The sequence below is a fragment of the Hakea prostrata genome, chromosome 5 (genome assembly GCF_041222555.1).
Source record: "Hakea prostrata isolate BN-2017 chromosome 5, UWA_Hpros_2, whole genome shotgun sequence".
Classification (NCBI taxonomy): Eukaryota; Viridiplantae; Streptophyta; class Magnoliopsida; order Proteales; family Proteaceae; genus Hakea; species Hakea prostrata.
Window position 1 is genome coordinate 5,162,453 of NC_142604.1, and position 234,576 is coordinate 5,397,028.

Sequence of the window (234,576 nt, forward strand, 5' to 3'; positions counted from 1 at the left end):
CAAAGGTGAAAACTTTCCTTTTGAGGGCGTGTTCACAAGGTTTAGCTACTGGTGAAGCAATGAAAGCTAGACAACTATAGACCATGTGCTATTGGAGTGCCCTTTTGCTAAAGTGGTGTGGTTCGGCGGTGCTTTCTCATATTGCCCCCCCAACAAATGATAACCCTCAAATTAGTAGATGGTTGGATAAATGGAATGTTATAAAGTTCAGTAGCAAACATGAGGGAAGAGTGGCTTTTATCCATTGTAGCTTTATTTGCTGGTAGTTGTGGATAGCAAGGAAATGAAGAATGTCATAAAAAGAAGACTTGGCTCCCTAAAGAAGTGATCAACAAGGCACACAATGTTGCGGTAGAGTATTTAAAAGCTATTGGTATGGAGCCATCAACTAAAAGAAATGGTACTGGTAAGATGCCAACACTCATTGGCATCTCTGAGAGAATAAGTCAGTGCTCTAGTTTCTTAGAAGTCTAGTCCTAGGTCGCGGGAAACTTTAAAGCCTTAAAATGTAAAAACAAAAAATAATATTTACAAGTCAATCCCTGCCATTTGATTCTCAACTGTTTGATCATTTTTTTTTTTATGTGGCACAATCAATACCGTTGGCAGCAACAGCTGCAAATAAAAATCCTAATTGTATTAAGGGCTATTTTGTTTGGTGAAGAGTAAACGCGATATAAACAAGGTTTTGTAGAGGGAATGCAAGGCGAAGATAAAAGAGGGTCTTATAAAAGAATACGAATTTACCATTATGACTTTTCTAACATGAAGGGTCTTATAAAAGAATACGAATTTACCATTATAACTTTTCTAACATGCATTAGACGCAAAATGTGTTTTAAAGATCACCGCAAAAACAACTGAAAACAACTTTCATAGAAAGGAAGAAAGAAAAAAAAAGTAAGTTTCAACTTGTTTTTTATTTTTGTGCTTTTTCAACCTTTTGTGAATAGAAATAGGTCTTATAAATTACACCAAACTCCACTATTACTATTTATTTATAAAAATCAAAATTAAAAATCATGCCAAAGACTGCTTTTTTAGTGAACCAAATTTCATTCCATTCCAAAATGGAAGAAGAAGACAAGAACTCTGAATTACACAGATCATGAGCTCTTTTATGTTACAGAACATTAGGTTACACAAGCTTTTATTTACTCTTCATCATTTAAAACAAGCAAAAGATGGTGAAGAACATCAATGATCAACCTCATACCCTATTGATTCGAAAACCCTTTGCACGAATTGGTTGAGAAGCTGTTGGAAACAAATGCCCAATGGAATGGCAATCCAAACTTATGGTTTCAGTCGCGCCTATTCTTCTAATGAGGCCTACTAGAGTGAACACAAAAATTTCACATGGTTTACCTATCAAAACGGTGTGCTATGTCCACAAGAAAAAAGAATTTTCTCCGTTTTTTTTAGTCCAAAAAGCACTCCGGAAGAACTCTCACTATATAAAAAGAATAACAGTAAAGAGCTAACTCAAAAATGGTGTAGAATCCAATAGGTCTTGCTTGGGTCCTGAGCATTAAATGTGCAGGTTAATGCGCAGGACCATCAAGCTACACACTATGGGCCGTCAACCATTGAAATTCAACAGTCAAGATTCCATTTCGACCGAGATTTTGGATCTGACATCCAAAATCTCAGCTTGACGTTAATGCGCATGACCCAAGCAATTTTGAAATCTAATACTACCTGCAGAGAAAAGTGAATGGTGGCTCCACCATACATTACTACAAGTAATATCTAGCACCATTTTACAGACTTTGCTTGAGTCATGTGCACTTAATGCGCAAGATTGTCAAGCTAATCATTTTGGTTGATTGGATCGGAATCTTTGTTGAGATTTCGATTTTGACCATTGAAATTCAAATCTCGACTAAAATTTCAATCCAACAGATTGATTGTCATGCGCATTTACTCAAGCAATTTTGCCACTTTACTGCTCCACATTTAAGGCCCACGGCTATGGGAATACCAATCTGCCATAAGACCCATAACTGGTCCACATCTCCCATAAAGGAATTATAATGCATGATTCTTGGTTCTACCTAAAGTTCCAGGCGAGGCCATGGGAATACCCAATCTATGAAGCTCATAAATGTACATGAAATGCTTGCAGAGTTGCAGCTCATGGCAGATTACCAAATTCGTCTTTGAGCAGGTCTTCAAGTTTTGATCTGCCATAAATAATTGCCATCTTTGATTTGCTTACAGGTCAGATTCCCATATTAGGCTAAAGGGAGTGGGATTCCTTTTTGAGTTTTGACTCTACTGATGGCTATCTTTGATTTAACAGGTCAGTTCCATATTGGATTTGGTTCTTTCTACTCATCAGGCTTTTCTGCAAGTGCTTTTCCATAAACAATAAGCAGATAACTACTGTACCAAAAAAAAACAAAAAAAAAAGCAGATAACTACTGTGCCTTTTCTGATATGATATCCTACCAAATAATGAATTTGCTATTCTTTGCTGATGCTATATATTTTGTTGCTGTGTACTTTTTATTATCTTAAATTATCTGCATGCATGTGTTTCATATCAAAGAAATACTTAATAGAAAAATTACAAGGATCAGAAAATGTAAAATATTTGTAAAGAAAAGAATTCTAGCTCAGACTTGATTAGATCTGATGTTTCATATTTCAAGTATAGTCATCTCAGTCCAGATCCTCTATTTATATAGGGATGAAATTTTCAACTCAAATAGTTGGATTCTTGAAATGCATTAAATCTCAAAGCAAAATATATTTTTTGTAATAACTTAATAAAATACAACCTAATATCATTAATCTGCATTTTAACTAATTACATTCAGGAGGTATTTCAATAATTACATTTGTACCTCAACCATTTTATTTGGGTGATGTGATTAGTGACCATTAATCACTGTTTGGTTAGTTGGTACTAACTTTGATTGCAGCTGTACTTGCTTGAGAATGAAGATTTTGTAAATTTTCTGGCATTATTAGTTGAATCTTGCATGTGAGATGACACCTAATTTTTTTAACAATCCAATTATGTAGGGTTTTAGGTAATAAATTAGGAGGAGTTTTTTAGTTTATGTTTTGGTTTTGAATCTCGAAATAAAAAAGCATCAACCGAATCGGTTTTCATGCCGGCATCGATCTATCAAATAAAAATTGAACTTTCGATCTTTGTGCTTTTAAAACATTAAGTGAGGTGTCAGTGCTTTAAGGCCTCCATTTTGAAGTGCCCGTGCAATCTGCTCTAACAAAAATCGGGCATTTTGGATTTCACCTTTAAATAAGTAAAATTTATTCAAATTAAGAATGGTTAAATAGATGAGAATAATAATTGATGAAAAGGAGAGGTTAGATGAAACGTAATTATATGCAAATGTCACAATCTTAATGCACTAGAGGATGAGCTCACCCTCGTGGCCGGCCCCTGCAATTAAGCTACATAGCCGTATAGCTGAGGTGGAGTTATAATTATTATTTTTTTAATAATAAAAAATTGAGAAGCTCATCAAGATTCTATTAAATGTTCCACTGGTACCAAAATTTGGTACTCTCCCTATTAATCCATTGTTAAGAATAATTAACAGGATTATGTGATTGACTGTTTCTGGAAAAATAAAATCCCAAAAAGAGTTTTGTGACAAAGAGAAATGAACAAAAACAAGGTAACAAGCATGAGGATCAAGGCCATCAGCTTTGATCCATAAAACAATAGATTACTCTAGGGGTGTCAATTTGTAGTTTGAACTGTTTAAAATCAAACCACACCGGCCCGTAATAGATTGAATCGGTCCGAACCAAACTTTAATGGGTTGTGTTTGGGTTGAGGGTGGTAGAGCCCGCATCAACTCGAAACCAAACTGCAACTCATTATAGCATATTTTACAACCCGTTTTGTAATTTTACATTAAATAGTATTTGAATCATTATATTACCATTAGGTTGTTGGCATAAACAACTAAAAAAATTAAGCATGAATTCAAATATCAAATAGTCATTCTACTACTTAATATCTAGGTTCTTGATTTCTATAGGATTGATGGATTTTTTTAATGGAAATTGATCAAGAGTAACTTTGCTTTCCATTTAATTTTAGCTTTTGTTGTAAGATGCTCAATTATTTTTTCTTATTCTTTTTCTTGCACATCATAAACCGTTAATCAACCCGAATCTAAACCGTTAGCGTTAGTTAGCCTGAACCCAAGCTGCACCAAATCGAAACCTGGCTCGAAACCGTTAGGCCAGCCCCAAATTGCCCTAAACCGCACCGTTGACACCCCTAGATTACTCCATGTTAATCACAACTGAAACGTTGGAGAAGTCAAATTCAGATCCTTTTGTTAGGGTTTAAGGTTTAAGCACAATGTTGTTTAAAGCATATACTTTGAGTATATAGTTTGAATTATTCAAACTGTTGCTTCTAGTTAATATTTATAGAACAACACTAGGTTCTACGATTAATTGAACTCTCTTATAAGGCTCATTACATCGTTAGATCATAACTAATTAGAAGGCTTGCATGTATTAAAACATAAGTTGAGTATAACTCAAATACCTCAATAATCTCTTCATATATTCTATATATGGCTCTAGCATTGGTCTAAAAAATGAAATGTTCAAACTCAATACAAAATCTTTCCTAACTCACCATAAAGGATAGTCTCTAATTAAGTCAAATTGAATGCTTTAAAGAAAAACTTGAGTTTTAAAACAAATTTAAATCTAATCTAATTAGAAGCTCTTCTTAGAACTAAATTACTTATTATTCTCACAAAAAAACAAATACAATAGTTCGTTGTAACCTCAAATTATTTTATTCATTAAGTAAATCATTCTCATCTAAATCCATATTTATCACTTTGATTGATTTTACTTGTTAAATAAATCTTTTCCACTAAGCTTAGGATTATATTTACTCTTCAATTTTTGCCATTCCTTGCATTTATACTAAATATGAATTTCATAATCTATGAATTCAGTCATTTGCATATGTATGTTGTTTAACTAAAAGAATTTAATATAATCCACATGATGATTGAAAAATCATTTACATTATTATCAAGTTTCTATACAAAAACAAGACTTAAATGATTTATTTTACAAATAACTATTTCATATTCTATTTAGAATGCTATAGTTATCGTGTCCAACATAATTATTGATTATATCATCAAATTTGGAATGACAAATTTATCAATTATAAAAGACATATCATCAGATGTGGAATGATGTAATTTTCATATTCCTTGTTTGGAATAATAAAGTAATCAAGCTTTATACAGAAGTTAGCACACCATTAATGTGGAATGACTTTACAAAACTTTATACTTCACAATCCTACTAAAATTTTGAAATATGTAAATTATCATGAATGCTAACTATGACTAGATGAAATTTGATCAATTAAGAAAGATGTTTCATAGGGGCCAATTGAAAGTCTTAGGACCTCCCTCTTAATGTATTATAAAAGACATATGAAGAGATTACATGCATCTATTAAAATTTAGAGTCAAAGAAACTTTCAAACTTTGCTCATGATGAATTTAATCATTTGCATATGTATGTAACTCTTTTTTGGTGAAGAAGCAAATTTATTGAATTGAACCAAAAGGGGTATGCATTAGTGACGCCTTTGTGGCTCCAGCGCAAGCATTGGCCCTGTCAACATAGCCCCACTAGAGGCTTAGTATAATCCACAGAAGTCGTTATTGATGTCCAGAGTTGAAGAGCACACAGCTGCTCAATGTAAAAAATAGAAGAGTAGAGAGGATTCAAACTTGGGACATAGAAACTACCAAACAACTTAGGAGTGAGCTTGGGATCATTAGACCATTACCTTTGGTGGAATATGTATGTAGTCCAACCAAAAGAAATTATTACAATTCACATGATAACTAAAAAATCATTTGCATTTTGATCAAGTTTCTATAGAAGAACAAAATTTAAATGATTTATTTTACAAAGAATCATTTCTTGTTCTATTTGGAATAGTTATTATATCTAACATAATTATCGATTATATCATCAAATTTGGAATATCAAATCTTTTTATAGAAGATATATCATCATATATGGAATGATACAAAGATAACAATAACTTTGTTGAAATATATCAACAATTTTTATATTTCTTGTTTGAAATAATAAGATAATCAAACTTCATACAGAAGTTGTCACAACATTAATGTGGAATGACTTCACAAAACTTTTATACTTCACAGTTCCACTAAATTATCTGGAATATGTAAATTGTCATGAATACTAACCATGGCTAAACGAAATTCGAACAATTAAGAAAAATGTTTATAGAGGGCCAATTGAAAGTCTAAGGACCTCCCTTGTTTTGTTTTTTTTGGTCAACTAGGACCTCCCTCTTAATGTATGATAAGAGACATATGAAGAGAGTACAGACATCTAAACTGAGTCGAAGAAACTTTCAAACTTTGCTCGTGATGAAGGTTAATAAAATGTCTCCTTTTCGACTGCAATCGAACAAAAGAAGAAAAAGTGTATAATCCAAACAACTACAACTTTTGGTGAATCAAATAAATGATCCATTGTTGGATTCTACTGCAATGGCTGAGGACCATTTAATACTGTTGCTGGCATTTGTAGAACCCTTTTAAGTCCCAAGTCCCACACCAGGGATTGCCATTCAATTTCATGCCAACTAGCAACTGCAGCTACATTTTTAGGTGAGAGTACTGGTTGTTAATAATTAATTACAGTTTTATGGTTGCATTTAAAACCTTAATAATTTCTTTTATCTTTATTAATAGGCTTTAAGGAACTGATAAGATTAATTGAAGTAGTTTCGTACCTGCTTTTTAAAGGAAGAAAATTAAATGTCACAGCTGAGTGTTCAATTAGACTAACCATTTCACTAAGCCACGAAACCATCTTGCTTAATCTGTAATCATCTTAGTAAAGAAAACAAAGAAATTTGACTTTATCACTTGTAGCGTACACTACAATCTCTACGGCGACATTTCGTATTAAGCGAAAAACCAAAACACACTTCCCCATAACTTCAAATTTACAAAAGCCACCCTCATCTGATGGGTTCTTAAAAGTTTCAATTTTACTTTTTTGGGTCACCCTTTAAGTCTCTATTTAAGTTTCCGAACTCTGGAACCTGAAGTATTGGTTGATCTCCTTTCCTCTTTCATCATTTTCTAATCTTCAGCCATGGAAGAAGAGGCAAAAGTCAAGAGAGAGGGAGGTTTTGGGGAAGAAGATGAGGAGAAGAGGGCAAGAAGCTTTAGGTATGAAGACTACAGCAACAGAAGAGTGTTCTTGAGGAGCTATCCTCTTCACTGGGCTGAAGATCAAGTCGATGATGATGACGATGAGACCCTTTCGACTAAAGGGATGCTTGATGTTTCAAAGAGAGGGAAGATAACTGCAATTAGACAAAGAGTCCTTTATGTACTTCGATGGAGTGAAGGGAAGGTTTTGATCTTGAAGAAGTTCAAGGACAAGGTTTCTTTTTATCTCTTTTCTTGTCACCCATTTGGATTGAAGCCCTCTAACTCTCTGATTTCAATGTAAACCCATAATTTTTCTGCTTTTCCCCTTATGTTCAGTTTTTTTTTTTTGGTAGCTGGTTTCAACTCTGAAGATGTTGAAGGAATATGAATTAAAATTTCTTCCTCTGCTCCTCAGTAAATAACTTTTCCATAGTTCCATGTACTTAGCTTTCCAGACATTTTATGGGTTGAATTATTTTCTTAAATAATTTATAGTTTGTTTGGAGCTCTGTTACATCAAACATGGCTGATGGGTTGGATTTCGTTCTGTGTTGATTTGTTCTTTCTCTTTGAACTTCCTTCCTTCTCTTCCTCCCAACCCCCTCAGCCCCTCTCTTTTTTCCTTATTTTTCTGAAAAATGTTCGATCATTCGCTTTATAGGAATTTGTATCAGAATTGCAGGGTTGCTGATTTTCCTGAGATGAACAGACAATGTTTATACATTTTCTAGAAAAAGGTAATCAGATTAAATTATTAAAAAATTGATTTTGGACCATGGAGAAACGTAGAAAGCAGAAACATTCGGTGTGAAAGTGGAAAACTCTGCATTGGTGTATGGTTGGCATTCACTAATCTAATGCTAAAACCATTTTTAAACCCTTCAGATATACAAACTCAAGTACTCATGTCATGGCCATCTTTTGTTTAGCATTTTCAAAGTAAGGTGTAACTGCTAAAAGCCCAAAATATTGTTGCATCGGTGTCCCCATTTCATTAAACAAAAGCTTCAGTCACATTCTTTTCCACGTCCCTCCCATTTAGTGATAAGGGATGAGACAAGAGCACATGAAAATTTCTGAGTATTTAATCAATTTAATAAAACTATAAACGCATGGTCTGTCATGGAAAAGATGAGTTGATCCAAACTACATATGGTCAGCATTTTAGCAGCCCCAAGTCCCATGTTGTGGGAATAATATGAATGATCTTCAACAATGCCTCAATACCTTCAGAGGATTCATGGGTTTCACTCCATTTATGATGTCCTCAGTCGTCACTCTTCACTGCTTGTTACATATATTTTGGGGGAATCATACGTAAATTTGTTCCCCCTGAAATTACTGTGAATTGTGTGTGTGGGTGGGTGGCGTGTCTATCCAAAGGTTCTAAACCTTCTTAAAAAAAGTTCTGTTTTTGGTTAAAGTTCAACATGCCATGGTGTTGTGAAAATTTGTTATAACTATCAGCAATAGTTAAAAACTATCAAACCTGGCAACTTGATATTTTATTGATGAATCTTATCAAGTTACTGAGACATGTAACATACGTTTCTTGTAAGAAAAACATGTAACTGAGACCAAGTTAAAATTGAAACATGATACCAGTCAGTATCGACCCAAGGTTTCATTTCGGTTATTTGCAAAGTTGTAATCTCTTTCTGAATCGGATGTGCCGTGCTTCAGTTCGATCGTCCATTTCGCAAAAGTTTGTTTCAACACTTGACCGTTAACATCAAAATCTCTGTCGAGATCGAAATTGCGATCGTAAGCTGCAGATGCTGTGCATTAATTATGCAGCACCCAAACAACAACCGATACAAATAATGTGTGCATTAATTACGCACCAAGCAACAACCAAATTCAAATAATGTGTCTGTGATGGATTTCAGCTGCTGCCCAGAAATTCAAAATCTAAGGGGCTCTGTTTTTCTGGGCTTGCATTTAATAACTGCAGCCCGGTAAGTTGTATTCAAACTTGTCTTTGGACAAAGGAGGAGACGTAAAAATCCAGAACTCCTCTGCAGAGATTAACTTTCTTAGATTCCCTATCTGTTTGAACCCTTTCTTTATATTTTTCCTTCTTTTTCCTTTTTCTTTTGTTTGAACAATAAAAGTCTAGGACTACAAGCGGGAGATTTATATCCTATACTCAAAGGGCTGCAGCTGCCAAGAATGACCAATGAGAGATTAAAAACTGTGAAACAGATGACTTAGATTAGTATTCCACCTGATCAGAAGTGAATTAAAAAGTCCATCTTATATAAATCTCCCTATGGGGAGGAATGAATATTCTGTCTTGCTTCCACTGTTGTGAGTTGTAACTTGTAAGTCATATTGAATGAGTTTGAGATTATTTTCTGCAATCTCGAAGAGGGGATTTGGAAGCATCATTGGACAATTAGAGCTGACAAAACAGATCTGTTCCATTCAATGATTCAAATGGATGGCTAAATAGCCAGCATTTGTGCCTTTTTTGGGGGGTCAATATTTGTTAGAGTAAGTTATTGACTTTGGCAACCCAAACAAAAATAGTCAAATAGCTGGTTATGATCACTGGCATTTTTTAAAAAAATTTAACAATGGATACTGACTGTGGATAAAAATTCAATGTAAAATGATGTAGTTTTCTTTCTCCTATGGAAGTCGAATATTCTTATCTATAGCAACAGTAGTAAGAGGTTGTTTATGAGTTTTTCTTTTCTCCCTCTGAAAGAGATTTTATCTGTGAGATCAGAGTTCCTAAAACAAAGTCATTATCATGGACAATTCGGTTTCGTTAGGTGTAACCACTATTTGTGGTGAAAGTGAGACCCTGATTATATCAAATTTGTTCTCTTTTGTAGAATAAAAGGGTGTCTTACTAACGGGGTTGGTCCAAGTGGTAAGCAACGTGGTTCGCTTAAGCAAGGTTCTGGTATCGAATCCTTGTGGATGTAAAAAATCCCCGCTGGGAGACTCACCACCACAGCCAAGTGTGCGACGCGGATCGAACCACCGGTTTATAAACCGGGGTTGAAAAAAAAAAAAAAAAAAAAGAAAGAAGGAGAAAGAAAGAAGAAGAAAGGTGTCTTATAATTCCAAAACATACAACGATGTCGTTTTGTTTTCTCCTACTTAGTCCAGATCATATACATGGCATAGAACGCCCATTGGTAGGGTCATGGATTTCGTCTTGTAAATTTATAAAATATTAAATCTTTGAATATAAAATAAGAAAATCATATTTATAACTAAACCCCGAAATTTTAATTGGCATCCATTGTATTTTGTACATGTGGCGAATCTCCATTGTTGGTTGTGGTAGGGTCATGGGTTTCGTTTTGTATATTTGTAAAATATTAAATTCTTAGAATATAAAATAAGAAAATCATATTTATAACTAAACCCTCCCCCCAATTTTAATTGGCATTGATTGTAAGTGTAATATATAAATCCAATGAGATCTTAAGTTCAAATTTCAATCTCTCCATCTCTCCATCTCCTCCCCACCCCACTTTCCCTCAAACCCCCAGGCTTGTAGATCCCCAGTCTGCGGTTGGTTCAACCCCTATGCCTGACTTTCTACTTTGATTACATGCATCTCTATGTCCGGTTTGTGCCTAGTCAAGATCAACTAGCTGACATCCTAACTAAAGGATTACCAAGACCATAGGTGTGCAACAACGTCATTGGAAACAATGCCTTCTTCTGAAACTTCAATGCAACTACCTCTATGTTTCTTCCCCTCTACTGATATCTTTATTGTCTGTCAAGTTGGAATGAGGTAACTACCTAGTTTGGACGTGTGGAAAGCTCCTATAGCTGACCGGATAAAGTGCAATATAGATGCTTCTCTCAAAAGAAAGGAGAATTATATGTAGGTAGGGGGTGTTTTGCGGGATCAAGAGGGGTTGTTCAAGGGAGGTTTTGCAATGAAGTTTCCTTTGTGTTTCAGTCCTTGAAGCAGAATTAATAGCGATCATTGAAGACCTTAGGTTGGCTTGGAGTTTAGGGTTTTGTCAGATTCAACTTGAATCTGATTCTTAGGAAGTTGTTGCTCTCCTTGACCCTTGCAGGCATGCGCAAGGGAGTATTGTTTGCCTTTTCAGGTGTTAATGGAAGGATGAGATTTGTTCACATTGGGAGAGAAGCAAACAAAGTCACTAATTGGATGTCTAGGATGCAACTTTGTTTCTCGGACCCATGGACATTTTTCCCGGATCCTCCAACTGGGTTAGAAGGAATTTTCATGGTGGATACTGGATAGAGAGTGTTGTTTAAGTTTTGTATTCTGTTTTTTCCTTTCGGTTGTTTAGCCCGTCTTTGTACCCAAAAAAAAAACCAAACCTAATCTGGAAATTAACAGCAGTTAATGCCATTGCTTCATATACATGACCTGATATGTTGTCAATGGCAGTGTTCCTCCTCTTCCTGCAACATTACCTTCTTCTTCAAGTTCTGCTACTGCATCAACAACTCCAGACCCAACTTACCTGCAATGGTGAAAGCAAGATCAAACCATCCTAAGTTGGATAATCTCCTCCCTTACCAAAAATTCACTCACTCATATTGTCTGTATGTCTGTGTCTTATGAAGCATGGTGCACTTTTGACCATACATATGCATCCCAGTCGTAGACCATGTCATATATGCGACTAAAATACCACTTCTTTCTGTTAGCTGTCATCTTCATAACGGTTTGTATAACGGCTGTATGAATTCTAACTTAGTAGGTTTTTTTTTATCTTGTCTTCATAATAGATTAGGTAACTCCTATTATTTGTGGAGCTGATCAGTGATCACTCCATCTCTTTGTCTGTATATTGTATCCTCTCCGTTAATGAAATTATGCAATTTCATATCCAATTATTCAATTCTAAGACTTCCAATGGAAGAAAGGCAACTCTTCAATGTCATAATATATTCAAAGGGTGAAGACTATAACCGATAATCTTGCAGCTGTAGCAAGTCCTGTTTCAGTTTCAGATGTGTTTCTGAACATTCTACACTAGCAATTGGAATTTATCAGAAATGGACTACCCATTTCCTTACTATTAACTCATTGATTCTTATCTTGTAATTCCCAAGTATCCTTAGACTGCTATGAGATTACTCTACTGTCTTGGATATAAACCTTTCAAACCTTATCTTAGTTTCTGAGCAAGGAGAATCCAAAATCGTCTGCCTTAGCTCAATTATGTTGCAGTGGGAGGATCTCTTCGAAATAGATGGAGTAGCGAGAGAGAGAGGAGAGGCCGTTGGTGAGGCACAGCATTCAGACCATTCACATACAAAGATATCTTCTGCAAATCCATGGGGTCCTCATTCACTTACAAAGAGTGATTCTGAACTTCCCTGGTTTTGCTTCTTGTTGCTTCTTTGATGGATGTACAAAAGCAAAGCAACATAAAACTCTTAAGCATTTTTATTTAATCTTATCTCCGGACTTTCCACCAAAATGTTCTTTCTTATCTCTATCACTATGAATCTAAACTTGATTCTTACTGTCTCTAGGTAGGAGTCTCCCAGTGAGAAATAATTATTTTTTTGGTGCAACCCCACTGAGAAATACAACCACATTGACTTCCAACAGAGTCTCCAGCTTTCCTGCTACCAAAGTAACAATATTGAATTTATCTGCATCCTTGTGTTAAATGTGCCAAACCTACTTGTTTTGAGAAAACAAAAATATTTGTATGCATCATTTTGACAAAAAATTAAATAACAAGTAAGAGAAAGAGTCCATCATCCTCAACTCCTCATTCAAAATCCTGCTCTAATAGCAAATACATTGCCATTCTTGAGAAAACAATAAATTTCAAACAAGATAAGAGTTTGGGTATTCTACCTGAGACTAGTAGAGGTTTATGCTTCTTTTATATTTCTCTATCACACTTTAGGAGAGGGTCTCATTAGAGCACTCTTCTGATTTTTCTTGTCAGAATTCAAAGGTGTGATTCCCTAGTGGAAAGGTATAAAGGAAGCACATACCTTTGCTCGTCAAGATAGAAGATCCGGATTCAACAAGACATGCCAATAATCTAATAGTCATATAATTTCACCACACTTCAAGATTAGGTGAGTTAACATACGAGAATTAACCATGGTTTTACGTAATTCATAATTTGACTTACCGACACATATTCACCTAATTAGTATTCTGAGATGAATCCCTCTCCTAAATGAGTAATAAAAGAATTTGAGGGAAGTATAGTCCTCTACCCTCACTGGTGGAGAATTCGGACTCCCACGATCATTGGATAGGTAAAAATGATTTTGTCAATGAGGGTAGAAGAGAATTCAGCTGAGTCTTCTACAAAATAAAGGGAGGATGTGAAATGGTTCCAAATGTTTGTGTACGGTTTGTGGTAGGTGATGCATTATTTAAAATACAAGTGAGAATTTTGTTGTAGCACAGTGGAAAAAGGGAGATGACAATTCGGTTACAAGTATGGAGCTTGAAGGTGTGAGAGATAGATTGCTTCTAAGGAGATTTTGGGGACGAATCAAACTTGCAAACCAACTCGAATTGCATGCCAGCAGTTCTAGCCCTTTAAGGCTTCCCAGCATATCTACATTGAATGTGTTATAGTCTAGTGCAAGAGTTTGTTAGGTTAAGTTGTGTCTTTAATTTTGTTCATTTTAGTTAGGTTCTTAGTACTTCTAATGTCTGAGTTGATTTCATGGCCAAGGGAGCTCGCTAGTCCCCATCAGGTGGAAATTTTCTCAGACGTGTGGACCGCATGTTCAGAGGGACTCGTGGTTGACACGATTCCGAGGCTCCGACCATTGCTTTTGCTTTTGACGCAGCAGTTTCGGAGTAATTTCCCAAAAGATCCGGGAAGGACGAAGAACATTTCCCTTGGCTCTGCAATATTGGCGCCAGGTTTCAAACTGTCGTTATTCAAGAAATTTCGGATCCTAAAATTAATCTATCCTTTCTGCTTCATCTTCTTCCTTTCACATTTTCCTCCTTGTTTCTGAAATGTCAAGAATACACGCAGCAGAGCTCAATTGAGGAAATTTTCTAGGGCTTTCTCTTTCCAATATTCGCCAAAAGAACTTCTCACGCGTATACGGCTATACGCGTTTGTAAACTCGACGTGATTAGACTGCCAATTCAGCATTCTTATTTATGTCTCCATTTAACTGACTCCGGTGAAAGAAATGTTCTATTTCGAACTACTGAAGCTACATTACATTAATTAAGCAAGCAGTTGAAGAGGAGGAAGAAGAAGAAGGAGAAGAAGAGTAGAAGAATAGAAGAAGCAGTGGAAGAAGGAAAATAAGAGATGGAGAGTTACCTGAAACACAATTTTGATGTAATGTCAAAGAACTCGCCCGATGAAGCACTTCAGCGATGGAGGAAGCTCTGTGGAGTTGTTAAGAATCCCAAACGGAGGTTCCGCTTCACTGCCAACCTCCCCAAACGTAACGAGGCAGAGGCCATGCGACGTACCAATCAGGTTTCTTTTTTTATCCGTTTTTTGGATTTAGCTGTGGCTCTTTATTTTCTGGTCTGATCAGGTCAAAATCGATGCTCTTGTCTGCTAAACTGAAAAGTCCTAATTTATAGCGAAAAGAAAGCAACAGATTCAACTGTCTCTCGGCTAACAGCCGCGAGTCTTTTAAATAACATAACCATTATTCAACATACATCGTAGTATAACTGTAGATAGGGGTTACTATTTTGAAGACATGGATCCATGTTAATCCCGTTTAAGGTGATTAGTACCAGGATGCTGCTTTGACTATTGCTTCACGCAGGCTTCTCTGTTTTTTCTTTGCTTAACCTCTTACCATCACAGCCTCTCGTCTTACATATTTCTTTTTCTACTTCATGTGGCTCCGTTTTCCTTCCTTCTACTTCTCTTGTTTCTGTTACTATCCTAGCCTAATACAGGTCCATGTAGTCAACCCGATCTTGTTGGGATCAGGTGTCGTCATACTGGTACTCTGAGAGACCAATGCTTAAGAGACAAGAAAGTTTTGGGATTCCAAAAACGTTGAACAGATAGATACTTTTGATAATTGATTTTGAAAAATAATTGTTGAAAATAAAACATTTAAAAATCGTTGATGAAAACTTTAACCTACTATTCTTGAAACTTAGAATGATTCTCTTAAAGTTCTCTCTTGTTGGATTACTTTGGGCCCTATTTTGTGCTATCTTTGTTGTTTCTACAGTTCTCACCTTTAACCACAACCCCCCCCCCCCCCCCAACTCTCTTCTTTTTTGGCTTGGGGAAGGGGTTGGTGGTAGGATGGGGATGTCCCCATCCTGAAAAGTTTTAAGTAGTTGCTAGTGTTTTATTTATTAGTTTCTGACTTTGATTATGACTCTGTTTTTAACATTCTAAATTATCATTTTATCAGTGAATTGGGTTTGTTCCTCTCTCTCCTTATTTTCTTCTTCTTCTCTTCTATCTTGGTGTTGCTTGCTAGTCCTCTGCCCTGTTACAAGTGAAAAAGAAAATTAATGTTAAGGAGTTTTGTTAGAATGTTATTTTGGAAAGAAAGAATATCAGAATCAAAGGTCTTATTGGTGGAAGGTATATGGAGATGAAGAAAGATCAGGGAACAGATTAAGCAATAAAATATTCTGGCGTGTATATGTAAGATTGCCTATTTGGTTACTTGAGTCTAGAGATTTGAAAAATCTATAGATTTCAAATTTATGGAGTCATGGTTCATAAAATTAACTATTTGGTTGGCCTGAATCTTTGAAATGGAATCTATAGATTCATCATGAAAAAATATCTATGGAGTCATGGTTCAAATATTCAACCCTTTTATAGTAGGGGTGAAATCCAGAGATTTCACCTCATACCCATAAATCTACAGATTCACGTTTTTAGTGTAAAAAGGTGAATCTCTAGATTTCATTAGTCTAGGGATTCACACAACCAAACGGAAGAAATCTCCCATTTATGAATCCAGAGATTTCAAATCTCTAGATTCATGTAACCAAACAGGCCCTTAATCATTCTCTATACTTGGTGGAATCATACCATTTTATACTTATAGCTCTAACATGGGGGAACAAAAATCATTACAAGATTTTCTTATATGGGTGTCTTGCTAAGAATAGTCTGGATATGCCTAGACTAGTTGGCAAATCTCAGGTGACCTTGCATTGTTTTTTGATTGATAGGCTTCTGTTTGTTCTTTTTTGCAGGAGAAATTGCGAGTCGCAGTTTTGGTGTCTAAGGCTGCACTTCAATTTATTCATGGTAAGATTAATCAGCAAGCATCAATATTTATTGTCTTTTGATTTGGTTTCTCTGTCTGAAATGCCTATTGAATGTTTTCAGGTATTGTGTACAGTGAGTATACTGCTCCTGAGGAAGTTAAGGCCGCTGGTTTTCAAATTTGTGCTGATGAGTTGGGATCCATTGTCGAAGGCCATGATGTGAAGAAGCTGAAAGTTCATGATGGAGTGGAGGGTATCGGAAGGAAACTCTCCACATCAACGGCAGATGGTCTTACAACTTCGGATGATTCACTTAACCGGAGGCAACGGATTTATGGGATCAACAAATTCACTGAAAGCGAAGCACGAAGTTTCTGGGTTTTTGTATGGGAAGCCCTTCAGGATATGACTCTTATGATCCTTGGTGCATGTGCCATTGTGTCCTTGCTTGTTGGCATAATAATGGAAGGATGGCCAAAGGGGGCACATGATGGCCTTGGAATTGTTGCAAGCATTCTGTTGGTTGTATTTGTCACTGCAACAAGTGACTATCGACAATCTCTGCAGTTCAAGGATTTGGACAAGGAGAAGAAGAAGATATCAATTCAAGTTACAAGGAATGGGTACAGGCAGAAGATTTCAATATATGATCTACTTCCTGGTGATCTTGTGCACCTGGCAATTGGTGACCAAGTCCCAGCAGATGGGCTTTTTGTCTCTGGTTTCTCTGTGTTGATAAACGAATCCAGTTTAACAGGAGAGAGTGAGCCTGTGGTTGTGAATGCTGAGAATCCTTTTCTGCTGTCTGGTACCAAGGTCCAAGATGGTTCATGCAAGATGCTGGTGACGACTGTGGGAATGAATACTCAATGGGGGAAATTGATGGCCACCCTTAGTGAAGGTGGAGATGATGAGACCCCATTACAGGTCAAACTGAATGGAGTGGCAACCATTATTGGGAAGATAGGCCTGTTCTTTGCAGTTGTAACTTTTGCTGTATTGGTGCAAAGCCTCTTCGGCCGCAAGCTACAAGACGGAACCCAATGGAGCTGGTCTGGAGATGATGCCTTAGAAATGTTGGAATACTTTGCCGTTGCAGTTACCATTGTTGTGGTTGCAGTACCTGAGGGGCTGCCTTTGGCTGTTACATTAAGCCTTGCCTTTGCAATGAAGAAGATGATGAATGACAAGGCACTTGTCCGTCATCTCGCAGCTTGTGAGACAATGGGATCTGCTACAACCATCTGTAGTGACAAGACTGGCACATTAACTACTAACCACATGACTGTTGTAAAAGCATGCATCTCTGGGAAAATCAAGGAAGTTAAGAGCTCTGAGGAGGCTGATAGCTTATGCTCTGGAGTCCCTGATTCTGCTGTCAAAATGCTTGTTCAATCAATTTTTAACAACACTGGGGGTGAAGTTGTGATTAACAAAGATGGCAAGCATGAGATTTTGGGAACACCAACTGAGACTGCTCTTTTGGAGTTTGGCTTGTCACTTGGCGGAGATTTTCAGGCAGAAAGGCAAAAATCCAAACTTGTTAAAGTTGAACCATTCAATTCTTCGAAGAAAAGAATGGGGGTAGTGCTGGAGCTTCCTGAAGGAGGTTTCCGTGCTCATTGTAAAGGTGCTTCCGAAATAATTCTTGCTGCTTGTGACAAGGTTATAGATGAAAATGGGGTGGTTGTACCCCTCAATGAAGAATCTGTTAAAGATCTCAATGATACAATTGAGCAGTTTGCCAGTGAAGCTCTGCGAACCCTATGTCTTGCTTATATGGAAATGGGAAACGAGTACTCTGAAAAGAATCCTATTCCAGTCACAGGGTTTACATGTATAGCAATTGTAGGTATCAAAGATCCAGTCCGGCCTGGAGTCAAGGAATCTGTTGCAATTTGTCGGTCAGCTGGTATCGTGGTGCGGATGGTTACTGGAGACAACATTAACACTGCAAAGGCTATTGCTAGGGAATGTGGGATTCTGACTGATGGGGGTTTAGCCATTGAAGGTCCTGAGTTTCGAGAAAAAAGCGTGGAGGAATTGCGTGATCTGATTCCAAGAATTCAGGTACTCCCAGTGTTTATTAGTCTACCTTAATCTGGCATCATTTGGATAACTTGGTTGAGGAATTTTGACTCTTACAAACTTTGGCTTTTTTCTGTACCTAGGTGATGGCTCGATCTTCACCTTTGGATAAGCATACCTTAGTGAAACATTTGCGCACTACACTTGATGAAGTAGTTGCTGTTACTGGTGATGGTACGAATGATGCTCCAGCACTTCATGAAGCAGATATTGGACTTGCAATGGGTATTGCTGGAACTGAGGTATACCCCACACTCAACTTTTTGTGGATAAAGATTCTTCAGATGCATTGAGTTATCCATTTCCATTCACATACTCTTTTGCTGTGACTCTTGTCTGGAAAACATATTCTGAAATGCGAAATACTTATTTGCATTTTCTTAGATCTTTTTCTTTATTTAGGAAAGCCAGAGATTGCTGACCCTTCCTGATTGGCTGTCAACAGGTTGAATTTGAAACGGTTTAACCTTGAGTACATCCAAATCTGGTCCAAGTTGATGATAAAATATATTTCTTAATAGGTCTATTTTAATAATTTGTTATTTATTATAATCGAAAAATATATCGTGGGACAATAATATACACTTCTTGAAAAAAGGAGGATGACAGTTAGATCAGCTGATAAAGTTTTAAACATTAATTTTCTAACATTTTTTGCTCTATTTGCAGGTGGCTAAAGAGAGTGCGGATGTTATCATTTTGGATGACAATTTCTCCACAATTGTCACAGTTGCTAAATGGGGACGATCTGTTTACATAAACATTCAAAAATTTGTTCAGTTCCAACTAACTGTTAATGTGGTTGCACTAATTGTTAATTTTTGTTCAGCTTGTCTGACTGGTAAAAAAAAAGATACTTTGTCCTTTTTATGTTGATTTCAAACATATAAATATGCATTATAAATAAATGTATATTTACACATTATTTGAGCTTAAAATTTCACTTTTTTTTCTGGTATTGGATGTTTCAGGAGATGCACCCCTCACAGCTGTTCAGCTTCTGTGGGTCAACATGATTATGGATACACTTGGAGCACTTGCACTTGCTACAGAGCCTCCTACTGATGACTTAATGAAAAGATCACCAGTTGGAAGGAAAGGCAATTTTATCAGCAATGTGATGTGGAGGAATATCTTCGGGCAATCTTTGTATCAGTTCATCATAATAGGGTGTCTTCAGACACAAGGGAAAGCATACTTTCAGCTTGAAGGACCTGAGGCTGATCTGATATTAAACACACTGATTTTTAACTCATTTGTCTTTTGTCAGGTAAGTTTAACACTCTTGGTTTTCTCCACACCATCTCTGTGTGCACAATTAGGTGGTGTTTTTTCGTACACTGGTCTTACACACAATGTGTTTGTCATTGCCTTCAAAAAGTGTGCATTATCTAATCTTTGGTTTATGCATACCTAGCAAACTTTTTCGAGTGGTGGCCCATGGATCGTGCATACTACTGAATCCCTGGGGCACATCTTGTTTGTGTTGTGCCTAAAATTTAAGCTAAATATATTTTGATGCTGAGACCATAATGAATATATGGCCCGATGTATCTCAGCTGCTTCATTCTATTGAAGCTTGGGTAATTGATGATCAGATGGATCGGGTAGACGACCCAGCAGAAACATGGATTCTACCTGAGTATTACCCCGGTTCATTCTCCATATCGGCCTGAGACCATAATGAACATATGGCCCGGGCGGATGGGACACTGTTTTCTGCATCACCATCATGCCATTCATGGAGCAAAATATTTGTCTATAATACACTTCCACTTGGTCTTTTCACTTAAAAGATAATCCCTGTGTCTTTTGCCCTCCACAATGGAAGCATAAATGTAGAATCTTTAGTAGATCAATTCTCCATTTGACCCTATCACTTGGCTCATTTTTGAAGGTGTTATGTTTTGTTAAAAATTGATCAAGTCTCATCTGTTTGAATTTTTTGAAAAATTTTCTAAAATGGTGAACCCAAAGCCAAAGACTTCTACACAAGCAGAGTCTGGGGTTTCCTAACCAGTATTACCCTGACAATTTTTGCTGAAATGTGAAAATTCTCTAGTATATAAATTATAGTCTTTACAGCTTTCAGCAGTCATAACTTGAAATGCTGAACTTATGAAAAAAAAATTTCTTATTTCAATCAGAGGACTATTTAATTGATTTTATTTTTTCAGGAAAATTTTAATCTAAGCTTCTTCTTTTTTTCATTTTTTCATTTTGCAGGCTTTCAATGAGATAAGCTCTAGGGAAATGGAGAAGATAAATGTATTCAAAGGCATACTGGACAACTATGTGTTTGTGTTGGTACTTGCTATCACCGTTCTCTTTCAAGTCATAATCATTGAGCTCCTTGGTACATTTGCAAACACATTCCCCCTCACCTTAACACAGTGGTTCATAAGTGTTTTCATTGGGTTCCTCGGAATGCCTATTGCTGCTGCCGTTAAGATGATCCCTGTGTGATCGAGTTGATATGCATACGAGATGACCATCAGAAGGTGCATAATTTTTTTCCCTTTCTCTTTTGATGAAAGGCTAGGTATATAACCAATACACTGGAGATTAGCACCCTATGGATTTGTCTCTCTCTTCCCACCTTTAATGACTAGTGAGTGATTTCAAATAGAAGAAAGAGTGAACACATAAAGCTGCTAGCTTACAATATATGACTAGCATATCATCCCTGTTCTACTCTCCCCCTTTATTAGGTTCAGAGGCTTCCACGTAAATGAGTTTCAAGTTCTTCTGCAACAGTCCTTGTTTTCTGTAAAGATGGGTGGATCCCCTCAACAGTATATTCTTTTGTTCTTGGTGACTCATGCTAAAGAACCCTCCATTGTTTCACGACTTTGTTGATATTTTGCAAATGCATCTTGGTGTAATCTGAATAGTCCGAAGCCTCTTTTTATTCCCCGTTCTCTTCTTCCAAAAGTTTTGTAAGCCAGTATTATTAAAGCATTTCTTAAATAAAATTTTGATAGACTTATAACCATTGTCATTTTTAAGAATGAGTGATTTGAGTATATAAAATCCAAAATACTGTGATTTATCTTTACTTTTTACCCTTTTGCGGAAACCCTATTAATTGAAGAGAAAAAAAAAGTAAAAAATGAATTATAAATGTAAAGTGTAAACACATCAGTATAGGGGTAAGTTTGACATTTCATTTCATTGGGAAAAATTAACGGTAGGGTCCTCATTGTTAGGTGTTCTAGGGATGATGAGGTATATCACCATAATGTTACGAAATATTATTATCATATTTATGCTGCCATTCTACATCATGGCATTGGAAAAGTGTGATAGATACAGTGATTCCAACACGAGTCATGATCACCACCAATGTGTTAGGAAGCCATCCACAACTTCCATTCAATTTATGATAATTGGTTCGTTGGTTCAACCTAAAATTGATAGACTGTCATTGCAGGTTGGTAGAGTGTCAAGATCCATACTCCCATTAGTAAAGAGGTCATGGGTTTGACCCTTGTGGACGACAAAGCTCCCTCTAAGGATGTAATAACAAGATCAGACCATTACTTACACAATGAAGAAAACCAAAAGGCCAAAGATTACTAGGAATTTTTCATTCTTTTTCTAACACATTTCAAACTAGTGCTGATCATTAGTACAAAATTAATTAATAATAAATTAAATCAATCCAAAATAAAAAAGAAATAATGTCTTATCAGTTGGTGTTGAGATTGATCCAAAGCATACTAAATCGGTTCAATCATAGAATATAATGTTAAGAATGGATGGACAATCACGGAAAACACAAGCAAAAAGCTCATCAAAATTTAATGGTACGATAATACTGTCTACATCCACCCGAGAGAGAGATTTTACCATTTCTTATAAACTTCACTACTCTCACATGTTATAAAGTATTATCCTTTTGTTGGCACCTAATAGATGGGTTAACCCTTATAAATTATTTTGTAAGAAAATTTAAAACCCTAATTCCGGTCATTACAAATACAGTAAAATTATAATTATATCACCCGAAAAATACAAGACACTCAAACCCAACGCATAATTGTGTTGGATTATGGAATTAACCCGGGCTGCGATGGGAATTGAGAGCAGATTTGACTAGGACCTTGGTGTGAGGAGTGGAGACAGGCTCCGATGATCAAGCGAGATTTCGGTCGAGATGGAAATTTCGACCTTTTAATTTCAATGGTCAAGATTTTGATTCAACGAACGAAACTGACTCATTTGACGGTTTTGCATTTACTCGATCCAGTGGATAAAAATGATTCGCTTAACTAAAATGCGTAAATGCGCAAGACTGAAGCAAGGTCTGTCGAAGGTCTGGCTTCGACGACTTTTGCAGCCAAAGTCAAGAAACCTTTTCTTAGGGCAGACAAAGATGGCAGCAGGTGAAGAGAAACGTACAAGGCTCAGATACTATCTGGAGCAAACCAGCTAATCTGAGTACGAACCCTCAGACGAGATGGTCAGGAGATCCCCACTTTTAGGCTGTATTCTGTTTCTCTGTTTTAAACTTTTAATCTCAGTTTTAATATCGAAGAAAGGAAGACCAGCAATGTTACCAGGGTCATTTGGGCCTTGAGAGAGAAACAAAAGCAGAAACGGACACCAAAAAAGATATGTAAATCCAATTACCCAATCCTGAATTCTTACACTTTAATTGACCAAAAAAATATTCTAACACTTTACATGTCAATAATACATTCTTAGTTTTCAAAAGAGAACTTCAGAATAAACATGACAAGAAAAGAATCCCATTCTGACTGGTCAATATCGTGATAAAGTCCCATCCTTTCATGTCCTCTTCCAAATACTGGCTCTGCTCTGCTTTGAACCCACCATGGGGAGAGAGAGAGACAGAGAGGGTTCTTGGAAATGGTTAAGTTCTTTCATGCTATGACGCACGGGCTACACCATAAGCCTTTGAGCAGTGTCACTAATCAAGCCACCTACCGTTTCTAGAGGCGCTACACTGTAAAGCCTACAGGTTCTAATAAAAAGAAGAATGAATTGTGTCACCAATCAAGCCACCCACTTCCAACAGAGCCCAATTAATTGATGGGTTCTCACTTTTTTTTCTTTTTCTTTTATGGTAGAGATGCGTTCTAAGTAAATCATCCAAATAGGTAGCTTAAGATCATTCAAATGGAACACAGATAGAGGAAAATTATAGGATTTGCTTAATCATATGAACCGCAAAGAAACTCCCATTTGTATCTTGATACATAAAAACAATGCTTTGGGCTTCTAAACGGAACACAGGCTTAATCAACAATGGAAAAGCAGGGGTCTCAAAAAACAAATTCTATCAGAATCATCTTCTACAATTTTCTTTTTCTTTTTCTTTTTCCTTTTAATGCCCAATAAGCTACACAGATATATCAAATCACACAATAGATTCTTCTTTCTACTCTTTTTCTTTACTTTCAAGCTTTTCAAAGGGCATTAGAAGAGTAGCAAGTAGCTACCCAACCTCTCAGAAAAATTAAAAAGTATGGTTACAAGATCTAGATAAATATTCCTTGTCAAAAATAAAGAAACAAAGAAAAATACAAAAAAATGAATAGTGGTTAGCAGCATGTTCATGAATGAACACAATATTCAGAAAATGAATATAAACAAACAGTCTTCCATAGCTTTGGACGTCTCTTGGCTTCTCCTTCTTCAGTCCTCTTCCTGGCTTGTGGTCCTGAGTCAGCTTTCCACAGTAGCCAAAAAATTTTCATTTGTTTATTCCCTTTCTTTGCTTTCTCTGGATCAGACTTTGTATACTGGAAATGGAATCCTCAATTAACTCCAAATCATATTCACGAAATGGGTTAACACTTAACACAGACATCAGGCCATTCATCTCATTGAAATTCAGCAAACCCAACTAAATCCAAAGTGTTGGTATCAAATGTTGCATTCCTCTACAGAAGATCTTTCTCATTAGACATGCCACCAGAATTCTGGCTACAGTCATCAAATCTAAGCCTTCTCCTCTTTAGTTGGGTAAAGGAAGAATCAGCAGAGGGAAAGGAAGAATTATCAACAACATTGATAGAGCTTGAATAGGATGGAGAGAGATGGGGAGATATTATGAACTTGGGTATCTTAAGTTTCCTCAACTCTGATTCCTGAATTAGATTATAGCAGGAATATACATGGTCCTGGAAGAAGAAAAAGAACACACATCAAAACTCTCAGCTCTTTCTCCATTTTGTTTTTCAAACACTGAAACTAATGAAAAAATGAGAAAAATTCTGGAACAGGACTCACATTTTGAAGAAAACCACATGAAGACAAAACACTCATCTTGAATTCCATGGTTTTTCTTGTCAAGCTCTGATTTGTTGCAGCCAAGACCGCTGCAGCAGCAATAACTGATGGCCGATGATCTATTAAGCTCATCTCTGTGCCCCAGAAAGAAAAATCAATCAGATAACTAAATTACAGAAATAACGACATCAACAAGCATAAATCCATAAAGAAATCAAACCTGCATTGTTCAAGATTACCTTTTGTTATAGTTAAGATAATAAACATAAACCCACAACGAAATCAAACTTGCCCTGTTCAAGATTACCTCTCATAATGCCCAAGATAAGTTCGACAGTTTTAGAAACTAAATCTCTCGGTTGACGGTCACCGGAGAACTTGGTGATGAAGTAACGGATATAAGTGAAGGGAGTGATTAATCCCATCCTCCACTCTAACGTATTCAAAACCAGAAGCTCCATTCTCTGAATCACACTGGGTTTGAAATTAAATTCCTCCACAGGAAACTCTGATAACGCAGGTACTCTGTATTCCTCCATCTTTGCTGCTAGACTCAAACACGCCACCGATAGTAATGAAATTGCCCATGGTTTCCCAATCTATTGTCAACAAATAAAATAAATTAGCCCCTTTTTTCCACCTTTACTTCTAGAATAAACAGAGACAGAATTACTTACTTCAAGGGTTTGTTTGGAAAGAAAACGATCAAAATAAGTGATGGATAGAAAAGCTGTTTGGAAGCTGAAGCCGAAGAACGCCCGGGTCTGATAACAAACACAAAACAGAAACTTGTAAACCTGAATGAGAATACTCTGTAAACAGAAAAACAAGTTCCATGCGAAAAAAGAAGAAGAAGAATGAAACTGACCTTGAGAATCCACAGAATAGCATCCAAACGAGAGCTTTTCAACCAGTTATCGAGTACAATCGGACAACAGGATTCATGGGTTTTATATACAAGACTGTTCTCTCTCCTGATCAGCATTTCAATATATTCTTTATCGTTTTCAGAAAACATATAGTTGTTCTGATCGAAGGAGTCTTCATCTACCTTCCCATCTCCCAGAAAAGTTTCATTTTCTCTGCAGAGAAGACTAGAGAGAGAAAATTGACAATCAGAGTCTCCCATTCTTGTTTTCCCTTCCCTTTCTCTCCTTCGAGTCTTCTACCACTTCCCCTTTGTAACAAACGCTGAAACGCAGAAACCCTGCTTCTTCGTCAATCAATAAATGTTGAAAACGCCATAGACAATTTAGATGGAGAAAATCTGGGTTTTGGTCGAGAATACAAAAGGTAGGGGACGGTTTTAGTTTTGCCAAATTTCGCGGATGTGATAATGCAGCAAAGTGGAGATGTTTCCCCAGCAGTTACACTGTTGGTCACCAAGGAACAAAAGCTCCTGTTCCAAACTCTCCATTGCATCTGGGGGCTATAATCTAAGACTCCAGTAGCCCAGTGACTCTGGCTCAGACTGTTTTATCGGAAAGGAAAAGTGGGTGAGAAGCGTGAGACTTACCGTGTTTGGCATTTTCTCGGGCATGAAACTGGAATGGTATATCGTAGAGGTATGGGACTTTGTTTGGGTGTTGTGTAACCTTCTTTGCCTATGGTTAAAGATCGAAACTTGTGGTTAAGACAAAATTTTGATCAAGACAAAATTTTGATCACTTGTTTTGTAATTAAACTTTATTTTAAAAAAAATCATTCATACAAAACGAGGCTGAACGAACAGTCGAGATTTCGTCTCAACCATAAGCTTTGATCTGGACTATAGGCTGTACAGTATTGTGGTAGCTGAAGAATTCTAAGAGGCATCGCTTTCTTCACACTTCTTCATCACATAATAGAAAGGAGTCATCTTATAATTTTTTGTGTGTGTGTGTGTAAAAACCTCTATCTTTGAGAGGTAGAAGATTCAAACATGTTTTAATTGGCCTATTTTCTCTAGGTAAGTAAAATATAGAGTTTCTTACATGTGGGTCCTTTCAGTGGACCATAAACTAATATTGGGTCCCTTTAATACAATTTATTATGTATGGATCCGAAATACACTAACACCGTTAGTCGCCATTAAGTATATTTAAATTTCAAATATGAAAAGACTGAAGTGCTCCTCAATTTATTTAATACATTGTGTTAATATATAAGTTTAAAAAAAGATAATTGGTCATTATTGATTATATGGTTAAAAATATATATACATCCAAAAAAAGGGAAAAAAATATAATGACACAATGTATTAAATAACTTGAGGGGCATTTTAGTCCTTCCATATCTGAATTTTGAATATACTTAACGGTGTTAGTTTGGTTAGAACTCACACGTAATATATTGTATTAAGGAAACCAACAGTAGTTTGTAGTCCACTAAGAATTTTAAAATACATATGAAACGTGAAAGCAAAATTAAAAGGAAACAATAAGGGAAGGGGCATATAGACTTCCTACAAAAGAGCTCTCAAGTACTCTTTAAATCAATCTTGATGGGTAATCCTTTACCTTTTCTTGTAGAACCATCTTTATTGCTTCTAGAAATTTTTTTTTTTTTTTTAGGTAAAGGACTTTACTTTATAACCCAGAAAGAAAATAATTTCCTGCCATTTTAATTGATACGCTTTCACTTTATTGTTTAATTATTCGAATTGATTAATTTTCCTTTAAATGTTCTTCAAGAGAGACTACAAAATGCAACATCAATGCCCGAATTAAAATTTTAGGTACCCTTACTTGATAAAATTTTATTTTTAATGAAATCTACCTGACAACTTGGATATTGATGGTTAACCAGAAACATGAATATGAATCCAAATCTTCATAGAAGGCCTGATTGAGGAAGAGTTATTCTGTGAAAGATTAAACAAATCAATAATTGGAATTTGAAAAAAGAGGACACAAGATAAAAAAAAATAAAAAAATAAAAAAAATGAATCAATGTTCTTGGGTTCAAATTCTACTAGTTTATTCAAACTAATATCTTGTGTTAATTTGCATCAGGTACGATGGTTCGGTCCAAACTACTGGTCGACCCGATCAGTGTCATACGGGGGCTCAACCCAGTGTCAAGGGTTAGCCGCCCGTGATCCCTACATGTGTCAAATGAACCCTGAGTCCTTGTGATCACTAGCCAAAGATCCATGACAAATAATAGGGCTATTGTAACAATGCATTTTGCTCTAGTGTTGTGCATTAAATGTGAGAAATTTCAATATTGATCGCTTGTTTTTCAATGGAGATATCAGCTGAACGTGTCATGCACATGAAATGTGCAAGACTAAAGCTCGATCCTATAACAATTGGTGTGCAGATATTCGTCTTGACTACTTTTCTAACTCGCCTCCATACCAAACAAACCTTCAAGCCTAAGGAAACAACTTGGCTATACCTAATAGGAGATATGCTGATATGACAGCTTCCATCACATCCTCTTGGATGGCACAACCATCGGATTATTAGCCCTGTAAATCAAGGCATCGTTATGTCAGGCCATCCCCACGATCCTTGTGTCAAACACGACAAGTCTAAACAGTCAACTTTGCCTCTTGACGCATCACTTAGAGAGGATGTCATCTGGATGATCCAACAGACTTAATTCAAAGTCAAGTTCTACCATAAATACCCTGAACTTCCACATTAAATGGTAATGTTCATTTACTACACTATACTCGTTAAGTTCTTTGGCTTAGATAGTTAAAAGTCCCACTTTGGAGTGATATTGTTCTTAAATCTAACTGATTTTTAAAGGTTGCCACCCGACTACCAGAATTGGCCTACTCTCACTCTCTTTTTTGGCGAACAAGACTAGATTCAACTGCGGTCACTCAGACACCATTTATTTGCAAAGGTGGGGTGAAAAAACATAAATATGTGTAATTCATATGTAATAGGGCCGGAGAACAAGAAAAGGAAAGGCAAAGATTTTGTGAAATAGTTTTAAATGTGGAGTCTCATTTTATTGTTTTTCATCAAACTTCATTTATTTTTTAGGGTTTTAAAAAGAAAAGGGTGGGAAAATTAGCATGCTACCTTAGTAAATTAAGGAAATTTGTTTCTAAACTTTTTCACCCTAATGAACCAAACAAACACATCCTATACAATTCTCACCTCCTACAATTCCCTGTGATTCCTATCTCGATACTTAATTGTAAGCATTTATTAGATTCAATTCTTAGTTGGGTTCTAATCAAAACCCTTGAATAATTAACTGCCATGTGTCACAATCCTAAGAAGAATAAGGAATTATAAGAGGTGAGAATTGTAGAAGATGTGAACCCTTTGATGAGGCATGCACTGAATTCACGCTCAATGCAATATAGCAACAGCCAACAGCCCATCATGCATGCAGGACTCAGGAGCCAACATGGCTCACTGGTTGATGCCCATCGCGCGCGTTCGTCCCACCAGCAACGCGTGAAACATAATTGAAAGGAACGTACGAAGGAGCGGGAGTCACCCTGCAAGCGCTACAGTTGCCCCATTTAAAGACACCACCACAGTGAGTGTGAAAGACTTAAAAGAAAGGAGCCTGAGGAGCCTAAAAAGGCTACAGCAAATGGGATACGTGTATGGTAACTCACTCAATTTGTCTCTTAAATTCTTGATTTCCACTGTGTTTCCCTTCTTTTTCCTCACTAATGTTTTAAATACCAAGTCAAATTCTTCTTTTAATAAACGTGGTAATGACTAGTTATTGTTTCTATCCTTGGGCAGACCCACACAGGGAAGGAAACAAGGGTAGACTTCAGAAACTGGGGATGGGTGAGTTCTGAAAGGAGTGGCGTGGAGAGAACCTTCTGACATTTTCCACTTCTGGTTTGGGCAATAAGGGGACAATGTGCTTCTCTGCCCAAGTTTCCTGCCTCGTAATAAAATAAAGCGACCATTAACTCTGGTGGGGAATGGAGGTGGTTAGGTTTTGTTGGTGGTGATGACTGAGGCCTGAGGGTGAGAAGTTAGAACTAGGAAGCAGGCCCAGCAGCAGGGTTGAATGAATTTCAGGTCTCTCTGTATGATTGTGTTTAATTGGTGGGTGCCTTAAATTCCTTACCATTTTGTTTTAGTAGCACAGCATGGTTCCAAAAACACAACCACGGCCCATGTACCCTTTGTGGGCTCTAGAGTTTGATGACGGCACTGTTGGACTTGGGCTCTTGCCGGTGATAATTGTAGTTGACATGTTCACAAGGCCCAGATCAGGTTTTTTTTCTTCTTGTCCATTGTTGGACCTGGGCCTCGCATATTTTTTTGTTTTCTTTCTTGGGATAGAGGTTTGCTCGGGCCAGTTTGCGTGGAACTTTATTAGGACCAATTGACCATCCATTTCCCTCTAGATAAAGTACACATGTCCATTAGTCACAAGTTGATGTAATCTTTAGAAGATATAATTAAATTTTTTTTATTAATTTAATCTCAACCTTTGGATAAGAGCTTCTGGTCTCATCGTTGCATGATAAACTTTGCGACCCTGCACATTCAAGAAGATAGTTTTTCCCCCCTCTACTTAATAAAGAACAGCCGCCCCGGTCCTTTCATATTTTGTGACCAAATTACATGAACAGAAAACAAAACTTCATTGTAAGGGGAATTAAAGTGAAGAAGTTGAATCTTCATAATTAAAATTAAAGAAGGAAACTTTTGTAAACATTACTCTGTATAATTATATGATTAACTCAAAAGCATTCCATATTTTAGTCTGCATTTAAACCCTGTTAGGGAAGCTCTTATTCAAGTGAGGGTTAGAGATCTGGATCATATCATCATTGAAGGAGATAACCTTTTATCTTATGGAATTTTTTTCCTAGAGTTCATCTTCAAATCTTTCTCCTTGGAAAATTAGGGCTCTGATTGAAGACACTCAAAAACTGGTGTCAACCTTCTTTTCGATCTTTTGGTCTCATACTCTTCGAGAGGGTAATTCCATGGCTGATTGCTTGGCATCCCTCGTAGCAAAGGAATTGCTTCCTCATTCCTCTTTCTCTTCCCCTCTCTCTTGTATTTTTTGGAAGCTTTTGTTTGATGTAGAAGGTTCTTTGATTTTCAGGGATTTTCATTTTCAATAAATTCTCCCCTTTACCCAAACAAAAAAAAAAAAAATTAACCCTTGTTAATTTTAGCATGTAAATGAAACTTACGTCTAAATCTTCTCGTTAATACTAGAAATATATTAGGTGGAATGGATAAAATATGCAACAGCAAACCAAGCTCTAGGGTTAGCATTTAGTTGATAGTCTTTTGTTAAGGTTGATTGAGCATTTTTTTTTCTCACAAAAGGTAATTTAAGAGGAGGAGAGAGAGAGTTTCAACGAATCACGTGTTCAACTTCAATGTTGCACATTAAATAATGCGCAGCATTGTGTTGTCAACAGTCAAGATCTCAATCTTGATCTTCCGTCTCGCTTTTAACCACATGTGAAAAGGACAATCTCGAATCTCAACTGTTGGCGGTAGGTACTGTACATTAAATTTGCCTCATAAAAATCATATGTTGAAATTTTTTCTCTTCATATAGATAAATAATCCACAAACCTAATATCCTTTTTTATGTTAACTATAAAATTAGAAAAGTTAAATCCATACGCCAAAGGAAGCATGTTCCTTGCAATAGTAATATACCTTACAATTTTCTTGATTATCATATAAGAAAAAGAACGTGACTTAGAATGGATCAAATATCATAACCTCTTTATTTTATATTCATCTCTTATAATAAACTCTTTTTTGTTTTTCCTTTTTCGGTTCAAATTATTATATTCTTTAATGGGGGTGCTAATTGTAATATATTCATTAGTTATATGGCTTGACCATTTGAACCAATCGGTTAACAAATAGTATGTTTAAACCAATTTGTATTATCAAGTTTTTACATTTTAAGTGCCTTGAGAATTTAGAATTGGTATAAAAATATGCGATCCTAATTTTAAATGGAAAACAAAAATAATTTACAAACTGAAAAATTGAGGATAATTGGTTTATAAATAAAAAAATTCAAGGTAACATATTGGAAGGCAACAAAGATGCGAATTTAATAAAAGCAAGTTGAACACCCAACAACCATTGCCTAAGGGCCTGTTTGGTTATATGAATCCAGAGATTTGAAGGATTCATAAATGAGAGATTTATACCTATGTGGTTGTTTGAATCCTTGGGTTCATGAAATCTAGGGATTCACCTTTTTACACTAAAAATTGAATATATAGATTTATTGGTATGAGGTGAAATCCAGAGATTTCAAACCTACTATAAAAGCACTAAACATTTTAACCATAAATCCATAGATGTTTTTTCAAGATGAATTTAGGGCCTGTTTGGTTACATGAATCTTGAGAATTATACCCGTTTGGTTGTAAAAATCTCTAGATTCATGAAATCTAGAAATTCACATTTTTACACTAAAAACGTGAATCTGTAGATTTATGGGTAAGGAGTGAAATCCAAAGATTTCAAAAAAGCTATACATTTGCACATTTACAAAAATCACGTCGATCAAATAGTTTTTTAGGATGTCCACAGATTTCATTCCACAACCAAACATCTAATTTTATAAATTATAACTCCACATATTTGAAATCTCTAGATATTTGAAATCTCTAAACTCATGTAACCAAACAGGCCCTTACAGATTTCATTCCAAAGATCTAGGCTAACCAAATAGTTAATTTTATGAACCATGACTCTATAAACCGATAAGCCACTCTGGCAAGAAAAAGTCTGCAAAGATGTTTGACCTGGTAACTCAATCAAACAAAACACATATAAAATCAATGACTAGATTTAAAATCTCAACAACAATATTATTACTCATCCAATCTAAAGAAGAAGTCATACCAAAAAAAACAAATCTAAAGAAGTAGTTATTTATAGAGCTTGAACAATTAGATAACGTCTGAATACACTTGAAGATTTGAGATTCTTAAAGATTTTAGCCAGTAACATGCCATCTCAGAATGCCTTTAATTCCGTGAATACAGCTGAAGCACTTTCATTTCCAATGCATTGGACAACAATAAATCCTTCATTCGAATTCCATAAAATAGAACCTCTACCACCATAGTTGGACCATTGACAAATAACTGAACCATGTCAATATCCATGATAAGTAAAAAATAACAATCAACCGGGTTGAACCATGGTTAATTCAATCATCCCAATCGGGACTGGTTCAAGAAATAAGTCCAGGGGTATTATAAGCACGAAGGAACCCAACGGTTATAGAATGAAACATGATCCCGTTAAACTCGGGATAAACAATCATGCTTGATATGGAAACCATAGCTAACTCACATTAAGAAGGAAAAAACTCAATGATTAGACAACTAACAATGAGACTTGTGGATCGTCCAACGATTGATAGTAAAAGGTAAACCCTTATAACCCATAGCATATCACGAAGAAAAGGTAACAAAATCGTTTCCCTCCATTGAGTCTTTTAATTAAGCTCTACAACTCGTCAAAGCTCTTTGGTGATGCTCCTACTGACTTAACCATCGGAGGTAGCTTTCCGATTGTCAAGTCGGCCCACGTCTGACGTAGGCAGGACAATTTTTGGATGTATCAATCCCCCACTATGCTTTCCACCCAAACTGGTTATTTGTACAATATTGTTATATCTCGCATATAAGAAATGAAAAGTAGTCAATGTATAACCTCTTCAGTAAGAGGTGTTGGTTTCACCACTAGAACAGTTCCTTTGTTTTCCATATGCACCACAAAAGAGTAGTCCAAATCTCTCTGCAAAGCCTCACCATGGTTTTGGTTTCACCAACTAGTAACAAGACTGAACCCGACCGTTCCAGTTTCAATTTTCTCGATTATAATCTGAACTTAATAAACCAAACCAAATCAAACCAAACCAAACCAAACCAAACTAAACCAAAGCCAATAAAACCATCTAACACGCTTACCCCAGCTCAGCCCCAGAAGCAATGTCGGCGCCGCACGTGATTACTGGAACGTGTCGTGTTCTTTCTTAACCACGAGATGCTGGAGGGGCTTAAGGATATTCCCGAAAGATACCCAACCTAATGGACGCCTTCGAATTGTTCGGTGACGCAAACGGTGAAGGGTTGAGTTATTTAAAATTAAATTAAAATATGAAAAAAAGAAAAAAAAAAAGAAAGAATAAGGAATTATCGAGTTGACAAATGGACACGAAGCAGGATAAGTAAGTTCTAACTTGTTCAAGAGGAAGGAAGGAAGGCGGTAGCCCTGGAAGCCGTGTAGTCCTCACATACGATTCTCAGTCTCAGACGCGAAGTTTTGGAGCTTTTTCTTTCTTTAAATTCTCTTCTTAGATGGATTTGTCTATAAAAACTATTTCCAACAAATTCAATTTCGAAATAAGCCTTCTTTTCTCGACAGATTTCTTCTCCACACCTTCTGTTTTTCTCAACAACAGACTTTTTCAGCTTTGTATCTAACGGATAGAACCAAAATGGGTAAACGTAAGTGATTCTCATTCAAAATTTCAGTTTTTTTTTCCCCTCTCATGGATGTAGTACTGGATTCTGTTCATTCAATTTGAGCTCTTTAGCCTGTAAACCTAAGTAATCACTTTTATTTGGGTAGCTTGAACAGATTTATTTCAAATGGGTTTTGATAAAAACTTCACCTTTATTCTGGGTTATTGATTTCTAACCTTTTGATTTCGTTCATCCAGGTAGTAGTCGTGGTAAGAATGCCTCGGTATTTGATACTGAGGATGATGATTCCGCTAGTTCGTCGTCGTTGGCTCTTTCAGACCTGACGGTTTCGGAGAACGGAGATTTGGACAGTAAAGCACAAGCTGGTGACACCAAAGTGTTAGATGAATGCATCGATGCTTTACATGAAAAGAGGTATTATTCATCTATTCTTAGTGGCATGAACTCATTGGTGTGAGCTATGTTCGGTTCTAGCTTTGATTTGGTATAATCTATATTAGCACGAAATATTTATGTTGTATCTTATTTGCTTTAACTGTTTTTAATATTAATGATTTATCATATCATTATAATGAATTAGCGCCTTAAGCTAGACTTGAATGTTAAATGTTGCTTTTGTTTTGATAAAGGGGATCCACAAGAGAGAAGGCCTTGTCTGTGATTGTTGAAGCTTTTACCAATAAACTACAGGATGAATTCGTGGAGAAAAAGTAAGTACATTGGTTTCGTCTCAACTTTATACTCTTGACTTGGCACATCAAGAACAATTCTAAGAATGCATAAGCTGTTACATACTTTGCTTACCTATATTGGAGGGGATAAGAATGGTAAACTAGGGAGAGAATTTAGTGAGGATATTTGCCTTAAAATTGGGGGATTTGGGGGGGGGGGGGGGGGACAAAACCTCACTTTTCTTAACTACTTAAGTGTGTAGAGTAATTTTGGGCTTTATGTTAGACGCGCTGCATCACCCTGGATGAGAGAAGCTTAGGCAATCCAAGTTGTTCTTCATTCATTCAACTTGCTAATAAATAGGTTGCATAAGAATGGAAATTATTACATAACTAATACAACACCACTATCACTTAGTTACTACTTATACCACCCACAAACTACTCCTAGGTGCATTCACTTACACCATGCTTGACTCAACCACTTTGACCCATTCATAACTACAAGATCTAACTACTTCTCATAACTCACGGTAAGTACTACTACTACTACTACTACTACTACTACAATTGTTCACCCCTGACGTCCAAGATGTGGCAACACCATTTCAGGGCATGCATCCCATTATGCACATAACATAGGCATTCCTTACTATCTTGGACAAGATTATGTATGTGTGTGTCCACATGCAAACATGCTTGCTTTACTCACATGGTTTTGATTGCTGTGATGGTTTTGCAGCTGTGTTACTCTACTTCATCCTTGTATCAACTGCATCAAAAAAGGATCAACCAAAGAGGCATCTCTAGCTTCACATGCCATTGGTTAGTCTTAACCCTTCTGTATAGACAATTGATTTTATCATGTTTATTCTGAAATTCTCATTCCGTATTTGGTTTGTAGGATTGTTGGCTCTGACGGTTGGTTGTGGGGATCAATCGGCGGAGATTTTGGAAGAGTCATTCTCATCTCTTTCTCAAGCTCTGAAGTCTGGTTCAGAGTTAAATAAGATGTCATCTGTATGTATTATATGCGAAAGTGTATAAATTTTAATCTAGAGAAAAATTTTGATGCATGCTGTAGTGTTTTATGTTTAATGTGGATGCATAAATGCAGCTATTGGACTGCTTAGCTGTTGTCACTTTTGTCGGTGGAAATGACCCAGAAGTGACTGAAAGATCGATGCAGATGATGTGGCAAATAATTCATCCAAAGTCAGGTCCCAATGTAAGTATAAATTTACTATGTGTGGTAAGACTATGAAGCATTCTTTTCATTTTAGTATGTACTGATATGGAGTGTACTGGTTTGCATTTGTGGCATTCTATGTTTTGGTATTTATTATAGAATTAAAAGTCTTTGTTGTGTTTTGCGTATCAGGTGAGTTCAAGTAAGAGTGCACCAGCTCTGTTGACCGCTGCAATATCTGCTTGGGCATTTCTTCTCACAACCGTTAACAAATGTAACTTAAATTCTAAGAGTTGGCAAGAGTGGGTGACTTTGAACCTAGACTTGTTTTCTTGTCCACCTAGTATCTCGGGGATGAAGCTAATATGTGCTTGTGATTGATGCAGCTCAATTTCTTACTTCTCGAGTCTACTGGAGAAAGATGATCGAGCTCTTCGTATTGCTGCTGGTGAAGCAGTAGCCCTTATTTTTGAGATAGGACAATTAGATAAATCCTCTGGGGAAGACTGGGATTCTAGTAATGGCTCAGTTCATGAAGGGAATAATTCTGGCGAAAGATATGCTCATGTAATTGGACTGAGGGGGAAGATACTAAATCAAGTGAGGAACCTCTCTGTGGAGGCAGGTGGTAAAGGTTCATCAAAGAAACACCTTGGCAGCCAACGTGACTTGTTTCGTGATGTTGTTGAATTTCTTGAGGTATGCTTTTATTTCCAGAATTGCAATATTTCAGTGTTTTCCTTGGGACAGTATAATTAAAAGCCCAGATGAATACCAGGATGGTTATTGTCCAGAAACTTCAGTGAAGATTGGAGGAGAACATGTATACACATCAACATGGTCACAATTGATACAGGTACTTCTTTGTAATTCCTTTTCAGCTGAAAGTGCTGGACCTTTTCTTAGCTTTCTACTGTTTCTGTTGTCGACAGTTAAATTTTTTGAAGCATTTCCTTGGAGATGGATTTCCCAAGCATATGCAAGTGAGTGTCTAACACCCTTCTCCCAAGAAAACTATTCTTTTTAATACTGAGTGCTACATTCTTTCATGTTCTGTTTGTGCTTGTCTTTCTGATTTTTTTTACTTACAGATGTGTTCTTTGTTGTTCAAACAGGAAAATGAGCTGCTCCATGAAGTCTTTGAGTTCACACCAAAGAAAAAACAACTTGCTGATGAACAGCCTCTCAATAGTGCTCAAAAGGTTGGCCTCTGTACATATTGTTATTATTTGCTTCTGATTCTTTTCGATGCATTTTTTTCTGTCCTGGTATTAACCTCTAGCTTTACCTAGCTAAGGTACTCTTTTTGCGGCTGCCTGATCACTAGTTGGGTGCTGCAGGTTGTGAGGTTACTTCCCTCGCTTAACCTAATATATAATACGGTGGCATTGGATACGTGGATAAATTATTGAATAAAAAATTAAGTCATGTGCTTAAAAGTTTAAGAGCTCAACAGGATAGTTTGCCAATGCAAGAGTACGGTCACCTTAGTAACCAATTCCTTCGTCCCTCTTCTGTTCGCTAGATGTCCGCTTCCTACCTACTCCCTCTTATGTATAATGCAAGCCCGGCAGGAAATCTGAGGGTACAAAGGGGAGTAGATTGGGAAGCAAATCGAGCTCATTTTGCTGCTGTTTCAACTAGTTTGATGCAAAATGGGGAATACCTAGTAGGTTGGGTGCCTAGTATGTCTACTTTAATGTCATTACAGTAGTCATTGGTAAATATTTGGGTTCTCTCTCCTGTCTATATTTATTTAAAACCTTCAGCTTCACCTCTTCTATGTGACTCCTGTATGTAAATATTTTGGAATAGTTCGGTGATTCATCTGGAAAATGCTCTTTTCGTTACCATTCTTGTTTCTTCCTGTGATGTTGACTGAACTTATTGAGTTGGCATAATAGTAACAATGGGCTGCTTGTTGGCACAGTATATGATGCATCTCTTTAGTTTGGCTTCCGTAGTAGATATGACCAGTGTTCCCTTCATTGGCTGTGTTCTACCAATGAAGTGATCTGCTGGTTGAACAATTCTTACTGTTCATGAGTTGATTCTTGTAACTTTAGATCGGGAGGTTTGGTACGCCTTGCAGAACTTCAAATTTTCACAATTGGGAGAGAAATGAAACTCTCTCTCTCTTTTAAGAGCATGTTGCACTAGCGCATTAGTCTGTCTCCTTAACCCACCCCCCCCCCCCCAGCTCCCGTGGTTTCTTCTGAGTTATAACCATCAAAATTTTCTAAATATTTGCTATGGCATCTTCAATATAATGGGGCTAAATATTTGCATGTGTATCCTTTTTGCAGAGGCTATTTAAGTCACCAAATTCTATCTACAACAAGGCCAGGACTCAACATCTGAACAAGCTGCGCCAGTTATCTCAGGTAATTTCTTTTGATATACTTGGTACGAGAATGCTTAATCACCCTTGCTTGTCCTCATAACTGTGCATAAGCAGCAGCTCGGTTAGCTGAGTATCATCCTCGATTTATTTATGACTAAATGTTGGTTAATACCCAGGATCCCTAATATTCCATTAATTGGATGGTTTATATAGATTATGATGATGGTTTTTGGATTTCTGGAGTGAAAAGAAAGGTCCATAACATCCCTCCCGAGTCCATTCCATGAAACTTGTAATGTTGGCAGTTCAGTTTGGGATCACAGCTGAAATTTCCATACCGTCATCAATCCATGGTAAAGGTTCAGGTCAATCTAACATTTGCATGTGCAGTGTGTCCAAAATCTACAAGGTCAAAACATAAACCCAACAGGAACCTCGTTGTCAGAACCTAACCCAGATGGCTTAATTATAAATATGTTATGAAGTTAAATATACTAGGTTGAATATACTAGGGCATTTTAGCCTACTCATCCATGTCGAACTTTCTGATAATTTTTTGCAGGATAGAAATGCTGGGCACTTCACAATTGGTGATGGGTACGAGGCCTAGCTTCACAGTTGGTGATGGAACTGAGGAGGCCTAAATGCAAGTGGCACAAATTCTAGTCGATGGTATCTTCAGGGTTGAAATTGCGACATTATTTTTACCACCCCAAAGGAAAAAAGAAAAAAAGAACAAAATATTCTCAGCTAAAGGGTCCCCCTATTATAAATTTATCAGATTAGTGCAAGTTTCTGGAAAATCAGAGGGCTTCCACTGTTGGATGGAAGACTTGAAACAGTGTCAAAGGGGTCACAATAGGTTAGGAGAAATTATGACATTTTATGAATCTATTGGTTGGTGTTTTATTACGTTGTAGTACATGAATGGATTGTCCATCAAACGGGTTCATACTTCATATCGATGCCGCTTTCATTTGAGCTGCATGCTTTTCTATGCTTTTCGTGGCAATTTGAGCAAGAGGAAAAGCGACCTTTTGGTTCCTGTGGAATTACCTTTACATGCAAGTAAGTGCTGTGCATTTAATGGGCAGCATTCAAGTCTGCCCTTGCGAGTACAGAGCCAACATTTCTTGTGAAATCCACAGGTGTCACCCGAAACCTGGCACTTGTGAGCGTGTGTTTAACTAAAATGTTTGGAACCCTATTCGGCTGTTTTAATGTTTGGGATGCTAGAAAAGTTGAGGTTCTGAGGTGAGAATGCCTTCTCAACGACCTTTCACTATGCCATCAGAACATGTTATTTGGTTGGGTCAGGATCCTGATCTGCCTTAGGTGGGTAGTGTAAGGGACCTTGCCAAAAAGTTTTTTTTTTTTTTTTTTTAATTTTCAAAAAGTGTTTTCACCGTGGGTCCCATTGGTTTTTGTGGTCAGGAAGCGTTGGAGAGTGCTCTCCGACGGAGTTGCAGATCCGGACTCCTTGCTTCAGTCCTGCACTGTAACTGAGCAGGATCTGTTCAGCAAAAAGCATGGCTGGACAGTCCTGTGCATTTAATGTGCTGGACCGAATGCTAGGGTTAGGTGGTCATCTTGCTCCTTTGTACGGGGGAGGTGGGTAGCTGAGTAGGTCTCAGGTGAACATCTTCATGATTAACGGTGGTTTCACTTAAAAGGTTTGAGGTCAATTAAGTTTCGAGGTTCTTTTACTCCATATTATGACAGACTTGCAAGATTTTTCAGACAAGGTGAAATTAGAAATATTCAATTCTGGGTTTTGGTTGAGAACTTGCTGTGTCAAATATCCTTGAAGATCCTCGTTAAGCACCAACCATGCATCTGTTTGCTTGTGAATCTTATCGGCTGCTGTCCTAGTACATTGACATTCACAGTCTAGGTTGTTAACTAGATTCTCCTTAGGTTTCATTCTCAAAAGATACTTAAAATTGAAAGAATGACTGGTAAAGCTTACAAGCTTACTCGGCAAGTAAACATTTAAAATCCCAAGTGCCAATGGTTTTGTGTTTACTCAGGAAATCATTACCAAAATGAGTAAATGAAGTTGAAACGATACCACTGTCAATGAAAATTTATCACCTCGAAACAAATTTGGTGAAATTTTATTGTTTTGGAAAATTATAAGAACTATGTAGATTCATCTGAGTATAACCTGTGAATTGCTGTACTATCTCTACCCAAAAAAGAAAAAGAATTCCTGTACCATCTCTAGTCTCTACCCGTACAGCGCATGATTATTCTTCCCACCAACTATAGGTCTATGACATCAAAAATCTCCAAGGTCTTTTTATTAGTGATGACCTTTCACATCTTTTAGAATTCTTTCAGGCTGGCTCTACTGGGTCAAAATCCTTTTCAGCTCTTTCCAGAACTCCCCTTTAAATTAAGAATCTCCTTCTACCTGGAGAGGTGATCTCAAACAATTCAATCTCCTTCCAGAAGAATTCCTTTTTCTTTCTATGATCAACCCAATGAAGTTAATACCATGACTTCTAAGAAATTCAACTGTAGCACCTTTCTCCATGACATAATTCTCTAGTGGACTTTCGCGCTGCCTTCTGTTGAACTCCAGCATATCCGTGGGGGATTTCATGAAAACCACCATGACCACTCTGGCGCCTTCCTTTGTATAGCATGCCCATCTAACACATGAAGAACTCAAAAACTTCCTCCATGGCATCTTAAATAGAGGAAGTTTCTTTTTGAGGAAGTCAAAAGGAGTAGGTTGATCAAGAAATTAATAGCTGAGCACAGAATCTTCCAGAAATAGCACCAAAGGACCCTTAGATATTGATAGGCTTCCAAATAAATGAAGGTGAAATGTTCAAAAATCTTAGGGAGACGATGAGCTTTCTTCATCTGAACTTTCATGCTGCTGTCTTATGTTGAATCTGTTTAGGACTGGTAATGAAGCATTCGCAGATATCCTGAAGGATCTTGTGGAACCCACCGTAGTTCTGTCTTGCATTTTCCCCACTTCCTTGCATACCTGATCCAACACTGTGAGGAAATCTCTCACAATCACAAAGATTCTAAAAGGATGTGCTTCCTCCTTTGCTGCATCTCCATGAAAATAGTCTGTGACCTCTTTTACAAGGCATAGAACTTTTCTTTCATCATTCTTCACCCCACGGATCTCCTCTTCTGCCTCATTAAGAAAATGCTTCATGACCTCAAAGAATTTTCCTTGTGTGTTTGACTTCTCATATTGTAGAACTAACCTGACTTTATCAAGCCCACTTTCAAGTTTTGATACATAACTGCTTAAAACATCTGAGTCCATTCCTGCTGCCTTTTTGACATTCCCGAGTTCTCTGCCCAGTCCAGCAACAACCTGCAATCCTTGCTTCCTGAAATCATCTTCAACTTTTTGATGCATTTTATTAGAAGGATTCTCAAGTGGAGGATCAGAACCTGCACCTTCAGATTTAGTGATCTCTTGGACCACAAAGTGGAGCAAAGTTGTCTTTCCATCAGTTCCTTTGATGTCCACTAGTTTTAAGAGTGTATCTAGCTTGAAGGCTCTTGCCTCACCACGATTTGTGCCAACATTCATTCTGTTCCCTGTTCTGAGTACCGCTTCAAGGAGTTTGAGGAATAGCCGACTGTTCTTCAACTCTTCACAAGCTGCCTGTATATGTTCCAAATAAGCTCAATTTTATCAGTAGGATATTAAGGAACACAGACGTCAAAAACTCTAGGCACATAAAATATTTTGGCTTTGACAGGGAAAATCTGAATACTTTATGTTCAACAAGAAGCAGAGTGTAGGAAAATGAAATTATTGAATGTACACTTAAATAGGGAAATTTCTACATGTAATATTTAAAATTTTACTTCAGTTTTTACAAGCAAATTGCTTCTGTATAAATAAGAACATGTAATAAGGCTAAAAATCAATTTGAGAACTTTTAGTTATCATATTCATAAATATTTAAGTCAGTTGGAGAATAATAATTACAAAAGTTTTCCAATTTCCAATTATTAATTTGTTTCATTTTCTTTAATTGTAGCCAGACAAAACTGTGGTGACTTTTGAGAATTGATCAAGATATAGCGATAACACAAAAAATTCAGTATTTATCTATTTCTTGCACCTATTTTCTTGTTGTTTGAATACAATTAACACATATAACCATGGTAGGAGTAAGTTTGGTCTTTTCAGGTGTTGTTACATACTTCCAGACCGTATAGTTACTGATACACTGTAGCAGGATGGACCTCTTTACCAAGTACATCTAGCTCGCAGAAACAGGTTAAAAGTTTTCACCAACTTTACCTCCAGGGTTTGGAAGGACTTTCTCAGATATTTCACTTCTGTCTCAAAATTGGCTCTGTATAGCATAGCATCAACTCTTTTAAAGGAGAAGGGTATATCAAGTACTGCCTTCAGAAATCTCTCTGCAGAACCCAGTTTTGATATGTCACCACTATAGTCTCTAAGCTTTAGTTCTTCTTCTTTGGTTGGAGCCATCTTCACCAGAGTTTCCAAGAGCTCAGCACCCAAAGCTTCAGGATTGCCTGTTATATGCAGTATGTGCCAGGGAAAATGCAGGATATTTCGTTAAGTGGAAATATACTAAAGGCAAAAGCAGCAACAAACATTTTTACATTTTCTAATTATATTCAATTTATTCACCATTGACATGTTCTAGTTACTTTTGAAACTGAATCAACTATTCACATTAGTGAGGTTGAAATGATAATTGGGAAAGCAGTCATGTTGCAATAATCTTAGTTCATACTATTTGATTGCTGGAGTCAAACTGCAACTATTCCACAGTTTGAAATAGGAAATTTCAGGAAAGAGAACAAGGACTTGAAGCTATGATAACAGGAGAGAAGAAGAGAAGAAGAGGGATTGTGAGAAGAAAGTTGCTCTTTTCACCCGGTTAATTAACACCATTATCCAAATTACTAAGCCTCCCTGAAAAATAGAAGTATTACATTTTCTTTACGGCAATCTTTAGGTTACCAACTGAAATGCTAAACTATCCAGTATGTAACCCCGGTTAAACAGCTATTTCAGGGAGAAAGAGGTGAGATCTCACTCGACCTCCACCATGATTGGAGGTAACAAGGAAACCTAACTCCACAACCTCCATCGTTTTTCCCATCTCAATCAAGCTTACTCTCTCTCAACTTGGTACAGCTCTTGCAGCCCACACTGAGGTAGTGCTTTACCCCTAAGTGTGCAGTGGATCTTAAGTCCAAGAAATCTCTGTACTACTATGTTAAGTGTTAAAATTCTAGTGCAATGTGAATCGATAACCACTGTTGTGTATAATTTTCTACTTTCAGCAAATCTTCAAGAACTGATTAGAAAACTATTTCCCCTCTACATTGATGTATGCTTGGCATTTCCGCCTATAGAAAAAATAGAACAAAAACGCTTACCATCTAGAATTGCTTCACACACTTCATCCCGTGTCACATTTAATGCTCTCAGTAGTATTGCTATGTTCTGCGATTTCTTAGGGTCCAGTACCCTGTTCTCCCGTTCCATGGAAGGAAGAACTGATCTTCTAGTAGCTTCTTTATGAACTGTATTTGTATTGTTGCAGCCAAAAAGACTTTCTATCATATCTTCATTCACCCTGCAAACCACAGAAAAAGATTTTCAAGACCAAATATGGAGGGAAGTGCCCACTGCACAAGCATGGGATCATCATCAATCACGGTTTAGATTTGCTTACTGAAATGAGCTAGATTTCAGGTGATCCCAAACCATGGCTCGATCCGAAGTTGCTCGCACTTTATCCCAATGTAAGGGCTTCAATTTGGGCTTATTCAATGCATCTGTATCACCTTCTCCATTGATCTTCTCCGAAGAACTGCCACCACTCTGATTGACCTCTGCAACCGATGCTGCTTTCTGAGATGAGGTGACGGATGGACTAGACATCTGAGGCTCGGTCCTGGGAAATGCACGAACTGATTTTACTTGGGTATTTGTTTCTGAAGGAAGTACTTTGGTTAACATTGCTGGCGGAGCCCTCGGCGGTGGTGGAGGAGGAGGTGGGACTGGAGACTTAGATGTTTCCCGAGATGAATCATTCACTGGCGGAGGATTCACCGCATCCTTCATCTGTTGTGATGGTCGTGGATTGAGTGGTGGCGGAGGCGGCGGAGGTGGAACAGAGGAAATAACAGGACGTTTGACTTCAGGAGAAGATGAAATTGAAAATCGCGATTTGGGAGAAGATCTTCGAGACTGAGGAGTAGAAGTAGAAGAGTTAGAAGTCATAGAACTAGTACCGAAACTTGGGCTTTTAGTAACATTGTTCTCACGAGAACTGATCTTTGGCCAAACCTGACGCGAAGCAGGTTCGCAAGGGCTCTCACCATTACCATTACTGCTCCCATTCCCAGCAACTGAGCCTTGAGGGGTGTAGAAGAATGTCTCATCGTCAGACGACATGGCTGGAGGCGGAGGCGCAGGCGAAGGCGGAAGACCAAGAGAAGTTTTGCGTTGTGGAGGCCTGGTCAGGGGAGATAAAGGATGGAGTTCTGGGCTTGGACGGTGGAGCTGTGACATTCTCATGGAGCTTAAAGGATGAAGTTCCGGGCTCGGACGGTGAAGGTCTGACACTCGCGTGGAGCTTAAAGGAAGAAGTTCTGGGCTTGGACGGTGAAGGTCTGAAACTTGATTGGAGCTCAGCTTGTGGTATGGGGAAGCAGAAATTCCATTTGCCTCCTCAACGACGGCGTCGCCGCCTCTACGATCGGAAGGCTCCATCGTTCCAAGGTAGAGGAAATCAGAGGCTGGTCCTGTTGGCTCCTGAGCTAATCGCTGAGAGTTGGGGTCACCACCAACAAGCTTCTGAGATTCAGGCCGGTGTCTAACCCTGTGTCGATACAAGAAGAACCCAAATGCCGAAATCATACCCAATGTCACAATCCCCACGGAAACCCCAATTGCGACTTTCTTGGTCGGACTACTGGGCTTCACCGCCGTCGCCGGTGAAACAGGTATAGAGACATCAGCAGGAGGTGATGGGGGACTATTCTGTGTTTGATCTGGGCTCTGCCCATTAGGAACCTCAGGGAAGAACGGCTCATCTGGGCCTGCAAAAGCCGGTGGAGGAGGCTCTCCTGCAGGTGGAGGCGTCGTATCCACCGGAAACAATGGCTGATGCAGAATTCTCCGATTTCCATCACCACCACCACCTGGGTCGTGAATTCCTAATACTCCAGTTGAAAGGTAAACAAGTGATGATAAAACCAACGACAGAAGCAGAAACAGACTGCTAAGAGAAGCTTTCATGGTTGCTCCTGCTGCTGGTGGTGGATTTGTTTAGGTTTTCATTTTTTTTTCTTTTTCTATTTATCATCTACTTATCTCTCCCTTCCCCTTCCGCACCAAATCTACCTCAGTCAGTACTAGTTCCTCACTGAACTTGAAGCCTTGTGGGTTGAGAGTTGAAACTTGAAGCGAACCAACAAAATGATCTCTATCTCTCTGTCTGTATTCCCATGAAAGTTTAGTTTGGAATTTACCAAAAAGAATGCTTAGTCCGATGGATTATCTGATTCTGATCAAGCCAGAAGCTTCCTCAGTCGGTAAGATCCGGATGCTCCGCTGACGTCAGTTAAAGGAAGCCGCAATTTTCGATTTATTAGATTTTTTTAAAAAAAATTCCTCGTGTAGCCAGTCCTTCCCAATATCTTATACATCTCATTGGATGAAATGCAGAAGGCACTGCGAATCCACTTTTCTAACTTTTACTCAAGTGGAGTGGTGCCGTGCCACTGCCGACGTGTCGTGGTGGTGATGATAAAAAGACTAAGCTGTCCCCATCTGTGTTCTCCTCCTAGACCTACACTATTTATTTCTTTCCTAACTCAGGAGGTCAGTGTCTCCTTTACCCTCTTTATTTGATAATAGGGCTGGGACTTAATTGTGCCCAAATGTGACCCCTTTGCATGACTTGTGGTCAAGCTTATTAGTTAGCTCATGTATCTATTCACAAAGAAAGAGTGAGTGTGAGCTGTCTGTTGGTTAAGCAATTTCGAAGCTTAAGTCAAATTTAAGATCAACAATGTTTTGAGACCGAGAGCTTGGAAAGCTAAGAAAATAATAAACATTAAATACTCAAGGAGTAAAATGCACACTACTAGATGTCATGGTAGGAAATGGGTATTTATAGTGGAACATTGTGCTTTGTAGTGGTCGGAGACTCGGAATGTATAGTGTTTTATGGATCTCTTTTGAGGATGACACATAGCTTATAGGGATTTTATTGTTCTAATGAGCATGAGCTTTACATTAATATTGATGTTGATAGGACTTCATCTCTTCTCCCAACACATCTATTGGAGCAATGCCCCATGTAAATTGGGATTAGGTTAACATATCTTCAAACGGGTATAAATTGTCAGAGGACAAACTGCATTGATATTTCCCGGATAGAAAGCTGGGTCTTCAATCTTGTCCAAGCTCCCTTCACAAGAATGGTTTCATTCCAAGATGTCCATACCAAGGCCCTCCCTTTGACAGAGCACTCCCACCGTAGGGACCTCGTCATGAGACCTCAACTCTTGCTAGGAGTTGGGGTAACGGAATTGACAATTACAAGCCTAGTCTAGACCTTGGTCTGAGACTTGGTCAGAATTGGCATAACAAAACCTATGTGGGATTAACTTATACATAAAAGTAGACTTTACCCCTATTGTATGGTGTGGAAATACAAGTAAGGTACAAGCATCCATCCTAATAAGTCGATGATATGGACTCTTTATTCCCCTAATGTATGTTGGGACCATGGTGTTTTTCAAAATAGAGAAGGTAACATGGCCACTTAACTGAAAAGCCGTTAGTTTACTTTAGAGAAAAAAAGTGTAAAAAAAGAGAGAGAGGCTATTTTTGGAACACAAAAACAGATCGAGATCGAGCCGTTTGGATGTTGTGTGATAATGCATATGTCGAATAGATTACGAGGAACGTGGGACCCAATGGGAATGAAAGGTTCAGATTGGTCTGGAAAAAGGCTCTTTTTTTTTTTATTATCTCTATAAATTCTATGGAGGGTATGGGAGGAGTGTTGCTATCGAAGTCCACCGACCAGATCAGGTGCGCTTTAGAATGGAATGGGACACCGGACACCTTCGAGTGGAATTGCTTTTTTATTTTGTTTATTTTGGGGGTCTGATTCCTTAATTTCACTTGGACACTCTTCTGTTTTTTAATTAATTAATTGATAACGACACTCGTTCACACGTCAAGCATCTGTTGGAATCCAATTCTCTAGAAGGCGACAAAGAAAGGTTTCCTTTCCCATGTCACAACTCACACGTTTCCATAACTCACGACATTTTTTGCTTCCACGAAGAAGCCATGAAGCAAGAAAAGAAGGTAGCTACGTTGAAGACTTGAAGGAGTAACGGCCGCCTTATTTGGAAAATCACGATTTTCAAATGATTTACTTTGATTTTGGGCAAGTGAAGAGAAATTAGGGTTTGTTTGAAATAACGAGCAAAAAACAAACAAAAAAAACGAAGAACAGCTATCGTTGATCATGTTCCGCGTGTTTTACTCGTTCCCGGCGCAGTCTACGCCCAGATCCAACGGTCCATAGGGTTACACGTCACATGTCGGCACATGGATTTCACATCTGACAAGTGGGGCCCAACCCGAGCTAGCTACACCCCCGGGCCCGCCTTGCTGATCTCGACTTCCATGATCTGAAATGTTTTGTTTGGTTTGGTCCAACAGCAGATTATCTGATCCGCTTGTAGATCCGAGAAGACAGGTCCAGATTCCAGAATCCATAGATTTCTCTGATTAAAAAATTCAGAAAAAAAAACCATCAAATCATGCTTCAATCTCCTTAAGATTGATTTCTTAGCCAATGATGGGTTAGTAAAGCGGTTAAAGACTCTACCTCCCACGGGGAGGTCTTGGATTCGCACACATTCGGCGGCATTAATTTGAGGATGTAATCGTGGTGCGCGAAAGCTGGCCCGGATGAACCTAAAAAAAAATATATAAAAAAAAAACAAGAAGTTAAATTTGACCAAAAAAAAGATTGATTTCTCTACTTATTTAGAGGTTACCTGTTAATGTTAATATTTTAGTGGAACACAATTCCTTTGTTGCACAAGTTGGTAACATCATTGAGTAAAAACAAGAAAAATGGTGTTGTTTGGTTATGGTAATGTATTTTTTTTAATAAAAAATTTAATTGTATGATATTATAATACATATGTATGATATACTCTAATTATGTATTTAGGGGTGTAAATTTAGGTTTGGGGACCTGAAACTATCCTGATTCGTCCTATACACCTTGAAGGTAGGGTCAAGGTTAATTAAGGGTGACTTGATTGAATTTAAAATTAGGTCAAGATTGAGTGTTAACTAGGACCATCCATCTCTACCTGACTGTACCATGTTGTAAATTATTTAAGGCCCTATTTAGTTACATAGTCTGGAGATTTCAAATCTATGGAGTCATAATTTATAAAATTAACTATTTGGTTAACTGAATATATGGAATGAAATCTGTGGATTCATCTATGATTTTTGTGAATGTGCAAATGTTAAGCGTTTTCATAGTTGAGATGAAATCTCTGGGTTTCACCTTACCCATAAATCTACAGATTCACATTTTTAATATAAAAAGATGAATCTCTAGATTTCATGAATCTAGAGATTTTCACAACCAAACGGGTATAACTCTCCCATTCATGAATCCAGAGAGAGATTTCAAATCTCTAGATTCATGTAACCAACCAGGCCCTAAACATTAGGTTAGAATAATGGTTAAAGTCAAGGTCAGAAGGAAGGCCAAGGCAAAGTGTATAATCTATCCAACTCATCTAGATATGTAGGGTTAGAATCAGGGTTTTCAAAAGTAAGGTGTAAACAGATCGGATTCAAATTGGATAGTGGTAATACCATATATGCATCCTTTTGTACTCGTACAAATTCAATCAGATTCGGATGGCAGTTGAATAGTTATTTTATTGAGCAATTCTCTAAATGGGTATTGTCAACAAATTGAATACAAGTTTTTTACTACTTGTTGACATCTTTACTATTTTCTTTGTGAGGGCTAGACTTGGAATTTAGAATTTAACAATTTTGATAGTTATTTTAATCGAAGATCTAGAAGAAAAAAATAGTCACATAGGTTAAGTAAAAATTTATATATAAAAAAATCCAAATAAGTATATTTAATCGAATAGTCTTACCGGACAAATAATAATCAGTCGAATAGCAGTATACCATATCTGCATCCTATTAGTAATTTGACAGATTCAGATATTCCTAAACAAATGCAAATGCGAATTTGAAAATGGATTCCGATTATCTATTTACACCCTTATTAAAAAGTCTAACCCATTCTGTTGTATTTGAACCCTTTGAGATGAAGTGATATTATGGTCTTAGTGATGTTATCCTTCTCCATCAATATCAATCTAGATCAACTAAAGAAACTTGAAAATGTCATTTCTTAGTGCTGCCAACCCCATTATAGCTAGCATCGATCAACATTGTCCCAAAGTCTATTGGCCAACACATCTTTTCTTTTTTCTGGCAATATGTGAAAATTGACTGATGTAATAACAATTCTTGAATCATCACAAATGTTGTGAATGATTGTCTTCTTTCTTTCTCTTTCTTTCTTTTATTTTTACCTTTTTGTGGTCAAATTCAAATTCTCAACTTTCAAATTCCTACATTCCTAGACAGCAAAGGTAGAGCTATAAGCCTGAACTCTAACAGTCTTCAACAGAACTGTAGAGTTTCAAATGCAGAAGATTTTAGTGGAAAACCACTACTTAAAACCTTCTCCATCTAGCTCAGAGTGCCCACCATTACACTTAATGTGGATGATTTGGTCGATATCATCCCTAGTAGCTATTGGCTAATTAGTTAATATGCAACAGTTGCTCACCATGATGACGATCATGAGCTGCACAAAATTAGATTAGCCTTCCTCCACACGCTGAGATGATACACACAACTACACACCCCATATCATTAATCAACCTGTGTAAGCATCATTCTATCCAGTGGCCCTTCCCTACCTAACACCTTCCATGCCAACCTTGATCAGTATAATCTAATACCAAATTGGCTTAATTCTACCATGATTAAGTATTGGTATCAGATCCATTCATTACCATTAACTCATCATTGTTGGGTGTTAATAATGTACTAGAGTTAGGTGTTAATAGAGTTAATAATGTACTAAGGAAGGTATATACACTACTGGTGTATACCCTTTTTCTTGGGTAACCCACTAATGGTGTATACAGTATAGTTGAGTGTTACATGCCAACTACCATTAAAGAATTTTAAGATATCCTGATATTGGTCTATTTTTGGTCCTCAGTGCCTTCTAGTGATTGAGGTGTTTTTTCACAAATTAAGATCTATGATGAAAGAGACTCTCCTCTATATACTGACAAGAACTCCCTAAATATATGGTCTTCTAATCTCAGAGTGGAAGCCAAGGTCTTTTAGCTTTTAGGCCCAATTCTCCAATATGGATTTAGAGCTTAGTCTTCAATATTGTTTGTCAATATGTGACATTAGGTGTGCTGAAGCTACACATTAAGGAAAGCCCTTGATATGTTGAGACCTCGGTTGATCTGGTTTTCAGAATTCCTTCATATATTTGAGAAGCTCTCTGCATCTAATGCCTTAAGGTCATGGGTTAAACCCTTCAACATGAACGGTCAAATACGATCTGATAACGACAAGATCAAAGGCTCAAACCCTCTCCCTCTATAAGGTGCTATAGAATTTTTCATGGTTTAAACAGAATCCTCTTATTAAACAACAAAGCAACATACATATTAGTACTTTCTTACTACTTGCTAGGCTACAATAACAAATACGACTGCTGCTCCAAAGGATAATTAGATATATTTCTGACTATTACTCTTACATATATGAGACAGCTCCTTTGTTTTCTTTTCCCAATCTGAGATGCAGATAATGCTTCACTTGGTCCTCACTGGGAGAACCTACCAAGATCTTATGCTGTCCCAAGATTAACTTCCTCTTCCCTTCAGCATCTACTACAGTAAGATCCTTACAAACATCCACTCCCAACTTCACAATCTGAGTCTTTCCTGTCTTCACCTGTACCTTCTCAAACCCAATCAACTGTATATTTGGAGATCCAGTCACTGAGACTGAACTTGGTGGCTTCCAGAACAGGAACACCACATGTGACCCATCCATGTCTCCATCATTCTTCACTGCTATCTCCACATCAAACTGTAGTCCCTTGCATATTACATTGTCCAAGTCTATCACCCTTCCGTTTTGGGCCAAATTATTGGTCCATTTAGAAGAAATGATAGGAAGTGGATCCAGCCCATGAGATGTGTTCAGTGGGATGAGTTGCATGTTTGATGGAGCTGATCTTATATATTTGGTGAATATGGAGTAGCTAAGCCCACGTCCATACTCATAGATAGTTGGGCCTGTGTAGAATCTGTATGTTCTTCCAGGAAGATTTGCTGTGTTGTTAGCTCTCATGTTCATGTCTGTCATAGGCACCTTGTCTACATACTCTTGTGGATACCATGTTACTGGTGACCTTCCACCTGAGACAGAAATGGAATTGATCAGTGCGAATGCTACATCAGTCTAGATTTAGTTCTGGGCTTAAGTGAATATAACCATGTCTATGCCCAGGGTCCTTAAATATTTAGGAACCTAATCACCAAAATGGAGCAAAGATGATACAGAATGAAGGAAAGAGTACCTGGGTTATAATCTCCAAATATGACTTGTGCAATTGCCTCTCCTCCAAACTGACCAGGGTAGCCGACCCATATGATTCCCCCAATCTTGCTTTCGTTCCTTGCAAAGGATATATCAACAGGACCTGCCGACATAATGACAAGAATTACCGGCCCTGTTGCCGCACTTGTCACATTCTTCACAAGGATCTCTTGCTGTCCTGGCAAAGTCAAGTTCACTCTATCCAAACCTTCAGCTTCAATTGACTGATCAAGTCCCACAACCAGTACCACTGCACTAGCTGCGGCCGCCGCCTTAGCAGCAGCATCGATCTGACCCCCGTTGCTGCACTTTACATTGGCACAGCCCGGTTCATAAGTCACAGAAGAAACATACTTCTGCAGGCCTTGCAAGGGGCTAATGTACCCGCAAGGGATGCCAGCATAGTTGCTTATCATAGTCCGAGTGGCATTAGCGTTGGGTCCTATAACAGCCAAACTGTTGGTCTTGTTAGGGGATAAAGGAAGGGTGCCATCATTGTCCAGCAAAACTATTCCTTGCTTAGCAGCTTCCAAGGCCAGATTTTGGTGGTCATCTGTGCATATATCAGAGACCCCAAGTTTTCCAAATGGTAGCTGAGACTGATCTCCATCGAAGAAACCAAGCCTCATGAGAACGATGTAGTTGTATATCAAGGCCTGGTCTACCACAGATTCTTCCACTTTTCCCAACTTGACTGCATTCTCTGTATACTTGCCTAGGTAACTTCCACAGTTCATGTTTAGGCCTGCAATTCAACCCGAAGGAGAAGGGGGAAAAGAAAAAAAAACCTTGTCAAGCCTAGAAGAACTTGGTACCATATGGACTTCCCAAACAAGATCTTCCTAACATGTCTTTCAGGTTCCATGGAGACAGAATTAGTAGGCTTATGTAACATGTGTGTGGCTGGTCTAACCTGCATTCAGAGCCAAGGCAACAGCATCTTCTGGTGTTGATGTGTAGTGGATGGAGTTGTAGTATACCTCAATGGAGTCGCAGTCTGAAACAATATATCTGTTCCGAAAAAGCATACATACACACGCAACAAGAATAGAATTGATAAGAAACTCCAAAATACATCAATTTCAATGGGCAGATATAACATGAACAAATTTCCCTTTAGATTCATAGATGGGGTGGCCTGCCTTGTATTCTATTGTTTCCCTATAAATTGACCCACCCTGCAGAAGGTGAGATACACACACACACAAGAGAAGTAAAACTTGGAGAAAGAACAGCACTAACCCATCTAAGTCCCATTGACCTCTGATGACACCCTTGAGGAGATTTGGGTCGGCACAGGTTGGTACCCCATTCACCCTGTTATAGGAACACATAACACTGCTAACCCCTCCCTCAATTACACAGCTCTTGAATGGAGGCTGATATGTATCCTCCAGGTCTTGCATTGTTACCTGCAGATTAATCCCCTCACCCATTTAATATTTCTTACTATTTTGATGGCTTATTAGCAATCTTTACAAACACAAAAATGGTTACATTTACATTACCTTAGCATCAAAGTGAAAACGATCAACACCTTTCCAGTTATCCAAATCATAGGCTGTGTAGTGCTTACAACAACTTGAAACCTTGAGAGGCTTATGCGCTTCACTCCTAACCTTCCCTTCCTCAGCAGTCTCCTGCAGCCCACGGACATACTGAACAGCATATTTGGACACCACCATGGGATCCTCACCAGGGGTCTCTTGGCCTCTTCCCCACCTTGGGTCACGAAACACATTCACATTTGGACTCCAATATGTCAACCCTGCAAGTCCAACATTATACATGGCCCTTGCCTCCGTCGACACCACGCGCCCCATCTCATACCACAATGAAGAATTGAATGTGGCCGCCGATAAGATGACGGCAGGGAAACTAGTAGCACCGGGCACTGTACCATTGAAATGAACACCCGGTCCTGTGTTGGATACACCATGGAGTGCTTCTGACCACCATTCATACGCGGGCACACCAAGCTTAGACACCCCGGTGGCAGGGTTAATGAGTTGCTGTACCTTCTCCTGAAGGCTAAGGCGTGAGACCAAGTCCTTGGCCCTGTCTTCATAAGATAATGAAGTATTGCAGAATGCTAGATTGCTTATGTCAACGATACTCTTATCACATGCATATTGATAGGTTTTGAGAGGAATTGATATGAGTATTGACAAGCAAAGAGCGAAGGCCAAGTGACTACACTTCTTCATGGCTTTTCTTCTTTCTAAGCATCTGGAGAAGGTGAGGGTTAAGGACACACGTAATGGCACAATGCTTCTTTATAGTTGCAGTAGGTTGGCTTGATGCTGGACCAAACCTTTTCTTGTCTTAATGAGGTAGCAAGTTTGCTTGTCAGTAATTGTTTGCCCAACTGAGAAGCAATGGTGTTTTTTTTTTTTTTTTGGAGTTAAGAGACTTAGATTTTCAATCATCGTAATTTTGGGATGCTATGATGAAGGAAAGATAAACCCTGACTTGCTGGAAGGAGACTTAGAAATTTGAGAACCCAAAAGAATGACAGTTTGAGAGCTCAGAAGAGTGAAAAGATTCTAGTGAATATGTAAGTAGCTAGACAAACTCATGAAATACTCATGCCATTTAAGTGGAGATGACTTAAGAGACAAAACAAGACAAGTGGTCATATACTCATAATACACTCGTGCGTACCATGGAGAAAAACCAAAGATAGGAATCGATTCAGTTCAAATGGCCATTGGATCAGATTATGCTGAGTTCACTTCATGGAAACTCCATGGATCAAGTCCTCTACAAAGATGGGGACCAAAGCCCAAATCCCCCAAACTAGAAGAGATTCCTTCTTTGCTTTTCCCCTTATCTTGTGCATGTGAAAAGCAGTGGAAAGAGTGAAAATAAGAAGCGACAAGGTCATACGTTTCAAAGAAGCTAAGTAGGCTTTTAAGTGGCAACACAGGATGGCTCTCATGGAAGGTTGTTTCTCAAGGTACTCAGAGAGATTGGAGATAACAAGGATATTGATGAATGGCATGCTTATTTTTATTAACTTCAAATCCAACCAAAAAACAGAAGTCAGATAACTTTGTGGAAAGCCTTCTATAATCGATACCTCTCTGAGCCAGTGATCGAGTAGAGGAATAAAAGATTATTATACCAAAATTCTAACACAAGAAAGCTTTTCATGGACCACTCATCCATAAAAGGGGGGAAAAAGTCCATGTAAGAACCACTGATCATTTGACATAATACAACATTAAGGCTTCAAGCTAATCAGTTTAATCATCAAGTGATGTAAGGTCTGCAACAGTGACTTCATTACCTACCACGCCCCTTCTTCATTGCATCACTGATATTATGGAAGTTTAATCCATTGGAGTAAGGAAACAAAGAAGATTTTTGTTTATGATAATTATAATAGAAAAGAAATCTTATAAAAAATATGAGTGTCCATTAGTTGATCACCAAGAGGCGGAAGAGAGAAATGCGGAGATTTAAATTGCATTAAAGTAAGGCTTCTTGTTGCTCCGCAGAAGTCACAACTTGCTCCAAGACATGCCTTCTAAGTGTTGCCTTAAATAGTTGAATTGTTATATTCGCTGGAAAGAAACAATTAATGTGAGACCTTCAGAGTAAGAGATGTAATCTTCATCTCTCTTCCTCTAATTGGTTATTTGTTATGTATAAATGAGAGTCATTTTAAGGTAAAATTGTTGGGACGCAAGTCACGCAACCAAGGGACAATTTTCTTCTTTTGTGAAAATTTAATGGTGGTCTCTCCTGTTTGATTACATGACCCCATATCTATGATACCTAATTTAAAACTGTCATTGATATTGTGTCCAAATTCTTCACACGCTTCTGGTGTGGGAACCATCTCTTGAATATTGATAATCAACAACACAAGATATTTTAAAATCCAGGAAACCGCACTCTAAAAAAGTACATAAAAAAGAAAAAAAATGCAAAATATCCAAGACACTTCATATTGCATGTATTACGTATAGTATGGTCATTGTAGCATCCCTTGTTATTTACATCCAAAATTAACCCAAGATTATGGGTTAGCCATCCCAAGATATATTATTCACGATGGTCACTGTACCCTGCACTTGCGCCCATTGTGGAAACATGACAATCCCCAAGTAGGTTCTACATAGCTAATGGGGTTATGCTTAAATGATATGAGATGCATAGTCACTTTAATCCTTAAGGTTGACAATCTCACCATGAAATGCAACATGATCTGATGATCTTCAACATTTTACTCTCCCTAAATGGCCACAGCCAAAAGAACCTTTACTCGGCTTCTTCGATGTCCAAAAAACCAAATTCAGTACTCCAAGACCACCTGGATGAATTTCAGGACAGGTATGTAGGGTCTACACTTGCAAACCGCCCTTCTTCCCTGACATGGTAGGCCCAACCATGGCCAGCATCACCAATAGAGCCTCCAAGAAGTAGTACTTCAAAATCTAAAGATTCAAAAGATTGACAACAAGTCCAAATGAAACCAAGTAGAGCAAGGCCCTTAGCCCAACTTCAAGATCTCAATTGAAACATTCATAAGAGTTTAAAAACTTTGGCTGCACAAACAAAGGTATTACCTTCGATGTATAAGTTCCATTGATGTACTTCAATATCCACCAAGTCCTGAGAAGTGCTTCTTCATGGCTCTATCCTTTCTATAATGATTGCCACCACCACCCCCTCTTCTTCCTCGGCCCCTTGAGTGTGTCATATTCCCTCTCCCTCCTGTCTCAGGAGTCTCCAACTGGTCATCTGCCTGTTCATTAGCCTCCGTCGGTTTTCTAACAGCCCCAAAAGGAAGGTTTCCACCATGGCCAAGGCCAAGAATCAATCCACTCTGCACTTGTTTTACTACTGCCGCTTCCTCGGCACTTCCAACTGCAACAGAACCAGAAACTTTGTAGCTGTAGTTCTTACCATCCTTGACATAATACTGTGGCTTCTTCTGAGAATTCCACTTAGAACCACTACTGCTTGATCCAGAGGATACAGTTTCATCTCCCCGAGGTTTCCCTCGAGTTGTCTCAATCCTGTCTCCAAGTAACTCTGGCTCCTCAAAAATAGAATCCACCACACCCAAAACCAAGTCGTCAAACGAGTCATCATATTCATCTTCATACTCATACTGCGATGCAAGAAACGCCGTTTTAGCTGAAACAGTGTCATTTCTCAAGTCCAGGGTGCTATGGTCAAGCAAACCATCCTTGGACTTCCTGATATACCTTCCAGTCAAAGAGGAACCAGAAGATGAGGGTCCATTAGCATCCTTCACTGTCGCAACCACATCATTAGAAGGCAAAACTGCAGGCTCTACTAAGGCCCCTTTTCCTTTATAATTGCTACTAACAGGTGATGCAGATTTTGGAGGTGGGATATTTTCTTGGAAAATATCCAGGGACTTTAAATCTTCATGCAAGTTTCCGTCCAGTATCCTCTGAATCACCTCTTCTGGCTTTTGATTGTAGACTTCAAGACATGCAGAGAGGAATCCTTTTCCATAATCAGGGAAGATCTCTTTTATTTGACTGATCTTGGACTCGAGGATAGCAGCATCTTCATCCATCAGCACCTTGCTTTTGAGTGAAGATGGTCCATTGGGTTCTCCAGTTACAACTTTTGAAGATGGGGACATCAGAACACGATGTAAGTATTGATATTGTTCATCATCCAATAAAATCCATCCTACACATAAAAATAGATTTTAAATTAGTTGCTTCAAACTATAGTTATTTTCAATTGCGAGTTTTCTTCAACATGTACCCACAATTTAGAAAGGGAAAAAAAAAAAGAAGAAGAAAAAAAAGAGGAAATAACAGATGTAGGAAACCTGAAAATTAAGAGATTAATTATCTCTAGGTAAAAGTTTATGTAGATCATGCCTCCCATTCCAAGTAACATATCAATAAGCAATTTATTCACTGAAAAAGGGTGGATATATTGCCCAAGGCTCCTGTCCCTGTAGGGTCTGAGGGTCATAAATGTACATAGCCTTATCCCTGCTTTCAAAGAGAGGCTATTTACATACTTAAACCCATAACCACTTGGTCATAGTGGAGCAAGCTTAGGCATCAAACTGAGGCCCAACTTCTAGCTGCTTATTCACTTATCAAAGATATAGTTTTTCTCACTATAAACACCATATAGTTGCTAAGAGGTCAATAGTTGTGTATGAAGTACACACCACGGCAACAACAAAAAGCCTCAAAAAATAACAAATGAACATTTAGGCTTAGTTTAACATACAGTTGTAACTCCGGGTGTAAGGGTAGAATTATCCCTAGGATATTATTTTGTAATATCCCACATCAAGTATTTCTACGTTTCTTGAACTCATCTATTAACATAAATAAAGTATGGCTGTGACTCTCTGACAGAAGCCAGGCTCCCAGAATATTCATCCATACAGATAGAGAGTTCTCAATAGATAGACAAGAAATTGAGGGAACATTTTTATTTCAAGTATACCAGACACCACATGGAGTATTTTAAAAGTAAGACATAAGGAGTGGGGACCTGGCTCTTTATTTTGCATTGTGCAAGACATAAATTTGGACATATGTCCCATCTAATAAGTTAGGGTTCTGTATCCCTTTAGAAGCTTCCCAGATAAAACTCTAGTACTCGCTAGACCTCAACAGAGACAGCTATGATAATGTATCATTGCTTATTATGAAAATTGGAACTTGGTCCCAGGTATCAAACTAAGAGTTCACAAAATGATATTAATGTAGCTATTTCTGGAACTTGTACTGCTGGAGTGTTCCTAGAAGATTCCAGGAGCACTGCAACCTGGTACATCGTATCCAGCTTAGATATCATGTAACAATGTTGTATGATCAATGTGCCTTGAAGGCCTCATATTTGCATACTTATTGAGAGACTCGATGTGTCTCAAACATAAAAAACGCCAAGTAGCTTGATAAGTTGATTTCATGCATATTATTTTAGACGATTAATTTACTATATTTCCATGTGTTTATAATTGTTTTATATCAATTTACCCTAATATGATATAAAAATGAATATGTTGCACCTTTCCTTTAATTTCCATAATTTTGGTGATTTTATATATTTCCTAACAAATTCTAATTAAGATTTATTACTTTTACATGTAGGAAATTATGAACCAAATCTAAAAGGGTATTATTGAAAAATTCTATAAAGAGAGTCCTAATGGAACCAAACTGGATTTTATTCCACTCTAGAAAGGAAAGTCTTGTTCATCAAGTTATGCACTCTAGAAGCTTCCTCAAGTCAAAAACATAGAGAGAATGAGTTCTTGCATGCTTCTATATTTTATTTCCTATTTGGGACTTTATCAAAGAAGGAAAAAGAGGAAAAATAATCCAATTCAAAGAAGGAAGATAGAAAAATCCCGTTTTTGAGTGTCTCTGTCCAATTTTGATCAAGCCCTTCATCGGATGGTCATCCGGTGTCCGATCGAGCTGCTTTTTGGAGGAGAGCTTGATAACTTCTTGATATTAAAATCCAATAGTGGGATTGGGCATTCGAGATCTCTAAGTTAGTCCGATTCATACGTCAAAACACTCATTGGTTAAGTCAGATAGGAACTCTGAGTTTGATTCAAACTCTGAGATTAATCTAGGAAATTACTCTATAAAAGGAAAGCATACTCCAGCAAGAAGGGAGAACGTTTTTGGGAGCTTTGGAAGAGCATAGAGAACCTTCTTGGGGCTTTGGAGGAGCGTAGAGGACAAATTTTGGAGACGTTTGGAGATCTAAAGTTTGGGAATAAGTTTTTCTTCATCTTCTTTCAATGTTCTCAAACTCTTCTGTGATATTTTTAATTTATAGTATGAACTAATTTAATTTTTCTAAGGATCAGATGTAGCCTATATTTGAATTTTCACTCTTGAATTCATCAATATAATTTTGAATATTGTTTCCTTTGATTGAGTTTTTACTTCTATTCTTCATGCTTTTGATTAATTGGCCACTAATCAGCTGATTTGTTAATCATAATGAACTGAGAGGGGATTTATGTGTTTAGTTCATTGGAGTAAAAGCCATGAATTACATGTAAGATAGAGATATACTTACATGGTTTGTGTAGTTGTTACATGGGAATCCATAGAATTTAATGATTTCTTAGTTGTTTTAACCCACATAGAAATATAGTGGGTTTTAACCCACATAGAAATATAGTGGGTTAGCAATTGAGAGAATTTTTATTGGTACTTGAGAGAGACTAGTAGATAGAGAAGGGAATCTCGACTATCAATCAGAAAAATATTTGTCAAATTATAAAGAGGGATCAAAGGGTGGGAATGCTTAGTTATGGTGAAATCTAACCCCTAGGTTTTTAGCTATTAATAAATCTCAATTTAAATTTCAATTTGCATTATAGTCTAGAATAATTCTCTTCCTTATTATTTGTTCGAATAAAATTGGTATAATTAATTTGGTACTTAATCTATAGTCCTCGAGGGAACAATCTTTTATCATTATATTACTTGTAACGACAGCATACACTTGTGTTGTTATTTTTCACAACATAGCTCAATAAAACTGAAATAAGAAACAATGAGTCTTTGTGCACATAACTAGGTTGAGTTGGTTCAGCTCTAGTTGAAGAGTAAAATTTCAGAAAGTATTCCCAAGAACAAAGTCCCATTAACTCTACTATCGTTGCTTCTCCAACAACTTAAAGCCATGCATCCTAGCAAATATTTTAGAGAAAACAAATATGTATTGCAAATTCATGCTTAGTCTGCAAGTCTAAAAGCATCCAGTAGATTCTAACACCACACATTTGGATAAAAATTCCCACCCTCACTGCCCCAAAAAAAGGGGGAAAAAAGAAGGAAAAAATAAGAAAAGTACACCCTCCATAGTTAAGACCAAGTTTTTTTTATCTCTAAAATTCAAAAGTTGATCAACATGTGGTCTTCAATGACCATCAAATCATCCTAATTAAATTTTGACTAGTATAACATAATGGAACAGCTGAGAGTCAGACCAAACCAAGACTCTTTTAAGTTTGAGAACTTACCACTACCACGTAGATTATCAAGTCTATTCAGCAATTCGCAATTCTTTTCAACATCCTGGAAGAATGTTCCGCTGCTCTGGTTCTCTTGAAATTGATATGAAACTTCTCCATTTATCTCCCTAATAGTTTGAACTAAAATGTCTCCCCTTATTACTGGATCCTCAACATTGGCTGGAAACATTTTGGTTGAAGACAGAAACGGGAGGCTGCTCAGGAATTCTTCATCACTAAGATAGCAGATATCCAGTAATTGCCAACCTAATTTAACGATTCTTGTTGACAACATCTTGAAACTAATAGCAATATTGGAATGGCTTTCCCCAACTGAGGCTACTGAACTCTGAACCGTTTCTGCTTCAGCCGTAAACTTATGTCTCAAACCCTGTCGTAAAGTTGGAACCAGTGAATCATGCAATCTTGCAAGGGTACTGAGTAGTTCCCCGTTTCCATAACTGCAAGGACCGTAAAATAAAATTAGATCCGACTGTAAATTTTTTCGTCTTGAATATAGATGAAATTTTGGAACTTCTTCAACAACTATGACCTCAACACAGGATTTCAGCACAAATTTGACCAATGTCAATGAGTAATCATCCACCATGCAACCATTTACAAGGTTAACACCCAGGATCTCCCAACAACATGGAAAAATAATTTTGTTGATTCGAACTCCTATGGAAATTTTCCAGGAAAAATCCAGGTAAACTGCAACTAGATTTTACTATATTCTTTATCAGATTTAGATTTGTTATTGCTTAGGAGAATTTCAGTCAAATATTCCAATCCAGGTGTCCCACAAATTCTAATGGTCTGTTCATAGAAGCTGGATACTCTCAATAATAGTCATATTTAGATTCACATGAATATCTCAGAAAAACATTACCTTGTTTCAACAGGACAAGAAAAGTACACAGCTGCAGATTTATAGGCATTAACAAAGCTAGAAAGTGATGCAATTGCATCATTTACAAAGTCCATCACCTGTGCAAAAAAGAGACTATAGTTCAGAACAACACAGCTAACCTGATGCACAAGCATCTAGTTGCCCTAAAGAGCATTCACTTGGTCAGAATGGGTCTTCCCCAATATTTTTAGGAAAGAAGAGTAACTTGCCTCTAAGAAATCTGCATAAAGTCGACTATCTTCATGGCCTCCAGAAGAAAATAAGACCTGTAAATTATGCTCACAACATAAGATAAAATTGCCTTCCCTGCTTGAATAAAGTGTCTGAAGCAGTGAAGGAAACATTACTTGCCCACTTGGTAATAAAATATATTAGTAGATTTTCCCTACCAAATGTTGTCTACCTGATCAAATGTTAAGGTTAACAGACTGTAAAACCTTCTATGGTACTATCTAATATTTGACTTGCTGAGAAATACTGCATTCTAGTCTTAAAACTCTTAATGTGAATGTAAATGTAAATAATATTGAACAAGATGACAGCTTCTTTAAAAGTTCCTTCCAGTCATCAAAAAAAGTTTGGAGATATCTTTGTAGATCTTAGTGTACTACTAACTTATACACTGGCTATATCAGAATTTTAAACTAATAGGTAAAAACATAATAAATAAAACAAAACAGAACATAAGGATTTGTATGGCAATGTTCTTGTTTCTTGCATTTTTGGAATAGAAACAACCCACATCAAGTATGTGTAATCCAGTCTGTTATTTTTTTCCTCACTTTTGAAATGAATTGGCACTTTGGCAAAGTTTGAGCCCACTTTGAGGATTGGGTTTCTCACGAAAAATTAAAAAATAGCACTTCTCTTAAAAAGGCGGAGGGGCATTCTTGTTTGGAACCTTAAAAACTCAAAGTTTATTCCTCTTTTTTTTTTTTTGGGGTAAAAAGTTTTTCCTTGTTTCATTTGTTATTTTTGTTAGAGAAATGTTTTTTCCTTAAATACGTGATTTTAGCACCCAAAAATAGTGAGGAACAGTGAAAATGCATAAAGACATCAAAATTTGTTTCTTACCTAAAAATAGGGAAATAGAACAGAAACATTACCGTCCAACCCTAAACTTCTTATATTTGTTGACAAATCAAAAAATTGTAGCTGAAACAGTACATGAGAAGTAAAAGGAGAGAATGACAAAAGAGAAGAAAACCCAATATTCAATGATAGGATTCACTAATTCCTATCATCATCATCCTACTTTATTTATAGACCTGCAACTAGATTCTTAGTAGGAATTAGGAACCTACTAAGAGTACACATGTAACACATCTCATTGCAAGGTAAAAACAAAAACAAGCCTTGTCCCAACTAAATGGGGTCGGCTATATGGATTCTTGCTTTCAATCCACTCATTTTGAGGCCATATGAGATACAAGGCCTATGTATAGCATATCCTTTCCCACTACTTCTCTTAAGGTTATCTTAGGTCTGCCCCTAGTTCTTCTAATTTCAATCTAGATTAAGTTGCTTCTCCATACAGGGGCATTACAGGCCTCCATTGAACGTAGCCATGCCACCTAAGAAAACTTTCTTGAAGCTTATCACTTTTGGGAGCTACTCACAGATTAGCTCTAATAAGATCATTCCTTATCTTAGCGTTCCTAGTTTTGTCACTCATCCATTTTCGCATCCTCATTTCTGCTACACTAAGTTTAGCTACATGATGTTTCTTAGCAGTCCAGCACTCTGCATCATACATTACAGCTGGTCATGCACGCGCCTTACTCAAATAGGGCGGGAATAACAAGACTCTACGGATGGGAGCCCAAGTGCTTGCCCCAATCTAATAAAGGGCGCACGGAGGGTGGTCTATGATCACAAAGCGGATCTATATTCTATCCATGGAGGATGAAGCAAAAGTCCAATATTAAGTGGCTCAAGGATGGTGATAGGAATATGAGTTATTTTCATGGTCGTGTCAATGCAAAGAAAAGATAACTATCTATCCATCGCACACAACAGTCCAATAAAATTTTCCAGTCTGTTATTTTTTCCTTTGAGCTCTAGAGGAATACGTCAATCACACAAGATCTCCGACGCACCTCTCCACTTCATCCATCATATTTTAATTCTTTAGAAACATCATCATCTATATCACCTTTTTTTTTAATTATTATTTGTGATTGAGCCAAGATACCTAAAATAATCGCTTTGTGCAATCTTCTTCTCATGAAGTTTCACCAACTCATCATCCACCCTATCACAACAAAGTTGCACACACGCTATTTCGTCTTTGTTCTACTTAGGTTAAAGTCTTTCAATTCCAAAGTTGTTCTTCATGATTCTAACTTGGTATTACTCCCTAATTGTGTCTCATCTATAAAAACAATATCATCAGCAAAAAGCATATACTAAAGAACCTCATCTTGAGTGTCTTTGGTTAATTCATCCATTGTAAGGGCAAATAAAAATAGGCTTAAGGCTGATCCTTGATGTAATTGCAAGTAAACAATGATTGGAAAAAGAAAAAAGAAAAAAAAAAAAACTCTTGTAAGAGTATAACTTAACATATACACCACAACAAGGTCACTCCCCTTATCATGATCAACCAATCAAACCATAGCAATGAATTACAGCAGGGAATCTGACCACTATACATCTATAGCCCTACTGTATGTGGATACAACTTAACAAACTTATTCTTGAGTTTGCCTCCAAATTTTATCATAACATATCAAAATTAAACATAAGCAAGAGGCATTGAAAATACACACCAAAATCAACCTGAGTGCCAAAAATAAAATATGTGTAAAATAATTTACTCAAAAAATACACAAAAAAATTATGGATAATCCATATTTCATTTTATAGAGTATAATTAACATAAGAAAATAACTGTGGGAAATTCAATCTTTAAGTGTCAACATGTTTCTAACTTGGAAATTTACCAACCAAGTATTCTTGTCATATCCAAGGGTTGAAGTTTCCAAAATATAGTAATTGGGTACCATGCATCCATGCATATAGGAAATTTTCCAAATTATGACAGAGGTGTGAAACTCATTTGATATGGTTATCGATCCAAGCTACATTTTGTTTCAAACTTTCAGTAGGCACAGTTCAGTAGACAGGCTGTGACAGTTATAAGGGGATAAAAAAGGCCAAGAATGGAACAGTAAGGTCGCACAAACCCCCCAGGTCCCATTTGACACCCAAGAATATGCCGAAAAGGCAATTACTTATCCTTGACATAAATGATTAAAAAGAAAGAAGCAGCTTTTCTCTGCCTAATATATCTAATCTAAGAAAATATAAAAGTAAAATCTGTGACTGGTGGAATGGAGTAATATGTAAAAGCAGCTAAAATATTCTACAAATTCTACATAAACACACCATTTAAAGATATAATACCTCCAGTGATGAGCTGCAACGTTGATGCATTGTGTGGAAAATGTTCAGGAAATGAGACACCACAGCTGCTAAATACTCATGGATTTTTGGCTGGGCTTTCAGAGAATTAATAACCTGGCAAAGCATACTTGTCAGGGAGGATAAAAATTACAAAAACAGTTTATGTTACATGATAAATAAAAACTAATATTAAGAAGGGAAGCAGCACTCTGTTAGGAATAACAAGGCAGCGACCCATCAACCGATTTTTTTTTGGTACATTTACTTTCCAAAACTAAAAAAGATCGACATTAATCTTTAAAAGCTATTGTCAAAAGAAACTAATCAACATCAATCCTTAAAAACTAGTCAAAAGAAACTAACTTACCCACTTCCCAAAGTTTGGGGCCAACTCAAAACACGCAAGTAAAGGAAAGCAATGAAGAAATCAAAGAGAAACTATTTCGATGAGAAGATTTACCAGTAACTTAGTTAGCTCTTCATTATCATGACCATAAATGGCACATATATCTAATAACTTTGGCAAATCAAGCAGCTTCTTTTCCTGCAAAAGGACTACATGGAGAATGAATAAATATAGTGATTTGATGTTTGAGAAGCCAAAATACAATAAAATGAGATAAAATGCTTCTTAATATTTGTACTATCATATCCTAGTTAACAACTACATCTTCGAAACTCTTCCAGGCGGAGAACTCTTAAGATATTTCTAAAAAAAGCATTGCAGTTCACAAGGGTCCCGCTACTGCAGGATCTGGGAAGGGGAAATGCACACGGTTTAATCCCCACTTTGCAAAGTGGCTATATATATATATATATATATATATATATATATATATATATATATATATATATTTTTTTTAATTTATTTTATATAGTAACGTGCTTTAATTGTACAATATTAGGATGAAGGAAAATGGCAAACTAAATTCAGGACAAAATATTTTAGATATAAATATGTGGCAAAACTTAGAGGAATGGTCTGCCCTGATAAACTCATCAGGATAGCCAGCCTTCATAAGCTCATCAAGATGAGTTAATATAATATCATATAGAAGACCGACGTGGCCCAAATATTATGGATAAGGATCCAAAAGTACCACGCTTAAATGGCCAGTCACAAGGACTAGAGGCCCAGGGGCTTCTTTCTTTCTTTCTATTTTCCGGGGAGGGTGGGGTGGGGGGGGGGGGGGGGGGGAAGAGGGGTGGAGGGACACAGGTTCAAACCCAAGACCTCCTTGGTCCTACTACCTGTATAGCTTAGGCCTTGTATCTAGCATGCACATCCCTATACAATAGTTGTCGGAGTACCAAAGAAATTCATGGACATACATGAGGATGCATGTAGGGTATTTAATTGGATTAGACTCTGAAATTTGATATATGGTTGATCTAAGGCACCAATTATATATCAAACAATCAAATTTCTATCATCATCACATGTAGCACATCAAAGGTGGACCATTCAAATGAGTTCTATATATTCCACATAATTAGAATTCTTTGTGCAGTAACGAGCAATTAAGGTTAAAATCATTTATCATTTATGATCTCCCAAAAGTAATCTGCACACACAATAAATGGCTTGTATGGCTCATAATGGAAGCTTGCCTTGGCAGCACATTAATCTCAACACGGAAGGCTGATGTAACCAATCATGCTATTGCATAAAGAGCAGACCCTCCAAAATGGCCACTTTTCAACTTTCATAATCACCTCTAGTGTATTTTCTCCACTATGTACACAAAAAACTTAGTTAGAACGGAGGACCCTTCAACCATATTTCAAGCTTTATGCAACCACAAGGTGTATTGTTTTGGTTAAAACTCATTATTTGACTAAATAATTATTAAAGCCCTTGCATCCATTTGGCCCAACTCAAGGCGATCATATGGATTTTTTCGAAATTGGTCTTAGATTTTGAGAAACTTTATAGGTTCTTCCATTTGCGATCGGATTGGTAAGCTAGTGTATTGTGTCTTGATCCATCACCTTTGGTGGGAGTGCAATCTTTGGAGATGGACTTCCAAATCCCGCTCCATAGACAGGATTTGGAATGCCATCTATTTTTATTTATCTTCTAAACTGTTAGCCATGCCCCATCCCCCTGTTGACAATACCCGAAGGAACAGGCTTATCGTTGTCTCCTGGGGTCTTAGTTCCTCTTTTCAGTCTTCTTCTTAAAGACCTTGTTCTCTTGTTTCCTTCTTAGTTTAATATATTTATTTATTCATTCAAAAAAATGATTAAAGCACAATTACAAAAAAGGAGAGAGAAAAAACCTCCATGTTCCCTAGCACTGAGGCTATCACTGGCCAGAGCACCAGGATCCCTATTGGAAGATCTGTTTCGACAAAAGTTTTTTTAACAGACCAAAGATTAGAGAGATGGAGACACAGCAAAACAATCTAAATAAGGAATACCATTGAAAGACCTACTGAGATTAACAAAATCAGAATTGAAACTTACATGCGATATAAGGCCATAAAGACACGACGGCTTAGCTCTAATTCTCCGACAATGACACCGGCGACTATTCCCTTGGCTCCCCGGTGAGGGAAGTCATACCATCGATTTCTAAACTGTAAATAACTATCCAGAAAATCGTGCAAAGAAGCATCACTGGCCACTGTAACCAGAAAAATAAATAGATAAATAAACAAATAGCTATACAAAACAGAACAAATTCTCTTCTCTGCTGATAATACACCATCTCAATAAACTAAAGAATAATAATAATATGTTGGCCTGACAAGTGGATCAACCACATTTGAGAGAAGAACAACCAAAGTAATATTGTGAATGCACAAGAAACAGGATGAGTCACCCAATGTCACATACTTGGGGGGGAAAAACAAAGGTTGTAATCTCATTTAGAATATATTTAAGGATAGTCAATAAAGTGGTACCGTAACTCCACCTATTCCTTGAACCAATAAAATGCCTTGCCAACAAATATGTGGAGGATATGCCAACGGGTTACTGACAAATATCTATGCCCAAAGAAATAGAATTAACACCTTTAAAATCAGTAAAATCCCAATGTTAAGTTTCCTTCCTCTCTACCATTCCCAATCTCTCTATTGATGCAAATATGACAGAAGATGCATTTGTCTCATTAAAAGGTCCAACAGAAATTCCTAATGTCACATACAGAAGAAGTCCAGTGAACAACTAAACCAAACCATATTAGAAATTGTTGCTGCAAGTTTAGCAAAAACACAAAAAAATTGTAAGTAATTAATTCTATTAATGGCAGTAGGTAAAATGAACTCTAAACCCTTCCAATAAGATTCCAAGCAAACCAACTAAGGTAATTAACTCAAAAATAAATAAAAATCTTAACTTTGGTGCAAGCCAACTCTAGAACCAAAGACAAATATAGGGAACATATCCCTATAAATAAATGATAAAATAACCATCCAATAAGACAAGGTCCATTGGTGCATACGTTGTAGATGATGTTGTTTTGGTGAAAGAGCGAAAAGTAGGGATCAATGCCAAGTAGGACCATGGAGATCAGCCCTGGATAAGACAAGTAGAAGGAACAATGGATTTTACGGTAAGTAACCTTAGCTACACGAGTACTAATAATGAGCAAGAATTAAGATGTCACCACCAATATCAAGGATGGAATCGGTTTCTTCCAATAAATAACAGGATTGTTGGTTTTACCCCAAGTATTCATTAAAATTGGGTTCTGATAAACAAATAAACACTCATAGAAAGTATATAATGGAGACTTATCAAGGCTACTGAACCCGGACAGAATTAAAATAGGATAAATAAAAGGAAGAGATGTGTCAGGAGAGTCGTGTGGTCAATGCATTCATTCAAAACTCAAGGAAAATTTTAGTGACCATTCATACAACCGGCTAAGATGTATGATGTACAATCTCAGGCAGCTAAGAAATAGACTTGGTGTAGCTGAGATGGTTTGTGGCAAAACACGTGAATAGACTCAGAAATAATCATAATTAGACAAGAGCTATGAGTAGTTCCTGTAAACATTAAGCTACAAAAAATCAGTTGATGTTGAAAACAGCCCTTGGATGCTCCTCCAATACAGGGGAGCAATTCGACTCACATTGAAGGAGCTCAAAAAAGGCATACCCAAAATGATTTCGACAGGAAGTAGCAAGGAAAGATGTGCATAATTCAAGCCGTGTATCGAGTAGAAACCCACAGAGTTGATTGGGAGTGTTAAGGATTCATACAGCCGACCTATTGTTTGTTGTAAATGCATCGACAATAACCAATGCAACGCTTAGAAATGGGTCTAAAATTCGCTTAGTGAGAGTATAATGAATAAAATACTTCAAAATTCAAACACAGAAAGTGGAAGCAAAACCTTCTTTCCAGAAATCTCTAGCGGGTAAGTTGAGCAAGCGAGACAACTCCCTATTGAGAAGGTCGACGACACGCTGAGACTGTACGGGATCCAAACCGCCATCTTCAGCACCAAGCCCAGAAGCGACAGCTTCGTCATGGGGAAGATAATTAACGAAGTTGCCACCCTGTTGACGATTAGAAACCCAGTCTCCATTCTCTCCCAATCGAACCCTACTACTAGTAGGAATCAAAGTAGTGTTAACGTTATTGCTTTTGCTGGAGGAGGACGACGACGAAGAAGTCGCAGCTGCTGCGCCATCAGATGAATTGTTGGAAAAAGATTGTCTGAAGGAAGTAGAGAAAGAAGGTCGATCTTTGAAGGGCTCTTTCGTTGAAATTGAAGTATCATTAATCTTAGAGACGAATTTCTTCTGGGTTCTGTTCCCTTCTTGTCTATGGTATGCAGATCGACCAGCCATTGTTCCCCCGCGATTTTGCCTCTGTCGATCCATCTTCGAATTTTCTTTTGGATTTTTGGGTTTCGCTCCCTCTTCCGAAATCCGAATCCTTGAGAGTGTTATTCGTTGCATGGATTTAGTTTTAAACCTTGAGTAGGGAACGGTGGAATCGTGCCGACTCGGTTTGGACCATTTGCAAATAACTCGGATTCCGGCTGGGACCGATCCAATTCTGATTCTGGAACTTTAAACCGCAATTCACTACACCCAAAGACACCTCCAACCCCAAGGAGCGTATAGAGAACATAGCTATAAAGCATGGACAACAACATTAATCTAATTAAGCTACATTCGAGAATGTAGTCAAAGTGTGCGTAAGCTGATCCGGGTGAATCTTAATTCTAGAAGGAAAAAAAAGCATTAATCTAAATATTATTGAATTAGGTTATTGGTTAAACACTTATAATAGTACAACTTGGTTCTATGGTGTAGTGGTTAGCACTCTGGACTTTGAATCCAGCGACCTGGGTTCGACTCCCGGTAGGACCTTTTTCTCTTAACCCGAGTTGGAGTGTGACCATACCACACAATTTCCCACCTTTTTTTGCCACCCCATGTAGTGGAGTGACTCTAGTGGGAGGCTAACCTTTGATTTTTTGACATTTAGGTCAAATTTTTGGAAATTCTTCACTCTATTTTTTTTTCAATTTTCTCTCTCTTCTCCAAAGCTTCCCAGAGCTTCTCTTTCCACCAAGGCACAAAATGTGAAGCATGAGTCATACTCAACAAGATGATTTTATGTACTTACCTACACCTCGAGAGCTTGCTCTCGATTGGAGTGTGACCATACACACAATTTCCCACCTTTTTTGCCACCCCATGTAGTGGAGTGACTCTAGTGCGAGGCTAACCTTCGATTTTTTGACATTTAGGTCGAATTTTTGGAAATTCTTCACTCTATGTTTTTTTTCAATTCTCTCTCTTCTCCAAAGCTTCCCAGAGCTTCTCTTGCCACCAAGGCACAAAATGTGAAGCATGAGTCATACTCAACAGGATGATTTTATGTACTTACCTACATTGTTGTACTAATGTAGTAGCATTATATCTTGTAGTTGTATAATGAATTGTAGACTTTAGTATTTCTCTTCATAATTTGTGTATTTGTGTTCTCTTTGCATGTTTACATTGTAAATTTTGCAGACTTCCAGTATTGGCCACATATAGTCGGGCATAGGTCGATCAGTGAACATTAGTTTAGGTGATGTTTTATGCCAAAATAACACTCTCAATGTGTTTATTGGCCTCAAAATAGGCTACACACCAAAATTCAAGCCCAAATGACCTTAAATACCCCCCAAAACTACGAGTCGTTTTTCACCGACACATTGCCAAATGTAGTTGAAATGTTGTTGTGTCAGTGCTATTGAGAGCCACCGACACCCAACATTTGGGCGACATTTCAAACTTTGTATACAACATGGTCTCCTTCTCAGTAGCATAGAGTTCTAAAACATATAGTTAAAACTCAATTGTCTTTAACTATTTAAGAGCCAACTACCCTCTTTACTTTGGGTGCAAGTTTGTCAACAATTAAAAAGCCATGACCCACTTAAAAGTGGCCTTAAAGTCCAAATAAAAGGGCTTGTGGGTAAAAAGATTTAAAAGCCCAAAATAGTAGGGCGTGGTTACTTTTATCAACATATCCTTTTTTTTAATTGTATTTTTAATTTTACTGATAGCTATCCGTTTTGTTTGCTAATTTTTTTAAAAAAAAGGCCTTGATGCTTTTGATACTTAAAGTAATTTAGGTTTAAACATGGACAAGGATTTTAGATAATTATTTAATTGAGGATAGAGGCCAATCGGACGTGATTATGATAATTCGGGATTTAGGCCAAAGGTAGTATGGGGCCAATCAGAGCCAAGGAACAACCTTTTGCCGAAATTTGACCAAAATTCTGCAAATTTCAGTGGAGACAATCGAAACACACGTTGAAACTCGGAAATACAAAATATCAATGATTTTTCGACGATGTATTGCCAATTTTCTAGTGAATGACGAAATATAGTTCAGGTGAAATATAATCAATTTTTCGGCGACCAGGCGAAATAAAGCAAAGAACGGGCGAAAATCGCTCTCATGTTCGTCGGAGATGTTTACCACGGCATCCGTGCACCATTAAAGCTGTTGTGCCATCACTCTCTGTTTGCTGAAAATTTGAAAGACGCTTCGCAGACGAAGGTAGGAAGGAACAAAAGGGGCCTCTCTTTGACGACCCCGGCTAACTTCGCAGAAAGGATGAAAACTAGAAAATAAAATAAAATGAATAACATAGTAGGAATCGTTTTGCAACTATTTGAAACTTGCAAGCTGCAGCTTTAGAGAAAAAGAAGAAGTGAAGAAAGTTAGCATCTAACGTTTCAATCCGTAAGATAAAAAGGATGATGAGTTGTTTAGAGTGGGGTCCAAGCATTTATTACCAATTGATTGACTTGACCTCACGTGATCACCATTTCATTTTCATCAATTAAATTAATAATAAAAGACAAATGTTATTGACGGTGATGATGAGTTGTTTAGAGTGGGGTCCAAGCATTTATTACCAATTGTGACCCCCCGGCCCTCCATTAATTTATAAAGCTGTTTGCGGTGGTGTGAGTTGTTTAGAGTGGGGCCCAATCATTTATTATGAATTGAATGACTTAACCTCACCTATTCACCATTTCATCAATTAGATTAACAATAAGGGGCAAATATTATTGACCAAATCGATGGTACCTTATGGTCTCAAATATCGGCAAAAAACCAGCCAAATTTGCAAATTTGCTAGTTTGCTAGGTTTCTCCTCTTGGCAAATTGGCGAATTTTGCTGAACTTTCGTCCCTTGATCAAGGATAGGGCCACTAAGGGCGAGAATGGACTTGGCTTGGCCCTGTAGAACTTAGAGTCAAGGACAATAACTTTAGCCATGAATTAGGATTAGGGTGAGAATGAGCTTAGATTAAAAGGGTTGGACTTGAAATTGCAAAAGTCTAGCCCACCTGGCCCTGTTGCAGTCCCTACGTCAAGCCTTTTTATCTTTCTTATCCTTATGGCTTTTGGATGAAGGCCATGTTCACTATTTAAATCTGCACCATTTGATTTCCCACATGCATAAAACTATTAACTTAAAATCTTTGAATCAATATCAGTTTTTTTTTTCTTTCTTTTTCTGATGGAATGTCATCTTTTAAGCTGTGGTTTTACATACATGCCAAATTCAACAATATAAATTTACCTAATTTACATGGCATTGATCCAATGGCTAAGAGGATAGGAAACACTAGGCCAATGGAGGTTGATGGTCTGAATCCTATATAATCAACACCAGGAGAGATACAAAAGCTTATTTTATATTATGTAATACTCTCACATTTAATATATAAAAGTTGCACGTTCCTTTTGAAAAAAAAAATCATTACTTAGGCATAAATATTTTTTTTTTTTTGATGACTAAAGTCATTATTTAGTTTACCATTTTCTGAGGATATCTATAATATTTAGTGGTCAAAATATTTTACAAATTGAATAAGATGATATAATTTGGAAGAAAATTGTATCGTGCACATCTGTCTTCTATTCAGAACACTTATATGGTATATAGAAAATTGAGAAAGCAAGGTTCTTGAAGCCACTGAAATTTCTTTAATGTAAAATCAAAAAGATTTTTTTCCCATATGAACGGGGGCAGAGAGGATAAAGAAAGCATAAAATGCTGACCTTTCTCTGATCAACTTCAGATCGCTCACTTGACCATTTGCTAAATCGCCTTTAGGCAAAAATGTTGAATCCTGCCTTTCTCGTCTCTTTCCTTTTCTTCGTTGTCTCAAATGCCAGATCCATCACTCCGTCGCAACCTCAGGAGTTGAAATCATTCATGATCCAAGACTCAAAGACTCAGGTTTGCTAAATAGTTCTTCCCATCCGATTTTCTGTCATTAAATCTTTTAAGAATAAGAGAAAACCTTTTCATTTCTTTGTTCTTGTCTTGTGGTTTTTCAGAGTGAAACCGGGAGGAGGAGCAGCTGTTTATTCACGGTGACCATAACAACGAGCTGCTCGTCTGTAAGATTCACCCGAGACAGAATCAGCCTCTCATTCGGCGATGCGTACGGTAACCAGGTTTGCATCGATCGGCCAGTTATTTCTTCAAATTATTGGTTTGTTGTTGTTGTAGATTCTTCCATCTTGGCTTAATTGTTGTTAATGATTGATTATTGAATCTGAATCATCTGGAATTCAGGTGTATGCGCCAAGGTTGGATGATCCATCGTCTGGGACATTTGAGAGATGTTCGACGGATACATTTCAGATTAGAGGACCCTGTACCTATCAGATCTGTTATCTCCATCTACTAAGATCCGGTTATGATGGTTGGAAGCCCGAGACGGTGACGGTGTAAGGGCCTTCTAAGGTTTCGTTCTACTATAACACCTTCGTTCCTAATGGAGTTTGGTTTGGTTTCAATTTCTGTAACTCCAACATCAAAAATGTTCTCCTTTCCACTTCCACTTCCACTTCCAGTTCCTCTGTTGTTTCCATGTAAATCAACTCAACCGTGCAATAATACGAAATTTGTTTTTGGAAGAAGTGTGAAAGGGTAATGTTAGCCGTTAGATCGTGATCGTCTTAGAGTTGTATTATGGGGAAATGGGAATGCAGCTAGGTCTAGGTGATACTTAGCTTTGCAATTCCTGAAAAGAATAAATGTACTGGAAAAAATATTTTGAGATTTGTTTGCTTACAGTTATGTTGATGGACTTTTGTCCATTAATATTGTTGTCTTTTTTGGATGAGACCATTGATGGTTTTTTTCTTCCAGTTCCTTGTTGCTTTTCGGGAGGAATTCTTTTTTTTATTCAAAGAGATCAATATGTCACGGTTTAGTTATTGACTACGCCAATCGTGTCGGCACTTATCACTTACTTGCATTAAGTCAGTTTAAAACCTAGCTAAAGAGAATAGAAAAAAGCTTAGAAGCTCAAAGAGAATCTTGAGAGAACTTGTATTGTTCACTTACTTGATGCTTTATACAAATGAGTCTCTCTCTATTTATAGGTGAGATAGGATACAATGAATGGTTATGATTTTGTATAAGTATCTATAATCTAATGGTTAGGAATATTCTAATAGCTCTAGACATTTCTAGTGACCTAGTTGGTGAGATTTTTTCTAGAATCTTCCTCTCTTTCTAGAGTGTGAGTTAAGTGTAAGGTATTGTTGATCCTTTTAGAATCTCCCTCTTTTTTAGAATGTGGATAAGTGTAGCCCATTTGTATTTTTTCTAAGTTGGACTGGGCTAGGTGTGGTCCCATTAGTAACTTTAGCTAAGTTGGACTAGACCATGTATGACCCATTAATATTAATATCATTGGGCCTATGATAAATTGGACCGTGTCAAATAACTGAAGGAAAACACATCTCCCTCATAGAGACCATAAAAAATATATAAGTTTTAACGGTCATTTAGTGGAAAGCAGCCAAGAGGTCTCACACATCAAAGCTGTAGCCAAGGGGGAGTGCTACTAGATATCCCGAATATTTGGAACCACCTCATAAGGGGTAGAAATAGATCAGTTTTGCATTACCTCATAAGCCTTATTGTTCCTGCAACCACATTAAAGGAGGCAATGGTTTATGCATGTGAGAGAGGCCGCATAGATTACTAGATTGTGCGGAGATTATATAAGAATTACAAATTGAGTAATCAATTTACTTAATATTAAATTAAATAATCTAACTAGTTATGTTATTAGTTCAATCATGCAGAAGACAAGATAAAGATACTTATCTCTAATCATGGAAACTTGTTTCTGGAAATTGTTTGTAAGTTCCTCTTCGAGAAGATTATCGTCTTCAATGTCGAAAAAATTCATTTATCTTAGTTTTTTCTTAACAACTAGAGATAGAGAATTTTTCTCACTAACAAAATTGGGGAATTAGAGTTCACAGAAAATTGTTTTAAAGTTTTCTTCTCAAAAATTCAGATTCAGATGAGTCATGTAGAAACTATGTTCCCATCAAACACCACCAGGTAACTACTGTCAAACAATTATCAAGGCTGTTATCTTGAACTAAGTTATAATTATCAATAATGTTTGGACCACATTATAATTATGAGAAATTAATATTTTTAATTTTATTTATTTAAATAAAATAAATATAATAGATTCAAGCTCGTAGAAGTTGTTATTTAACTTGATAGAGTTGTCGTCCATACACCTTTTCCACGGTTGGATTCTTCATTATAAAACATACGGTAAGTTTTTGAAGATTTGGAGGACTTAGCATTACTGGTTACTTCAACTACTTCTACATGGGAATATTTTAGAACGGTCAAAATCCATCAATTAAAATTTTATCTTAGTTACAGTCACTTGTCCAGAAAAGAAGTCAAGTTCTTTTACACCATGTTGTTTCTTATATTACCATTCTTAGTTTTTGACTGTCAAACCCAAGAAACCAATAAAGCAAGAGGACTGAGTTGGCCAAGGTGAACGTTCTGCTCTACTTTTTCAGTCTAAATTCAATTTTTGATTCTGAATCAATCATGAAATTGTCAAAAAATTGAGTTGAAGTAGCAAGCAGAGAAAAGAGATCAGAGAGATGAGAGAGAATGCAGAGAGCAACATCGATGAGTTATCGCAACATTTTCGATATTTTCAACATTTTTATTCTAAAACCTTCTATATTTTTGAAATTTTACCATGATGATACTTTAAATTTATCAGCAATATATCGACCTTTCTGCTATATTTTCAGCGATTTATCATCGATTTTGGGTAAATTCTATTTTACCGTTCCATTTCATGTTGGTAAACTCCAAAACTGTGGCCAATTTTTCCTTCCCTGCTTGTGGATGGTTTAACACAACTAGAAATTACATACGACATTTACATAAATCGATTGGCAGAATAACCTCCCATGCTTCCTGAGGTGATCTACTTATTGTATTATGGGCAAGGGTACACAACCAATTTTGAATGTCCTGCTTCTGGAAGGATTCAATTTTGACTTGATTGATTGCCTTTACTAGTGTGAAGAGGTCCTCCGTTATCTGAATTAGCCATGCAATTTAGGCTTTCGAAATGTATTGTTGAAGCTCATCTTTTCTTGTCCAGATCTTTCGTGATTTGACATTTTGCCACTTTAGCATAGGAAATGCCTTTAATGAGGCCCTGAATAACTAGTTGTAACTTGTTTTGTGATTTGAATCTTCCAACAACACAATGGTGTAGATTACTGTGCATAACAATAGCCCAACAACATCCTATCCACTCATTTTCATCAGAAGGACATCCTGCACATATGAGGAGTTTATCATTTGTAGGATTAGTAGAAGGGAAAATGGTACACCAACAAGTCTCAGTAAATTTGGTACTATGAGAAATATCCATAGTACTACAACTCAAGGGACTAAGATTGAGATCGTTGATCCATTTGTTTATGAACTTTACAACCCAACTAGGTTGTGGGGAGCTTCGATTGGCAAGAGTCTCATTATGAGTGAAACTAAATACCATAGCAGGTAATTATAAAGATAGAAAAGAACCATGTCAATTTAGCTTTATCCAGTCCATTATGGGAAAACATAAAAGTACAGAAATCACGCATATCCGTTATAGGTAGATTTTCCAAACGGAGGCCTAGTGGTCCTGAAGCCCAAATCCTCTGCGTCCATTGACAAACCGCAAACAGTTGCCAAATTGATTCGCCATGACTATTACATAGAACACATAAATGGTCAGCCCTGATCCATTTAGCCAGTTGTTCCTTTGGCGGGGATACCTACATGAAAAACACGCTAAAAAAATATTTTAAACTTAGAATATAAAAGAAGTTTTCAAAAAAATTTCCACCATTTAAAAAACCTATGGCTGGTGCCAGAGTTGCGTTGACAAAGTAAGGTGCAATAAGCTTGTTTAGTAGTCAAGGCACCCAAGAATCCGGAACCTACATGAATTTGAAAGGGGTTTATCCCTGTATGTCAAAGGTTGTTTCCTTTTAAAAATAAATAAATTAATTAAGGAACTTTTGTCTTAGTTGTTAATACTGTTTATTCCACGTGTGTGGCTCATATTTGTTATATTAAACAAATATTGTATGTCTTTGTGTGCAACGGATGTTGTAGACCTTTTGTGACCCCTCCTATGAAAAAACTAACTAAGAGACACCCAAAAAATTGTCCTAGCATAAAAAACAATATAGTAATTGTCACGTTTTGCTATTTTTATATTTATGCTTGAGAACAAAAATATATTAATAAGGAAATGTGGTAGCTCAACCGACATGTGAATCTCTTAGCTAAAAGTTTCTAAATATCTACGATCAAATTTTGTAAATTAAATATAAATATTTTTAATTTTCTTCGAATAAACCACAAAACCTAGAAGACCATTGTTTTAATATCAGCCTTTTACTGAGTCCGGACCAGCGACCCTGACGGGGAGCACGGAACACGCTTCCTGACCACAAAACTAGTGGGGCCCCAGGTAAAAAAATACTTTTTGAAAAAAAATAAAAAATAAAAACTTTTTCATCAGTGGAACCCACTGATTTTTCTAGTCAGGAAGCCGATGAGCACTCTGTACTCCCTCGACGGAGAGAAAATCCGGATTCCCTTTTACTTGGGTGGACAGGTACATTAATGTACACACTGCTCAAAGATGTGTACATCATATCATGACAGGAAAAGATTTTTTTTCCATAAAGACCGAGGAGAGAGAATAAATAAAGCATAAAATGCCGACCTTTCTCAGATCAACTTCAGCATCGCTCACTTAGACCATTTGCTGAATCGCCTTTAGGGAAAAAATGTTCAATCCTGCATTTCTCGTCTTTTTCGTATTCTTTGTTGTCTCAAATGCCAGATCCATCACTCCTTCGCAACCTCAGGAGTTGAAATCATTCATGATCCAAGACTCACAGACTCAGGTATGCTAAATAGTTCTTCCCATCCCATTTTCTGTCATTAAATCTTTAAAAATAAGAGAAAACCTTTGCATTTCTTTGTTCTTGTCTTGTGGTTTTTCAGAGTGAAACCGGGAGGAGGAGCAGCTGTTTATTCACGGTGACCATAACAACGAGCTGCTCGTCTGTAAGATTCACCCGAGACAGAATCAGCCTCTCATTCGGCGATGCGTACGGTAACCAGGTTTGTATCGATCGGCCAGTTATTTCTTCAAATTATTGATTTTTTGTTGTTGTAGATTCTTCCATCTTTGCTTAATTGTTGTTAATGATTGATTATTGAATCTGAATCATCTGGAATTTAGGTGTATGCGCCAAGGTTGGATGATCCATCGTCTGGGACATTTGAGAGATGTTCGACGGATACATTTCAGATAAGAGGACCCTGTACCTACCAGATCTGTTATCTCTATCTACTAAGATCCGGTTATGATGGTTGGAAGCCCGAGACGGTGACGGTGTACGGGCCTTCTAAGGTTTCGTTCTACTATAACACCTTCGTTCCTAATGGAGTTTGGTTTGGTTTCAATTTCTGCAATTCCAACATCAAAGAGGTTCTCCCTTCCACTTCCACTTCCAGTTCCACCTCCACTTCCTCTGTTGTTTCCATGTAAATCAACTCAACCGTGCAATAATACTTAGCTTTGCAATTCCTGAAAAGAATTAAGTGTAGTGGAAAAAAGACTTTGTTTGATCTCACTGTTATGTTGATGGATTTTTGTCCATTATATTCTTATCTATTTTATTATAAGATCATTGATTTTTTTTTCTTTTTTCTTTCAATTCCTTGTCGCTTTTCGATAGGAAGCCTTTTTTTTTATTTATTCAAGAGAGCAATAGCTGAAGGAAAACACATCTCCATCACAGGGACCATCAGAAATATATAAATTTAACAGTCATTTAGTGGATAGCAGCCAAGAGGTCTCACACGTCAGGTAGTCTGATTAGAGCCACCTCATAAGTTATGAGTAGAAATAGATCAGTTTTGCACCACCTCCTAAGCCTTATTGTTGCTGCAACCCCATTAAAGGAGGCAATGGTTCAATATTAAGAAAATTGATTACTCCAAAAAGACACCATGGAAATGGGTTCAGATCCGAGTAAGCTTCACACTGTCACAACTTACTAGTTTTTCATTTTCAATACCAATCTTGTTTTTCAGCGATTTGTCATTTGAGGGGGGGGGAAGAAAAATTTCTTCCCAGGGGCCCCCCCCCCCCCCCCCCCCCCCCCCCCCCCCCCCCCCCCCCCCCCCCCCCCCCCCCCCCCCCCCCCCCCCCCCCCCCCCCCCCCCCCCCCCCCCCCCCCCCCCCCCCCCCCCCCCCCCCCCCCCCCCCCCCCCCACCCCTTGATTTTGATAAAATTCTGTATTGCAGTTCTATTTCATGTCGATAAGCTCCAAAACTGTCGAAAAAACGAGGGGTGTGGACGCGCCCCCCCCCCGGCAGTGCCTTTCCCTCTCCTTCATTCCTCCTCCTCCTCAACAGGCGGTTTGTCCCGGAAACGCGTTCCGGCGGGAGTTTATAGAAAATTGCGGAAAATCGACGTTTTCCCGGCTTTGCTTGTGGATGGTTTGTAAATCTAATGATTAAACCTATACGAATTTGAAAGGGGTTTACCCCATGTATGTCAAATAGTGGTTGTTTACTTTTAAAAAAATAAAAATAAATTAAGGAACTTTTGTCTTAGTTGTTTATATTGCTTATTCCACGTGTGTGGCTCATAAGTGTCTTTATGTAAACTTTTGGTGACGCTAGACGCAAAAAAAAATTGCCATAGCATAAAAAACAAAATAGTAATTGTCACGTTTTGCTATTCGTATATTTACGTTTTGTGAACCAAAATATATTAATAAAATATAATTTAGATATGGGACGAAAATGTAGCGGAGAGATGACAAAATGCTCACCAGGAGAATATCAAAATCGACATTCAAAAATATGGAAAGAAAAACCAAGACCATTAGATAATCAACAGGGTTAACCTGAACCAAATTGTTGTCTAGGGTTAAACTAGAATTCTTACTTTGAATTTGAATACTTTTACTTTGAGGTGGAGATTTTTCTTATAATTGCCACTCTCTTCAAAATTTAAATATTTCTTTTGACGTCTCATGAATTTTTACTTTGAGGTGGAGATTTTTCTTACAATTGCCACTCTGTTCAAAATTTAAATATTTCTTTTGATGTCTCATGAATGTAGGTTTACGTTAGATCTATTTTATCTCAATAGACAAAGATGCACAGTATTTATTAATTGTGCAGAGATAAGGCAGACACTCACTGTTATATATTTATATCATGCGAGTGGACAAAAAGAATTTAGGCAGTAGGACCACTAGGACTCAGAACAAAACTATTTTCCCAAGAATCAATCTTGCATCTGTGCAACACTTTTCTTTTAACTTTGGACTTGATGGACAAACAACCCAATAGTTTTTTTTTTTTTTTTTTTTTTTTTTTTTTTTTTTTTTTTTCCTATTTGCCATAACATGCTATTTTATTTGGAGGGAAAAAAATTTGATGATCTTCACCAAACATAAACCCAACCCCCATATGGTGTTAATTAATATAAATAAATGGCTTGTGGAACTCAACATAACACCCAAAAAAATTTATGCCCATACTTCACCTAATGCAATACCAAAAATATGATATTGTAAACTTCGGCAATATTAACCACAAACCCTTCACCTATTTTATTAGAGCAAGGGCTTATACGAAACTCCTAAATAGCACAGGTTGGAGTGCAGAATTGATAGGAGATGGAAAGTTGAGTTTTTTTCTAACAAGCACACTGGATCATGGAAAGACAACAGAATCAATGCTAATGGAATGGAGTGCAACAATGCACAAGAAATAACAAACACCATCGAAAATTTTGAATCCCCCACTCTCCTTTTAACAAAGTCATGTTGGCCACTTCATCTAATTCCAACACTAGTGGACCTCAAAACAAAATTAACCTCCATCACTTTTTGTAATTTTGAATCCCCCACTCCTAAAAATTTTACTAATTTTGCTTTGAAAGCAACTTATAACTATGGACCTGGCAGGAATACTACCCATTAAGTATCCAACTAATTAGGCAAGATGGACAAAAGATGTATTTGTTTTGAAAGCTATTAATGTCTATTTATCCTTTTCCTATAAAAAAAATGTTGTTTCCTACAGTACCATTCTTAGTTGTTCTGTAAAACGACTTGCTAAATTGCAAATATATACAATTAGTCATATTAGTATTCCTCATTCTTTACTAATACAACAGGGACATTAACTCATTGTTTGAATAAAACGCAAACCACATACAAAGGAGGAAGGAAATGTTGTACATAAATGAAATATTGTAACAGCATAACCGGAGCAGAATGGTTTGGATACTAGCTAGGTAACAATAGTATTGTAACTGGAATTAGTTCCATACAAAAACATATATACATGGAATTAGTTAAAATCTCTGTAACCATTGAATCATCAGGTTACTAAGAAAACTTTTACATGTTTCAGGAAAGGCGGAGTCCTACCAGGAGATGATTTCTATTCATATTATACGTTCTCAATATTCCTCATAGATCAAAACTACAGACTAGAGAGAGATTTTTTATCCTTAGTTTACATCACGAAAGGAGAAGATTCATACCCAGTCATAATTGGTTTCCTTTGGCAAAACCAAACCAATTAGGCATTCTGGTGGGTCAGGAGAAACTGCAAGCATTGAGCAAATTTCCACTGAATATGGAAGAATGAAGAGCAGTCTTGCCCACAAAGATTTCCCAGCGGGAATCTTGATCACTCCTGCACATTCCCTCTGCTTCAAGTATGATACAAAATCCTGAAACTGCATGATGAAATCAAAGCAAATTATGAATTGCGATTGACCTAATAAAGGCATTACAGTTTAATAATGATGCTTGATGAGACAATGAGTACAACTACACCCACACACGCATGCAGGGTGCAGGGATCCTGCATGTGTAACATGTCCATAGGACCAAGATCTACAGCTGGGTGAGAATATTTTTTACAATGCATACAGTTAAGTAAATCACCTGTTCAAGCTGACTGCCAGTAATAAATCCGACAGACAAACCACCACACCCCCAAAAAAAAAAAAAAAGAAAAATACACAAATCTCGTGTAATACCTCCAGTCCTGGATTTGTAGGGTTTTTTTTTTTTTTTCCCCCCCCCTTTTTTTCCCTTCATGAGATATGTGGTAAGTTACAAAGTCCTGGGAATGGGTGGTACAGAACTTCAATGCAGCAGTTAAATTTCAGTATGGCATGTATTTCCAAGTTCAGGCAGCCAGGATCAGAAGTTATTCAGCCAATCTAGAACCATTGACCCAAGAAATTGGCTTAATTGCATGCATGCTTGTATGACATGGATGCGTCTGTGCACATACAGTCTATACAAGTCTAATTGAAACACATCATAGATAGAACCAAATTAGATTACTTCCAAGTTCCATGAGGGGATTGTGACTTACGCCTTTCTGGTCACCAGTTGTAGATGGGAGCAACCGACAGACCTCTCTCTACATCAAAGTTAAATTGGAGTCAAAGAACATACATTTGAAAGCAAACCTTATGCAATCACAGCTAAACACAGGAAAACCAAATTAAAGGCAACTGGAGATGTATCCAATGTGGAAACTGAAATCACAATTCAGTATAAACAATGCTACCAGGACACTGGTTACAACCAGGCAGAATGCAAGGAAATCATGTTAGTTGATAGAAAAATATTAGTTAGCCCAAACCACAAGAAATTTCCTGACATCATCATCTGGGGAAAACTCCATCTCAACATTAACAACCCCATGAGGGCAGAAAACTCTGAAGTATTCTTGATGGGTATACATGTCTAAGGAGCAACAAAAGTCTGAATTTTTAAAACAACAAGGGGAAGTAAAGGGATGAAATAAAAAGGAAATCAATTACCCCAAAAGCCAATTGAGCAATGAAAGATGACAAATTTCTCATTCACATCCACAAAATCACGGAAAATATGAAAATGCTAGTACAGAAGAAAAGCTGTAAAAATCATATACCACTATATTAACATTACCAATCCTCCCTGACTAAGCTTGCTTGATACACTGAATGAGAATGTGAGATTATGTTGTCCCTGTAATAGATATTGGTAATTTTTCTGTTTGGTGTATGGCTTATGCCAGTTCTCTATTGTGTCTCTCCTCCACGAAACAACGGGGATACTGATGCTTTATATACATGGGGAGGAGAGAGCTAGACACATGGGGGTGTTGCCATAGGCCACATCCAGGACAGTTCTTTTTCCCCAGTTGTAAATTGATATTAAGGATTATCGGTTATTTCCAATTCAACCAGTCAGTGGTACTAACAAGGGAGGTTGGGTTGGGTAACATTAAGTAAGAATACAAAGATGAAATTAGGTGAGGAACCAATCGTGGATGGGGTCCCAAATAGGACTATGTGGTCTATCTTGGCTAAATAATTTGTTCAACAAAATCATAATAACAACTACTATTCAGCCTTATCCCAATTAAATGGGATAAGGCTACATGGATCCTTTCAAGACAATGAAGGAAAATTGAGAACCACAAAGGGAAATGCAAGTTTAAAAAGGTTAAGTTGAATCAATCCCCACTTCTCAGTCCCCAATTCTTCTTCCAATCTTTTCAAAATCTAAATCCCCAACATTTCCCTTTGATTTTCATTTCCACACCATCACTAATTCATAGACCAAATTAACCATCAAAACACCCCCAAATCAGGTTCAAATAAACCTCTCAACCCCCTTGATCTTCAGTACAAATTTATCCAGTTTTGCACAGGTGGAAAAAAAAAACACCAAGCTTCAAGATTCATATCCAACCTTCAAATTATCTAGTAGTAAGCCTCTACCTTCATATTTGGATAAAATCTCCCCCACACCAATCAGGAATCTCAATTTTAATTGCAGCTTCGTTTGAACATTAAAAACCCTACGGTCCCCTTGGATTCCCTTTCCAAGAATTCAATAACAAAAACCCTTCGTCTGCTATTTTTCACATTCACGATACTCCACGGCCTGTGAAAGGCCAAACCTCATACTGATAGACTCCCTATATTACTTGACATAACCCTACCATCAAAACCCAGGTCTTATGAACCGGAACCCTAGTGTTGAACTAACTGAGCTTAACAGTTCATAATGGGTCCTAGTTACTAGATGCTATCATTTTCCCACCAATCTAGGATTACAACTCTCTCCTCCTCTAGCAACATCAACCCACTGTGTGCAACCTATGGTTTTGAGCCTGAAGACAGCCACTTAAATTTTGCTCGTCACTGCCACAAAAAATTCTGCAACTCCACCACTGCAACCCAAAAAATTTGTTATCCACTATAACTATGTAACTATATGTAGTAAACTACACATATGTGGGACCTAAGCACTATTGCCCAATCCCAAATTCAAGAAGAAAAACAGGATTACAATGGTAGGTGAAATTTTCAACTTTTTAATGGAGATCTCAGATCTAGAAGTTCAATAAATCTTAATATGGTAAAACATTGCTAAAACCAAAGGCGTGGTCATATTTAGTTGTTTTGGTATCAAAAGTGTATATATATATAGATCGGAATCGGAAGTATTCTCACACACCTCCAATATTAATCACATTTAAGCAATCATGGATTTGGAAAAGCCGGTTGTCTGCTCTATCTAAAATACTTCATAATTAAAATATATATAAATGGAAAAGTAAAATTTATTTGACCAGTCAAATTTCTCAGAGATGGAACATTTTTTTATATGCTATATAGCTATGATAGTATGATAAATATAGTTTGTTTATTTGTCTTTTTTTCTTTTTTTCTTCTGAATAAATTGCAGTCAAATGATTCTTTAACATTTATTTAGCATAAAAGTAGAATTATAGAACTTGTAATATGATACTTGTATCAAAGAAAATGGTTATAACCACGCAAATGCATTGTTTGAAATTGTGATGCCTTGTGACTGCCGTATCGGATAGATATCCTGTTCAGCATACCCTGAGCTCAATCACTAAGCATCCCTTGGCCTTTGCAACCATATCTCTCCAATTGTCGGACTCAGCTGAGTCTCAAAAGCGCTAACCACCTCCCTTCAAAACCTGACTCGGTATTGTTAAAAAAAGAGAGGAAGCAGAACCAAGTCAAGATGATACAGATCAACCCCTTCTTCTTGCACCAAAGATCTTACCATTTCTGACAGAACGGGAGTTACATCTCTTTTCCATTTCCATTCAAGAGTTCTTTTCTTATGTGTTTCCATGCCCGATACCTCGAAAAATGGACAAATTCCTTTTCTTATTCTTAGGAACACATACAAGATTCGTCACTACACAAAGGATAATGGTAACCCCACCATTAACTACTTCATTTATGAATTTCATAGTAATAGAGATACAAGTGCTGCAGGGTTCGATGAAGAATGAGCCAATAATGGGATTTTTTGAGAAATGGGAGACTTAAGATGCTCCGGGATGGAAATGAGGGAATGTCTACAATACCTGGGTTTAGTCATATACAATTTGAGGGATTTTGTAGGTTCATTGATCAGCGTTCGCAATTTTAGAGACAGTCCCTAAAGGACCCAACGAATTTCTAATTGAAATTAGGGGATCTCTTTTAATTGATTCTTTTGACACATTGTGATATTTCAAACCATTGAAGGGACCCATTTGAGAACAATTGGAGGAATTAGGAGGACTTCATAGTCCTTCTTACACTTTAATCTTTCCTTGAATCCTAGGCGCAAAAATTTACAGTCCTTTTTTTTTATAGAACTTCCAGATTCTTACCATCTTAGGGTGATCCTTTTGTCGACGGATGCTCCTATTACACTTGTAGTCTTTGAAGGATGAGAACCAAACATGTAGCATCTACATTGAGAATGTCTCTTTCATCAACTATTCAATACCACCAAATGGACGCAACTCAATTTCAAACGAGCCCTTGACTACTTGAAACACCACTCACCCAAATTCTTCTCAGTGTTATCCTCTTGATTTTATAAACTGCCTGGATTTGCCAGTGATATCAGCAAGAGAATTGCATGTATTCATCAAAAGTTGAATAGGACAGCAGGTGAGAGTGGTTGAAAATTGGTGTACCATAGCAGGAGATAGAGATGCAGAGAGGTAAGACTGGCAGTAAAATGAATTGGTTGAAGATCAGCGGACAGTAGCAGGAGAGAGAGATGCAGAGAGGTAAGAATGGCAGTGAAACGAAAATGAATTGTGAGCGATGTAGGACAGTGGCAGCAAATGGTAGAGATGCCTCACACTGTATCTGAAATTCAATAAAGTGCTCATGTGCAACATTCCATTACATCCTACTGGTTGGAACATTATTTTCCTGTCACTATATAAACAGTCAGTGGCAGCAAATGGTAGAGATGCCTCACACTGTATCTGACGTTCAATAAAGTGCCCGTGTGCAACATTTCATTACATCCTGCTGGTTGGAATATTATTTTCCCGTCAATTATATAAACAGTACTTTACGAAGATCAATTCTATACCTCCCGGCCTCCATAGTAAATTACTTGAACCTCAACCTATGTTTCTGATATTACCCTGAACACTCTTAGGAAAAGGCCTAATCTGGGGAGATGGGGGAAGGGAGGTGAAAATACATCATCTTTTCCTCATTCTTTTTTTCCTTTTCTGATCAGTCCTCTGCATCAGATTTCTCTCCCACAATTCCACATCCTTTCCCACTTATCCAACAGCATTAATATGCTAAAAGTACCTCGCATCTAAATCTCTACAAGAAAGTGATAAGACCCCCTGAACCTCAGTCTTAACTTTCCCAACTCAACAATAAATACAGCATTCTATCGATATCTACAGATTTCAAATATGAAGAACAGCAACAGGATAATATTTATTTCATTGCATAGTTCTAATAACTCTGTTAAACTTCAATGACCGAAACAAACAGCACCAAAGAGCTATGAATTCAGACCAGCAAAACAGCAATATAAAAGTGAAGATATAGCTTGCTGAATCCAGACTAATACTAATACCGACTGATACTACTAACTGATAAGAACTTATGAAATAAAGAAAAGACTAGATGACAAGAACAGATCCACTCCCCTGATAACCAGAACCTCTGCACACCCAGAGCTTCCCCAAGAGGTCTTCCCTCTCCCGCAAGCACAGCTTGTTTCTCCTATTTTTCTCCCCTCTCCTCCTTTCCCTTACATAGCCCCTTCCATTCTAACCAACTCTGCCGTATAACAAACTCCTACACATTCACTCAATCAACTCTTGCCACCTGGCTGTCTCTTCTGCTCCTCTGTTCACAGCAGGGTGTTTGTTGCTGTCCATTGGGAGGCTGCCATTTGTATTCTCTATATTTAGATCCCCTGTAACAGCAGTAGGTATGTTGCATACTCCCTCCTATCGCTTCCCTTGTATACCTTGGATATTAGGGGCTTATCAGAAAGATGTAATTGGGGCCCAAGTCATTTAAACAGTCATATCCATCTCAGTTTTTGTGTTTTTTCCCCCAATCGACCTTGTGTGCGAAGTCGTCAGGGCAAAACACTCATTAATCAACAGGTAAACCCTCACAAATCACAAAGGCTAACAGTACAATCATCACTAAATTATTCTAAACAAATTATCACCAACATGGTGTTAGGAACACACAATATACTACAATCTAATTGCAAAGACATGGAGCTAGATCAGTCATGCACAGTCAGATTTCTAAGTCTCATCCATAACTGCAAAGCATGTGGCTAGGATACCTAACACTGATAGACAACTATAATCACAACAAAACACAACACACCAAGCATGGTAAACTAAAAACCTGATCATCAAAATTTGGGATGTAAAGATCTGCTGCCGAAGCTAATTCAGAATGAATCACATAGTTGAAGTATAAAAATTCAGAGTCACTAGCTAATGATATGCATCAAATATACAAAGAAAACTAACAGGTAACAGCCCTTAGATATAAAATTCAAAAGAAGAAAATTCACCATATTAGAACATTGGAGTTCAGATTCAAGTAACTCACTTTATGTGATGGTGTACTAGTAAATGTTGACTTCACATGCCGAAAATCTGTTCGCTTAGTCATATCTAATCTAGCAGGCCATCTGCATTAGGCAATAATAAGCCAGATGTATTTTAGTTAGATACCAAGCCAGAGTCCACAGTGCTCTTCTGAGATTGAAAGAAAAGAGGGGCAAAGCAAGTTCCTCACCCAGCAGGTTCAGATATGGGGATTGAATACTTGCAAGCATCTGACTCCTCTCTGAGTGCATACATATTACAGTAATGAACACCACTTTTACAAAGTGCTCCTTGCCACTTATATTGCAAATCCTTTTCCAAATTGGAAGACTCAACAGCAGGTTGAAGCGGAGGAGGGGAACTGGGAGGAGGTGGGACAAGTGGCGGCTGAGAGAGTGGCAAAGGAGGGGGCGACGGAGGTAAAGGAGGTGGCACATCTGGAGGGGGAGGTGGTGGGGGTGATAATTGTGGTGCAGCAGGCACGGAAACCATCTGATCAAATTGCTGAATTGAACTTCCTGATATCCGGGCCAGTGGAGTAACAGAAGCAGGAGGGTATGGGGCAGGAACTGCACTCACATGAAGGCTATTGGGCAAAATGCCTGAAGGCATCTGGTTCAAAGGAAAAGGTTGATTTAAGATGCTTGCATCCCATGAACTGTTTGGACCAAGGTAGGCAGGCCGCATATATAAGGATGAGTGAGCTAGTGGTGGTGGTGGAATAGAAAGCCCTGGATTTGCTGTGGGTGGGCAAGGCACACTTGCCGGTGCTGAAAATTGCAGCTCAGTTTCAGGCTTCTTATACATCCACATTTGTTTACTCGCCACAGGAACAGCTTGACCTTCTGAGGCATCACAAATAATTTCAATTCAGATTTATTTATTAAAAACTTCTTTTCTTTTCATTTTTTTTTTTTTGGGGGGGGTGGAGATCTCTAAGTTCTTCTCCAGTAGTTCTCTGACTGAGGACACTTGATTTGTTTTCTCCTATGACACAAAAAATATCACTCACACCCCTACACCTGCATCGTGAACATGTGAGACAACTAAAAGGTTACCTGCTTGTGAAAGGTCCCCTCCCTTGTTACTTTCAAAACCATCATCAGTTTTCCTTGTTCCAACTTCTAGCCTATCTGTACAACCTGCAACAGACCAGCTTGATTGAAATGGTTGTCCATCTTGTACCGTGGTTACATGATTTTCCACCTTAATTCTTGGCGACACGAGCTCACGATTGCTGCTGTTTGATCTAGTCAGAGATGGTGAATTCTGGTGCTTTCCTGGTTGACTGTCTCCCAAAAGAAAAGAAAAAAAAAAGAAAACACAATAGTCATAGAGGTGAATAAACCACAGAGCACATAATATTGCTGCCAGATCGAACAACCAGGAAGCAAAAACAACTGATTCTATTTTTTTTTTTATTTTTTTTTTTTTTTAGGTGAGGGGGGGTGGCGGCAGTGATAACTAGATATACTATACAGATCACAGCATTGAATTGTTAGATTATGGTGTAACTGCTAACACAACTGCCTAACTTCTCTATGAACATCAGACCCTTACATCAATAATCAACAACAAAAAGCAACAACTCAACCTTATCACAACTTAATGGGGTCAGCTACATAGATCCAAAGAAAACAAAGTACGGAAAATTGAGGTCTAATTAAAAAGGTGAAGGAAGGTGGAAGGGAAGAAAAAGGGAAATGGAAAATGAAGGATGAAAAAGTAAAAGAAAAAAACCACCAGTCAAATTTTCAAATATAGAACATAATTGATAACGTTCACATACACCAAAATATTGCAGTCTCTCCACAATCCCCCATGTTGGATACCCCAAGGAATAGGATTATTGTTGTCTCTTGGGGTCCAGGCTCTCCCTTTGCCAACTAGTAGGTTGTCATTCCCTAAATAAATCATCTATTAATAATTTAATAGTAATAATGGTAAAAGTTTCAGCATAAAATTTTCTATCATAGTCATCCCAGAACATCCTAACGTTCAGTTTTTAAACCTCAGAAAGGATGTTATGATGGGATTTGGATATTCAAGTTGGATAAGGACCTCTTTCGGTTGCCAAGGGTTGTGAGATCCTTCCATCATGGAAATCCTTAAGAAGAAAAGTAGAATTACATAATACACCCAAAAAACAAAAGCAAACTGTAGTATGTGAAAGCAAAGGCTCAAAAAGAAAATTACAACTAAAAAGAGAAAAGTAAAGCGACTGAAAGAAACCCAACCTGAATTCTATCTGAAAGAACATGCCAGGGCAACCACGGAGATTCTTCAGTGCAATAACCGCAGCATCCACACAACTGAATTCAACCAAACACCAACCCATCTCCATATGTCCTCGTGTCAGCCTGACAACAGAACCAACATTTCCAGCAGCCAGATTACATACAGCCTTCATGTCCTCATCAGTGAGAAGTGAGGAATTTGCATCTGGTAGCCTAATACAGAGAGTGCTCGTTGCCAATTTATCTTCATCCCTCATGGCAATTACTAGATGGTTTCTAGACATATGACCATCAAAAGAACTTGATCCTTGTGTAATATTATATTTTGTACATAACGATGACAGTAAAGAAGACAATTGAGATATCCTTGCCTTAGAGATGTCAATAGAGCTATCACGTACTGCTGCAACATGTGGCGATCCAACCATCCCAGTTGACAAGCTTCCATGGTTATTGTTTCTAAATTCAACATGAACAGTGTTAGGAACGAGTCTTCCACCATTCATTTGAGATATTCCAATGTCATCTCTGACTGAATTTAATGTTGAACTTTTATTCAATGGCATGCGATAGCCTTTCTCCTTGCGATGCTGCCTGAGCTGTGCCATCACAGTGGCTGCTTCTTCAGCAGTTTCAAATTCCACTAGTAATGCACTTTCACTGGTAAGATCTGTAACCTTTGGAGGAGCCGTCACGCATACTTTCATTATCTCATGCATAATCTCATCTTTGGCCCATTGTCTTGAAACCTTGCCAATATAAACATGGCAATTTGAACCAACTGCAACACCATTAATGGCTCCTCTGGTTCCCAATCCTACATCTACGAACTTTATGCGAAGACGAGCACCCCAAGGGGAAGATCCCTGCATACATTCCCGTGCCCTTATGGCGTCCATTATGCTACGGTACTGAACCAAGGCAAATCCTTTCATGGGGAAAAATAAAAAGTGTTCTATATGACCAAATTTCTCAAACTGAAATCTTACAGGACTCTCTGATGCCTCAGGACCTACCGAGCCCAACCATAGTTGTTCAGAAGCTGAATAAATATCCATGGCTGCAGGGTCCCCATCACAATACCAAACAGTTTCACTAGCAGAAGAAGGATTTCGTACAGCAAAATGGCGTTTAGGAGAAGCCAAAACATTAGAGCCAGAACCTGTAGATCTCACAGAAGAATGGCCCAGGTCCAAATTTGATACTTGATTCTTCTCCACATGGGGAAGATTGTTTCCACCATCAAATGCATCATTAATGAACTCCAATGGCACTTTACCAACTGGTGAAGAAAACTGGCTGGTAACCAGGTCTTTGCGTACAGGTCTGTCAAAGTGTGATTCTCCATGCTCTGTAGTGTCCAAGCCCTTCCTGGAGCCAGAGACTCCGCTTCCTTGATTAGATTTCTTATTCCCAGATTGGGTATTAATTTCAAGAGGAACAACTGAACTGGAAGGCTTTACGGATTTTGCAGACTGCATTGCAGCTTTTTCATCTGAATCCCGTTTCTCATGGAATGCATCACTAGTAGAAGTATCATGGACTTTTCCATGGCTGCCCCTCCTAGATCCTTCAACTGATGTCTCATTTTGACCAGGGACTCTGTGCATCAAGTATTGCCGGTTTATATATTTTGATGGATCAGAGTTATCTTCATCACTTCCTTCTTGGCTTTGGGCTTCTTTCACCAATTCTGAGAAAGAATTGAATATCCCTTCCATTGCAGATGAAATTTCCAACATTGCCTGAGAAGATGCTGATTTACATAATTTATTATACTTTGAAAATATCCAACTTCTTAAAGATTGGTCTTTGTTAAGAACCTACATCCAAAAAAAAAAACAGATCATTCAAAAAAAGTCCAAAAAAATAAAGGATTGGATACTTCAAAAGAGAGGGAAAAAAAGGGTAATAAAGGGTAGTAAGTCATGGGGGACAGAAAAATGAGGATAAGGGGAAACCCAGATCAATCAGAGTTGCAAAGGGAGGAGGGAAAAAGTGCACAAAATTTTTTTTTAAAAATGTCTTCTTTTTTTTTTTTTTGGGGGGGGGGGGGGTTGTTGAGACTTGAGAGTGCACAAGCACAGCTCAGACTTCACTCCATTATTTTGTTTCCTACGAATCTATCCTCGAAGCATTGATTGCAAGCTTATAAACAGCAAAGAAATAGATTTCAATGACAACAAAAAGAAAACATGCTTGGACTCCTAAAAATTTAAAACTTAACAAAACCATTCCCACTTCTACATGTCCTACCCAAATTAAATATCTGTTTACATACTTATCCCAAAAAAATATAAATAATCAAATCCCAAATATCTAATAGACAAATCCCTATTTGGCCCCAGTTCTCAAAATCTGAGTTCCCAAATGGAGTCGGGTCTGTCCAAGGCTGTACTAAAAATGGTAGAATTATAGTTTACTAGACTGCAAACTAAAAAGAAGTAAAGAGATGTGGTGTGGGTGTGCATGATGGGCCTTTGTTTTCTTTTCTTTTTTTCTTTTTTTTGGGTTTGGGGGGGGGGGTAAATTTGGAAATGGATAAAGACAAAGTAGAATAAGAATAAAAGGAAAGGGTGGGGCAAGCAAAAGAAATAGGAAGTGACTAATGAATATGTGGGGTAAAAGGGTCCAACATGGAATGAAGTTTTAAGAAGAATATAACAAAGGGAATGAAGTGATAAGAGAGATAACAGGGGTAGTATAGCGAGCTGCGGGGGGGGGGGGGAGCAAACACACACACACATGAATAAAAAACACACAACAGGGAAGGTGCACTTAAGAAAACAACATAAAATAAATTTTTTTAAAGGAATAAAGAAGGGCAGGGATAACTGGGGGAAAAAACAAACAGAACAAGAAAAGAGGAAGTGGGGGGCATCAGGGTCAGTAGAAAAAAGAGAATAGAAGGAGTTCTCTGGTAATATTGTTACTATAGGAGTCTGCAAAATGGCAGCTTGGATCAGACCAGGCTGGGAAGTTACAAATTATAATACCAAGGAAGAGTCAACTTTTAGTGGCTGAACCTTCAAAAATCAGGTACACATGGTTTTCCTTGGGTTCAATCTGGTTTCTTTTTTCTTTTTTTTTGGGTTGGGGGGGGGGGGGGGGGACTAGAATTGAAAGGCCGCCCCAGCACCCACCCTGGGGCAATGGGTTTCTGCAGAAGAAGGATGAAAGGGATGGGGCTTCTGGTGGGGTAAATTGCTTTTCTTTTTGTTTGGCCTCTGGGGAACCTAGAAAGGAAGGGAATTGAAATAATGGAGCTAGGAAGAGAGAGCAGTCTGTTGTGGAAAGGGAACATAACACTTATTTTTGGGGTCTTCAAATGAATGGAGTCGGGATTTTGCCAATTGTGCTGTTTGACAACACCAGGAGTCAAAAGGGAAATAACAGAATGGGGGAGAAAGATCACCAGGAGAGGAACAAATAGCAGGGAAGAGCAATTGAAAGGGTAAAAAATCTAAGAAAGAGAATTTCACCCCAGTTCGAGCATTGATGCCACTTAATGGGAAACAGAAAAATGAGGAGTAAGAAAAGAGCAGATACCTGGGAAGAACCAAAAGTGCGGAGAAGGACAAGTATAAGAGAGAAAGGCCACAGGAAGCAGGGGTATGAGGGAATGCACAAGCACATCCAAGCTTAAGCTTCGATTTATTCTTTTCTGTACCATCCTCCATACGTTGATCATAAGCATATATTTTTATAAGAGAAGTTCACTTCCGTAAGAAAACAACTATACTACTCTTAGGCCTTAACAATTTCAAACTTACTAAAACTATGCATATTCCTGCATATACTACTGAAACTAAAATTAGTTTACACACTTATCCCAACAACATAACCAACAATCCAAAAACAAGCCTTGTCCCAACTAAAAGGAGTCTGCTACATGGATCTTTGCCTTCCTATCAGCTCAATTTGAGGTCATACTAGATATAAGGCCTAAGGTATGCATATCTTTTCTCACCACTTCTAAGGTCATACTAGATCTGCCCTAGTTCTTGTAATTCCTTTAATTTGGATTAAATTACTTCTCCATACAGGGGCATTTAAAGGTGCCCATTGAACCGTATCGTGCCACCTCAATCAACTTTCTCGTAGCATATCATTTATCAAAGCTACTCCCAAATCAACTATATGATCATTCCTTGCCTCACCTTCCTAGTTTTGCCACTCATCCATCTTAGCATCCTCATTTATGCTACATTAAGTTTATTTATATAATACTTTTTAACAGCCCAACACTTTGCACCACACATTATAGTTGGTCGTATGATAGTCCTATAGAATTTTCCTTTAAGCTTTATTAAATGAATACGTCGATCACACAAGACTATGGACGCACCTCTCCACTTCATCCACCCTGTTTTAATTCTTTGGGAAGCATCCTCCTCTATATCACCTGTTTAATTAGGATCGAGCAAAGGTACCCAATATAATTGCTTTGTGGAATCTCCTTCTCATCAAGCTTAACCACCTCATCGTCCGTCCTATCACAACCAAAGTTACACACTAGATATCCGTCCTTATTCTACTTAGTTTAAAGCCTTTTGGTTCCAAAGTTGTTCTCCGTAATTCTAATTTGGTATTAATCTCTAGTTGTGTCTCATCTACCAAAACAATATCATAAACAAAAAACATACACCAAAGAATCTCAACTTGAATGTCTTTGGTTAAATCGTCCATTATGAATGCAAATAAATATAGGCTTAAAGTTGATCCTTGATGCAACTCAACAATAATCGGGAATTCACCACCTTGTCCCCTCCAACCTTCGTACACTTGTCACTAAATCACCATACATATCTTTAACTATGTCCACATATTTACTTGCAACATTTATTTTCTCTAGTACTTGCCATATAAAAGCCCTAGAGACTCTATCATAAGCTTTTTTTTAAATCAATAACAACTATAAGAGGATATTTCTTACACTCTCTTTCTACACTGCAACAAGCCTTTTCCCAACCAAATGTGGTTGGTTACATGGTCCTTGCCTTCCAATCAACTCTCTTTGAAGCCATACTAGATATAAGGCCTAAGTTGTGCATATCATTTCTCGTCACTTCTCTTAAGCTTATCTTAGGTCTACCCCTAGTTCTTCTAATTCCTTCGATCTATATTTTAAATTGCTTCTTCGCACAAGGGCATTTGAAGGCCTCCATTGAACGTGATCATGCCAACTCAATCAACTTTCTTACACCCTCTTTCTACTAGACTAAAATCCATATTTGGGCTGGGATATCAATCTGGGTTTCCAAAGGATTGGGTCGCTACAAGGAAGAACTGCACCAGCGAGTTTTATCAACACTGCCAAGAGCAGGTTGAGTGAGTGGCCTGAGAACTTACAAGGAAGTTCCTAGTTCTAAATTCTAATGAAGTATGCCGATCATGTCAGATAGAAGTTCAAGCTCCCAGATGCTAAAACAACATAATTTTAATGAAAAAGCTGAAGTGATCACTTCATACTAGTCTTCAGTTCATAGGTATATGACAGATTATAAGTTTCAATTCCAAAATATTTTACAACGCCTGCAAATTGTCTTCGTGTTTACACACACACACACACACACAGAGAGAGGGGGGAGAGAATCAAAAAAATAAAATAAAATTTCATTCTGAAAGGATACAAAACAACCTCTTCTCAAGGTTTGGATGTTGATCATCTCAACCTCTCCCCTGATGGCAATAAACCAAGTAGGTAGCTCCAAGCAAGTGTTTTTTATAATTCTATATATTTTTGGGGCCAGGTGTGTGGAGGTAGCAGTCGAATGAACTTAAATGTTCAAAGCTCTCATTATTTGGAGAGCCAGAATCACTGAGCGCTCTTCACGTGTCAATTACAACTACCACAATATTTAACTATATATAACTACACAAAGATGGAGGAAACTGAGAGAGACAAGAGCATAAAGAAGGAAGAAAATTTTTGTCTCTGCTTGCAGACTATCCAAAAACAAACCTGGTCAAAATAGTGCTTTCAAAGCCATCTGTATGCACAGCTTGAAAAAATTTCCTTCAGGAAAAATTAAGAAATCTTTTAACCTGACAGTAAATGGAGAAAGTGTAAAATCAAAGAGCTACCCGACACAGGTTTTTCAAACTGAAGGATTCAGGCAAAAAAAAAACCAGTCTTAACTTTTCTTTGTTAGCTTCCATGCTGCCATAGGAAAGAAGGTAAGGATCCTAAATTCATCCAAGAAAAATAGGAGAAAAAAAATCAAAAACAGTACCCAAATTGGTTCCTCAGTCCAGCAACTTCAAAAAGTTACAAAACATACAGTTGTCAAAACTACAGACTTCAGCAAATAGTAAAATAAGTTTTAAGAATAACATATGAACAAGTAATACCATTCCCATCAAAGAGTTCTTTGAAACAAGGGATGTATCCTCCGAAACATGGTTGTTATCTGATGATAGGCCCTCCCCACCAATACCATGATCCTCGATGCTTTCGTGGACATGACCTATAAATGACCGAGCACCATCACTGGTATTATCCAAGGGCTGAGTTACACTATCAGCATCAAATTGGCTTGTAATCTGCCTTAAAAAGTAATGTCCTTTATAAATTCCATCTGTTGTACCGGTAATGAAGAGCTCGAAACAAGCTGCAAGTAAGTTTTTCGGACAACAAAAGAAAATCCGAAGAAGGCATAGTGCTCGAAATCTGAATAATTTAGACAACTCTGGTTCATTTTCATCTGCCAATTCTTGCTTCAGTTCAGCAACGAATTCCTGTGAACTTCGTATTTTTGCAATCTCCTTCCCACAAATCTGATAAATATCCTTACCTTCAAATGAGGATATGAAGAATGTGAGCACGTTTAAGAAAACAGCAGAGCATATGCCTCTAATCACAGAAGATGTTGGTGCCTCTGATGAAGCAGTACAACAGATGTCTACTAGACCACAAACACAGGCTTTGGCCGTCTGAAATGCAACCCTGTCAACATCTTCACCTCTAACTAAGAGTGCCAAACCCCAATTGTACATATTAATAGCAACTTTAGCAGCAGCTTCAAGAGCAGTAGGGCAATATGATGCATATTTAGGAATGAATTCAGCTACAATACGCTGTGCACTTGTGCATCCTGTTAAGTCAGTGGCAAAGGGAAGAACAGTGTTAAGCATATTGTCGAATAACTTTTTAGCAAGTAAAATCAAGGAACTGGTTTTCACATAAGTCCACGTCCCAGGATGATAACCAGCGTATCATATCTGTAAACTATGGTTATCACTGACAACCCCACTATAATAGCTGCCTTCCCTGAGGATGACAATTTTATTTCATACTCAGACTTTATACAAACATAAGTTTTCCTTACTAAAAGCTGCTCCAGTCCAAGTGGTCATCGGTTCAAGTCTGAAAATAGCCTCTTTGCACAAGCAGGGGTAAAGCTGCATTACATTATGAGCCTATTGCTGTCCCCAGACCCCACAGTGTATGAAGCCTCATGCACTGGGTATGCCTATATATGAAACTAAATTTTCTAATCCAATGCTATAACAAGGGAACATGATATCAAGCACACCTGTCACCAGTACCTAAGGAATTCTTGAAGTTACTTCCAAGTCCTACACATGCAGTCACGGATTAACAACTTAGCTTTGACTAGCCAGAAACCAAGATATGGTCAAACAGAAGAATTTTTCTCAGCCAACCCAATGATGAGGTTTTGAGGCCTAGATTTAGCTTCTGAGCCAAGCCTGACTTCTCAATGCAAAGGGTGAGTTTGGGTTACACAAAAACTAGCCCTAGCAGGGTGGGGTAACTTTGGATTTATCCCCGGGCAACCCGGCCCGGCCCTACCCTACCTTATGTTAATTTAATGATATAATTGAGTTTGAATAGCTATTTAACCAAATAACCCTCTAACCCTAAACACCTAAATGTATTCCCCTCAACAACCGTATCAATCTCTTCAACTCCAACGCTCTTAAGACTCCAACTCAGGGGTGGAAGAAGGATTCAACATGGGGGGAGGGGGCAATAATGAGAGTCTGGATCACCTCCCCGTCAGGGGGGCACTGACGTCTTTTCACCACACCTATTGTGTGGCCCATGTGAGGCCAACTAGGGATATTCAGACATGGGCCCACACATTGTGTGGGACCTACACATTAAAAATATAGGTACATTATTTATAATGACATTTTTACCCTTACAAAATATAGGTAAATTAAAGCATGAGAATCACTAACAAAATATAGAGCAAATTGCACTGGCACCCCAAAATGGAGGCCTTAAAGCACTAACACCCCACTTTATGTTTAAAAAGCAGAAAGACGCCAAAATTGGATTTTTATTGGATATATTTGTCCAATTTTTCACTGAAAACCTTTTAATAGGGATATTTTTTAAAATAAACAGTGATTTAACTATTTTCAGTGAAAAACTGGACAAATATATCTAATGAAAATCCAATTTGGGGGTCTCTGTGCTTTTTAAACATAAAGTGGGGTGTCAGTGCTTTAAGGCCTCCATTTTGGGTTGCCAGTGCAATTTACCCAAAAAAATATCTTTAAAAGAATCTCTTTTAAGTTTTAATGAATTTTTTCTTTTATAAAAAAATCTTAATCAACATTACAACCAAAAAAAAACCCTTAATTTCAACAGTAAAAGACTCGATGCAAACCAAACGAATCATAGTAGTTACCCTCATGGAACAAAATTCGATCGATATGGTCGATAAATCGATCGAAATGTCTAGAAAATTGAAGTCGAAACGAAATGTAGGAACAAAATGTATCCATATATATCGGTCGATACGAGTCGATATTTCGGCCTGACACCATATTGGGCCGAAATGATACATGCGTAAGTTATAAAATATCCAAATCGAGCTCATTTTCGACCTACTGACGCTATTTCGACATATGGAGCGATATCGCCCTAGAGATTTTGACCTCCTTTTGAAATTTTTGCTAATTTCTTTTACTTTCATCCCCTTCTACACCTAATTTCTAGTATTCCATTTCCTTCAAACATTTGATTTGCTCCTCCATTTGTGCATTTTCTCAAATCTTGCAAGGTGAGTAACCAACTTCCTCATTTTTTATTTTTGTTTCATTTGTGCTTTAAATCATGTTAGATTGCTTCCAAATTTATGTATGTTTACTTTAGAGTGTTGATCTATGAATTTGTAATGTCAAAATTATTTTTTGATTCTTCCTACTATTTTTTTATTTTTCTGTTATTAAAAATTATTTACTAAATTATGTATATTGCTAAAAGTGTATATGTATAAGCTTCAAATATATGTATGTGAGAGTTAAGACACCATATTGCTGTGATGGTGTTGAATTATTTTTTTTTCTGTTAATTATGTAATTTTACTGTATTTAATATATATTTAAATAATTAAAAAAATATTTAAAAATTAAAAAAAAAACTAATTAATTCCTGTTTTAAATTTTAAAATAGCGGAGTATTAGTGGAAGCATGTATGCAATTTTTGGAGCATGTTGTGGATATTTTTAAGATAGTTTGTGTGTATTTTATAAATTTTAAAATTATTTATATATTAAAAAATACTTAAATAGCTATACATATTTTTTTTATATTTAAAAATAGGAGGTTATTATTAGAAGCATGTATGTCATTTTTGGAGCATATTGTGGAGCTTTTCAAGATACTTAGTGTGTGTTTCTACTTTCTTGTTGTATCAGGCACTCTCTTTTAAAGATGTCAGACATAGCTTGGGCACATGGGAGGCCACTGACAGCTAAAAGGAGGAAGAGCGAGTGTAATTATTGTAAGAAACAAATAGGAGGAGGTGGGGCCACTAGATTGAAGCTGCATCTAGCTGGTGGCAACAGGGATGTAACAGGGTGGCCCAAAGGTGCCCGTAGAGGTCAAGAGGGCAATGGCCTCATATATTAGTGGTGGAAAGCAAAAGAGGAAAGAGAAGAGAACACAGAGGGATGAGTTCGAGGATGCCTGCTTAGATGACCTTCCAGATCCTGAGGATTATGGTAGGGATGAGCCAGGAGACAATGACCCTGATCCAGAGGCTGATCAGCTGAGGAGGGCGATGATGATGAGTAGGGAGCAACAGAGGATTAATGACATGAGGAGGTAACAAAGGGGCCTGGGTTGTGGGTCCTCTAGAGAGCCAGTAGGTATGGGAGGCACAGGTGGCTCCCAAGTCCCTATGAGGAGGTCTTAGAGTGTGAGGCAGGAGGCTCCTATCCCACGGGCCCCTACAAGGGGTCGAGCTTCGTTAGCACATCCTACAAATCCAGATCTTGAGATTTTTCGCAATGATCCGGCCCTATTTAGGAGGCCTGAGCAAAAGCAAAGGAAGTTAAAGCACTTATGGGGGAGTGTGAAGGAAAAAGTGGGGATGGCTTTCTCCAAATGGGCCTATTACCATAGTATTCCAGCCCATACAGCCCAGGGGCCCTATTATAGAGATATGATTGAGGAGATAGGCAAGGCTGGGAGTAGTGTACAGGGCCCCACTCCATATGAGATATATAATGTGTATTTGCCTAAGCATAAAGAAGACTTAAATGAGTACATTAAGGGATTAAAGCACATGTGGAATCATTATGGAGTGACTGTGATGGCTGATGGTTGGACTAGTCCCACTAGACAGTCCATCATCAATTTCATGTTGAATTGTGATGGGAGGACAGTATTCCTCAAGTCAGTAGATGCATCCGGTGAGAAGAAGGATGCAAAATACATTTACAAATTATTGAAGCAAGTGGTGAAGGAGGTTGGAGTGGAAAATGTGGTTCAAATTGTGACTGATAATGGCTCCAACTACAAGAAAGCTGGGTTGAAGATGCAAGAGAACTCCAGGTATTTAAACATATAGTATTAATTTTCATTTGTAAATACATATATTTACATTACACATATACATGTACACTTTATAACTTTGTATTAATGGCTTGATGCCTTAATGGATGGATAAATATAGGCTCTTTTGAACTGCTTGTGTTGCTCACTGCATTGACTTAATGACATTGGAAAGGTCAAGCTTGTGAAGAAGACCGTGGAGCAAGCTCGACATGTTAGCACCTTCATATATAACCACACCTATGCATTAAGGATGATGAGGGACAAGTGTCAGGGTGAGTTAGTGAGGCCAGGCATAACCAGATTTGCTACTAATTGGATAGCACTGCAAAGCTTTGAAAGTAGGAAGACTGGCTTTAGGAGTATGTTTGCATTAGAGGAGTGATTTAATTGGGAGGGTTCTTCATCAGTGGGAGGAAGGAGAGCACAGTTGACCATACTCGATAAGACTTTCTGGCACAATATGAGGATAGTGGTGAAGATGCTTGAGCCTGTGGTGAATGTGTTGAGGATGGTAGATCAGCAGAGAAAACCTACTCTAGCACACATATTTGCTGCAATAGAGAGGATGAAGCAGCAAGTTGCTCAGGTCCACCCACGCGGCAACAAGAAAGTCCTTCAAATCATCAACATTAGATGGGAATCTATGTTGCAGTATCCACTGCATAAGGCTGGTGAGTTGTTAAGTCTAGTATTTAATTTAATTTTCATTATGTTATCACACTATTAAGCATTAACTATTCCCATTTTATGACATACTCTTTCTTACACAGCATACTATTTAAATCCCAAGTACCATTACAAGGACAATCTTGGGATGAGGCAAGATTTGATGGATGCTGTCCAAACTGTAGTGGAGAAGTTCGAACCGGATTCAACTAAACAAGTACTAATCCTTATGGAGGTGAGATAGTGATTTGAATCATTTGATATTCACAATTCATAGTTTTATACTAAGTCATTAACCTAGTAACTAGTTATTGTTTTTTCTCTTTATATATTAGATAAAGGCTTTTAAGGATGCCACTGGGAGCTTCGGTCGTGCTGTGGCCGTAGCGGGACGGGAAACCGCCCCTACGGTAAGTTCATTCATTTATTTCATTATACATTTAATTATTATATTCTATCTTTAATTTAGTTATTTAAGTATTAAAATGACTTGGAGTCTATGTTTGTTGCAGCTGAGTGGTGGTTGCAATTTGGACGTGATTCACACAACTTGAGTAGGATTGCAAGCAAAGTGCTCTCCCAAACATGTTCTGCCATTGGTTGTGAGCGAAACTGGAGCACCTTCAGTCTCATTCACTCAAAGAGGCGCAACCGATTGGGTGTGAAGCATCAAGAGGACCTTGTCTACATACACTATAATATGAGACTGAGAGATGATCATATTAGACAGGGGATGGACAAAGAGAGCACCAATATCGAGTTGGCCGACATATTTGAGATGGATGATGATGATAACCCAGTAGTTGACTGGATCAGGGACAGTGGAGATGGATGAGGAGGGAGGTTGTCCCAGTAGACAGATTGCAGAGGAGACGGGGGCTGATGTGGATGAGTACATGGCCCAAAGGGGAGGGCACATGCAGAACCCGCCCCGTCCCTTCGTGCCACACCCTAGTGCATCCACCCAGAGTGAGGATTTGATTCTCTGGTCTGACACTGAGAATGAGGTGACTCAGGCCTCCGGAGATGACGACGATGGTGGTGATGATGACGATGGCGATGACGGGGATGATGGAGGGGATGAGGAGGGTGTGGGACCTCGTGATCAGGATTCAACTGATCCTAGGGACAGACCACCACCACCACCACTAGCAGTACGTGAGAGCTAAGGGGGGGAGGACGACCACCGAGATTCACAGGAGAGAGTCAGTTCACCCACGCGACACAGGATTTAGACCATATTGAAGCTGCATCTCAAGGCAAAAATGTTTCCTCTACATATTCGAGGAAGGGGAAGGGGAGACAGCACGGCTGGAGCACAGAGGACACGCCATCATATGGGTCCTACCGTCCACCCGATGCCGAGAGATTAGTGGGATCTATGAGATCGATGAGCATTGATGATGCTAGAGACTCCTCCACCTCTAGAGGATCCGGATGGCATAAGCCTGCACAGTCCTCATATGATACTGTTGTGGAGAGTATTGGTTCTATCGAGTCGACTTATGGTTATAGACCATATGGTGTCCCTCCTGGCTATCAGATTCAGGGTCAGGCCAGTCAGCCACTAGTGGAGCCTTATGGTTATGGAGCAGCCTATGGAGCTTATGGTGTCCCTCCCACTGTTGATTATCAGAGTCAGCCACTGGGACCTTATCAGTATCCTTATCCTTCTCCTAGTCCTGAGAGCCAGGGTGCTCTTTCATTTGTTGAGCAAATCTTCCACATTATTCCACAGCCACAAGGCCCACCACCACCAGTTCCTTTGGAGATTCACAACTTCCCACCGTCAGGAAATCTTATGCATGTGGATGAGGCCACAAATAGAGATGCAGTTGTTGACTATGTCCAAAACTATATGGGGCAAACATCATGGGAGTTGTATTGTCATTTGTATGGGGTGCAGACGGAAGAGGGAGACTTTGAGGCTTGAAAAGAATAGACTTGTAACTTGCAAGTAATAACATTCCCGCTTCTTCTCTGATTCATGTACTATATACGCAAATACAAAAACATTTTACTTAGATGAATTTAGGAATAAATAAGTGCCTATGTGGATGAGTGAAATTATATGGTGCCTGTCTCAGTTTCTAACCAGGTTTCCACATGTACCGATGCAGGTCAATAAAACTTATTTTAAGTCTTCTACATCGAAAATGTCAAGTAAAGCCAAAACCATTTACTCATTCAACTTTAGGCGGACCTCATCTTGTTTTACTGAGAAACCAAGATATGTTAGTTGTCTCAACATGTTTCAACCAACTTCTTGCCTCATTTGGTCGTTGGATTTGAGCAAAAGGTAATTCAAGTGTATGCCATTATGTCACTGTCGCTTGAATGGATAACCATATGTAAGATTCCTCCTCATTAAGTTCATTAGGTATGATGGTAAGGTCAGGGTAATGGGATCAGGTTTACAACTCTTTCGGACTAAATGCACTTTCAGCTCCCAAACTTCATAATGAAACAAAAGCTGAATGTGCCTATCCACACACTGGTCCATTCCTTGCATTGATAGCAGATTGGTACATATCTAACTCCTCACCTCTTACATTTGGATTATATATCAAAGGAGAGTTGAATGAGAGAGAGAGAGAGAGAGGGGAGAATGGGAAAGTGCACTCTATCAAGGAAGCTCTGCCTTGCCTGGTGAAGTAGCTGAATAGGGTCAAAAGACTACTTCCTTCCTCATAAGTGTGTCTTCTATAGATTAAAAATGATCGAGATAACCACCTAAATCCCACATCCCTCACTATTGATAGGAACCCACCATAATCCAGTATGTCTAGTTTCAACAATTCCAAGATAAAAAACTACCATCCATAACTAAACTTACCATGGACTGATGGACAAGCTCCTCTTATATACTACTAGCACTGCCACGTTTATATGAATAGGAAACATAAGAATAATACCCATGACACACGGAGTAGGAGAGAGTTTATTCAATGATAGATTTATAATCCCCATGCACATATCACATCAACAATGTTAATTCTAAGCTACCACCATATGTCCAGATTAGCTCTTGACTAATCATACCCAAAAGAAAGAAGACGTTTCAAATGCCACATTTAGGCTATTCTGGCAATTCAAGATACAAAAGCAGTAGAGGAACCTTCCACCTTGTTACAGGCACCTTTTGAGTTCAGAAAGATTGACCAGGATATAAACCCAAACCTGTTGCATGATATCAAATGTGGGAAGACAGCTGCTGTGGCCAACTATACTGGTTTGTATCTGACTAGACATTCCATTCTCTGGACTGAGTTTTCCAGTGCCATCAATTTTCCATACTAAAGTATTACGAAAATATTCACAGTTTAGGACCGAGAAGGGTACAAATCTTCATAGTGAAATTTATATTTTAAGGTTATAGTCAACATTGGAATTTGAACGAATACATCAAAATTTATCAGTTGTTAACTATACTTCGATTATTTTACCCACGAAAAAAAAGAACTATACTTCAATTAATGTGTAGAAAATCAAAATATCAGGGTATTCAGACTTTTTTCAAATTCAGCTCTGTGTCAATTGAATCGATGAATAATTTTTACGAGATTCAATCCCTACTCAAGATTTCAAAAGGAGGACGTACATGCACCACTAATTAGGGCTTACAGAGAGAACATATATCCGAGATGAATGGAAAGAACTAACCTCTAGACGCAGTAATAAATGAAAGATAAGCCTGTTCGAAGTCGGGCATAAGACGCGCATCTTTCTGGGAAGTACAAAACTTAATTCTTCTGTAACACTCGTACACATTTCTAATCTCATCTCTGTTTCGTCGATTCCTCCTTATTTCTTCCTGAGAAGGGGGCGATACGAAGTTTGGATGGATAATTTGATGTTCTGGAACAGATTCGTATAACTTCCGCTTCTTCAAAGGTTGCTCGGCCGAAGCCATGACGAAGTGAACTCGAGAGCTGACGCTCTCAATCACTCCCCATCAGATGTTCCGGTCGCCGCTGAAATTTCACTGATCTTTTGTCGAATGCCCCGTTTCATTAATTTAATTGAAAGTAATAAATTGACGGGTTTTTTTTTCCCCTTATAAATAACGGGGTCCCGCAAAACCCAATAAAAAACAAAATTCAAAAATAAAAAAACTTCTCGCCATTTGATTTGATATGAATATTTGACAGATGTCATTAATGTTCCCAAACTTTCTTTAGATCTTCGAATAAAGATGAAGAAGCAGTATAGCCTGGTGGAAGTTAGATTCCATTTCAATAAGCCCCATACCTATAATGTCCAATCCTTTCTTTGATGCCAAAAATTCAGCTTCTATAATAACACACGAACCACGGTTAAGTTTCTATTTTATAAGTTTAAAATATTTTTTAAATTACAATCACATTCTTATAGAACAACCCCTCTCATATAGATCCCGAAAAATTCTAAATTCACAAAAACGTGGCCAACATTCTCCCTTGCACTGAAAAAATGATATTTTTTCTCTAAACTCTAGCCATAGCCGTTGACTTGCTGCCTTATCTCCAGAAGGCGGTAACCCATATTTTCTTTGGTCGGTCTTTATGTTCTTTGCTATGGACTGATCAATCAATAAAATAGTTTCCATGTTGGTAAAACCCTTACAAATCCAGTTTTTTTGAGCTTCAATCTTACGAACAACCAAAACTTGCATGTTTTAAGATATATTCCTTCATTGTGTCTATGAAATGTAGTTTGTCACGAAAACATAATAGAGAGAGGAAAAGAAATAAATTATGATATTTCCAGCAAGTGTTACCAAAATAGAAAAGAAAAAGAAATTGCTAGCGATAAAACTCAAGCACTGTAAACCCTTCTTGCTCATGAATCATCACAACCTAAAACTGCAAGTGCTCTACATATTTTTGTTTTCTCCTTGCAAGGAGGAACTTAAGGTTCAAATTGCCAACCCATTGAATATCTATAACTGCTTATTTGTTATAGGATTTAAAGCAACCGTTGGGAAAATAGGGTTTTTTCTCATGCGAGGATCACCGATCGGTTTTGGGTTCTTAATGCAAATTAAAGAAGTTTAGAAACCAAAATGTAGAATCATTCGATTTGCTCCTTGTCATTGGATCACAAAGGGAGATGTAGAATCTCCCTATGCTGTGCATAAGATATCTACGCAGCCACGAACAAAAATCCAAGTTGGGATTGTCAAGTATCTAGGATTTTTTTAAAGTAATAAACTAACAATCTGGGATTTTTCGGGTACTGATAAACATGATGTTGACTTGAGGATCTTCGTTACCCCAAAAAAAAATTTCCTTTCATAAGTCCATCTTCAAAACCTTTGCTCTCTTAAGGAAATTCTAGTGAAGGTAGTGACAACATATCTCCCATCCTACACAATGTCTCATTTCAATTATCCAAACAATTGACCAACAAGTTGACCTTATTAACTTCAAAACTTTTGGTGGGGGAACAATAAAAGTTATAGTATTCATTGAATTAAATGGGAGAGTTTATGCCTACATAAAAAGGTGGGTGGTATAGGATTCTAAATTTATGTTGTTTTAAATTTTTAATAAGGCTTTATTGGTCAAACAGAGCTGGAGATGCCTTACAAATTCTGACTCTCTTTGGACACAAACCACAAGAGCAAAATATTTGCAATTCCACCAATTTCTCCAACCCCCGACACCGAGAGGTGCTTCATGGGGATGGAGAAGTCTCCTTATTAGGACATTTGACCGAAACAGTTCCCCCTCCCTTGTGTGTATAGTGTGTATGACAGCCACAGAGACTATCACTTGTGTTTCATTCACTGTGACCTTGCCTAACTATGTTGGAGCTTATGTGTGTTAAGTATTGATGTTATCATATTCCTAGGCAACACTTTGATGGATTGGTTTGATTTTATTGATACTAATTTTAGTGGGTGAGCTAATTTGGATTTGGTTCATTCTATATGGAGTCCTCTATGTTGACTTGTTTGGAAGGCTAGAGAACAAGTTCATTCCTTAAAGGTAAGTCCACTATATCACACAAGATTATGTTATCTATGTCAAAAGCAGTTGAAGAACATTATATGTATAGCTCTCAGTCACTCAAGGCTTTCCTTTTGGATCAAGTTAGATTTGACATTACAGCCATAGTTCTCCTTCTAATTAGGTATTTTGACATTTGCTTTGTGGGATATCGGACGTAGAAGGGAGGCTAGCTACAATGCCTGGTTCTGCTAGAACAATAGTATTTAGCAGAAAAGACAAAAAACTAGGAGGGGAATATCAGAATTGATGATGGAATTAGAACTCTCGGTCAATGAGGTGACACTAGCAGCTTATTTGCTCAACCATGATATGGAATATCAGCTAGTGGCATGCATTAGTGACAGCCTTTTCTATTAGCTACAATCAAGGAAGCCATGCTCATTGAGATTTGGCATGGAACCATAGTTTTGAAGAGACATTGAATTTCTTTTGTGTCATTCCGATCGTAACTAGGCCTAGGCAATATGTTGTACAAACTTTCTTGAATGACTTTAAAATCCTGCCTCGAACAAATGGGGCAGTGTCAATAAGGTGAGACCAGGCTTACGTTGGTTTTTATCCATGGAATATCGTAGTGAGAAAATAAGAATATGGAGACAAGCACTATTAAGACTCAAAACCAAAGTATGTGTGATAATTCCCAAAGTCCCCGCCTCTTTCGAGAAACACGGGCATAAGCAATATATGTGTCGTTGTTAGAATAGAAATAATCTTGTAGGCGTTAATAAAACTGGCTTATAGTCTAGCGTGAGAAGGCAATATCATTGTTTTGATCAAAATACAAGTTGCTTGATACAAATTCAAAAATTGTAATAGAATTTACAAAATTTGCCCATTGTTATGTTTAGAATGCCAAATTATGTGTGAAATAATCACAAAGTGTTGCTTCATCGAAACATCATAAACTAATTTTGAGTGTTTTCAAGAAATATAAATATTTTTGTAGGATTTAATAAACTTATGTTAGAGCAGAAACAATATCTGTAGGCGTTTGATAAAAATCTATTTCTTGACATTTGATTGATTTTTCAGTTTCTTGAAACAAGAAAGACCAAGAACTATTTTTTTTGTGGGTTATCAAGTGGGTGCCACGTCGGAGACATTAGATGGTATTTCTAATCATTAGAATTTGGACGTTAGTCCAATGGAATATTATCCATCTATTTTCTTGTGGATGTGTGACACGTGTTATAATATTACGTTAAAAGATTGAGATTTATTTATAAATTATATCAACCATTTGATGTGAAATTAATACACATGTCACGCATCCACGAGTAAATGATGGTACATTTTATTCTGAGAAATTGACTCGATATTAGTCCATGCAGCAACCGCGTCGGGAACTTATTAGACGTACCAAATTAGAATCAGCAAAGGTCTCCATCGCTTTCCTTCCACGGATTTCAGCGATGCCCCACTTCCTTCTATCTTTTTATAGGAAAAGAAATTGATGTTTTCGTCGCCTGATGATGGTCTGGGAGTAGTAGAAGTAGGGTTTGTTGTCTTTTCGTACATCGTCAGATTTGGACCATTCGGTGGTTGTAATATTTCTCGATCTTTTCTACGCTAGTGTTTAGCTCACTGAACTCGTACATGGAAGGAAGATCAGTGGTGAGCTTTAGTCCAGTGTTTCTGGTGCTGTTGTTTTTCAATTCTCTTATATCCTCGGCATCGGCAAGGTTCGTTGTGGAGAAGAACAGCTTAACTGTGATATCTCCGAGTAGTATTAAAGGTACATATGACAGCGCTATTGGGAACTTCGGGATACCTCAGTATGGTGGGAGCATGGCCGGGACGATTGTGTATCCGAAGCAGAACCGGAACGGTTGCAAGGATTTCGACGAATTGGGAATATCTTTCAAGGCAAAACCTGGATCTCTCCCAACATTTCTTTTGGTCGATCGAGGAGGTACGTTATTCGAATCCATAGAGAGGGCATTTCTTTTTGTTTAAATTTGGAAGGTTTATCCGTTACGCATTTGGAGGAATTCATTTAGTCATGAATTAGAATGAAATGTGAAAGTTAGTCTACTTCCTTGTGGTATTGCATTAACCGCCAGTTTGTTTGAGGACAAGCCATTCATGGAGTATGAGCTTCTGATACTGCATTTTGTAATCATGTAATGTATGCATACTCAAGAAGCTGCTGATGTCATTTGTCCTCAAATTTTAACCAGATCCAGTTTAGTATAGCCTGTCCTAACTGGTTTTCCCTTATTTTTGTAACAAGTTGGTTTTTTCAGAAAGAGATAATATTTTATCCTTTTTTTTTTCTTCCGGGACTGAAATGAAACTAACTAAAGTTGTCTTTCAATTTCCATATGTAGCACAAAATTAGTATGCAAATCTCTTGATAATTTGGAGTTTTTTTTTTCTCACATTTTCTTATTTGCATGGTGAGTGTTCGTATGACCAGGTTATAGTGCATTGGTTGTGGGTTCAATAGAATTCCGTATATACCCAATAAAGAAATATTTCTGATTCCAATTATCTAATTAGCCAATCTAGGTTTGGTATTGTGGAATTATGACTTGAAAAACTAGAAAAAAATTAAGTGGAAATTATGAAGTGGTTTAGGAATGTCCAATATGAGATGACTTGAAGGAGATTTATTTGAGATGGTATATGTAGGCCTTTGAATTCCCCATCAACCATGGTTGTGAGGTATCAGTCTTGACAAGGATCTCGGTCCCTCAAACAACTTGATTGGCCAAGATATAGTAAATTTTGCATGATCAACTCGAGCCAAGTAGGTGGCCCATCTTAGTGGGCTTAACTTGGGTTGTTTTGGTATTTACTCTATTTTATTCATTCTAAATACAATGGTGGCCTTAGGTTGTGAGAAAATAAGTGTATATATGAGTTCCAATTTTGACCCTAATTTTGAAATTAATACGCTGAAGGAGTGAACATATAGACTTATAAAACCCAAAATACACAACCATTACAAAACATATATTACAAAACATTCCAAAACATAAGTATTTCTCATGATATTTTAATTTTAATTCCTTAAATTTTCCATGAAAGTGTAGATCAAGCTAAGATGTTCAACATATATTTAATCCACACCCAAACAACTAGTGTATTACATAGATTTTTGAAAAAAAAAAGAAGTTTGGGAAGAAAACTTACCTTGGTTCAAGATTTGCTTTAAGATCAATAGGTCTTTGTTGTATGTGACCGAAACACATTGTTGATGCAACCTAGGCAGAGATCCGACTAAGTTTCTGGTGAAAAATCTGGTGAGATCTCCAAACCATTAAGGATGAAGAAGTAGAGTCAAGACAAGTTGAGATCGAGGTATCTCGACTCATCTCAATCGAGATATCTCAACTCTTCTCGACTGAGATATCTCAACTCGTTTCCACCGAGATAAGGCATATTCAAAGGGTGGGCTGAACCGATATCTCAAACTGAGATCTCAAAGATGTTGAACTTTTTAGTTTCACAGGCTAGCTCGTCTCAAGGTGTCGAAAAAAGGAGATTTTGGCGAGATCTCGCATGACTTTGAACAATGCCATCTAGGAGGAGCAATTTGGGCATATGATGCATTTTGGAGGTGTTAATAGACCAATTGGTAGGCCAAAAATAACATCTTTTGAAGTCGTGAGAAAAGGACTTCAAAGGCTTTTGGTTGACTAGTAAACAGGAGTTGTATCAATGTATGATAGTCGGCACCGTCCAGTTGAGTTTGTTTGGGGAATAAAAGTTGTTTGAAACAAAAAAGGTTGTTTTCTGTAGTTTTTTAGGGTAAATTTGAGTCTTTTCTTATTTGTCAAGTCTGTTGGATTTCCTTCTATAGTCAGACATTTATATCAGGATTATATCTGCTTCTGTCCATGTTTGTTACAAGCCTCTTCCCCACTCCCGCCCCCCCCCAAAAAAAAGTCAATTGTAGAGAGGATGAATGTAGAAATATAACTCTCCTAAGAGGGATTCAAAACTAGAATACATGACAACCAGAATAAAATAACACAAATCAAAAGGTAATTTCTTGCATCCATCTGATAATATTGGTGGAGCTGACAACCAGAATAAAATTACACAAATCAAAAGTTAATTTCTCACATCCATCCGATAATATTGGCGGAGCATCCTTCCATTTATATGCTACAAAAGCCTGTCCGATGTGTGTTATTTCAAGACCTGTCTCAGGAGAAAGCAGTTTAGCCCTGTTGGCGATCTTCCCTTCCAGCAAGGTCCAAATCAAGGTGTAGACCATGCTTTGGTTGGCTTCTTATTGGTGCTGCCTTGCATTTGGACCCCTGACAATTATGACCCAAACAATATAAAACAATGGGAGGAAGTGGTGCTAATCCTTTTTCTTTTCTTTTCTTTTACTTATGGGTGAAAGTCCAGTTAAAAAACAAATGTTAACAGATGTACTTTCCTCTTTGCACACTTGAAAGTGTGAGAGCAATAAACTAGTTGACATCTTTCGATTCATTTGGCTCTCACGCTCATTGATTTATGGGACATTCCCATATCTTTGTTTGGTTTGAGTCTGCCCTCTCTTTTCTGGTGGATCCACAACAACTCCTTCTTTTCCTTGAGTAAGCTAATAGAATTAGCGCCTAGAAGAAATAGGTCAATGTTTAGTTCGATAGTGACTCCTGTTACTGTAAATGAGCTGTGTTGGCTTTCTTTTCAAGTAAAGATCACCAGTAAGGATCCACATATGATTACTTCCCACCCAATTCCCTATTACTTTTGACTCTCAGGGATCAGAGGATCTCGTGAGAAATATAGACTCTGAAATTCTCATTACCTCCATCAGCAGCAATAAAATTAGAAATAGCAGAGAACAAAGATCTGAAAGCAAACTGACAAATGCTATCTTTGATCCAAATGCTCTTATCTGTGTAATTGGCCAGATTGAGATATCTTGGAAAGAAAGGTAAGATTATACAAGACAAAACCTTCTTAATATAACCTCTGGACAAGACCCAGGCGCAATATATCCTCCAATGAGGCTAGATTTCATTATTTGATAAACCATATAGGACTGATGTAAACCACGATCTAGGGTTAGGGTTTAGGATGTACTCCCTAGATGAGGTGGCTGCCCAGGACTATTCCAGGCTTCCAGCAATAAATAGAGGGATTTTAAGGGGTTTTAACACTGCCTAGGCCTAGGGTTTTGGTCAGGGTTTGAGGAAGGCTAGGGTTGGCTGCAAGGTTGGGGAAGAACTTGAGAACACTTCTAGTTTGAGTTTCAGAAGCTATCTCAAGTGGGTAAGGGCTGAAACTTGAGTTTTAGGTATTTTGGAAAATTTTCAAAATTCTGCGACTTTCTCTGAAGAAAGATGAAATGCAAGGATTTTTCAAACTCCAGAAATATGGCTGATTTGGGGAAAATAAGATTAGGATTGTGTTCTAGTCTTAAGGATGACCAAAAGGGAAGGGAAAAGGGTTCAATTGGGGCTGGGAGTATGGATTTCCTATTAGGGTTAGGACTTGAAGGAGGAGAGGGGAAGGTGTCTAGGTTGTAGGGAAGGGGTTAGAATGGCAGAAAACTAAAGGGGAAGGGACTGGGACTAGATATGATGGTTAGGGATGATTTTAGGCCTAAACACAGAGGGGAAGGGGCTGTGAAGGTTGTGGCACTAAAGGAAGGGCTGGGGGAGGGGCTGTGACTTAATTGATGGCTTGGGAACCTGATGCTTGGGTGTTGAATGCTTGGATGATGCTTGAACTTTGCTGGACTTGAATGTTTTGTATGATTGAATGCTTTGAAGAATCTGAGAACTTTGACAACCTCCAAGGCCCACCCACACAGGAGACCCTGATTCAAACACTCAATAACTTACAATGACAAGCTATTTATAGCCTAAGTAACTGACTCTGACTTAACTTAGGATTTCCTTGTCATATCAGATAAGGATACCTTTATAACTCAATTGGACTCGAAAACACTTATCAAAAGGAATCAAATTACTATGCGATCTCAACCCTTGGATCTGAGATCTCACTCACACGTTTTAAGTAATCTAAGTAAGCACATACTATTTAGATAAGCCCTAAGAAACCAATTACAAACAAATTGGACTTCTTTAACTCTTGACTAGATTAGATAGGGAATTCTATCCTACCCCAATTAGGACTGTTGACTTTTTTTTTTTGGAAGAATTAATAAATATATTAAACAAAAGGAAACAAGAGAACAAGGTCTTTAAGTAGAAGACCGGAAAGAGGAACTAAGACCCTAGGAGACAACAATAAGCCTGTTCCTTGGGGTATTGTCAACAGGGGGATGGGGCATGGCTAACAATCTAGAAGATATATAAAAATAGATGGCATTCCAAATCTTGTCTATAAAGCGGGATTTGGAAGTCCATCTCCAAAGATTGTGCTCCCTCCAAAGGTGATGGATTAAGGAACAATACACTAGCTTACCAATTCAATCGCAAATGGAAGAATTTGAGAAGTTTCTCAAAATCCAAAACCAATCTCGAAAAAATCCATATGATCACCTCGAGCGGGGCCAAATGGAAGTAGGGGCTTTTCCCCAGATAAATCTGGAGAATGGGCAAGAAAAGAAAAGGTGCTCAAGGTTTTCCAAACCGTTCTAATAGAGGATGCAATTGGTGTTAGTGGGATGTGGCGGTCAATAAGGAAGGATTGGGTGGGAAGGGCATGGTTGAGGGCTCTCCAGAGGGTAAGGGAGTGATGAGGGATGAAGCCTTTGAACCAAACCAATGGGGGCCAGGGGGGCTTAGGGTTATGGGCTCTAAGAAGGTTCCAAGCTGATGAAGTGGTAAAGGTTTTGGAGGTGGAGGGGAGCCAAATGGTGAGGTCTCTAGTGGAGCTAGAGAGGGGGGGGGGGGAGATTCCCAAACTTGTGTGAGAATGGGGAGGGGGGTTTGAGTCCAGGATCCATTTGAGATGAAATTTGACAAGAGGGTGGATTTGGGGATACGGGTGCCATAAACAGTGCGAGGACCAAAGTGGTTACAAAGAATGCCCAATGGATGCCACGGATCAAGCCAGAAGGAAGTAGGGGAGCCAGTGGAGATGGAGGTCGAAATAGTTGAGATGGCGCGGGGCGCGCAGCAAGAGGATTTTCCTCCAGACCCAAGAAGGGTTGGAGGGCATGGGAATCGTCTAGAGGGAGTCAGACCGGAGATGGAAAGAGTAGACCCACCTTACCTAGATAGAATCATGCTTTGTGGCAATTTTCCAAATGAGTTTGAGAAGGCAAGCTAGGTTAACATCAACGATCCGACGGATTCCAAGGCCTCCTTCAGAGGCAGGGCAGGAGATGGAGGACCAACTGACCGGATGGTTTAAGCGCGACGCTTCCTGCCCCTTCCAAAGGAAAGCTCTGAATAAGGACTCCATAGTATGGATGGTAGATTTGGGAATAGAGAAAATTCCGCACCAATAGAGGTAGGAGGACTGAAGCACAGAGCGGATGAGGACCACTCTCCCAACAAAGGATAGAAGCTTACCCTTCAAGAGTTGCATCTTCTTATGGATATTATCCAGTATGGGGAGGCAATGGTGATGAGTGAGTCTACTCGGAATGAGCGGGAGACCAAGATAGGTCACAGGAAAGGATCCGGGTTTGAAGCCTCGAGAGGAGGAGGAGAGAGGCTCGGAGGTGGTCAGGGACGCCAGAGAGGAATAATGTGGACTTGTCAAGATTGACCCAAAGGCCAGAGAGGGACTTAAACTGCGAGAGGGTTGAGAGGATGGAGGATATGGAGAGATGATCCGCTTTAGAGAAGATCATAAGATTGTCGGCAAAAGCAAGATGGGAGAGATTAAGGGACCTGCACTCGGGGATGGGGGAGATGAGGAGTTGATCGGTCTTGGATTGAAGGATGCGGGAAAGGACTTCTAAGGCTAAGGAGAAGAGGTAGGGAGAGAGCGGGCAGCCTTGGCGGATGCCAATGCCCGAAGGGAAAAAACCCGCAGGGGAACCATCGGCGATAATGGAGAATCGGGGAGAGGAGATACAGGTTTTGATCCAGTGGATGAAAGGGAGGGGGAAACCCATGGAAGAGAGGACATCACTAATGAAGTCCTAGTGAATAGAATCAAAGGCTTTATGAAGGTCAACCTTAAGGAGTGCAGCGGGGAGTGAGCAAATCAATCAAAACCGCAAACAATCTCCGCACAAAGGAGAATGTTGTCTGCGATGCTATGGCCTGAGATAAAAGCCGATTGATTTGGGCTCACAACGGAAGGAAGCACTTTTTTTAGCCTATTCACTAGGATTTTAGAGATGAATTTGTAGAGGAGGTTACAAAGGGAAATGGGGCAAAAATCAGAGAGGGAGGAGGCTCCTTGCTTCTTGGGAATGAGACAGAGGAGTGTTTGATTAATGGAGGAGAGCTAAGAGGGGTTAAAGAAGAAGTTGCGGATGGCATTGACAAGGTCATTCTCAATGAAATCCCAGGATGCTAGGAAGAAATCCATACTGAAGCCATCAGAGCCAGGGGCTTTATTGGGCTTGTGAGAACGGATGGCGAGGAGAATTTCTTCCGAAGAGGGGATAGTGCAGAGAGAAGAAGTAGCTGGAAGGGTCAATGAATTTGTTAATGAGGTTTGGGGGGGGGGGGGAAGCGAGGGAGGGGAGAGAAGGTTGGAGAAGAAGGAGACAATCTCAGCCTTGATGCTGGCGGGATTAGTAATGCAAGTACCATTATTGGAGATGAGGGAGGGGATGGAATTGAAATTATTCCGGGTTTTGAGGGAGCAATGGAAGAAGGTAGAATTGGAGTCCCCGAGCTCCAACCACTTGAATTTGGCTTTTTGCCGGAGAAAGCTTTCTTTCGAGGAGAGGAGGGAAGAGAGCTCAAAGGAGAGGGATTTCTCTTCAACAACAAGGGCAGGGTTGGAAGGGTCATTCTAAAGAAGGGATTGGGTGAGCTGGAGATTAGAGCAGTAGGTGGTGACTCTAGCCGAGATATTGCCAAAAGAAGAAAGGTTCCAAGAGCGAAGGGCTTCTTTGATGTTGCGAAGCTTGCGGGCAAAGGCAATAAGAAGGAGGGAGCGATAGTGATAGGCTTAGACGAGGCTTCCAGAACAGTGGGAATGAAGGAATTGTTAGCAGTCCACATATCAAAGAATTTGAATGGTTTTGAGCCAAAGGAGATAAGAGGAGAGATTTGGACACAGCAAGGGAGAGTGATTAGAGAGATTGGAATTAGAGAAAGAGGCATGGGAAGAAGGGAAGGAGGAGAGCTAGGAATCGTTGGTCCAGGAAACGATCAAGCTTAAAAGCAATTCGAGCTGATCCCAAACGGCGGTTATGCAAGTAAGGGGTGGCCCGACCAATGGAGGTCGGCAATCCTCGAGTCCTCAATGTAGGCATTGAATTCATCCATCGCAATTGAGTTCGGGAAGGTGCCACCGACGCGTTCATGGGAGAACCTAATGATGTTGAAATCCGTTGGGCATTATCCATTTGGACGTGAGTCTCAAGAAGGGCACATAGAGAGACTTTTGTTGATTTGATGGAGTTTCTAACATCAGTTTGCTTTGCAAGGGTATTAAGCCCCCTTGCATTCCAAATAAAGAAGTCAAATATTATTAACAATGGGGGGGGCATCAATGGGGATGGGCCAGAGGGCAGGGGGTAGTGAGGGCGATGGTGTTTCAAATATATCAGGATCAATGGAGGAGCTAGAGGAGGGGGAGAAAGGCTTGGGGATGGAGAAGGGGTTCAAAGGGGTGAAGGGAGGTCATGGTCATTGGTGGGAAGGTGCTGGTTTGAAGGGGAAACTGGGAAAGTGGAGGTTCGCAGGGGGTCATCGGAGGCAGAGTTATGGGCTATGTGGGAGTTGAGAGAGGTGAAAGGGTGGGTTTTAGTGCTGGTAGTGGGTTGGGGTTTAAGTCTACATGCTGGTAGTTGGGATTTAGAGACTTTAGGAGGCCCATGAGTGTGAGTGATGGAAGGCTTAAGGTTGTTTAGGGGTTTAGGCCCAAAAGAGTTGGGCTTGGGGAGAGAAGAGAGGTTTGGGCTTGGGCCGACAGGTGTTGGAATGGGGTAAGGGTAAAAGTGGCGTGAGGGGCAAATTTGACTTTTCGGGAAAAGGGTAACGGGATAAAGGGGTTTTGGTGATGTTGTGGGTTGAAGCTGGGAGGGGTTTCAGGCTTTTAGGGGATAACATTTCAGGTGCTCAGAGGTCATTGTAAGGGCGACAATCATGGAAGAGGTTTCGAGAATGTTAGGGAGTTTGGTTTGCAGTTCAGGACTTACCTTAACGATCGTTCGGTCAGTAGCTAGTGACTCAACAGGAACCTTGGGAGGGGCAACAATGATGCTGGAGCTGGAGCTCTTCGATTCGATGGCGAAGGATGAGCCAGCTTTCTGTTCTGAGTGAATCAAGTCTGCGATGACAAAGGAGCAGAGAGGAGCAGCAGGGAGCAGCTTTCGGGAGTTCCTTTGGCACTTGGGAAGTAGTGCTGTTCATCGGCTCAGTTATTCTTCTACTCCTCCGGTAGGTATTCACCGGAAATTTCTTAGGAGTTTTGATTATACCAGCATTAGTAGTAGAAGGGAGCACGAGAAGGGCTTTCCGAGACCGTTATCCTTTTGAGGATGTCTATGGTTCTTTGAGGAGCTTCGGAAACCAGCGGCATTGTCTCGGTTGGAGCAATGGAGGTGGTAGAGATAGTTGCAGAGGAAACAACTCTGTGTTTATGCGAGTCAGTGGTGAGAGAAGAATAGCAGTTGGTTTCTTCATGACCAAAAGAAGAACAACAGTTGCATTGAAGTGGAATCCAGTCGTAGGCAATAATTTGTTCATAATTAAGACCATTATTATCAGCTATTGAAACAATCACAAGGAGGGGTTTCGAAGCTGGGAAGTCCACACATAGGTGAGCGTAGGAAAGTCTTTCAATCTTGATGGTTTTTAGGTCAGTGCGCAAGGGAATGCTAACAGCAAAACCAATTCGATTGAGACAGACACATCCGAAATTCGAGAGGGAGACCTAGGAGGTTGATCCATAGGGGAAGAGAGTTGAAGTCGACCCTATGGAGAGGCGAAGAGGGAGACCAAGGTTTGATGAAGACTTGAGACTTACCCACAAACTAGGGAGAACCTTCCAGAGCTCGGGCTTGACAAGTTGAAGAAGAAAAATTGAACAGAAAGATACCAGTCTCCAACAGGTAAGAGTCCATAAGGTCAGAAGCTTTCCATTGCTTGGCGAGAGAGGATCTAATAATGTTGAGAGGGGGGATGGGGCCAAGGAATTGGCTGATGATTGTAGATTTCCATCGGTCAATTCCAGGGGCAGTGGAAGCAGAGGGGTAGTGAGCAATGGTGTTAAGGTTGCTAGAGGCGGGGGGTACCAAGGTGAGGTTTTATTTATTGGTGGGGGGGGGGGTTTGATTAGAGAATAAGGGAGCTCCAAGGTTTTTGGGGTGGATTTGAGGGGTCATGGGAAGTAGGGGGTGGGGCAAGGGATGCCGGAGACTGGGAAGACATGTTGTCAGGTCACCGGAGCATCATCTCTCCCTTTGAAGTGTAATTCACCATGAGATCTACAGACATCATCATCTCTCCCAAAAAAGGACTGTTGACTTGGTCAAACATAACATAAAAGACTTTTCAAACTACTCAAATCAAATCCTAACTCAGACTCTGACCAACTTGACATAATTCTGAAATAAATCAAAATTAAATTTCAGGTGCAAATTAAGGGAAAAAATGCCCAAAATACCCCTCCTATAGGGTTTGGCCAGCCCAAGGGGGGCTTCTTGGATCCTTTCTGGGGGCCCCACTTAGGGTTTCGGACAGGGAGTCCTTGTGTTCACACCAAAGACCCTATTGGTAGATATATCATATGTCTTGGTTCTTGTTCTGAACTTAAATACTATACCCTCTTAGCTTCCATGACTGGGTAAGACAGGCTGTTAACGATAATTTGGAACAGATTTGCAAAATATCATTGTGGTCGTGATTGCCAGTATTCTTAAGTACATTTATTCAGAAAAGCACCGAACGATAACCATTCTAGCAGAAGGGACCCCTGTATTTGTTCCAATATTCTATATGATTAATTGGTCCATTGGACTGCTCATTGCTAATGGGATCCAAGTGGAAGTTATTCTCCATGCTCTGGGAATTGATTTGTCTTTTGAGCCCCTTTTTGGTCCTTTAAGAGGCTTATAGCTGCTGACCCATCTTTTTGTCCTTTCCCGGATTATGCAAATGGTGGAGTTTACAAGTGTACCATTATTTTTTCTTCTGTCCCAAATTTGTGTTGGGCAACTCTCATATTCTGTCAACTGTAAAACTAAACATAAGAAAGCTCGCAGCACAGCTGAAAATGGCTTTCCTGTATATTGTGGTTGCTCTTCTACATGGGTGGATGCAAATGGTGATAAAGGATGATTCCAAACTGATGATCAGGTCACTCGAAGCATGCACAAGAGACCCTGGAGATGTAATGCACCTCATCAGGAAAGCTGGAGCCTTATGTTCAAACTGAGATTTTTTCCCCAAATATCATGGATGCACTCATCCAATCACTGGCCAATGAATTGGAAACTCTAGGTAATCTCCATGTTTGAGCTGTTATTCTATGGTGCAATCCCTGTTGTGGGTTCCCATCCATTGCTGGTCAGTGGTGGTGTTTTATATTAAGTTTGTATCTCTATTTTTCTCATTATTGAATTTTGGTTAGTTATCCCCTTCCTCTTCCCCCCCCCCCCCCCCCCCCCCCAAAAAAAAAAAAAAAAAAAAAAGGGGGGAAAAAAAAAGAAAGAGAGAGAGATTCCCATCTGTGAAGGATGGGCAAAGTGCAGTTGAGAGATATGTCTTCCACTTCCATTTGGTGTCTTGCTCATATGGTAAATTTATGAGTCATAGTAGGATACTACTAAAAATAATAACTGGAGTACAAAATTTTCGGCAGTTCAAGTTACATTGTATTGAATTATTTAACATTCCATATTTCTTAGCTCCCTAGTGGAAGCACCTGGGTACTGGGCACAATGTGAGAGGGATTTTTGGGTTTGCTTTTCCTTTATCAGTTTGGACTTTGTGCAACAGAGACCATTATTACTTTCATATCATATTTGACCCAATTCAGCCCCTTGACTAGATAAATGAAAGTGTTTGAGGTGGGAACAGAACATAATGCCGAAAGTAAGGACCATCTAGAGCCCAAGTTTAGAATCAAGCAGCAGTTGGTTGTGGGATGTCCTGGATTTTCCCCCCTCAAGCTTGTGTCACTCTGTATGTGCACATAAATGTGCTCAAACGCATGCATATTTGTATGGGAGCTGATGGACATGGGCAACGACCTGCAAGTGTGCATGTATCTGCTTCTGAATGAGGTTTTCCTTGATTACTTGTAATTTCTGCTGGACATGGCTTAAGTTTGTTTCTAGTGAATCACAATGCTGTTATTATTATTATTATTTTTTCTATTATTTCAGATCTTGAAATGCTTTTGTTCACCTCAATGAAGTAACCCTTGCCTTAATGAGGAAAAAAAAATCAACTGAAGTACTTTACATTGCTATACAGATTGCTTTTTCGCTTTAAAGGTTTGGAATGCCCAGAAAGCTGGGGCTTCTGCAGTGCTTGTAGCAGATGACATCGAGGAAGCACTAATAACAATGGATTCACCCCAAGAGGAGGAGACATCCTCAAAGTATATTCAGAACATTACGATTCCATCTGCACTTATTGAGAAAAACTTTGGTGAAAAGTTGAAGAAGGCAATCAACACCAAGGAAATGGTCAGTGTGAACCTTGATTGGAGAGAAGCTGTTCCGCATCCAGATGATCGCGTGGAGTATGAGCTTTGGACCAGTAGCAATGATGAATGTGGAATCAAATGTGATATGTTGATGGAGTTTGTGAAGGTTTTCAAGGGTCCAGCACAGATTCTTGAACGAGGTGGTTATACTCAGTTTGCACCCCACTATATAACGTGGTACTGTCCTCAGGCATTCACTGTAAGCAGACAATGCAAATCCCAGTGCATAAATCATGGAAGATATTGTGCCCCTGACCCTGAACAGGATTTCACTCGTGGTTATGAAGGGAAAGATGTTGTTATTGAAAATTTGAGGCAATTATGTGTTTTTAAAGTGGCCAATGAGAGCAGAAGGCCCTGGGTCTGGTGGGATTATGTAACTGATTTTCAACTAAGATGCCCCATGAAGGAGAAAAAATACAACAAAGAATGTGCTGATGCTGTTATCAAGTCTCTAGGTAGAGTAGCTGTAGCTATGAAGGATTCTAAGGTTAATTCATTATTAAACAAACATGTATTTACATAAATTTTTGTTTAGGCAGGCCTCGACATTGAAAAGATTGAGAAGTGTATGGGAGACCCAAATGCAGACTCTAAAAACCCTGTTTTGGAAGAAGAGCAGGAAGCCCAAGTAAGTGTTTCTTTTTCCTTTTTCCTGAATGCTTTCATGCAGATTTCAGTGAATATAGTTACTTATGCTATACACTGTCATTTGGAACTATTATGTCAACTATAATGTAATAATAACACTTCCGTTTAGGTTGGGAAAGGATCAAGAGGTGATGTAACCATACTACCTACCCTTGTTGTTAACAATCGACAGTATCGAGGTCAGTTTCAGTAAACGCATATTCCTCTCCATGATAACATCAAGGATATACATAATTTTAAAATTTTTTGTGCAGGAAAGTTAGGAAAAGGTGCTGTTTTGAAGGCTATTTGTTCTGGTTTTGAGGAAACTACCGAGCCAGCTGTGTGTTTGAGTGGTGGTGAGTCTTGGTAGTATCTTAGTAACTTAAGCAAATTTTGAATGTAGAATTTCCCTCAGCAAATTTTTGACATGTTTTCTTGTAAATGGCTCTTCTTGCAGATATAGAAACAAATGAGTGTTTAGATAATAACGGTGGTTGCTGGCAAGATAAAGCACTGAATGCCACTGCCTGCAAGGTATTAATCTTCAGCATGTGGGTTTAATGCGTCCTCAGTTGGTATGTTTCTGTTAACAGATGCATAGTTTTTTTTTTTAGGATACATTCCGTGGAAGAGTGTGCAATTGTCCCCTTGTTGATGGTGTTCAGTTTAAGGGAGATGGTTACAATACTTGTGAAGGTAAATCTTTCTTCCTTCAGTTTCTTTTTCCATGGAATTTAGCTTCTCCTTAAAGATCTCTTAAGATGTTCATATACTGGATCTATCTTTGTCCACCCAACTGGGAGGGAGGGAGAGGACACATATTGGAGTCACGTCAAATTGTTTTTGTAACTTATTTATGGGTCATGAACTTGTGGTAATGTTGCCTGTTTCTTCAACTTATGGAAATTATAGTGAAACATCCGTGCAAATTCTTGTTAGAACTAGTCATCTCCATCTTGGTGGGTAGAAAATAGTTTGCTCGGGTTTTTTTGTAATCAAGTAATGCAGGAAAATATGTAGGAATCAATTAAGTTAAATGCATTGTAATCTGTACCTTTGAGAACCTTGAAAGTCAAGAGAAACCAAAAGCAGGTTGAAACCTATAGGTGCAAATATTTTCAAGGTTAGATATCCATCATTTGTAAGTTATGAATTGTATCTCCTTGGAGAAAAGTAGAAATTGTCAGCATTTGCTGCTGCTTGAGTTGTTGGTTGGAACTTGGAACCTATATACTAGAGCTTTATTTGTGCAAATATTTTCAAGGTTAGACCTCCGTCATTTGTAAGTCATGAATTGTATCCCCTTGGAGAAACGTAGAAATTGCCGCCATTTGCTACTGCTTTGAGTTGTGGAGACTGTTTCATGTTTATGTTTTGGAGTGGGGTGGTTTTTCTTTTCTTTTTTGGGGTGAGAGGGGGGGGGGGGTTACCTGCTTGTCAGACTTGACTTGGTCTATTTCTAGATTCTTAAAACCTTATATCTATGTTCTGAAAGTGTGAACTGTGAACCACAAAGTTTATGCATAGCAAAAGAACTGGCTGAGCTTGAGCACTATCTAATTGAAGAATATCTACGGTCTCCGGATGTTTCTACTCTGCTTTCTGATAATATTCATGGTTTACATGGTAACTTGCTCGACAAAGTCTGCACTGATCTTCTTGCAGCAATTTGCTTAGATCTTGTTGAATGCAAAGTGTTTCTGTCAACAGTCCCTTTGGGAGCATCCACTAATTTGGGACATAATTAGGAATCCAATCAAGCTATATTTCAACCATTTTTGGGCTAACACACTGGACAAAATAATGGATCAAATGCTTATTGAATTGGACATAATGATAATTATCAAAGAATGAGGATGATGCAAATCCATCAGTGGAGAGAACTTTTGATGCTACCCCAATTTAATAAGGGCAACTCCTCCAAGATCCTCCAAGAAAGGGTTTCTTAAAATTTTGGTTATTGGATATGCAGATATTGGGGGTTCTTTGTGATATGGGCTGTGATGGGATGATTTTGCTGGTAAGGATGGATTTGGTTAGTGACCTCTGAGTTCCCTGGCTGGGTTAATCGGAATGTTGTATTATCAAGGATGATGGGATGTTAATTTTGAAGAGATTTAGAATGGTAGTATGCATGGTGCATAGGGATGTCATCCCTCATATTTGGTTGGGTTTGAATGGCTAAATTTGGAGATGTAAGTGTTCTTATTTGGGGGGTTTTGGGGAGTACAGAAATTGAAGAAAATATTTTTATCTTAAAATTGGATGGTCAGAATGGTTTGAAATAGAATCTAAGGTCATTTGGGTTGGACGGATGATGTGCCTAAATCGTGTGATAGATCTAACAATTAGATTGGCGTGTAGATCTTTTGGGTGTCTTGGGAACTCCACAAATTCAAGAAAATTCAAGAAAAATAAAAAATGTGATAGGAGAAAATGAATGGAGTGTAGGCTGCTAGATAATTGGATGGAGCCTTGAGGATGGAATACTTAGATGGAGAATGAAGGTTGAACTTTGATCTTCAACCAATCGCAGGTGTCTAGGCTTGATTTCTCATTTAGAACCCTTCTCAGCTTTGGATCTTCAAACTCAACTGATAGAACCATAACTTACTAAATAACATGAGGAACTGTTCGAAGAGAATTTTTTTTATTCAATAATCAATTCTGTCTTCTTCCATTGAGTGGAGGGGTCTATTTGTACACGACATGTTGGAGGAGTTTTAAGCTGTTTTGGACTCCAAGCTAGACTCTAACTTGAAATCAGAAACTGACTAGTTAGCCTAGACTGACAGACTCTTAAAACTGAAGTAAGACAATTAAAATGACTATTATGCCCTTATAACTTAAGTAAGCAGAATTACACATAAACCAAAGCAATTAATTTAACTACTTTCGTACTTAGCCTAGACACCAAACCTTTGGGCCCAGAATAGGCCCAAGACCACATAAACCTATTAAATGAAGGCCCAACACCTATATCTATGTTGGGATCTCGACAGTATTGAGGTGGCATCTCGCCCTAGATCCTGGCTCGAAACCATGGTGCATGCTGATTGAACTTATAGTAAATAAACTTGCATCTTATCCACAAGTCCGGGCTATTGGATGACTGGCAAGCGCTTGATACTATAAGTCTATAAACCTAAGTTGATTTCAAAGGAAAAAAGGCCAATTTGGTGCTGGATGTGTTTCATATTTTCTTAGTAAGTTTGGGCCTTCACTGAATGGGTTTTACTTCTAGTTGACCAACTTAATGGACCTAGAAAGTTGGTACATAAGTTGAATACTAAATTCCCCATGGTTTATTTAAGTCTTCTAGTCAAGTCAATTGAACCAATGGTTCAATTCTGGTTCAATTCAAATGAGGACTTAGAAGTCATTTTATGTCTTTGTTAGTTTTTTATATTTTTAGCTTGTAATAGGAATCACACCTTCCGAGCACAAGGTAGTGAAAGCTAAACAACCATAACTAAAACAAAGAAACACCCGGGGATCCAAACCAAGACAATGCTTACTTTGAATATGAGGTGACAAATGATATGTACTGCAATTTCTATACGCCAACGTGCATTCACTGAAAAGGAAAGGATGGCCCATTTCCATAATTGATACATTCATCACATATTTAATGTACGCTTTTTGTATTGTCTTTTCGTAACCTTGTCTTCTCTGTGCTTTCTTGATGGAGCCTCCAATCAGAAGATGTTCTGTTAGATTGCTGTAACAGACATGAAACAGTTGGTTCAGAATTGTTTAATTCATGGGAAAATTGATTTTCTCCATGAATCTCAGCTGGTTTCTGTTTATGCAACAACAACAACGAGAACAACATATACCTTGTCCCAACTAAATGGGGTTGGCGGGATTGATCCTTGCTTCCAATCAGCTCTGTTTGAGGCCATACTAGATCCAAGACCTAGCTATTCATATCCTTTCTCACGACTTCTCCTAAGGTTATCTTAGGTTTGCCCCTAGTTCTTCTAATTCCTTCATTCTGGTTGAATCACTTTTCATACAGGGCATTTTAAGGCCTTCGTGGTTTTTAATAAAAAAAAAAAGGAGCTATATTTGTATAATGCGATGGCTGGATGCCATGCACCCTTTCTTTTTTTTTTTTTTACAGTTTCTTTTGGAAGAATTCTAGTGCAGAGGTTTTCCTTATCATGTTATTACCATGTCCTTTTATCTTCTTTACCCAATTCTCTTTCCCTTGTAACTAAGCAGCAAATGGACCTGGACGGTGCAAGATAAGTAATGGTGGTTGTTGGCAGGAAACTCAAGATGGACACACATTCTCTGCTTGTGTGGTTGGTGATCTTTTGACTGCTGCTTTTTAAATGCATAGACTATGATGAATACTCTAATTGTTTCCTCTTTCATCATTAGGATACTGAGGGCAGCAAATGTAAGTGTCCTCCTGGCTTTAAAGGAGATGGTGTCAAAAGTTGTGAAGGTAAGAAATTAGCTGACCAGCATCTTCTTGAGATTTGTCATGGAAAGGGGGGAAAAATAAAAAAGGGGGGAGGGGAGGGGGGCGGGGGTGGGGGAGAGATGGGGTAGAAGATGGGGGACAGAGAGGGAAAAAAAAAAGTTTTGGGGTGATCTCCTATATCAAAGGAAAATTGATCCATGTGCTGGTAGAGCAAAGGTATGATAGTACCTGTTGTTTTCATGCACAGCAGGACCCTCCAATTCAGTGGGTCCCACAAAGGATACCTCCTATGCCAAATTCCGCCTGACAATGTAATTTTTCTCGATGCTTTATGAGGAAAAGAAAATGTATGAGAAGTACTGCATGATTGACCCTCTGTACTATGTTGCCTAGAGAACTCCAAGGCAACGGCCAGGGTTAGCCACTTTTGTGAGTGCCATGTTTTATGCAGGGTCATTTTTTATCATTTTTATGGTGAAAGGTGTGAAGGATCAACCTTTATTCCTGCAAGAATTGTAGTTTCAAATGTCAGTTTTATAGTTCTATTCTCTTGTAATTTGTTCATGCCACTGATAGATATCGATGAGTGCAAAGAGAAAAAGGCTTGCCAATGCCCTGAATGCAGGTGTAAGGATACCTGGGGTGGCTATGAATGCACTTGTAGTGGAGACCTTTTGTACATTAAGGACCAGGACACTTGCATTAGTAAGTTTAGCAATATGAAGCTCTGTTATTTCATGTACATGCAGAATTTCTTTTTGCTTACTGTACTAGCTTCCTGTCGTGATAATCTGCAGGTAAGCAGGCAACTGAATCAAAAGCTGCTTGGGCTGCTTTTTGGGCCATTTTTATAGGCCTGGCTATTGCTGCTGCTGGGGCTTATGTTGTTTACAAATATAGATTGAGGGTAAGTTAACGTGCAATGTGCACCATTTTTACTTCCAGAATTGGTTCTGCAATAGAGTTCCTAAACAAAGCAGCATTTACAACTTTTCGTACCATGCCTCTGGCACAGCACTGACCATTTGAAAAACTGGTACTTGTCGCCCATCTTGATACAGGCGATATTGATACCAATGGTTAGAACCACGAGGGTATGGGTTTTTGATTATAACAAAGGGATTAATATGATTTTCTTGATGAATAGGTAAAGCTTAGTCTTGCCATGTGATAGTTGTTGATCTCTTTCTTCATTTTGATTGTTCAGTCATACATGGACTCGGAGATCAGAGCCATAATGGCACAGTACATGCCACTGGACAGCCAAACAGAAGTCACAAGTCATGTCAATGATGATCGCGCCTGAAGAAGTGATCCTTGCTGTCTAACTTCCATGCATCCCCAATCAGCATAGTGCCATAGCTTGGTGACCCTTTACGTCAGAGGTACATGTTGAGGCCAGGCTTCGAAAATGCTGTAAACTTATTGTGGATCAATAAGAGGGCTAACCAAGAGTTTGGCTTGAGAGGCAAGATGGAATGGGGAAAAAGAAGTGAATTAAGGTGGATTGATTGACAGATCGACGGATGGATTATAGTTCTATGATCATCTATCCTATTTATGACTCGGATTATGCATTTCATCCAATTCTAAGGGCAGTTTTATATGACTCATGTAAGGCTTCAAGAGGAGTGGGGTGGGTTGCTGTCGCTTTCTAATTCTCTCGCGAGATTCCAGTTCAGTGTATTTTCATTATGGTTATTCATGGTGTTTGGGACATGTTTGCAAATCCAAACTCTAGTGTTTGCTTATACAGGTTTTTAGTTTTATTATGGTTGAGTGAGAAAAAGGAGAAATTATTAACCGTGTAGACAACATGGGATTGTTTCAACCAAATTAGGTTATCGGGAAGCAGGAACAAAACTAGGTTATGGAGGCCAAACAGCAACAATCCACCACTGACTGACACAAGTATGAGTCTCTGCCGAGTCCGGAAACTTTACTTTTCAATTCACGTGTTTAGATTTATGGCATCTTTTTTTCTTTTTTTTTGGTAAACAATTTATGACTTATCCAATCTACAAACAAATTTTCTTTAAATTATGAAAGTATTTTGTTTTTAGATTAGAACGTATCGTGAGTGAATCTAACCATGTGGATTGAAAAACTGCTTCTAAGGATTTATATTCATCCTGCTCAAGGTAAGAGGGGGAAAAAGTAGTAAAAATGACATCACAAAATGGAAGTGTCTTTTTGCATATGAAGCATTTTATTAAATCAAGAAAAGAAAGAAAGGAAATGATAAATTGATAGCAGTGAAGATTGACTTGAGAATGGGTTATGATAAGGTTGAATGGAGTTTTTGGAGAGTATATCATTGAAGATGGGCTTCAATAAAAAAATTGTTATGATCATTAGGGCCTCGGTTACTTCTCTAGTTATTCATTCATTATAAATGGCTCTATTCAATGTGCAATCAAACCTACTAAGGGAATCAGGCAAGGTGACCCTCTCTCTTCTTTGCTCTTCATTATTCTCACCTTATGTTTGCGGATGACTGTTTGGTTTTTTCTGCGGTGAAGATAGCTGAAGTGCATAACCTTAAGATGCTTATGGAAGTATATTGTAAAGCAAGTGAATCAATTAATAAGAAGAAGTCTTCTATGTGTTTTAGCCCAAATACACCTTCCAGATTGAAGCGATGGTTTTCAAGAGTATTAAAGCTGCCTTATGATGATGCCCCGTTGAAATATTTGGGTTTGCCTTGGAGGCAATAAAACGGAGATCTTCCATGACTTGAATGACAGAATAGTAGGAAAAATTAGTGGATGAGCTCAAAATCTACTCTCCTATGCAAGCAAAGTAATATTATTATGATCATCGGCTCTTCCTTCTATGAACTACGTTGCTCAACACTTCAAACTTCCAAAAGGTCATCATAAGAGGACCAAAAGCATGGCGGCTGATTTTTTTTGGAGAGGCAAAGAAGGGAAAATGTGCATTCATTGGTTATCTTGGAAGAAGATGATGCATTCTAAGGAGAAAGGAGGACTTGGCCTAAGGGACCCCTCCCTACACAACTTGGCCTTGCTTTCAAAGGTGGCATGGAGGTTATTTTAGAAACCGCATTCCCTCTTTGGTAGAGTGATGAAGGCCATTTATTATCCCAATTCTATGTTTTTGGAAGCAACGTTGGGAAGTAATCCTTCGTAGGGGTGGCGGAGTATATTAGAAGGTAGGAAGGTGTTGCTTGATGGGCTTCATTGGAGGATTGGGAGAGGTGATAAGGTGGGAGTGTGGACAAATAAGTGGACCGACGACAAAAAGTTGAGGATCTCATTCATCCGTTGAGAGAACATGGAGGAGGGACTTAGTGGAGGAAGTTTTCGAACCTCACCTAGCAAGGGCTATTCTTCAGATAAATTTATTAGTCTTAAGCAGTGAAAACCGACTTGTTTGGGCTGCATATAAGGTAGGAGTCTATTCTGTTAGATCGACATATCACTTATTAATGAACATTCAAGATGAGGAGGAGAGAAGTCAGCCGTCATCTTCACACATTGATACATGGACCTCTATCCCAATAGAGGTGTGGCAAAAGATTTGGAGCTATAATGCAATACTAAAGATCAAGAGTTTTATGTGGAGAGCTACTACGCAAGGAATAGCATGTGGATATGGTTTCCAAAGAAGGAACACCAAGATAGATCCTTCTTGCCAGTGCCGTGGGAAAGAAGTGGAGATAGTGGAGCATGTATTACTCCATTGCCCCATTACACAAGCAACTTGATTTGGCAGTCCGCTATCCATTAATGTTAGTTACAACCCATAAATGACACTAGCAGATTGGATTGGCCAATGGAAAGGTTTAAGGTGATAAGAAGGAAGGGAGGAAATTGGATCGCATAGCTTCTTTCATACTATGGTCATTATGGTTGGCCAGAAATGATTGTGTCTTCAACAAGGGTAACTTTACACCATAGGACGTTATTGACAAAGCATTAACATGTTCCTAGGAATTTTTGGACAGCGAAGTACCATCTAATGCAAGCCAAAGAGAGCCACAGACCAACCAACAATCACCTGAATGGATTCCTTCAAATGCTAGTTTTTGCAAACCAAATGTGTATGCTGTAAAATCAAGAGCAAATGGAACTGTTGGACTGGGGTTTTCATTAGAAATAATGGGGGTTATCCTCTATTGGCCGATCAATCCCAAAGGTCTTTGATCAAATATTAGATGGGGAAGCTATGGCACTTAGAGAAGGCCTGCACGAGGTTCTGGAAATGGGGCTTGAACATTTAGAAGTCGAGTTTGACAGTTTAGAAATGATCTCTCTGCTGAACGATCGAAGAAATGCTGCTCCTCCAAATGTCTAAACTGCTATTTGATATTCACATTTTTGCTTCCAACTTCAATTCTTGTAGTTTTTCTTATGTTCCTAGATTGACTAACTGTGTAGCTGATATCTAGCAAAGGAGGCCTTATCAGTGACATGTTCGACAACTTCCCCCCCCCCCAAAAAAAAAGGAAGGTAAACTTAAAATGCCTACATTTTCATACAAATTAAAGTATTCCCGTGCAAAATATTTTTGAACGGCTGAACCGTTTTGCAACCCAACTGGTTTTTGTATCTCTAAATTTTCATGAAAATATGAGTTCGCTTCTCAAGGAGGTAAGTCATAAATGTTTGGCCTTTGACCACCACCACATTCTTCTTCTCCTTTATTGTTCACAGGAGAGACTTATCTCATTTCTGCAGCTGGCTACTTGCATTGTTTCATCAACTCCCTAATCCCTATGTGGAACTCCTCAAACCAGTTCCAAGATTCAAGGCCATGTATTCTCAATTTTGTTCTCTTCTTTATTTCTAAGCTTTAGCTTTTGCTTGAATTAGTTTAGGTAAAAGCATTGTACTAAGAGGAATTTTGAACTCATAGGGGGGAAGGAATTTTAGAAGAAACTAAAAGCTAAATGTTTAGATATGGAGTCTACAATTATAGTTAGAGTTGGATCTGCTTGAAAACAAGGGCGTAGTTTGGTCAACCAATGCCGATAGAACAAAACATATCGATTGTTCTTGGGTGTGCGGACAAATTTCAAAGCAGAGATGGAGGTGATTATCCTTGGACTAGAGTGGTCTAGGCGATTGTGCATTCATAGGTTATGGATTGAAACATATTCAATGGCGACTGTGGTACTTTTTCAACAAAGAACCCTTCCTTGGTGGATACTGTAGTGTTGGAGAGGACTACAAGGCTACTTAGACAGTATTCAATGGAAGGAAGATTTCTCATTGCTTCAGGGAAACTAACATGGTTGCTGATTATTTGGCCAAGTTATTGGCGAAGTTGTCATCCTTAGAGGTTTATATTCAGTGGGCTGATTCAATGGTTAGGGAACTCGAGTGGGACGCCTTTGGTAGGCCTACATTTCGGTTCTAAGGATTTCTAGATATGATTTTTGGAATGCAATGCTAGTAGATTTGCTTTCTTCGTAGTTTTTATATTTTATTGAGATCGGACCTAGTGAAGTTGGGTGTAATGGGTGCAACTGATGTTGCGGGTTAAGAGCGTTTGGTTCATTGTGTAGCATGGAATCTTTATTGTGTACATATTTTTTGATTTAATGTAGATGATCGTTTAGAAGGAAAAAAAAGCCGATAGAACAAAAGCTTGACTATGATTATATCATTGGAAAACTGATAAATATATATATATATATATATATAGTCAATTGATTCATTTTTCAAATAAATGTTGGAGATTGTGGCCATAACATGTTTTTCAATTCTTTTCATCACCAGTTCCCTTCATTTTCTTTATTATCATTTCAATTATTTCTCATTAGTTTAATGAAATTTAGTCAGCTTTTTGTTCTATAAAATTAACTTGGAGAGTACAAGAACCTTTTTAAGTATTTGCCATTGTTGCCCATTCAAACCGTGCATTAATGTTTTGCCAACCGTTACTGATAGGCTTACCAAAAGAATTTTATTCTGTAATGTGTTGCCTAAACTATGTTATCATGCATTGCCGACAGTTCCATTTCACAAGGCATGATGATGATGTTGGAAAACAGAAACATATAAAAGAGACGAAAACCATGCCAAGAAAATGTGATTAATTAAACCCTAAGATAAAGGGATTTTCTGAATTAGTTATTCGAATGATCAACCCACTACAACTTAGGGATCAATGAATATTGATGTCAATGTTCTTCTTTTCTGTGTTGTCCTTAAAATATAGCCAAAATAAAAATGGATAGATTTATTAACAGCACAGTTAACTCCATCACCACCCACTGCCCTTCAAAACTGATCATCTTGCTGTAGCTATCTTCAAGTCAAGCCCAATGTCCATTCCATTGTAAGCAATCGGAGCGTACATCCATAGATCATCAGAGCTTAGAAGCTACAAAAATAAGAAAACAGAAAAATGTCAAAATTGAATTAGTTTATATTGCTTCTCCTTATTCTGATGTTAACTAAGAGAGATTTTGAAGGAAAATGAAGAACACTAGCTAGCAGGTGTTCTTACCTTGATTTGGAGCTGCAAAAACTTGACGTACTCTACAGCTTCTTCTAGCATTGTGCTGATGTCAACCTGTCATACCATTTAAGCTTCAAATTAGGAATATGGACTAGGAAATCGAAGATTTTTGATGGAGAGATGTATAGTTATATAACTTAACATGTGATCATGAAATTTGCCTCTTACCTTTGTGCCGTTGGGGACAAGGTTTTGGAGGATTCTCAACCGCTCGTTTATTCTTTCTCTTCGCTTCTGCAAATTACAGAGAAAGCCATCATTAGTATTGAAAGGAAAGAGCTAAAGCACATTTGTCAAATCTGCATGGAAGAGTTGTGATAGTAGTTTACCCTAGCATAGAGGCTTTGGGGATCAGTGGCTGAACCTCTACTGGCTCTTGTTTTCCCGTTCAAGTTCAGAGCTCCAGAACCTTTGGAGGTTGAGGTAGTTCCTCCATTTTGATCCTGGGAACCATTAGAGTCATCATCAGAACAGTCACAGCTAGAACTTTGCCCGTTTGTTGCAGCATTCTCTTCTTCTACATTGCTAGTAGTTGGGTTCTGCTTCTGGTTTCTTCTTTGATTGCACAGTCTTCTTCCTTTGAACCTGCATATTCAAATTACGTACGAGACATTAATTGTTATTCATTGGAAATAGAATCTGATATGAAACTTGTTCTTGGGCGCTCTTGCCAAAGCCGAAGACAATATATTCACCTCTTTTGGAACTCGAGATTTCTTCGTCGGGTACTGATCAGTTGGGTTGTTGTCAATTTTGTCTTCTACATTGACATGATCTGGTTCTAGCATCTCTAGTTTCCTCTTCATTTGTGGAGATGCACGAGACTCAGGAAGGCTATCACTGGTCATCTCTTCATTGAGATAAGCACCTTCATTAATTGGTTTATCAGCAAAGAACTGAATGGATGAGGAGTTGTTATCTTGCTGATGCACCATAGAGAGATCTATGGACAAGGAACTGCTACTAGTCATCAACATTGGATTTGAAGTGTTCAAGTAGTAGTTTCCATGGTGGTGGCGTTGATGACCAGAAGCTGGGAGTAAGAGACTGCTAGTGCCACTGCTATAACTACTCCCTTGAGGATAACTCATATCTGAACAATAGTATGAGCTCTCATCGCTCCCATTAGTTTTGCCAGCAGCTTCATGATCAGGCCAAATTCCTGATGGGATCCCTAGGCTCAATAGTGATCCAGCTTCATGATCATTAGGAATGGAATAGTTACCAAGCAACTGTGCCATGAAATCTGACTCCTCAGTGGAGAAGATTCCACTGAAAGAGCTCCATTCTCCTTCTGCCAAAGCTTCTACTTGCTCCATTCTTAAGTGAGTTGGTGATTTTGGAAACCCTAGGGAAGAAAAACTAGGAGGAGAAGAAGGAGAAGAAGGAGAAGGGCTTTCTTCTTCTGGTCTTCTTTTCTGTTTCTCCCTTAGGGTGTCTTTGTAAGAGAAGGGATAAAAGGATATATATACCCAATTACCCAGAAGAAGAAGCTAAGGAATGTCCCATTAACTTTTACTTAAAAATAATCAGAATTCATTAAAAAATTCCCCGATTATCTAAAATATAGAGAAACTGAAGAAGATATGTGGTGCAGGAGCTTCCAATCTTCTGTTAACAGTTATACACTGAAGGAAAAGAGAGAGAGAGAGAGAGGCTAGATGGGCCCACTAACAACTCACCAAGACCAAAGGGGCAGGTAATGCCATTATAATAAGAAACTTTAAACCCCTTTTAATCATCTTAAGAACCAGAATTTTAAGCTTTTTCAAAGATAGATTTTAATACTTTATCATAGACACACGATGAGCTCGAGCCAAATCATTGGAAAGCTTATTGTTATGATAATTAATCACATAATTACTGAAATTTAATCACTATGATAGAATGATGCTTAAGAGAAGAGAAGAACGTGGGTCAAGTCTTCTTCATTTTGATTAACTGAACTCACCCATCCATTCGAGCTGTTAAGAGAGAGAGAGAGAGAGAGAGAGAGAGAGAGAGAGAGGGGTTAGGAGGGTTAGGGAAGAATAAAGAAGATATAGAAAGGGCGGCGAGAGATCGTGGGAATGGAAATAGTTTCACAAAAACGATAAGGAAACTGAAGAAGGTGGCATATCTGCCGACCTGTAGATTACTGTTCCCTCCAAGATACTGTGAACCTTTAGTTACCTAACAGATGTTGGTTTGCTTACACTTATGATATCCAGAGAAGAATACATTTTAGGATCTTCAATCGTGATGCTATTCAAAACCCACTTCATGGCCATAAACCAGGTGGCTGGTTCTCATTCATATGGTCAGATCACATCAGTAAACCAGACGAAGTCGAGTATATAAGAATACCTCATGCACTATTGAAGGATTGTTTAGTTGGTAATGACCAATACCTCTTTGTGAATGAAGAGTCGAGTTTGACATTCTTTGTGATATATGTAATAATATGCATCCCCTAATATAAAGCAAGCAATTCCACCCCTTTTTTCCCTCTCCAGAAAAAAATAAGAAAAAAAAGAACCCTTATGAGTCCCGTGAAGGGTGCAATAGGACTGAAAAATCATCAATTGGGTGGTCATTTTGCATTTTATGAGGAATAAGCTATTCTGCGTTTATTTTATTTTTCAAGGGAGGGGGTTTGGAGGAATCCAAATCCTATAATTCCCTCCTAGGATTGTGCCATGTGGCATTTAAGTAATCCAACGGTATAAATAAAATTCAAATTTAGTTTAAATTGGGTAACCATTGGATTACTTAAATGCCATGTGGCACAATCCTAGGAAGGAATTGTAAGGAAAGGAATTACAAAGGATGTGAATCCGGGTTAGAGTGAGACGTTGGACGTGGTGTGTTTTCCCACAGAAACTATTTTCTCATAATTAAGGTTGAAAATAAAATTGTTTACCAAGCCTAACAAAAAAAAATTCTTTTCTATTTTTTTCTTTTTCTTTCAATATTCATTATTCATTATTAATAATCATCATATCATTCTAGATCTTTCTTCTTGATTATTATATTCTTTTGCTAACATTTATTAAAAAAAAAACATTTATATTTTGCTTTCATGAAGTACAACTATGTATTTCACCCCCAAAAAAAAAAGAGGTACAACTATGTATGCGAAACAAATAAATTATGTAACGTTTTCTATTCTCCACTCATGTATTATAATTATTTTACATCAAACTAAATTGATTTTCTTTTCAAAAACTATTGTTGTATGTAGCATGGAAAATTTTTTCCTTGCAAAAAAAAATTGGACAGAGAATACAGACCAAATTATTTTATTTTTATCAAAAAGGACTTACCTAATTCTCAAAGGAGAAATAGATTCAATTATGTAATGTTTTTTCTGGTGAAAAATATGAAACTCCTCATCCCTTGAAAAAAAAATCATATGTTTTGCACATCTCTTGCCTGCCTGGCCTCTTTGTAATTAAATGAGATTAAAAGTTTAATTTTAAATTTAAAAAGTTCACAATAGCCTTTTAGTTCTTTTGTTTTCTCAGCCTTTTATTTGGTATATATGTGCGTTATTGTATACAATAGAGAATGGTGCACAACAGAATATATTTACTCCTCATTTCCTCTTCTTTTATGAAAAACTCAAATAAACTTACCCAACTGTTGACTTATTGTATTCATTTGTTATTTATCTCCTATTTAATGAGGATTTCGGTGGTAAACATCTTCTAAAATTGATGTGATGATGAGCTAATTGTGACGTTAGCAATGCATAAAATATTTCTTTTTTAGGGCAAGAAAAATAAGTTCAAGCATGGGGAGGGGTTTATCTCTTCTGGCTAGAAACGAATCCTAACTTTTGATTAGACCAAGTACATCCACCAAATTTGGAACCTTAGTGATCTAGGTTTTGCCATATATTTAATATTTTTACATATAACTAGCAACATGAATCAATCAATCACAAGAAATCGTTGGAGAAGGGAAGGTGACATGTTGAACAGTGAACACCTTGGTGGTGAATGTAGTTTTTTCATTCTTCTGGTAAACTTTCGGAATATAATTCCTATCATAAGTATTTGGCCTATGTGAATTATTCTATTTTCCATACTACCATTGGTCTGTAGACCTAGATTTTGTCCAAAAAAAAAAAACTCATAACCCTAGATTTTGTCCAAAAGATAGTTTAGATCAAAACTGTAGACCTGGTTACCTAACCCAATGACAGATGGATCTCAGATTCTAAACTACACAATTAATTCAAAAGAAATCCAGCTGTGAGATCTAAAATTTTAAAATCAATTCAAAAGATCTGAACCTAAATTTGGTCTAAAGCTGTTGGACCAAGTAATTTGGCCTCAATGGTGTATTGTAGAGACGAATTGAACTTCTCTGATCTCCGGCAACTCCGGCGACTCTAACGCTTTGATCTTATATATGCGTGGAACAAAGATCTCCTCTTCTTTCTTTCTTTTTTTCTTTTTTTCTTTTTTTCTTTTTTCATTTCTGGTTGGAACTTGAACAAATCATTTTTTTTCTTTTGGTCTTCAATATTCCACGCCGGCCAGCCGTTGCACGAACTCCAGAACAAAATTAAAACCCATTTTGAATAACTATACAGAGAATAAAATCTAAAGCTCCCGACAGTAGCAGAGAAGTTCCAAACCTCAGAATCTCATTTGGACATTTCATCGAACACATACTTTTTAATCATTCTTTTATTGTTCTTGGCACAGAAATTCCAGCTGATCCCTTCCGGCCTGCACGACGTGGATTTGGGTTATCTATTCTTTTCTTCCTTTTGTATATATTTTTTTCTGGGTTTTTGATTATCCATGGCTACCAATGGCCATTCTGAGTGTAGTAAACAAAAGCCAATAAGCCTCCATTTCTTTATTTTTAAAGCTTTAATGGGTATAAACGTTGTTCTTACCTCTCTAATCATCTTTTATTAGTGGTCACTCCCTCTCCAATACAACACTTAACCTTTAATACTCTTATCATAATGATGCCACGTGTGAAAACGAGCCCAGAAAGAAAGGAAAAAAAAACTATTCCATAACGTGAAGGAAGACCCACGTCCACAGCCAACCATATTTTGCACCATCTATGGGTTTGAAAGGATCTCCACAAAGAAATTTTATATAGTTTTAGAGCTTCAAGAAGGAGAGGTTTGAATCTTTTCTATAATCATAAAATCCAATAATCCCATATCTGAATACCGTACAATAACACTGAACTCCTCATTATTGACCATGGAACACATTCTGTTTATATTAATTTTCTCAGTTTTTTGAGTAACATGGCGCATCAGATGCTGTAGAATTCGAAGACTGGTAGATTGCTGAGAAACTATCTTGATGCCTTGACCTGAAATTACAACAGTAATTCACCAACCATCATATTAATCTTTGATTAATAAGATGGTTCTGGGTTTGGATCATTGCAACCGGAGCTCATCAGGAATGAAGTTAACAAATTTATATTATCATTATCTTTTTTATCATTCAATGGCTATAATACCTTCATGAAGTTTTAATCTGTCACATAAGAGAGGCAATCTCAATATCAACAACATGGATCATCACTGTTCTGGAATCTGGAGCAAGTAGCAAAATAATTTCTAGTTTGAATAATTGTGTGATGTCAATATAGGTAAGGAAGAATAAACTGCAGGCTGTACGAATTAAAATTAAGACATATATAGGATCAATAATGGCATTCTTTATGCCTGATGATTTTAAATAATAATAGCATTCTTTATGTGTGCTTGATTTTAAATTGCCTTTTGTTTTAATTTTTAACAGATTAATAATTGCAAATTGTTTATAAAGCTCAGAATAATATGAAAACAAGCATGATTTTGATTAAAAACGGCATGTCCTATTATAGCCGAGGATTATGGCAAATAAATACATTATTGTTCATATTAGAGACCAGTAATTAGGCACTATGTCCTTTGTTTATGGAATTAGATACAAAAATAAATCTAACTGTCAAATCTCTCTCTCTCAACGATATTCTCATGAATATAAGAAAATTAGGGAGAAATGTTGAGTTTGTTGATGGTGATGTTTACATTCTCCGTGTGGTCCATTAGATACTCTAGTGATAATTATTTAGTTAAGCTAGTAAGGTCTCTACACTCCATATTAAAAGTTCATACATTCTTTTCTCTTTTACTTCTTTTTTTTCTTTCTTTTTTTCAAACGATGAAACTAGATTAGCTAAGCTTGGTTGAAATGTTGAGCAAAATTAGATACATTATTTAACATACACAGTGGTGGCTGGAACCACCAAACTTCGAAAGCACCTAACAGTCTAGATCATTTAACCAATAAATCAAGCTTATTGCTAGCTGATATAGGATTGAAACACACATCCACAAAGTCTTGTTTCAATTTTATCGGATGTCTCCGAATAGACAAACATCCACAAACTCAAGCAAAACAAACAAAGATCTAATGCTCTCAGAGAAATACAAACCTAATCTAAGGAGTTCTAGCCTTCCCCGAAAGACTAAGAACTGCTGAACGACAATCAAAATTTACTCGAATATTCTGAATCCCAACTGTCCATGCTATTTGAAATATAGCCCTACTAGCCTCCAATTGAACATGAGCTACTGATTAGGCTCGACCCAATTTGATTTTTGCTACTAGAAATCTTCCATTAACATACTTTGTTAATGTTTGTAATATTGTACTATTATTTTTTGAGGAAAATTTTAAATCAACTTAATTTCCTTTATCCATGATGAGGAGAACTTGTTAAGATGTCACATCAACTGTTCCATTGGACTATAAAAGGATATTTTTAACCTCCTATAGTAATGGGGAAATTTATTAGATAAATTGCTCAGGAATTCCAATCTTAGCATCATATAACCTTGGATGAAAAGATTTTAATTAGGATGATGAGCTCAGGGAAAAACCGGCAGGAACAATGAAACAATTGAGTTTACATACAAGAGTGACTCTTAGCAAGTGCAGGAGAAAAGAATTCTTGTTTCCATCATCTATAGGTAAAGAATATATTCAGGTAGTTTCAACATTTCAAGGTCATGCAATAATATTGCTAATAGCTCACTTGGAAGGCAATTATCTTTCTCATGAAGATTAATTTGACTGGCCTATGTCCTCTCATTGGTTGATTGAGTTATGTAACTCTTGTTTCTTTGTTATTTATTGTTCTTCTTTTAAAATGAAAGCTTGATAACACCCCCTCTTCAAAAAAAAAAAAAAATCAATACTATGTTACCAAACCACATAAATCTTCCGTTGTGTAATTGTTTTTGAATTTCCATTATTATTTTTTACAGCATTTAGGATTTTATTTCTACAACTAAAACCGAAATGCCTAGTTCAATGCAGATGTGAAACGTGAAACCTTACATAAGAAAAATGAAGTAGTTCGATCTTTCTTTTCTTAGGAAACCATACAATCTTCAAGAGAGTTTCATTTCGGAACCATTTTGGTTTGAAACCCTAGATAAATTTTATTGGTATTGAGTGCTAACTCAGTTTTTTCTCTACCAACTACAGTTTTAAACAATAGAAGCATGATCAAATATCTTTTGAGCTTTACTCTACAAGTGGAGTGTCACAGGAAGATTCAACGTTCAAACTTTAGTGCAAATGGGTCCAGCTAGGTCAAAGACTCAAAATGTTGCCTCAACGAATTAATAAAACTTTAGTATATATCTACCCTTCAAAATGTTTTCTTGACAATCAAAAGATATAAAATAAAATAAAAACATAATTAAGACAAGAGATAAGATGGTTTAATGCCTTTTAATTAATAGTTAAAAGATGTTTACTATGTTCGGATTGGATAGGATTACAGTTTCTATTCTAAATTTATTTTCTTAAAAACAAAGTACTACTCACTTAACGCTCCAACCTTTGAAAGATCAAGCATCTCTCAAGGTGAAGTCAAAGAAAGAATGTTCAACTAGATTTCTTAGGCTTAAATTAAAGAAAATAGAGAAAAAAAATTGAAATGCTAGAGCTGTGTGAGTTCACGTAGGGTTAGATGACAATTTTTTTTGTTGAGAGGGCTGGACAGAATATTAATTATAACTATAACTAGTACTTTCTTGTGCATTCTCCATTCAAAGGAGGTCCAATTTCTAGATGCCAGCTTGCTAATTTGGTTTAGTCTATTCACTTATGATCGGAGTTCAAAACCCTAGTTCCAACTATCAACTACTGACCATTACTTTATTTTTCTATAATCAATAATTTTTTTTTTTGGGTACATAAACCCTAAACCCTAAACCCTAAATGCCCAATGGAAAAACAACAAAACAACACCAAAGTATAAAGCTAGATCACCATGAAGGAACCCATCAACTTTGTATGCAAATATTGAGAGAATATCGATTGCTCATCTTGTCTAAACTGCATCTTCAACATTCATCAATGGCATTTTCAATAATTTTAACAAAATAATAGAAAAGAAAAAAGAAACCGTTTGGATTTTTAGAAATATAAGAATCATGCTCTCTTAGTGGGCTTGCTTGAAATAGTGGCCAAATTGCAGTTTATTACTTTTTTTTTTTTAAATAAATTACAAATTTAATCTCTCTAGAATAACCATTTGTTGGCCAAGATAAAAGTGTCTCTGCAGGCGAAAAGAAGGTCATGGCCACTGTGTGCTTGCTAAAATTCCATCATTCTTATATACTCCCTAAAAAATTTCTTTCATTCTCTTAATATTATTATTATTCTCCAGAAAACCTTGCGAAATACAATTTCATTTACCAAACAAGCCGGTAATCACACTAGATTAGGATGGTAAGCAAAAACAGTAATCTAAAATACCAGGAAGTCTTGAAATTTGCAATTGTGGGCACATTGCAAACTCTTGACTTATAATGTCTCAATCTTTTAGAGCAGATTTCTACCAAAAATCTTATAAAGCAGATATGACCCTTGAAGTTTAGAAGAACTAGTGAGCTGATCAGTTACTAAAGAGTCAAGTCTCAAGAACAGCTGATCTGATGGAGATTATGAATATCATTATTTTTATTTAGGGTTTCCAGAACTTGCTGTAGATATGGCACTGCACTAAGTTTTGTATTTTGAAGTGTTCAAGTTGTAGTGAGAATAAGTCATTCATGTAAAGACTTAAAAGTAGTTAATGGAGTATCTACATGGTAGAACTTGTCTTAGATATGCTTTGTATTTTTAAGATTTCATGTTGTAGTAAGGAATAAGTCATTCAAGTAAATACTTAAAAGAAGGCTTTTTTTTCTCCTATTTTCAAGTCTTTGAGTTGTAGAAGGAGATATGTTATTGATGCAGATACTTAGAAAATTTATTAAAAAGATCTACATATTTTAGTCACTGAAATCTGATCTGTCTACAGCTAGCTGTGGTAATACCTAATTATAAATTAAAAAGTGAATGACATAATTAAGATATTATCTACTGGAATATTAGGTGAAAATTTCTGAAAATTTTTGACCAGTCTCAATTAGTCTGAGCTGAGTCAATGGTACAAACAAGATATAAAATGCTTGAACAACCCAAGAGCCACCAAAGCATCAACTGGTCCAACAACCAATTAGCACACAGTCACGTAGAAATAACTTCTCTAATGAAAACTCTTAAGGGTTGGTTCCGTTGGTAAAGACTAATACTTTAAAGCACAAGTTCAAGAGTTCAAATCTTTCTGGTGCATTTACAAAATAGTTAACCCCCTCTCTTTCCATATAAAATGCTATCAGTTATGCCCCCTCAAAAAAAATCCTTGATGGGTATTAGATGAATTGTAATTTTCATATCAGATTGTTATATGCTATGACCTTTTAAATTTTAGTTTTTCCATGTTTGATTCAAAAATGAATATTTGTTTTCTTGAAAACTCCTTATACCTTAAGGAAATTCAATCTTTTATTCAATTGAAGTTGATATATTTATGCATACAAATAATTTTTGCTCTAAACTTATTTACATATTCATAAGATTTAATTGATGTTAGTGTATTTATATAGATAATTTTCATGAAGAATTTGTTTGGCTTCTTAATTTTACTTACAATATACTCATGAAATTCTATTCCTATTCTATAACAACATGTTATAGAAAACTTAGAACAACATTCATTGAACAGAAATCCTTATTGCCTACATTGAGATTATCATTAATGGGTTATACCATTGAATCTGCTTAGTTTGACTTTTATTGAATTATATAATTTAAGAATCAGAAAAATGTTTGCTTTAGTGTCGAAGCCAGGTTCCATTTGGTTAAGAATAATTGATCATTATTAATTTTGGTCCCATAATCATTGCGGTGGGAACCTAATTATGGTATATACTAGGTTTCATTTTTTTTTTGGTAAAATATATTATGTTTCAGTTAATCCTCCAATTAAGGAGTTGAGTATCCTTCTGCATTTAATAAATTATAAGTCACTTAATTCACTCAAGCAATTTTAGAGTAATTTATATTCTCCTTGGTAAGACTTTTGTTTTTTTAAAAGACATTCGTTCTTGAAATTTATAAAGGTCATTCATTTATACTAAATGTGGTTGGCTTTGAATAAATCATTTCTAATTATTAGTTAAGTTTCTGTTGACATTGGCAAAAGATGTGAATTTTTAATATATTTTTTTATGTTGTCTTGTATATTATGTATGGTGTGTGGTTATTGTTTGATTTGATAAAAATGTTCTTTGAAATCAGTTTAGTAATCAAATGAATTCGACGATCAATTCGAAGCCCCTTTCAATAATGTAGTTGTTAAGACTTATCAGAAACTTAGTTGTGATAAGATTTTATAGAATTGTCAAAGACTTCTCTAAAGCATTGCTTAGTTGACCTTAAACGGTGAGGCTAACAGGACAGGAAAAAGGAAGCGGCGCATACATTGGGTCACCAAGGTTCATTTAGACCAATTTAAGTGCATCGCTCCACTATATCTTCTGGGTTTTTTTTTTTTGGGTGGGGGTGGACTTGTTTGTTTTACTTTTATTTTTATGAATGTATAAAGACACTAAGTATCTGAAAAAACGAGATTATATGTACCACTATAAGTCCCACCTCTAGATGAATTTAATAGTGTAATGACAAAATTATGTTAGTAGAATAAAATTTTAAAAATAGAAGTTGAACTTGTGAATTGATGGGATAACTTCAAATGATGTGATTGATCACCCCAAGTGCCTTCATGGTTGTTAGTCAACACTGTTTGACATATCTAATAAGTATTTTTTATAATTTGACTTGTTTGATCTTCTAATATACTTTTATGTGTTATAAGTAAGATTAAATTTCTCTAGTTTCTTAAGTATTTTTAAAAATTAAGACTTTGAAAGTCAAATCATATAACTATTGAAGGGTTGCTTAGTCGATAATGACTGACACCTTTTAATGAAGAGGTCATGGATTTAGCACTCCCTATGGTATATAGAAGTCTCCACCCACTAATATAAATCTAAAAACAAAAAAAAAAAAAAAAAAAAACCAAATTGTATTAGGAATTCAAGTGGATCTTCTTCTAAGTGTATTCCTTCATCTACTCTTTTTCATAATATTATTTCATATGTAATTAATCCAATGAGTTAAATTAACAATAATGGGGAATTAAGCAAACTCAGTCATATAAACATCTTTGTGTGAATGATCTTGACGGTATGAGGAATCATTGAATCAACCTCAAGATCTTTTACTTCGTTCAGCAATCATCCCTTGCCAACTCGACTACCCTGTTGAGATTAAATTACTACAAGTTGGATTGATAAAAACCCATATATAAACTCGCTTACCGTTTTTTTTGGTAAACCATATAGACTCACTTTCTTGTGATAATGCAGAGTTGAGTTGAACAATTCTAAGCTACAAACCCTGAATGTGAGATTCCTACTTGAGGTTATTACATTTGTTTTTCACATTCGTGCCAATACCAATCCAATTATAATCATGTACATGATGCTCAAGCTCTCACAATGTATTCACTTAGATGGACAAAACATTAGTAGGGTAAATTTTGTGAAACATAAATAATAAAATAATACTCGAAATACCAGCCTCTTCGACTCATCTCATGTTTTTCAAAAACCTAAAATTTTAATCATTTTTCCCCCTTTTTTTATCTCTTTTCTTCTCTCTTTTCCAAGTTGCGTTTGTTTGCAAAGGTGGGGTGGGGAAAAAAAATATGTGGACCTCGTGTGTAATGGGGTGAGAGAGAAGGAAAAGAAAGGATTTTGTGAAAAAGTGATAGCGATAGGTTCCCATTTTTTACTTTTCCCAACTTTCCTACAAAGTTTCACCAAATATGTGGAGTTTTAAAATGGCTTGGGGTGAGAAAGTTGGAGTGCCACAGGAGGAAACAAGTTTCCTTGAATTCTCTCACTTTCCCACCCGAAACAACCAAACAATCTACCATTTTGAGATTTAAGGGAAAAGTAAAAAATCTACACTTTTTTCAAGAATTTTTCCACCCCTTTTTTCCCACCCCACCTTTATTCCAGCAAACAAACGTAACAGTGAAGAGGGATTGAGTTCATCTGCATCTCACGTTGAAAGAAAAAAGGGGCTAACATTAAAGACGAAAAACATTGAGTTCATCTGCATCTCACGTTGAAAGAAAAAAGGGGCTAACATTAAAGACGAAAAACATAGAATTAGGCTTTTTTAGGTTGTAAACTTAGAAGTATCGACAAACTTGGATATGGTTTTTCTGATACTTAAACCTTGTCTTTTAACTCCTAACTATGAGTCATGCTTGTTTGGCTCAAGTATAATTATTGTTCACGTTTTTTATTTTTTGGGTAAAAAATTATTATTTAAGTTTTTTCTTTGTGGTAAAAATAATTATTATTCAAGTGAAAATCTGGGTTTTCACACATTATTAGAACAAGGATCTTAAGGCTTCAAAACGGTTTTGTGATGAAATGTAAATGTGCTATTGTACTACACACAAAAAAAATGAAACGTAAATGAGGAATCATAGAGGAGTTTGGATCCTCACCCTGTGCTCCCTGACGGCTTCCCGACCACACAAACATGTGGGGCCCACAGGTAAAAATTTGAATTTTTTTCTTTCCAAAAAGTGTTTTTCACCTGTGGGCCCCACATGTTTGTGTGGTCAGGAAGCCGTCGGACGGGGTGAGGATCCGGACTCATCATAGAGCACCTTTACATGATGACACGTAAATGAAAATTATAGAGTGCTTGCACGATTGGTAAGACCAACACCTCTTGATGAAAAGATCAAAAATTCGACTCTAAAGAAGAAGAAAAAACAAAAGAATTGGACGAAACAGACCTGTCATAAACCTCCTCCAAATTTATATGCAAAAACTTCTTTAATGCATAATTCATCACTGAAAAGCTTCATGAAATTAAAACATGATACAAACATGAAAAATTTGAAGGGAAGCAAAATAGCAAACCATTAAAAGCAGAGAATTTTTTTAAAAATGTACAAATATTTACTATGACAGTTCTTTGAAAAGAAACATATAATATTTACTATGAGTCTATGACAGTTCGTAAAAATCAAAATACATGCCAGAGGTTCAACAAATGTAAAAATTTCCCGTCAAAACCATTTCTTTAATTAACTACACCAGTAGTAACACATGATAACATGAAGCGAAATTGATGGCCAAAGGAGCTTTGAGACAGTAACAACATAATGCATACTCAGCATCACAAATGGAAATAGCTGAGCAACATTAAATCAGAATGCCCCTACAACCTTGCAGTTCGGACCAGTGAATAAAAGCAGACCAGGAGGTGAAAACCCAGTAAAAATGACTACAAAAAAATGGATTTCATCAACCTGAATGAAAATTCTTTAAATTAGTCACTGCTGCTCATCATCAGGCTGGTCTTCGCCAAGACCACGTTGTGAGAGTCTGTAATACAATATGCCCATCGTCGCCATGCATGCCCTGGAAACAACCATGCCAAATTAGCATCTGCAAAAATCAATTTTCTTTTATTTTTCTTTAGTTGCGGAGCGAAGATACAGGCAGAATCAGAACTGAAAAAATGCACCCTCTCAGGACTGTTTGGGATTAGTGAAAAATCTAGAGGGAGAAACAGATAAATGGTGCCCCTCTCCATGCCCCAAAATTAGCAACCATTCAGTCAACAGGTTCCATCCAAGAGAACCCAGGCAAAGAAGGAGGAAGAATGACCTGACGAAGATGCAATCAACTACTTAATTTAGACACTTGGGAGTGAAAATTAGATATTCTTTTGATCTCTAAGGCCCATTTGGTTGCAATCATCATCCAAAGAGAACCTGGCACGGAAGCTCTAAGATCATGATACCAATCATATAGCCCCTACATGTGGCAATGTGAAGCAGAGGCACTGAAATATCCTGGCAATCTTCCTATTCAGTCATTCTGATTTATAGTCTTCTAGCGTCATCAATTATTTAATGGCAATATTACTTTGGAAATAAGGCCAATCCAATAGCATGAAATGGAGCACTATCCTTTCATCTAGTAAAAAGATGTGCAAGTCAAAAGGGGAGGAAAAAAAGGGGTAACATTACATGATTGCCATGACGAGGAGGATTTTCCTTGGATCCATCTTTGAAGATCTTTGACGTGAACGACCTTCTGGAACATTATCTGAATTTCGTGGGGGTGCAGTTACTGGCAGGGTAGGCAGTGCTTTGGACCAGAATGGTAGCAATGCTCTAAGAAACTTATGACGGAAAGAACCTGCAATAGAAAATCTCATAAGTATTTTCAGGTTTACTCTAATTAGTGACTGTACCGAGCATTAACTGCTAAGGAGGTAAAGGAGATGCCCAGACCGCATAAAGATGGGGATCAGTAGTGTCCCCAACTTCCCAAACTTGTCAAAGGAACAGGATTTATAAAATCAATAATACAACAACAACAATAAGCCTTGTCCCAACTAAATGGGGTTGGCTACATGGATTTTGCCTTCCAATCAGTTCTGTTTGAGGCCATGCTAGACACAAGGCCTAAGCTATGCATATAAAATCAATAATATCAGCCACAGAAAGAGGCAGTATTTAACTCACCCCTTCGAGAGTATTTCTTCCGGTTACCATCTTCATCATCAGCAAAGTATGAGATCTCTGAATTTTGCCTGTCAACATGGTAAGAACCCTTTCTCGTTGTAGCTCCTGGCTGTTTTTTAATTGTAAGGAATACATCAGATAAAAGAATACCTAGGTGTTCAAAGTTTACGAAGTAATGTACAAGCTTCAAATATAGACTTCTGCAGAGATTAAAATAAAAAAGCCCAGGCATCCACAGTACCACAATTCATTACAAATCCCAACTTACACCAGCAGGACTTGGAGGTTTTATAAAGCTGTTTGGATCAGATTTGAATTGACTTCCCACTGAACTTGGACCATCTATCTCCACAATATCCGCAGAAATATTCAACATGCCAGTTCCATTCATTCCTGAAGATGACATGCTTGGATCACTTGATGGATCCAAAAAATTCAGATTATTTTTCTCTTTGCCCCCAGTTACTGATAAAAGCGGATCTGAAGCAAAAGCAGGAGGAGGAACACGTGACTCAGCTGCAGGCAATGAAACAGGATGATTTCCAAACAGGTTTTTTTCCAGGCCAGTCTGCATAACATCAATAGGACAACCATAAAATTTCTGTTTCCTTTTAATGGGAAACGTTAGCAAGCTTAACTAATAAACTATATAAGCAATGGTAATGTATGAGCTACAAAAAATTGCCGTAAAAATGAATCAGTTCCGCAAGACAAATGGAAACTTACTGAGAGAAAATAAAATTGATTCCATATTTCCTCACACCAAGAATCCCTGTAAAATAATAGGGTCGATATCTTCCTTCAAAACTGCAATTATTTTGCATACAACCGTTGGAATCATCCACCATATTTTAACCACATAAACCACTGCATATACCCTAACTAGATCCAGCTCGTTCACTCAAAAAAACTAGGTCCAGCACCTATCCCAAGCCCCTCACTCAAACCCTAAAAATCACATCTCTAGCTCATTCTTGGAAAACCCAAAATTCATCCATAATTCAGTCATTAGTTTTTGTCCCAAACCTGGCACAGATTATCCCCTCCCATAGTTGGAAACTTGATCCCAAACCCCATCCCTAACATCCATCCTGATTTCCATTTTCCACTTCTCCGAACCCCCTCCCCCCCCCCCCCCCCCTCTCTCCCTACCCCCAAAAAAAAAAAGAGGGAAAAAGGACGGAAAAAAAAATCTCTTACCCTGAAGCCTTCACTGATACCTTCGCAATGACTTAACTAACTAAACCCAAGAACATTCAAACCCTATCTTCAACTTAACCCTAGCCCTTAAAACAACCAAAACACTCTCTCTTGGATTACATCACCCTAAGTTGCAGCTCAATCTCAGTTTCTCTTGTAGATCGTTTTCTTCTACAAGGGAGTTCAACATAAATTCTTCAAGAAACCATTCAACTTCAATTGCAACCTCAAAAGGTAACCAATTTGGGAATTGTATTTCTTGAGGTTATTAATTTGAGAGCAAGGAACAAAATTCAGTCGAAACCAGGATTTCAACCCAAGAAAAGGCTGAAATTTTTAGGTTTCGGTGGAAACATAGATTTCTTTTTGAAATGTCGACCCTAGGTTTTGGGCCTTATATGACGTCCATTTCATCTAATTTCTTGCCTCCTACCTATTTAAAGCGTAATAAACACAATGGAACTAGTATTTTGCCAAAAAAAAATCACTGAAAATTTATCATTCAAGTATACTAACAAATGACTAGTTCCAATAAGTACAAACTGTATTGCATACAGGCATAAAATTATAAGCATACATGAATTGTTTGATAGAATGATTACATATGCAACAAGTCAATAAAATAAATGACCAACTAGATCAAGTGATGGTGTCTCATATATATTAAGTTGAAGCCCATATATCATATATACATTCAAAATACATAATTTAGAATATAATTATTAAAATCAGAAAATGAAAAAAATGGTAGCAAATAATAAAAAATAAGTTTAACAAAACACAATCATAGATCATAGTCCTAGGCTAAACAAATATTAATTTCAAGACAATACAAGATCATTAACGGCATGAACAATAACAAAAAAAAAAAAAGGGAGAGAAGTTTGCAACTGTTGGGAATGGCTCATGCTTCACAATCTATTGCTGCCGAAGTTTCCTTTGTAGTTGTCGTGGCTTAAGAGGTGTTTGGAGGCAAAAGATGAGCAAAAGAGGTGCTTGAAGGCAAAGGAGTCGTGAAAATTAGGTGAAAATGGGATAGAAATCAACAAAAACTAAAAAAAAAAAAAACAAGTTGGAATGTTGAAATGGTCGAAATTTCGGACAAAACCTATAATTTCAGTCGAAATTTCGACAATTTTGACCGAAAGTTCTTCTATATTTGAGAGCTCATCATTCTCATCCAACAAATGTGAGATCCCATCATTCTCTTTGGTCTCCCCTATATTCTTTCAAGTTTAGGCTGAAACTACCTCAAATCTCTTCTTACAAACACACACATACCAAACCCATATATGCTACAATAACAACTTATAGAATTCGCGGTGATTGTTATGGATTTTTATGTTATATATATATTTATATTTTGGGATGAATGAAAATAATCATTAACCTAAGCCCCCAAAGAAAGGGGGGGAAAGAATGTAAAAGGGGAAAAAAGAAGGGGGGGAAGGGATGACAGCTGACTAGTAGGCAACAAGGAGGAGCCTAGACCCCAAGAGGCAACAAAAGCCTGTTCCTTGGGGTACCCAAGACTCTCTCTCTCTTTTCTTTTTTTTTTTTTTTTTTTTTTGGGGGGGGGGGGGGGGGGGGGGGGGAGACTAAAGCCTAGCGGATACATCAAAGTAGATAGGTTTCCAAATCAAGTTCAGGGATTTGATCCATTTTCTAAGATTTTGCTCCCACCATAAGTGAAAGATCAAAGCATCAAACACCAATTTACCCACCGTATCACAAATAGAAGTGCCAGAGAAAGACCTCAAAGCCCAAGACCAATCCCTAAAGAAACCGAATGAGGCGTGTAGAGCCAGGCCAGATGGCAACTACGGATTTTGCACACAAGGAGTGGGCAAAGGGGCAAGAGAAGAAAAGATGGTCAACATCTTCAGGCAATTCCAACACAAGATGCAGTTGGGGTTGACGTATAGGTCCTTGTGGATAAGGAGGGATTGGGTAGGGAGATATCGGTTGAAGGCTCTCCAAGCGGTGAGGGCATCTCAAGGGATGTGGCTTTTAGACCAAAATGCAGTTGGGGTTGACGTATAGGTCCTTGTGGATAAGGAGGGATTGGGTAGGGAGATATCGGTTGAAGGCTCTCCAAGCGGTGAGGGCATCTCAAGGGATGTGGCTTTTAGACCAAATAAGGGGTGCCAAGTGAGCAACAAGGAATGGGAGCGAATAAGGTTCCAAGCGGAGGAGGCGGAGAAAGAATTGCTAGAAGTGGGAAACCAAATGGTGCAGTGGGGTTCCCGGAGGGGGGAAGGGTGGACCAAATATAAGTGAGACTTCGAGGGGGGGGAGAGGGGGGACCCAAGAGTTATTAGAGATGAAATCTAGGAGCAAGGTGACCTTCGGGTTCGAAGAGGCATAGACTTGGTGGGGGCCTAGAAGATTGAAGAGGATACCCGCAGCCAAAAAGAAGTGGAAGCTCCATAAAAAATTTGGGTGGAGAAGGGAGGGAGGGATAATGGTCTTACTCCACACCCAAGATGGGTTATGTAGAAGGAAGACGGTCCAAATGGAGTAAGATTTCAGTAAGAGTAGACCTAGTTAACCCAAATGGAGTCGTGCTTCGTGGAACTTTCATATGACTTAAAGCAAGTTAACACAGTTATGGTCCCAAATCCTACGAAAGCCCAACCCATCCTCTGATTAGGGATGGCAAACCAAGGAAAACTGATGAGGTGAAGGGATTTGGAGGCTTCTCCGCAAAAGGAATCTCTCCCTTTATTTTTAGTCTTAGTCAAGTAGTTGTTTAATGCATTACAATCACAGCAGAACTACTATTGATGGATTTTAGTGAATTTTCATACTTGGGATGACAAGCACACAATTAGAAAACACAAGGACAAAGAGGTTGGATAAAGGAACTTCAAGGTGTAGATTTAAAATGCTCAAAATAAGGACCATGTATGCTGACAATAAGATATACGATGAAATCAGATAACTGCAGCCATTTTTTGAAATGTTAAGATAGAAAACAATTTTTCTGTTCACTCATGGCCACCATTCAAGAAAGCCACAAGCATTTGTGCATCACAAATGATCTTAAACCAGCAACTACCTACCTGCATAATAGCTTCCTTCAGTTTCAAGTGAAGAGAGGATCCTGAATCTTTGACACTTTTAGGTGGCCATATCTGCACCAACAAGATATATTTAGAAACAAATGAATTAAGATTCCTTTTTTTGAGAAAGAGAGAGAGAATATGTGTGTGAAAAGAAAAAGGAGTTTATCCTGATCCATGTGAGACAATCATTTTGGAATATAATGAACTAAAATTACTTCAAACAATTGCCTTGACTTGTGAAGAAAATATATGCCTGCCCTATATCTTAATAGTGAATCTAAAGAATAGAACATGGTCACATGAAGGTAGGCTACTTTACCAGTGATATGGTAGTGTAATACAGTATAATCTCATCTTCTATACCAAAGAATCCACAGCACTGGAATCTAACAGATTTATGGTGACGTCATGACAGTCCATGTCAGTGACAAGATCCAACAATATCATATGAAATGGTTTGTCCATGTGCAAAGGAGGAGACATCCTAGTAAGGAGTGATCTGGATCCTATTGAACAAGCCAAAAGAGCTATTAGCAGGCCTAAAATGACATCAATGAGATTGTGAAGAATGACGTGCTTAGTCTGGATCTTGTCCCTAGTATGACAGGAAAAGTCTATTGGAGGGTAAGGATCCACATTGTTGATACCGTGTGGCTGAGTTTTTCCAGATTTTCTTAGCTATCCCCTTTCCCCTCAGCTTTATATACCATTTTCCATTTCTCACTTTTCTCAATTTTCCATTCATTCCTTTCCCCATTGCAAGGACCTTAGTTTTACCTATTTGTTTTAGAAGGATCCATGTAGCCAACTCCTGTTAGTTGGATTGAGGTTAATTTGTTGTTGTTGTTATACTCCATAATGGTAGGTAGCTAAGACATAGCCAAGGTGCCCAGCCCAGGAGTCTTCTTTAGTTCAAGACATCTGGCCTTGTGACAGCATGCCTTATATTATATCAGTTTTTGAAACTACATGAGTTTACAGTGACTTACATTTATAATGTTGTTTTTTGATGAATATGCTTTTATCATATCTTATCTTTGTTTTCTTATCTATTAGTTTTCCCATATTAGCTCACTACTACCATAATTATATCATGTAGCACTGGTACAGCTTCCATGTTGCATATAAGCATTACTGATTAAGAAAGTCATCACTATAATTCATATATTGCATGTCTACGTTGATATTAGGTGGGCAATACATATATTGCATGTCTAAGATGATATTTGGTGGGCAACCTACGCCTTGAGTTGCCTAATTGCCTTGACTGCCTTGATTGAAATGTAAATTCAGGTTATCACATATGCCATAGATATAATCCACCCACAACGATTTGGATAAGTAACCAATCTACACATTTACTGTGGCCCCACAAGAATCAAAACACCAGAAACCCTTTGAAAGGTTTAATGTTAAAGTGTCTTTGAACTGAAGGGCTAATTGCAGACCCTTTTATTATGAGGCAACTAACAGAAGTTATCAAGATTGATGGAAAACATAAAATCAGACTACCTTCTTCATAAGCAAATCAATTACATTTTCTGCCAATGATGCATTCATCGGAAAGAGAAAGAGAGTGTACGATCAATTATAATCTATATTTTAAGTGGACACTACCGTAGTAGAACACAAAGGGCACACATATCCTGCTGGTGCGGTGTGCTGAGGAAAGCTTTTAATATGGGATACCAAGCAATTTGTGTGTATGACATCTGAGATCAGCAAGCAAGAAACATAAGTAATACAGTTTTGTAAATAGCTCAACAAACTGGATTACGAAGAAAAAAAATTACAGATAAGGAGAATTGACTGAATGTGTGACCACTTACGCAAGCAACCCAACCGAGTAGTTTGAGGGTCAGGCCTATCTTCAAGCACAGCTTTACATTGGCAGCATGTAGGAGGCCAGTCATACTCTCCATCTATCACCCAGTCAGAGTAATTACGGACCTTAAGGAAAGTGAGAAAATTAGAACATTCATATTCCATTGTATGATATATGCCGGATCATAATGTTAAAACATATGCATATGCAACAAACTTGAACTGGAAAAATGGCAAAACTAGCCGGTTAAACACAAACAGAAGAAAATTTCAAATAATCTATAGCTCGAAAGAGTATATCCTGCATCACTTTTACAGAAAAACAACAGTCATAATCCAATGAACATCAGCACAAGAAGTTGAACCAGGAACTTTTGTGGCTGACATTAGACAAAGGATGTATAGAAGCAACATAATGTGTTGAAATGTCAGCCTCTATTAACATCACAACTGCTTGAGGTTTAGCCGAATGTCCATGCCATATCACATTCATCACATCAACCTCAACTAGAATTAGGTACGTTAGGCGCCCACTGATCCACTCTATAGATTAAATCTCAGCCAACATTTTCTTCACATTTGTAAGTTATATTCCCATCAAAAGAGAAGCATTTTGAGATTATAGACATTATGATAGATTTATGACTTAACGAAAATAACCTTAGGAAAAGTGGGGACAAAGAATATGAATGGCTTAGGCCTTGTATATAGTATGGTCTCAAATAGAGCTGATTGGAAGGCAAAAATCCATGTAGCTGACAACATTTAGTTGGGATAAGGCTTGTTGCTTTTGTTGTTACTATTGTTGTCGTACGATAGACTACAAATTCCTCATTCGTATGTTTTTCAATGTAAGACAGTTTCCATCTAATATAAATAGCAATTAAACATTCTGCCTATCAAGAGATGGAACATTCTGAGGTCAGAGGTATGTTTTATTCTTTTCATTGTCTAATTCAAAGAAAGCCTCTTTCATCAGACAACAGTATCTCTACACTTCACACCACCCCAGAATAAAAGAAGGTTCTAACTATGCACATCTGGCAGACTCAAAAGGCTCTTCATTGTAAAGGTCCCCAGATCCATTCTTAACCTTGAATTCTTGATAAGCAGACATTTCGTAAGTTAGCATTGGAGCTCTAGTACAACCATACCAGAAGGATGAAAGATAAAAGTATCATTAAAAGGAGTAAAGTAGAAACAGTTTCATGTGAAAAGTGGCATTGAAGCCTTTGCATTTTATAGACGTTAATTTCGAGGTTTCCTATCCTTATATAGCTTTTGTTATACTCTGGCAGTCCCCCCCCCCCCCACACACACACAAAAAAAAAAAAAAAAAAAAAAAAAAAAGGAAAAAAGAAGGGGGATGGGAGGGAAAATCGAATCCAAGAAGTACATGGAATACAGACAGGCAGTACCCATAGATAAGAGACGTTGGTTAGTATATCAAGTATCAATAAAGCCATAGCAACACTACACAATTAGCAGAATAAGAAAGTATTGTTACCACACAAATCTGGTGCTCTGGAAAACAAATGCATTCCCCACAAACAGGAACCTTATGCACGAAGCAATAAAGCTTTGTCGCCTGAAACCCAAACATTTCCATGTCTTAGTAATTGAATAATGTACAAAGTTTCAAATGTAATAGGAACTCAATATGGACTGCAGAAAGACATAGTAAATCGAAATCAGAAATCACAAGCAAATAAGCAGTTAAGGTTTCAGCTGCAGACGTTCCCAGTAGGCTACAGCACAAAGTTTATAAGCCAACCCCACCCACCCTTTCTCCCAGGCACAGAAACCCCAACATATTGAAAGAAAAAAAAAACAATTGAAGAAGAAAGGAAGGAAGCGAATCCTGAATATCAGGTAACTAGTAGCCGAATTTGCTTGTCTTGATTACAAGGTGATCCCTGATTTAGCTGATATCCTCCCTTGGTAGCAGTAAACAGCTAATGCGTGAAACCAAATACTCGTCACCACTGTGAAGATCAAATAAGTAAAGGTAACTACAATTAGCCAATAAGAGCTATTCCAACTACCACCAAGGTCAGGCAAGTCACCGCTTGTGCCCTACGGTGTGCCCTACGGAGCATATTTGGAAGTATAGATCAGAAACCGAGACGGATCCGCATAATTGCATTACTATCTCTTCCTCTCGCTTTTTACTTAGTTTCTTCTCCCTTTCTATTAATTTGCCGCTTCAAACGCGGCAGAAATCCCAATATCTGATTTTTGGTGTTACTGAGCTGATACACTAACAGATAACAGAATATATTTAAGGATCGCCAGAACTTCATCTTACTTTTCTCCGATTAAGTACTGGTTACATTTAAGAATTAAGCAAGCGAGCACGAAATAGAGATAAGAGTATTGAATCTTCGCTATTGCTGTGAATTAGACGAAGGTAAGAGCTGGCTAAATGAAGAAATCAAGAGATAAACTGTGGCAGTGCAGAATGCTTACCTTGCGGCATTTACAGACCACCATCGCACCGACCGATCAAGCCGCGACAACCAAGAGAGAACTAAAATTGAGAATGACTGGTGCCTGGAATTTGGAAGATTATGCGGAGATGCAATGAATTCGCTAACTCGTTTAAATTGAACAAGGGTGGAGATGAATACAGGTTGATGGATCTGGGAAATTAGAAACCTCAGTCGCATATAGTATTTTCTCTCTGGAAGATCTGTATGGTATACGCCCTCATTTGCTTGTTGCAGAGAAAGAGACAGATGCTGCAACGAGGATCCGTTAGACTTGATTGTTAACCGGTTTGCCACATAGAAGCGTACGAGTGCCGAGTCCGTCCCGAGTCCAGAGACGCGATAACTTTGCCGAGGCAATGCAACCATGACCAGGAACCGAAATCAAAATATGGGGTTGCGTTTCGGCCTTGGGGAAAAAAACGTTAGGACAAAAATTCGATTCAGGAGGGTAATAGTGTAATAGCGGTTGTAAATGGAAACTCAATCGCTTTCTATTAATTAATAAAATAAATAAAAATTGAAAATTTTTCAGTGCCACTCCTTGAGCTATCCCTAAATTAATGTCGCCTTAAAGTTATTCAATTTATCAATTAAACCCCTTATAAGACAAAAATATATCAAAAACACCTCTATAATTAGAAATCGCAGTTTAACTACTAATCTAAGCGAGTACACTCAGACTCTTTTTTTGTCTCCTCTGTCATCTATCACTATTTTCTCTTCTAATCATAAATCTCCACAGAGTTTGAGAGATATGCATCATAAATGGTGTTTTTAAATTTAAGATGTAGAGATATAAAAAATATAGAATTAAAAACAAAAATTACATGATAAGATACATTAAGGTTTCTCTTTACAAAATTAGCTATTCAATGTATACTTTACAAAATTAAATAAAAAAAGTTTTGATTTTCAAAATTAATCTGAAACAATGACTCTTCCTTCATTTTTACATTTTTACCCTAAAATAATCATGCCCACCAGTTAGGCAACTACTCTAAATCCTCTACTCCTGAGCACCCATGCTCCCGCTTCCCACTCTCACAAGAGGATGGGGATTGAGGCTTGCACCATATGTGGCTGGCCTGTGTCAGGTCGGGCACAATGGACCCCACCCCCTTGGGAGGGTGGGAGGGCAAGAGCAGATGATCCAAATTAACAACTATTAGGCCCATTATAATCCTCCAGCACCACCGCCATCAATGTTAGAGATTGGGACCACCCTCATCAGTTGTCCTCATCTTCATATTCTTCTTGCAACCCAAAACCTGAGATGAATTAGTGTTTTCTTGGTGGATAGAGGGAATCCATATGCCAATTGCCTCTTATTGGAGCAAATATGTGATGGTTGTTACAGATGGATAGATGAGGACTCAGCAAACAAGATCAGTCAATAAAAAAGGCAAGTAATTTTTAGACCCATAAAATTTGATGTTCCTTTTTAACTCGATTTAACCAAACTAGCCTAATTGCTCGATTTCTACAAAAACTTTACAGTAACTTTTCCACAAAGCTTTTGCCTCTATTTTCAAGTTTGAACCTCAAGAGTTTTCCCTCTTGCTTCTAGGGTTGAAATCTTAAAGTCTCCGTTTGGGTAATTAGGTTGAGAAATAAAAATCCATCAAAAGACTTATGAACAGTTAATTTTAGTTTCTCCCTTCGTTTCTTGCACTCTATTCGAACTTAAATCCCTTTCCCATTGTCATGCCTTGTTTCAATTCTTCGTTTCTCAATCAAAAAAGTAATTCAATGCCAATCGTCTATGTCAATGGAGCAGGAATCAACAATGCCAACAAAAGAATTATTTCCACGTCAATTATTCATCTTCTAAAGTTGAGAGATTGAAGTCTTCTTCTTCCATTCTTGGTGTAGCAATCCTTTCTCTTGTTTGCTTTCATCATCCTATGATTTCATTGCTTGAAGGTTCAGAAGATGATATTGAAGAAAAATAATGAAAACTAAAATAGCAAAGCAAGTGGGGTTTCTGAGGTTGTTTCTTAGGTTGGGTTGCAGGAGGAAGAAACATCAAAGGGTGGAAGAGACTTGTTTCGGTTAGTTTTGAAAACTCAGTACTAATTTTGTAAAGAAAAATTTAAATGCAGCTAATCATGTAATTTTTCTATTAAAAGTTATCTGAAAGTTAGTAATAAGGGGTTTGTTTGATAAATTAAATAATTTAGAGGTTAACATTAATATTAGCAGGATAACTCAGGTGGCGCTGAAAAGTTAGCTTAAAATTATGTACATTTGCTAATAATGACCCTAACCACACACACGACTCGTTTGAAAGAAAAAAACCCGAAAACCCATCCGATTTTAAATTCCAAAATTTTGAATCCCATTATTTTTCCGCCCTTCGATAACATAAAGCAAATGACACTTTCTCGCGTTGTCAAATGCGCCTCCCCCTACTCTTGCCTTGCCAAGCTCCCTCTCCTCTGCTCATCTATTTCACTCTGCAACTCTGCTTGCTCGCCTGTCTTATTCGCACACTAGGAAACCCTAGGTTTTACACCTACAATCTCGATTAGTATGAGTGCTTCCCTTCCTCCAGTGTCGGGGAAGGAGCTTTCTAACCCTCCTTCAGATGGCATTTCCAACCTTCGCTTCTCCAATCACAGCGATCACCTCCTCGTTTCGTCGTGGGATAAGGTAAGTGCTTGACTTCTTATCTCTTTCTTTTCTTTTTCTAGAACTGTTTCAGGTTGATTGTGCCACTGACATTGGTTTCACTTTTGTACTTTTCGGTTGACTAGAGCGTCCGGTTGTACGACGCAAGTGTAAATTTGTTGAAAGGAGAGTTCAAGCATGGAGGTCCTGTGTTAGATTGCTGCTTTCATGATGATTCTTCTGGTTTTAGCGCCGGTGCAGATTGCACTGTTAGGCGGTAAGAGCAAGGCGGAGAACTTCCTGCTTCTTGTTTATTCATTTATTCTCTTCAATAGAGCATCTTGATTATCAGGGGTTCGAATATGCTCAAAAACTTCAATTCCAGAATTTTGCATTAAGTTATAGTCAAGCAAGACTAGGTGAGCTAAATTTGTAACTTCGTAGCATTATAAAGCAAGTAACTTGGAGTGTTAAATGTGTCTAGAATGATTCTGCTTACTTCTATATTACTTGCACCAGAAACAGCTGGAGGAAGCACCTTACTTAATGGGTCTATTCTCATTGAAATGCTAATGTGTGGCCAAAGTTATGCATAGCTTCTTTTTTGACTTGTCAAGTTAACTTTTCCATGAGCTGCCCAAAATACCTTATAATGGCCCACAAAACGGCAAAATTAGGATGGATAACATTAAGAATGATGATATTAGATATTTGGGAGTAGCTTGAATTCATTATAAAGCTACTAAAAAGCATGGTACTAGTTTGGGTCATCTTGAGCCTACTAAAACAAAACCTGGTTTGAAACAAAATTGAGTCAGTTGACTGAATTTTGATGAGATTCCATAAAAATTTGGGTGAATTTTCAAGAATTACAAGGGATCGTAATTATAATTTGTAAATGAGTTTTGACTACTTCTCAATATTTGTTTTTGCATTTTAATGTAAGTTTCAATGATTTTTTGTATATTCATGTTTAGATTTGTGAAATTACACTCTCTAGTTTTGTCGGCATATAGCCGGGCATGTGCAAATCAAGAAGACTAGTTTATGTTAGGTTTTAGTGGAAAAACAATGTTACCATTGTGTTTATTGGCCTTAAATTAGGTTGTACACAAAAAACAAGGTGAAAAAAAAACCTAAAACCCACAACCATCATTTGAAACATGGCACTCCATTGTGCCATGTTTCATCGAAGTTCGATAAGGTTAAACACCAAGGTGAAATGAAATTTTGAACCTTGCTGGAAAGTTGTTTGAGGTGACATGACCATGTTCAATAGAGGCCTTGGATGCTCTAGTATAGCGGATTGATTTGATTCAGATTGAAGAAACTAAACTAGCAAGGGTAGACCTAAAATGACATTGGGAGAAGTGGTGAAAAGGACATGCATGGCTTAAGCCCTATATCAAGTATGATGGTCCGGTGTAAGAACTATAGGACCTAGTTGGCAATTCCCATTTAAAATTTGGGTACATTATAGGTCACCTTTAAGGCCTTACTCATTTGCACTTATTGTGGATGGTTTAATTGGAGACATTTAAGATGGGGTTCCTTGGTGTGTCCTTTTTGCTTATGATATTGTTTTAGTTGATGAAATGAAAGTGGAGATTAACATCAAGTTGGAATTATGGAAATCAACCTTAGAATCACAAGGTCTTAGGAGAAGTATAGCGAAGTCGGGGTGTATGTATATCAGTATATGTAAATTTTGTTATCTTGTCACATTAGAACAGATAATGAGCTGGTAGAAATTGATGACAGAGAGATTGCATTGAGTGATTTTTTTTAGTTATTTGGCCTTTGTCATAAATAAGAAGGTGATATAGATGATGATGTTTCACAAAGAATTTAAATTGGATATATGAAGTGAAGAGGTGTACAAACATCAAGGCAACAAGAAGACCAAGGTGTTGGATCAAGTTTTCTAAACAAAGGTGACACCAATAAAGCAGCAAGGCATCCAAGCAGCCTTGACGGCTAGGTGATATCTTGATAACTATGGAGAGTTGCTTCCATACTGTTGTGTGATTGATCCATTTTTTTCTGAAATCTGAAAAGGAAAAGTTTATAGGATAATCATACAACTGCTTATGATGCATGGTGCTGAATGTTGGAAAGTTAAGAAGCATCATGTACATTAACTCATTGTAGCTGAGATGAATGTGTGGCAAACCTTTAAAGGATTAAGTAAGGAAATATCATATCAGAGCTGACTTTGATGTAGCTTTGATGTATCATAAGCTAAAAGAAACCTGTTTGAGGTGAAGTGGCCATGTTCAATGGTGGCCTTTGATGCTCCAGTAAGGATTACTGATTTGGTTCAGATTGAAGCAACTAAGAGCCATGGGCAGATCTAAAGTGACCTTAAGAGCAGTGGATGGGGAAAGACATGCACAACTTAAGCCTTGTATCAAGTATTATTCGACTAGAGCTGATAGGACGCATAGTTGTCATTCTGCCCTGCCAATTGAGAGGGTTAAAACATGTGGCAATGCTACTTAGGTGAGTAAGTTGTCCAAGGCACCTGCCTAGGTGACAAAGGCCCTTTGGTTGACCAAAGTGCTTGGATGCCAAGGCGCCACCTTGACAAATATGATGGGATGGCAAGTTTCCATGTACCCAACCCCATTTAGTTGGGATATGGCTGAGAATTTGTTGGAAACAGTTGAATAATCTGGTTCCCATTTGATTTGTAAATCCATGCCTCCGGCCCTCCACACACATATCATTTTACTTTCTTCTCTAACTTAATATCTGGGCCATTAGGTCAGTTTCACATGAAGTGTAAAGGCTAATTATTGCAAATTTTTTTAGCTGTTGTTTGGAATGTGATGATTAGTAAACCAATCATTTTTCTACAATTAAGATCAAGTAAAGCATGGTTGTCTTGAAGAAGAGAAACCTGGTATGGAATGGTAGCTTCAACATTTCACTTTTAGAACTTAAATTATTGTTGATAAATAGCAGCTCTGATACGTTTCAGTTTACACTGGAAATGTCTTTCTCAAATTATCAAGGGACATATTTGGATAGCTTCACATCAAAAGTTTGATGTGCTTACCAAGTCAAAAGGTTAACATGGTGATTGCAAGTGGTCATTTGCTTAAAATGGTGGTGGTTTAGGAATTCTATGTTATCAAGGAGGTTGCATTGATGGAGGATTCTAAGAGGTAGGAAAGTTTGGGCAAATATAGATTAAATATATGATAGTGAATCAATGACTAAAATTTTCAGCCATATTTGCATTTAGAAATGACTAGTAAAATTGTTGTAAAAGCTACACCAACACGGATTGTAGCTCCCCATTGCAAAAAGAGAAGATACGGTAATCACCATGTGGGTATCATGTTGGTCCTATTTACAAGAGAACGGTGACCGCCATAATCTTCTTCTTGAAGGAGTACACTAACTTGTTACTTGTCTCTCCTGTAGTCCTGTGTAATTTTGTTTTTTTGAGTTACTTCTTGAGGTAGTGCTATACATCTTGTCTCATCTGCTGCTTCTATCAATTGGTTGGGAGGAGGGGGCAGATGAGAGAGTTTGATAAGGTTTACTGACCTACTCGATTAAATTCTTGAGTGAGCATGATTACCTCTCATTTAGTTTTGAAGCCACTGGAACCATCGTTTTTCATCAAAATAATCATTTTGTTCATAATCTTTTGTATGACAATCTATTCTTGAATAGCAGCTGGGTAAATTTTCAATTCAGAGTATTCCTTTTCACTGTATGCAATTTTTTCTTATCGGTTTCTGGATCTGATGTTCTGTTCTATTTTGCTTGAGTTGTTGCGCTATAAACAAGTTGATCCCTATATCGTGTTTAATATCTAAATGTGCCATATGTTATTTCAGGTATATGTTCAGTTCTGGCAAAGAAGACATCTTAGGGAGGCATGATGCATCTGTGCGTTGTGTTGAGTACTCTTATGCAGCAGGTTGTTTCTACAGTCTGATATTGTCGATGACATATTATAGAGCAACTTGGGTTGCCACTTCTTTTTATCTTGGAATAGTTGAACTATTACTTGCTTCTTCGAGTTGAATGAAAACATCCTCTTGTTACTGTTTTCTGTTGGCAAATTGGTACAACCACCATTGTCATCAGTAATTTCATAAATAACGAGAATCTCAAACGTCCCATGGTCAAATTCCTTCATGATAACTCAGTCTACCATTTACTGTGCTATTGTTTCATCTGAGAAAATGATTCTAGGGTTAGCAGGCAGGCCACAGAATTTATCTTCAAGATGAGTGATTGGTGTGGCTACAAAATTAACATGAGTAATAGTGGCTGCGAACTCTTTACTGTTTTTTACATTGATTGGAAATTCAGAGTTTTAGGGTTTATCATGGTGTTGGCTTGGTGACATGAACAACAGGAAAAACCCCCAGTAGAAACCGCAAGGGGGCCTAGCCCTAGCCATGTGCAGCCCCCAAGGGGTATTTTTGTCTCTTTTTGGACTTCTCTTTTATTTTTTTATGCATTATAGTTGGGTTTAATCAGTTACAGAATCCCAATTAGTCTTTTGTTTCAGTTGTTGTTGTCTAGTCCAATTAGGAGTCCAAGAATAAGTCAAGTTAGGTCTTTTAGATAGAGTTATATTTGGATTCTTTGTAAAGGCTATAAATTCTCATGCCCACAGCTGTAGTAAATCAGTTTTGATGAATAAAGAACGATGAATTTACAGCCAAGGAGGTATTGAGCTGGGTCCTTTTGAGGGGGACCCTGCAGTTGCCCAAGAAGGCTCTCTAGAGCCTGCAATCTGCTTAGTTTACTCCAGCAATCAATTTAGCCTTCTTCTTCAAGAACCTGCAAACCAGTGAGCATAAACCCCTCACCATCCCAAGCCCTAACCCCTTTCTCTTCTCTTCATCTCCCTCTACCTTGCAACAGCTGTTTTCTGCAGTTTCAGATCAAGAAATCATCAAGAACCCCGCTGTCCCTATTTCCAGTCCAAGAAATTCATCCCAATTCAGCCTAGACCACCTAAACCTTTCGACCACCAATACCAGCCCCCCGCCTTCCTCTCTGAAACCTAGGAAACAACCTTCCCTAGTCTTGGGCTACCAAGAAAAGAAAAAAGGAAAGAAAGAAAGAAAGAAAGAAAAGGTGGGCAAGAAACCTCCCCTCCCTTGCCACAAGCTTTCCATAGCCCTATTCCCTTAATTTTGAATCATTTCCCAATCCCATCTCAATTTGATACAACCCTGCAACTTTTTCCTTTTCAATCCATCAAGGTTAACCTTCCCTAAACCATTAAGCAGCTCAAAATCAACCCACTTAGAGAATCCCATGGCCTACCCAACCCATCCTTCCCATTTCCAAAACCCTAAAAGTATCCTAGAGAAAGAAGGTTTTATACCACACAAATCCCACTTGGCTTACATCACTTGGCACAGGATACTTGTTTACACTTTATAGTGTGTTGGATTGAAAAGAACCTGCAAGTGCAGGTTGCATTTCGCGCCTATGTTTAACAATATGATGCATACCAAGTCAATAAGTTGTGATGGATTTTTGAAAACTTGGGCCTCCTAACCCAATCTTGCCAAAGAATAACTGCCATCCGACCAACCCCAACGACTCTATTGAAATGGAACTAAGGACCGAACCCTCCGCCCTCCCCGCCCACGGGAGCCCGCCAGGCCAGAGAGAGCCCAGGCGGGGAAGGACCGAGAACGGCCCACAGCGACCAAGGGGAGCGCGCGCCGCGCCAAGGGGGGGCCAGGAAGATGGACCCAAACCCGACGAGCGATTTGGAAGCAAATTTGAACTGATGTCAAAACCCCCACCCCCACGACCGGGAAGGTGAAGTCAGGAGTTTACCTCCCCCGAGCCTCTGACGGCTGTGCGCCCCCCCCGCCTTTATCTCGTTGGCTCCATGTTTTATAATTTTTCTCCAAAAAAAAGAGTTTGACAAAGAATAACTGCATGGATTATTACAAACACCAATACACTGCAAGGCAGCTAAGTTTGCAGTTCTGTACATTCAAAGAAAGTGCCATAGTAGGTATTTTGCCTATTCATATTATTCTGGATGCTTGGCTGTTTTTGTGTGGCTATCTTTTTTTGGTGACGCTTGGCGGCGATGGGTGGAAGAAGATTAAAATCCTACAGTATCCTATCATCTGTCAAAGAAACAGTGCTAGGAAGACTAGGTAGCTGATCCTTTACCATGATCAGTTCACTTTAAGATATGGGTTAATTATCTCGCCTGATGCTTTACAAGTAAATAAAATTGGAACAAATTTGATTGTCAATTCAATTTGGTGTTCAGCTACCTAACAGGACATATGGACAGTTCTCCCAAGGGATGGGAAAGTTGGATTCTCAACTTTTCTTGTTGGTAGTTGGTACCTTGTTAGTCTGACCCCATGGTGTTTAAATCCACAAAAATTAGTGGGATTATGCGAACAAATGAGGAAGACTGGATGTATATCTCCAACGGTCTAATTTTTGCTTGACCATCTGTTGAGAAAATGGAGTTCATTCTTCACTGCTCTGATGTCCCTTAGCCCCTTGCTTCATTGGCACCTTGACATGCATGTTACTAGAGGGACCTAGTTCAAGCAAGACTGTATGATTTGTGTTTACTTTAACATTTTCCCATTAATTTAGAATTTTGGGTAAATTTAAATGATCGTGTTTGGTTTTTATTTCTAAATAAATGTTTCCCCCTCCGGTGCTCGATGAATGGTGAAATATCTTGGGTGCAAATGTTAATGTCTAAGTGATCTCTTGATCACTTAGGCTGCGTTTTTGTGGGGGTAAAAGGGGGGGGGGAGGGGGGGGGGGGGGTTTTTTAGAAAATGTTCCCCCCCCCCCCCCCCCCCCCCCCCCCCTTCACTATTTCTTGAATTTATCCAATTTATATCTTTTATTTCATAAGTTTATACTGGTACAAGTCTAGATCTCATTGCTTCTGATGTCTTTATGGAGCATCAGATATAAAGCATCATTCTTCTTGTTCATTTGGATTTCATATCTCACAGCATTAATTGTTCATATTTACATGATTTCAGGACAAGTCATCACTGGTAGTTGGGACAAAACACTAAAATGTTGGGATCCAAGGGGTGCTAGTGGGCAAGAACGTACGCTTGTTGGGACATACCCACAGCCTGAGCGTGTTTATTCCCTTTCCCTATTTGGCAATCGTTTGGTAGTAGCAACTGCAGGAAGACACATAAATGTCTATGATCTGCGGAATATGTCTCAACCAGAGCAGAGGAGGGAGTCTTCGTTGAAGTATCAAACCAGATGTGTACGTTGTTATCCCAATGGAACAGGCATGTAAAGGAATATAAGAAACTTCTGCTTATTTATATTCTATGTAGTATTGTGAGTTGTGACTTTTTTTGCCTTTTAAATTTCTCCTTCTTGGCTTCTTTCATGGTCTTGTTCATTAGGAAGTATTCTTCATAAGCAGCTTAGTTGTTCATAACCATTTCTTCTCATTTAATAGTCCCATTTGTAGTCATGTTATTTCTTATCTCCAAATCCAGATTGTTTTTCTTTTTCCTAGTTTTGGCGGTCAATCTGCTTGTTAAATTGTACTGACGGGAAAAGGATACTTGTTCATGGCTTATTATTCTTCTTGTTTTTCAATAGAGATTTTACTTTCAAAATGTGCTAGTGACCAAACCTACAATCACCCACCACCATGAACATTCACTTGCATATGTAAATGAAATATCTAACATGCAGGGCTAATCCGTGGTCCCCCCCCCCCCCCCCCCAAAAAAAAAAAAAAAAAAATAATAATAATAATACCTTTAATGATATCTGTGTGTATCAGGATATCAGATAAAAATTTGGTTATTTAGGTATCCTCTTCATATATATGTTCGTTATGGCATCTGATGTTTTGTTAAGAGTTTCTTTCTGTATCCAAGCATGTGTCATTTATTGTAAAGCTAACTAGGCTAAGGTAATTAAGTAGGACTGTAAATTTATTGATTATATAGCAAAGTCATCCTATAATGCTCAAACCATTTATGAGGAAGGTAAAAACATTGTAGTAAAGTATTAAAGTAGGTATTTTAAAGAGCACGAGTAGGACATATGTATAACTATGTAAAAAGTTTCGAATTCATCCTTTTTGATATACAGCTGCCTATTTTAACCCTTTGCTTTCTTTATTTTTCCAGTTTGTTCTACTATCCTTGAGGGAATGACAAAATGAAATTCTTGGGTCCTATTTAGGCCCTATTGTGAGCTTGAACAAAAATGACAAAAAGTACTCTTTTAGGTAAAGAGAGTGCCATGAGGTACAGTAGAACCGCAACATTAAAGAAGTTGTTCGGTATTCTGAGAGAAATGGGTCATGTTGATACATAAATTTCAGTGCTAGATCGGATGTAGTTGGTGACTGGATTCAAATAGGGTTGGGTTTATTGAGGAAGTTGCAGTCAGACTCTAGGTGTTGTAAGAAAACATGCATTATGATCCTCCCATAGTTGTCTTACACCTTCAATTCTGGAGTGCACAGCATGCAGTTTAAAGTATATAGTTTAGGATAGTTTTCTTCAAATGTCTGCTTCAGTCTTTTCTTGTTAGTACTGCTGTAGATGGGGTACTTTTCCTAAACCTGAATGCTTTTTGCAGGTTTTGCTCTTAGTTCTGTGGAAGGTCGGGTTGCCATGGAGTTCTTCGATTTATCTGAGTCTGGTCAAGCGAAGAAGTAAGTTCTTCATTCTGAGGAACAGTGTTTTCCATGATCTGGCCCCATGCAAAACATGGATTTTGCGCAGGCCTTCCTCATGTTTCTATTTAATTTTGATCATGCTATTTAAGGACATGGCATGACAAGGTTAACTTTTTTTAAGCTGATGTTGTTCTAATGTCTAAGTAATATCCAACTAAATTAGTATTTGTTGAGGTGATTTAATAAATCTTTATGCCATCCTGGCCCTTTTTCTGCACAAATGCACCTCTAAAATAAATCTTTATGGTTTGGAGTTTCCGTTTTGGATCAGGTGGATTGACTGAAAATGCTTCTGCAATCTGATTCATAGTCCTGTACCAATATTATGCGAAAACTTGTTTACATGGTTGCAAATTGTGACCTGTGTTTAACCAGGATTTTCTAGGATCAGGATTGAATTGGTCAATCCGCACCCAGATTGGATTGGGATCACCAATGGCTGACCCGGACTACAACTCCTAGTGTAAACCTTAGTGTACATCTTTTGCTGTTTCTTTCTTCTTCTTTTTTCTTTATTTTTTTGATATTTTCTTTTTTCCTTTTTGTTGGGATAAAATTCATGCAGATATGCTTTCAAGTGCCACCGAAAATCAGAGGCTGGAAAAGACACAGTCTATCCTGTCAATGCCATGGCATTTCATCCTATGTAAGCATTTTCTTCTGTTTTTCTTTTAGTTGTGTTCCTTCTTAATTTATTCAATAGAAGGACTAGCTGTGGTAATCATTGAGCAGGTACCCAATTACGTTATGAAATTTTAATCCTAGAAAGCAGATATCTAAGAAGCTGATTGTAGAGCTTAACATCAAATGAATTAGAGATAATTTGATGTGGTGAAGTATGCTTGCTCTCGATGATTGCGTATAACTGCTCTGTGTTGGGTGTCTCTAAACTGGACATTATGTCACCCTCTACAACAATAACATCAAGGCTTCCAAGTAAATGTGGTCAGCTACATGGATCCTTGCCTTCCAATCAGCTTTATCGCACTAAATACAAGGCTTAAGCTATGCATATCCTTCACACCACTTCTCCTATGGTTATTTTATATCTGCCCTAGCTCTTCTAGTCCCTTGAATCTGGGTTAGAAATTTCTCCATATTGGGGGCATTTTTTACATATCAACCTCTTTATCTTTCAATTTTCAATTCACCCACATACTGTCACATGGTAAAATGAAGCTCTGAGAAAAAGTTCAATAAGTCCATGGTTTCAGAGAAAGTTTGATTGTAATAAATACGAAGAAAATGTCAAAACATGATGGGTCAGATTATTGAAATGGACTGTGAAACTTACTTAGTGGACAAAGGTTACATATCTGATCACTAGAGTTGCCAAATCAGCTTGTTATCTGTAAGAACTGGCTTCTAGTCAATGAGAAACTTCCTTAACAGCCGACCTAGGTTCATTCCATTATTACTATTTAGTCTGTTACTTTTCTCCTCATGCTCCTTTGTTTTCCTTTGACAGTTATGGTACTTTTGCAACTGGCGGTTGTGATGGGTATGTTAATGTGTGGGATGGCAACAACAAGAAGAGACTATATCAGGTATTATCGCATTCTGGTTCTAGATGTATTCTGTTTGCCTTCTAATATTATCTTGGAACTGCACATTCACTCTGCACTTTATTTTTCCCAGTTCTCGAGATATCCTTCAAGCATTGCAGCATTATCTTTCAGCAGAGATGGTCGTCTATTAGCTGTGGCCTCCAGTTACACATTTGAAGAGGGAGATATCCCGTATGATTTATTATGAAATTCCTTTCCTATGTCATCCTCGCTTTTACTTTTTCATGTGCACTTACTCACGTTTATTCCTTTTGCAGTCATGAACCAGATGCTATCTTTGTCCGCAGTATAAATGAGATTGAGGTTAAACCAAAGCCCAAAGTGTATACTGGTCCAGCATAACCCATTGTGTAGAGACAGGTTTGCTGTTCAATGTCTTGAACGTTCAGTCCTTCAACCTCTACTGGGTAATTGATGCATGAGATTTGTTTGGTTGAGCATTGCTAGTGAAGATCACTTTAGTCTGGAAAACAAATCATTTGCCCATTGTTAGGTGTTAGGTTCACCTTTCTTTATTTGGTCTCCAAACACTTTGCCGATAAATGCTTATGTACCTGCAGTAGGTTAGCAGGAATTGAAATGTAAACCCGTGTCTTTACCCGTGTGCCTTCAGTAGGTAGATAAAAATCATCAGGAGCTCCATCATGTTTTTGGACCATCTGTTCATTTCTTCCAACATTACTGAATTGTTATTTATCAATAACAACTGGATTTCCACGGAGTGGAATTGTGGAATTATGCAATTTAATAATATCATGTGCTTTTCTTTGTAAACAAGCTGATTGTATATATTGCTAGGTTATTCCCTTTGCAAATGCTAGCTTTTTGGGGATCCAGTGTAAACAGACGTTTCCTCGGCTTAGTGGGGGGGGTGGGAGCGTAATATAGATGGGCCTGCTTGGAAGGAAGGAGAACGGCAGAGACCCGGCAGAACCAACACAAAAAGTTTTACCAAAACAAAAGGAAAACAAACTAAAGGCAAACTTTTCCAAAAAAAACAAATCAAACGAACATTTCAACCTTCAAAAGACAGTCTTTGCGAAACAAAACAGTTGCAGAACGGCCGCGCACGCTTGTCTTCGCACAGCGTATAGATGGGCGCTTTTAGATGCAACAGCCTAATAACTTGCTTCCTAAACATATGAAATTGAATCCTCTGCCTACCGATTTGCTCTTTTTGTTTCTCGACTCCTTCAACATACAAATACACACTATTTGATACTTGGTAATGCAAATAAATAACTAAATCCATCTTCAACTTCCTGTATAGGAGATTGACTCTCCGAGATTCCAAAACCACCCATTACTAATCAGATAAGAGTATATCACAACACTCCTATTTGATGGTAATCATTCAATATAGAATCCAACTAACTTTAGTGTAATATTTAATCTGAGTAATATCCGATTAGTTTTTTTATCTAATCAAAAACAAAAATGCCAACGGAAATATACAGTTCATATTTAACATGACATCATACTCATTTAAGAGAATCTACGTGAAAAAAGTCACTTTTTTTTAATAAACCCATCTGACATCCATAGATATTATCTGAATCTATACAACTCCTTGAAGGGGGTATCCTGGATTTTTACACCACTCTACCTAAATCCAGAGGGTGCTGCTTGTGGACCACCTGCTGCCCTCCTCGAAGCTTTTGACTGGGCTAGTATCTCATCATAGTTCTGTATGGAAAATAGATTAACGATGAGATTCTGAGATGTGTTAAATACGTCAACAGATAACCAATGATAAACTTACTCGTTTCTCAAAAGCAGCATCCCTTGAGTCGATTATCTTATCAGCAATGCCATAAGCAATTGCTTCCTGTGTTTGAAAGTATTTTGGGCGCTGGATGTCTTTCTTAATTTCTTCCTTTGACTTGCCGATTCCTTTTGCTAAAAGTTCAATGTAGTAGTCGCTGTTTGCATCTAGTTCTTTTGCCTGGAGGACCAAAGATAGTAGCTGTGAGAGAAACAGAGAGAGAGAGAACCACACTAAGTAGCCAAGAGAGAGTACCTTGATCCACATGTCGATAGCTGCACCACTTGATCTATTGACTTTTGGCAAATATAGTTTTGCTGCAATCCAACATCATAGAGTTAGAAACTATTTAAGCTAACTTGCAAGAGGGGCGGTTGATCTATTCTTTCCACGCCCAAAGTCAAATAAAGCGAAGTATGTAAGAAAATTGAAATATAACCCCCCCCCAAACCAACGGAGATGCAATACCCATGTCAAAACATCCCCCCCAAAAAAAAAAAAAAAAAAAAACACAGCAAAATGCAGGTCCTTCTATAATGCACCACATTATTAGGGTTCTGCCCCATTAAGAGGACCGTCATTTTGAATGATCTTATAGAGCCATTGTAATTTATGAGGAAATTTTAATTGCTGAAATGAAGATGGTATCATACTAGATGCATTTGGCTGTAGTGCCCGATAACCCTTGGCTCCAAGTGACAGCAACATTGCTGCTTGACCATATGCCATGCCACAATTCACAGTATAGAATTTGGATTTGCAGTACTGTAACAAAGAAAACACCAAATATATCAATTTTGGAACTGAAAATGCTGACAAATCCAAACTTCGATTTTTTTTTTCAGAAACCAAAAAAAAAAAAAAAAGCTGATTATTTTTCCCCTATGGAAGAACCTATGGCCAACAGCAGTTGTCCCATGGTAACAGTTTCTAGAAAGATGTAGTTTGATGCTTCAAAACACTAAATTAAAATGCTTACAGCCATGGTGTCGGCAATTGCATATGCCTCCGTTTCAGATCCAACAGTCTCCATCTTCTCATTCTGGCAAATAGCATACAGAAACACTTAATGTGAATGGATTTGAAGTTAGTAACTAACTAAAGCAGAATTTTTTCTATTTCATGGAATGGAACATCTGTAACCAAAACAAATTTCAACATTAAAAGCATGAAATAGACTAGGTATGCAGGAAAACCTGAGTCCCGGGTGAATTTATATACAAATATATAGGCTTTGATGGATTGTCATAATCCAACCACATAATCTGAGCAACAAGAAGCTCCGTTACTGCTGGAACTATCTGTAAGCAACCAAAGTAAAATACAAATGCCAAGAGTCAACAGTTATCAGAAAGTCTAGTCTGAGGAGGTTTAGTTTTGGAAGAGCTTTCAGACAGTGTCTTACAGGCATGCCAAGATAGCAAATCCGAGCATCTAGGAGTAAGGAAGGCAAATCTGGAGGAGCTGATCTGGGCCTTCCATATCCTCTAGCTCCTCCACGGTACATGCTTATGCTCATACTATACTTTGAAGGACCCCCATCTTGCATTCCCGATAAACTCCACATTCCTCCATGGTCAAGATAATTTTTCGCAGAAGAAATGCTATCCTGTTGTTCAAACATACAGACACACATGAGATGTATTCTTGCTACCAATCCGGTCAAAAATACTAATTGGATTTTGCACATAAAGCTGCAAATTTAAAAACAAAAGCTGCCCATAGTTCTCAAACAAAGCTCCTATAACCACTGAAGATGAAATATGTTATCATGGTCTAGTATGTCCAATTCTAATCATAGTTGTCAACGTGTCACCTCGGCGTCTAGGCTCCTTCGGAACGCCTCAAATTGGCGTCGCCTTATTTTTAGGCAATAAGGCTTCCGCTTTTTTTATTTTTCTTTTTTAAATCACGAGAAAGATGCCTAATCGAAGGAATATATTGAAATACTTATTAGATTCCGATTGTAAAGTACCCATTGTTTGAACCTATATGCATATGTATAATGACGCTACATGTGATCAAATGTTAAAATAAAAATAAAAACAAACAAAATCGAAAGAGAATAAGTTCTTGACTCAAGTCTCACACTCTCACTCTAATCCCTAATCTCTTTCTCTCTTCCATTCCCGCGACGACACTCCGGCAAGCAGTGGCCAGCGACAAACAACTTCTTCTCTTCCTTTCTTCTCGCGACTTTTTATTTAGGACCTATTATGTGTGGTTTGTAGTATGTTGGATGGTAGTCTGATATTAGTTTTTTTTTATTATATAAGATATGATAGATTTAGAGTGAATGAGATGTACACTAAAAATTTCACTTAAAACGCCTCAACCGCCTCAAAAGCGCCTCGGAGGGCGCCTTGTCAACTCATCGCCTCAATTAGCCTAAACCGCCTTGCATCGCCTCGTCGCCGTGACAACTATGATTCTAATGCACACACTGCCATGTCCAGGATTTGAAATAGAGTGAATCATCTAAGCAGCATGAGAAAAATGAAACAGTTCTTGAAGAATTGGACATAATGGGTTATGGAAGAATCCTAACATGGTTGTTGAAAATAGTTTGAAGTGCAGGACCAAATAGTGAAGAGAAACAGACCCAGAGACTCAACAGGAAATTTTGGGGAAAAACATGAATAGGATGAAATAAAACTAAGGAAAAAAGAAATTCTCCTAAGATGTTATAAGTTGTCCTCAACTGAAAATAAGGAAACAAGTTGTTTTCAAGCTGCCAACTGAAACAAAGTCAGGGGCAAAGAGGGTACTTGTAATAGACCCAGCTTCTCAAGTCAGGAACAAAACACAGGAGGCTTGGCAAAGATGCAGCAACCCATGGCCCCATAACTACCAATTTACGGCAGTTCCTAAAATTAAAACAAAAACTAAAATCTTAAGAGGGTGACTAGTTTTCTAGTAAAAAAAAGAATGAAACTTAAGAATGACAAGATCAACTAATTGACGGAAACAAATTAGAACCTAGACAGCAGAAGCATAGTATAAAAGAAAATAAAATTGATAGATACCAAATAGGATCAGCATCTCGCAGCATTTTCAGATAGAAGTCAAAACCTAATTAGTAATAAATCATCTATGACCTTTGGTTTGTACTTCGTACAAGTTACATATAGAAAACAAATAATAATCTTATTCTGATTAGGAAGTCAAATCCTATTGCTAATTTTAAAAAAATAAAAAAATAAAGAAATAAAATAAAACATAGTTGACAAAAGAATCATAAATACTACTATAAAAACTAAAACACCAAACTAAGCATAATCCTCTATTCCTACCTTCTACCTCTATATTCGGCCCATTACAGGCTTTACAGCCACAACAGAAGGGGTTAAAAGCCCAACATATAAAACCTACCAAGCCTGGTTTCTTCTGGGTGACGCATCTGCATCAATTTTTCTACAATCTAAAAGTCCAATTTCCCACAAGTTTGGACCAAATCTGGCCATTTGGTTCTTGAAAATTGCAGCCAAAACTCAGTGTTTTTTATCAAATGCCATAGTTTTGCAAAAAATAAGCTCCCAGACTTGAAACTGTAACTCTGATCCTTGCTTCAACAAGGAAACTAGAAAACAAACTCCCCTACATATCAAATAAAACAAAACTGACAATGTCAAGAATAACTGAGAGAAAAAATAAATTCCTAAATACTTATATGGGACCAAAAGACCAGAGACCTGATTTGTCATGATCCAAGTTCCCAGATAGGCACATGCTGGTATAGCACAAAAATGCTATTGCATCATGGATTCTATTGATCATGCAATAGACTCTTGGACCATCATGAATAAATAGTCCTGGAAGTTCACATTGTTCACCAAAGCTTTAACATGAAATATTACACAGCTACGTGAAAACAAAGTACCTCCGTGACTCTTTCTGATTGTTTCTGAATGGGGCTATCTTCTGTCATAAACATGTCCATTTGTGAAGGAGAAAGACCATAAAAGTATTTTGGGACATTTTTGTAATTGTCCATCACTGGAAAAAGCAAGGGAAACATTAAGTTATTCAGCATGCTCAATCTCAGGAAGATAACATCAAGAATTCAATCAGGAACAAAAATCTAAAGCCTAAATAATACTTGACCATCTGAATTTTTTTTTTTAATTTGTTTTGGAGTACCACAAATGAACACAAGTACAGGCTCACCACATTACTGATGATGGTTAACTTCAAGATGAACCAGACTCAAAGGGCTAAAATGTTTTTTGAAACCTCCATAAAAAAGACTAGTAAATATTCTCTCTTAAGATTTAAAATTTTGTATCCAAGCTCATACAAAAGACCCTGAAACTAAAACTTTGATGAAAGAGCATGCCTTATACAGTTGCATACAACAACAATAAGCCTTGTCCCAACTAAATAGGGTCAGCTACATGGATTTCTTGCCTTCCAATCAGTTTTGTTTGAGGCCATGCTAGATACAAGGCAAAAGCTATGCATATCCTTTCTCACCACTTCTCTTAAGGTTATCTTAGATCAACCCCTAGCTCTTTTAATCCCTTCAATATGGATTATATCACTTCTCCGTACAGGGTCATTTATAGGTCTCCGATGAACGTGGTCGTGCTACCTCAAATGACTTTCTCGAATCTTATCACTTATGGGAGCAACTCCCAAACCAACTCTAATATGATCATTTTTTGTCTTATCCTTCCTAGTTTTGCCACTCATCCATCTTAACATCCTCATTTCTGCTACACTGAGTTTATCTATATGATTCTTTTTAACAGTTCAACATTCTGTACCATACATCATTGTTGGTCGAACAACGGTCCCATAAAATTTTTCTTTAAGCTTTAATGGAATACGCTAATCACACTAACAAAACCCCAAACACATCTCTCCACTTCATCCACCCTATTTTAATTCTTTGGGAAACATCATCCTCTATATCACCTCTTTTATTTATGATTGAACCTAGGTACCTAAAACAATCACTCTGAGGAATCTCCTTGTCGTCAAGTATCACCACCTCATCGTTTGCCCGATCATGACTAAAGTTACAAACTACATATTTTGTCTTCGTTCTACTTAATTTAAAGCATGTTGATTCTAAAGTTGCTCTCCATGATTCTAATTTGGTATTAATCTTCATTTGAGTCTCATCAATCAACACAATATCATCAGCAAAAAGCATACTCCAGAGGACCTCATCTTGAATGTTTTTGGTTAATTCATCCATTACAAGTGCAAATAGATATGGGCTTAAAGTTGATCATTAATGTAGCCCAACTGTAATTGGGAATTCATTACTTTGTCCCCCCACAATTCTTATGCTTGTCACCAAATCATCATACATATTTACTTGCAACACTTCTTTTCTCTAGTACTTGCCAAATTAATGCTCTAGGAACTCTATCATAAGCTTTTTCTAGGTCAATAAATATCATATGAAGGTTTTTCCTACATTCTCTATACTTTTCCATAAGTCTCCTAATTAGGTAAATAGCATCTGTTGTAGATCTTCCCGGCAATAAACTCAAACTAGTTCTCCATAATGTAGTCAAGTGTCTCAAACGGCCTTATGTAGTTGCATGAGACATTAAATTAGTCCAAGTGAACTTCTATTTTAAAGTTTAAAAGCCTCCCATGGAGAAGGGAGCAGTCAAATGCACTGGAATTGACCTTTCGATAGTTATATTATAGGTTAGACCTTTTATTTGTTTTGAGTCTCATTGTTAACGGCCTCATTTATAAGCCTATAAAATGGTGATAAAGTTAGTACATAGAATTAACAATTAAGTAGTTGAATTAGATAACCATACTTAATAGCTAAATGGAGTTCTATTTTGAATTTATTACTTCATCAAATGTTTGAGTGTGGTTAACAATTTTTTATGAGTGAATTTGGGAATTGTAGAAGACATATAGCAGCGCTAATCATCTGGAGATGATTTGAGTGAAAATAATTTTTTTTTCAAGAGTTTTGATGCCATTGAGCAGTGCACACATTTCTTATCCAGTGAATCTGATTTTCTTCCTTATACCCCTCATCAACTGGAGATGATTCAGTTAGAAGTTAAATTTTTTGCAGGAGTTCTTATGATATTGAGTAGTGCATACATGATCTGCATCCACCAAACCTGGTTTTTTCCCCCCTGACGGACAGCTTGATCTATTCTTTTTTTTTTCCCCTTGTCCCTTCACTTATACACTCCCAAGGTTATCCAAAACAAACACCTCTTGGAAAATAAGATGATATCTTTCTCTGATAGCCTCAAGATAACTTCAAATCAAAACGTCACCTAAGATTTTGACAAGGGATTTCCAATTAAGTCGACAAAGAGAACCTTCCAACTGAGTGAGTCATCAGAGGCTTACTTATCCTTAAAGAGTAATAACTCTAGGCTCCATCCCATAAAACTGATGGGTTTCAGATATCATTCGAGAGATCAGTCTCTCATTAACATTCAAATTCCAGAAGACAGTGTCAACCATACCTGAAATGTAAAACCATCATAATAAGGCCTTTACTCTTGGAGAAGCATTACTGAGTCTAGGTTCCCTTCCTGTTACTTTACAGCACACAACATTAATTCAGAATCGAATCTATGTTACTTACTTCAAGCTGTAGTTCCTAAAGTATATTCAGAACCTCGTATGGAATAGAGGGATTGAAGGGGTTTTGATTTTAGGTATAAAAGGGAAGGTTTTAATGCATGAAACATCAGTTTGAGTTTAGATTTCATTTGAGTCATCTCTTTAAACATGAAAACAGTTGAGCAACACTTTTTTTTTGGTTATGCAGTTAAGCGACGTCCCTTCATGAATGAAGTAACCTAAAGTTCTCCGCTGCAGTTGGCCCAGGGCATCACTTATGTATAGTTTTCTCCTGCTATAGCAAATGCCTGAGCTACTTTGGAGATGGCTCCTCATGGTAATATATTTCAAGAGTCAAATTGAATAAAATTTTCTACTAAAAAAAATTGAATAAAAATACTATCAACAAGTTTAGAAAGAATAGCCGCTAACCCAAGATATGACACAGAAAATCCCAATCAAATATAGGTTAAACAACTCAACGTAAACACTAGTGAGAAGCTATGAATCAATAAGCTTAGAAAGAATAGCCGCTAACCCAAGATATGACGCAGAAAATCCCAATCAAATATATAGGTTAAACAACTCAACGTAAACAGTAGTGAGAAGCTATGTCGTAAGGATTTGAATTCACCCAAAAAACAAAACCACCGGAAAAAAAAAAGCAAACCCAAACAATCCAATAACTATATCAAATTGCAAGTAATAGAGAACAGAAAAGGGCATAATCTGGTAGGAAGGAAGATAACTGTTTCCAATTAAGACTCACATCCGTCTTTCAGATTCTCTTCGCTGAACCTTTTGGGTATGTGGACGAATGAGCTTCCAGAGGAAATCGTAAATCTTCGAACAACACTTCGCCTAGAATTGGGGTAAGGAACACAAGACGGTGAGAAAAGCTTAGCATCTGAAACGAATGAACTTCTGAGAAAGCCGATTCCGGAACCAGAACGATAGTCGTCATTGGTGGATGACGCCGAGACTGTAAGCTGCAACGGAAGAGATTAGAGAAGTCGCCATGATTTTCTCTGTAGCGAGTATGAGATGGATCTTTTATCTGCGGAATGTGGCCTCAACCTATTCAGGTTTTTGGGTTTCCTCAAGAGGCAGCGTTTTTCTGCCCAGAAAAAACTAAGGGCAGCGTTTGGAAATTTTTCAGCACCACCCCTGCTTACCCCCAAAATTAGTGTCACCCCCTCATTATATAATAATTAATTAGGCCTCCTGAATTAAAAAATAAATAAGTAAATCAGTGACACCCCAATTGGAAAAAATTTTAAAGTAAATATTTTTACGAAATCCCAAAGTGTAGCTTGTTTGTTTTTACTGGAGTGGAAAAAATTTTACGTGACATTTTAAGTTTCTAATTTTCCACCCCATTCATTTTTAAAGTCCACTAAATATATGGAGTTTCATGAAAAAGGGAAACAACCAAGGAAATCACATTTGAATTTTCTCAAAATCATCTTAATTTTTGTTCCACCTACTACGAGTCTTACATGCAGGGGCGGACCTATGAAGGGGCCGGGGGCTATGGCCCCCGGATTTTTTTAAATTTTTATATAAATTCTCTTAATTCCCTTAATTTTGCCAGTTTTTTCTCTTTCGACATGTGAAATGTCGCTGTTTGGCCCCCCCCAATATCGAGAACAATCTTTAAAGGTAAAATGATGGATATAAATGTCATTCCTGATTAAAAACTAATTCTTCAATCCCTATTTATTCTCAATCCCTATTTATTCTCCCCTCTCTTTTCTCTCATCTTTGATGGATATAAATGTCATTCCTGATTAAAAACTAATTATTCAATCCCTATTTATTCTCCCCTCTCTTTTCTCTCATCTTTTCTTCCTATTTATTCTCTTCTGTTTCTATAATTGTGGGTTAAAGGAAATTTTTGAAAAAATATCTTATTAGGTTTTCAAAAATCAAAATGTCATTCCTAATTAAAAACTAACTCTTCAATCCTTATTTATTCTCTTCTCCTCTCTCTTCTTTTCTTCCTATTTATTCTCTTCCCTTTCTATAAGCATGGGTTAATAAAATTTGAAAAAAAATATTTATTCTACAATTAAATAATATTTCTATTTCTCAATTTATTTATCGTTTCTCCTTTTCTTTTTCCTTTTTATTTTTATTTTATATTATATGTTTATTTATTTCTTCTACAGTTTTTGTTATTTGATTTTGTATTGTGAATAAAATGTTTATTAACTAACTATCATTGGTTTTGCATCTCTTACCTAAAAAAGATTTTGGGCCAAGGTAAAATGTTTAAGCGGTTAAGATTCTGGGCCAAAGGTACTATGCATTAAGGTCCAACTTTGCATCTCTGGTAAACCTCATACAAAAAAAAAAAAAAAAATTTTGGTTTACATCTCTTACCAAATAAAATTTTGGCTTGCATCTAGCTTTTTAGGGTTGAAGTCATGTGTATATATATATTTTTTATATAGTTGCTTTAATTTTACCTATATTTTGTCAAAAAAAAAATCATTATCAATAATTAACCATTTTTTCAAATATATGTGGGTCCCACATAATATATGTGGAAAAACGTTAGTGCTTCTTCAACCGGAAGGTTATCTGGCTTTCATTTTTCAGCCCCCCCCAATATTCCATCCTAAGTCCGCCCCTGCTTACATGTTTATTTTTTCCACTCAGCCTTTAGAAACAAACAGCTCCTATTTAAGTGATTATGCAAGCAAGTTAAACTTTTCTGGAAATACAATACCCTTGAACAAAAAGCTCTATGCGGCCTATGCCCAGGACCATAAACAAAAACCAACAATTAGTCCATCACATGTGAACAAGCTGAAGAATGAGAAAATCAGCCCAAGCCAATTATCAATAGAATTGGACTTGAAACCTTACACTAGCCTATCTCAACTTGAGTCCAGGTGGGATTTCAGTACCAGAATTACCATGGCCTATCATCAACCAAAAAGTTTTATTAAGTACACGCATTTCCATGAAATCCCAAAGTGTGGGTTATTTGGTTTTCATTCCGGGTGAAAAAGTTGGTAGACAAGTTTTGTGTGTTTGCTGATGTGGCATTTTAACTTTTCCACCCCATTCGTTTTCAAAACCCCACTAAATAAGTAGAATTTCATGAAAAAATGTGAAAAATAACAAAAGTGTGATCCACATTTGAAACTTTTTTACAAAATTCTTTCATTTCATTTATTGTTCCCTCACTCTATTACATATGAATCACATATGTTTATTTTTCTCACTCCACCTTTGCAAACAAATTAGGCCTATTCAAGTGATTATGCAAGCAAGTTAAACTTTTATGAAATGACAACAATACCCTTGAACGAAAAGCCTCTACACTTGACTTGTCTTCATCTTCATCTTCTTTCACCGTATATAACCACTTCTCTTCATCTATTCTTGCACGTTTATGATTTCTATTCTTACACAATTTTTTTTTTCTTTTACTATCTTCTTCCCTTAAAATTTTGGACAATTTTAGAAATGGATAAATAAAAACATATTAATATTGACGGTGTTAATGATAAAGGGATTTGACTGATAAATTAGATAACTTAAGGGGTAACTTTGTTGGGGTAATTGTATTACAAATTCTTCAAACATACAAAGATGAAATCGCAATACTGAGGGATGAAGTAACGTCTTTAGCAAATTCTGAAGAGCTTGAGTAACTTGATGAGGGGTGGGACTTGAAAATTTCTCCATCAAATTTGTTAGGGGCGGAGAAAGACTAACAAATAATGGGGGAGTCACATGAAGTTGTTGGCCCCTCCGGGAAGAATCAATTCTCCACAATGGAGAATCAAGTTTGTCCAATATTTGGTTCATAATCCAATCAATCAAGGGTTGTAATGGTTTAGTTTTTATTTCGGGAAATTACATAACTAGCTACTTTTAAGATTCCTTTACAAAAGTAACCACTTAATATTTCATTTACCCGCCAAACAACATTAAATAAAAGAAATGCAAAAACTAATTTGAAACAATTGAGTTAGATTTTTACAAAAAATTAACAAAAATAATGAGTTTTTTTTTTTAACCATCAATCTTAATTAGGTATTTATCACAACAAAAAAAGATGACCACATCTAATAGGTATTACTCAGGTAGTTTTAACTTGGTATGAACAGGCTCAACATTTAATTATTTCACTTAAGTGAAAGAATTATCTACATACTTCTTTGAATGATTGAGATTGAACTTTGACACATCGGATAGCAGAAGCAGTAGGAGCAACTAGAATGCAACATTCTAGCAAAATCCTTAATCCTAGCATAAATCCAATGGTTGTAGGGTAATGCTTTCAACACACTTATTCAACGCCATTGGCCCATTTAACATAAATAGCCAAAATCTTATATGGAAATATAATCTAAAAAATGTGTGTTGGTTCAACAAAAGTGTGATGAATTGGTAGTTTGGCGCACATTTTGTCTATACACAAGAAGCTACAAATTGAAGCTTATTGAGCTCATAAGCACTTTTCATAAAAAAAGGTGGGGCATAGTTGTTGGAATGACACTAGTGGAGGTCAAATTTGTCAATTCACATCATTGACCTTCAAAAGCCCCAAAAGGCCAAAATAACTCTTCTATTCACTATCACTCAAAACCTCTGTTGATACTCACTCCAACAACTCACATGAAACACTCGATTTTCTCTCAATCTCGCTTGAAAGGGTTTGGAATCTCCCTGCATCTCTTGCTCAACGCTCTCTCCAGTCTCTTTGCATAGTTTGTTTTTTTATTATTTTGGAAGCTGAGGTTCATCCGGGCTAACTTGGGCGCACCTTGATTATATCCTCAAGGGACAAACGATGTCTGCAAGGGTTGAACCCACGACCTCTCCATTGTTGCTAGTTTCACCTTCAAATTTAGCCATGGTTGTTGAGGTTTTATGTTTGGGTTAAACCAGGGATCAAATGCCTGATGTAATTCTTTTAAAAAAAAAAAACAAAAGTGTTCATTTTAACCAAATGATACAAGATTTTATACCAATTTTGGCACATAAACGTCTCCCTTCTGTGCTAATTAGCCCAAATGGGCATAGAAGCATAAAAGGCTAACTTTTTGATAATTGGCACAATATCGTTACCAATTAACCCTCCAATAACCCAAGGGGTGGTATTAGAATTAGGGAGAAACTCAAGGGGTGGGATTGACAATTTCCCTACAAAAGAGAAATTCATACTTACATCCCTGGGTCAAGATTAATTTCAGTTCCGCCCTTATGTTTTGGAATATTCACATTACACCCTGCTGTGTGAAAACTTTGATGATAACCCTTCCAGGTAAATATTTTCCTCCCGAACCCTTCTATCTTTCGGCACTAGGCTTGCGCTTGGCACTTGGGCTTACTGCACTGAACAATTTTAGGGTTCACTGTGTTTCCGTGAGGTAAAACAACATTTTTATTATGGATCACTTTTGGGGATGGATTGAATTTACAAGCAATTCTTCTCTCTGGCTCTTTCTCATGTCTTGTGTTCCTATGTGAACAATCTAAATGCAGGTTTGCCTTCTTGTCTATCAAACTCTAGTTGGAGAGTTATAGGTATTGAGAAGAATGGGTGGAAAGAGAAAGAAGAGCGAAGAAGAAGCTTTACCGGAGGAAGAACAACAGCAGCCGACAAAGAGACAGATACTTCCATCATCGATAAAGAACAAAGAGAAGAGGTCTGCCATTCACGCTAAGCTTAAACGCGAGAAGAAGCTTGAGAAGCGTAAGAAGACTAAAGCTCGTGATGCTGCAGAGAAGAGAGCTCTTGAGCTTGGAGAAGAGGTTGGTAGTCATTACGAGTTCCCAGCTTTTATCTGCTGTTAATAATAATTCAGTGGATGGACTGACTAAGACCTAAACACCGGTTTTGTTTAATTTATGCTTAGGTTTAATAGAGTTTTGGATTTTGAATTGGTTTGCTTCATCAACACTTTCTAATTCTTTTTCTCCCTTCGTAAACTCTTCTGCAGCCTCCACTGAGGAAGATCCCTCGTACAATTGAGAACACAAGGGAAGTTGATGAGACAGTCTGTAAGCCTGATGACGAAGAGGTTTACCTTTGTTTCCTGAATATATATTTATAGATTTTTTTTTCTTTTCTTTTTGACAAGTTTGCCGTACATTTATATTTTAATTTGGAATTTGGAAATTGTCCGTGACAAATACGGAGGAATAACCAGATTCAATTTGTATATCACTCGAACTAGTTGAAATGGATCACATGTGCCTATTATTATGATGGTTGTTCATGCATTACTGGTGTGCAACGGTGCCCATATTGGTAGAAGGTTATGAATCTTTTTGAGGAAATTAATATTGATGAAGAAAAGGAGGATGGAGTGATTACTAATATTATAGTGTAGTTGATAGAGCTGCTATGACTAAACTATAGAATATGATTCAGGAAGGTGTGCAATTGGTTGGCGTTATCTTTCATAATTCCAAACTTGAGCCACTGAAAATCTAAACTGTCATTTTAACACTATGAGTAGTTAACAACCCATATAATTGTTTTTAATGAAAATTCAAGCATTTGTTAAACTAATAGCTGTGAAGGAGAAAATATGTTTCGCGAAGAGAAGTTCAATGTGCTTTTAGAAGTTGGAACACACGGATCAATGTGCTTTTAGCAGTTGGAACACACGGATCAATGTGCTTTTAGCAGTTGGGAAGTACAAGGATCATGTTTAGAATTATTAAGTGGTGTAGCACCAACTACTTGGTTTTCTCATTATCTCCCTTGGAGTTTCTTTGGATCATTAAAATTGTACTTGTCTTATTCTTATGTTTACCAAGAATAGAAATAATGAATTTTTTTTCCTGTTTACTATATTAACTATTATATATTAATAGTACTTCTGAGTAGTTGTTTTTGTACACAATTTTTTTGTTCTGAGCCTTACTTGTGTGGATTTGGTTAATTTTATTTATTTATTTTAATAATTTTTCTAGTGCTTTTAGGGTAACCTGTGGAAGTCTGATGGATGCAGAATTTGATTCCCCGGAATAATTTAAATAAAATTATCACATTATGGAAGAAAAGCCTAGCAATCACATTTATGGTTTCAATGCAATAAAGTTGCATGTTCTAAGCATAGCTGCCAGTGCGATATGCTTTTTAAGGTGTTCAAGTCCTTAACTGCTTAAGCAGGGTCTAAGCAATATCATGTTCCAGTGTTTTTCTCAGCCTTTTTAAATGAAAACAGGTTCCATAAATGGCACCAATCATAGAAAAAAAATTTATTTGCATAAAAATAAAAAATAAAACTAGCAAAGATGCCCTTCTAGTTATAGATTTTGATTTTATGATTAAATCAGCTGAGAAAAACTGTGTAATTATCCTGTATTTTAGTCTGCTTAGTCTGAGGACTTTTTAGGGTGAAAAATTGACATTTCACATGAAATTCATGAAACAAACCAACAGTAATGAACTCGACCGTATATTGGTCTTTGTTGGACGAAGACATTTCTGGGTTGTTATGCTTCATGTTTGTGGATTTCAGTCAAACAATTGAAATAAAATGAAGTCTACAACTTAGATGTCGTCAGGGTTTTGATCATTGCTTACTCTCAACTCAAATCATTATTAACTAGACAATTTGAATAAAGACCAGATCATTTTTTATGGGAAATTTTAATCCTTGAATTAAGGCCTATATTAAAGTGACAAAACAAGACTTAAAAGAATTTATCTAAGAAAGCAAGACTTGAAAGTCTGTTTTTGCCTGTTTAAAACAAACAAGGACAAGGCAAATAAGATTGATAAAGTTGACACTCTAAAAGTAAACCAAAACAATGTGAATATTTATCAGATTTAATTTTGATCTGGAACTAGAAAAACTGATGCCCTAATAGTAAAATACATTTCATACCAAAAAAGGAAAAATGAAAAAGATATGGCTTTTAGCCCAGGCTTTCCAATTACTTGATACTGTGTGGAAATGTGGATCCCATGACCTGGAGAAATTTTCGCATGAATCAGGTAAGAAAAAATCAGCTCCGCTTTTTCTGTGTTTGTCTTGCATGGTGTGTGTAATATTCTGCTTGTGCATTACCCTAGGTGTAAGGTTGTAAACTCTATATCTTGTTATCTAATGTATCCCCTGTTCATTACCATTTCTTGTTGTATAAGAGTTAGTGCTTGATCTGTCCTCTTTCACAGGCACACACATTCATACACTTTCATGCTGTCTTTTTCAAGCATAAAAAAATTGTAGAAGTTGGTTATACATATATTCATGCTTTCATTAACTGTGTTTCAAATGAACAGCTTTTTGCAGCAAATGATAATGATGAGTTTAGCGCAATTCTTAAACGGGAACGTACTCCAAAGATATTAATCACCACTTGTCGTTTCAATTCTACTGTATGTCCTTGATCCTCTCTTTTTTTTTTTGGGTGGGGGTGGGGGTGGGTGGCCTTTATAAGAAGTTTGCACACGATGCTTATGTATTACTACTTTGTTAGGTTTCTGCAATGTTAACATAACTGCTTTTGTTTATGTTGTCTTTTTTCCTGAGTGCTTTTTTATTTGGTAATGCTGTCATTGACTATGTATATTGTTTCATTGCAGAGAGGACCTGCATTCATCTCAGAATTACTATCAGTTATCCCGAATGCACATTATTATAAAAGAGGAACCTATGAGTTGAAAAAGGTCCTCTCTTATTTGATCATATTTGTCGCACTGGGGCTTACCTTTATTCCATTATCTGAAAGAGATGAAGTTTTCCTTTTGTTGTAGATTGTTGAATATGCAAACAAGGAAGACTTCACTTCTTTGATAGTTGTACATACTAATCGTAGGGAGCCAGGTAAATACTATTCTGCTTTCAAGTGATTCTTCATTGTAATCTACATGATGTTTTGGCTGCTATATGTTACTATAGAGATCCATTTTGATTCTGTTGGTTTATATCATGTAATAGTAAACTTTCTGATAGTTGGTTATGCTTTAAACATTTTCCTGTATTGATTTTGTGCTCAGTTTAGGCTTCACCTATTTCTTTTGTGGGTTTGTTCCATAGATGCTCTTTTGATCACTGGCTTGCCTGATGGACCAACTGCACATTTTAAGCTCTCCAAACTAGTTTTACGGAAGGACATTAAGGTATGTAAACATCTGTCTTGTCATGTTTTCCCCCTCTCTTATCAACCAAGCTACAAGATGTACAAGATGTTTCACCTTCAGTGCTTTGTATGTTTGATTTTTCTGTTGAGCATTCACAGTACAGTGAACATGGGGATTGGCAAAGAAGAAAACGCAATATGATGTAGAAATAAAGGATTTGTATAGGGGAAAAGGGGGCTTTTTTTGGAGCAAGTATAAAGTAGGCACATATCTTTTTACCCTGGTACTAAGAAAGACTGTTTTGATACTTGTTATATATTGTAGAAAGTAGGTTTTAATGCAATTATGAAGACTAGGCCGTATCTTGTCATCTGACACCAAGAAAGTTTTGATACCTACCGGATTACACTGTAATGGCATCAGAGGGTTTTTTTTATAAATTGTATCACCTGAAAAGGGGTCTTAATTTAGGCAAGTGATTGCTGCCTGGTTGTGTGGCCTCTGCACCAGCATGAGGGCTGATGACAGTGCACACAAGGACATCAACATGGCCGGGTTTTTTTCATTCACAGGTGGGAGTAAATTCACATACTTATTTGTCTGGGTGCAGCCACAGAACCAGGCAGCATTCCTTTTTCCTTTTAATTATTCATGAGAAAGAGTTAGCAATTTTGTTTGGTTAACTAGATCACAGGGAGCAGTTTTATTAGGTGAATAATGTTGTGGGATTATGGTTACTGAAAATTTGAAAGAATTGGACATTGCCCTCTTCATTTACAAATATATTTCCTTGACATATCCTGCAGCACCATGGAAATCCAACAGGGCATAAGCCTGAGCTTGTGTTGACAAACTTCACAACACGTTTGGGTCATCACATTGGGAGGTGAGTATCTTATTTCTTCGATGTGTGATTGCCTCAGATATACTGATACTATTCTGCCCTTCTCTCTCTCTCTCTCTTCCAGGAAGGGAGTGTTTATAATGGAATCTCTTCCTCTGTTGAATTTGTTTTTTTTTATTCTCTGTTGTTGAATTAAAAATATATGGTACTTTTTTTACTGGAAATAATACTGTTGTTGGTTAGTTAGGTTGATGTTATTGTTGTTGTAATAATATTTTGACGATTCATCTCCTGAAACTCAGAGCAATTCTTGCAGTTTTAAAAGCAGTAAAAACCTTGTTAAGTCGGTGTTCCCATGGTTCTGAACTTTATGGATGTTCTCCCTATCAATGGAGGATCAGTGGTTCCCAATGAAATCTGTGATCCCTGTTCTGGTGTTTTTGTTTGGATCTGCTGGATCTTTTGTCCCGGAGAACAATGGGGGCTTTGTTAAGACAAAGGTTAATCTGTTTTACACAGATTGGGTGTACATAGATTTCTCTCAACTCCAGAGTTAGATTAGATTGATGACCACATCTGGTAATTTGAAGATGCAATGAAAAGAAAAAGTTGTATGTAGATTCAGATTAACATTTGAAGCTTATGCCAAAAATTTTAGCGCAAGTTCATTATCAATTGGCTGTTGTCAGCATTTTGAATTGATTCTGTTCTATATAAGCCTAAGTTACTTGATTCCAAACTGGGGCAGTTCTAACTTCTAATCAGACGTTGAATGTTCTTCTTTCGTTGGGCCTTAGTGAGTGCTAGTTGATCAAATGGGCCAGACGACAAATTTCACATTGATTTTATATCTTTTATGGCCAACCAAACAGTTAAACAAAATTAATTTCACTTTGCAACCAAATGACTTACAAGGGGAAAAATTCCCCATCATTACATATGTAACCAAACGGAGTCTCAAGGACACCTGTTAAAAAAGATATCCCTTTCTATGGTTGTCCATGCAGTCCTTTGAATATGGTGTGCCTAATATTTTTTTTTTCTTTGTTGGATGTATCTTACAAACTCAGGTTAATACAATCCCTTTTTCCTCAAGATCCAAATTTCCGTGGGAGGCGAGTTGTGACCTTTCACAATCAACGTGACTTCATTTTCTTCCGGCACCACAGGTTTGTATGTGTATAATTTATGGACTTCTGCTGGATGTTTTATTCAAGGGTTTTGGTATTATATTAGCTACTGCATAATAAGATATTTATTTGGTATGCATTAGGTACATTTTTGACTCTAAGGAAAGCAAGCAAAGTGATTTGAAAGGTAAAAAAAAGGAGGGTGACAACGATGACAAAATCTCTCAGCAAAGCGTGGTTGCACGCCTTCAGGTTTCACACTGTCCTGTATTTATTTAAGTTCGCTGATTTTTTGGCGTTTTAGTTACAAGAGAAGTTATGGGGAGAGAAATGCACGTCTTAATCCTCATATCTTGTATGACTTCAGATGGATCTGACAGGAGAACAAGCATATGTTTGCCTGACAGCAGTTAGTTGAGATTAGGCTAGGTTTTGGGTTTTAGTTACAGTTTTGGTATCCGTGGATATCAGATATTTCTGTGTCAAGTCAAGTGATGGGAAATGGCACAAAACTTGCTTCAGTCCTTCTTTAAGCCTTTTCAATGTAATAGAATGTGTGCCTGGAATAACTCCTAATGACCGAAAATTTTCTCTTAAAACTCACAGGAATGTGGTCCGCGTTTCACATTGAAGTTGATAAGTCTGCAGCACGGAACATTTGATACCAAAAATGGGGAATATGTATGGGTTCACAAGGTAATGTACTGTCTCCCTTGTTCAAATTTATGGGGGTGTATGGTAGTTTCTTCTTGTTGTACAGGAATCTTTCTACCAATTGTTGTTTTTCACCCTTTTTCTTCTGTATATTTCAGCCGGAGATGGATACTAGCCGCAGGAGGTTTTTCTTATGATTTTGTTTGGGCATGCTCTTTCAAGTTCATTCATTGGGAAGCATGTCTTATAGAGAGATTTGGTTTCTTCTCTGGACCAGAACTGATGAGTGATGTCCAATGTATCCTCTTTTCACCAAACTGGCGTAGATTGTATTATCTCAGAATGTAGCGATTCCAAACCAAATGAGGTTTTGTTGATTGATTATCTTTTCTGTAATCATTTTTCCTTAAAGAAAGGAAAAATAAAATCTATAGTTCCAGTCTTGAAACATATCCTTCTTGCCCAAGATGCCATTAGGAGACAGACATTTCTCAAGATTTGGAGAGACATTAATGCAAACTCCCCTAAAAGCAGCTCTATTTTTGAGTGACCTGTGTGGGACTGGGGAATGTACCATGAGGTAAAAACCAAAGAGAATTCACGACATTCCAACAGTGACTTGATCACTGATCAGTGCATTTAGCTCTCTTCCCCTGGCAGTGATATGCAGATTATCGTTGAACATCTGTACCGGGACTACCAGCGACCGGAAAAATTGTCACTGATCATCGACTGTAAGAAAGCAGCATCCCTTTGACAGGATCTTCTAATTGGGATGGAAGTATGTATTCTCTTTATACCTTTCCACCAGACAATAGGTTGGTCTTATGGGTCTCATTTCTTATTCATTTCACCAGTTCCTTGTCAGAATGTTCTCCCAAACGCTTTTGAAACAGACAATAGAAGTGGATTCAAGTGGGACCCACTGAAATCTCTACCTTTATTTTAAAAAAAAAAAAAAAAAAATTCATAGATAAGTCCTACAAATCATCTCACTTTACACTTAATCAACCGAAAAATCAGGTGAATTCACGAATAAAATTTATTAAGAGGGGTGGACCTACAGTGGTACCTGGTGGCCCTCTTCACCTTTATTTTAAAAAAAAAAAAATTCATAGATAAGCCCCACGAATCTGGATCATCTCACTTCACACTTATCAGCCACCAAATCCGGTGGACTCACAAATAAATATTTTAAGAGGGGTGGACTTACAGTGGTACCATGTGGCCCGCCTTATATTTATGGTCGTGACGTTTCCAGGGAGCACTTACTGTCAGGTTCACTGATTCAGACTCAAGCCTCCCCCTTATTGTAGTGGGGAAGTGGGGAAGTGTCAGGAGAACACTATATTTTCTTTTGATGGGAAGTGATCCAAACTTCACTTTAAAGTTTATCCCATTCCTATTTTATGATAGAGAAGTGTGAGGAAAGCATAGACTTATACCCTCATGGGTAAAAAACTGGCCTTACTAAAACCTGTTTTCTCGCACCCAAAAAGATCAATCCGAAAGTGTTGAAGATGCAATAGCCTGCAAGATGATGAAAAATAGGTACATAGGATTCTAAAAATTGTTGATGCTAGACGAGTTGGATCATATTGTGTGGGATCTACAATTGTAGATACTACTTTATTTTATGTTATACATGGGCCCCACACAATATGTGTGACAAAAAAGCACCGCTGGGAAGGTGATCCCCATTCTTGCTTGACATACGTCCATTGCGGCAAAATATAAGTAGAGGAAATATAACAACATAAAGAAAATATCTAATGTCAAAAGTGGATTTTTTTTTTGGGGGGGGGGGGGAGAGTGTGGATCATCTCCCCGACAGGTGTGCTCCCCCGTTGGCCTTAGAACCACAAATTATTTGGGGACCATAAGCAAAAAATAATAAAATATTAAAAAAATAAATCCCATCATTCTAATTCTGTGGCCCACTTGTAATTCGTGGTCAACAGCCATTAGTGTAGACAATCCGGATGCAGGGGGTGGGAGGGTGGGGTAATGAGTTGTTAAAAGTGGTTGGAGGAGCAGGCGTGGGTTCTCTAGCTAGTATTGTGATTTTCTTTTGACGCTATTTTAGTAGGAAACTAAGATTAGACAGGAACGTCCATAACCTGAGAAGACCAATTATTGAAATAAATTAGTCACAATGTGGGACCCTGATGTTAGACTCATAAGTGATGGATCAATATTCAGTCCATTTCTAACTGGAAATTGACCATCCATTTACCCTTGTAGATGTGTGACATGTGTCTTTATATCACATCAAAAAATTGAGGTCCTTCTACAAGTTACGTCATTTTTTTTAATAAAATTCAATCACAACTTTTTGATGTGACAAAAAAGAAAATTACCAAAATCTACCACATTAAAAATTAATTACATAAAGAGGGATGATTTAAAATTTTCCGAGGGTAACCGCCCCTGTTTTGGTAGGAAACTGTCCAAACCGTAAGAGAGATTAGGGATTTCTCGGGAGAAACAAAAACTTCTTCAAATCTTTTTCTCTTTCAGGGAGGAAGAAAAACGTGGGTTGTCCATTTTCTCAACGTGTGACCTCCAAGTTTCGGTCTCCCGCTCGAATCTGCAGGCTCACAAGGCTCGGAACACAGAATCACAGAACAGACCTCTTGGAGAGGAAGGAAGCCAAGAGAATCAGAGAATGGTGATCGAGGATCGCCGGCAAAGTAAGAAACCACACTTCTTCAAGCCCTTCCTACCTGACTCATATGAACAGCTCGTAAGTCTCTCTTCTCTTTCTTGCCCTCTCTCTCTCTCTCTAGATAGGTCTTGTTTATCGATTTCGAGGTTGACTACGAGAGCAGTAATGTTTCATTGATTGAACAGTAAACTAGAAACGAGGTTTTCTTGTTGGGGGCTTATTCTATCGCTACCAGATTGATATTGAACGATATGTGTATCGGATTCTGTTTCATAACAAAGATAAGATGATCTGTATTCGAGGTTTTAGGACTTCAAAAACGCTCTGGATGTCTAATTGGGAGAGAAAGATCACACATAAATAGATTTGATGAATAACATATAAAACGTCATAGTTCGAAGATCAAGATTTGATTTAACGCCTTTTAATTTCTTCCTGAATCCCTATAGATCCTTACACCATATAATATTGGAATTTTTTTCTTGTTTTCAGTAGAATATAATATTGTAAACTTTGACAGTTTATTAATGGGTTCTGTTTTATGTGGGATTAGATTCTACAACGTGTGCCACATGGATGGTAGCGACAAAATGAACTCATATTCCCTTGAAAGAGAGCAATTTCTCAAGAGAGACCTGGGTTTTATCAAATCTAATTTTAGTTTTGGATGTTCTTAATTAAGTCATTTCTTTTCCTGACCTTGATTCACGGTTTAAGATTCCTGTTCTTGATTTAATTCCATCTTAATTGTCTTGGGTTGAAATAGCTCTATCCCTAATTGGTCTTGTCCTGTCAATCACCGGTCTTGGCCATCACCTTGCTTAGCAAATATAATATGACAAGGATGTTAGGTAAATTGAAAATAAGATACCCAATCAAATAAGGAAACTTTCTTAAAATCTTGATTATTATTAAAGTTTTAAAATAAAAGTAAGGAAAAAAAACATAAACTTTCAAGCTATTTATTTTTTTATTTTTAATTTTATATGATAATATTTGAAGACAACTTAAAAACTCTAACATGTTAAATCTAGAATATTTGATATAAAATACCACAAACAAAAAAAACAAAATGATTCCCAACGTGTGATTGCAATCCATATCTTAGGCTCGACAAACCAACCTAAAAAAAAAGACAAAACATATGCAAGAAGAAAAGGTGGAACGAAAAAATAAAAGGAAAAAAGTTGGGCAAGATAAAAATTATTAAAAAGAAGAACAAGGGAAAGAAGGAAAGAGTGTTAAAAGAAGTATGCTATTTTCCCATCTTACTAAGAACGACCACAGAAGTAAGAAACAACCAGGCAAAGATGGATTTGGAGGTTTTTCATTATTTTAAATAAATAACAGGTGTGAAACAATAAATAGAATTTGCAATGTATTGTCCAAAAGAGCCTTAGTCGAGGTCGTGGGTTCGATCCTTACGGACTACATATGTAATATCTCCACCCCTATATATAAATGCGTCCGTCCCCAAAAAAAAAAAATGTCTCCATTAACTTTGATATCAATAATATCTCAAAATGCATAAAAGTTCCTTAGGTGAACTAACTAAAGATAAAATGCTAAAGTATGAAACTATTCAAATCCATATAGTTCCCTTGTCCTCAAAGCAATAAAACAATTTACAAATCCGTATTATTGCCTTAACCACAAAAATCAGCACTAAAATTAGCACAAAAAAATAAGGGACTAGTCAAATTGGGTCAGGCAGGACAAGCATTAATCTTAGGTTCACTTCTGGACCTCATTTAGGGTCAATATATTTTGGCTCTGATTCACCTTTCAGGATCAAAATCTTGAGTCTAGGCTCTATTTGCAGCGCCATCAAGACCCTAATGATGATCATTTTTTACAGGTACAAGGATAGTGCACATTATATGCCTAAGTAATGTTTTCTTTCTCTATATATATAAGCAATAATAGCTTTGGAAAATAAGAACTACTCGTCATTCTTAAATTTAAATTTGCCTTTTATCAGTGGAAAAGAAAATAAGATTTTGATAAAATAAAATCATGATACTATTAACATGCATTTTCCTCTCTAGAAAATTCCTACAGCGTTTCTGAAGCATCTAGCTCGGGAGAATTGCCAAGATGGAGAAGAGATCATACTGAAGAACCCTCGCTGCAAAGGGAAATCATGGTCAGTGAAGCTAGAGGGGTTCTGTTTCAAGGAGGGTTGGACTGATTTTGCAAGAGACCATGGACTATGTCTCGGAGAATTTGTGGTGTTTAGACACGAAGGTGGCTTAGTTTTCAATGTTATGATATTTGACCATTCTACATGTGAGAAGAAAAACTACCCAGCTATTCATATTAATATTGAAGATGACACCATATTTAAGAAGGAAATCATAGCAGGTAATCTTGTTTCTTAAATCGTCCTTGAAGACCGAAGACCATCTATTTTGTTTCTTGATCACTTATTACTTAAACAATTAAATTGTTTTTGGCTTAATGTGTTCTGTATATGCAGTGGATGCTGTTCCTCTAAGTGGCAGAGTCATATGCCGTTCCATGAGTCGTGCTAATCAAAGAAAGGTAGCCATAAATAGTTCCAGCAGACAAGCTTCTTTTGAGGATTCAGGAAAGCAATTTAAAGTCACCAGGCCTCACAGGGTAAGCCGCCTTCATACCCTCTCTCTCAATCTCTCTCTTCTAGAATACTGAAATAAGGGATTTTGTGTTGCAGAGGAACCCCTCCATTCCTAGATGCTTTTTGAGATTTAATGATATAACCAAAAAAATATTGAAAGTGATCATCAAAGATCAAAAGGGAAGGTCCTGGCCTGTGAACTTAAGTTGCAGGCAGAGACTAGGAAATGGATGGTGCGAGTTCGTGGCTGCGAATTGCTTGAAGGAAGAAGACACTTGTGTTTTCAAGCTAAGTCAATACGTGAAGAGGTTAGCATTAAAATCCTTTCATCTCAGTTTCGTTTTCATCCTTTTTTTTTTAAGTGCTGGGTTTTTACGGTTGAAAGTTTTCAAAACCCCCCCCATGCCACATTCACTAAGTCCGGATCACCTCGCTTGAAGAGGAGCATAATGTGCTTCCAGACGGATTTTGACCACATGAACAAAGGTGAGGCACACTAGATAAACATTAAAAAATAATGAAAATGGTTTACTCAGTGGGCCCCACCAGTCTTTGTGGTCAAAACCAGTCAAGGCAGCACATTTGTGCTGTCCGTCAGGAGAGGTGATCTAGACTTTCTTTTTCCTACATCTTTAATCTCTTCCTTTCGGAACTCCATATCACATTGTCCTCATTTTATTTGGTAAATTGCAACTTAAAAAATTAAAATAGGACTCCACATTTATGATATTGAAGTTTATGATTAAAAGAAGAGGATTTTACCAACGGGGTTGGTCCAAGTGGTAAGCAATTTGGTCCGCTTAAGCAAGGTTCCGGTATCGAAATCTTGTGGATGCAAAAAATTCCCGCTGGGAGACTCACCCACCACAGCCAGGTTTGCGACCCGGGTTGAACACCGGATTAGTCAGGGCAAAGCCTTGGAAACCGGGCTGGCAAACCAAAAAAAAAAAAAAGGATTTTAAAGGATATTTGCATAGTTTCCCAATCATATATCCTTTCTGCAATTCCGTACACTTATTAATTTCCATTGCTGATATGACATTCTCTTTCAATGGCTTGCAGCAGTAAAAGAGGCGCAATTGTGCTTGATTTTACTGTTCCCAGATCCAAGAATAGAGGGGTTCTTGTGAGAGAGGATGACAAGGTTGATCTCACTAATTCAACATTTAAGAAGAATCTCAGATCCAACAACAGAGGGGTTATTGTGAAAATGGATCACAAGGTTGATCTCACTAATTCAACATTCGAGAGGAATCTCAGATCCAACAATAGAGGGGTTCTTGTCATAGAGGATCACAAGGTTGATCTCGCTAATTCAACATTTAAGAAGAATCTCAGATCCAACAATAGAGGGGTTCTTGTGAAAGAGGATGACAAGGTTGATATCAGATCCAACGACAGAGGGGTTCTTGTGAAGAAGGATCACAAGGTTGATCTCGTTAATTCAACATTTAAGAAGAATCTCAGATCCAACACTAGAGGGGTTCTTGTGAAAGAGGATCACAAGTTTGATCTCACTAATTCAACATTTAAGAAGAATCTCAGTAAATTCAACTTGAGAAACCACTGTTTGGTGAGTGCTTCAATCCTCTTACTACAATGCTTGGAATATTTGAGTAACACATGGGCTTATCCTTTACTGTATTATTTATCATTTTGTTTCACTTTGCCAGTATGTACCCCAGAGTTTTTCAAGATTGAATGGTCTTGTGCGGAAAAAATGCCAGACAACTCTGACAGATGGACAGGGAAGATCATGGAGAATGGAACTGAGACATAGGAAGAGCGATGGCCAAGTCTATATTTTAAGTGATTGGGCGCAGATCTCTGCTTCAAATGGCTTGAAGGTAGGTGATACCTGCACTTTTGGCATCACTCACAAAAGAAAGCAGAAGATCATGAAGTTCTCCTTACTTTGAATCAGACCCGTGAACATGAAAAGACTATCCAATCTCATTGAACCCTAAAAAAGGGTTCACAAATTCTTACCTACTAATGTAAAATGAAGTAACAATTGGATTGAACTTGATTTCTTCATTAAAAGGTGAGTGCAAAATGAGTTTGTTATGCTTTAACAGGAATCAGTCTCTGCAACCAAGGCTCCAATGAATATCTCCTGAAAGCTATATTAACACAGTAAATCTAATTTTTTTCTCTCAAATATGAACTCCTAGGGGTAGACTCAGCTGGAATATCAACAAGTCAAAAAGAACCCCTGGCTGGAATATCAACAAGTCAAAAAGCAAGAAGTCAAGAGTTTGAACTCCCTTGGTGCTAGGGTCTCTCCCCTAATATTCAATCTCTCCCATGATGATTAGTTGAGGTGTGTGTAAACTGGCTCAAATACCTTAGTTACCAAAAAATGAATAAACATTTCTGATCTGAGTTTGTTATCACCAGGTCTTGGAATTGGATCTTCCCTTCCTTTCATGATGATGGCTATCAAAACAGAACATATTTTCTGATTGCCTCTTGAATCTTGAAAAGTCTGTGATGGATAAGTGGCCGTGAAAGAAAACCCCAAAATGATCCTGATAGAGAAGCTCACGCAAATCAAACCACTCAAAGTTTCCTAACACAGGTGAAACAGGGGCCGAAAATATCCCATTCTTCATCAATTCACAACCAAAATAAAACTTTTACTTATGGGATGATCAGTTTTCAAAAAAATGATCATGCAAAGTCCTTTAGATACAACAGTGTCCAAAAAACCAAAATGCTTATGGAGAATCCAAATATGGTGTGATGCAAGGGATCAAATTTTATTTCAGTTCATGCTTAAAGAGGCCAACAAGGTAGTTATTTTAAGCAGCTCTTAACCAACAATATCTACAGATACAGCCGGATTTTCTGCAGATAAACTCATTTTACGACTAGGCATTGAATATCAATCATCTGTTTTCAAATTCAAACCAAGCATCATCAAGCTTCTTTTCTCAAGTTCTCCTCAACTTAAAAGGAAGCACTGACCGTGATCAACATCCAAGGCCAACAACAATTTCGCATTAAACTGCATTTATAAGGACAAATAATGGTTTGTCTCGTAGTCGATCCCGTCCCTGCAATGAACAGAGTGAAAATCAGCTGGAGGCCCAAAAACAGCAACAAAATGTTCTCGGAAGGTTACTTGAACATGGTGAGAGGCAAGATTGAACAGTCTTAAAAAAAGGTACAAGAACTACCACATTTTTGGCCCCCCAAAAAAAAAGAAAAAGAAAATAGAGAACTACCACATTAAATGCTAGTTCAATGTAGAATTTCAATCGAGTATGCTAATTACTAAATGAAATGGAAGTTTGGAAATGTTGAAACCTGCTCTAGAATGCAACGAGTGGCATGCTCACCTTGGAGTCATAACAACTATGGTGGTCCCTCATCCTCTGAATGTCAGCTTTACCTCATTATATGTCTACTTTTTTGGGTGCTCAAGTATGGTACAAACCACACACACACACAGGACAATCTGACAGCCAAGATGTCAAGATTTCTGTTCTTCTTTCTCATTGTTTTAATATCAAAAGTAATATTTACCACTAGCGAATTTGATTTTTTCCTATCAAGTAAAATGAATTTGATGCTACCGTGTTCATGAGAGCTTCAACAACCAAAAAACTCAGAAGGGAATATTTTCATCTATGTTTCACATGAAACCACAATGCAAATGGCTACATACTCATAGGAATACTATTCTTAGTGGAAGAACTAGAGTTTTAGAGAGTTGTTTTCTACAATCACTTGGCATTTGAATAGGAAGTTCTATATTAAATTTTTGCCAACAAAGAAATAGTCAAGGTTGTATTCCATCAATTCCAACCAATTAAAACAATGAGATAGTACACCAGGCACAGTGCCAACTAAATTCTACATGTCGAGAAGATGCATTAACAAGAAACATACCTTTAGCTCTGGCAATTCTATGACACAAGCACACTCAACCACCTCCACCCCAACACGTTCTGCAGGAAAATAAGATAAGGAAGCAGGATCCAAAGAAAATGGAAGGAAAACTACTAGGTTGATACCGTAGATAAGAAACAAACCCAATTCCTCCCCCACACCCCACCAAAAAAAAAAAAAAAAACGGAAGCCAGACAGGAAGACTGCTGGTTCACAAGTTATGAGAAAAATAGTGATCCCTCTTCATCCTAGACATAGGAACTTCTGCTAAAATGACAGACCACAGCATGGGAGATCCAAATGGTTACTTATTATATGATCATTAGAATTCTGTGCCATATGCAGTGAAACATTTAAGAATAGTCAGGCCATCGAGTTTGAAGATACATAGCAAGAACAAGCATGCACAAAGAATAATGTATAATGGTTGAAGTACAAGCCCCAAGGCACAAGAAGGAAAGAGGTCAAATTCAATGGTTCGCATTGGTTAGGCCTTCACAGGCTCATGTGAAAATAAGGCCAAAAATGTACAAAAACAAGGAATAACAGGCTCAAACCCGAGATCAAATATGGTGGATCAGAGGATACCAATCTGTTTATATAGGCCAATACGACTGACAATTACCAGGAACTGGACAGAACCAGAGTGGATAGGCATAGCGATGTTTGATCCAACCTGAAATGAGTTTTAAATCCCTGCTAAAAATTCATTTGGTTAGCCTTCAGAGTGGACCTACAAATCTTGCTAAAGTGTGTATTTTGGTTTGATTTTGGAGTAGGTTAGGGTTACAAAAACTTCAAGTTGAAGGGTGGTAATGACACTGCCACTTCTTATTCTCTCATCTAAAATTTGAATGAGTACTGCAATAACAGCTTAAACGATGAAACATATTTTAGTTGAGTGAAAAACAAGAGATACCCCAATACCAGATTTTAATTGAGTCAATAATGATAAATGCCCCTAATACTTCCCTAGAACAGTGCTAGTTTTTCACTATTACTGATAGTTATCCTATTTTAGAAGACAAGCAATAATGAATTACCCAATAGCCTGATTGCTGCACATAGGGTACCCCCAGTTGCAATAAGATCATCAATAACGATGGCACGTTCTCCTGCCTGTACTGCTCCTACATGCATTTCTATTTTGTCTTTTCCATACTCCAAAGAGTACTCTTCAGATATAACCTCCCCTGAATAAAAATAAAATATCATTAATGTTTAACTATAAAATTCATTGCAAAACTCATTTCAATAAAATCACCAGGAGAGAACATGAAGTTGACAAACAAGAATGATTAAACATCAAAGGTCCACTTGACATGACAATTAGTGCCTATGAGTAAAATAAAGCTTAGTGGAAAAAATGAACCCCAGTGGGAAACTGTGCATCTCTCTCTCTCTCTCTCTCTCTCTCTCTCTCTCTCTCTACTAACAATGAAAACAAAATCTCAAATAACCGCCCTTATAAGCTTACAAGGGTGGCCTGTCTAGAGCAACTTTTTCCGTCTTTTATCATGGTAACTGTAAACTTTTACAATGAAACAAAAACAGCCAATATTTTAAAAGTGAAGAATGAAACAATGCTGTCAGGTCAGGATGAGCATGCAACACAAGTACTTATCTCATACACGATCTGAAACATACAAGAAAAAGTAAATAAATCCTCCCAACTTAGTTCAAGCACAAATAAGAATAGTTCCTGCTGTCAAGCTCTGATTTGGATTTAAATCATTATCAGTGTCCCCTTAAAACCTAAATGTTTCTTGGACCTATACTTCACAGTTTTATGGTTGGTTTAGTAAGAAAATTTTTAGGGCAAAAGAAAAACGGTGATACAGTTCAGACTTGTCTCAGAGATAAAGTAAATTCTCAAATGACCATGATGAATATTAAACTGTACAAAATTTAACAAAGGACTGGATATCAGTTACCTATTCCAATTTTTCTAAGGAAGGTTTTTATTTAAATAAGAAGGACATTCAAACATGGTAACATTTTTGTCAGACCAAATCCAGGAGGCAGCCAAAACTTTAGATGTTGAGATTATAAATAAAATTATTTTCCATTAATCTAAATACTATCTACCGATTCATCCAATATATATATATATATATATACCATCTACCCATAAGGGTAGTCAGAGTTAATTAAAGGCTCAAAAACAAAATGAACAATGGGAATTTCATTAGTGCTGACAGTTGACTTGACCCTGGAGTTCAGCCAACAAATTTTCTCTATCTGCAACCAAACTCCACTAGGGATCAGAAGGACAAAAATTTGTTTCTGTTGATATTATTTAAAGTAGCTATATACTGACATGTGATGATCACAAGGGTTTCCCAAAAGGTTTTCTTCTTTTTATTCGCACCAAAGGAACTCATTAAAAAAAAGGGGGAGAAAATATAGGAATAAGGGCCAGTATAAGTATTAATATCTTCATTATAAGTAATACATATTTCAGTTCTTATAAAAAAAAATGAAACAATACATCTCAGTTGATTTCAAAAATACATATCATTCCACAAAGTTGTCAATATTGGTCCAAAAGTGTACTAGAGATTCAGAAACATATGAAGTTAAGCCATAAAATGAGAAGGGAAAAACATGAGAATAAGGGGCAGAATTGAATTTCAAGTTTTCAATATAGTGCTTCATATTGCATTATATTTCAGAATAGCAATATTAGATTGAGCTCCATTCTTATAGAGAGACCTGGTGGTGGGATAGTGAAGTTCAAGCTGCCATTAGGAATAAAAAAGCTAGTTTTAAGATATGGCAAAAAACTAAGGATGTTGAGGATCTTCAAAGGAATAGGTTGGCTAGAAATGAAACTAAAAAAATTGCGTGAAAAGTAAGGGAGAAAAAATATTAAGAGTCATAAAATAAGTTAGGCACAAAGGAAGGGGAAAACTCTATTTATAAGATAACTAAAATAAGGGATAGGAAGAGTAGAGCTTGACCATGTAAATGTATTAAAAGTGGAGATGTTAAAGTACTAGTTTGTCATGAGGACATTAAGAAGAGATGGAAAATCTATTTCTCTAGCCTACTAAATGAAAACACTTCAAGTATTTGTAAGTCGGACAATTACACCATACACCAAGGCACCAATTTTCGAACATATATACGGAGAATTTCAATGTCCAAAGTAAAAGAAGCACTTAAGAGGATAAAACTAAGCAAGACACAAGACCCTAGATGAAATCTCAATAGAAATATGGAAGAGCTTAGGAACCCATAGGCTAACTTTGTTGACTAAGTTATTTAATAAGATTATGATCATAGGGAAATTGCTAGATGAATGGAGAAGAATCATCGTGGTTCCAATTTACAAAAATAAAGGAGATATTCAAAACTGTAATAACTATAGAGGCATTAAATTGATGAGCCATACTATGAAATTATGGGAGAGAGTAATTGAAATCCATTTGAGACAATTAACCTCAATTATAGAGAACCAATTTGGATTTATGTAGGGAAGATCTACGACATAGGCTATTAACCTAATTAGAAGACTTATGGAAAGGTATAGAAAGTGTAAGAAAGACCTTCATATGGTATTCATTGACCTAGAAAAAACTTATGATAGAGTTCCTAGAGCGTTAATTTGACAAATTCTAAAGAAAAGAAATGTTGCAAGTAAATACGTGGACATAGTTAAGGATATTTATAATGGTTCAATGACAAGTGTAAGAACGGCGGGGGGACAAAGTAATGAATTCCCAATTACAGTTGGGCTACATCAAGGATTAATTTTGAGCTCATATCTATTTGCACTTATAATATTTGAATTAACCAAAGACATTCAAGACGAGATTCTTTGGTGTATGCTTTTTGATAATGAGATTGTGTTGATTGATGAGACTCAACTAGAGATTAATATTAAGTTAAAATCATGGAGACCAACTTTGGAATCAAGAGGCTTTAAACTAAGTAGAACGAAAACATAATATCTAATATGCAACTTTAGTCATGATCAGGCAAAACATGAGGTGGTGAAAGTTGACGATATGGAGATTCTTCAAAGTGATTGTTTTAAGTATATTGGTTCAATCATAAATAAAAGAAGGGATATAGAGGATGATGTTTTCCAAAGAATCAAAAGAGGGTGGATGAAGTGGAGAGGTGCATTCGGGGTCTTGTGTGATTAACGTATTCCATTAAAGCTTAAAGGAAAATTTTATAAGACTGTCGTTCAACCAACTATGATGTACGGTGTAGAGTTTGTTAGGCTGTAAAAAGAATCATGTAAATAAATTCATTGTAGCAAAAAACTAGGAAGGATAAGATAAGAAATTATCATAATTAGAGTTGGTTTGAGAGTTGCTCTTATAAGTGATAAGCTATGAGAAAGTCGTTTAAGGTGACACAACCACTTTCAACGGAGGCCTATAAATGCCTATGTATGGAGAAGTGATATAATCCAAATTAAAGGAACTAGGAGAGCTAAGGGGCAGACCTAAGATAACCTTAAGAGAAGTGGTGAGAAAGGATATGCATTGTTTAGGCCTTGTAACTATCATGGCCTCAAACAGAATTGATTGAAGGGCAAGAATCCATGTAGCCGACCCCATTTAGTTGGGAAAAGACTTATTGTAGTTGTAGCAATATTAGACTGATCATGTTAGTTGATTAAACATGCATTCATATATTTCCATAATGGCCCAGTGTGCATCAAAACATAGAAAATTAAGGTGAAAAGAGAAACAGATGCAGCAATATACCAGGCAATTTTTTGGGTTTTCTCATGGGGACGAATTTTGCTCCAATAGCCAGCGCAATAGGAGGCCCAAATATAAAACCCCGCGCTTCAACTCCTGTAATGGGTCATCAATGTCAAAACAGGATTCTAAATATATAAAAAAAAAAAAAAGTTCAGCCATGGGCAGAATCAGAACAAAATGAACAGCTGCATTGTCAAAAAGACCGAATAACTAGCCACTAAAACTTGGCATAGAGAAAGACCAGCTTAGCTTGTATTTGCAACCTGGGGGTTGGTTTCCAAGGCTGCAGAGTGTGTGTCTAGGTATTTTGCCCCCTTCCAGCACAAAGCAATGCTGGTCGCCACTGCACCCACACCCACCCCCACCCACAACCCCCTACACCCTCCCCAACTCAGGGCCGTCCTCTTAGGCACCCATGTAGTGGCTATAGGCCCTTGTTGAGAAGAACCAAAAGCATAAAAGATAAGAATCCTTAATATGAATAGCAACCAACCATGTCAGCTATGAAATATCGAAATTGATTTCCACAAGATCTGAAGAAAAGATGAGATTCAAGGTTTAGGGACTCACTCGTGAGCTCGTCAATCGATCACTTAGGAGACTGGGTAGTATCAGTTGGCCGCAAAAGAGTTTTTTCTACCCCAGAGTTAACATTATATGCCTTTGAAAAGAAAAAAAGGTTTCGTTCTAAGTTCTAACTTGTAAGACATTGGAAAATTGCACAATCCGGACCGCCAATTGACTGCAGAAGGGTTGGGACTAGGGAAAGCCGATGAATTTTATAGGGGTCACATTCATTGGAGTAGGCAGCAGAGCAACAGAAATATTCCAACGTAGTTAAAGTTAAAACCTGCAACAACGGAAATGCCCTTGTTTGTGTACCTCTCCACGAACAAATCAATAGTATCCTTGAATGCCTTTGGATCAAGAAGCAGAGTCGTTATATCCTGAAATATGATGCCTGAAGAAAAGAAAAAACCATATTAAGAGTTTATCAAATCAAGAGTAGCATAAAGATTTGGAATTTGGAACCAGGAGCATGGCATGAGCCGTCAAAAGACTCCATCAAATCAACAAACAGGCATTTTCAAACCATATGAATTACCGTTTGAAAACTGAATTCAGATTTGGAGCCAAGAGTGATTAAGTGACCTGGATCAATAGCATTTCAAATGCAGTGAGCAGTAATTACCAGGTTTAGGGAAGTCCGGAATGATCCGAATTGCAGAAACAATTCTTTCAAGCCGTCGATCTTTGCCATCCTCAGAAGCTAAAACAATAGAATCGATCTCCAGAAAGAGAGGGACGGAAAACAATAAGCAACGCAAGTAATCCAATAAACAAAAAAGAAATTGCAACTACGGGGTGAAGAGGGAGAGAGAGAGAGAGAGAGAGTAAATGAGAAACAAGTATATGGGATTCCAATCAAGACTCACATCCATCTTTCAGATTCTCTTCACTGAACCTTTTGGGTACATGATCGAATGAACTCAGAGAGGAAATCGTAAACCTCCGAACAACATTTCGCCTCGAATTTGGGAAAGCAAGACAAGGAGCTGAGATAAGCTTAGAGTCAGAAAGGAACAAGCTTCGGGCGAAACCAATTCCAGAACCCGAACGATGATCGTCTATTGTGGATGATACGGAGACTGGAACTGCAACTGAAGAGACTGGAGACATCGCCATGGTTTTTCCCGTAATCTCAATGAAGTGTGATTTGACGACCTGCGAGTGATTCCTTTCTTGAAAAGAAATTTTCCATTACGTTCCACTGTCGATTTTTTCCCCGTGAAGTCTGAACAGCGTTGCAAGTGTTACCCAAGAGGAGAAAGAAAAGTGTCGCAAGAAGCAAGCCAATACTTTATTCCTAAATTCCTTGCGTTAATCCACACAGCAACTGCAGCTAATGGTCGATCTCAGCCGTCCAGTTTCAAAAAATGTATTTTTACACTTTTGAGAAATGACCGTCGATCTCGACAAAACTCACATTTTAAAAATGGACGATCGATCTCTACCGTTTCAAGCACAGTGCAGTGCATTAATTGCATAGCGCTGAAGTCGAACTCATTCTTGACTTAATGTCCAAGGAGGTCATGTGTTAAGACCTCTGTCGCTTCACATATTTTCGTAGTGAACCTTCAGACCTTAGTTATGATGAAGAAGTTATGGATTGAAGGCAATTTTATTTGAGTTGCATTTTGTTTTCCTACTTAAAATAGTGGAGATTTGCTGATACGGTAAATAAAATTTTATTACAATTGGTAATCATCATGGAAACATGACTGCAAAAAATGCTTAATTCCGAATTGAAATAGAGAAATTATGGGTCCCCTAAATTTGAAAAGCATTTCAGTCTATTTGAGTTATTATTCGATTTCCTTCACTAAATGGTGGAATTTTGCTAGTATGACAACATTTATTGATTATGACACCCAATTCACACTTTTTCTTAAGCCTACCACTTCTCCTTGAATTTAGATCATCTCTCCGTCGAGGGAGCTCCCCGATGGCTTCCTGACCACAAAAACCAGTGGGTCCACGGGTGGGAAAAAAATTTTATTTTCCAAAAAGTATTTTTCACTGTCGGTCCCACTGATCTTTGTGGTCAGGAAGCGTCGAGAAGCACAAAGTGCTCTCCGTCGGGGTCGCTGATCCAGACTCCCTTTTCCTTTCACAATCTTTTCTCTGAAGATTAGTCACGATGCACTTAAGCTACTCTCCAACATCTCATATTATAAAGAACCTGAAAGAAGAACCTGCCTTTCCTAGCATTGTAATCATGCCTAACACGTTAATCATATCTTTTTTTTTTAAGCTTAATTTTCGACTTTGTAAATGCACACATGCTTTTCCTTGAGTTTTGGATCATATGCTGAGAGCGAGTTTTCAAAATGAATTCCAGAATTGAAATCTTATAGAAAATAAAAATAAAAAAGAGAGAAATTCCAATCTGACTAAACTTTTTGGGCCGGGACGGCGACAAAATAGAGATCAAACCGATCAAACCTAGAGCAGGCGAAAACGTGGTTAGTTTGAATTTTGGAATGAAAACTAGATATCCAAAAATATTTATTGAATTAGGCAAATCTTCGCGATAGTATGGGTGAATCTCCGGATTTCACCCACCCACCATTCACGTTTAGTGTAAAAGTGATCTAGTTTCATGATCTGAGTTCCACACCAACGAAAATCTCCATTTGTGAATCCAGAGATTTGAAATCTCTGGATTCGCATAACCAAACAGGCCCTTAGGAGATCTACGATTTATACTCAAATTCTCTAAATACAAATAGCTTAAGGAGTTCGATTTTGCTGTCATAGAGGATAGTGGATAACACTACAGTTCATCTGCACCACCATTGAATCATTGAGGGTCCCACTCCCACCTTGACAGTTTTTAGTTGTGTGGAAGTTCGATCTCTTCATGTCGTGGATTAGGAAGGGAGTGGTATATCAAGGGTAGATGATCCTAACTATTGTGGGGTCAATCCTCTTCATGTCTAGGACTGAAGGAGACTTCAGTCCCATATCAATGTTTGACCAACTAGATACGAAACTTGAAGCCGGATTCTCTACTCGTCAGGGTAAAGAGGTTTGTGCACCCCTCACCTCTCCGCCATATATTGATTAATGAGGAGGGTCCACCTCTGAATTCTAACAAGATAAATCATAAGTAAGACCCTCAATGGACCCCCTCCTAATGTATGGTGAAGAGGTGGAGTCTAGATCACCTCCCCATCAGGAGAATACAATGCACTCCCTTGACAAATTTTTACCACCACATAATAATAGTGGGTCCCACTTGGGAATCTTAAATAAAAAGTGAAAACCCCCCATGAGCCTCACAAGGACCTCACCCTCTATTAAATGGTTGAAAACTGTTCTCCCTTGATGGAGAGGTGATCCGGATTCAAAGAGGTGTGCGGGGAGCACTCTGAAACTTTGGGCCCTTGATTGGACACATTAGAAGGGACTCAAGCAGGTTGTATGTGCATTGACCATATGGAAGCCTGAAAATAACTTGTCATTGAAATTTGAAAGCAAGAGTTCGCGTGTTATGACCCTCCTTAAACCCTGCAGCAGTGGGAGCCTCGCATACTGGTTATACCTTTCTGGGGGCAGGTTCATATGTTTGAAGATTGAGCAGCTAAAATATTTTGAGGTCCTCTATGACAAGAAACCAACATATCACCTAAAAAGTGAAAAGGGTGCCAAGGGAATTTAGTTTAAGCATTGCTTTCAACCCACAATATCTACTGATATAACAGCACTTTCTCCAGGTCTAAATTATTGTCAGGCTCAAAATATTGAATTGACATCCAACTGTTTTCAAGTCAAAACAAGCATTACAAAGCTTCCCTTCTTCATAAGAGCCATAGCAACATAATGGAGAATATCATGCTAAAAAGAACCCTACAAATTAAGGCTTATGAGAGTGAACAACGTCAAAGGTCTAAATACAAACTCCCGTTAAACAGCACTTACAAGGACAAACAATGATCTGTCTCCTAGTCGGTCCCGGCCCTGCAATAAGAAAAGTGTAAATCAGCCAAAAGAGAGGAAAAAAGAACTAGGGCATTGGGTTGGAAGTTGGTGGAGATGCACTGTGATCCCCTTTCATACCATCATGGTGACAGCCAAGATTGAATAGTTGTAACAAAAGCAATGAGGATACTACATGGGAGGGTAGTTCCAAGTAGACTTTCAATTGAGTGTCTGAACATTCGGAAACTTGAAACCTACTGTTACTGGTTGTGAAATGTAATGTAGCACGTAGCATTTGCCTTGGTGTCATAACTGCATCAGAACTAGTCTACAGCACAGTTGTCAAAAATTCCACATTTCTTTTGTTGTCTATCAGGTGCCATATTTACCACAAACGAATTTTTTCTTCGGTTGTTTTACATGAAATCTCAATGCCAAGGTTGCATACTTCTACATCCATTCCTAGTGAAGAACTTCCACTGCATTCGAGATTCATGATTTGTTTCTCTATAACCACTTGGCCATATGATTTGAAGTTGTAAACAAAAAATTTGGCAACAAAGAGATAACTAGGAGTTCCATTAATTTCAACCAATCAAAATATAGTGGTAAAACACCAGGCACGATATACATAGTGAGCAGATGCATTAACAAGGAACATACCTTAAGCTCTGGCAATTCAATGACGCATGCACACTCAACAACCTCAACCCCAACACGTTCTGCAGTGGAAGTACAATAAGCATATGGGACCAAAATATTGGAAGGAAAATAAAGAAATATCTTCTTAGGTCAATGCCATTGAACCATAACAAACAAACAAATAAGAACCTTAGATCCATGCGTGAGCAGGTACTAGAAAAAAGGTGATCATTCTTCATATTACAGAATGGAACTTCTGATAAAATCACAAAAGCACATAATAGGGTATCCAATGGTCACTCACAGCGATGGTTACTCATTGTAAGATAATTGGAACCCTTCCCCATAAGGTATGAAGTATTAAACAATATCTGGAACATCCTTCAGAGTTTAAGACACAGTAATAACAAACATTCACAGTGAATTAAGGTACAATGGCTGGCATACAAACGTTGAGGCAAGATAGAAACAAAAAGCAGCAATAATTTAGCCAGGGCTGGTCACTACCAGGTACATAAATAACAGTACCTAAAAAGGTTCAAGTATTGAGATAAGATCAACACGATTCATGCAGGCCAACTCAAATGTTCATCCTTCCAGTATTGGAAAGTGCCAGATTGGATAGGAATTGCCATAACTAATCTAACCAGCATGATTTTAAATCCTTGCCAACAGTTCATTACTTCATTTGGTTAGCCTTTAGGTGGGGATTGGGGTACGGCTAAAATGACCTTCGGAGAAGTGGTTGAGTTGATGAATGTTCTAGAAAATTTCCCAAAACTAGGGTATTTGGGTGTTCTTGGAATAGCCTAAGGTTTCAGGAAACCTAAACAAATGAAGTAGGTAAGAAAATTTCTGGTTTTCTGTTGTCTTCCCTGAGATTTAAAGTATTGCAAGAATGTTTCATTTCAGTCCTTGAAACTATTAGCAGGTTCTTACAATCAGTTGATCAACGGTAATGGATGCAATAACAGCACAAATGGCGGTACAGAGATTAATCAAATGAATTAATTACTACAAAATGAGATTTTCTGAGGATGGTGGTTGACGGGGAATAATATTTCCATAGAACACGCTCATGGTTTTCCACCATCACTAAGGTTCCTATTTCAAACAAGTAATAATGGATTACCCAATAGCCTGATTGCTGCACACAGTGTACCCCCAGTTGCAATGAGATCATCAATAATAAGGGCACGTTCTCCTGCCTGTACGGCTCCTACATGCATTTCCATTTTGTCTTTTCCATACTCCAAAGAGTACTCTTCTGAAATAACCTCCCCTGATGAAAGAATAAAGATGTAAAATATTAACTAGAATAATTCATGGCAATAATATCAACAAGAATAATTTTCGTAAACTGATTAAGGGTCCATTTTGTTTATACATAAGATGCCTAAAAGCCAAATAAATCAGGAGGGGATTTTTACTTCCCCTATAGTTTTCAGTCTTTGGGGATAAAATGAAATACCCCACCATAAACTTCACATCATGCTCTCTCTACTTAACTTAGTGAACCACCCTGATATTCTACCCCCCCCCCCCCCCAAAAAAAAAAAAAAAAGATCCTCCCTATAGAGGTCAATCACAATAAGGAACAATTCTAGATCTCTTGCTCTGAATCCAGTTTGCTCGTTAACAGTGTTTAATAAAACAAAAAATGCTTTCTTAACCTATACTTGAACGGGTTTTGTTGTTGGCTTGATTGGAGAATTTCTAATGCATACAACAAACAGCAACAATCCATACTGTCTAAGAGATGAAGTAAATTCTAGAATGATCATACTATGAACTATAAAAATGTGCCAAGATCAGCAAGGAATGAACAAAAATGACCTAATCCAAGTGAAGGCTTTAATTGAAATAATAAGAGCATACAAATCAGAGGCAGTGGAAACTTTGGATATTTTGTTTGTAACTTATAAATGAGTATATTTTCTACAAACCCAACATTACCTCCTATTTGTAACAGTGGTCATAGGGTTAACTAAAGGTACAGAAGAAAATAACTCGAAAATTAATTCGTGCTAACTTGATCCAGGGGGTCATCAGCCACCACATTCTCTGCAAGTAAACTCCCACCAGAACTCAAAAGTGGACAATAAATTGTGACTGCATCTCAGAATAAAGGGTTATTCAGGTAAACGTAGCCTTATATTGTTTTAATGCAGGTCTGGCGCTGAGCTTTCCTCAAGGTTTTCTTCCTTCTCCATACAACCCTCTCCCCCCCCCCCCCCCCAGAAAAAAAAAAAGAAGAGAAAAGTGCCCTTCTTCTGTTGGGTAGAATCTTACAGTGGATTTCAGAACATACATATCAAGGTTGATACTATTAGTTAATAAAGATGTGTCCATAAATATACCCATAATCGTCCAAACAAGTATTGTAAGAGGAAGCATATTAGTAAGCACCACAAGATTCAATGAATTTCAAAATAGGCATTTAGGCACTTGAATCCAATTGATATACATGCATTCATACACTTCCATAATAGCCCAAATGTTTGTTAGAAATGTAAGAAACAAAGGTACAGAAAAGAAATAGATGCAGCACTATACCAGGCAACTTATTGGGTTTTCTCATTGGGACAAATTTTGCTCCAATAGCCAATGCGATGGGAGGCCCAAATATAAAACCACGTGCTTCAATTCCTGTAATGGGTCATTGAAGTAAAACACAGAATTCTTTTCAGAAAGAAAAAAGTTAAATCCCAGATGGAACTTGCCCCAAAAAAAAAGAAGAGCTACTTTATTAAAAGACTGAGCCACTTGCTCCTAAACCTGAACATGATCAACACCTACAATGTCAACTCAAAAGACAAAACTTGATTCCACGAAAAAACCTAAGGGGAGAAAGGCTCAGCTTGCAAACTAATCACTCAAGACACTTGGTAGTCATAGTTTTGAGAATAATGAAACCAAAAGAAGACTAATTTATAAAAAAATTCTTACTGTTCTACAGGTACAAAATCTGGAAACCTGATAGTTATATGCCTCATACAAAATTACTAGTTCGGTTTTGATTCATAAGACATTGTACGACACATGGAAAAACATCCAAGGATTGTGTTTAACAACTAATTAACGGCAATAGGTCCGGACCAAAAAGGCCCATGAATTTTCTGGGAAATATTTCAGCGGAATAAAATAAATAACCTGATTTGGACGAAAAAAAAAGAGAAGAAATAACCTGCAACAACGGAGATATCCTTGTTTCTGTATCTCTCCACGAACAGATCAATGGTATCCTTGAATGCCTTTGGGTCAAGGAGCAGAGTGGTTATATCCTGAAACATGATGCCTGAAGAAGACAAAATCATATAAGAGTTTATCAAACCCAAAAACGAAAAAGGGTTTAGAACCCATCAAAAAAGGCAATAACCCAACAAAGACTCTATCAAACAAAAAAGCTTGCATTTTTCAAACTAGCTCTACAAATGCTTGTGCGAACAAAATAATTGAAAACTTAAGAATGGGAGTCTTGCAAATCTCAGACTAGAATACCCATTTGAAAAGCGAGTTTAGGTTTAAGTGGGTAGTAATTACCAGGCTTGGGGAAGTCCGGGATGACCCTAATGGCAGAAGCAATTCTTTCAAGTCGTTGATCTTTGCAATCCTCGGAAGCCATTTCTCCTTTTTTTTCTGCAAAATCACTGAGACTCCCACTCCTCAGTATCTATCTATCTCAACCAGTGAATCACCACCTCCACTCACAAAGAAGAAGAGGAAGTAATATGATTAGGGTAGAGACTATGTGGAGTGGGGGCTCAAGTTTCAACCATGGAGTTATTACCCTTTGCTTCTTTCTTTCTCTCTCGCCTTTTCTGTTTTGATTGGTTTTCCTGCAAATGTGTTAGTGCTGACGTGTTGTAGTGCGGTACGGCCCTGCTCCTCTTGGACCGCTATCACTGACACGAAGATTCCATTTCGTAACTCCCCATTGGTCAGAGGAACATAGATGGGTTGCCCTAGCCGTGTTTGCACGGAGGTCCAAGCCTCAATTTTATGGGCTTGGGCTTGGGCTTTAAGTACTCGTATCTCTGGGCTGGATTTCAGATAAACCCAATATCCACCTTGAAGAAAAATAAAGGATCATTTGTATGTATATTCAAGCCCAAGGTCTGCTGGGTTGGGCTCTGGAAAGCCCAAATCCATCTTGGCCCATTAGAGGGAGCTAAAAAGAGGTAATTAGAAGTTAAAGAAAAAGTGAGTGTTTGTTTCTTTTCAAAAGGAAAATGAATTACAAACGTGATTTCTCAAGTTTTGTTTGTGTTGCTTTTTAGGAAATAACCATTTCTCTTCACCAAACCCTAAAATAAAGTAACCTAAAAAGGAAATTTAGTGAGATACAGATTCACGCATGCGTGTATTCTGTTTCGCCCGTGCACCGTGGCGTAAATGCATGGGAAAAGTTGGATCAACTGGAAAAAGTCACCCAAGTCATCTCTTATGCTTCCCAAGAATCCAAACACTAGAAAACATCAAAAGTTGCTGTCATCTTTGTTCTTGTACTCTTCCCTCCATAAAGTAAATCATAAAAAGTAAAGTTAAGATCTAGTTTTTTATACTCATGGTTATCACTTATCAAGGTTTATTATCTTTTTTGTTTTTTTTGGTAAAGTCAAGGTTTATTATCTTGGATTAGAGACAAATGGATCAGTTGATTGTGATAAAAGAGTAAAGTAGAGAATTGTAATTAAAAGTTTGTATTGATCCTAAATACCCTATCCAGGGTTTATTCTATAGTGCCGAATTGGGCGAGGCCAGGTTAGACACTTAACTTTGATTATAATCATGGTCCCAAGGGTATCAATTGCATATCGAAACCGTTTAATTATATCGAATCATGCCGTCTAAAAACGCAAAGTTCAAAATTCATTACGGTATGTACCAAAACCGAATTTTGATACCGTGCCGTAGGGATTGACATCGTAGCTCTTGCAGAAGTAATAACAATCAAAGCTGTAGATGGTTGTTCAAATAAAGGGGAGCACCTTGCTATCATGAAAACACCAGCTGTTACCATAGTAGCTGCATGAATCCAAGTGGATACTGGAGTGGGATTCGTTACGGTATCTACCAAACCCGAATTTTGAAACTCGGTGCAGTACGATATAGGTTTTAGGAATTCATACTGTCAGTATGTATTAAAATCATACCAAATTGGTACTGTACCAAATTAAAGGATATAAATGTAATTTTAAAATTAAAACACTTTACCTTTACCTTATCCCTAATTCCTTGTTTCACTCTTCATTTCGTCATTCACTCATCTTCTTAGATTTACTTATTTTGTCTCTGTTAACATCAAATTCTATCGATTGTTTGATCGCAATTTCATAGGATCTTAATGAACTAATAACAAAAGGAGCATGGGTTTGTTCATACCAAAATTATACGACACTAGATACCGTGTTTAAATCTTTTTCCACGCCGATTTAATACTGAAACCGTACCGAACCGTTTTTGTAAATACCGAAACCGCACCGTACCGTTTTTGTAAATATCGAAACCGATTTAATACTGTACAGTTTTTGTTTTCGATATTCAGAATTGCTACCCTACTTATTGACACCCTTACCTTTCCTGATAAAAAAAACAATAAAACAATACATTGGAATTATTGCACTACTTTTACTAAAAATAACTTATAAGGCCTACGTGGCCCTACCCAAATCAAACACTCAACCCTGATTTGAGATTTGGGTTCTGTTCTCCTCCTCTGCTTCAATTATTTTTGGAATATATACCTTTGTAAATGCAGCATAGGTTTGGTTGGTTGGGCCTCATAAGTTGTATCAACCAACTAGTGGCCAGGAATTGAACAAGTATTCCTTCATTCCTAATCAGCTCAAAGTCAATGGTACCAAACAGACTTCGATGGATTAATTTGAACTCTTCATTGATGATATATTCCAAAGGAACCTTTCCCTAACAAAGCTTTCTTATGGTTGGCTCTACCAGTTGAATGACCCTGAAATTTCTGCTTTTTTCTGGTTGGCAAGAAGAAGGGACGTAACTCCTAAGTTTATAATTCTACACCATCAAGGCTGTGAAGAGTACTTGCACCAACAGCCAACTTGGTTGAAGGTGTGAACTGTGATTTTGATATATATGAGCTTTGCTTGCTTCTCTTTGGCTTGTTACTTGTTGTTTATATTTTTAATGTATAAATGCTTAGTTTTCAATAGGTAAGCCATGACTTCACTCTTTTTTTTTTGGGTAATAAGCCATGACTTCACTCACTCGTGGTGTTAGCTTATCTTACGTATGTACAAGCGTATGTATAGGATGTAGCCCACACCGGCTGCTTTTCCCCTTACAAAATTACAAACATGTGGGTTTTGATTGTTTTCACACTCACAGGTTTGTGTTCCACTCACTTGACTTGGACGCCACACCATCACACACCAATTTGACAAACTTCCTTTCCACGCCTTCTCATATAATGGGTGATAGACAACTTTTGCTAATTTCGTTCATATTATTTAGATTTTCTATCACTAGAAGGTAGAGATAATCCTACTCTCATGCTTTCTTCATCACATATTTAAAAGAGGGACCCATGTAATTAATTGTTAATTAATCTTATCATATATCCACCTTAATTCATCCATAAGTATATTCTAATCCAAGTCCATATCCCTTGTCACTGCCCTTGTTTTAGAGTTGGTGATTAATAGAAGTTTCTCCATGGTGGTCTTCGTTTTTCCATTATGGTGTTATGCCAATGTTACCTAACCACCAATCTAGTCGACTGGTTCGTGATTGATTGAGCCATCGACAACCCGATGCTCAGGCTACAGTGCCAAATAGTAGATTAGGCTTAGGTCACATGCATGTCTAGACTAACTTACTTTTTCCTTATCAAAGTTGTTTTATTTGACTAGGATGATCGAACCACGATGAGTAATGCTCACCGGGCCATGTCTAATGAAGGCTGATTTGACAATCTCACTCTGATTTTATATTTTTCGGTGTTGTTCATTGCCTGACTTTACCATTATAGATCAATAACAAGAGTAATTCAATAATATTTTCAATGGAATCCAATCAACAAAAGGGTTTGACTAGTGATTCAACTGTGAAGACAATTGCAGCAGCATGGTTTTGGCCTTTTGGCCTAATTAAAATTGGAAGAAGCTTCTTCACAGCTTCAGTGGTTGAAATTTGAGAAGCATTACAGGAATGTGAAGACAAGTGAGATGAGTGGGTCTAAAACCGGTAGCCATCCGATCAAGACTTTAAAATGAATGGAGCTACATCGACATCTATTACCTAAGGGCTGTGCCTGCCATTCGTTTAAGAAAAAAAAAAGAGCCTGAGGTGATCGGTCGGTGGTTTTCTTTAAGTTTAATAATTAAGGATGGATAAATTAGTCTTAAAACCTAATTCTGATTTGAAAAAAGTTTAGGCTGTTTAGCTTTAATAGGTGCCCAACTCCTACATCACATAACTAAATTCCACCAATAAAAGTTGTGATCATTAATTAAACAAGATTATCTTCCCCCCTCCCCTCCCCCACCAAAAAAAAATAATGAAATAAATTTTTTTTTTTTTTTTTTTTTGGAAAGAAAGAACCATTTCATTGATTTGAGGAATTGGGGGATCCTTGAGGTGTATCCGTACTAAGATGCGAAATATTGCTGAACTTGGGGGTTTTCTGGCTAGTGAAACTAGCGAAACCCTGAATTGTCGATGATAGTTCTTTGACATTTCAGGGGTATTTTAGTCAAAAAAGACAATGAGTCTAGGGAATGAACAATGGTATTGGTTGTTCATCTTCGATCTCATCCTCATCATCCTTAGATCAACTGCTTCTCCGCCCTCACGATGGTGCTCTTCTTATCTCATCTCTAAAGGTCTTCCATTGAAATCCTATCTTCCAAAATTAAGCGTCTAGGGTTTATTCGTTGTATTTATTTCCTGAGTCTTTTTGGTTGTTCCTATTTGTGGGTTAGAGATTTAACTCATGTTTCAGCTACGGTTCTTACATATATAATTTTTTTTAGTTCTTTTTGTTACATTTTTCTTTTATCTTATTTTTCGAAATCTTTTTTGACTAGCTAGAGAAAGACGCAGGTGGGAGAGAGTCAAAGAGGTGGGAAGTAGCAGTAGCAGCGGCCAGGAATGATGCACAATAGAGATTAGGGTTTGTAGGAAATGGTTTAATTGCATTTTCGATTTTTCACCTAATTTATCGGCAATAAAGTGATTTTTTGTAGATAAATCCCAATTTCTCGATGAGACTATACAAAAATTGTTTTGCAAGGGGTTTTCATATCACCAACTTCCAAAATGGCAAAATATCACTAAAAACTCGACAATATTTCGCCAAAATGTTTTACCTTAATTTGTACCATATCAATTTTTATCGATATACAAATCAAGATTATCATACGAGAAAATTACATAATTCCAATTGATACTAGTTAATCCAAAGACAGATAGGGTTGGGTTCACCTGATCTATCGATTTGTTGGTTACTCACAATGATGGCAAAGTCTTTGTTAGGTTTATCACAGACGATATATGGTCTCTACACACTGAGTTGATGCACTGTTGATGCACTGCCATTCAATTTGGAATAAATTAGACCGATTTATTATAGAAATAAACTAAGATTTATGATCATTATTTTTAGTGATTAGAGAGGCCCTTCTTTTTTTTTTTTTTCCTGTTTTTTTTTGGGTCATCATCAAACTATGAAAAACTGAGGTTTGAACCTTCTATGTAGAAAGGTACCACACTACCACCAGGCACATCCATAACAAGACCTTTGGAATTAGAATCCGGATCATCTCCCCGTTAGTGGAGCACAGAGTGCTCTTCTCGATGGTTTCCTGACCACAAAAATCAGTGGTCCCACTGGTGGAAAAAAAAGATTTTTTTAAATTTTTTTCAAAAAGTATTTTTCACCGTGGGCCCCATGATCTTTGTGGTCAAGAATCGTGGGAGAGCACAAAATGCTCTTCGTCGGGATCGCTGATCCGGACTCTTTATGGTTACACCAATAAATGTTGTACTTGTTCGGTGTATATCCAATGATTGAGTTGAGGGGCCTACAACAACTTCCCTTCTGTTTCACTGTAGGTTCCAGTGACTGGAGAGACCTCTATGACCTAGTCCGCCCAACGCGCTCGTTTGATTATATTTATACCTCCAACCGGCGAGGGTTGACTTTTAGATTTCTACTAAACCAAACAACCAATCACAGCTGACATAGTTATTCACTTGGTCAAGCAAAACTGGAGAGAAATTTTAGATATAAAAAAAATAATAATAATAAAAATATAAATATAAAAAATTATATCGCGTGATTTCTCAGCTTTACATCTAAACCAGCTCACCACGACGGACCATTCAACCTTAAAACAAGGAGTCGTCCAATCCTCCATCTAGCATGAAATTCTTTACTTCTTTCCATAAAACAAAGTGTCCGTGATATATCGCCTTGTTGCTGGAGGGCGACACGATTTATTTAAAATATTGACGATGTAAATGGTCGATTTTTCCACCATAGATGATATATTTAATATTGATCGAATTTTTAGATTGAATTTCACTTTGATTTTTTTTTCTCTCCTCTCTAGACTTCTCCAGAGATTTCTCTTTTATTTCTTGCACTTTTCATCATATTTTGAGCCGATCTTCAACATCTACGAATACATCTTGCTTCATTTATTTTGGATATCACGTTGTTTCTGTCAATCAAAATGAGATCAATATGTAAATTTGTTAAGGGGTGAAAATGGGTTGGAGAGAGCATAATCAATGAGAGTTGTATCCACCTAAGCACAATACTTGGAATTGAGATTTGAGATGATTGGATGACTCTATGTACTTGTATAATGAGTTGGTAAACTTTTTAGATGATTTGATTTATATGAGTTTTTATACTTTTAGTTTCACGGCTTTTGCCTGCATACGTTAAGATATTTGTCGAGATTAAGAACATTAGTTTAGGTGATGTTTTAGGTCAAAATAACACTCTCAATGTGTTTATTGACCTCAAATTAGGCTACATGGTAAAATTCAAGGCCCAAATCGAATGCGGGATTTTTTCCCGGCCGATAAGAACATTAGTTGTGGTTTAGGCAAAGCACTCAATGTGTTTATTGACCTCAAATTAGGCTACATGGTAAAATTCAAGTCAGAATAACCCAAAATGCTCCTCGAAATAGCGGTTGATTTTTTATCGAAACCCCTTTAAAAAATCGCTCAAAATTTTGGCCTGTAGCCATCAACACGGCGACACTGCTCAACATTTCGGACCTTGTTTCTCCAACATTTTTTTTATCATACAATTGAAATAAAATTTACCAATAAATGCTCGTTTAATTGATCAACGGTATCTAAGCATAACTCTTTTTGATGTTCACATAACCATCTTCTAACTTAAATTTAATATTAAATATTACTATTATTATTTATCTAAAGTTTCCTTCGACTACATCCTTAGGGGAAATTTTATATAATTAATATAGACGGGGCTTCACCCCTGGCCAGAGAGGATTTGAACTTTGACCTCCTATGTTTGAAAGCGTTGATCTTTTGTCAACTGAACAACACCCAAAAACTGCAAAACTAATGTAAGAGTTTAATTTGAAATCGGACGGTTGGAATGACACATGAAATGAATGAATGATATGGCTACAACAACAAAGCGAGTCGACAAGTTACCGAGTAGATAAGAGTTCCACGTTCTTTAATGTATAGTTTATACTTAGTGTAAAGGACACGTGTATGGATAGCGGATACAACAAGTAGGAGGAGCGAATATATACTCTCTAGCTTCCAAGTGTTTCTAGAGAAGAAAGAAGATGAACAACGGAATAGTCGGTGACTTTCTAGAGTGGCCAACCGCCAACCGTCATTTAAAGACAGAAACTTCTTCAATTAACAACTGGAAACCTTACCAGTAAAGTAATCTCAGTTCGGCACTCAAACAAACTCTTATCAGATAGACTTGAATCACGGGTTTCAGATCAGACCAGCTTCACTTTTGTTTTAACGCACGTGGATAAAATGTGTGGGAGAGTGCTGTAGAACTATAGAAGCAGGTAGAAAACACAAACACTGGTACTTGTACCATCAGATTTCAACTATGAACCGGATGAAACTGAAATTGAATCAATAAACCAAATCAAATCAAACCCATTTTGCACGTTGATGAGTCCAAATCCGACCGAACCGCCCAGCTTCTTGAGCATGGCGGTACACAACATAAGAGACTCTGGAGAGTTACAGGGACTTTGCTTCAGTTTTACGCAATTAATGCACATGACCTGTCAAGTGGAACATTTTTGGCTGTATGATTGAAATCTCGTTGAGATTTTGGATCCAACAGGCCGAAATCTCATTTGACGATCATGCGCAGGACTGTTAAGTGAAACATTTTCCGCCATAGGATTGAAATCTCGCCTGATGTTAATGCGCATGACTAAAGCAATTTTGGAATGACAGAGCCTCAAGATGAAATCAATTGAATTCAATTACCTCTGGCATGAGAGGGTTTAGGTATTTGTAGCCGTCACCTAGTTAAGGATGATTGTCTAATATGGTAGACCTACTTTGTTGTTGGTCGTTTGATCTAGGTTAGAGGTTTGACCCCTACTTGCCCGAAACCCTCAAGAAGTCTTTCTTAAGTTGTTGGATTCTGTCTCTGCATGTCATGGAGTTCCCTTATTCAGACTTCTTTACTTCCCCGCTCTGGTTGAGGTCTGACGATTGGCCCTACAATGAGTGTCGCAAATGGTTTGCTTGCTCCAACCAAGCTGGCTCAGACTCCTTTACTTCCTAGCTTTGGCTGAGGTCCGATGATTGGCCCTACAATGAGTTTCCCAAATGGTCTGCCTGCTCCAACCTGGCTGGTCCGTTTGTTAATATATATATTTTTAATTGAAGTTCATTCCGACTAATTTGCGCACACCTCAACTATATCCTCAAGGGGAGAGACGCCATCCTCAAGGGTTGAACCCACAATTTTTTTATTGAAAAGTATAAATTTTACTACCCTACCAACATTGTTGACAATATTAACTAGCTATCATCAGACCAAAAACAGTGAGGTGATAAGGTGAGAGTTGGTTCTTTACACGGTTAGATCTGGACTGGCTTGCTTGGAAAGGAAGTTGGAAGAAGTCGTTCACTTGCCTAAGTTGGGTCAGCCAGTCTTTGGTATACTTTCTCAGGCATTCCTGGTTTGACCCGTTTCAGTTCGCCACCAACAACTAATAACTAAACGTGCACCCTTTCACCCCTTGCCCTAAGTGCTCTTTTTTTTTTTATTTTATATTTTTAAAAGACTCACCCTCGCAGCCTCTTCTACTCCTTTACTTCCTACCACTCATCACGCAACTTACCACCGCCAACTCCTTATATAAAGCTTCTCACCCTTTCACCTCACTCTCACACTCAAGCTTTCTCATAACTCACATCTTCTCTCCTTTCCTCCCTCATATCTGCAGCAAATTCAGGTGGAAACCAGTTTAAGATCAATAGTAGCAATTGTAGAAGAAGAAGAAAGAGTGATGGCTATGGAAGCTCTGAATTCTCCAAGAACAGCAACGCCTTCGTTTCACTACGACGACATGGATCTGCACTGCCTTGAGCCATGGGCAAAGCGAAAGCGCTCTAAGCGTCCACGCCTCGACATCAACCCATCTTCTGAAGAGGAGTATCTTGCCCTCTGCCTCGTCATGCTCGCTCGCGGCGGATCAACTGAAACCGACTCTGTTTCTAACAGTTCTGCCGACAAAGTCAATCGCAGCTCTACTCCGCCACCGCCTCTAAAGCTGAATCACAAGTGTAGTGTTTGCAACAAGGCTTTTCCTTCCTACCAAGCCCTCGGAGGACACAAAGCCAGCCACCGTAAGAATAACGGCACCGGTGAAGATCATCCTTCTACCTCGTCTTCCGTAACCACCACTTCAACCACCGCTTCTGCAAAACAAAACCCAAGTGGAAACAAAACCCATGAGTGCTCCATCTGCCACAAAACTTTTCCTACTGGACAAGCCTTGGGTGGGCACAAACGATGCCACTACGATGGAGGTAACAGTGGAGTGACTTCATCTTCAGATGGTCCAGCAGCTTCCAGCCAGAGCCACCGTGATTTCGATCTCAACTTACCTGCTTTGCCTGAATCTTGGCCCGGTTTGGGAGTTATTGGAGGGCGAAAAATTCTGAGTTCAGTCGATGAAGAGGTGGAGAGTCCTCACCCTCTGAAGAAACCTCGCCTCTTCAGTTTCGACGAGGTTGTTCCTCCTCGAGATCAAGCTCAACAGCAGAATTGATATTATTAGGGAATATTAAGCAGCTTTGTAATTCTTTTGTTCTTTTTCTCATCTCTTTTAGATTTAGATTGTTTCTGTACAGAGAATCTTTGATTCATTCTTTGTGTACTCTGTTTTTAAATTTATGAAATTCGAATTTGATTTAACTATTTTCAATTCAATTTGGGACTCTCACAAAAAAAGCCTGAAAGCCTGAAAGCCTGAAACTAAAGAATTATATTTAACTTCACTCACGGCTGATTCATAATCATAACTTCCACTCCGGCGTGAAGAGCGCAGCAGAGGGTGTCTTCCAGTGCTCCTGCCCTGCCCACCCACGCTGTAGTGACAGGATAACTGTACTCCATCCCATGTGGTGTGTGTGAGTGAGGTTTTTTGTTGAACGGCTGGTGGGCATCTTCCATGTTGCTCTGTTTGCTGTTGGGCATCGCAGCTGTTCTTTCTCATGTCATAAAAATTATTGAAATTGCAATTCTCTCATGCAAATCACAGAATCATAGATGGGAAAGTGGCTTTCCAGTTTCCACCTCTCTTAAATGTCTCCACGAGTTTCACACTTCCCTTTTCTCTCCCCTAATTGTTGTGGTTGAAATGTCTATGTTACCCTTGTAACAAACTCTCAACCAAGAGTAGGTATGGCAAGGGAAGTAGCTTAAAATTGGGTACCCACCTCACCTTACCTCACCTGTACGCTAATTGCATGTTTTGCAAGGCAGCTCAGTTTCATTTTGTAATATTCTACTCAGTAGCATCTGAAGCTGAGAGAGAGAGAGATTGCTTCAAGGCTGCATGAGTTCAGCTATGAAGCAAAGTGAAACTCATTGCGTGTAGTTGACCAACATGCGCACACGGCTTGAAGCTTGTGGATGGACCCAAATCCTTTGCGTCTAAGCTGGGCGTACATCCCGGAGTTCAAGCTGTTGGATGCGCGGTTGTGATATTCGATAACCGACCACTGGATGTCCTGTGCTTAGTATTAGCATTAATTCTCGAATACCACAGATAACATATCCAGAGACTCGACACTTAGACACACGCCCTGCCCGGACACAGTGAATCCCAATTCCTTGAGGATGGGGGGATTTGGTTTCTTAATTCTTAGGTTTTCTCTAGGAGGGTAATGAAGTCATTTTAGGTTTTTTGGGTAGAAAAGTCATTTTCGTACTGTGAATGAGATCCGCGTAGATGAAGGAAAAGTCTAGTAGCCACCTCATCCGCGTAGACGTGGCAATGTTATCAAGGAAAAGTCTAAGTAGCCACCTCAGAAGGCTCACATTCCAGTCTACTTTTTCTGGTAAAGTTCACATTGCAGTCCACATATGGAAAGTTCTGGAATATGAGTAGATACCGTCAAAGATGGGAACCCAATCAGCGGTTCGGCGGCGGGGCGGACCGGGTCTTGATAAGACTGTCAAAGATTTTTTTTTTTCTTTTTAGAAAACATAAAAAATAAGATTAAATAGAAAGAGACACAGGGCTCTAGTTGAGGAACAGGCTCCTTCAGACAAACAGTGGAATTTTGTCAAATCAGCACTGTCTCAAGCACTAAGGCTTTCTGGACGAAGGAATGAGCCACAGAATTGACATCTCTTGTCATAATCTGATGAAGGCCCATCAAATACCGAGTCAAAATTTTTACGGGCAAATTTTGTAATTTCATTATTTTTCCCTTAATATAAGCTATCTTTTATATATATATGTGGACAAATCTTAATAAATAAATCAACTGCATGGTTCATGCATTCAGATATATGATCATCCAAAATTAGAGTTTATTTTTATTTTATTTAGGTAAGGTTTCACATGTCTCCTTTTACTCGTGATATATTGTGGTATGATATCATTTTGATCTCTTATCTTTATTATTTAAATTATAAATATTATGAAATTTAAATTTTTTAATAAAATAAAGAGTGTTATGTATCATGTTTTATTTTTCAATTCACAAGTGCAGTTTATGTTTATTAATCCCACAAAATCATAAAAACTATTTATACATCTAAATTGAGTGAACGTTTAAGATGCACGCCGATAGAGAGAACCCTTCGGGAGGGGGATCGTTACCTAATTATTTGGCTTGGCTGAAATTAGTGATAGAGACGACGAACGTGCAGGGGATAACTTGTAAAGACGATACTTCTATTTTATTAGTGGTGAAGTGATCATTTTGCACTTTTTTTTGTAGGGATATAGATGCTACATAACCTAATATTTCCATAAAAATTCAAACCATTGATTGGAGAATACTTGATTATACATATCTTGTCACAAAAAAATGCTCTCATTCAATTCGAATTTTCCTTTTCAAGTATGCAATAATTTCGTACCAAATCAATCAAGAAGAAAAAAAATCACATAAGGTGATACTTTCCTAAGTCGATATTGACCAAGTGATACGTGAAAATCAAGAAGTAGAAAGATCTAACCAACGGGGGTTGGTCCAAGTGGTAAACAGCTTGGTCCGCTTAAGTAAGGTTCCTGTATCGAAACTTTGTGGATGCAAAAAATTCCCGCTGGGAGACTCACTCACCACAGCCAGGTGTGCGACCCGGGTCAAACACTGAATTAGTTAGGGCAAAACCTTGAAAACCGGGGTTAGCAACAAAAAAAAAAAAAAAAAAAAAAAAGAAAGAAAAAAGTGAGTGGCATTGGTTGGAACCTATTATCGGAATCTTATTGACCCAACTCCCCAATTATTGCAAGCCAAGTCTCTTTTTTATATTTTTGGAAAGACTTGCAAGCTAAGTCATTAAGCTTAACATTAATACAACTGTTTAATCTTTTATTATATATTGGTAATAATTGAAGACCATATAAATATATAATTAATAATCAAACAAATTCCAAATTATATTATTCTAGGAAGGTTCCTCTAAGCCTCCAAGTGAGCAGGAATAAAATGTGAGTGAACCTTCAACCTAGAAAGCTTGGGAGACTCAAGACTTTTCAATTCCTATTTCATGGGAGACTTCAAGGAAGCTTCCCGGTGTGAGTGATAAAGAGTCATGTGGGGTCATGGTTCAACCGTTGAATTTTATTATATTATATTATTATTATTATTTTTTCTTCTAAACAGACGATTTTATATATTGAGGATGGAACTTGCGGGTATTATATAATATAAGGCACATAAGGCAGGGCATTGCCCGTGGCTCTGAGAGAATTCGAATTCTGATCTTCTACTTAGAGATATTGGTTTTTTAACAATTGAGTCATCCCTCGAGGTTCATATCGTTTGATCATCTGACTCAGTCTTAACCTTGACCTTATAAGATTATGGGTTTGATCGTAACCTACAGTATGATCTGGCTTGAAGTTGAATTAATTGAATAAGACTCTTTAAGTATAAACATTGTTGTGGTTGTGTTTATAGCATAGTGATGACAACCTCTTATATGAAGGTATTAAGATTAAGAGTTTTTTACATGAGCCCCTTCCATTTTCATGGAAAACAAACCGCACCCCCTCTAAAATCAAAACCTTGCAAATACCCCTGTCCACTATTAACCCCGTTACTTAGGACTGTTAACTAATTTTAATATGACCATATTACCCTCAAATATGGTAACGTTTGAACTTTTTATTTTCAAGAGTTTTTTACATGACCCCCCTCTATTTTCATGGAAAATAAGGCGCACCCCCTCTAAAATAAAAAACCTTGCAAATACTCCCTCTAGTTATCAGTTGATTTGATAAGACAAACCGAAAGTGGAAATGATTTTTTTGTTTTTTTTTGTTTGCATTGGGTAGAAGAAATGCTTTTGGGAAAAAAAATACACGAAATGTTTTAGTTAACTTTCCAATAAAATGTCAAAAACTATGGGTGGAGTAATACTGTGTAACACATGAAGGGGATGATTTCGTCATTTTCACGTTTTAAATATGCAAGTTACATCTTCAACTAAACCTAATCTCTAATTTATTGGTCCACCTTACATATTACATGCTATTAAGATAAGATTACTAATAAAACAAGATTAATTAACAAACTTCTAACCTAATAGAATGATCATAACAAAGTTTAGTTCAGTTAAGAATCAAATACTAATATTTGTAACTCGATAAAGAGTTAATATAATTCTATTTGTCTAACTATATAAATAACCTTCTGTCACAATAAATATATTAAAAAAATCCACATGCAATGTATACAAAATTGCATGCAATGCATTTAATCTCATAATATAACCCACATGCAAATGCATGTACCTTAATTACTATAGAAAATCACATTGTTGCATATGATTATAAATAATGTGAGAATGTGAAGTGATAGCTAATAAAACAATTATATCCTTTCTCCTCTCTAATCCATCCAATAATCTTGCTTATGGTCGACCCTTAATCACATCTTGAGGTGCATTTAACACCCACCATTCTCCATTAGGTTATGTAAGAGCAGCTGGAAGATTCTGATCAGTTCTTTGTTTGGTATTTTAATTTGTTGCATTAACTAGTAATGTGCTTCACATCCATGCAAAAGTTGCTAATTAACAACTACTTTTGGGAGAGGTAGACGACAAGTTCTAAGTGCTCCATGATATTATCATGTACAATAACAAGAATAATTCTTATCCCAATTAAGTGGGATTGATTATTTGTATTCTTTGTCACCAGTTCTATTACGATAATCTTGGGTCTACTCTTTGTTCTTCTAGTTTATTCGATCTGAATTATATCATTTTCTTGTGTAAATGCATTTACAGATCTCTGTTGAACGTGATCATGTCACTTCATTCGACTTTTTCGTAGTTTATCATTTATTAGAGCTATTCCTAGAACAACTATAATATGATCATTTCTTATTTTCTTCGTCATAGTTCTTGCTCTCAACCATTTTACTGTCATCATTTTTGTTGCACTGAGTTGATCTATGTTATGTTTCTTAACAATCCAGCACTCTATACCACACATCATATATAGCTGTCATATAATAGTTCTATAGAAATTTCATTCAAGCTTTAAAGTAATAAGTCAAATTTTGCAAAATCATAGGCATACCTTTCCAATTCATCCATGTTGTTTTAATTCTCTGAAAAGATCATTCTCCATATCACCTTTTTTCTTTGTGATTAGGATTTCAACGATGTACTATGTGGGGACGTGATGGTAGTGAAAGTAGCACTAATCTGGGCTTGAAACATCAATTTTCCAAAATATTGGTGTATACCGACCGACTCTATGAACTGGTTGCCGCCATTGAGGAGATGATTTAGCATCAACATTAGATACGGAGACTGTAGTTTATGATATTACTACTTTATCTGCTGATTTCCAAAATTGTAAAATTTGTTATGTTCCTAGGGAAGGGAAGTTCTTTGTCCATTCCTTAGCTAGGAAGGCCATGTCCATCGCCAATAGGACATGCTAGCCAACATCCACTCTATGGATCTGTAAATTATGTATTCAGGACTCCCTAAGGTTTTATAGCGCCTATCAATGAAAAGTTACTTACCCAAAAAAAAAATAGGTCAAGCTACCTAATCATTTTAGGGCCTATTTGATTACATAAGTCTGAGATTTCAAATATTTAGAGATTTCAAATCTATGAAGTCATAATTTATAAAATTAGCTGTTTGGTTAAATGAATATGGAGAATGAAATTTGTGGATTCATTTGTGATTTTTGTGAATGCGCAAATGTTTAGCGTTTTTATAATAGGGATGAGATTTCTGGATTTCACCACATACCCATAAATCTATAGATTCACATTTTTAGTGTAAAAAGATGAATCTCTAGATTTCATGAATCTAGAGATTTTCACAATCAAACGGGTATAAATCTCGCAGTCATGAATCCAAATATTTGAAATCTTTGGATTCATGTAACCAAACAGGCCCTATAGAATCTCATCGTCAAGTTTCACCACCTCGTCATCTATCTGGCCATAGCCAAAGTTACATACTGGATATTTCATTTTTATTCTACTTAATTTACACTTTTTTATTTTAAAATTATTTACCATTATTGTCTCTATTCATAGTTCATATACCAACAAAATATCATCAACAAAAAATAGAAATCATGCTATTGAATGATAGAAATGAAAGTAGTGAATACTTCCACACTCACCCACATCAGTTTCTACTTTCTATGCCACATTTTCCACACAAAAATGCATTCCCATAAGCTAATTAGGCCAAAGCCTCTCAAGTCTTTCTTCTCCCCCTAGTTAAAGACAAAATGTCATTCATTTCATAGGCATGCTTGGGGCGATGGTGTACGCTACACTGCTGGACAATGTACACGTATGCTACATAATCATGGATTTCCCAAAGAAAATATGAACTTTAAGAAAAGAGGAACTGAAGAAGATGTTAAAAAACCTTGCTTGTCCAAAGTTGCTTCTTTGAGTTACAGAGAAAGTTACAGAAGGAGTTGTTGAACTGAGAGGAAATTTTCCAGTCCAAATGTGTGGCTGAGGGTGCCAAGTCATCTAATACGCATTAGATAATTGAGTTAAGACTAAACCACGTTTCCTAGTCCCCACATAAGTTCTAGAGAATAATAGACTTTTGAGCATGGATGGATGCATTTGGGTTAGAAAACGACATGGGCTTGGGCTTCCTTAAACGTCAGAACATCCAATGCTTCCACGCAAGGTGCGACATTTCGGCGAGATTCATTGGTTCACCCTTTGGCTAAATTTGACGAAACGGCAAATTTCGCAGATTGTTTGCCGACATTTCAGGTGGAGTTTGATGATAATAGAGGTGCAGTGTAGGAAGGTGCAAACTGTGTAGTGCAGGGTGTGGTCATCAAGTTTGGGTTGGAAGGGTTTGTGAGGTTTGGAAGAACTCAAGTGAGAAGAAGAGGATGAGGCATCAGAGGCCACGGATTCCGGCGATTTTCGCTATATATCGCCAATTTTCCAGAGGTTTGGAAGAACTCAAGTGAGAAGAAGAGGATGAGGCATCGGAGGCCACGGATTCCGGCGATTTTCGCCTATATTTCGCCAGTTCGCTGGAATCGGCTATATATAGCATAAATCGCTTTCGCCCCCATTTTTGTTTCACTCCTCACCGAATCGGGCGAATTTCAGTCTAATTTTGCGGATATGTTTTACCTGTGCTTCCACGATATGTTTGTGAATAGTCGAATATGCCCTCCCTAATTTGTGGAAAATATCATGTAGTTAAGGCACAAGGGTCACGCTTAGACACATAAAGTGAGTTATTATTGGCAACACAGGGTTGCTCGGCCTCTTAGTGAAGAGGTTGTGGGTTCAAAAAGTTATTATCATATGGCTACGATGGGGTAGCATTTGTTTTCTGTAAAATAAGTGGAAATTCTTAGCGGCCCAATAGCCATGTTACGTCGGCCCAAGGTTGGATGGGTTTGGGCCGCTCTCTCCATTCACTACTTTTTATAAGTACAAATCGAAATGAAGGGTTGGGCTTTTCTATAACTGGGCCCAAAGCGAGTCTGAAATCAGTGTATTTGGATAATAAGATAGAATTTGTTGGAAAAAATTGGTTCTTACGAATCTGTTAAAGGAACCAGATGCCAACTCTCTTTTGCCATGAGCTTTACAATGTAGATCTAGGATTTGAGCTTCTTCTTTCTTTATTCCTCTCCTCTCTCTCTAGCCCAGGCTCTTTTCATTTTCTAAGTTCTTTGTTGAGTGGTAACCAATAAGAAGAGAACCCATACAATGATACAAGGCAAGTAAGCTACAGGGCTACAAGCCTGCAAAGCAGACACTGTGCCAACCAGGCTAAAAACTTACTCAAATACTCACTCAGACGAGGCGTTTCACGCCTATTGCGACTGATGAGCAAAGCATTGTCTCACCCATATCTCATTTTTTGCAACTCAGTATCTCACAGACAAAAACTCAAGCACTTGGTGCGCAGTTGCCCATGCCAATGTTTCTCACTCTCTCCTTCATGGATTTTGGTGCGTAGTGGACCTTGTGGCTTCCATGGATTGGGTCTTGCATGGGTGGATCTTGAAAAGCTACTCCACCATCATTAAAATTTGGCTATGAACCCACTTGATAGAAAGAGAGAGAAAAAACAGGGAACAAAATAAGGGCCACACCTTGTTAGTCGAGTCATATACAGGACCACCATTAAAGCTTCCAAAAGGTCCCTGTATGCAAGAATTCAGGCATGGTGGTGGGTCACAAAGCTCCCTCCTACATCCTACAACCCTTATAAAGTTGTGGGTTCATTTGGGATTTCACAATATTCTCTCTCTCTCTCTCTCTGTGTTCACTGACCTAAGATCACTCTTGAGTTTAGGCCAATTCCCAGCAGGTCCCAGGAATCTTGGTTTGACCAGACCACTACAGCCAAGCCCACCATTGATGTTCATAGATAAAGAGACGACAAAAGGGAACTAACATACACCTTGGCTTGATGGTAATAGGTTGTTTTGGCTATCTGAAAAATGGTCCACTTTGACAGAAATGGGGAAACCTTGTGGAGAACGTTTTGGCCTATTGTTTGTTATTATTATAAAATGATTCTATCCCTTTATAGTAAACTGTACTTAGACTTTAGAGGGGATTAAATTATGATTATACCCAATAAGGAAGCTCTAATTAGTTAATAATGATACTTTCAAGAAAAAAAAGTAAAGACAGTTCATGTGATCATCTTGTAGTATAATGACAAATCAGATCCATTTTGTCTAATATTTTGGTAAAGATTGTCTCCTCCACATCTTCTTGTCTCCTCCTGTCTTTAGCAACAGATCATCAACTCAGTTTTAAGAACGTTGCAAGTAGATTTTAGTAAATAGTTCTCTTTTTGTTCTCCACAAAGCCACCACCAAACATAGCAAAATGGCATATTATTGATGCATTCTCCCTTTTTTTTTTTTCTCTCTCCTTTCTTTGGGGGTGGGGGTGGGGGTGGGGAGGGGGGAGAAGTGTTATTGATGCATTCTTATTGTTTGAATATATGTCAAATTGATTAATGGTGAAATTCTATCATTCTCTTCTTCTCTCTCTCACGTTTTACTTTTGAAGTATCAAACAAGCATTAACGGAAGTAACAAGCCATCATCAGGTGGCTTGAAGATCCCAAACTTCTAACCCATGAAGGGTTGCAACTTGTAAGAACTATATATGATCCTTGTTGGTAGATGTATATGTTCTCCGTATATGGCTCAATGAGACACTATTGCCCAGGAACTCTGTGCGTCTAGAGTTTCATATGATAAAACTTGGTGTTGGAAATTGTCAGCATTGCCACATCAGTCTGTATTAGTTTTGATGATTATAAATACGAATTATTAATGTCTATCTTAAGTTGTGATTGTTCAGCTCGTTACTAAAGCATGTGAACCAAATTCAACTCATTGGACCAAACTCACCGAATGCTCAAGCCCAAGTTAAGATCAAGTAAACTTGGACAATAAATAAAGGTCAAGATGAACGTCAATATCAAAGCACAAGAAGATGAGAAAAGCAAGTCAAGTTCAAGGCTTAGATGAATTCAAGACTTATGACACATCCACATGCACTCATATGTAATTACATTAAATTATATGCATATCATGTCACTGGACTGACTTAGAACATATTATGAGAGTGTACGAGGCTTAGGGTTAGCTAGAAATACTAAACCCAATCAAGTCCTTATCTGCACTTACTTGTGCTGCAGATGGACATCCGTCTAATCCAGACAGTCGTCTGTTTAGTCACAGAGAGTTTGACAGAATTTTTGTCTGGCTATAGCAAGCTAACCGGACGTCCATCTGGTCCTGACTCAACCCAACGGCTATTTTTTAGACAGATCTTTGTTTGATCTAGACGGACGTCTGTCTTGACTGAAATTTCACAGAAATTTCTATTCGTTGGGAGTCTCCACTTGAGAGTCTTTACCTTGGTTGTTGATCTTTACTATCTCACAACTCTCAAAGCTCTCGAATTGGTGAACAAGCATTGATCACTTGTCTCCAACTTCACTCAACTTTGAAGGACATTCTAAAGTTATCAGGCAAACTCATTGGATTAAAGCTTGGAGTGATTAAAAGTCATTGAGACTTCATTAGTGGAGCATCAAATCTCTTGAACTTTCATTCTTCATTGCACTGCACTCACACAATGAGTAAAATGTCACACTCATTGTTAGATAATATTTTTCAATTCTTAAATTTGTATTGTTATTTAATTTTAGTCTAGGTTGATTATAATTGGTAGAGGGTGCTATTGTCCTACTTAGAACAAAAATTGTAAATGATGATCTTGCCCTACTTAGAACAAATATTGTAAATGATGCTTTTGCCATACTTAGAACAAATATAGTAAAGGGGTTGATCTTTACCCATTGTATATGGCTTGATCTCTATCCATTGTATTGAAAGAGAATCACTAGTATAATATACTATTGAGGCCAAGAGATGAGTGGACATAGACTTGTAAAGTCGAACCACTATAAAATATTTGTTTTATGGATTAATTGCATTACTTTGTTATTATTGAAGTCTATAATTTATTTTGTATTTGCAAATAAACTGATAAATTAGACAAATCCACTAGTTGCAACTTATTAACCCCCCCTCTAGCATATCTTACCACCTGGGTTTATTCTGAGAAAGGGTTTATTGCCATACCACATGACCTTTGCACCAATATAGGATCAGTAGGCATCCAAGCCTCGTAGATTACTTTCATAATCAAATTGCTGAATTTTCAAATAAGGTCGGATCAAGGATTGATTTTGAAACTCTTTTATTTCATTTTTAATTTGATATAGATTGTTTCAACTTTGAATTTAAATTTAAAATCCTTGTTTGCACTTGAAAAAGGACTACACCTTACATGCTACTCGAAATTCGTATGACAATACAATGGAGATAACCATTCATTGAATTTGAAATTGATTAGCCAATATATTATTCAAAAATGATTCAATACCCAATGGGTATATCATTTGAGTATTCAAAGACTAACAGGAACATGGTCTAGGTACATGAATCCAAAGTTTGCTATCTTTTTTTACTTAAAAAGACAAAATCATTTGATAAGTAGGTGTTTTCATGCCATTGTGAACCCATACGTTGAAGATATTGAGGGGCAGTAGAGAGTATTACGAAAGTGCATAAGTATCTTTGGTTAACTCAGTATTCAGGTCTTGTGACTCGGCTATTCTAACACATCCATGTCAATTCGATAACTACATGGATCAAATTGTATCGAAGTAGATTCATGTCGACCCTACAATCATATGGATGGGATTATACTCAAACTGAACGAAAATCATCCAACTTTCGCTGAAAATTATAAAAAATTGCTATACACTTGTTTCCAGTGTGACCCAAAGATTATGAAGTGTATAATTCAAAACGTGACCTATCTTGTTTATGTTTATGGATTATGACCTAATTTTCCCTGCTTATAATTTTATATTAAAGATAAGATTTGTTCATTTGTTTAAATGGTGCAAAAAGATTTATTCAGGTTGGATATTGGATTCCAATTGGAATTCAAAGTCAACAATAAA

At 37.6% G+C, this 234,576-nt stretch overlaps 17 protein-coding genes, 1 non-coding gene and 1 pseudogene across 21 annotated transcripts; 10 read left to right on the forward strand and 9 right to left on the reverse strand.

Moving 5' to 3' along the window:
• The first annotated feature begins 13,725 nt into the window (after positions 1-13,725).
• LOC149014596 (calcium-transporting ATPase 2, plasma membrane-type-like) lies at positions 13,726-21,348 on the forward strand. Its single transcript, XM_089155235.1, has 7 exons — positions 13,726-14,686; positions 16,399-16,453; positions 16,535-18,483; positions 18,585-18,743; positions 19,171-19,342; positions 19,473-19,771; positions 20,728-21,348. Exons 1-7 carry the CDS (start codon positions 14,513-14,515, stop codon positions 20,965-20,967), a joined length of 3,048 nt encoding a protein of 1,015 aa, XP_089011361.1. The 5' UTR covers positions 13,726-14,512; the 3' UTR covers positions 20,968-21,348.
• Positions 21,349-23,868: 2,520 nt separating this feature from the next.
• On the reverse strand, positions 23,869-26,291 carry LOC149014597 (cyclin-D5-1-like). The gene is made up of 5 exons (XM_089155866.1): positions 25,631-26,291; positions 25,440-25,526; positions 25,070-25,361; positions 24,763-24,896; positions 23,869-24,653 (listed from the first exon to the last, which is right to left on the reverse strand). Exons 1-5 carry the CDS (start codon positions 25,889-25,891, stop codon positions 24,414-24,416), a joined length of 1,014 nt encoding a protein of 337 aa, XP_089011992.1. The 5' UTR covers positions 25,892-26,291; the 3' UTR covers positions 23,869-24,413.
• A 7,614-nt stretch (positions 26,292-33,905) lies between these two features.
• On the forward strand, positions 33,906-39,376 carry LOC149014598 (uncharacterized). Its single transcript, XM_089155021.1, has 13 exons — positions 33,906-34,198; positions 34,414-34,591; positions 34,807-34,887; positions 35,591-35,673; positions 35,753-35,868; positions 35,966-36,076; positions 36,230-36,339; positions 36,424-36,736; positions 36,816-36,893; positions 36,970-37,020; positions 37,153-37,239; positions 38,344-38,421; positions 38,944-39,376. Exons 1-13 carry the CDS (start codon positions 34,189-34,191, stop codon positions 38,989-38,991), a joined length of 1,344 nt encoding a protein of 447 aa, XP_089011147.1. The 5' UTR covers positions 33,906-34,188; the 3' UTR covers positions 38,992-39,376.
• A 1,015-nt stretch (positions 39,377-40,391) lies between these two features.
• Positions 40,392-46,010, reverse strand: LOC149014599 (formin-like protein 6). Of its 2 annotated transcripts, XM_089155020.1 has the most exons (5): positions 44,710-46,010; positions 44,093-44,610; positions 43,794-43,993; positions 42,676-42,917; positions 40,392-42,027 (listed from the first exon to the last, which is right to left on the reverse strand). In XM_089155020.1, the coding sequence occupies exons 1-5, from the start codon at positions 45,661-45,663 to the stop codon at positions 41,230-41,232; spliced, it is 2,712 nt and encodes a 903-aa protein (XP_089011146.1). In that variant the 5' UTR covers positions 45,664-46,010; the 3' UTR covers positions 40,392-41,229. The 2 variants fall into 2 exon arrangements, with proteins under 2 accessions (XP_089011146.1, XP_089011145.1); XM_089155019.1 differs by having other exon boundaries at positions 40,393-42,027; positions 44,093-46,009.
• A 5,145-nt stretch (positions 46,011-51,155) lies between these two features.
• On the reverse strand, positions 51,156-54,447 carry LOC149014600 (Glycosyl hydrolase family protein). The gene is made up of 5 exons (XM_089156877.1): positions 53,655-54,447; positions 53,389-53,558; positions 53,060-53,157; positions 52,127-52,891; positions 51,156-51,965 (listed from the first exon to the last, which is right to left on the reverse strand). Exons 1-5 carry the CDS (start codon positions 54,351-54,353, stop codon positions 51,295-51,297), a joined length of 2,403 nt encoding a protein of 800 aa, XP_089013003.1. The 5' UTR covers positions 54,354-54,447; the 3' UTR covers positions 51,156-51,294.
• Positions 54,448-56,020: 1,573 nt separating this feature from the next.
• Positions 56,021-107,047, reverse strand: LOC149014601 (uncharacterized). The gene is made up of 19 exons (XM_089155286.1): positions 106,703-107,047; positions 97,909-98,651; positions 91,555-93,377; positions 90,376-90,605; positions 89,508-90,162; positions 89,319-89,400; positions 83,759-83,806; positions 82,911-83,108; positions 77,854-78,089; positions 70,484-70,570; positions 69,823-70,370; positions 67,941-68,100; positions 67,754-67,815; positions 65,932-66,026; positions 65,472-65,585; positions 62,273-62,329; positions 62,043-62,140; positions 61,160-61,611; positions 56,021-57,828 (listed from the first exon to the last, which is right to left on the reverse strand). The coding sequence occupies exons 1-19, from the start codon at positions 106,950-106,952 to the stop codon at positions 56,753-56,755; spliced, it is 7,014 nt and encodes a 2,337-aa protein (XP_089011412.1). The 5' UTR covers positions 106,953-107,047; the 3' UTR covers positions 56,021-56,752.
• Positions 70,739-70,810, forward strand: TRNAQ-UUG (transfer RNA glutamine (anticodon UUG)). Its single transcript has one exon. It is a non-coding gene; the product is annotated as a tRNA-Gln (tRNA).
• LOC149014603 (embryo-specific protein ATS3B-like) lies at positions 73,934-75,113 on the forward strand. The gene is made up of 3 exons (XM_089156193.1): positions 73,934-74,202; positions 74,304-74,423; positions 74,545-75,113. The coding sequence occupies exons 1-3, from the start codon at positions 74,083-74,085 to the stop codon at positions 74,701-74,703; spliced, it is 399 nt and encodes a 132-aa protein (XP_089012319.1). The 5' UTR covers positions 73,934-74,082; the 3' UTR covers positions 74,704-75,113.
• On the forward strand, positions 79,009-80,047 carry LOC149014604 (embryo-specific protein ATS3A-like). The gene is made up of 3 exons (XM_089156113.1): positions 79,009-79,235; positions 79,336-79,455; positions 79,577-80,047. Exons 1-3 carry the CDS (start codon positions 79,116-79,118, stop codon positions 79,883-79,885), a joined length of 549 nt encoding a protein of 182 aa, XP_089012239.1. The 5' UTR covers positions 79,009-79,115; the 3' UTR covers positions 79,886-80,047.
• Positions 107,048-110,415: 3,368 nt separating the features above from the next.
• LOC149014605 (vacuolar-sorting receptor 3-like) lies at positions 110,416-129,811 on the forward strand. The gene is made up of 12 exons (XM_089154976.1): positions 110,416-110,947; positions 122,535-123,227; positions 123,312-123,400; positions 123,530-123,599; positions 123,675-123,758; positions 123,860-123,936; positions 124,017-124,098; positions 127,630-127,712; positions 127,792-127,858; positions 128,414-128,542; positions 128,635-128,744; positions 129,045-129,811. The coding sequence occupies exons 1-12, from the start codon at positions 110,632-110,634 to the stop codon at positions 129,141-129,143; spliced, it is 1,899 nt and encodes a 632-aa protein (XP_089011102.1). The 5' UTR covers positions 110,416-110,631; the 3' UTR covers positions 129,144-129,811.
• A 4,083-nt stretch (positions 129,812-133,894) lies between these two features.
• LOC149014606 (uncharacterized) lies at positions 133,895-135,749 on the reverse strand (annotated as a pseudogene). The gene is made up of 5 exons (XR_016173616.1): positions 135,025-135,749; positions 134,659-134,914; positions 134,498-134,563; positions 134,318-134,383; positions 133,895-134,191 (listed from the first exon to the last, which is right to left on the reverse strand). The product of XR_016173616.1 is annotated as an uncharacterized LOC149014606 (transcript).
• An 11,658-nt stretch (positions 135,750-147,407) lies between these two features.
• Positions 147,408-158,233, reverse strand: LOC149014607 (RING/U-box superfamily protein). The gene is made up of 9 exons (XM_089155915.1): positions 157,876-158,233; positions 156,914-156,994; positions 155,412-155,532; positions 155,200-155,294; positions 153,580-153,651; positions 149,583-149,882; positions 149,315-149,423; positions 148,814-148,985; positions 147,408-148,199 (listed from the first exon to the last, which is right to left on the reverse strand). Exons 1-9 carry the CDS (start codon positions 157,897-157,899, stop codon positions 148,112-148,114), a joined length of 1,062 nt encoding a protein of 353 aa, XP_089012041.1. The 5' UTR covers positions 157,900-158,233; the 3' UTR covers positions 147,408-148,111.
• A 2,040-nt stretch (positions 158,234-160,273) lies between these two features.
• On the forward strand, positions 160,274-171,563 carry LOC149014608 (mitotic checkpoint protein BUB3.1-like). Its single transcript, XM_089155583.1, has 9 exons — positions 160,274-160,550; positions 160,655-160,785; positions 164,363-164,445; positions 167,534-167,800; positions 169,119-169,194; positions 169,784-169,864; positions 170,687-170,765; positions 170,857-170,957; positions 171,044-171,563. The coding sequence occupies exons 1-9, from the start codon at positions 160,431-160,433 to the stop codon at positions 171,126-171,128; spliced, it is 1,023 nt and encodes a 340-aa protein (XP_089011709.1). The 5' UTR covers positions 160,274-160,430; the 3' UTR covers positions 171,129-171,563.
• A 526-nt stretch (positions 171,564-172,089) lies between these two features.
• Positions 172,090-180,119, reverse strand: LOC149014609 (ATP-dependent Clp protease proteolytic subunit-related protein 1, chloroplastic-like). The gene is made up of 9 exons (XM_089154578.1): positions 179,882-180,119; positions 176,432-176,547; positions 173,957-174,160; positions 173,748-173,852; positions 173,531-173,593; positions 173,205-173,316; positions 172,807-172,868; positions 172,549-172,731; positions 172,090-172,472 (listed from the first exon to the last, which is right to left on the reverse strand). Exons 2-9 carry the CDS (start codon positions 176,543-176,545, stop codon positions 172,389-172,391), a joined length of 927 nt encoding a protein of 308 aa, XP_089010704.1. The 5' UTR covers positions 176,546-176,547; positions 179,882-180,119; the 3' UTR covers positions 172,090-172,388.
• Positions 180,120-184,420: 4,301 nt separating this feature from the next.
• LOC149014610 (uncharacterized) lies at positions 184,421-191,437 on the forward strand. The gene is made up of 12 exons (XM_089156219.1): positions 184,421-184,505; positions 184,621-184,890; positions 185,079-185,159; positions 187,379-187,474; positions 187,682-187,765; positions 187,853-187,922; positions 188,136-188,218; positions 188,986-189,065; positions 190,094-190,192; positions 190,297-190,405; positions 190,760-190,849; positions 190,966-191,437. The coding sequence occupies exons 2-12, from the start codon at positions 184,675-184,677 to the stop codon at positions 191,002-191,004; spliced, it is 1,047 nt and encodes a 348-aa protein (XP_089012345.1). The 5' UTR covers positions 184,421-184,505; positions 184,621-184,674; the 3' UTR covers positions 191,005-191,437.
• Positions 191,438-193,269: 1,832 nt separating this feature from the next.
• Positions 193,270-198,308, forward strand: LOC149014611 (putative B3 domain-containing protein REM15). Its single transcript, XM_089154575.1, has 6 exons — positions 193,270-193,553; positions 195,524-195,839; positions 195,955-196,097; positions 196,171-196,382; positions 197,137-197,647; positions 197,748-198,308. The coding sequence occupies exons 1-6, from the start codon at positions 193,476-193,478 to the stop codon at positions 197,991-197,993; spliced, it is 1,506 nt and encodes a 501-aa protein (XP_089010701.1). The 5' UTR covers positions 193,270-193,475; the 3' UTR covers positions 197,994-198,308.
• A 71-nt stretch (positions 198,309-198,379) lies between these two features.
• On the reverse strand, positions 198,380-206,533 carry LOC149014612 (adenine phosphoribosyltransferase 1-like). Of its 2 annotated transcripts, none has more exons than XM_089154576.1 (7): positions 206,135-206,533; positions 205,891-205,968; positions 205,549-205,659; positions 204,699-204,791; positions 201,015-201,164; positions 199,972-200,030; positions 198,380-199,133 (listed from the first exon to the last, which is right to left on the reverse strand). In XM_089154576.1, exons 1-7 carry the CDS (start codon positions 206,382-206,384, stop codon positions 199,080-199,082), a joined length of 795 nt encoding a protein of 264 aa, XP_089010702.1. In that variant the 5' UTR covers positions 206,385-206,533; the 3' UTR covers positions 198,380-199,079. The 2 variants fall into 2 exon arrangements, with proteins under 2 accessions (XP_089010702.1, XP_089010703.1); XM_089154577.1 differs by having other exon boundaries at positions 205,891-205,987; positions 206,135-206,225.
• A 2,491-nt stretch (positions 206,534-209,024) lies between these two features.
• Positions 209,025-213,670, reverse strand: LOC149014613 (adenine phosphoribosyltransferase 1-like). Its single transcript, XM_089156189.1, has 6 exons — positions 213,369-213,670; positions 213,013-213,123; positions 212,382-212,474; positions 210,958-211,107; positions 209,847-209,905; positions 209,025-209,222 (listed from the first exon to the last, which is right to left on the reverse strand). Exons 1-6 carry the CDS (start codon positions 213,448-213,450, stop codon positions 209,169-209,171), a joined length of 549 nt encoding a protein of 182 aa, XP_089012315.1. The 5' UTR covers positions 213,451-213,670; the 3' UTR covers positions 209,025-209,168.
• An 8,551-nt stretch (positions 213,671-222,221) lies between these two features.
• LOC149014614 (zinc finger protein ZAT10-like) lies at positions 222,222-223,383 on the forward strand. Its single transcript, XM_089155878.1, has one exon. The coding sequence runs from the start codon at positions 222,356-222,358 to the stop codon at positions 223,118-223,120; it is 765 nt and encodes a 254-aa protein (XP_089012004.1). The 5' UTR covers positions 222,222-222,355; the 3' UTR covers positions 223,121-223,383.
• The last annotated feature ends 11,193 nt before the right edge of the window (positions 223,384-234,576 follow it).

Excerpts from the sequence above, each read along its gene's own strand:
- LOC149014612 (XM_089154576.1), bottom strand. The coding sequence starts at position 206,384 with ATGGCGATGTCTCCAGTCTCTTCAGTTGCAGTTCCAGTCTCCGTATCA. Across the intron at positions 200,031-201,014 it reads TGCAGCAATCAGGCTATTGG|AACGTGTTGGGGTGGAGGTG; the intron begins GTAATTCATTAT and ends ATTTTCCTGCAG. Across the intron at positions 199,134-199,971 it reads TAGAATTGCCAGAGCTAAAG|GGACGGGATCGACTACGAGA; the intron begins GTATGTTTCTTG and ends TGTTCATTGCAG.
- LOC149014601 (XM_089155286.1), bottom strand. The coding sequence starts at position 106,952 with ATGGCTTCGGCCGAGCAACCTTTGAAGAAGCGGAAGTTATACGAATCT. Across the intron at positions 98,652-106,702 it reads ATTTATTACTGCGTCTAGAG|GATGCACAAGTGCACAGCGT; the intron begins GTTAGTTCTTTC and ends CTGACTTAACAG. Across the intron at positions 62,141-62,272 it reads TTTATGCAGATTTCTTAGAG|GTGATGGACTTTGTAAATGA; the intron begins GCAAGTTACTCT and ends TTTTTTGCACAG.
- LOC149014596 (XM_089155235.1), top strand. The coding sequence starts at position 14,513 with ATGGAGAGTTACCTGAAACACAATTTTGATGTAATGTCAAAGAACTCG. Across the intron at positions 14,687-16,398 it reads CCATGCGACGTACCAATCAG|GAGAAATTGCGAGTCGCAGT; the intron begins GTTTCTTTTTTT and ends TCTTTTTTGCAG. Across the intron at positions 18,484-18,584 it reads ATCTGATTCCAAGAATTCAG|GTGATGGCTCGATCTTCACC; the intron begins GTACTCCCAGTG and ends TTCTGTACCTAG.
- LOC149014613 (XM_089156189.1), bottom strand. The coding sequence starts at position 213,450 with ATGGCTTCCGAGGATTGCAAAGATCAACGACTTGAAAGAATTGCTTCT. Across the intron at positions 211,108-212,381 it reads AAAACCCAATAAGTTGCCTG|GGGAGGTTATTTCAGAAGAG; the intron begins GTATAGTGCTGC and ends TTCTTTCATCAG. Across the intron at positions 209,223-209,846 it reads TTGAATTGCCAGAGCTTAAG|GGCCGGGACCGACTAGGAGA; the intron begins GTATGTTCCTTG and ends TTCTTATTGCAG.
- LOC149014610 (XM_089156219.1), top strand. The coding sequence starts at position 184,675 with ATGGGTGGAAAGAGAAAGAAGAGCGAAGAAGAAGCTTTACCGGAGGAA. Across the intron at positions 185,160-187,378 it reads GTAAGCCTGATGACGAAGAG|CTTTTTGCAGCAAATGATAA; the intron begins GTTTACCTTTGT and ends TCAAATGAACAG. Across the intron at positions 190,406-190,759 it reads GCGTGGTTGCACGCCTTCAG|GAATGTGGTCCGCGTTTCAC; the intron begins GTTTCACACTGT and ends TAAAACTCACAG.
- LOC149014603 (XM_089156193.1), top strand. The coding sequence starts at position 74,083 with ATGTTGAATCCTGCCTTTCTCGTCTCTTTCCTTTTCTTCGTTGTCTCA. Across the intron at positions 74,203-74,303 it reads TCCAAGACTCAAAGACTCAG|AGTGAAACCGGGAGGAGGAG; the intron begins GTTTGCTAAATA and ends GTGGTTTTTCAG. Across the intron at positions 74,424-74,544 it reads GCGATGCGTACGGTAACCAG|GTGTATGCGCCAAGGTTGGA; the intron begins GTTTGCATCGAT and ends TCTGGAATTCAG.
- LOC149014614 (XM_089155878.1), top strand. The coding sequence starts at position 222,356 with ATGGCTATGGAAGCTCTGAATTCTCCAAGAACAGCAACGCCTTCGTTT.
- LOC149014607 (XM_089155915.1), bottom strand. The coding sequence starts at position 157,899 with ATGGTGGTCTGTAAATGCCGCAAG. Across the intron at positions 156,995-157,875 it reads TGGTCTGTAAATGCCGCAAG|GCGACAAAGCTTTATTGCTT; the intron begins GTAAGCATTCTG and ends TTTGGGTTTCAG. Across the intron at positions 148,986-149,314 it reads GAAGAAATACTCTCGAAGGG|GTTCTTTCCGTCATAAGTTT; the intron begins GTGAGTTAAATA and ends TTTCTATTGCAG.
- LOC149014608 (XM_089155583.1), top strand. The coding sequence starts at position 160,431 with ATGAGTGCTTCCCTTCCTCCAGTGTCGGGGAAGGAGCTTTCTAACCCT. Across the intron at positions 160,551-160,654 it reads TCGTTTCGTCGTGGGATAAG|AGCGTCCGGTTGTACGACGC; the intron begins GTAAGTGCTTGA and ends TCGGTTGACTAG. Across the intron at positions 170,766-170,856 it reads ACAAGAAGAGACTATATCAG|TTCTCGAGATATCCTTCAAG; the intron begins GTATTATCGCAT and ends TATTTTTCCCAG.
- LOC149014598 (XM_089155021.1), top strand. Across the intron at positions 36,340-36,423 it reads AATTCTAAGAGTTGGCAAGA|CTCAATTTCTTACTTCTCGA; the intron begins GTGGGTGACTTT and ends TGATTGATGCAG. Across the intron at positions 37,240-38,343 it reads CTCTCAATAGTGCTCAAAAG|AGGCTATTTAAGTCACCAAA; the intron begins GTTGGCCTCTGT and ends TCCTTTTTGCAG.
- LOC149014604 (XM_089156113.1), top strand. The coding sequence starts at position 79,116 with ATGTTCAATCCTGCATTTCTCGTCTTTTTCGTATTCTTTGTTGTCTCA. Across the intron at positions 79,236-79,335 it reads TCCAAGACTCACAGACTCAG|AGTGAAACCGGGAGGAGGAG; the intron begins GTATGCTAAATA and ends GTGGTTTTTCAG. Across the intron at positions 79,456-79,576 it reads GCGATGCGTACGGTAACCAG|GTGTATGCGCCAAGGTTGGA; the intron begins GTTTGTATCGAT and ends TCTGGAATTTAG.
- LOC149014611 (XM_089154575.1), top strand. The coding sequence starts at position 193,476 with ATGGTGATCGAGGATCGCCGGCAAAGTAAGAAACCACACTTCTTCAAG. Across the intron at positions 193,554-195,523 it reads CTGACTCATATGAACAGCTC|AAAATTCCTACAGCGTTTCT; the intron begins GTAAGTCTCTCT and ends TTTCCTCTCTAG. Across the intron at positions 196,098-196,170 it reads AAGTCACCAGGCCTCACAGG|AGGAACCCCTCCATTCCTAG; the intron begins GTAAGCCGCCTT and ends TTTGTGTTGCAG.
- LOC149014599 (XM_089155019.1), bottom strand. The coding sequence starts at position 45,663 with ATGAAAGCTTCTCTTAGCAGTCTGTTTCTGCTTCTGTCGTTGGTTTTA. Across the intron at positions 43,994-44,092 it reads CTGAAATCTAGCTCATTTCA|GGTGAATGAAGATATGATAG; the intron begins GTAAGCAAATCT and ends TGTGGTTTGCAG. Across the intron at positions 42,918-43,793 it reads GTGTGAAGCAATTCTAGATG|GCAATCCTGAAGCTTTGGGT; the intron begins GTAAGCGTTTTT and ends TGCATATAACAG.
- LOC149014605 (XM_089154976.1), top strand. The coding sequence starts at position 110,632 with ATGGAAGGAAGATCAGTGGTGAGCTTTAGTCCAGTGTTTCTGGTGCTG. Across the intron at positions 110,948-122,534 it reads TCTTTTGGTCGATCGAGGAG|ATTGCTTTTTCGCTTTAAAG; the intron begins GTACGTTATTCG and ends ATTGCTATACAG. Across the intron at positions 123,401-123,529 it reads AAGAAGAGCAGGAAGCCCAA|GTTGGGAAAGGATCAAGAGG; the intron begins GTAAGTGTTTCT and ends ACTTCCGTTTAG.
- LOC149014609 (XM_089154578.1), bottom strand. The coding sequence starts at position 176,545 with ATGGACAATTACAAAAATGTCCCAAAATACTTTTATGGTCTTTCTCCT. Across the intron at positions 173,594-173,747 it reads TAAATTCACCCGGGACTCAG|AATGAGAAGATGGAGACTGT; the intron begins GTTTTCCTGCAT and ends GCTATTTGCCAG. Across the intron at positions 173,317-173,530 it reads CAATTGCCGACACCATGGCT|TACTGCAAATCCAAATTCTA; the intron begins GTAAGCATTTTA and ends TCTTTGTTACAG.
- LOC149014600 (XM_089156877.1), bottom strand. The coding sequence starts at position 54,353 with ATGAAGAAGTGTAGTCACTTGGCCTTCGCTCTTTGCTTGTCAATACTC. Across the intron at positions 53,158-53,388 it reads GGTCAATGGGACTTAGATGG|ATATATTGTTTCAGACTGCG; the intron begins GTTAGTGCTGTT and ends TTTTCGGAACAG. Across the intron at positions 51,966-52,126 it reads ATTTGGAGATTATAACCCAG|GTGGAAGGTCACCAGTAACA; the intron begins GTACTCTTTCCT and ends TTTCTGTCTCAG.
- LOC149014597 (XM_089155866.1), bottom strand. The coding sequence starts at position 25,891 with ATGGGAGACTCTGATTGTCAATTTTCTCTCTCTAGTCTTCTCTGCAGA. Across the intron at positions 25,362-25,439 it reads TTTCCAAACAAACCCTTGAA|ATTGGGAAACCATGGGCAAT; the intron begins GTAAGTAATTCT and ends TGTTGACAATAG. Across the intron at positions 24,654-24,762 it reads CATGTGGTTTTCTTCAAAAT|GACCATGTATATTCCTGCTA; the intron begins GTGAGTCCTGTT and ends TTCTTCTTCCAG.